Source organism: Oncorhynchus kisutch, linkage group LG15 (assembly GCF_002021735.2).
Source record: "Oncorhynchus kisutch isolate 150728-3 linkage group LG15, Okis_V2, whole genome shotgun sequence".
Lineage (NCBI taxonomy): Eukaryota > Metazoa > Chordata > Actinopteri > Salmoniformes > Salmonidae > Oncorhynchus > Oncorhynchus kisutch.
The window spans coordinates 65,717,601-65,968,966 of NC_034188.2; the positions used below are offsets into that span (position 1 = coordinate 65,717,601).

At 43.4% G+C, this 251,366-nt stretch overlaps 4 protein-coding genes and 3 pseudogenes across 9 annotated transcripts; 2 read left to right on the plus strand and 5 right to left on the minus strand.

Moving 5' to 3' along the window:
- Positions 1–21,060: 21,060 nt before the first annotated feature.
- LOC109904853 (membrane-associated phosphatidylinositol transfer protein 3) lies at positions 21,061–146,622 on the plus strand. 2 transcript variants are annotated; one of them, XM_031790848.1, is made up of 20 exons: positions 21,061–21,354; positions 40,891–40,986; positions 50,650–50,757; positions 67,631–67,701; positions 67,920–68,143; positions 84,333–84,522; positions 87,492–87,632; positions 88,602–88,795; positions 92,749–92,906; positions 95,547–95,717; positions 114,136–114,324; positions 114,989–115,137; positions 122,655–122,771; positions 135,331–135,447; positions 135,779–135,927; positions 136,244–136,393; positions 138,319–138,502; positions 138,914–139,042; positions 139,270–139,654; positions 143,942–146,622. In XM_031790848.1, exons 1-19 carry the CDS (start codon positions 21,114–21,116, stop codon positions 139,591–139,593), a joined length of 3,102 nt encoding a protein of 1,033 aa, XP_031646708.1. In that variant the 5' UTR covers positions 21,061–21,113; the 3' UTR covers positions 139,594–139,654; positions 143,942–146,622. The 2 variants fall into 2 exon arrangements, with proteins under 2 accessions (XP_031646708.1, XP_031646709.1); XM_031790849.1 differs by having other exon boundaries at positions 50,653–50,757.
- A 19,027-nt stretch (positions 146,623–165,649) lies between these two features.
- On the plus strand, positions 165,650–180,955 carry LOC109905717 (multidrug and toxin extrusion protein 1-like). Its single transcript, XM_020503252.2, has 17 exons — positions 165,650–165,866; positions 166,524–166,625; positions 166,905–166,973; positions 167,121–167,269; positions 172,155–172,197; positions 172,358–172,402; positions 174,577–174,674; positions 174,832–174,929; positions 175,030–175,143; positions 175,260–175,327; positions 175,582–175,690; positions 175,844–175,919; positions 176,020–176,089; positions 178,769–178,901; positions 179,296–179,390; positions 179,544–179,627; positions 179,731–180,955. Exons 1-17 carry the CDS (start codon positions 165,699–165,701, stop codon positions 180,031–180,033), a joined length of 1,824 nt encoding a protein of 607 aa, XP_020358841.1. The 5' UTR covers positions 165,650–165,698; the 3' UTR covers positions 180,034–180,955.
- Positions 179,235–194,180, minus strand: LOC109905718 (multidrug and toxin extrusion protein 1). Of its 5 annotated transcripts, XM_031790851.1 has the most exons (18): positions 193,931–194,180; positions 193,430–193,531; positions 193,106–193,174; positions 192,446–192,594; positions 192,174–192,216; positions 189,667–189,711; positions 189,482–189,579; positions 189,252–189,349; positions 186,415–186,528; positions 186,124–186,191; positions 185,792–185,900; positions 185,585–185,660; positions 185,227–185,296; positions 182,362–182,494; positions 182,006–182,100; positions 181,868–181,910; positions 181,479–181,721; positions 179,235–179,368 (listed from the first exon to the last, which is right to left on the minus strand). In XM_031790851.1, exons 1-17 carry the CDS (start codon positions 194,087–194,089, stop codon positions 181,489–181,491), a joined length of 1,704 nt encoding a protein of 567 aa, XP_031646711.1. In that variant the 5' UTR covers positions 194,090–194,180; the 3' UTR covers positions 179,235–179,368; positions 181,479–181,488. The 5 variants fall into 5 exon arrangements, with proteins under 5 accessions (XP_031646711.1, XP_031646713.1, XP_031646710.1 ...); XM_031790853.1 differs by lacking the exon at positions 179,235–179,368 and having other exon boundaries at positions 181,133–181,721; positions 189,252–189,292; XM_031790850.1 differs by lacking the exon at positions 179,235–179,368 and having other exon boundaries at positions 181,133–181,721.
- A 12,200-nt stretch (positions 194,181–206,380) lies between these two features.
- LOC109904854 (solute carrier family 13 member 5-like) lies at positions 206,381–216,776 on the minus strand (annotated as a pseudogene).
- Positions 216,777–221,540: 4,764 nt separating this feature from the next.
- Positions 221,541–226,353, minus strand: LOC109905719 (alpha-2-antiplasmin-like). Its single transcript, XM_020503253.2, is given in 10 exon segments — positions 221,541–222,217; positions 222,460–222,664; positions 222,941–223,083; positions 223,206–223,394; positions 224,158–224,301; positions 224,708–224,851; positions 224,854–225,014; positions 225,107–225,181; positions 225,272–225,345; positions 226,224–226,353. Coding segments are annotated over 7 exon segments (1,215 nt in total). The 5' UTR covers positions 224,879–225,014; positions 225,107–225,181; positions 225,272–225,345; positions 226,224–226,353; the 3' UTR covers positions 221,541–221,852.
- Positions 226,354–228,143: 1,790 nt separating this feature from the next.
- LOC109904855 (WD repeat-containing protein 81-like) lies at positions 228,144–245,845 on the minus strand (annotated as a pseudogene).
- LOC116352876 (WD repeat-containing protein 81-like) lies at positions 245,662–249,457 on the minus strand (annotated as a pseudogene).
- Between the last annotated feature and the right edge of the window lie 1,909 nt (positions 249,458–251,366).

Sequence of the window (251,366 nt, forward strand, 5' to 3'; positions counted from 1 at the left end):
ATGAGGCGACTAAAATGTAGCTTTTTGGCCATCAAGGAAAACGCTATGTCTGGGGCAAACCCAACACATCTCATCACCCCGCGAACACCATACTCACAGTGAAGCATGGTAGTGGCAGCATCATGCTGTGGGGGTGTTTTTCATCGGCAGGGACTGGGAAACTGGTCAGAATTGAAGGAATGATGGATGGCGCTAAATACAGGGAAATTCTTGAGGGAAACCTGTTTCAATCTTCCAGAGATTTGAGACTGGGACAGAGGTTCACCTTCCAGCAGACCCTAAGCGTACTGCTAAAACAACACTTGAATGGTTTAAGGGGAAACATTTAAATGTCTCGGAATGGCCTAGTCAAAGCCCAGACCTCAATCCAATTGAGAATCTGTGGTATGACTTAAAGATTGCTGTACACCAGCGGAACCCATCCATGCTGGAGCAGTTTTGCCTTGAAGAATGGGAAAGAATCTCTGTGGCTAGATGTGCCAAGCTTATAGAGACATACCCCAAGAGACTTGCAGCTGTAATTGCTGCAAAAGGTGCCTCTACAAAGTATTGACTTTGGGGGGGGGTGAATAGTTGTGCACGCTAAAGTTCATTGTCTTATTTTTTGCCTGTTTCACAATGACAACTATTTTGAATCTTCAAAGTGTTAGGCATGTTGTGTAAATCAAATATTACAAACCCCCAAAAATCAATTTTAATTCCAGGTTGTAAGTCAACAAAATAGGACAAATGCCAAAGGGGTGAATACTTTCGCAAGCTGCTGTAACTATTGAGTCTAGACTAATAGTTAAACTTAAAGATTGAATTAGCTGCTGTAGGCTAGAGCTTTAATGGAGATACTTCAGTCCCCCTGGGAAACACTCAGTACTCAGTCCAAATGCATTGCTTTTAAATATAATATTTCAGCATGCATTAGACTAGCTGTAGATCCTCGTCCCTCTCTGCGACCTGGGTTGAATTGGGGTGGGTGATTTATGATGGAGATGATGGGTGGGTAGAGAGTCTAATCCTCAGTATGCGTGTGGTGAGAGCAACGGAGTGGGTGGGGGGAGGTCATGCATCATTGGAGCAGAGGATAAGAGGTCTCCATGGTGAGAAGACCTAGTGGAGGGAGGATGACACCCGCCCTACTGGTCCCTCTCTGACGGATGCTGACTGACGGATGATAGCTCTCTAGGAACAGGGTTGGAGAGAGCCTACAGGATGATAGCTCTCTAGGAACAGGGTTGGAGAGAGCCTACAGGATGATAGCTCTCTAGGAACAGGGTTGGAGAGAGCCTACAGGATGATAGCTCTCTAGGTACAGGGCTGGAGAGAGCCTACAGGATGATATCTCTCTAGAAACAGAGTTGGAGAGAGCCTACAGGATGATAGCTCTCTAGGAACAGGGTTAGAGAGCCCTGCTTTTGTTCCTGGTGTGTTCCTCTTTCTTTCAAACCATTACTCTCTTATACTGTTCTCTCAAACCTTCACTCTCTTGTACTGTCCTCTCAGAAAAATCTCTTCTAAGCCATAACCTTGTTACAGGAAATTGGTCTCTCAATAGATTTGATGCGGTGATGGCTGTTACCAGCCCATCTAATCAAGACCTCTAGCTCCCAAGAAACTCCACCACTGCTCCTGTCTCTGCGATTGGCTCTGATAGGTAGAACCATCTGTTATTGTTGTAGGCAGAAGGAAATACAAGTTGCTACCACATTGCAATGATTCACCTTCTTTTCTCTGCACTGTTTTCTCCATCCACCTGTTTTCTTAGTGCATTGATTTGTTTCTCTGTTCTCAGAACCTAAGCACCAGTTCTCTAGCGGTAGAGCTGTAGCCAGCCTCTTCCCTGAATCACCCCCCACTATCTCTGAAACAGATTTGGGTCTCTCTCTCTCTCTCTCTCGCTCTTTTACTCTCTCTCTTGCTGTCTCGGAATCAAGCCCAGCGCAGTCTGCTTCCTGTTTGATATATCACATATGGAGCTGGTGCTTTGCCGCTTTCTCTGTTTCCTTGGCGATAGACTTATGTAGTTGTTGGAGAAGAACGACAAACTATCTTGAAAGTCATTTGAAGTCGATATCACGCACCTCGCTGTGGGGATTTATGGCTCAGGCTGCTCATCAATTTGAGTTGTTTGTGTTAGGCCTTTCTGTAGTAGGTGGATGTGAGAGGGCTGGGTTTGTCAGGCTATGATCAGACTGCAGCTACCCTCTCCTCTCCCCCTGTCAGCAACTGCTGCCCACACTCACAACAGTGAACAGACCGCAAAATATTCACCACCGACGATTAACACGTGTCAGTGAGTGTGTCCTCATTGTCTCTAAGCTTTCTAAGCATCCTTGTAGAGCCAGGAGAAAGAGTAGTGCAGCTTGTATACATTGGCATTCACATCACCTTACCGTGCTCAAACCCTACCCATGTGAAAATCTTCTCTTTTGTGAAAATGTACTGCCACTTGAATTTGTGAAAGGTGTTTCCTGACTGGTGCCCTCATGCCCACACTTTTAAAGTTGCACATAACTCTTGGGCGCCTTCACTCTGCTTTTAATCTAAGTGTGTTAATCCATTTTGCGTGGACATAAAGGAAATCTTGCACAAGGGGAGAAGGGAAATTATTGTGTTATCGCCTCAATGGCCCTTAAATGACCTATCAGAGCAGAAACGGGTGCTGTGTGTCGTCCAGGGATGGAGGGGATTGGCAGGGCTAACAGTGAAATACCCAACCTGGCACTTTTCGCTGTGTCTCTGTCTGCTCACAGCCTGGCCCCATGGTGTGCAGACCCCATGAGCAGCAGGAGCAAATGGGGCTGGACCTGGGTTGGTGTGTGGGGAGAACATTAGAGAGGCACTTTACTTGTGGAACTGCTGTGTCTGTCTCTAAATATAGTAGCAGCCAGAGCTGTTGCCAGAGCTGAACTGACTTACTCTCAGAAACAAATATTACAACCCTGGCCTTGACATTGCCCAAATGAGCCCCCAGCTGGCACCCTCTACTTGGGGCAGAGGAGAGTGTGGGTGTGAGGGGAGCACACATACTTTAGAATGTAGCATCACACCTCTCTCTGTCTCTCTCTCTCTCTCTCTCCTCTCTCTCAGTTCAATTTCAATTTAAGGGCTTTATTGGCATGGAAAATTTATCTTTACATTGCCAAAGCAAGTGAAATAGATAATAAACAAAAGTGAAATAAACAATAAAAAATGAACAGTAAACATACACTTATAAAAGTTCCAAAAGAATGAAGACATTTCAAATGTCATATTATGTCTATATACAGTGTTGTAATGATGTGCAAATAGTTAAAGTACGAAAGGGAAAATACATTAACATAAATATAGGTTGTATTTACAATGGTGTTTGTTCTTCACTGGTTGCCCTTTTCTAGTGGCAACAGGTCACAAATCTTGCTGTTGTGATGCCCACTGTGGTATTTCACCCAATAGATTTGGGAGTTTATCAAAATTGGATTTGTTTTCAAATTCTTTGTGGGTCTGTGTAATCTGAGGGAAATATGTGTTTCTAATATGGTCATACATTTGGCAGGAGGTTAGGAAGGGCATCTCAGTTTCCACCTCATTTTGTGGGCTGTGTGCATAGCCTGTCTTCTCTTGAGGAACAGGTTTGCCCTTGGCGGCCTTTCTCAATAGCAAGGCTATGCTCACTGAGTCTGTACATAGTCAAAAATTTCCTTAATTTTGGGTCAGTCACAGTGGTCAGGTATTCTGCCACTGTACTCTCTGTTTAGGGTGTGATAGCATTTGGGATCAGATAGCATTTGGATAGCATTTGCTCTTACTTTCCAATGTAATTCTCTTTTTGTTTTCTCATGATTTGGTTGGATCTAATTGTGTTGCTGTCCCGGGGCTCTGTGAGGTCTGTTTGTGTTTGTGAACAGAGCACCAAGACCAGCTTGCTTAGGGGGCTCTTCTCCAGGTTTATTTCTCTGTAGGTGATGGCTTTGTTATGGAAGGTTTGGGAATTGCTTCCTTTTAGGTGGTGGTAGAATTTAACGGCTCTTTTCTGGATTTTGATCATTTGCGGGTATCGGCTAATTCTGCTCTGCATGCATTATTTGGTGTTTTACGTTGTACAGAGGATAGTTTTGCAGAATTCTGCATGCAGAGTCTCAATTTGGTGTTTGTCCCATTTTGTGAATTCTTGGTTGGTAAGCGGATCCCAGACCTCACAACCATAAAGGGCAATGGGTTCTATAACTGATTTAAGTATTTTTAGCCAGATCCTAATTGGTATGTCGAGTTTTATGTTCCTTTTGATGGCATAGAAGGTCCTTCTTGCCTTGTCTCTCAGATCGTTCACAGCTTTGTGGAAGTAACTTGTGGCGCTGATGTTTAGGGCGAGGTATACTGTATATAGTTTTTTGTGTGCTCTAGGGCAATGGTGTCTAGATGGAATTTGTGGTCCTGGCGACTGGACCTTTTTTGAAACACCATTATTTTTGTCTTTTACTGTCAGGGGCCAGGTCTAACAGAATCTGTACAGAAGATCTAGGTGTTGCTGTAGGCCCTCCTTGGTTGGGGACAGAAGCACCAGATCATCAGCAAACAGTAGACATTTGACTTCAGATTTTAGTAGAGTGAGGCTGGGTACTGCAGACTACGCCAATTTGTTGATATATATGTTGAAGAGGGTGGGGCTTAAGGTGCATCCCTATCTCATCTCCTGACCCTGTGGAAAGAAATGTGTTTTTTGCCCATTTTAACCGCATACTTGTTTGTGAACATGGATTTTATGATGTATGATTTTCCCCCAACATCACTTTCCTTCAATTTGTTAAGCAGACCCTCATGCCAAATTGAGTCAAAAGCTTTTTTGAAATCAACAAAGCATGGAAATACTTTGTTTTGGTTTGTTTGTCAATTAAGGTGTGCTGGGTGAATACGTGGTCTGTTGTACAGTAATTTGGTAAAAAGCCAATTTGACATTTGCTCAGTACGTTGTCGGCTGTTAATAATGCAGAGGATTTTCTCAAGGTTGCTTTTGACTCGTATCCCACTGTAGTTATTTGGTTCAAATTTGTCTCCACTTTTGTGGATTGGGGTGATCAGTCTTAGGTTACAAATATTGCGGAAGATCAGAGCTGAGGATGTTAAAGAGTTTAAGTATAGTCAGTTGGATTTTGTGGTCTGTATATTTTATCATTTCATGTAGGGTACCATCAACACCACAGGCCTTTTTGGGTTGGAGGGTTTGTGTTTTGTCCTATAGTTCATTCAGATTTAGTAGAGAATCCAGCGTGTTCTGGTAGTCTTTAAGAATTGATTCTGTATATGTTTTTGCTGTTTGTTTTTGAGCCAAAAAGATTGAAGATGTCATGATCGTTTGTAGAGAAGGACCAAGGCGCAGCATGATTACAGTTCCACATAATTTATAAAGTTAAACTATAAAACAAGAACCTAACAGTGACTGCAGAGGTGCTACATACACTAACTCAAAATACAAAATTCAATATCCCACAAAAGGCTACCTAAATATGATCCCCAATTAGAGACAACGATTACCAGCTGCCTCTAATTGGGAACCATATCAAGCACACCAACATAGAATTATGAAAACTAGAACACCCCAGTCACACCCTGACCTACTACACCATAGAGAAACAATGGCCCTCTATGGTCAGGGCGTGACAGTACTGGACTGGAGATCGTTGCAGGAAGCCTGTTGCATGGGGCCGGCACTGGTGGTACCGGACGAGCAGGTACAGGATGGAGACCTGGTGCGTATAGCCTGCATCAATTGTACCGGTTCAATGACACTCTTTCGCACGGCGAGTGCGAGGAGCTAGCACAGGACGTACTGGGCTTTGGAGGCGTACATCTGGGCAAGTGCGAGGAGCAGGCACAGGATGTACCGGACTGGGGAGGCGCACTGGAGGCCTGATGCGTGGGACCGGCACAGATTGCACCGGACTGGTAACACGTTCCTCCAAACTCCTGCGTTGCCGCATACTCGTCGCCAACTCCATTATCCGGTATCCCTCCTCGCACTGTTCCATTGACTCCCAGGCGGGCTCTGGCACGCTCCCTGGGTCGACCGACCACCTCCCATGTTGTCACTGGTTCACATCTCGGCTCCGCCGACCACCCAGTGTGCCCCCCCAAAAAGATTTAGGCTGTCTTTGGGCTTTCCTTGTGGCCGCGAACATGGGCGTCGTTGCTGTTCTCCCTTCTCTCCTTGCGTCCTCTGACTCCTGCCAAGGAAGGATCTCCTGTCCTTCCATTATTTCCTCCCAGGTCCAACTTATTTTCCCCATTGTAGCACGCTGCTTGGTCCTGCTGTGGTGGGATATTCTGTCACGATCGTTTGTAGAGAAGGACCAAGGCGCAGCGTGATCACAGTTCCACATAATCTATATTATAAAACAAGAACCTAGCGGTGCTACATACACTAACTCAAAATTCAGTATCCCACAAAACACAGGTGGAAAAAGGCTACCTAAATATGATCCCCCATTAGAGACAACGATTACCAGCACACCAACATATAAATATGAAAACTAGAATGCCACATAGAAATAATAAACTAGAACATCACATAGAAATAATAAACTAGAACACCCCAGTCACTACTACCTACTACACCATAGAGAAACAATGGCTCTCTATGGTCAGGGCGTGACAAAGTGGTTTATCCATACATCTCTGTTTTGGATAGATAATTCTTTGTGTAGTTGTTTGTTAAGAGTTTTCCAATTTTCCCAGAAGTGTTTAGATTCTATAGATTCTTCAATTACATTGAGCTGATTTCTGATGTGCTGATCCTTTTTTCGTAGTGTATTTCTGTATTATTTTAGTGATTCACCTTAGCGAAGCTGTAGGCTCAGGTTTTCTGGGTCTCTGTGTTTTTGGTTGGATAGGTTTCTCAATTTCTTTCTTAGGTTTTTGCATTCTTCTTCAAACCATTTTTTATTGTTGTTAATTTAATTTATTTGTCTGCTTGAAGTTTTTAGATTTGATATGGAAGCTGTGAGGTCAAATATACACCTTCACTATTACAGTCAAACCTTTTGTCCAGGAAATTGTCTAGAAGGGATTGAATTTGTAGTTGCGTAATTGTTTTTTGGTAGATTCTCACACTACACTCCTTCCATCTATAGCATTTCTTAATATTATTCAGCTCCTTTAGCTATGATGCCTCATGATTGAGCAAAGCTTTGTTCAAGTAGACTGTGATTTTGCTGTGGTCTGATAGCGGTGTCAGTGGGCTGACTGTGAACGCTCTAAGAGACTCTGGGTTGAGGTCAGTGATAAAGTAGGTTACAGTACTACTGCCAAGAGATGAGCTATCTGTGTACAACCATAGGAGTCCCCTCGAAGCCTACCATTGACTATGTACATACCCAGCGTGCGACAGAGCTGCAGGAGTTGTGACCCATTTTTGTTGGTTATGTTGTCGCAGTTGTGTCTAGGGGGGCATATGGGGGAGGGAATGTTGTCACCTCCAGGTAGGTGTTTGTCCCCCTTTGTGCTGAGGGTGTCAGGTTCTTGTCCAGTTCTGGCATTTAGGTCGCCACAGACTTGTTAGTACATGTCCATGGGCCTGGAAATGGTTGATCTCCCCCTCTAGGATGGAGAATCTGTCATCGTTAAAGTATGGGGATTCTATTGGGGGGATAGAGAGAGCACACATGAGAACATTTTTCTCTATTGAAATCATTTAGTTATTAATTAGTCAAATGTAAAAAAAAATCCTGTTTTGACTAATTTAATAGAGTGGTTTATGTCTGCTCTATACCAAATTAGCATACCCCCTGAGTCTCTTCCCTGTTTCACAGCTGGTAGTTTGGTGGATGGGACTACCAGCTCTCTCTCTCTCCTCTCTTTCTGTCTGTCTGTCTGTGTGTGTCTGTCTCTCTCTTGCGTGTGCACGTTCTGGCCCCTATCTTGATAAATAGCAGTTATATTCCAGGCTGATGCTTTTTCACTTCCATTGACATAAGTACCTAATTCAAACAGGCTGAATGGAGATGAGGACAATGTAATGAAAGACAGGGTGAAGCTCTATCAGTCTGGTATTCAGCCTGAGCATCCTGTTTGCCTGTCTGTTTTTGTCTATCCAGAACCCAAGCGTCTGTCTGTCTGTCTGTCTGTCTGTCTGTCTGTCTGTCTGTCTGTCTGTCTGTCTGTCTGTCTGTCTGTCTGTCTGTCTGCTCGTCTGTCTGTCTGTCTGCTCGTCTGTCTGCTCGTCTGTCTGTCTGTCTGTCTGTCTGCTCGTCTGTCTGTCTGTCTGCTCTGCTCTGCTCTGCTCTGCTTCAACCGCCTCCGCAGCAGAAATATCCTGACGGACGTCACTATCCAGATTGACGGTCAGCACTTCTGCGCTCACAAGACTGTCCTCTTGGAGACCGGACGGACGTCCGTCCGTCCGTCTGTCTAACTCAACAGCCTGAACACCATGTCTGTCTCTCCATCTCGCCACAGTGTCTATTTAAGCTTTTATTTATTTCATCACATTCCCAGTGGGTCAGAAGTTTACATACACTCAATTAATTTGGTAGCATTGCCTTTAAATTGTTTCACTTGGGTCAAACTTTTCTGGTAGTCTTCTACAACCTTCCCACAATAAGTTGGGTGAATTTTGTTCCATTCCTCTTGACAGAGCTGGTGTAACTGAGTCAGGTTTGTAGGCCTCCTTGCTCGCACATGCTTTTTCAGTTCTGCCCACACATTTTCTATAGGATCGAGGTCAGGGCTTTGGGATGGCCACTCCAATACCTTGACTTTGTTGTCCTTAAGACATTTTGCCATAACTTTGGAAGGTTGCTTGGGGTTGTTGTCCATTTGGAAGACCCATTTGCGACCAAGCTTTAACTTCCTGACTGATGTCTTGAGATGTTGCTTCAATATATCCACATAATTTTCCAACCTCATGATGCCATCTATTTTGTGAAGTGCACCAGTCCCTCCTGCAGCAAAACACCCCCACAACATGATACTGCCGTGTTCTTCGGCTTGCAAGCCTCCCCATTCTCCTCCAAACATTACGATGGTCATGATGGCCAAACAGTTCTATTTTTGTTTCCTCAGACCAGAGGACATTTCTCCAAAAAGTACGATCTTTGTCCCCCAGTGCAGTTGCAAAACGTAGTCTGGCTTTTTATGGCGGTTTTAGAGCAGTGGCTTTTTGCTTGCTGAGCATCCTTTCAGGTTATGTCGATATAGGACTCGTTTTACTGTGGATATAGATACTTTTGTACCTGTTTCCTCCAGCATCTTCACAAGGTCCTTTGCTGTTGTTCTGGGATTGATTTGCACTTTTCGCACTAAAGTACTTTCATCTCTAGGAGACAGAACGCGTTTCCTTCCTGAGCGGTATGACGGCTGTGTGGTCCCATGGTGTTTATACTTGTGTACTATTGTTTGTACAGATGAACGTGGTACCTTCAGGCATATGGAAATTGCTCCCAAGGATGAACCAGACTTGTGGACGTCTACAATTTTTTTTCTGAAGTCTTGGCTGATTTCTTTAGATTTCCCCATGATGTTAAGCAAAGAGGCACTGAGTTTGAAGGTAGGCCTTGAAATACATCCACAGGTACACCTCAAATTGACTCAAACTATGTCAATTAGCCTATCAGAAGCTTCTAAACCCATTACTTCATTTTCTGGAATTTTCCAAGCTGTTTAAAAGGCGCAGTCAACTTTGTGTATGTAAACTTCTTACCCACTGGAAATGTGAAATAATCTGTATGTTAATAATAATAATAATAATCTGTTGTTGGAAAAATGACTTATGTCATGTACAAACTAGATGTCCTAACCAATTTACCAAAACTATAGTTTGTTAACAAGAAATGTGTGGAGTGGTTGATAAATGAATTTTAATGACAATCTAAGTGTATGTAAACTTCCGACTTCAACTGTATCTGCAGTTGGTTGTTCCTTAAGCCATCTCAACAGATTTATTTGCTACCCAGTTAGTCCCTGAATGCCACCGTGTGTAGGAGGATGGATTATTATGGCCCAGGGCTACACAACTCTTCCTCAAACATAGTGCTCTTTACTTATTCAAACATTAGGTCCAGTGTTTGACTAGTTGTGGGGTGCGTGTGAGTGCATATTTAAAATCTTTCTTAATTTGGTGCAATGCAGAGAATCCCCCTTGTCTTTATGAGCATACTGAATGCATTTGAGTGTGATCAGAAACGCATCATATTCAGACATTTCAAAGAGAAGCACATGTAATTGAATAATACGGCAAATGTTCTTAACGGTACCAAAGGACAGATACTCAGGTCTGGCATTTGGAGATGCCTCTCTCTCCTCTCACCATATCTGTGTGTGGGAGTGTGAATTGTTGCAAAAAAAGTGAGCTTAGAAAACCAGCCCAAGGGAGAACTACTATTGTTGCCTCGTTACTTTTAGAGAGTGAGAGATGACAGGAGATAAAGTCATATGCCATCCTCTTGAGCTATGCATCTGAATTTTGTATGTTCAGAAAAAAATAACTCATATTTTTCAGTTTTTTGGGAAGGGAAGTTTCAGGGGGACCAGTCCAATCAAATGAAATCAAATCCAATTTATTTATATAGCCCTTCGTACATCAGCTGATATCTCAAAGTGCTGTACAGAAACCCAGCCTAAAACCCCAAACAGCAAGCAATGCAGGTGTAGAAGCACGGTGGCTAGGAAAAACTCCCTAGAAAGGCCAAAACCTAGGAAGAAACCTAGAGAGGAACCAGGCTATGTGGGGTGGCCAGTCCTCTTCTGGCTGTGCCGGGTGGAGATTATAACAGAACATGGCCAAGATGTTCAAATGTTCATAAATGACCAGCATGGTCGAATAATAATAAGGCAGAACAGTTGAAACTGGAGCAGCAGCACGGTCAGGTGGACTGGGGACAGCAAGGAGTCATCATGTCAGGTAGTCCTGGGGCATGGTCCTAGGGCTCAGGTCCTCCGAGAGAGAGAAAGAAAGAGAGAATTAGAGAGAGCATATGTGAGGTGGCCAGTCCTCTTCTGGCTGTGCCGGGTGGAGATTATAACAGAACATGGCCAAGATGTTCAAATGTTCATGAATGACCAGCATGGTCGAATAATAATAAGGCAGAACAGTTGAAACTGGAGCAGCAGCACGGCCAGGTGGACTGGGGACAGCAAGGAGTCATCATGCCAGGCAGTCCTGGGGCATGGTCCTAGGGCTCAGGTCCTCCGAGAGAGAGAAAGAAAGAGAGAAGGAGAGAATTAGAGAACGCACACTTAGATTCACACAGGACACCGAATAGGACAGGAGAAGTACTCCAGATATAACAAACTGACCCTAGCCCCCCGACACATAAACTACTGCAGCATAAATACTGGAGGCTGAGACAGGAGGGGTCAGGAGACACTGTGGCCCCATCCGAGGACACCCCCGGACAGGGCCAAACAGGAAGGATATAACCCCACCCACTTTGCCAAAGCACAGCCCCCACACCACTAGAGGGATACCTTCAACCACCAACTTACCATCCTGAGACAAGGCTGAGTATAGCCCACAAAGATCTCCGCCATGGCACAACCCAAGGGGGGGCGCCAACCCAGACAGGATGACCACAATTGCTTCAGTATCAAGGGACAGGTGGGGGGAAATGCAACGTCAATTAGCCTGCTATTCTCACTCATCAGTGTAACTTGTCTATCAGTCAGATGTTGGTAATAAGCCAATCACATCCCGTCCTGCTTCAGATCCACCATTAGACAGCCAATAAAGCTCTTCCTCTTCGTGAACATTGGACAAGTTCGGTTTGCATCGCCCGGTGTACTGGGTAGGTGGATATTTCAACGCAGTACCAACAGAACTCCACCCACCTGGGCCACCGGGTAATGTATTTTTTTATTTTTTTTATTTCACCTTTATTTAACCAGGTAGGCTAGTTGAGAACATGTTCTCATTTGCAACTGCCACCTGGCCAAGATAAAGCATAGCAGTGTGAGCATACAACAAAGAGTTACACATGGAGTAAACAATTAACAAGTCAATAACACAGTAGAAAACAAAGGGGGGGTCTATATACAATGTGTGCAAAAGGCATGAGGAGGTAGGCAAATAGTTACAATTTTGCAGATTAACACTGGAGTGATAAATGATCAGATGGTCATGTACAGGTAGAGATATTGGTGTGCAGAAGAGCAGAAAAGTAAATAAATAAAAACAGTATGGGGATGAGGTAGGTGAAAAGGGTGGGCTATTTACCAATAGACTATGTACAGCTGCAGCGATCGGTTAGCTGCTCAGATAGCTGATGTTTGAAGTTGGTGAGGGAGATAAAAGTCTCCAACTTCAGCGATTTTTGCAATTCGTTCCAGTCACAGGCAGCAGAGTACTGGAACGAAAGGCGGCCAAATGAGGTGTTGGCTTTAGGGATGATCAGTGAGATACACCTGCTGGAGCGCGTGCTACGGATGGGTGTTGCCATCGTGACCAGTGAGCTGAGATAAGGCGGAGCTTTACCTAGCATAGACTTGTAGATGACCTGGAGCCAGTGGGTCTGGCGACGAATATGTAGCGAGGGCCAGCCGACTAGAGCATACAAGTCGCAGTGGTGGGTGGTATAAGGTGCTTTAGTGACAAAACGGATGGCACTGTGATAGACTGCATCCAGTTTGCTGAGTAGAGTGTTGGAAGCCATTTTGTAGATGACATCGCCGAAGTCGAGGATCGGTAGGATAGTCAGTTTTACTAGGGTAAGCTTGGCGGCTTGAGTGAAGGAGGCTTTGTTGCGGAATAGAAAGCCGACTCTTGATTTGATTTTCGATTGGAGATGTTTGATATGAGTCTGGAAGGAGAGTTTGCAGTCTAGCCAGACACCTAGGTACTTATAGACGTCCACATATTCTAGGTCGGAACCATCCAGGGTGGTGATGCTAGTCGGGCATGCAGGTGCAGGCAGCGACCGGTTGAAAAGCATGCATTTGGTTTTACTAGCGTTTAAGAGCAGTTGGAGGCCACGGAAGGAGTGTTGTATGGCATTGAAGCTTGTTTGGAGGTTAGATAGCACAGTGTCCAAAGACGGGCCGAAAGTATATAGAATGGTGTCGTCTGCGTAGAGGTGGATCAGGGAATCGCCCGCAGCAAGAGCAACATCATTGATATACACAGAGAAAAGAGTCGGCCCGAGAATTGAACCCTGTGGCACCCCCATAGAGACTGCCAGAGGACCGGACAGCATGCCCTCCGATTTGACACACTGAACTCTGTCTGCAAAGTAATTGGTGAACCAGGCAAGGCAGTCATCCGAAAAACCGAGGCTACTGAGTCTGCCGATAAGAATATGGTGATTGACAGAGTCGAAAGCCTTGGCAAGGTCGATGAAGACGGCTGCACAGTACTGTCTTTTATCGATGGCGGTTATGATATCGTTTAGTACCTTGAGTGTGGCTGAGGTGCACCCATGACCGGCTCGGAAACCAGATTGCACAGCGGAGAAGGTACGGTGGGATTCGAGATGGTCAGTGACCTGTTTGTTGACTTGGCTTTCGAAGACCTTAGATAGGCAGGGCAGGATGGATATAGGTCTGTAACAGTTTGGGTCCAGGGTGTCTCCCCCTTTGAAGAGGGGGATGACTGCGGCAGCTTTCCAATCCTTGGGGATCTCAGACGAGATGAAAGAGAGGTTGAACAGGCTGGTAATAGGGGTTGCGACAATGGTGGCAGATAGTTTCAGAAATAGAGGGTCCAGATTGTCAAGCCCAGCTGATTTGTACGGGTCCAGGTTTGCAGCTTTTTCAGAACATCTGCTATCTGGATTTGGGTAAAGGAGAACCTGGAGAGGCTTGGGCGAGGAGCTGCGGGGGGGGCGGAGCTGTTGGCCGAGGTTGAAGTAGCCAGGCGGAAGGCATGGCCAGCCGTTGAGAAATGCTTATTGAAGTTTTCGATAATCATGGATTTATCAGTGGTGACCGTGTTACCTAGCCTCAGTGCAGTGGGCAGCTGGGAGGAGGTGCTCTTGTTCTCCATGGACTTCACAGTGTCCCAGAACGAGCTTGCCTACTCTTCAGAGTTTAGCCAGCTAAGACTATAGTTTAGACTGGGTTAATGGTTATATATGTATCTATGTGTGTTAAATACAGCGTGATCCATCGGTTTTACTAAAACGATGAAAGAACTATACAGTGCCTTGCGAAAGTATTCGGCCCCCTTGAACTTTGCGACCTTTTGCCACATTTCAGGCTTCAAACATAAAGATATAAAACTGTATTTTTTTGTGAAGAATCAACAACAAGTGGGACACAATCATAAAGTGGAACAACATTTATTGGATATTTCAAACTTTTTTAACAAATCAAAAACTGAAAAATTGGGCGTGCAAAATTATTCAGCCCCTTTACTTTCAGTGCAGCAAACTCTCTCCAGAAGTTCAGTGAGGATCTCTGAATGATCCAATGTTGACCTAAATGACTAATGAGGATAAATACAATCCACCTGTGTGTAATCAAGTCTCCGTATAAATGCACCTGCACTGTGATAGTCTCAGAGGTCCGTTAAAAGCGCAGAGAGCATCATGACGAACAAGGAACACACCAGGCAGGTCCGAGATACTGTTGTGAAGAAGTTTAAAGCTGGATTTGGATACAAAAAGATTTCCCAAGCTTTAAACATCCCAAGGAGCACTGTGCAAGCGATAGTATTTAAATGGAAGGAGTATCAGACCACTGCAAATCTACTAAGACCTGGCCATCCCTCTAAACTTTCAGCTCATACAAGGAGAAGACTGATCAGAGATGCAGCCAAGAGGCCCATGATCACTGTGGATGAACTGCAGACATCTACAGCTGAGGTGGGAGACTCTGTCCATAGGACAACAATCAGTCGTATATTGCACAAATCTGGCCTTTATGGAAGAGTGGCAAGAAGAAAGCCATTTCTTAAAGATATCCATAAAAAGTGTTGTTTAAAGTTTGCCACAAGCCACCTGGGAGACACACCAAACATGTGGAAGAAGGTGCTCTGGTTAGATGAAACCAAAATTTAACTTTTTGGCAACAATGCAAAACGTTATGTTTGGCGTAAAAGCAACACAGCTCTTCACTCTGAACACACCATCCCCACTGTCAAACATGGTGGTGGCAGCATCATGGTTTGGGCCTGCTTTTCTTCAGCAGGGACAGGGAAGATGGTTCAAATTGATGGGAAGATGGATGGAGCCAAATACAGGACCATTCTGGAAGAAAACCTGATGGAGTTTGCAAAAGACCTGAGACTGGGACGGAGATTTGTCTTCCAACAAGACAATGATCCAAAACATAAAGCAAAATCTACAATGGAATGGTTCAAAAATAAACATATCCAGGTGTTAGAATGGCAAAGTCAAAGTCCAGACCTGAATCCAATCGAGAATCTGTGGAAAGAACTGAAAACTGCTGTTCACAAATGCTCTCCATCCAACCTCACTGAGCTCGAGCTGTTTTGCAAGGAGGAATGGGAAAAAATGTTAGTCTCTCGATGTGCAAAACTGATAGAGACATACCCCAAGCGACTTACAGCTGTAATCGCAGCAAAAGGTGGCGCTACAAAGTATTAATTTAAGGGGGCTGAATAATTTTGCACGCCCAATTTTTCAGTTTTTGATTTGTTAAAAAAGTTTGAAATATCCAATAAATGTCGTTCCACTTCATGATTGTGTCCCACTTGTTGTTGATTCTTCACAAAAAAATACAGTTTTATATCTTTATGTTTGAAGCCTGAAATGTGGCAAAAGGTCGCAAAGTTCAAGGGGGCCGAATACTTTCGCAAGGCACTGTATAAAACAAGTTCATTTTTGGGGGGAAAAACATCCTGATTGCATTGATGTGACAACATTCAGAATAGAATGGAACTAAAGCAATGCAGATTATTCCTATTTGGCAGGTTCCTTTCTGTCGTTCTTCCAGAGGGATGGGTGAATTTCACTGGGAAAGTTGGTTTTGATAAGCTTAGAGAGAACATTACGACATTACAGAGGGTCTCCTCTCTTTCCATTTATAAACTTCTCCCACAGGATTACTCACTCTTTCCATTTCCACATTGAAACATAGAAGTAAATTAATTGTTTGGGGAATTAACAATAGGGGTGCAGCAAGCCAAGGTCACCATTCATTGATTTAATAGGAAATCCGGATAGCATATTGCAATCATTGAAATTGTGTGATTCACTTGCCAATGCATGCACCAAATACTGTATGTTTGCCAAATTAGTGATTTAAATTCAATAAGAATGCATATATCACGAGTGAACATTGGATGAGGGAGCCTTTACTGGTGTGGAGTATGTTGTCAGGCTCTGGAGAGAAAGCAGCTGTGAAGGAGGACAGAGACACATCCAGATGTTGAGTTGGCCCCGAGCGGACCTGACTGTGACAAGGGACAGAGAGTGACTGAGTGAATAGCTCACTCTGAATCAGACCCTCTTTCTCTCCGCCAACTGTGTTTTGTGTGGGTGTCAGAATACATGCAGGTTTTATATAGGCTTATGCACATACACATGACTCACTCTCACAGTTCTGTTTCGTCCCAGAGTTCGGCACAAATTGGAATCTAGGGGCCATAGCATCCTTATAATAGGAGTTTTTGAATTGAAGAATACTTGAAATTGAAAAATATATTGTTCGTCTGTGAGAGTCAGGGTGGCTAATTTCAAATTATTTTTCATTTTCATGGTGCTGAATGCTGTCTATTGATACTTTAGTTTTGAGTGTGTCACCTCCCGCCCCAGACAACCAACACAGACTCAACACAGAAATGTATTTTCAACACAATTAACAAACAGAACAACAAGATCTGTCTATGATCTATTCTGATCTGTTTTGCACATAACACAGAACACATAACACATAACACATAACACAGAACACAGAACACATAACACATAACACAGAACACAGAACACATAACACAGAACACAGAACACAGAACACATAACACAGAACACAGAACACAGAACACAGAACACATAACACATAACACATAACACAGAACACAGAACACAGAACACATAACACATAACACATAACACAGAACACATAACACATAACACAGAACACAGAACACAGAACACAGAACACATAACACATAACACATAACACATAACACATAACACATAACACAGAACACAGAACACAGAACACATAACACAATGAAATTGGTTTTGTGGTGCTTTGATATATTTTATTTTTGTGATGTTTTCTGACACATTCATAGCAGACTGTTTTATATTGATGCCCAAAAGTTTATTTGGTAATACCTTTTTTTCTGGTATAATATGCAGAGGTTGATTTATTTAGTCAAAATGAGGTATTGATAACCTTGATAATCTTAATGATGTTAGTATTATAACATCATTTTAAAAAATTAGATGTATCTTGCTTTATCAATACAGCCATCAGATATAGAGCTGTGTCTCCTTTTCCACTGTTCTAATGGTGAAAAGGGCCTGTCCCTACAGTATGTTAGCCAGCATAATTATCCTTGTCAAAGACAGAATTCATGTGACTGTGAGTATTGACTAGTAGTCATGGTAATATGAATTATGTGGTACACACAGTGACGTATTTTGAGGCAACAATGCCCTTTCAGGCTGGATAGAATCATTTTAGGTTTCACTCAGGGACAGTTCAGCTAATGGCTGGAAATTTTCACAATTCTTAGAAAATTGGATATGATCTTCAACCAAGTAAGACAAATGTTCTCTCTATAGTACTATTTAGATATTTACAGAACCAGTGATATTCTCCTTCTCTGAACAACTACTGAAGAGATTGTAGTAGTTAGATCCATGCTCTGGGTGTGGATATGAGAGAGGAATGCAGCTGCTCCAGTTGAGAAATTGATCAGCACAGTATGTGCCCTCCCTGGGCAGTAATCTCCCTGATGTCATCAGATAGTCTGACCTATAAATTCTCTGCTTCAGAAACGAGAGAGAAACAACCTTGTTTCCCCCACAACGCAGTGGGTAATCTCATAGCATTGGCAGCTATCAAATGTGAAACACTTATCCTTGCTGTGTCATTATCCTTGCTGACTCATGGTTAGTAGAATTAAGATGTATTGAAAGCTAAGTCTTTGTGTGGATAGCTAAAAGGCAAAAGGTCCAGAGTCTTATTTCAGATTTGAGGTGCAAAGTTCATTGTTGTTAGTAGATGATCTACACATGGGGTCATCTCTTGGCTTCTTTTCTGCTAGAACCCACTGGCCCTCACTCTGCAGCAGCCCCATGTCTCTTATGACAGGCTGGTACATACATGGAAGTGCTGAGACCAGGTGCTTTCTCAGGTATCTGGATACGTGGATATACACTGAGTGTACATAACATTAGGAACAGCTTTCTAATATTGAATTGCACCCCTTTTGCCCTCAGAACAGCCTCAATTTGTTGGAGCATATACTGTACAAGGTGGTGAAAGTGTTCCACAGGGATGCTGGCCCATGTTGACTCCATTGCTTCCCACAATTGTGCCAAGTTGGCTGGATGTCCTTTGGGTGGTGGACCACTCTTGAACTGTTGAGCGGGAAAAACCCGGCAGCATTGCAGTTCTTGACATACCTAAACTGGTGTGCCTGGCACCTACTACCATACCCTGTTCAAAGGCGTTAAATATTTTGTCTTGCCCATTAACCCTCTGAATGGCACAAATACACAATCCATTTCTCAGTTGTCTAGAGGCTTAACAAACCTTCTTTAACCTGTCTCCTGCCCTTCATCTACACAGATTGAAGTGGCTTTAACAGGTTCATCAATAAGGGATAGCTTATAGACCTGGTCAGTCTATATCATGGAAAGGTGTTCCTAATGTTTTGTACACTCAGTGTACACTACATGACCAAATGTATGTGGTCACCTGCTCGCCGAACATCTCATTCCAAAATCATGGCCATTAATATGGAGTTGGTCCCCCCCCTTTGCTGCTATAACAGGCTACACTCTTCTGAGAATTCTTTCCACGAGATGTTGGGACATGCTGCAGGGACTTGCTTCCACTCAGCCACAAGTGCTGAGTTTTTTTTATGATTGGGGGGTGGGGCAGCTCAAAGTAGAGCCTGTTGTAGACTTGGCACACTGCCTTGGCATAGGATGAGATTGCTTCTAAAGAAAAAAGTTATTCTGCCTAAATTGAATGACCTTTTTTTTCTTGTGAGTGAGGCCATTGGGTGTAATCAATGCTATCTCTCGCTGTCTTTCTGGCCCTGCTGGCTGTTTTTCTTTTACTCTCCTGCTAGAATCACAATACAGTGTCTTGAGCCAGAAGTATTTTGTCATTGGTCATCCTGACTGGTTGAAATATCCTGGGCCCTCATAGGGTTAGGTGATACAGCGTGTCTGTGGCCAGGCCAGTACTCAGATTGGAGGGAGATGGCTCAGCTTCAGGCATTTGGGTCCATCGATAGTCATTAAATGGCACCAGGGTGCAGAGCTGCAGATAGAGTGATGCTGGTGCTGCTCTGATCCCAGGCTATGACCTGTTCTGTGGTCATGTGCTAGCTAGAGGATAGAACGAGGGTATAACTATATATCTGCACTGCTGTGCACAACAACAGACATCAACAAATCACTGCTCTCCCATGTTTCCCACTGAGCTTGGTAGATGGTTCAGGTTGGGAATCTACAATGAGTTTTTCAGGTTGTATTCAGTTGGGAATCTACAATGATTTTTTTTAGGTTGTATTCAGGTTGGGAATCTACAATGAGATTTTCAGGTTGGGAATCTACTTTGAGTTTTTGTGTTATAGTACAATATCTTGTTTTCTGTTGAAAGGGTTGGGAACATGGGTGTCCTTTGGTAATACGATTTCTATACATGTAGGGGTGAATATGATACTATTTTTATCTGAATGGGCTCTTCACATATAGACAGCAGGTTTCAGCATATTCAAAGTGGTCTACTCTAAATGAATAGATTTGGTTTGATAGATATAATAATTTAGATCACTGTCATATCTCATTATTTGATAGATATGACAGTGATCTAAATTAATATAGCATATTGTTTGATAGACGAGTTAGCCCAAGATTGTTGACAATGTCAGAGCAGGGAAATCTATAAAACATCATGGATTAGGCACTGAATGTCAGAAGCAGGCCAGCCAGCCTTACTGTGCTGTTTCTCCAGTTCACATACAATAGGCTACATCCCTAACGGCAATGCATTCATTAACTTATCTGATTATCCATGTGTCTAATAACAGTTTGACAGAATCCAAAATGGCACCCTTTGCCCTTATAGTGCACTACTTTTGACCAGACTAGGGCAAAATTGCACTATGGTGCACACTATGGTGCACTTTGAGGGAATAGGGTGCCATTTGGGACGTAACCTACATCCCTCATCATGCAGGCCATTAATGCATGCATCTGATCCATGTGGCTAATAACAGTTTCTCTTAAATGCAACAGTCCACTCCGCACAAAGCCTAAGATGTGATGTGAGCCGTCTTTGGACCATGAGGAATGTACCGTGATGCTATGCTGTTGAACTCTGGTTCCAGTATGTTTTATAGCTGGGTCTCTGACCTAACACTGTGGAGGAGCCAAGGCTGCAGGAAATAAAGCTAGCGTGATGACAAGGTGAGATTCGGTCCTTGCCCTTTTTAGGCCCCCATCTGTGGCTTGGAGACAGTCATTATCATCATCATGTCTTTAAGGTCAATAAAGAGTCTTTGTCAAGCTATTTGTCATGTCTGCTGCGTGCAGCATACTTATGGTTCAACATACTGAAACATTAACCTCAGTCTGTTGTTTATAGGCTTATAGGTTATCTTATCTGTATTATTTTACTCTACAATCATAACAGTTGTAACTACCTAGTTGAATAGGCAGGAGTGCGATTTTGTACATGTGTCGTTTTCCAATTGGGCTATATTTATTTCTAGACCTCACGTCAACTAGACCTCACGTCCATGGTTAGAAGTGCATCCCATGCAAATCATTTTGCATCAATGTCGACTAATTTATTTTATTGGAAACCCAACTGCAGGAGGCAGAGCCAATTCATACAACGGACGCCCTTGGGTGGCACACCAGCGAGCCACTGGAGGCAGTCTAACACTGGTCCTTGAAACATTTCTACTGATGTGACGGTAGTGGAGGGGAGGGCAGTAGCAAAGTCTGCACAGATACAAAAACTGAAAGTGTGTTCAGTACAAGAGGCAGATCCGCTGGATGTGGGTCTTGTCACCGATGAGCCCGAGGATCTCAGCTGCAGAATTCAAGCCGAGAGAAAAAGCGCATCCTCACTGCCTCTGGGCTACCTATCTTCTGCCTGGCTGGCGGCAAGTTGCGGAGACGAGGGAGGGAGCGCCCACTAGGTTAAAACTATATGACAAAATTACACCCCGGTGTCTCCGCACCTACCTTGGTAGAGACGTAGAGGTTGGGATGGCGAAAGAAACGAGAGGGAAAGGTAAGGTGCTCGGTTCAATATTTTTTATATAGCCTTTTATATAGCCTACCATGTCTCCTCCGGTGTCAAATCTTATGAGGTTATCAGGTCGCATAAATCAACGTCTCAACCTAAATCATGTAAAACGATGCATGCGCGCAATAGCCCGCTGGCTCTTCTTGACAATCTGTTGGAATGCGTGATGTTACAGTTCAGTAGTCTATCAGAATAAAAAGCAACCCGTGTCCTCTGAGATGTTTGTCAAACGGTGTGACGTGTTTTGTCGATGTTGTCTGAGTACGTTCATTGTAAATTATTTTGACACATGTAAGGTGTGATACGGTCATCCTGACCATTAACGACGGGAAAAGCGCGCGCCAAACTTAGATTTGGACCTCGTTAATCACATATATTGAGCATATTAAATTATTTGGGTAAACCCTTTTCAGTTCCTGAGAGACTCAAACGCTGATCAATCTTTGTTGCCAAGCATGCATTCAAGGAACATGACATTGTTAGTGGGTAGGCTATTATTAGTAGGCTATTAGTTGGACTATTGTTGTCCACACAAATATTTAACAGTATGAATTCGTGTATTATAAAAGTAAAACTGGACTTTCCAGAAGTAAAACAGGACGTACGAGTTGATACGCAGGTCGACGTTTATTGTCATGAGTCTTGTCCTGGAGGCAGAACTGAGCGAGTTCCTCTAAGATAGGCCAGCTGCAAAGTCAAAATTGGCTATATTGTAAAAATGTATGAAAACAAAAAATAGCCTTTTGGGCTTATTTTAAGGTTAGGCGTTAGGGTTGGCATTGTGGTTAGGGTTATGTTTAAAATTAGATTCTATGACTTTATGGTTGTGCCAGCTAGTGACTACTGCAGAGCTGCCTGCAGAACAAGATTAATTATGAAAAACGCTAACATGCAGGTGATACAGTTAAATGAATGTTGTAATGAAGGTGTTATAACTGTTTTACCTGCATTTTCATTATACCTGGTTGATATCCAGTTGATCACCATGGGGTTCAATACCTTACTGACAGGGGCGGACCGGGACCAGAAATCAACCCTGGCATCGACCCTGCCAGATGGCCAGTCCACCCCTGCTTACTAAAACACCAATGCACACATTGATACAATTGAAATGAATACAGTGTATCAAGGCCACTATATAGCATTCCCCAGGGAGATGTGTTCTGTTGATTATGGAAATTGATAGTCTATTCTTCATGTTTCAGTGCATTTAATGAAATATGAAAAGTTCCGTGTAGACTACATTTGGTTCACCTTTATAATGAAATTCAGCTTTCCACCTTCTAAATCACCTTCCATTGCACCTTGATAAGTCTTATGGTAGGTGAGGAAGAAGGTGACAAGGGGTAGTGGAAGGTGATTGAGATGGTTGAATCCTAAGTAAATGTTTCTGTTGAATGAATGTGTTTGAGGTATAGGTAAAAACAAAACATATCTTGAAAACATGACTATGTGTGAAGTACTTGGGCCCATCTTTGGTCTAATGAATTTAATTAGATAACGATCGCATGACAGATTGTGTGCTGTCCAGTGTTATAGTGAATTCCTCAACAACAACACATGAAGCAATGGGCTTTGGACAGCATGGGTTGTGTGTCACAAAAGACACCCAATTCCCTAAATAGTGCACTACGTTTGACCAGGGCCACTGGGGATCTGGTCAAAAGTAGTACACTATGTAAGGAATATAGGGTGCCATTTGGGATGTAGACCCTGCCTGATTTTGTCCAAATTTCCTGAAAGTAGAGTGATAAAAGATTGATGAGCAACTGGTGAGTTTTCTTTAGAGTGACCCAGTCAGACCCATCCTAGTTTTGTATTCATCATAAGGCTTTCTCTGACTGCGTTAGCTACGCTTTCTCTGACTGCGTTAGCTATGCTCTCTCTGACTGCGTTAGCTATGCTCTCTCTGACTGCGTTAGCTATGCTCTCTCTGACTGCGTTAGCTATGCTCTCTCTGACTGCGTTAGCTATGCTCTCTCTGACTGCGTTAGCTATGCTCTCTCTGACTGCGTTAGCTATGCTTTCTCTGACTGCGTTAGCTATGCTTTCTCTGACTGCGTCAGCTATGCTTTCTCTGACTGCGTTAGCTATGCTTTCTCTGACTGCGTCAGCTATGCTCTCTCTGACTGCGTTAGCTATGCTTTCTCTGACTGCGTCAGCTATGCTCTCTCTGACTGCGTCAGCTATGCTCTCTCTGACTGCATCAGCTATGCTCTCTCTGACTGCGTTAGACATGCTCTCTCTGACTGCGTTAGCTATGCTCTCTCTGACTGCGTTAGCTATGCTTTCTCTGACTGCGTTAGACATGCTTTCTCTGACTGCGTTAGCAATGCCCTCTCTGACTGCGTTAGCTATGCTTTCTCTGACTGCGTTAGCTATGCTTTCTCTGACTGCGTTAGCTATGCTCTCTCTGACTGCGTTAGCTATGCTTTCTCTGACTGCGTTAGCTATGCTTTCTCTGACTGCGTTAGCTATGCTCTCTCTGACTGCGTTAGCTATGCTCTCTCTGACTGCGTTAGCTATGCTCTCTCTGACTGCGTTAGCTATGCTCTCTCTGACTGCGTTAGCTATGCTCTCTCTGACTGCGTTAGCTATGCTCTCTCTGACTGCGTTAGCTATGCTTTCTCTGACTGCGTTAGCTATGCTTTCTCTGACTGCGTCAGCTATGCTCTCTCTGACTGCGTTAGCTATGCTTTCTCTGACTGCGTTAGCTATGCTCTCTCTGACTGCGTTAGCTATGCTCTCTCTGACTGCGTTAGCTATGCTCTCTCTGACTGCGTTAGCTATGCTCTCTCTGACTGCGTTAGCTATGCTCTCTCTGACTGCGTTAGCTATGCTCTCTCTGACTGCGTTAGCTATGCTCTCTCTGACTGCGTTAGCTATGCTCTCTCTGACTGCGTTAGCTATGCTCTCTCTGACTGCGTTAGCTATGCTCTCTCTGACTGCGTTAGCTATGCTCTCTCTGACTGCGTTAGCTATGCTCTCTCTGACTGCGTTAGCTATGCTCTCTCTGACTGCGTTAGCTATGCTCTCTCTGACTGCGTTAGCTATGCTCTCTCTGACTGCGTTAGCTATGCTTTCTCTGACTGCGTTAGCTATGCTTTCTCTGACTGCGTTAGCTATGCTCTCTCTGACTGCGTTAGCTATGCTTTCTCTGACTGCGTTAGCTATGCTTTCTCTGACTGCGTTAGCTATGCTTTCTCTGACTGCGTTAGCTATGCTTTTTGAATTGATTTAATATTTCATGACTGTTCCATTATATATTAACCTTGACTCGACTCTGGAGAGGTGACGTAAATTGGTCATATTCGTGAGCTGAATGATAATAAAATACCCATTGTAGGCCTTTATTATCCAGTTTCAGTAAGTCAAGCAGTATTCAAATTATACATGACTCTTGGTGGTGCCCAATGTCTCTTTTCGCAGTGCCCAACAATGATGATTTTGTTATAGGGGTGCAATGATTTGTTATGGAGGTAATTAAAACCATGATGTCAAGGTCACATAAGTTATTGAGGTTAGTCTCATTTGTCTTATACAGTCACTGCTGGTTGGCTGATGATTGGACCGTAATCTCAGGAACTGAACACCAGAGAGACAGAATTACATTGCATACAATAAGGCCAAGTTATGGTCTTACTACTTAGTCTCGTTCACCCAGTCGGCTCTCTCTCGCAGTCTGAGGATGAGGTTACTTTTACCAGGCTTTCCAATAATGTCATTTAGGTAAAACTGAAATTAGTTTTATAATGAAAACAATGCCATTTTAAGAATCTCCCTCACCACCTGCCTTACAGAAGGGAGGCTAATGTCCTACCTGGCAGGTACAATAAGTACACAACAGCTATGAGATGTGATCCTATAAATACCAACAACAACTAAACATGTAGGGAGACTACCCAATGCACTTGAATAAAACATTTAGCTAGAGTAACATGCGCTTATGCCACTGGCTGCTGACTGAAACACAGAGTCTGTGTCCCAAATGACTCTCTATTCCCTTTATAGTGCACTACCTTTGACCAGGGCTCTGACCAAAATAATAGGGTGCCATTTGGGACACACAGTGGCAGTATGTTTTGAACCAGCCCAGGTGTTAGGAGAGGGAGCTCAGCTCTGTATAGTAGAAACCTATCCAGATCACATACCAGCCATGTCGCAATTGCATCTGCTAATTTACTGATTCACCTCAATTAGCAGTTGCTTCAATGAGTAAAGAGAGATGCAACATAAGGGAGAGAGACAAATAGAGAGACAGAAGAGAGAGAGAGAGAGACAGAGAGAGAGACAGACATAGAGAGAGAGAGAGACAGATAGAGAGACATACATAGAGAGAGAGAGACAGATAAAGAGACATACATAGAGAGAGAGAGACAGATAGAGAGACATACATAGAGAGAGAGAGAGAGACAGACAGAGGGAGAGAGACATACATAGAGAGAGAGAGACAGATAGAGAGACAGACATAGAGGGAGAGAGACAGATAGAGAGACATACATAGAGAGAGAGAGACAGATAGAGAGACATACATAGAGAGACAGACATAGAGAGAGAGAGACAGATAGAGAGACATACATAGAGAGAGAGAGACAGATAGAGACATACATAGAGAGAGAGAGACAGATAGAGAGACATATATATATATAGAGAGAGAGACAGATAGAGAGAGAGAGACAGATAGAGAGACAGACATAGAGGGAGAGAGACAGAGAGACATACATAGAGAGAGAGAGACAGATAGAGAGACAGACATACATAGAGAGAGAGAGAGAGAGACAGAGAGACATACATAGAGAGAGACAGATAGAGAGACATACATAGAGAGAGACAGATAGAGAGACAGACATAGAGAGAGAGAGAGACAGAGGGAGAGAGACATACATAGAGAGAGAGAGAGAGACAGAGAGACATACATAGAGGGAGAGAGACAGATAGAGAGACATACATAGAGGGAGAGAGACAGAGAGAGAGAGAGAGAGAGAGAGAGAGAGAGAGAGAGAGACATACATAGAGGGAGAGAGACAGATAGAGAGACATACATAGAGAGAGGGAGAGAGAGAGACAGATAGAGAGAGAGAGAGACACAGACATAAAGAAAGAGAAAGAGAGAGAGACAGAGATTATTTCAAGAGCTCATAACCGACTGGGCAAACACTTATTGATTCGACGAGAGAGAGAGAGAGAGAGAGAGAGAGAGAGAGAGAGAGAGAGAGAGAGAGAGAGAGAGAGAGAGGAGAGAGAGAGAGGAGAGAGAGAGAGAGAGAGAGAGAGAGAGAGAGAGAGAGAGAGAGAGAGAGAGAGAGAGAGAAGAGAGAGAGAGAGAGAGAGAGAGAGAGAGAGAGAGAGAGAGAGAGAGAGAGAGAGAGAGAGAGAGAGAGAGAGAGAGAGAGAGAGAGAGAGAGAGAGAGAGAGAGAGAGAGAGAGAGAGAGAGAGAGAGAGAGAGATATAGAGAGACATACATAGAGAGAGAGAGATACATACATAGAGAGAGAGACATAGAGAGACATACATAGAGAGAGAGAGAGACAGATAGAGAGACATACATAGAGAGAGAGAGACAGATAGAGAGACATACAGAGAGAGAGACAGACATAGAGAGAGAGAGACAGAGAGACAGACATACATAGAGAGAGAGAGAGAGACAGATGGAGAGACAGACAGAGGGAGAGAGACAGATGGAGAGACAGACAGAGGGAGAGAGACAGATGGAGAGACAGACAGAGGGAGAGAGACAGATGGAGAGACAGACAGAGGGAGAGAGACAGATAGAGAGACATACATAGAGAGACATACATAGAGAGAGAGAGACAGATAGAGAGACAGACATAGAGAGAGAGAGAGACAGATAAGAGACATACATAGAGAGAGAGAGAGAGACAGAGAGACATACATAGAGAGAGAGAGAGACAGATAGAGAGACAGACATAGAGGGAGAGAGACAGATAGAGAGACATACATAGAGAGAGAGAGACAGATAGAGAGACAGACATAGAGAGAGAGAGACAGATAGAGAGACAGACATAGAGAGAGAGAGACAGATAGAGAGACATACATAGAGAGAGAGAGAGACATACATAGAGAGAGAGAGACAGATAGAGAGACATACATAGAGAGAGACAGACATAGAGAGAGAGAGACAGATAGAGAGACAGACATACATAGAGAGAGAGAGAGAGACAGATAGAGAGACATACATAGAGAGAGAGAGACAGATAGAGAGACAGACATAGAGAGAGAGAGAGAGACAGACAGATAGAGAGACATACATAGAGAGAGAGAGACAGATAGAGAGACATACATAGAGGGAGAGAGAGAGATAGAGAGACATACATAGAGAGAGAGAGACAGATAGAGAGACATACATAGAGAGAGAGAGAGACAGATAGAGAGACATACATAGAGAGAGAGAGAGACAGACATAAAGAGAGAGAGACAGAGATTATTTCAAGAGCTCATAACCGACTGGGCAAACACTTATTGATTCGACATTGTTTCCACGTCATTTTAACAACAAAAAATCTATGTGATGTTGTTGCATCAACGTGGAAAACTGATTGAATTTGCAATAAGCCATCCACATAATGGAATTTAGTTTTTTTTTCACACAACTTTTAACCTAAATCCAAAGACATGGTGAAATGTTCTGTTGATTTTGCGTTGAATTGACATTAGTTGACAACACAAACAAAATGAAATCAAAACTAGACATTGAAATGACGTTTGTGCCCAGTGGGAAACTTGTTCTTAGAAGGTTAATAGAGTCCTCTGAACATTGTAGCAGGAAGCTTTTCACTCTGTCACCAGTTGTGCAGTGCAGATTATTCATGATATGCTGTAATATGATTGAGAGGAAAGCATTGCTCCCCAGTTTATAATCGACAATAGATTTCCTTGAAACTAACAGACTAATTGAATTGTAAGTAGCTGTAACTGCAGTCCTTTCTTCAGTTTGTCATAATAGTCACAATATGATGTGAGTGATTATCCCTCGCTGAGCTAATGGCAAATCTATGGCCACAGCCATCATTCCAGCCATGCTCGCTGTTCTGCTCATGAAGATCATTTGAACCCTGCAATGCTTGAACACACTGGTACAAGATTGATGGCAAACTGCAATATGTAAGGGTTACTGTTCCTACCTCCATATCTCCATGATCTATTTTCTTTCTATACTGTTGCACCTTTGACTATAGTGTGTAATCTCTGTGTCATTGCGGTTTGTAGATAGGACATTTTTTCTCCTTTTACTTTATTTACAGTAAAACAACTTGGCCTAGATATAGACTTTATTGTAATCTTTCTTATATTCACACACGTTCTTCTTATCTGCTTCATCATTACTTGAGATCTGTTCTGAGTGGGTCTGTAGCTTTTTTTAGTTTGTCTCTAAGGATTCTGCCACATACCCTTTTCCTCTTTTCTCTATAGAAAGTCTTTCATTACCAAAAAGCAGCTGGGGATCAGTAAGGAAATTGCATTTTTGATAAGAGGAGATGGGAACATCCGTTTTGATTTTAGCAGAGGCTCTGCCAAACATGCCATATCATATGTACTTGGAACATGATGAATCAGTATTTCTGTTTCAGCTTCTCCTAAAAACATTATCTCCTCATTGATGTGAAGAACATCAGGGGTTTAGGGGTTACATGCGGTCTTTCACTCTTCCACAATTTCCACTTGATCAAAACCTCAGGTTGGAGACAGAAGTAGACTTCAGGCATGTACAGTGTTCTTTTAGTTGTTTTTTGGTTCTGTACTCCAGCATTTTGGATTTGAAATGAAGATGCATAAATATCAAACCCCCAAGCATTTTTGGGGGGGTATGATATTTGTCCGTCTGAAACTTTCTCACTCATCATTATCCACGATTCATTCAGGACTATCTGTAATTATAGTAGCAGCCAAATGAATGTAGAAGTGTTTAGAAACATATTCTATTCTTATTTGCAATAAAAGTGACTCCAAAATGTCACAATATATAATTTACCATTAATTTTGTTTGGTCACAGAATAATCTGAAACACAACCAAAACAAACAGCAAATGCATCCAAAATGCATCCTGCGCCGACATCCAACATGCATCCTGCGCCGACATCCAACATGCATCCTGCACCGACATCCAACATGCATCCTGCACCGACATCCAACATGCATCCTGCACCGACATCCAACATGCATCCTGCACCGACATCCAACATGCATCCTGCACCGACATCCAACATGCATCCTGCACCGACATCCAACATGCATCCTGCACCGACATCCAACATGCATCCTGCTCCGACATCCAACATGCATCCTGCACCGACATCCAACATGCATCCTGCTCCGACATCCAACATGCATCCTGCACCGACATCCAACATGCATCCTGCTCCGACATCCAACATGCATCCTGCTCCGACATCCAACATGCATCCTGCTCCGACATCCAACATGCATCCTGCTCCGACATCCAACATGCATCCTGCTCCGACATCCAACATGCATCCTGCGCCGACATCCAACATGCATCCTGCACCGACATCCAACATGCATCCTGCACCGACATCCAACATGCATCCGGGGCCGACATCCAACATGCATCCTGCACCGACATCCAACATGCATCCGGGGCCGACATCCAACATGCATCCGGGGCCGACATCCAACATGCATCCTGCGCCGACATCCAACATGCAACCTGCGCCGACATCCAACATGCATCCTGCGCCGACATCCAACATGCATCCTGCTCCGACATCCAACATGCATCCTGCGCCGACATCCAACATGCATCCTGCGCCGACATCCAACATGCGTCCTGCGCCGACATCCAACATGCATCTGGCGCCGACATCCAACATGCATCCGGCGCCAACATCCAACATGCATCCTGATGGCCGCCTCACTTCGCGTTCCTAGGAAACTATGCAGTTTTTTGTTTTTTTACGTGTTATTTCTTACATTGGTACCCCAGGTAATCTTAGGTTTCATTACATACAGTCGGGAAGAACTACTGAATATAAGAGCAACGTCAACTCACCATCAGTACGACCAGGAATATGACTTTCCCGAAGTGGATCTTGTGTTCTGCCTTCCACCCAGGACAACGGAATGGATCCCAGCCTAGATGGCATCATGAGGCAGGAAAATTATGTGGATATATTGAAGCAACATCTCAAGACATGTTAAAGCTTGGTCGCAAATGGGTCTTCCAAATGGATAACGACCCCAAGCAACAAAGTCAAGGTATTGGAGTGGCCATCACAAAGCCCTGAGCTCAATCTTATAGAAAATGTATGGGCAGAACTGAAAAAGCAGGGAATCTTTACTAGGATTAAATGTCAGGAATTGTGAAAAACTGAGTGTAAATGTATTTGGCTAAGGTGTATGTAAACTTCCCACTTCAACACTATATAACTTTCAAAATACAGAAATACAGCCGTTATGATGCATTTTGCTGTATTTCTGTATTTTGAAAGTCATATATCTTCAAAACTTGATTGCAACATTTTTTAAGACAATATCAACAATGGACAAATGAAACTAATACCCAAAGATAGTTTTTCAAATCAAATCAATGTTATTTGTCACGTGCCCAATACAACAGGTGTAGACCTCACAGTGAATGCTTACTCACAAGCCCTTAACCAACAATGCAGTTTAAGAAAAATACCCCAAAAAAAGTAAGAAATAAAAGTAAGAAATAATAAAATAGCAGCAGTAAAATAACAATAGCGAGGCTATAAATAGGGGGTACCGGTACAAAGTCAATGTGGGAGGGCCCCGGTTAGTCGAGGTAATATGTGCATGTAGGTAGAGTTATTAAAGTGACTCTGCATAGATAATAACAGAGAGTAGCAGCAGCGTAAAAAAAGGGGTGGGGGGGGCAATGTAAATAGTAGCCATTTGATTTGATGTTCAGGAATCTTATGGCTTGGGGGTAGAAGCTGTTTTGAAGCCTCTTGGACCTAGACTTGGTGCTTCGGTACCGCTTGCCATGTTAGTTTGTTGGTGATGTGGACGCCAAGGAACTTGAAGCTCTCAACCTGCTCCACTACAGCTCCGTCGATGAGAATGGGGGCGTGCTTGGTCCTCGGTCCTCTTCTCCACAATCATCTCCTTTGTCTTGATCATGTTGAGGGAGAGGTTGTTGTGCTTGCACCACACGGTCAGGTCTCTGACCTCCTCCCTATAGGCTGTCTTGTCTGTGATCGTGCCTACCACTCTTGTGTCATCATCAAACTTAATACTGGTGTTGGAGTCGTGCCTGGTCGTTGAACATTTCAGTGAAGACACTTGCCAGTTGGTCAGCGCATGCTCACAGTACACTCTCTTGTAATCTGTCTGGCCCTGCGGCCTTGTGAATGTTGACCTGTTTAAAGGTCTTACACATATCGGCTGCGGAGAGTGTGATCACACAGTCGTCCAGAACAGCTGATGCTCTCATGCATGTTTCAGTGTTACTTGCCTCGAAGCGAACATAGAAGTAATTTAGCTCGTCTGGTAGGCTTGTGTCACTGGGCAGCTCTCGGCTGTGCTTCCCTTTGTAGTCTGTAATAGTTTTCAAGCCCTGCCACATCCGACGAGTGTCGGAGCCGGTGTAGTACGATTCGATCTTAGTCCTGTATTGATGCTTTGCCTGTTTGATGGTTCGTTGGAGGGCATAGCGGGATTTCTTATACATTTCTTGGTTATAGTCCTGCTCCTTGAAAGCGGCAACTCTACCCTTTAGCTCAGTGTGGATGTTGCCTGTAATCCATGGCTTCTGGTTGGGGTATGTACGTACAGTCGCTGTGGGGACGACGTCATCGATGCACATATTGGTGAAGCCAGTGACTGTTGTGTACTCCTCAATGCCATTGGAAGAATCCCGGAACATATTCCAGTCTGTGCTAGCAAAACAGTCCTGTAGCTTAACATCTGCTTCATCTGACCACTTTTTTATTCACCGAGTCACTGGTGCTTCCTGCTTTAGTTTTTGCTTTTAAGCAGGAATCAGGAGGATAGAATTATGGTCAGATTTGCCAAATGGAGGGCGAGGGAAAGCTTTGTACCAATCTCTTTGTGTGCTCTGCATGCATTTTGGGTGGAATGTTCTTTGATAGGCGAAATGTATTGTGTTTCAAAAGTGATATTGTAAATTGATCTGGTCACTGTTGAATTGTTTACATTTTCATTTGATTATTATGTCTGGATCTCAAAGGCTTTTGTCAGTCTGCAGACAAATAAGCACAGAGACAACAGACAACAGTCCTTGTCATCTGTGATTCCTGTTTGTAACACTACTCAGAAAAACCAATTCACTATTAAAGTGAACGTTGAAGAGGAGAGATGGTGATTATCACAGATACAGTATGAGGGTTGAGCAGACAAGCAGCTTTGTCCTCAGAAGTCATTTGAAAAAGTAAGCAGTGCAATCAATAACCCAGACAAACACATTCCCTAGACAACATTGTTTTCTGCATTAATGGCTTTGGCTGGCATTGTACCTGTAATGGTCTGAGTTCCGTTCCTTCATTTATTTTCAAGCATACTAAACATAATGAACTCTGCTTATTGATAAGATCCAAATTGACTGCTGCAGAATAATACTCAAGACCAATGATTGCGGTTTAATAAATGTATGTAGATAGTTTTTGTAATTCTTCTCTGGCAGCTTTGCTGTGTGATGGGCTGAATGATATTAGTGAGATCCCTCTGTTTTCAGTTTCTGAAACAGCTACCAGCTGCCACCTGACTGGCTGATAGGTGACTGAAACAAGGAAGAAAATGCAGACTCGTTATTCTATATTTTAAGTTGACTACATTTGAAACTAAGACTCAAGGAAAGTAAATGACCATTAAAAGACCCTGCATTGCGGTGCTTATGACCATCAACATTAGGTAAGCTTTGGGTGTTGTCGGCTATGGCCGGCGCACCTCTTGCAGCTGATTAGATAATTTATTTATGTGTAGTTGCTGTAACATGTAACTTGAATTAGTCTCAAATTGGCCAACTCCAATCGGGTTTTTCAGTTTCTGCCCAAATGATTGTGTCCTTCCTAATTTGCACAATGATTGGGATTCAGCACAGAGCTAAACATAGCCCTGTATGAGAGGAGGCAGTGACAGACAGCAGATACACACTCTCTCTCTCTCTCTCTCTCTCTCAATTCTCAATTTAAGGGCTCTATTTTCATGGGAGACATATGTTTACATTGCCTAAGCAAGTGAAATAGAAACAATAAAAAAATAACAGTAAATATTACACTAACAAAAGTTCCAAAAGAATGAAGACATTTCAAATGTCATATTATGTCTATATACAGTGTTGTAATGATGTGCAAATAGTTAAAGTACAAAACAGAAAATAAAAATATATAAATATGGGTTGTGTTTACAATGTTTACAATGTTTACAGTGTTTGTTCTTCACTGGTTACCGTTTTCTTGTTGCAACAGGTCACAAATCTTGCTGCTGTGATTGCACACTGTGGTATTTATGGGAGTTTATCAACATTTGATTTGTTTTCGAATTCTTTGTGGGTCTGTGTAATCTGAGGGAAATATGTTGACAAATATGGTCATACATTTGGCAGGAGGTTAGGAAGTGCAGCTCAGTTTTCACCTCATAGCCTGTCTTCTCTTGAGAGCCAGGTCTGCCTTCGGCGGTCTTTCTCAACAGCAAGGCTATGCTCACTGAGTCAAAGATTTCCTTAATTTTGGGTCAGTCACAGTGGTCAGGTACTTTGGGTCAGTCACAGTGGCTCAGTTTTATTGTAAATTCTAATTATCTTTTTGTTTTCTCATCTTTTGGTTGGGTCTAATTGTGATGTTGTCCTGGACCAGGACCAGCTTGCTTAGGGGTTCTTCTCCAGGTTCATTTCTCTGTAGGTGATGGCTTTGTTATCCAAGGTTTGAAAATCGCTTCCTTTTAGGTGGTTGTAGGATTTAACCTCTCTTTTATGGATTTTGATAAGTAGCGGGTGTTGGCCTAATTCTGCTCTGCTTGCATTATTTGGTGTTTTACGTTGCTCACTGAGGATATTTTTGCAGAATTCTGCATGGAAAATCTCAATTTGGTGTTTGTCCCATTTTGTGAATTCTTGCTTGGTGAGCGGACCCCAGACCTCACAACCATAAAGGGAAATGGGTTCTATAACTGATTCAAGTATTTTTAGCCAGATCCTAATTGGTATGTCAAATTTTATGTTCCTTTTGATGGCATAGAAGGTCCTTCTTGCCTTGTCTCTCAGCTTGTTCACAGCTTTGTGGAAATGACCTGTAGCGCTGATGTTTAGGCCGAGGTATGTATAGTTTTTTGTGTGCTCTAGGGCAACGGTGTCTAGGTGGAATTTGTATTCGTGGTCCTGGCAACTGGACCTTTTTTGGAACACCATTATTTTTGTCTTACTGAGATTTACTGTCTGACAGAATCTGTGCAGAAGATCTAGGTGCTGCTGTAGGCCTTTCTCTCTCGCTCTTCCTCATTCCTCAGAGGGAGAGCTCAGTTAGTTTCACAACCCCTCATGTTTGCTAATTTAGTCACTACATTCATTTTTGCCAGATAAATTATAGATATGCCTGGCTAACTCTCTACTGACAAATTGCAATGCTAAATTGCAATGCCAACATTTCAGTTTAAGTCTTACCTAAGTTTTCACAATGATTGTTTCCATGTATTATTTATGTATGTTTTGCAACCTCATGTAAGCCCTCAAATAGCCCTATTGTCCATGGAATATTTAAGCCATGAAGACATTTGTCATTTTCCAATAACTGATGAGTATCATCTAATGTTACAATCTTATGTGCCATAAGTGAAATCTTAGGTTTGGCCTCTATTCGGCAGTGCTGCCAAACTCAGGCGTGTGATAATGCATTCAGCCCCTGACCTCAGTTATTTATTCAAGCATGCAAAGTAGTGTTAATTAGAATTTAATGGCCGTTTGTCATGAGGGTGCACTGGGTTGGCGAGTGCTGCCTATTTACCTAACCGGGAGTCAGAAGCTGGCTAGCTGGCTGGCTAGCTGGCTGGCTGGCTGGCTGGCTGGCGGCTCGGCGAGTGGGAGAGAGGGAGAGGTAGGGAGAGAGGGAGAGATTTTAGAGGAAGGGTTTTTATCACTCCCATATTAGTCTCTCTTAAATATCTTCAAAATGACTTCAATATTGACTAAAGATTCTGGTGCTTACTTATCTATAAGGGAATATGTTTATAGTGATTTAAGATGGCTGTTTGATTACTTCATCGCCTACTTAAACTTAATAATGCCACTCTTTTGGCTATTTCTTTTGTTTAAAAACTACTTGAGCAATTTCTCCTCCCTGTCATTCTTGATGTGTGTCATCAGAGCAAAAAAGTGAAACATCTTAGGTTATCCATCCATGTTGGATTTCTGTTCCATAAACCGGGATCCTTGTTGAACACCACACCAATCACACAAACAACAAATAATACGGCCTGTGTCCCAAATGACCCAGCCTGCATCCCAAATGACCCAGCCTGCATCCCAAATGACCCAGTCTGTGTCCCAAGTGACACTGCCCTGCATCCCAAATGACCCAGACTGTGTCCCAAGTGACACTGCCCTGCATCCCAAATGACCCTATCCTGCATCCCAAATGACCCTGCTCTGCATCCCAAATGACCCTGCTCTGCATCCCAAATGACCTTGCTCTGCATCCCAAGTGACACTGCCCTGCATCCCAAATGACCCTGCCCTGCATCCCAAATGACCCTGCACTGCATCCCAAGTGACCCTGCCCTGCATCCCAAATGACTGCCCTGCATCCCAAATGACCCTGCTCTGCATCCCAAATGACTCTGCATCCCAAATGACTCTGCCCTGTATCCCAAATGACCCTGCCCTGCATCCCAAATGACTCTGCCCTGCATCCCAAATGACCCAGTCTGCATCCCAAATGACCCAGTCTCCATCCCAAATGACCCAGCCTACATCCCAAATGACCCAGCCTGCATCCCAAATGACCCAGTCTGCGTCCCAAGTGACACTGCCCTGCATCCCAAATGACCCCGTCTGCGTCCCAAGTGACACTGCCCTGCATCCCAAATGACCCAGTCTGTGTCCCAAGTGACACTGCCCTGCATCCCAAATGACCCAGTCTGTGTCCCAAATGACCCAGGCTGCATCCCAAATGACCCAGTCTGCGTCCCAAGTGACACTGCCCTGCATCCCACATGACCCAGTCTGTGTCCCAAGTGACACTGCCCTGCATCCCAAATGACCCAGACTGTGTCCCAAGTGACACTGCCCTGCATCCCAAATGACCCTGTCCTGCATCCCAAATGACCCTGCTCTGCATCCCAAATGACCCTGCCCTGCATCCCAAATGACCCTGTCCTGCATCCCAAATGACCCTGCTCTGCATCCCAAATGACCTTGCTCTGCATCCCAAGTGACACTGCCCTGCATCCCAAATGACCCTGCCCTGCATCCCAAGTGACCCTGCCCTGCATCCCAAGTGACCCTGCCCTGCATCCCAAATGACCCTGCCCTGCATCCCAAATGACCCTGCCCTGCATCCCAAATGACCCTGCCCTGCATCCCAAATTACTCTGCCCTGCATCCCAAATGACCCTGCTCTGCATCCCAAATGACTCTGCATCCCAAATGACTCTGCCCTGCATCCCAAATGACCCTGCCCTGCATCCCAAATGACCCTGCCCTGCATCCCAAATGACTCTGCCCTGCATCACAAATGACCCTGCCCTGCATCCCAAATGACTCTGCCCTGCATCCCAAATGACCCTGCCCTGCATCCCAAATAACTCTGCTCTGCATCCCAAATGACGCAGTTTGTGTTCCAAATGACCCTGCACTGCATCCCAAATGACCCAGTCTGTGCCCCAAATGACCCTGCTCTGCATCCCAAATGACCCAGTCTGCGTCCCAAATCCATTAGGGGGTACGTGTTCACACTTCCACTTTACCCAGCCAACCTTGTCCTCTCCAAGACCTCAGCAACCTTTGCGCACTGGAAGCAACCTTTAAGAGGAAAGAAGAAAACAAGACCAGAAGGGAACAAACAGGAGCGACAGAACAGGACAATACCAAACAAAATGAACAACAGTCAGTCACTGTCACGATCGTCTGAATGAGTGGACCAAGATGCAGCGTGATATGGTTCCATCCTCTTTATTTTGAAGTGAAACTCCGTCTGCTCCCATGGAAGGCGATCCTTTCCAGCCAGGATCTCCTCCCACGTCCAGGATACCTTACCGTCCAAGATATCCTCCCATGTCCAGGATGTCTGCTCCTCCTGGCCACGCTGCTTGGTCCGTTTGTGGTTGGATCTTCTGTCACGATCGTCTGAATGAGTGGACCAAGATGCAGCGTGGTATGGTTCCATCCTCTTTATTTTGAAGTGAAACTCAAAGAAAACAATAAATCGCAAAACGAAACTTGAAGCTACAATCGTGCTCACAGGCAACTATACATAGTCAAGATCCCACAAAGCACAAAGGGGTATTGGCTGCCTAAATATGATCCACAATCAGAGACAACGATAAACAGCTGCCTCTGATTGGGAACCATACCAGGCCAACATAGAAATATAATCACCTAGATGACCCACCCCAGTCACACCCCGACCTAGAGAATAAAAAGCTCTCTATGGTCAGGGATGCTGGCCTTCTAGGCAGAGTTGCAAAGAAAATGCCATATCCCAGACAGGCCAATAAAAAGAAAAGATTAAGATGGGCAAAAGAACACAGATGCTGGATAGAGGAAGTCTGCCTAGAAGGCCAGCATCCCGGAATCGCCTCTTCACTGTTGACGTTGAGACTGGGGTTTTGCGGGTACTATTTAATGAAGATGCCAGTTGAGGACTCGTGAGGCGTCTGTTTCTCAATCTAGACACTCTAATGTATTGTCCTCTTGCTCAGTTGTGTACCGGGGCCTCCCACTCCTCTTTCTATTCTGTTTAGGGCCAGTTTGCGCTGTTCTGTGAAGGGAGTAGTACACAGCATTGTACGAGATCTTCAGTTTCTTGGTAATTTCTTGCATGGAATAGCCTTCATTTCTCAGAACAAGAATAGACTGACGAGTTTCAGAAGAAAGGTCTTTGTTTCTGGCCATTTTGAGCCTGTAATTGAACCCACAAATGCTGATGTTCCAGATTCTCAACTAGTCTAAAGGCGGCCAGTTTGATTGCTTCTTTAATCAGGACAACAGTTTTCAGCTGTGCTAACATAATTGCAAAAGGGTTTTCTAATGATCAACTAGCCTTTTAAAATTATAAACTTGGATTAGCTAACACAACGTGCCATTGGAACACAGGAGTGATGGTTGCTGATAATGGGCCTCTGTACACCTATGTAGATAAAATAATCAGTTTATAATCAGTTTCCAGCTACAGTAGTCATTTACAACATGAACAATGTCTACACTTTATCTTTGATCAATTTGATGTTATTTTAATGGACAACAAAAACAAGGACACGTCTAAGTGACCCCAAACCTTTGAATGGTAGTGTATATTGAATGTGCAAATGAGCTATTGAATGTATTGAGAAATTGGATTTAAAGTTAATCACTCATTATAGAATAGCGTAGAGATTTCAGGTGATTGGTTAATGCCCCTGTTTGCAATCATCAATTTGTCATTAAGACATAGTTAGTATTCACATGTTCATCATGAGAGTGTATATTGAACACTGCGTCTGTGTCCCAAATGGCATCATATTCCCTATATTGTGCACTACTTTTGACCAGGGCCATATGGTGTGTCTCCATACACTTGGTTGTAATCACATCTAGTCCAATGAAATTAACCAGGGTGAACCCATGAATCAGTGTGTTAGTTAGGATCTGGTTACTTTCAAGTTTTAAAGTCACGTGCACAAGTACAGTGAAATGCTTTTCTTGCCAGCTCTAAACTCAACAATGCAGTATTCAATAACAATGTCATAGTAAAAATAACATAAGGTAGAACAAAAACACACAAGACATAGAAATAAGAAATAAGAACAACACAATAAATTAAGTAATCTATATACAAGGTCAGTCAGTTCCAGTACTATATTTACAATGTGCAGGGATACTGGAGTGATGGAGGTAGATATGTAGAGGGGTAAGGTGACTAGGCATCAGGATGTATGATAAACAGTGTAGCAGCAGCCTATACGATGATTGAATGTGAGTGGGTGTGTGTACAGTAGAGTCAGTATAAATGTATGTGCATATTGTGTGTGTGTGATGAAGTGGGTGTTTGTGTGTGTGTTGGCGTGTCAGTATGCATGAGTGTGTAGGGGGCATAGACAGTGCAAAAAGCAAACAGAAATACCAGGGTTCTCTCCTGAACGGTGCTGGCCTACCCCAGGCTGAGGTTGAGCAAAGCCTTGTAACACATCTGCATGGACTATCCTATCCTCCATTTCATGATTCTAATTGAGAACTCCAAAGGTTGAGACACCCATCCCTCAATGAGATATTAATAGTGAAAACATTTGAACTGATGGAGTCATGTAAGAAATTAAAAGCTAATTATTTCCTGTGTAGCGATGAGGAGAAGCAGAGTCGTAGGAGAGAAATAAAGAGATGAAGAGAGTGAAAACAGTGAGGGCAGATAAAGTGGCATGGTGTAATGGAAGCCATGAACTCAGCATTTCAACATGCAGTATGGCACTTTCCAAATGCCTCTGGAAGTGGATAATGGAGGAAGGGATAGAGGGATGAAATGAGCTGAGATCAAACACAAGCAGTCTGGTGTTGTTGTGGAGTAAAGGCTCTTAGATTCTCAGACCCGGGCTCTCTGTGTGTAGGGACGGGAAAGCCCACACAACTCAATTAGGTGATATTTTTCTCTCTCCAATTGCAGTTCTCTGGAGGTTAGAACAAGGGAACAATTTGCTTGGTCACTTTGACTTGTTATTGATTTTGTTTCAATTCAATAGCACTTAAAGGAAGACTCGTTGGTTGTCTGAAAGTCATTTATAATTAACGTTATTGCCTTTATCTGGCATTAGTTTATTAACACTGATCTTAGAGGAACAGAGCTTGAGGGATCTCTCTAAATACTCCCTCGTTCTAGTCCTGAAGAATGGGAATTTTAGGAACTCCCTGGCCAAACCCTCCTGTGTAGTACTAAAGATTGATTCAATATCTCAGGTAATGGGTGTTGTTGAGGGACAGTAGTCTACCTAGATATGGAAATATGGAGCCTTCATCTCCATCTCCTTATCTCCATAGATAAGATTAGCTGGCTAACCTCTGAGCTCAATTGGTTAGCTTCAGAGCCTTATATTTATTTATATGTGCCTCCTTACATTTCTCAATCTAGGGCTCTGGTTTGCTTGATTTGTGCTCTGTGACACTGGAGACCAATAGAGCCTCTCTGCCCAAGGCCCTAAAAGCCAATGCAATTATTCTACTGTCTTTTATAGACAGACAATGCACTTGAAGCTGAAAGGAAAAAAATATAGATTCACGTAATGAATTTGACCTTGAATACTCTGAATAATGACATGATGACATACATAGATGTTTCTCCTAAAGTAGAAATTGAAGTGTTTTTCTCTTTCTACCTCTCAGCCGCTTCCCGCAAGCACAGTATCTCCCACTGGCGGATGCAGGACATTGCACAGGAGTCCGTTGACAGCTCAGATGAGGAGTTTTTCGATGCCAGAGGTTAGTTTCATATTTTCCTTTGATAACACCCAGAGAGCTTAGTTCAACTCTCTCTCTTTCCTGTGTTTCTTCCTCTCTCATCTTCCCCTTATCTCTCTTCCTTTGTGAGCACACTGAAAAGTGCCTTATCCCATCACATGGGTCAGGCCAGGCTTATATGCCTCCCATGCTGATATATCTTCAGGGTTCCTAACATGGATTTTTTTTTTACAGGTATTTTGAGCAGTGAAAGGGGAAACAATTTGAAGCCAACTGTAACGTTAGAATCACACGTCATCAGGGAATTTGCATGCGCTTTGGGATGTGGTCAGGGGAGCTATTGGGTGGGTCCATGATTGCTGTTTTGATTGGAGAGAAGTCTATCTCCAGGTTAGAAGAGTGGCTGATTACTAATGCTAGACCCCTAGTGGGAAGATAGAGTGGATTTCGTAGTAACAGGTGTGTTGTTGCTCTTAACACCAGGCTTTCACACAATAAGCTCATGGTGAAAATCATAGGTGTTTTGGAACTATTGTCCCTGTCTGGAATGGAGACTGTCTGTTGCATGTTGCTTGTATGCTCTGTCCTGCCAGCTTTGTCCAACCAATTGCTTTGTCTTCCTACCTTCCTACCTACACCACCGTTCAAAAGTTTGGGGTCACTTTGAAATGTCCTTGTTTTTGAAAGAAAAGCAATTTTTTTGGTCCATTAAAATAACATCAAATTGATCAGAAATACATTGTAGACATGGTTCATGATGTAAATGACTACTGTAGCTGGAAACGGATGATTTCTAATGGAATATCTACGTAGGCTTACAGAGGCCCATTATCAGCAACCATCACTCCTGTGTTCCAATGGCACGTTGTGTTAGCTAATCCAAGTTGATCATTTTAAAAGGCTAGTTGATCATTAGAAAACCCTTTTGCAATTATGTTAGCACAGCTGAAAACTGTTGTCCTGATTAAAGAAGCAATCAAACTGGCCACCTTTAGACTAGTTGAGAATCTGGAACATCAGCATTTGTGGGTTCGATTACAGGCTCAAAATGGCCAGAAACAAATAACTTTCTTCTAAAACTCGTCAGTCTATTCTTGTTGAGAAATGAAGACTATTCCATGCAAGAAATTGCCAAGAAACTGAAGATCTCGTACAATGCTGTGTACTACTCCCTCCACAGAACAGCGCAAACTGGCCCTAACCAGAATATAAAGAGGAGTGGGAGGCCCCGGTGCACAACTGAGAAAGAGAACAAGTACATTAGAGTGTCTAGATTGAGAAACAGACACCTCACGAGTCCTCAACTGGCAGCTTCATTAAATAGTACCCGCAAAACATCAGTCTCAACGTCAACAGTGAAGAGGCGACTCCAGGATGCTGGTCTTCTAGGCAGAGTTGCAAAGAAAAAGCCATATCTCAGACTGGCCAATAAAAAGAAAAGATTAAGATGGGCAAAAGAACACAGGCACTGGACAGAAGAACTCCAGCATGCCAGCATCCCGGAGTCGCCTCTTCACTGTTGACATTGAGACTGGTGTTTTGCGGGTACCATTTAATGAAGCTGCCAGCTACAATAGTCATTTACAACATGAACAATGTCTACACTGTATTTCTGATCAATTTGATGTTATTTTAATGGACAAAAAAATGTGGTTGTCTTTAAAAAAAAGGGCTTCTTTAAGTGACCCCAAACGTTTGAACGGTAGTGTGTAGTGCACTATATAGGGAACAGGGTGCCATTTGGGATGCATACATGCGACCCGAGGAAGATTAATCCTCTGCTGGATGTGACCCACAACCCTCTCTATACTTCATGTGGAAACGCTAGGGCCAAATTTAATCAGTGCTCCTTTTGCTTTCTTTATCATTTCTAAAGCACAGAGGGTATTTCTACCAGTGAGGTCATCCTGGCAGTCTCCATCTGCTGTGTCTGTAGTCTAAGAATATCCCTGTGATTAAGCAGATAATCATCATTAGAGGTGGTAGTTAAAAGTGTGAAGGATTATAAGCGCTGTGGAGGGGAGAGACTTTCCAGGGAGGGAAATCCTCATAGAGCATAACACACACACACATTAACACACACACACATGGAGCACCGAGGCATCACATCAGTAGTATGGGCCATCGCCTGCATGTTGATATAACAGCCAGGGAAATGCATCCTCATGCATGTCATGTTTTTGATCAATCACTCATATGGTTATATCTGTCGTTTAGGGAATAGTGGTAGCATGATTTAGCAGGTTTAAGCTGGTTAGTTCTACTTCTCATGGCCCATATCTAACTCCTAGTCTTCCTCTCTCTTGCCCCAGTTCTCCCCTGCTGAGAGTGGAAGTTTTAATGAATGCCAGTGGTTGCAGAATTTTTTTTTGTCTCTGCTGCAACTTTCATCACATGTTTGTTTTGACTGGTAACGTGATTAATGGTCTGCTTATTTATACTGACTTTTCACATGTGTGTCTGTGAAGGCCTATGTGTGTGCAAGGGTGTGTGTGTCTGGGGGTGTCTGTGTGTGTCTGTGTGTGTGTTTGTGTGTGTGTGTTGTGTGTGTGTGTGTGTCTGTCTGTGTTTTGTGTGTGTGTGTGTTATCACCTAAGCAGTGTGAATTCACCCTGTCTAATTAAACAAAATTCACGGGCAAACTATGAACAAATCTGACGATAATGAATAGTGCACTTGCGTATACAGCTTGTATACATACACACATACCCGTTTATACACACCCACACATCTCCACACATATTTGGTTGTCATGTTTGAGACGTGCTGTGCATCCCTTATCACTGTGCTGTGTCACAGAGCAGAGCTGGCTGAGAAATATATTCCATCTGACAGGCAGAGTCACCAAGGTAAAGATAGCATGGCCTATAAAGTGGAACAGATTTACCCTGGCATCCCCATATCTCTCCCGCCACTATTTCTCACTGCAGCATGAAATACCCATGCTTAGAGAGACGCTTAATTACTGCAAAACATGGAGAGGAAACAGTGGGAAAAGGGAAGGGGGGGGGGGGCTCCATTTGGAAAATGGCACCAGATAAAATGGACCAATATGTATTTTGAAGCAATTTTTTCTCTCATCATTATGGGGGGTATTTTTTCAGTGACACAGTATTTATTATTGTCTACATGGGAAATATGATAGTTTTTGAACAAAGCTCCGCTCACAGTGCATTATTGAAATGTGTTGTGTCCCTTCCCCTCTGCAAACAGAATGAGTATGATGTTATTGTAGTTGCAGAATGAACTGGCAACACTCATTTACCTGCATGTTTCCACATCAAGCTTTCATGAGACACATTTCTCATTCATATGTAATTAGGGGTTTCTGGCACACCACACAACAGGGGATTTAAATGAAAAGTCCAGATGTTAGCGCCCGCTGTTAGCTGAATTGGGGAAAGTGCCAGCCAGTTGTTCTCCGAGGCTTTTCATCTCTGGATGTCATTATAGTCTTTTGATTGGTCTGTGCTTTGCAGCATTGCGGCTCACCAATCGCGCCTCGTCCGGTAGTCTTTGATTGATGCATAATATTGGAATAACTTCGTGGCCACAAAGTGTGACAGGAAAAACCTTTCAAGCTTACATGAAAGCTTCCCTATCTCAATCAATGAAAAAAATGAAACCTCTTACGCAGAAAACAATTTTGAAACATATTTTATGTTCATAAACGCGTTTTCAGTATAGCATATTCATGAGAAAAAAAAGTCTCTGGTGACCTGGAGAATGTAGATGTAGAGAAGCCCTCTTGGGGATGCAATCTTTACAAAAGAAACCAGAGCAATCTAATAAAATTGTACTGTTAACAGGAGGGATGGATGGCTCTAAAAGTTATATTCTTTGGAGCATGTAATTTGGTATTGTTCAGGTACTTCTAAATGTCAGGACAACTTGTTTTCTCCTGACATAGTACTACTTTTAGAGAGAGAGAGAGAGAGAGAGAGAGAGAGAGAGAGAGAGAGAGAGAGAGAGAGAGAGAGAGAGAGAGAGAGAGAGAGAGAGAGAGAGAGAGAGAGAGAGAGAGAGAGAGAGAGAGAGAGAGAGAGAGAGAGAGAGAGAGAGAGAGAGAGAGAGAGAGAGAGAGAGAGAGAGAGAGAGAGAGAGAGAGAGAGAGAGAGAGAGAGAGAGAGAGAGAGAGAGAGAGAGAGAGAGAGAGAGAGAGAGAGAGAGAGAGAGAGAGAGAGAGAGAGAGAGAGAGAGAGAGAGAGAGAGAGAGAGAGAGAGAGAGAGAGAGACGGACAGGGAGAGAGAGAGAGAGAGAGAGAGAGACGGACAGGGGGAGAGAGAGAGAGAGAGAGAGAGAGACGGACAGGGGGAGAGAGAGAGAGAGAGAGAGAGAGACGGACAGGGGGAGAGAGAGAGAGAGAGAGAGAGAGAGAGATGAAGAGTGAGTGAGTAAGAGAGAAGGGGAGTGGGAGTGTACTGGATTACACCACCTAAACCATCACGATGAGCTCCTGGATGATTAATACCATCACCCACATCATAAAGCTCCGGGCCAGTAAAATCATGAGATTGTATTAAACTGTCAGAAATATCTTCTCTGCTATGCTAAAGAGACGACCCATAGGTTATGTCAAAAATGGCACCCTATTGGCTGTATAGTGCACTACTTTTGACCAGGGCTCATATGGCTCTGGTCAGAAGTAGTGCACTATGTAGGGAATAGGGTGCCATTTGGTGCACAGCTGTGAACTCACTGAAGAGGCTGCCTGGCCGGCTCTCTTCTGGAGGTGTTTGGCTGCTCCTTAGAGGCTATGTGTTCATCTGGCTTTCATATCATTCTTTCCATTCTACCCAGTGGTAAATTAACGCAAGTGGGCTCCACCAAGGTCCTGTAGGAATATTCATGATAGCCTCTAGAAAACTGAAACAATCATACTCTGTTTGTATAACAAACCTATCTCAGATCTAGAGGTTTCAGACTGAATGAGGAGGTCCAATTGTGTCTGATTATAATGGTTTAAAGCCCTCAAACTCAACTGGACCTCATCGTTCCTCTCTAATCAGGGACTGATTTAGACCTGGGACACCAGGTGTGTGTTATGAATTATCATGTAGAACAGAAACCCAGCATGCTTCAGACCTCCTGGTGTAAGAGTTGAACAACCCTTGTCTAAAGTATGCCTACAGTGCATCCCAAATCTCTGCCACCATTGTTTTGTAATCAGGTGGCGCTACTCTTACGTGACGCTCGTTCCTCGGATGGAGACATCTGACATAGAACAATGTCTCTGCCACAGTGTTCTCAGGCGAGGCTGCTCTACTGAGAGAAGATTGGAATGAGAATGGAAGATGTAGATTCCCCAATGTGTTTCGCAAGAGCGATATATTTTTCAGTTGGCTCGGTATCTGCTTTGCAAGATTTACAACTATCTGAGAAGACCTGAGTAGATATAGGACCCCTGATGAAACCAAACAAATGAAAGTTAATATATTTATATTATTCATGATGTATGAATCAGTTTTAGTCTACGTTTATTGAGTATTCTCACTGAAGCACAGCGTTGACTAATGCTCATTCCATTCACTTTTCATATGATAATGCAGGCTTCAATTTGAAAAATAACAGTGTGTTAGAGTATGTCAAATCAAGATAGTGTAAATCAACTTGTGCTATAATATACATCAATTATTATGGGGCTGTCTCATTTGATATACCTTCAATAGAATGTGGATTCTCCCAGGTATAATGCTTTGCCTCAGCGTGGCTGTGTCTGCCACTGTTTTGACTTAACGTGCTGTTCATACTCACTAGGTCTCACCTCATCCCTTTAATGTATCTAAAGGAATCAACCAAGGCTCTGTGCTTGGCTCTCAGCTTTATGAAGATGGATTGGAGTAATAGACTTCGCTCTGATCGATAGAGAGATGCACACCAGACAACTTATATCTCCATACAACCCCCACCTCCTTTTACCAATGACTCTGTATATTTCACAAGCTATGAAAATCTCCCATTATTCTGAGTGAGTGCTCTCCATTCCAGGTGGATGGGTTATCTTGGCAAAGGGGAAACGCTGACTAACAGTCTCTTGACTAGAGGTCAACCGATTATGATTTTTCAGCGCCGATACCGATTATTGGAGTACCAAAAAAGCCGATACCGATTAATCTGACGATTTTTTAATTTATTTTTAATTTGTAATAATGACAATTACAACAATACTGAATGAACACTTATTTTAACTTAATATAATACATCAATAAAATCAATTTAGCCTCAAATAAATAATGAAACATGTTCAATTTGGTTTAAATAATGCAAAAACAAAGTGTTGGAGGGGAAAGTAAAAGTGCCATTTCAAAAAACGAACGTTTAAGTTCCTTGCTCAGAACATGAGAACATATGAAAGCTGGTGGTTCCTTTTAACATGAGTCTTCAATATTCCCAGGTAAGAAGTTTTAGGTTGTAGTTATTATAGGAATTATAGGACTATTTCCCTCTATACCATTTGTATTTCATTAACCTTTGACTATTGGATGTTCTTATAGGCACTTTAGTGTTGCCAGTGTAACAGTATAGCTTCTGTCCTTCTCCTCGCCCCTACCTGGCCTCGAACCAGGAACACATCGGCAACAGCCACCCTCAAAGCAGCGTTACCCATGCAGAGCAAGGGAAACAACCACAGGCTCAGAGCAACTATTAGCGCGCACTAACTAGCTAGCCGGTTAAGAACCAACGTTTTGAAGGAGGCCCAGTGAAGCCGAAACATTGGTAAAGACCCAATAAATTACTGGGAGTTTATATATGGAGTGTGCGACTCTCTATATTTCGATAGTTTACTTGAAATTGAAACACAGCCAACAGACACCATGCCACTGGTTTTCTATGTTATTGTTTGTTGTCTCTTGACCCATGCTATGCCAAGATAACCCATCCCCCTTACAGGGCCAATTGTGGGCCAATTGTGAGCCGCTCTATGGGTCTCCCAATCGCTGCCGGTTGTGATACAGCTTGGATTCGAACCAGGGTGTCTGTAGTGACGCCTCTAGCACTGAGATGTAGTGCCTTAGACCTCTGCGCTACACTGGAGCCATCGGGATGATGTTGGGAGGATGTTGTTGACATAGTGATCATTGTCATCCAGAGTTTACATCCGTTCTGACTACATACCTCCTGCTCTACACAATCAATGTCTTCCTTTTCTTCTCTCGCTAACTCTCTGTGCGGTCTGGTTGAAGGACATTCCTGCATCCCTCCCACTCTCTTCTTTCTCATCTAGGGCTGTCAGTTGAAGGGTAATCTCATCCTTCATTCATTCCTTCTCTGAATCAGATGTTGCTTTATTTAGGCTTACCTTCTGGTCCTCTTGGTGCTGGGCTAGGGCAGTGGAGGCTTTTATTTAGTCTGTGTTATCTGGTTCTGGCTGCTTGTATATTTGATCTGTTTGCATAGCTGAAATCTACTTTCCTCTGCTTGGAGCCCCGGGGTTTCTGTTGTGTTCTTCTCTGTACTTTAAACATGTTTCACACCTCACAGGCGTTGTGTTCTTCTCTCTACTTTAAACATGTTTCACACCTCACAGGTGCTGTGTTCTTCTCTCTACTTTAAACATGTTTCACACCTCACAGGCGTTGTGTTCTTCTCTCTACTTTAAACTTTAAACATGTTTCACACCTCACAGGTGTTGTGTTCTTCTCTCTACTTTAAACATGTTTCACACCTCACAGGCGTTGTGTTCTTCTCTCTACTTTAAACATGTTTCACACCTCACAGGCGTTGTGTTCTTCTCTCTACTTTAAACTTTAAACATGTTTCACACCTCACAGGTGTTGTGTTCTTCTCTCTACTTTAAACATGTTTCACACCTCACAGGCGTTGTGTTCTTCTCTCTACTTTAAACTTTAAACATGTTTCACACCTCACAGGTGTTGTGTTCTTCTCTCTACTTTAAACATGTTTCACACCTCACAGGCGTTGTGTTCTTCTCTCTACTTTAAACTTTAAACATGTTTCACACCTCACAGGTGTTGTGTTCTTCTCTCTACTTTAAACATGTTTCACACCTCACAGGTGTTGTGTTCTTCTCTCTACTTTAAACATGTTTCCACCTCACAGTTGTGTTCTTCTCTCTACTTTAAACATGTTTCCACCTCACAGTCGTGTTCTTCCGTTGTGGCTGTAAGCTGCTCTCATCAGCGATGCTCTCTGGGAAATGACTCTTCCTGTCTGAACTCGGGCCTTTCTCAACTCCTGCAGGGTGTTGTTGGGATCTGGATGCTGAAATGTGTGTGTATGTGTTGTCTGCATCTACACATGTTAATGTACAGTATTTGCATACCTATGTAAATTTGGTTGAAATGCATCTACAAAGAAAGAGAAGGAAGATAAGGGCTGAAGAGACAGACAGTGACCAGTAGGCCTCCCAGTGTGATCGTAGTGGACAGGCCTTGCAGGACAGTTTCACAGACACTCTGAGATGCCAGGCATGTGTGAGTATGTGTGTGTGAGAGAGCGAGAGAGAGAGAGCAGTGTATTGGACATGGTGTGTCATTCTGTCTCTATGACCCAGCCCATAAAGGACTACCATCTGACCATAGTACTGTTACTGCAGCAGCCCAGAGTGACCATCACATCAGACAGCCACTCTGACCATGGTACTGTGACTGCAGCAGCCCAGAGCAACCGTCACAGCAGACAGCCACTCTGACCATGGTACTGTGACTGCAGCAGGCCAGAACAACCGTCACAGCAGACAACCACTCTGACCATGGTACTGTGACTGCAGCAGGCCAGAACAACCGTCACAGCAGACAACCACTCTGACCATGACTCATGCTCATCATTAGCACATCACGCTGTCGCTTGAACTGGCTCTGATGACCGTCCAATGGGAGTCTGTTAATCCTCTGATTGGTAGTTACACGCCGTGTGTCACTGATGTAGTCTCTTTCCACAACTGCTGTGTCTGGGTTTGGCTAAACTAGGGGAAATGTAGCAAAGGACAGAAATAAACTGTATGGAAATGTCTGTATTGACAGAATCAAATATGGATTTTTTTTGTGGCAACCGTTCGTCTAACCCCGCTCTCTGTGTATCTGTGTGCAGTAGATTCTATCTGCTGTGCCTGTGTGTATGTGTCCCAGTAGATTCTATCTGCTGTCCCTGTGTGTATGTGTCCCAGTAGATTCTATCTGCTGTCCCTGTGTGTATGTGTCCCAGTAGATTCTATCTGCTGTCCCTGTGTGTATGTGTCCCAGTAGATTCTATCTGCTGTCCCTGTGTGTATGTGTCCCAGTAGATTCTATCTGCTGTCCCTGTGTGTATGTGTCCCAGTGTCCCTGTGTCTATTCCTGTGTCTGTCTAGATTTCCCCTCCTGCTCTTTGTTAACCAATCAAATAATCTGTTCAGTTCTCAGCATCAACTATGTGATTAGTTTCTATGTGATTGGGTTCTATGATAATATAATGGTGGATGGCAGGTCGCCATTAACCGAAAGATAATGTAATGGTGCGTCAGTATCCGAAAGGTTGCTGGTTCACCTAGTCGAGCCAACTAGGTGAAAAGTCTTTCCATGTGCCCTTGACCAAGGCACTAACCCTTAATGCTCTTTTAAAATACTCTGGATGAGAGTGTCTGCTAAATGACTAAAATGCAAATGTAAATCTTCCTCCCTGTGTGTCTGTGTGTCCCAGCAGACAGATTGTAACCCTCCTCCCTGTGTGTCTATGTGTCCCAGCAGATGTGCTGGAGGGGAAGAGTGCCATCCTCCTGGGGATGAGTCAGTGGAACTCCAACGACCTGGTGGAGCAGATCGAGACCCTGGGACACATGGACCAATCACAAGGTATGTTACACGCAGGGTATACTGGGGGCATGAGAGGGCACTAATGCCCGCTGAACATCTTTTCAACTCTCTCCATCTCCTATTGTAGTACTGCGGAGCTGCTCGCTCTCTAAGACATACATGCACGCTCTAACACAAAAAAGCGCAAACTCACATGCACACATTCACACTGTTTTGTGCAGTTAAACAAAGAATTTCACACAACAAAACATAAATGAGGGCTTTGAATCATTCAAATTAAAACAAATTCAAACATCCATTTATGTGTTTGTACATTCGGTTAGTTTAACAGAAATCAGACAGGGCTTGATGCTCTGCTGCATGTATGGATTTGTAAAATTTGAATGTTCCTCCTTGTTATCGGTCAATACAATCTCCCACAAACAATTTAGTTTGTGCTGATGGTTTATTTTTGTTTTTGTTTAATTTATTTTTTATTTATTTATTTAATCTCAGTGCTCTGATTTGCAAACCCCAGGGATTTATTTGGTCTTAAGTAACTCCCTCTCTCTTGGTTATTATTTTGGTCTTTGAAGATTGACAGGCCCCTTTCCAGAGGCAGATCCATGCATGCCTACTGGAAGCAGCTACAGTAATTCAACTACCTTCTCTGAAAATTACCTCTCCATCACTCTGCTTCCCTTTATTCAGACTGGTGATGTTTATCAACTGACATCAACTGTATCAAAACTGTATTTCATCTTAAATCACATTCATGAAATATTGGTTAGTGTTAAATGGAATGGAGGGTTTTTCAAATGTTTTTCAAATTGATCTTACAAGTGATTTCCCAAATTAGCTAATTAAGTGTACTGCAGACTCATGCAAATGACTCTCTGTAATGTAGATTCATGTTTTATATAGTCTCAGCACAGGTAGATCACCAGAACATTTTGACTGAACCAAATGGGAGACTTACTATCGCCATATTATACTTCAGAAATCCCACAGCCTTGATAGTGAGACACATCAATGGTAGAAAAACAGCACAATGCTTTGTTTTTTTTAATATTACAGAATTCCCCAAGCGGTGGTGGGGGGGGGGCTGTTTAGAGAAGGCAACGAAAACAGCAGCTCAAAACAGATGACTCACTGAGCCACCCAGATAATAAGCCCTGTCTATAGGCTTAGGTTGAATCCCATAAAGGCACCCTATTCCCTATGAAGTGCACTACTTTTGACCAGAGCCCTATTGCCCCTGGTCAAAAGTAGTGCATTACATAGGGAACAGTGTGCTTTTTGAGACACAGCTCGAGTGTTTACCCCAACAGCCAATGCAAACCCAGCTGAATTTCTCTATTGGGCAAGACAATGGGGAATTAAGAAAATGGGGTGGGCCATGCATCATGCCTGCTAGTGTCTCCCTCTCTTTCTCCCATGCCACCATATAGAAATCACCTCATTTCTGGCTGGCCCCAGTCCTTGTGCACACTTTGCAGGTGGGAAGGGTGGGGTGGGACGTCACTTGCCAAAATATGCACATCAAACATCTCCAAATCATTGTTAGATGAAGGAGGGATGGATATCAATGTGAACTATTTGGGGATTGTTTTTTCCTGCTGAATACAGACATTATTCTTTCTGCGAGTTTTTGCAGTCTCGATTTTTAACATGTAAATCTTGGTGGGCCAAAATAAAAAATGTGGGATGCATGCCAGCAAAGCCACCACACAACACAACACTAAACAATGCATTACTTGCACTATAACAGTGACAAACAGTGCTCACAAACTTTTAGGGCCTACATGAAGCTGTCCCAAAAGCAGTTCCAACATCTTACCACTGCTACACCTGGCTATCATCGGAATCATGTCTGGCAACGCAACAGTTAATGAAGCCTCATTTACTGCCTTTAAAAAAACATGTCTGACTTGCTTAAACAAATGTGGTTTCTAATGACAATTAAGATGTACAGAGTATGGCATAAGGGGACAACACGAGGCAATCCGTTATTTCGATCAAGACATTAATGAGCGAGCTAGGACGGACATGGTCAATATAACTATTCGTTTAGCACTTTTGAAAAGTACAGGGACAGAATTCAGAACACGGGCCGTTCTTACAGTGTTCTCCCTGTACCCCAAGTCAGAACCGTATGATAAATAAAGGGGGCATATAAGCAGACAATGAAAGCTCTTACAATATTCAATGATTACATTTCTCTAAAACAGCTTATAGGCTAAATGTGCACCACCAAGTCAAAACAGTAGGTGACATTAAGATGGGGAAATATACCACATTATTATGTTGAGGCACATGGGCTACCAATAGCTTACTAAACAACATACACTTAGTATTACTTTCTTAGCTACAGTATACATACAGTGATGGAGTCTGCAAAAGACCTGAGACTGGGACGGAGATTTGTCTTCCAACAAGACAATGATCCAAAACATAAAGCAAAATCTACAATGGAATGGTTCAAAAATAAACATATCCAGGTGTTAGAATGGCCAAGTCAAAGTCCAGACCTGAATCCAATCGAGAATCTGTGGAAAGAACTGAAAACTGCTGTTCACAAATGCTCTCTATCCAACCTCACTGAGCTCGAGCTGTTTTGCAAGGAGGAATGGGAAAAAATTTCAGTCTCTCGATGTGCAAAACTGATAGAGACATACCCCAAGCGACTTACAGCTGTAATCGCAGCAAAAGGTGGCGCTACAAAGTATTAACTTAAGGGGGCTGAATAATTTTGCACGCCCAATTTTTCAGTTTTTGATTTGTTAAAAAAGTTTGAAATATCCAATAAATGTCGTTCCACTTCATGATTGTGTCCCACTTGTTGTTGATTCTTCACAAAAAAATACAGTTTTATATCTTTATGTTTGAAGCCTGAAATGTGGCAAAAGGTCGCAAAGTTCAAGGGGGCCGAATACTTTCGCAAGGCACTGTACCTCCCTGGCATATTACATCATGTATGCAGCAGTTGCACTACGACCAGGAATACAACTTTCCCGAAGCGGATCCTTTGTTCGAACCACCCAAGGCATTCGAACTGATTCCAGAGGCTGACCCAAAACAATGTCGATGCAGAAGAGTTAAACGGAGCGGTCTTCTGGTCAGACTTCGGAGGCGCGCACACCACCCTCCGTTTCTGAGTATATTACTCGCTAATGTCCAGTCTCTAGATAACAAGGTAGACGAAATTTGGGCAAGGGTTGCTTTCCAAAGAGACATCCGGGATTGTAGCATACTCTGTTTCATGGAAACAAGGCACTCTGGGGAAATGCTGTCAGAGTCGGTACAGCCACCTGGATTCTTTGTGCGTCGCATCGACGGGAATAAACATCTCTCCGGGGAGAAGAAGGGTGGGGGTGTATGTTTCATGATTAACTCATGGTGTAATTGTAACAACATACAGGAACTCAAGTCCTTCTGTTCACCTGACATATAATTCCTTACAATCAAATGCCAACAGTATTGTCTCTCAAGAGAATTCTCGTCGGTAATTGTCACAGCTGTGTATATCTCCCCTCAAGCCGATACCACGACGGCCCTCAAGGAACTCCACTGGACTCTATGCAAACTGGAAACCATATATCCTGAGTCTGCATTTATTGTAGCTGGGGATTTTAACAAAGCACATTTGAAAACAAGGCTACCTAAATTCTATCAGCATATTGATTGTAGTTCCCGGGCTGGCAAAATACTGGATCACTCCTACTCTTACTTCCGTGATGCATACAAGGCCCTTCCCCGCCCTCCAAATCTGACCACGACTCCATTTTGCTTCTCCCCTCCTATAGGCAGAAACTCAAACAGGATGTACCAGTGACAAGGACCATTCAATGCTGGTCTGACCAATCGGAATCCACCCTTCAACATTGTTTTGATCATGCGGACTGGGACATGTTCCGGGTAGCCTCAGAGAATAATATAGATTTATACGCTGATTCGGTGAGTGAGTTTATAAGGAAGTGCATAGGAGATGTTGTACCCACTGTGACTATTAACCTTTTTGGGATAGGGGGCAGCATTTTCACTTTTGGATTAATAGCGTGCCCAGAGTGAACTGCCTCCTACTCTGTCCCAGATGCTAATATATGCATATTATTATTAGTATTGGATAGAAAACACTCTGAAGTTTCTAAAACTGTTTGAATGATGTCTGTGAGTATAACATAAATCATATGATAGACGAAACCTGAGAAAAATCCAACCAGGAAGTGGGAAATCTAAGGTTTGTGTCTATGGAGTCAAGTTGCACTTCCTACGGCTTCCACTAGATGTCAACAGTCTTTAGAAACTTGAATGAGGATTCTACTATAAAGGTGGGGCTAATGTGACCTGTTTGAGTCAAATGTCTGGCAGAGTGTCTCAGGCTCATGACGCGAGCTCCCGACAGAATTAGCTCTCGTTCCAGTGCTTTTCTTCAGACATAGGAATTCTCCGGTTGGAACATTATTGATGTTTTATTTTAAAAACATCCTAAAAATTGATTCCATACATCATTTGACTTGTTTCTATGACCTGTAACGGAACTTTTCAAGTTTTTGTCTGGACGAAGTGCTCACGCCTCATGAAGATGGATTTCTGGGCTAAACACGCTAACATCAAGTGGCTATTTGGACTTAAATGATGGACTTTATGGAACATTATGGAACAAATCATTTATTGTCGAACTGGGATTCCTGGGAGTGCCTTCTGATGAAGATCATCAAAGGTAAGTAAATATTTCTAGTGTTATTTCTAACTTCTGTTGACTCCAAAATGGCGGATATTTCTCTGGCTGGATTGGGCTCTGAGCGCCGTTCTCAGATTATGCTTTTTCCGTAAAGTTATTTTGAAATCTGACACAGCGGTTGCATTAAGGAGAAGTCTATCTTTAATTCTGTGAATAACACTTGTATCTTTTATCAATGTTTATTATGAGTATTTCTGCAAAATCACCGGATGAATCTATCCCAGTCTGGTGTCCCCACATGCTTCAAGATGGCCACCATTGTTCCTGTTCCCAAGAAGGCAGAAGTAACAACTGAATGACTGTCGCCCCGTAGCACTCACTGCTGTCATCATGAAGTGCGTTGAAAGACTAGTCAAGGATCCTATCACCTCCACCTTACCTGTCACCCTAGACCCACTGCAATTTGCATACTGCCCAATAGGTCCACAGATGATGCAATCGCCATCACACTGCACACTGCCCTATCCCATCTGGACAAGAGGAATACCAATGTAAGAATGCTGTTCATTGACTACAGCTCAGCATTTGACACCATAGTACCCTCCAAACTCATCATTAAGCTTGACGCCCTGGGTCTCAACCCCGCCCTGTGCGAATAGGTCCTGGACTTCCTGACCGGCCGCCCCCAGGTGGTGAAGGTAGGAAACAACATCTCCACTTCGCTGATCCTCAACACTGGGGCCCCACAAGGGTGTGCGTTCAGCCCCCTCCTGTACTCCCTGTTTACCCATGACTGCGTGGCCATGCACGCCTTCAACTCAATCAACAAATTTTACTACAAAACAGTAGTAGGCTTTATCACCAATAATGACGAGACAACCTATAGGGAAGAGGTGAGGGCAGGAAAACAACCTCTCACTCAATGTCAACAAAATAAAGGAGATGATCGTGGACTTCAGGAAACAGCAGAGGGAGCACACCCCTATCCACATCGACGGGACAGCAGTGGAGAAGGTGGAAAGTTTTAAGTTCCTCGGCGTACACATCACGGACAAACTGAAATGGTCCACTCACACAGACGAAGGCGCAACAGTGCCAATGAGCGCCGATATGTTTTATCTGTAATTTCTCTTCGTATTTCTCTTCATAAGAAAAGGATTAAAAAGCATTTGCCAGTAGATTGTCAATTTGATTCATGATGATGACTGCTAGCTAAGATTTTGAAAGTATGATGTTGACATGATCAGTCCAATCAAGGCTACTGTAATTTTATCTGTGGCCAATGACCTTGAGCCTTCTTGGATGGGCACTTCTAATGTAACTCTATGGCAGAACTCAAGGGGCTTGAATTTTCAAGTTCTAACCTTAGACTTGGTGGTGACGTAGTGTCCCCATGAGTGACAGAACACTGAGCTAATAATTCCGTAACTAGAGAACATTACCAACACCTACGCTCCGTATTTTCCACTGGCTGCCCCACCATGCAACTTTCTTAACTCAATGTTAATATATATATATATATTTTTTTTTTAAAATAGTTTGCAAACTGATATGTGACACGTACTATTGCCAAAATAACATGCAAGCCTGCCCCACCTGCCCTGAATGACGGGTCGCCACTGGTTTTTCGAGACATACAACCATCACTATTACAAATTACATCACATGAACATTACATGATAAATCAAAGGATGTGAATCTTGTTAGCACTTCCGAGCTGAAGTTAGTGAGTGAGTTTTGAAGTCTGATGAAGGATCAAAGTCAGATAGTTCACATTCACAGCAATCTCTTCATTAGTTTTGTCTTCTCTAAGGCTTCACTGAGAAACCATTCATTGCCAGCTCAAGGATTACTGATTGATCTCTCTGACTGTATTGAACTCAGAGAATATTTCTTGGTTGGCTATAACATCATAAAATGCAATACCATGCAGGAAAACATGCAGTACCAGTCAAAAGTTTGGACACACCTACTCATTTATTTGTACTATTTTCTGCATTGTAGAAGACATCAAAACTATGAAATAACACATGGAGTCATGTAGTAACCAAAAATGTGTTAAACAAATCAAAATCTATTTTATATTTTGGATTATTCAAAGTAGCCACCTTTTGTTTTGATGACACACTATTGGCATTCTCTCAACCAGCTTAATGAGGTAGTCACCTGAAATGTATTTCAATTAACAGATGTGCCTTGTTTAAAGTTAATTAGTGGGATTTATTTCCTTCCTAATGCGTTTGAGCCAACCAGTTGTGTTGTGACAAGGTAGGGGTGGTATACAGAACATTGCCCTATTTGGTAAAAGACCAAGTCCATATTATGGCAAGAACAGCTCAAATAAGCAAAGTGAACGACAGTCCATCATTACTTTAAGAAGGTCAGTCAATCTGGAAAACGTCAAGAACTTTGAAAGTTTCTTCCAGTTCAGTCGCAAAAACCATCAAGCGCTATGATGAAACTGTCTCTCATGAGGACCGCCACAGGAAAGGAAGACCCAGAGTTACATCTGCTGCAGAGCATAAGTTCATTAGAGTTAACTGCACCTCAGATTGCAGCCAAAATAAATGCTTCACAGAGTTCAAGTAACAGACACATCTCAACATCAACTGTTCAGAGGAGACTGTGTGAATCAGGCCTTCATGGTTGAATTGCTGCAAAGAAACCACTATTAAAGTACACCAATAAGAAGAAGAGACTTGTTTGGGCCTCAAAACACGAGCAATGGACATTAGACCGGTTAAAATATGTCCTTTGGTCTGATGAGTCCATATTTTAGATTTTTGGTTCCAACCGCCGTGTCTTTGTGAGACGCAGAGTAGGTGAACGGATGATCTCCGCATGTGTGGTTCCCACTGTGTCAGTGATTTATTTATAATTCAGGGCTCACTTAACCAGCATGGCTACTACAGCATCCTGCAGCGATACGCCATCCCATCTGGTTTGCGCTTAGTGGGACTATCATTTGTTTTCCAACAGGACAATGACCCAACACACCTCCAGGCTGTGTAAGGGCTATTTGACCAAGAAGGAGAGTGATGGAGTGCTGCATCAGATGACCTGGCCTCCACAATCACCCAACTTCAACCGAATTGAGATGGTTTGGGATGAATTGGACCGCAGACTGAAGGAAAAGCAGCCAACAAGTGCTCAGCATATGTGGGAACTAGTTCAAGACTGACTACCTCATGACGCTGGTTGAGAGAATGCCAAGAGTGTGCAAAGCTGTCATCAAGGCAAAGGGTGGCTACTTTGAAGAATCTAAAATCTAAAATATATTTTGATTTGATTAACATGTTTTTATTTACTAAGTGATTCCATATGTTTTATTTCATAGTGTTGACGTCTTCACTAGTATTCTACAGTGTAGAAAATAGTAAAAATGAAGAAAAACCCTTGAATGAGTAGGTGTGTATATATATATATTTATTTCTGTATGTATTTATTTGTTTATTTATACTCCAGACTTCGACATCGCTCGTCCTAATATTTCTATATTTCTTAATTCCATTTTTTTACTTTTAGATTTGTGTGTATTGTTGTATATTGTTAGATATTACTGCACTATTGGAGCTAGGAACACAATAATTTTGCTACACCTCCAATAACATCTGCTAAATATGTGTTTGCGACCAATTGAATTGATTTGTATGTTGGGAATGCCAGCTAGGCCCCCGACAGCTCCTCTCTGCTCTTTTACTTACTCACTTGATTACTGTTTAATTGGCGTCAATGGCTGATCATTCTGGTTACCCATGCAGGGATGAGGAGCTGAGCTGAACAGGGATAGCTAAGTGCTTAAGTGAATTCACTGGACTAGGTTGGAGTATGGTTTTGGAGAAAACAATGGTTACCCTGGGCTAGTAATGTGCAACAGTTAAGATCTGTCACGGCCTCAATTCCTGAAGGCCCGCACACTGTTTATGCTCCCAATTCACTGCATTATTGACAACGTTTCAATCCAAAACAGATCTTCGTCAGGTCAGACTCACATCCCAAAATATACACATTTCACCTCACATGACCATTACACACATGACACATGGTGGGTGTGAAAACATTTAAATTCACCTTTTGCGTATAGTCAATCATAATTCATCACGGAGGCACATATGGTCATAAAATATTATTTACATATAAATCGGTCCTAGTTAATACCTAGGCAACAGTAGAAAAGCTTACTCTGGAAGCTGTTGGAATACCACCCATATAACCATTAAGCGCAGGACATGCAGTAGTTGTAGATATAATTACAGTGCCTATTTCAATAACAACTTGTGTACCTCAAATAAATTGATATCAATGAGATGGGCACGTAGTACTCACAAAAAATGGAATATATGCATATGTACAATATTACCAATTGGAGACCTGGATGGCAAGACAAACCAGCGTAACATATTCATGTAAGAAATGGTCTGAAATCAAACTCTTGGTTCAGATGTTTAGGAGACATGGTGGACAAAGGGTAAATCCAATACAACAGCCTCCTTACACTAATATACACTCCATTCCCTTAATATAAGTCCAGAGGCTTTATGCCACACAAACTCAGCCTGACTAACCTCCCTGAGAAACAAGAGAATGTAGAGTATTCTCAGGCCCTGCAGCCAGCACTGGCATTGACTTTACTTTGTATCTATCTCTCAATTTCTCTTTCACTAACTCACTCTCTCTTAGTCATGTTCCGTCTCTATCGCTCTTTCAGTCCCTCTGTCAAAGTTTCTGTCTTTCAATTTTGCTCCGTTTCCCTTTTTCTTGCTTTGTTCATTTTCTCACTCTATCTGTTCCTACATTAATAAAGCCATCTTAAACCCCCCACGATGAGCACTCAGCTCTCTACAATGACAGAGTCACAGCAATGGATAATAGCACTGACAGGCTTCCCTACAGCCTCCCTGCTTCTAATGTACTGTAGCAGTCCTCTGTTCCCCCTCCACAGCCTGCCCAGCGAAGCCACAAACAGAGCCCTCCTATCTTTCTAACATTATAGATCTGTCTCATGTCTTTAGGCCTCTCCACCTCTCCACCTGGATAAACAAGGTCTTATCAGCATATTTCTGCAACGCAGCTGTGACTATATTAGATCGCTATGTTTTTCCACTTCACTCTGTGATTGATGCATAGTCTCAGCCTAAAATAGCTTAATTACACAACTGATATTTTGGGAGTTATGGAGTGTATGGAAAACAAGAAAACAGTGGATTGTGATTTGGCTGTTGTCACAGTGGCTCAATGCTGCCAGGCTTGCGAACCATTAGCTTACATCACTGTGTCAACACTAAGGCGGTGGTGTAAAGTCATTACTACTTAAGTAGTTGTTTGGGGTATCTGTATTTTAACTTAAACTTTTACTTCACTACATTCCTAAAGAAAATCATGTACTTTTTACTCCATACTTTTCCCCTGAGGCCCAAAAGTACATTTTTAATGTTTAGCCAGATAGGAAAAGGGTCCATTTCAAGCACCTACCAAGACACAAATGCATTGTTTGTAAATTATGTGTGCCCCTGGCTATAGGTAAACGTTAAAAACTAGAAAATGGTGCCGTCTGTTTTGCTTAATAAAAGGAATTTGAAATGATTTATACTTTTAGAATTACTTTTGATACTTAAATATATTTAAAACCAAATACTTTGACTTTTACTCTAGTAGTATTTCACTGGGTGACTTTCACTTTTACTTGAGTAATTCTCTATTAAGGTATCTTTACTTTTACTCAAGTATGACAATTACATACTTTTTTCCACCACTGTGCTAAGGAAGTACTTAAGTTGACTAAGTAAAATTACTAAATGTAACAGTATTGCTTACAGCTCTTGCCCCAACCTGGGCTCGAACCAAGGACCCTCTGCACACATCAAGGCAAAGGGTTGCTACTTTGAAGAATGTGAAATATAAAGTATATTTTGATGTGTTTAACACTTTTCTGGTTACTACATGATTCCATATGTGTTATTACATAGTTTGGATTTCTTCACTATTATTATACAATGTAGAAGAAAAAAAAACTATGTCAAAATAAAGATAAACCCTTGAATGAGTAGGTGTGTCCAAACTTCTGACTGGTGCCGTACATATATTTTTAGATAAGACCAAAATTAAAGGAATAGTCTTAAGCGTGGAAGCTGAATGGTCCACAGAGAGTCCACACCCTTCTCATGATGGCACCACACATGTTAATTATCACCCCAGCCAATTTGAGGTTCTGGGATGGGACTGAGAGAGAGGAGTGTTGTAGCCAGCTGCTCTCTCTATCTCTGTCTACTGTAGCTAGCTGCTCTCTCTATCCCTGTCTACTGTAGCTAGGTGCTCTCACTAGCCCTACCTACACCCTGTAGCTAGCTGCTCTCTATATCCCAACCTACACCCTGTAGCTAGCTGCTCTCTCTAGCCCTACCTACACCCTGTAGCTAGCTGCTCTCTCTAGCCCTACCTACACCCTGTAGCTAGCTGCTCTCTCTATCCCTGTCTGCTGTAGCTAGCTGCTCTCTCTAGCCCTATCTACACCCGTAGCTAGCTGCTCTCTCTAGCCCTATCTACGTCCTGTAGCTAGCTGCTCTCTCTTGCCCTACCTACATCCTGTAGCTAGCTGCTCTCTCTATCCCTACCTACACCCTGTAGCTAGCTGCTCTCTCTATCCCTATCTACACCCTGTAGCTAGCTGCTCTCTCTATCCCTATCTATGCCCTGTAGCTAGCTGCTCTCTCTATCCCTATCTACACCCTGTAGCTAGCTGCTCTCTAGCCCTATCTACACCCTGTAGCTAGCTGCTCTCTCTATCCCTATCTACACCCTGTAGCTAGCTGCTCTCTCTATCCCTATCTACACCCTGTAGCTAGCTGCTCTCTCTATCCCTATCTACACCCTGTAGCTAGCTGCTCTCTCTATCCCTACCTACACCCTGTAGCTAGCTGCTCTCTCTATCCCTACCTACACCCTGTAGCTAGCTGCTCTCTCTATCCCTATCTATGCCCTGTAGCTAGCTGCTCTCTCTATCCCTATCTACACCCTGTAGCTAGCTGCTCTCTCTAGCCCTATCTACACCCTGTAGCTAGCTGCTCTCTCTATCCCTATCTAAGCCCTGTATCTAGCTGCTCTCTCTAGCCCTACCTACACCCTGTAGCTAGCCGCTCTCTCTAGCATTTCCTACACCCTGTAGCTAGCTGCTCTCTCTATCCCTACCTACGTCCTCTAGCTAGCTGCTCTCTCTATCCCTATCTACGTCCTCTAGCTAGCTGCTCTCTCTAGCCCTACCTACACCCTGTAGCTAGCTGCTCTCTCTATCCCTATCTAAGCTCTGTAGCTAGCTGCTCTCTCTAGCCCTACCTACACCCTGTAGCTAGCCGCTCTCTCTAGCATTTCCTACACCCTGTAGCTAGCTGCTCTCTCTATCCCTACCTACACCCTGTAGCTAGCTGCTCTCTCTATCCCTACCTACGTCCTCTAGCTAGCTGCTCTCTCTATCCCTATCTACGTCCTCTAGCTAGCTGCTCTCTCTAGCCCTACCTACACCCTGTAGCTAGCTGCTCTCTCTAGCCCTACCTACACCCTGTAGCTAGCTGCTCTCAGACATGTACAAATGTAGTGGGAATAGCATCTTCTCCATCCTCATCTGTATTCTCCTCATTGCATCATTCTCGCCCCTGGCCAACCAAGTCCTTTTTTAAATACACTGCTACCCTAGCAGGCACAATCTCCCTTTTACGCTAATTCCTGTTGAATTACTTTTTCCATTTTTGCCTTATTGCTATTTCCCTCTTTAAACAGAAAATACTCAAAGCATGAGAGCTGGGGAGACAAAGACCTTCTCTGTCTGGAATAATAAAAGTGTGTCAAAAAAGAAAGGCAGAGCAGAGATAATGATAACAAGCGATAGAGTTTATAGCCTAGGCTATGTGGGCTATTGGATCACAGTATCGAATCGCAATACATATCAAATCGTGAGAATCGCAATATATATCAAATCGGCAGAATTATTAGATACTACTGCACAGTTGGAGTTAGGTAAGCATTTAGCTACACTCGCAATAACATCTGCTAAACATGTGTATGTGACCAATAACATTTGAATTGATTTGATGCATCGTGTAATATCACAGAGTGAGGTCCATGGCCATTCCCAGCCCTAATGAACAGACGAAGCTGGATGTTAGCATACCTCCACTGTTCCAGGGCCAGGTCAGAGGTCACAGCTCATACTGAAAACAAGCTTTCATTAGGATCAGTGTCCAAAATGGCACCCTATTCAATATAGTGCACTACTTTTGACCAGAGTCCTATGCAGGCCATAGTCATGAGTAGACAGTGCATATAGGGTGCCATTTCTGATGCAGACCCAGACTGGTTCCTAACCGTTTCTATCCATCACTAATTTTCCTAATTTGTACTCGTTCAATATATGGTTAATTAACAACGACATGCTCTGGAAAATGTATTACGTAACCTAGTTCATTGACTGTGGCAAACTGGCAATCATGTTAAGGAATCTAACTTTGTTAGAATTGATTGTGATTATATTGTGATGTCTGTCTGTGGTATTGGGAGGCTAGTGCATAGCTAGCATTCCCTGGCTGGACCAAGCTAAGTGAATGTAGTTAAGGTGCTTAGTGCTCTACACAAAACAGTGTTGGCATGCGATGAGTGAGTTGTCACAATGAATTCATACATTCCCTCCAGCACTAAGTGCCTTAGTCGTCAAGCAGGGCTCACCTTTAAGTGTTGTTCTGGCTAGGTTCTCTCAGGGTCTACCTCTCCAGTGAGGCCTCTCTAAGAGTTAGCCTCACAGTTCACAAACCCTCAGTCTAAGTGGAGCTGACATCACATAGCCCTGTTGGTGATATTTTGGGAAATATATTTTGTAGTGTGTACAACTTTTTTATTGGAAATCTGTATTCTGTCAACTCACTCTTTCTGTCTTTGGCCTCACAGCAACATGGCAACGTTAGGAGTCTCTCTCTCTCTCGCTCTCTCGCTTTCTCTCTCGCTCGCTCTCTCTGCTGCTTCTATCTAAGCTGATAGAAATCTGTCAGTGTGGCAGTAGTTGTAGGGCGAGAGTACTCTGCAATTGGCAGGGACAGGAGACATGGAATGACAACAACATGCCTTCATTGAATGTATGGAGGAATGACATTCTAAGACATAGTGGCCAAGACAGAACGGCACTGAGGGATCAGGACGCAAATCAATAATTCACCCTTCCTTCACAAGCTAGCACTGACATACTGCCAATATCCCTTCTCCCTGTTGCTTCTCTCTCTCTCCCAGTTTCTCTCTTCCTGCTGATCTCTTCTTCTACTGCTTTCTCTCTCTCTCTCTCTCTCTCTCTCTCTCTCTCTCTCTCTTATTTGTTTACAGTTTATTCACACTATTAAATATTAAACGAATATTGGTTATGGTTGTCCTACAGAACACTATTTCCATGATTCAATTTATTATACAGCATTTTACTAAATGAAAAATGTCCACATTTAGTACTAGCAAACAAACCAAATGTCAATTTTTTTTACTGCACTATTAAATGACTCAAGAGTCTGAATATGACGGCTTTGAGAGTGTGGTTGAGATGTCGTGGTGACAACAGACATTGCTTCTGAGTTCTGGCACCCTTAGCTCCTGACTTGGAGGAGTCTAGAGAGGGCTTTCTGGGCAAATGCATTAGTTTAGTGAGAGAGGCAGACAGTGACCATATGTGCCTCTGAGCCTTGTAATGCACATATTGATTGGCACAACACGAGAGAGGGACGGCGCTGTGAGAGAGAGTGAGGGAGAGATAAAAAGAAAGTTAAAAAGTTTAAGAAAGAGGGAGGGAGAGTTAGACTCTCTTGGTAACCTGGATGGATCCCCTGCTGTTAGCTAGGCTGTCAAGCTGCAGGAGAGGCTTACAGAGGACCACAGGAAACTGCTTTTCACCACTCAGCTTCCCTGTCACAAATAGGATTACGTCAATGCACTTCAACATAAAAAAAAAATGTCTTATTTATAGTAAAGTAGGCTTCTGTCTGTCTACATCCAGCTGTGCTTGTACTGTATGTAGCTTCCACTGACGCTTACACAAAAGCCTCCCCTGTCTATCAAGGCTATATTTTAGCATAGCTTTCAGGGTTGTACCTAATTGAAAATTCGTTCACCAATGTAAAAGCAAGTTGAAGATCACTAGGGACTGTGTGTTGGGTTCACTCAACCCATTCTGTTACTCCATGCTACTCAATAATTGAGAGGTTTGTTTTGGTTGCAATTAATGTTACGTAAGTAGCAGAAAGACTTCTTTGTAAATATGCAGAGAACCTCTGATCACACATTCATTTTAAATGTATGACTAATCTGGTACTGTGCTCTCTGTACTGGTCCAATGTTATTCCACCTCCCACTTACAAAGAAACTTCTCAATTGATTTGCTGTAGCTAAACTTTTGACCAGAATAGTGCAGTGGGTCTCCTGAGTGTTAAGTTGGAGGGGGAGGCAGGCAGGAGGCAAGAAGTGGCCGGAGACAAAGTGGCTGGCATGCAAGAAGACAGACAGGCAGGAATGTCAGGCAGGCAGGGTAGGAAAGGCTGTGGGCTGGGAGCTGACAGGCTGTGGGCTGGGAACTGACAGGCTGTGGGCTGGGAGCTAACAGGCTGTGGGCTGGGAACTGAAAGGCTGGGAGCTGACAGTCTGTGGGCTGGGAGCTGACAGTCTGTGGGCTGGGAGCTGACAGGCTGTGGGCAGGGAGCTGACAGGCTGTGGGCAGGGAGCTGACAGGTTGTGGGCAGGGAGCTGACAGGCTGTGGGCAGGGAGCTGACAGGTTGTGGGCTGGGAGCTGACAGGCTGTGGGCTGGGAACTTACAGGTTGTGGGCTGGGAGCTGACAGGTTGTGGGCAGGGAGCTGACAGGCTGTGGGCTGGGAGCTGACAGGCTGTGGGCTGAGAGCTGACAGGCTGTGGGCTGAGAGCTGACAGGCTGTGGGCAGGGAGCTGACAGGCTGTGGGCTGGGAGCTGACAGGCTGTGGGCTGAGAGCTGACAGGCTGTGGGCAGGGAGCTGACAGGTTGTGGGCTGGGAGCTGACAGGCTGTGGGCTGGGAACTTACAGGTTGTGGGCTGGGAGCTGACAGGTTGTGGGCTGGGAGCTGACAGGCTGTGGGCTGGGAGCTGACAGGCTGTGGGCTGAGAGCTGACAGGCTGTGGGCTGAGAGCTGACAGGCTGTGGGCAGGGAGCTGACAGGTTGTGGGCTGGGAGCTGACAGGCTGTGGGCTGAGAGCTGACAGGCTGTGGGCTGGGAGCTGACAGGTTGTGGGCTGGGAGCTGACATGCTGGGAGATGACAGGCTGTGGGCTGGGAACTGACAGGCTGTAAGTGTGTGAAAGCCTCCCCTGGCAGATGCTACCAGCCGGGGGAGAACAGATAAACAAGCAGTGAGTAAATCACAGAGCCGAGAGAGAGAGCTGGAGAGAGGGGGAGAGAGAGAGAGAGAGAGAGAGAGAGGGAGGGAGGGAGGGAGGGAGAGGAGCTCAGGAATAAGATGACAGAGCATGCAGAGGCTTCAGGGAGGATAATGAGTTTGGCCAGGAGCCAATGGCTTGCCACACTTCACACAGGAACACAGATAGACACACCGTACAGGTGGTTGGGAAAATAACCATAACTCTCCTTCGTCCTTCCTCCATCTTCCTCATCCCAAGGTGTATTTGCATTGTTTCGACTGTTTCTGACAAGCCAAGATCCAAAATATGACAGTGCCAGGCAGCTACGGTGATCGTGACAGAACCATATGTCTGGATATGGCAGGATTCTGTGTGATGAGTCAGTATTGACTTTTCTGGAGTATGTGCTTAGGAGAGTTGAGCTTAAGGGCGTGCAGTATTTGGGGCCCATCTCCCAGTTATGGAAGGAATAAAGAGAAAAGTTAAGGCTTTAGTAATACTGAAATTGGTTAGCTCCTGAGATCAATAATCATTCCGTTATCAGTGCATCTGTGTGAAGTGGCTTATGTAATGACTTTTCTCCCTCTCGCCATCATTTCTCACTCCTTTCTCTCGCTCTTCCTCTCTGTCTTTCCTTTCTTTATCTCTCTCACTCTCTTCCTCTCGCAATCTCTCCTTTCTGTATCTCTCTCTCTCTCTCTCACTCTCTTCCTCTCGCAATCTCTCCTTTCTGTATCTCTCTCTCTCTCTCTCTCTCTCTCTCTCTCTCTCTCTCTCTCTCTCTCTCTCTCTTTCTCTTTCTCTTTCTCTTTCTCTCTCTTTCTCCCTTATCTTAAATCTGTAGAGAGCCTGTATCGCCTGGGGCGTCCTCGCTGTGTCCCTCAGAGCAGCATTGACGGGTTAGAGGACATGGAGGTAGGAGAATCACAATATAAACACTGATATATAAATAACCAGCATAACTACTCTGGCTGCTCATGAGGTGTCTCTGTTATCTATAGTATATATGAATGCAGGTCCAGGACTCTTGGCCTATACCACTAATCCACTTCTCTCTCCTCTCCTTTCACATCCTCCTCTTTTCTACCTCCTTACCCCTCATTGGTTACTTCTTCCTCTTCTCCACTCTACAGAAGACCCAGTGTAAGACCCACGTGTTGCTGCTGGTGATGCATGGTGGGAACATCCTGGATACGGCAGGGGGAGACCCTGGCACCAAGGCTGGCGATGCTACCACGCTATCCTCCGTGCTGGAGAAGGTGGCTCGGGCACACTTCCAGGCCGCTGCAGAACATGTGATGATCAAGCTAGTGGCCTGCCCAGCTGTGTGTGCCGAGGCCTTCTCCCTCGTCTCCAAGTGAGTCAATCACACAACACGTCAAGGGGGGTAGAAATCTTGAAATTTCTAACATTTCTTAAATTTTCTGATTTAGATTTTTGCTTTCTGTTTGGCATTGAAGAGCAGTTTGTATTGGCCTTTCATCCCTTTCAGATTGTCTCAGCGCTGCCTCCCGTTGCTGAGCTGTATAGCTGAAACACAGTGGAGAATCATGATGGTTATAAAGCAATAGTAGCTTGTGATATGTGGGCTCTATTTGATAGCATTTCTATTGCGGTGAATTCACCCCCCTAGCAATTTAGTCTGACAGTCAGAATGACAGTGCACCGATTAGGCATGTTTGTCATTTTTAAGGAGGCATGGCAGAATAGCCAAGGGACCATTTCCAATTCACAGATCTCGGCCTCGGGAGTCAAATGAATCAACAGCGACGTTGGGCCAGAGATACCAGGCTGCCAATTCTGTTGATGGTTAAATTGGAAATGATATCGAGCAGGTAGCCATTAAGCAGAAGTTGCGATGTTAATTAGCATGCCACTGACATTTCCCAGCCTTTCGAGGCATGTGGAATACTAAACTCATAACCTTGATCTACCCCTGAAGCCCCCTGAAGAACCCTGAAGCACCCTGAAGAACCCTGAAGAACCCCGAAGCCCCTGAAGAACCCTGAAGCCCCTGAAGAACCCTGAAGCCCCTGAAGGCCCCTGAAGCACCCTGAAGAACCCTGAAGAACCCCGAAGCCCCTGAAGAACCCTGAAGCCCCTAGCTCTATTCAGCGGACAGAGAAAGAAAGATGAAACAGATGCCAGAGTGACTGGTTTGAACTGCATTAGTGTGGATGATCTAATGATCTGTTTACCTAATTAACGGCTGTTGTTTATTATTGGGCTCCTGTGCCTTTATCTGGTTGTGGAATAGAGGGAACTGAATTGAAGATGAGACGAATGTGGAAGCTGTTACCTCCAGAATAAGCTGCTGCCTGCTTGTCAATCTTGCCCCGTTCAATAAATCAGCTACAGTTACAGTAGTTACTGTGGCTGGCTGCATTGAAAGCAGATGATGATGGTGGCCTGCAAGTATTCAATCACACATGAGCTTAAAGAGGCGTTCACTCTCTTTGAATCCTCTTCTTTAAATCACATCCGTTAAGTAATGAAGACCTTGGCGAGGTGAGGACCAAAGGAATCTGCAGACTATCTTGAGTTTTTGCCCCATTTTGAGGAGGAACCCGAAGCAGCATCTCTCTGTTCTGTTCGGGTGATTGTAGGCAGTACTGTATGTGTCAGGCTGCTGGCTGTGCAGAGACTAATCTTTTCATGTCGCATTTAAAGCTGCCAGTCTTTCCGGGGGGAATCCTTTGAGACAAATGCATATATTGTCTTTGGTAGAATGTCACTTTGTTTTGCATAGCTCTTTTTCATTGATATGCCTGTGAGAATGTTTGTGTATATTTCCACTAATTGGTATGTGTTGACTGGGAGCTGGCAGACTGGGTTCTGAGATTGAGTCCCAAATGGCACCTTATTCCCCACATAGTGCACAACTTTAGATCAGTAGAGAATAGGGTGCCGTTCGGGACGCACCCTGAGATTTCCATCCGTCTGTCTGTCTGGTGTAGTGATTGCCGTTGGTGAGAGACAATGACTGGAGGCGAGAGCTTAAATAGATGTGAGGGCTGTGGTGTTTCCTCAGCAGCTTGACATCTTCCTGCCTGCCTCCCTGCATGGCACAGCAATGGCCAGGGATGAAATATTTAAAGGAACAACATCCCATGGGTCTCTACTGGGTGGCTGTGTGTGAGTTATTGCCACATTTCTCAATTGCTGCTCCATTTACACTCTTTGAAAGAAAGATGCTATCTAGGACCTAAAAAGAACCCTTTTTGGTTCCAGGTGAAAACATTTTGGTTCTAGGTATAACTCTTTTGGGTTTCGTGTAGAACCTTTCCATAGGGTTCTACGTGGAACCCAAAAGGGTTCTTCTACCTGGAACCCAAAATAACAATTTTTGGGTCCAGGTAAAATAACTATCTTATAGGGACAGCCGAAGAACCCTTTTGGAACACAGAAAAGAGGATCTGAACCAGTTGATTTATTTTCCTGCGACCAGACGCATTTCCTCTGTGACAGTTGAAGATATACAAAACATTGTCTACAGCTAAACTAATAAACAACTCAATCTCATGTGATGTTGGTCTTGTATTACTTTAGCTGAGGACAGGGCGGGACAGGGAGTTTGACCTGACAGTGACCCGAGGACAAGGAGACCACTCATTTTCTGTCCATTCACAGCACACACAACCAGGGAGCAGCAGCTCTCAGTCTACTCCGCACATCTCTGCCTAATTAAGCTCATATTGTGGTTTGCCTCTGCCTCTCCCCCTGCATCTCCCCTGCCTCTCCCTCTCCCTCTGCCCCTCCCCCTGCATCTCCCTCTGCCCCTCCCCCTGCATCTCCCTCTGCCCCTGCCTCTCCCTCTGCCCCTCCCTTTTCCCCTCCCTCTGCCCCTCCCTTTTCCCCTACCTCGGCCCCTCCCTCGGCCCCTCCCTCGGGCTCTCCCTCTCCTCCTGTCTATGTCTCTGCTTCTCCCTCGTTAGCTTTGTAAACTCTGTGCCCCGTCATTTTTTAATATTTAAATAGTTTTTATGGAACTTTTATTTAACTAGGCAAGCCAGTTAAGAACAAAATCTTATTTACAATGATGGCCTGCCCAGGCCAAACCCTAACCCGGACTACACTGGGGTAATTGTGCGCCGCCCTATAGGACTCCCAATTGCTTGCTGTAGGTTGAACACAACTGTAAGCCTACTTTTGTTAGAAGTGTTACACAGAGGCAGAGGCAGAGAGCGAGTAGCCAAGGAGCCCTTGTCTTCTTACAAATAGGCTCTCTGAAGGTCTGTTTTGCTTTGATGGCATACCACAGTATATCCTCAGCTTCTACCCCGGCTAGCATGAACACTCTCCTAATGAGATTGTGTGTGTCTGTGTGTCTGTGTGTGTGTGTGTGTTGTGTGTTTATGAGAAATTCTCATCTCACACACCAGAGATACTTTCTCATAGTGACTTGAAACCCATTGTCAAGACTTGAAACCCACTGTGCTCCTATAGGCTCTGCGTTCTTCCAAGAAATTAGATTGGTATAGCTGTGTATTCTACATCCAATTACAGTGAAACTCAGTAACAAAGCATTACCTGGACTCTATATCAGGTGAAGAATAAATATCCCACAGCATTACCAACAACATAAGTAGATGACTAATTATCCATCTCTAGAAATAAATAAAGAACAGGCTGACGAGAGAAGCTGGGTGGGTGGCTTTGTGTTGTCTTGTTGTGTCTAGATGGTCTTTGACCTTGGTTTTGGCCATGTAACTGCCTGTCCAGGGGTGTTATGGTAATATCTGTGTCCTGTGCCAGCAGCAGGGGGCTCTACAGGGCTCTGTTAACACGACAGGAACAGCATGACACAGTACAGCTATAGCAGTACATTACACAGGCCCTTGAGAGTGACCTACCTACCAGTGGAGGTCAGTGCCGTTTAAGATGAGGGAGGACCATTTATTTTTTTCATGAGCATGGTCTTATTTCTATTACAGCAAATTGGATGACTGTCATTTATATTCCATTCACCCAGTTCAATGTAACATCGATTAGGCTTAGGTTTAGGCTACTACATTATTCTGAAATTGCCCCTATAACCATCTTGAAGTTGCGACACATTCAATACCGCCTTGCACACACTCTTGCATGCACCTAGCTGATCTAGGGTGTAATCATTAGTCCCACAGTTGCAAACGAGAGTTTCTATTGGACAAATTCAGGTACATGTATGTTTATCTCTGTTTCGTTCCACTTGCTTCCGTTTAAGAAATGTTTTTCAGCAGAATCGGCAGAATAAATACACCCCTGGTCACGCGTAAACACTGTTCACATTCATAGCAGCCATGTTGTATTCCTTCTCACATCTATGCACTCGCTTCCTCTCACCTTTTCCCTTTGTTTGTGGACTTCAATGCACACATTAGCTGTATGTGACCAGGCAAAAAAACATTTCCAAGCCAAACCATGTCATAACTGCTACACACAGCCTACGTCGTTGTCACCATAACTAAAGTAATGTCATAGTCAACAAATCATCCCAGTGGCGCAGCGGTCTAAGGCACTGCATTCAGTGCAAGAAGCATCACTACAGTCCCAGGTTTGAATCCAGGCTGTATCACATCTGGCCTTGATTGGGAGTCCCATAGGGCGGCGCTTAATTGACCCAGCGTTGCCGGGGTAGGCCATCATTGTAAATAAGAATTTGTTCTTAACTGACTTGCCTGGTTAAATATATACAGTGGGGAGAACAAGTATTTGATACACTGCAGATTTTGCAGGTTTTCCTACTTACAAACCATGTAGAGGTCTGTAATTTTTTAATCATAGGTTCACTTCAACTGTGAGAGACGGAATCTAAAACAAAAATCTGGAAAATAACATTGTATGATTTTTAAGTAATTCATTTGCATTTTATTGCATGACATAAGTATTTGATACATCAGAAAAGCATAACTTAATATTTGGTACAGAAACCTTTGTTTGCAATTACAGAGATCATACGTTTCCTGTAGTTCTTGACCAGGTTTGCACACACTGCAGCAGGGATTTTGGCCCACTCCTCCATACAGACCTTCTCCAGATCCTTCAGGTTTCGGGGCTGTCGCTGGGCAATAGGGACTTTCAGCTCCCTCCAAAAATGTTCTATTGGGTTCAGGTCTGGAGACTGGCTAGGCCACTCCAGGACCTTGAGATGCTTCTTACGGAGCAACTCCTTAGCCACTCCTTGTCTGTGTGCTTCGGGTCCCAGCCACTACCCACCCAGCCACGACCCATCTTCAATGCTCTTACTGAGGGAAGGAGGTTGTTGGCCAAGATCTCGTGATACATGGCCCCATCCATCCTCCCCTCAATACGGTGCAGTCGTCCTGTCCCCTTTGCAGAAAAGCATCCCCAAAGAATGATGTTTCCCACCTCCATGCTTTACGGTTGAGATGGTGTTCTTGGGGTTGGAATCATCCTTCTTCTTCCTCCAAACACGGCAAGTGGTTTAGACCAAAAAGCTCTATTTTTGTCTCATCAGACCACATGACCTTCTCCCATTCCTCCTCTGGATCATCCAGATGGTCATTGGCAAACTTCAGACGGGCCTGGACATGCGCTGGCTTGAGCAGGGGGACCTTGCGTACGATGCAGGATTTTAATCCATGACAGCGTAGTGTGTTAATAATGGTTTTCTTTGAGACTGTGGTCCCAGCTCTCTTCAGGTCATTGACCAGGTCCTGCCGTGTAGTTCTGGGCTGATCCCTCACCTTCCTCATGATCATTGATGCCCCACAAGGTGAGATCTTGCATGCAGCCCCAGACCGAGGGTGATTGACCGTCATCTTGAACTTCTTCCATTTTCTAATAATTGCGCCAACAGTTGTTGCCTTCTCACCAAGCTGCTTGCCTATTGTCCTGTAGCCCATCCCAGCCTTGTGCAGGTCTACAATTTTATCCATGATGTCCTTACACAGCTCTCTGGTCTTGGCCATTGTGGAGTTGATTGAGTGTGTGGACAGGTGTCTTTTATACAGGTAACGAGTTCAAACAGGTGCAGTTAATACAGGTAATGAGTGAAGAACAGGAGGGCTTCTTAAAGAAAAACTAACAGGTCTGTGAGAACCAGAATTCTTACTGGTTGGTAGGTGATCAAATACTTATGTCATGCAATAAAATGCAAATGAATTACTTTAAAATCATACAATGTGATTTTGTGGATTTTTGTTTTAGATTCCGTCTCACAGTTGAAGTGTACCTATGATAAAAATTACAGACCTCTACATGCTTTGTAAGTAGGAAAACCTGCAAAATCCTGCTGAATTTGCTAGCTTAGTAAGTGATACTGAAGTGAAAAAAAATTGACAAAATCGCTCTCCAGCTCTCTCTTGCTTCTCCTTCATTTTGGAAAACATTGATTTGTTCAAAACTGTTAAACTATTGTCCTTCTCTCACTTTGAAGCAACTACTGACCAACATTTTATGCACTGCAGTGCTAGCTAGCTGTATCTTATGGGTCATTCCAATGAATCTGTGCCTTTTCTGTCCCAAGGATATTATATGCATAAATATGCATGAAAAGTATCTGTATAATACATTATATTATCAAGCAAAGTGTCCTGCTCTTTGTCCTGATTGCAATTTGAAGATACATCATGTAAAACCTCATAAAAACTACCTAGAACAATGACACATTTTGATTTGAGCCCATCCCCACTCTAACACTACACTTCACCATGAAATATAATGATTAGAATCATTCAGAAATCTTTTTTAAAATTATTATTGTGTGACTCTATTTCCAATTTAGACATAACATACATTTTCTCATTGGAAATTACTAATATGTTAGTTAAAATACACATTTTAGTCATGCCCCCAGGTTTTTACTCAGTCCTATTACCCTGACACATTCCCCCCTCTAAAAATGTGGGACATTCCACAAGTCACATGATCAACCGGAAGTAGCATCATTTGAGTCTCCAGAAGGTCATGGGAAGACCAAAAGTAAGTAAGTTTTCTCACTCTTTTTTCTGTATTTTGTATCATTTTGTAAGTATGATTGAGAATGTTTGTTTTTTAAAGATAGCACCTTCAAGTGGTTTACCAAAACTAAGTGTTATCGTGTTATTAGCATCGATGCCATGTGGCTACATTTCATATATTTGAAAATGCTATACTAAAAACTCAGTCCTGTTATTTTCAGTCCTGTTACTCATATGAAGGGTAACAGGAGTGAGAAGTTTGAATGAAATATTCATTTCAAATGTGTATCTGGTATATACATTGATTCATTATAATACTATTCTCTTGATTTAAATTTTCACAGTTGGAATTACTGAAGGTGTTTTCAGTTTTACAATGTGAACACATTACTTACAGGGAACCAATCGATGAAGTGCTTAACTATCGTAATTGTGATGTACTTGTGTGTTTTAGGCAAAACAATGAAGGGCTTAAAAGAAGGTGAAAGACAACAAACTGAAGAGCTACAAAAGCAGCTACAGACACAAACCTGAAAAAAAGGATGGGTATAAGGAAAAAATTATTCGTATGAAACAGAATAATCCATCTCCGCGTACAAAAATTGACAAACAAGAAGAACAGAAGAAAATCAAAAATCAGAAGAGGTTCCTTTTGAACACGATGAAAAATCTATGTGAAGTTTTTGGCAGAACATAATGGGTTGATCTCATACTCCCTCTTCTGCTCACTGCACCCCTTTTGGGTTGTTCACCCAAGTGACCGGGAGACTTGCATGTGCAAGCAGCACGGAAATCTCAGTTTTATCGTACAGAAACTGCACCACCTGAAGATCATCAACACTTTCAATCCTGATGAACTTCTAAAATCCATCACATGCAACATGATGTACATGTGCGGTGTGCAAGGACCTCTCTGGCCCCGTCTCAGGCCAATATATACAACGATAAGAATGAAGTTACTTATGTCCAGTGGGCAATTGTGGATAAGGAGCACAAGAATGACCCCAATGGCAGAACATCCACCATCAAATAAGAGTTCCAGACCACCCAAGAGCAACTGCTGGAACAGCTGAACCTGATGCTGCGCAAGTTTAAGAGGCACACTTACAACATCAAGAATCAGTTTACCCACTACAGGGCACTGAAACAAGGCTTGAAAGCACATGAATGCTTAATTCATCTGGACTTTTCCGAAAATGACCTCTATAAGTACAGAAATACAGACGGTCCACTTCAGAGCATCACACCATCAGGCAACATTGCACACAGGTGTGCTTTATGTGCATACCACCCCTCGACCGGTGTCCTTCTGCACAGTGTCCCCCTCCAGACAGAAGGGCCCACCAGCAATCTGGCAGCACTTATCACCAGTGCTTGATTATGTGTAGAGTACACATCCAGAGGTCTCCACAGTCCATTTTTACAGTGATGGCCCTTGAACTCAGCATAAGCAGCGAGGGAATTTTTTTCCTGTTTTGTACTCAGCTGTTCAGAAGAGGATTCACTGCTGGATCGTGGAATTTCTTTGAGGCAAGCCCCGGAAAGGGTGCCCCGGATGGAGTGGTAGGGCCCTGAAGAGGATGGCTGATTGTCTTGACAGCAAGGTGACAGATATCCCTGATGCTTCAAAGCTGTTTTCTGTGTTGAGCAAGACAGATACAGCAATCAAGTTGTTTTTGTGGAAGAGGAAGCAGTCAACAGAGCAGTGTCAGAGATGCCCAAGGATGTGCCACTAGTTCCATCTACGATGAAGATGCATCAGGCAGTAACCCTAGGCCATGGAGAGCTGACCTACAGGGACGTCAGCTGTTTGTTCACAGCAAGACAACATCTGAACTGTGAGTGCTTTAATGCAAAGCATTTCACATTTAATCAACAGAAGGCTCCCACGACCACAGAAAATCAGTGGCAAAGTCCTGGTTGTTGGCAAATGGTGTGTGCTGAAGTACGACGGTCAACGGTACCCTGGCATCATCACAGACAAACACACACTGTTTGTTGTATGAAAAGGATAGGGGCCAACAGGTTTTGCTGGCCAGACCGCGAAGACATCCTTTGGTCCTGTGTACCATTCCACCAGAGAGGCAAGTCACTGCTCGTTACATGGAAACTGACAACGAAGTCTGGGCCAAACTAGAGATTGTTTTTGATCATTCATTTATTGCAGTTCTATATTAAATAAAATTGTATGTCGTGTTTACAAGTGAATGTTGTGTTTTATATGTATTTTCAAGTTAATATTAGGTACTGGCAGTCAATGTAGAGATCTGAGGATCTGTTTAATATGCTCATCTTTTTGTATTTGTTGTCTTTCTTGCCTTTTGTAGAGGAAGATGGAGAACCCATACTATGCAGAGGCAGGAGCCAGACACACATGCTGCAGGGGAGGAGCAATACTCACACCTTCTCTCTCCCACCCCACCCCACACACACAAGCACACGTTCACATCCACGCACACACAATTGTTACAGCTTTTATGTTGCTATTTAGACTAAGATATTTTTTGCAAAATATAATGACCTCTGTTTTATATTTGTTTAATTGAAGGAAGTTCTGTGACATCCAGTTATTCTCACACACACAAACACTCATTCCTGTGACTCAGTGCTCATTCCTGTGACTCAGTGCTCATTCCTGTGACTCAGTGCTCATTCCTGTTACTCAGTGCTCATTCCTGTTACTCAGTGCTCATTCCTGTTACTCAGTGCTCATTCCTGTTACTCAGTGCTCATTCCTGTTACTCAGTGCTCATTCCTGTTACTCGGTGCTCATTCCTGTGACTCGGTGCTCATTCCTGTGACTCGGTGCTCATTCCTGTGACTCAGTGCTCATTCCTGTGACTCAGTGCTCATTCCTGTGACTCAGTGCTCATTCCTGTGACTCGGTGCTCATTCCTGTGACTCGGTGCTCATTCCTGTGACTCGGTGCTCATTCCAGTGACTCGGTGCTCATTCCTGTGACTCGGTGCTCATTCCTGTGACTCAGTGCTCATTCCTGTGACTCAGTGCTCATTCCTGTGACTCAGTGCTCATTCCTGTGACTCAGTGCTCATTCCTGTGACTCAGTGCTCATTCCTGTGACTCAGTGCTCATTCCTGTGACTCAGTGCTCATTCCTGTGACTCGGTGCTCATTCCTGTGACTCAGTGCTCATTCCTGTGACTCAGTGCTCATTCCTGTGACTCAGTGCTCATTCCTGTTACTCAGTGCTCATTCCTGTGACCCAGAGCTCATTCCTGTGACCCAGAGCTCATTCCTGTGACCCAGAGCTCATTCCTGTGACCCAGAGCTCATTCCTGTGACCCAGAGCTCATTCCTGTGACCCAGAGCTCATTCCTGTTACTCAGTGCTCATTCCTGTTACTCAGCGCTCATTCCTGTTACTCAGTGCTCATTCCTGTTACTCAGTGCTCATTCCTGTTACTCAGTGCTCATTCCTGTGACCCAGAGCTCATTCCTGTGACCCAGAGCTCATTCCTGTTACTCAGTGCTCATTCCTGTGACCCAGTGCTCATTCCTGTGACCCAGTGCTCATTCCTGTGACCCAGAGCTCATTCCTGTTACTCAGTGCTCATTCCTGTGACCCAGTGCTCATTCCTGTGACCCAGTGCTCATTCCTGTGACCCAGTGCTCATTCCTGTGACCCAGTGCTCATTCCTGTGACTCAGTGCTCATTCCTGTTACTTAGTGCTCATTCCTGTTACTCAGTGCTCATTCCTGTTACTCAGTGCTCATTCCTGTGACTCAGTGCTCATTCCTGTGACTCAGTGCTCATTCCTGTGACCGCACTGCTCATTCCTGTGACTCGGTGCTCATTCCTGTGACTCGGTGCTCATTCCTGTGACTCGGTGCTCATTCCTGTGACTCGGTGCTCATTCCTGTGACTCGGTGCTCATTCCTGTGACTCGGTGCTCATTCCTGTGACTCGGTGCTCATTCCTGTTACTCAGTGCTCATTCCTGTTACTCAGTGCTCATTCCTGTTACTCAGTGCTCATTCCTGTGACCCAGTGCTCATTCCTGTTACTCAGTGCTCATTCCTGTTACTCAGTGCTCATTCCTGTTACTCAGTGCTCATTCCTGTGACCCAGTGCTCATTCCTGTGACCCAGTGCTCATTCCTGTTACTCAGTGCTCATTCCTGTGACCCAGTGCTCATTCCTGTGACCCAGTGCTCATTCCTGTGACCCAGTGCTCATTCCTGTGACCCAGTGCTCATTCCTGTGACCCAGTGCTCATTCCTGTTACTTCATTGTGTTTTATTAAAACAAATAAAGATAAACCACTTATTTTTCAATTATGTTTGGTCTATCCTTTAAACAATTGTTTGAAACATCACATTATATATTTGTTTTATAAAATTGAGGTTGGGGTCTCCCTTAAAAATTAAAAATGGCTTTGTGTTTAAAAAAAAACACATTTCGCCTGCATATGTTGTGACTTGTAGCTACAGATCTATATATTTAATAACATGTAACCAATTATTTATTTAAAATACCCACTTTATTGAGGGGAAAACAAAGCAACTAGTGGGCATGACTTTTAATTGATATTTAAACAGACTTTTGGTAACAGGACTGAGAAAAATGCAACCATCTTCCATTTCGAAGCCTTGTAAAAAAAATCATACATTTGCCTAAGATTGACCATTACACATTTTGAATAGTTAAACATGTGTGCTATTAGATACAGTGCTGAAAAAAGATAAAGAATTAAGTTTAATTTTGAAAAGTTCCAACATTCAAATGGCACCGATTTGGCGGAATGGCCCTTATGCTTTCCGGCGAAGTCGGTCTCTCTCCTTGTTCGGGCGGCGGTCGACGGCACCGGATTTCTAGCCACCGCCAATCCACTTTTCATTTTCCATTTGTTCTGTCTTTGTCTTTCACACCTGGCTTCACTCAACCAATTACTTGTTTATTATTTAACCCTCTGTTCCCCATGTTTTGTTTGTGAGTGATTGTTCTTTGTACATCGGTCCGTTTTTATGGGCTCGCTATGTTGCTTTGCATTTTAAAATTTTTGAGTAAAGTACTTTGATTACTCATATCTGCTGTCCTGTCCTTTACATGGGTAGACATGTCAGTTCATGCTGCAAGAGTTATGATAGGTTGGAGGATGTCCTCCAGAAGTTGTCATAATTACTGTGAAAGTCTATGGAAGGGGGTGAAAACCATGAGCCTCCTAGGTTTTGTATTGAAGTCAATGTACCAGAGGAGGACATAAGCTAGCTGTCCTCTGGCTACACCATGGTGCTACCCTACAGAGTGCTGCTGAGGCTACTGTAGACCTACATTGCAAAACAGTGTTTAAATAAATGATTTGGTGACATGAATACATTTAGTATAGTTTTATCTAAAAAGGATAACTTTAAAAAGAAAATGTTTTATAATTTACATTTTTATGAAATTCACCGAGGAGGATGGTCCTCTCCTTCTTCCTCTGAGGAGCCTCCACTGATATATACTGCAGTAATGCTGTTACAGTGTAAGTACTTACAGTACTCAGCTTTAAAAGCAGACAGTCGGCCATTCTGGGGTCAGATACATTCTAGTCAAATGGCAGTTTTTACCTGGAACATTGCCTAACTGTACCTGTGAAATAACTGAACAGAAAACAGTCGCTATCACCTACATTTTTTATTTTTATTTTTATTTCACCTTTATTTAACCAGGTAGGCTAGTTGAGAACAAGTTCTCATTTGCAACTGCGACCTGGCCAAGATAAAGCATAGCAGTGTGAGCATACAACAAAGAGTTACACATGGAGTAAACAATTAACAAGTCAATAACACAGTAGAAAACGAAGGGGGGGTCTATATACAATGTGTGCAAAAGGCATGAGGAGGTAGGCAAATAATTACAATTTTGCAGATTAACACTGGAGTGATAAAAGATCAGATGGTCATGTACAGGTAGAGATATTGGTGTGCAGAAGAGCAGAAAAGTAAATAAATAGAAACAGTACGGGGATGAGGTAGGTGAAAAGGGTGGGCTATTTACCAAGACTATGTACAGCTGCAGCGATCGGTTAGCTGCTCAGATAGCTGATGTTTGAAGTTGGTGAGGGAGATAAAAGTCTCCAACTTCAGCGATTTTTGCAATTCGTTCCAGTCACAGGCAGCAGAGTACTGGAACGAAAGGCGGCCAAATGAGGTGTTGGCTTTAGGGATGATCAGTGAGATACACCTGCTGGAGCGCGTGCTACGGATGGGTGTTGCCATCGTGACCAGTGAGCTGAGATAAGGCGGAGCTTTACCTAGCATAGACTTGTAGATGACCTGGAGCCAGTGGGTCTGGCGACGAATATGTAGCGAGGGCCAGCCGACTAGAGCATACAAGTCGCAGTGGTGGGTAGTATAAGGTGCTTTAGTGACAAAACGGATGGCACTGTGATAGACTGCATCCAGTTTGCTGAGTAGAGTGTTGGAAGCCATTTTGTAGATGACATCGCCGAAGTCGAGGATCGGTAGGATAGTCAGTTTTACTAGGGTAAGCTTGGCGGCTTGAGTGAAGGAGGCTTTGTTGCGGAATAGAAAGCCGACTCTTGATTTGATTTTCGATTGGAGATGTTTGATATGAGTCTGGAAGGAGAGTTTGCAGTCTAGCCAGACACCTAGGTACTTATAGACGTCCACATATTCTAGGTCGGAACCATCCAGGGTGGTGATGCTAGTCGGGCATGCAGGTGCAGGCAGCGACCGGTTGAAAAGCATGCATTTGGTCTTACTAGCGTTTAAGAGCAGTTGGAGGCCACGGAAGGAGTGTTGTATGGCATTGAAGCTTGTTTGGAGGTTAGATAGCACAGTGTCCAAAGACGGGCCGAAAGTATATAGAATGGTGTCGTCTGCGTAGAGGTGGATCAGGGAATCGCCCGCAGCAAGAGCAACATCATTGATATACACAGAGAAAAGAGTCGGCCCGAGAATTGAACCCTGTGGCACCCCCATAGAGACTGCCAGAGGACCGGACAGCATGCCCTCCGATTTGACACACTGAACTCTGTCTGCAAAGTAATTGGTGAACCAGGCAAGGCAGTCATCCGAAAAACCGAGGCTACTGAGTCTGCCGATAAGAATATGGTGATTGACAGAGTCGAAAGCCTTGGCGAGGTCGATGAAGACGGCTGCACAGTACTGTCTTTTATCGATGGCGGTTATGATGTCGTTTAGTACCTTGAGTGTGGCTGAGGTGCACCCATGACCGGCTCGGAAACCAGATTGCACAGCGGAGAAGGTACGGTGGGATTCGAGATGGTCAGTGACCTGTTTGTTGACTTGGCTTTCGAAGACCTTAGATAGGCAGGGCAGGATGGATATAGGTCTGTAACAGTTTGGGTCCAGGGTGTCTCCCCCTTTGAAGAGGGGGATGACTGCGGCAGCTTTCCAATCCTTGGGGATCTCAGACGAGATGAAAGAGAGGTTGAACAGGCTGGTAATAGGGGTTGCGACAATGGTGGCAGATAGTTTCAGAAATAGAGGGTCCAGATTGTCAAGCCCAGCTGATTTGTACGGGTCCAGGTTTTGCAGCTCTTTCAGAACATCTGCTATCTGGATTTGGGTAAAGGAGAACCTGGAGAGGCTTGGGCGAGGAGCTGCGGGGGGGGCGGAGCTGTTGGCCGAGGTTGAAGTAGCCAGGCGGAAGGCATGGCCAGCCGTTGAGAAATGCTTATTGAAGTTTTCGATAATCATGGATTTATCAGTGGTGACCGTGTTACCTAGCCTCAGTGCAGTGGGCAGCTGGGAGGAGGTGCTCTTGTTCTCCATGGACTTCACAGTGTCCCAGAACTTTTTGGAGTTGGAGCTACAGGATGCAAACTTCTGCCTGAAGAAGCTGGCCTTAGCTTTCCTGACTGACTGCGTGTATTGGTTCCGGACTTCCCTGAACAGTTGCATATCACGGGGACTATTCGATGCTATTGCAGTCCGCCACAGGATGTTTTTGTGCTGGTCGAGGGCAGTCAGGTCTGGGGTGAACCAAGGGCTGTATCTGTTCTTAGTTCTGCATTTTTTGAACGGAGCATGCTTATCTAAAATGGTGAGGAAGTTACTTTTAAAGAATGACCAGGCATCCTCAACTGACGGGATGAGGTCAATGTCCTTCCAGGATACCCGGGCCAGGTCGATTAGAAAGGCCTGCTCACAGAAGTGTTTTAGGGAGCGCTTGACAGTGATGAGGGGTGGTCGTTTGACTGCGGCTCCGTAGCGGATACAGGCAATGAGGCAGTGATCGCTGAGATCCTGGTTGAAGACAGCGGAGGTGTATTTGGAGGGCCAGTTGGTCAGGATGACGTCTATGAGGGTGCCCTTGTTTACAGAGTTAGGGTTGTACCTGGTGGGTTCCTTGATGATTTGTGTGAGATTGAGGGCATCTAGCTTAGATTGTAGGACTGGCGGGGTGTTAAGCATATCCCAGTTTAGGTCACCTAACAGAACAAACTCTGAAGCTAGATGGGGGGCGATCAATTCACAAATGGTGTCCAGGGCACAGCTGGGAGCTGAGGGGGGTCGGTAGCAGGCGGCAACCGTGAGAGACTTATTTCTGGAGAGAGTAATTTTCAAAATTAGTAGTTCGAACTGTTTGGGTATGGACCTGGAAAGTATGACATTACTTTGCAGGCCATCTCTGCAGTAAACTGCAACTCCTCCCCCTTTGGCGGTTCTATCTTGACGGAAGATGTTATATATTGTAGGTGTCTTATTATAGTGGTGTCACAGTTTCTTGCTACATGTTCCCCACTGCAGACACAGGGGATCTGTTCACAGAGAGAGAGGGAGAGAGAGGGTGGGGAACATCACAGCTTCAGCTTGCCATTTACCTGGGAAGCTCCTTTTCTCTCCTGGCTATTCTTATCAATGGATACTGCTGGGTAGGGACCTCCTCTACAGATGGAGTCTTCACACCACACAGACCCCATCCTATCCATGACTGCACCCATATTTCAGCCTTGGCACAGGTTTGGCAAGTTCCTGTAATCTGAGCTGCTGATGGATGGTGATAGGTACAGCTGTTCAAGGAGTGCTTGCAATGGCAAGGCTATTGTTCACTGTTTCCCCACACTGTTGGATAATGGATCTTGGACACTCTGTCACTCTGATTCACACACATGCACACACATCAGATGAACAGAGCGTAGGGTGCTATCAGACATTCAGAGGAGGCGAGGTTGTGCCAGCAGGGGAGAGTCTGCCAGCCTGCACCTGTAAGGAGAGTGGAAGAGAGAGTGAGTGGAAGAGAGAGAGTGAGAGAGGTAGTGTGGGGGGGGGGGGGGGGGGGGGGGTGAATAGCCACAGGCTCATTCATCATATTTATACATTCCATGGTAACAACTCATTTTGTTGGCTCTTTTTCCCAAAATAACCTTGGATTATCAGAAACAGCCAATTACAAGACTTTTTCAAAATTCCATTTCCCATGACATTTTTGTGCAGTGGAAACGCTTGATGAATGAATGCCTGTTGATACTGGAAATGTCAGAGGGCTCTCCATTCACCATATAGATACTTTCCATTTTCCATGTAATACACAAAACTATGGCAATACATGTCATTTTTCAGGGATAAATAACATTTTGAATTGAATTGATTGTTATTCAAGGCACACAAATGACTTCCTGTTGTGTGTTCCCCTCCTTCCTATCCCCTCCAGTCTGAACCCGTACAGCTATGACGAGAGCTGTGTGTCCAGCAGTGTTGACCACCTGCCCCTGGCTGCCCTCCCGCTCCTTGCCATCGCAGCACCAAACTACCAGGACGCCGTTGCAACTCTCATCACCCGCACCAACCAGGTCTACCACAGCTTCCTCGAGTCCCAGGACGGACAGGGCTTCACTGGCCAGGTGGGTCTGTCCTCTAGTGTCCCCCCTAGACAGGGCTTCACTGGCCAGGTGGGTCTGTCCTCTAGTGTTCCCCCTAGACAGGGCTTCACTTGCCAGGTGGGTCTGTCCTCTAGTGTCCCCCCCTAGACAGGGCTTCACTGGCCAGGTGGGTCTGTCCTCTAGTGTCCCCCCTAGACAGGGCTTCACTGGCCAGGTGGGTCTGTCCTCTAGTGTCCCCCCTAGACAGGGCTTCACTTGCCAGGTGGGTCTGTCCTCTAGTGTCCCCCTTAGACAGGGCTTCACTGGCCAGGTGGGTCTGTCCTCTAGTGTCCCCCCTAGACAGGGCTTCACTGGTCAGGTGGGTCTGTCCTCTAGTGTCCCCCCCCAGACAGGGCTTCACTGGCCAGGTGGGTCTGTCCTCTAGTGTCCCCCCTAGACAGGGCTTCACTGGCCAGGTGGGTCTGTCCTCTAGTGTCCCCCCTAGACAGGGCTTCACTGGTCAGGTGGGTCTGTCCTCTAGTGTCCCCCCCCCAGACAGGGCTTCACTGGCCAGGTGGGTCTGTCCTCTAGTGTCCCCCCTAGACAGGGCTTCACTGGCCAGGTGGGTCTGTCCTCTAGTGTCCCACCTAGACAGGGCTTCACTGGCCAGGTGGGTCTGTCCTCTAGTGTCCCCCCCCCAGACAGGGCTTCACTGGCCAGGTGTGTCTGTCCTCTAGTGTCCCTCCTAGACAGGGCTTCACTGGTCAGGTGGGTCTGTCCTCTAGTGTCCCCCCCCAGACAGGGCTTCACTGGCCAGGTGGGTCTGTCCTCTAGTGTCCCACCTAGACAGGGCTTCACTGGCCAGGTGGGTCTGTCCTCTAGTGTCCCACCGAGACAGGGCTTCACTGGCCAGGTGGGTCCGTCCTCTAGTGTCCCCCCCCAGACAGGGCTTCACTGGCCAGGTGTGTCTGTCCTCTAGTGTCCCTCCTAGACAGGGCTTCACTGGTCAGGTGGGTCTGTCCTCTAGTGTCCCCCCCCAGACAGGGCTTCACTGGCCAGGTGGGTCTGTCCTCTAGTGTCCCTCCTAGACAGGGCTTCACTGGCCAGGTAGGTCCGTCCTCTAGTGTCCCCCCCCCAGACAGGGCTTCACTGGCCAGGTGGGTCTGTCCTCTAGTGTCCCTCCTAGACAGGGCTTCACTGGCCAGGTGGGTCCGTCTTCTAGTGTCCCACCTAGACAGGGCTTCACTGGCCAGGTGGGTCCGTCCTCTAGTGTCCCCCCTAGACAGGGCTTCACTGGTCAGGTGGGTCTGTCCTCTAGTGTCCCCCCCCAGACAGGGCTTCACTGGCCAGGTGGGTCTGTCCTCTAGTGTCCCCCCTAGACAGGGCTTCACTGGTCAGGTGGGTCTGTCCTCTAGTGTCCCCCCTAGACAGGGCTTCACTGGCCAGGTGGGTCTGTCCTCTAGTGTCCCACCTAGACAGGGCTTCACTGGCCAGGTGGGTCTGTCTTCTAGTGTCCCCCCCCAGACAGGGCTTCACTGGCCAGGTGTGTCTGTCCTCTAGTGTCCCCCCTAGACAGGGCTTCACTGGCCAGGTGGGTCTGTCCTTTAGTGTCCCACCTAGACAGGGCTTCACTGGCCAGGTGGGTCCGTCCTCTAGTGACCCCCCCCAGACAGGGCTTCACTGGCCAGGTGTGTCTGTCCTCTAGTGTCCCCCCTAGACAGGGCTTCACTGGTCAGGTGGGTCTGTCCTCTAGTGTCCCCCCCTAGACAGGGCTTCACTGGCCAGGTGGGTCTGTCCCCTAGTGTCCCCCCTCAGACAGGGCTTCACTGGCCAGGTGGGTCCGTCCTCTAGTGTCCCCCCTCAGACAGGGCTTCACTGGCCAGGTGGGTCCGTCCTCTAGTGTCCCCCCTCAGACAGGGCTTCACTGGCCAGGTGGGTCTGTCCTCTAGTGTCCCCCCCAAACAGGGCTTCACTGGCCAGGTGGGTCTGTCCTCTAGTGTCCCCCCTAGACAGGGCTTCACTGGCCAGGTGGGTCCGTCCTCTAGTGTCCCCCCCAAACAGGGCTTCACTGGCCAGGTGGGTCCATCCTCTAGTGTCCCTCCTAGACAGGGCTTCACTGGCCAGGTGGGTCCGTCCTCTAGTGTCCCCCCCAAACAGGGCTTCACTGGCCAGGTGGGTCCGTCCTCTAGTGTCCCCCCTAGACAGGGCTTCACTGGCCACGTGGGTCCATCCGTCTAAAGTGTCCCCCAATATAGGGCTTCACTGGCCAGGTGGGTCCGTCCTCCTAAAGTGTCCCCTCGGCTCCCACAGGGTCACACTGACTCACTAGATATGAGTCATACTGTAAGGAACAAGGGAGGAGAAGAGGAGAGAGAGATTGGGAGATCTCATTCCCTCTAATCTCTCAGGCCAAATCCAATAATGTGCTGCAGTCCATTTAATGGAAGCCAATCATTTCCAGAGGAAGTGATGATTGGGATAGAGAGGGCTGGGTAATCCTCTGTGTTCACTGTGGGGACTAGTGTCGCCAGAGACCTGCAGCTTTATCATGCCGTATGCAGACCCCATTAACTCTCACACACCTGTGGGCAATCCCCTCTCTGATAAGGACCTGTGTTCAAAATTAAGCACTGTAATTTTAAAGAGCGCATTATTGACAAAACCATACAATGTTTAAACTCTATTAAATTGAACTTCATCTCCTTGCATAACTTTGACAAGATTTGTTGGCATAACGCAATTCTTAGTCAGGAAGCCAAGTACAATGGTGGCACGTCAAACCAATTAAGGAGAGAATTGTGTTGTTCCCTCAGACTGAGTCAGTCCTAATGAAGTGTGCTATTGACATTCAGATTCAACTGTGGATCTGAACAGGCACGGGGCCCAAATATGCCTGCTGGGGAGGCTTGGCAGCCTACATTGATTGAGTGGAGCGAGGTTTTCTAAAACGGTGTGTGTGTACTGCATGTGCGTCTGTGTGTGTGTGCATCTGTGTGTGTGTTCCCGTCCAGGTGTGTGTGATGGGCGACTGTGTGGGAGGTGTGCTGTGCTTCGACGCCCTGTGTTTCAGCAGCAGCAGTAGTAGTAGCCAGAGGCAGCATAGCAGCCCCAGCCACAGCAGCAGCAGGAACAACAGCACTGAGAGCCTCAAGGTAGGAACATGACACATTACAACTCAATCAACTTGCTCTCTAACATGTTCTGTAAAACTGCACTTGTGGATGCCCCTAAGAGAATTTTGAATTGAGGCATTACAATTTCAGTTTGTGCTTTCTGTGCTATTCAACTATCTCCCCATGGCGTGTAGCTAGAATTGTGTAAGTTCTTCTCTGTTCAGACAGCTTTCCTCTCAGAAAATCTCTCCTACCCCATGCTATCCCGGCCAAGACCTTGAAATTACTCGGTGTCCTCTCTCTCAGTCCTGAGCTGGCCTGTCTTTTCCTGTTTGTTTACACCCAGTTACCGTAGCACTGCATGATCCCCTGGGCTGCTCTTTCTGTCCGAGCCCCTCCTCTCTCCCCTCTCTGCTCTCTCTCTCACTCTCTCTATATCTGTTCTCCTATTTCCCCTCTCTCTCTCTAACCTCAAATCTACTCTGCCCACTTCTACTCTCCTGTAGCCTCAAACATAAAACAGGATCAAAATCTCTCTGGAGTTAGCAGACGTGGGTTGAAATACTTTTGAGGGTATTTCAATTACTTTCAGAGACATTTCAAATTAAGTAGTTGAATATTAGAATGTATTTGGAAATACACATGGAAAGTATTGGTTTGTATTTGAAAAATACTCAAACACAGGCAAGTGTATTTTTAAATACAAATATTTAAATACTCCATGCATTTAAACTCAGGTCTGTTTGGTCCTAAGGCTATTTTAAATCATGTATTTAGAAACAAGAATTTGAACAAAAATACTCATACACAGAAAACAAGTATTTCAAATAGAAATACTCAAATACACATGTATTTAAATCCAGGTCTGGTAGCTAGCCAGCTCCCACATTCTCATATGTGCTGAGAGAGAGGGATTAGCAATGAGCTGCTTGTTTTTGTACAGTTATGGTATTTGAGTGTGAGTGAAGGGTGAAGGCTTGTGTCCCTCGCTCTCTTCCTCCCACGCAGGATAACCCTGAGGACAGCCCCTGTCACAGCCCCAGCCTGGGCCTCAGCTCCAGTAAGAGGCTGAGTAAGAGCAACATTGATATCTCGGCAATGCCCAGCGATGGAAACAGCCAGGCCAGACAGCCCCTCAGCAGGAAACAGAGCGACTCGTACGATGGAGACACATCTACAGGACAACACAGCTTCTTCAGCAGGTACTGTAGACAGAACAGCACCCTGATAGAAGCTAGCCATAACCCTAACCCTAGCTTCATGTCCACACCCGGCTCAACCCTAACTCTAATTTCAATTTCTATTGTCCTCCAAAAGTGGGGGACAATACCTCCAAAAGCACAATTCATGCACCATGTTTGGATTATGAGGCAGTGCTAACAGTGTACTTTTCCTTTGCTCACTGTGATACACAGTGGGGATTATTCTGCCTTTTCTCTCTCTTGGCAAGGACTCTGTTGACATTCCGATTCAATGAAGATAAAGGTTAAATACTGTATGTAGATACTCAGACTTAGGGAAAATCCCATAATAGTATACTCCTACCATCACATTCTTGCCGTATACCCCTGTCATTAGAATCATATCTGAATACATGTTTTCTTATCACGCAGTTCTATACCCGATGTTTATTCCAGACATTTCCAGTGACATTTTGAATGATGTGTGTATGAGTGCACATCTATCCATCTAGCTATGTTCTCTGTGGTGTGATGGGATAACCCAGATGTACTGTAGCTATCTGGCCCTCAGCCAGGTTGTCATGGGATGTTTTATTTCTATGTGTGTCACTCTGTCATCAATATTTGCTGTTATATGGTCCTTTCTGCCTGCCTGTCTACCTGCCTGCTTGTCTGCATTTCTGTCTGCCTTTCTTGCCTGTCTGCTTGTCTGCCTTTCTCTCTGTCTATCTACAATATATGCCTGCCTGTCTACCTTGCCGGCCTCCCTGACGGCCTGTTGTAGTCTATAAATAGCCAGTGTGCATACTGTAGGAGACTGACTACTGCAGCTATAGCTGGCTGGATGGGGAGCTCCCAGCTCACTACCATGCTACCAATTAACCAGCACCAAGCAACCAGTGTTTCCATTCCAAGTCACATGTGAGGCTCACATAGTTATAGTCATAGAAATACCATTTTATTTAGAAGGCTACAGTAGCCAGATCCCTGGCAACCTAGGCTGAATCGTAAATGGCACCATATTCTCTATGAAAGTTCCCCCAGCCCATCCCACAGGGTATCCCCAGCCCCTCACAGGGAGGGCTCTGCTCTGGTTCAGTTTAGGCTGTTTTTAGAGCTGTGATACCCAGGCATCAGCCCACTCATCAGGGGCCTCTGGGAAGCCTGCCTATCTCTGGGTCACCTGCCTGTCAAAAGCTTCCCTTTTCACCTCAACCAGGGGATTTTACTCTACCCGCAGTCCCTGCAGTTATATCTGCCGTGTGGATTTAGGGTAATTAAATATTGCATGGCTGAAGGGTGGGTGGTTGGTGGGCGCTTTGAATAAAGAGAAACAAAACCTTTAAAAAATCCGTAAATGTATCTTTATTGTGAAATGTATATAGTCTACATTGACATTTTTCTTTCATTATTTTAGGCTATCTGGTATTAGTGCTTAAGCCTATACTTTAGGGCTTAAATGTATACGCTCCAAATTGCCGACACAGACAATCGCCAAATAATGTTTTTGAGAAGAGGCAGAAAATGTTAACATCAATCCATGGTGGAAAAAAGGGCATTGTCGAAGTTTAACTCAATGAAACAAAAGCAGAGAAAGGAGAGTTGAAAATAAAGAGAAGGGAGGGACAGAAAAGTAATGTTTGGAAAAGATTTGGTGGAGTGGTTAAAGAGGATGATAGCATCCTGCCAGAATTGCCCCCCCCCCCCCCCCCCCCTTCTATTTTCCTTAATTTTGTGGCTAGATTCAAATACTTTCTGTGGCACACAGAGTCAAATTCTTTCTATAGAACAAACTTCACATCAACCAAAATGAATAATTAATGTATGTGTGTTATATTAAACACAGAGGAGGGAGTCAAATGTTGGCAAGCAATAAACATTTCAGAACAGCTATGACTGAATTATTATACTTACACTTTCAAAAATACTGGTCGAATAAGACATTGGAGAGATGAAGAATTTTGACAAAGAGATTTATTTATAGACTAATACAAATCAGTAGCGGATTTAGGTATGGGCGACATGGACAGCCGCCCAGGTCACCATATTGAAACAAATAGACAAACCGAAAACTGCAGACAGGCAGGCTAAACTGTCAATGGAGTGAAGAGCAGAAATCTCAACTAGCAAGCAAGTCGCAGCAATGAAGAACGCGAAGGAGGGGAGAATTCTGTCAGGGGGGATTTTGGGCACAACACCGGCTGTTATGTGTGATGATCGTGAGTCGCTATACAAATTCCACAGTCAAAAAACGGGACTTCAAATAGGCCTATGGCTTGTCAAGGGAACTGTAGCCTATTGTTAATATGGGTTCAATTAAAACTGAAATCTGGACATCTAACCAGAATAGCCTAAATTTATTTGGCAAACTTCTGATAATACTAGTCCCGTGCGAATCGACATCCCTGTGTTTTGAGAGAAAAGGTCTTGAGTTTTACAGGTGTTGCTCGAGGTTTGAGCAAGAAAACAATAACTGCTTCGATAAATTGAACGAAGTGCTGCGCATAGCCTATATATGGATGGCCTACGTGTATCAAATTTCACAGTGAATGCTTTTGTTTATACGTTTTGTGCAAATTAATTGAACATCGCCAAATGCATCATAAAAAATATTGTGCCTATTTAATGCAACCCTTGATGTCAATAGATCGCAAAGCTGCATTCAACTGAGCTACGCGTTTGGAACTAGTTCACTTTCTCATCCATAGCCTAAAAATGCATAACAAGTGCAAGTTAGCTGTTAAGCTCACATCTGATCTGAAGGCAGGGGGCATTTAGGACGTATTCTACTGCGGATCACTAAAATATCACAATTATGTTCACACTTCCTCAATTCAAATATTATGGCGACACTATACCAAATATGGTTTGGTACGGTTTAGAAACTTGGGAGTCAAGCTCGAATTATCAGTGTCGCCTGTTATTGCCTGGACTTGTAGAAATATGTTCACACCTTGGAGAAAACCTCCAGGATTCTGTCATAACTGTCAATTTATATATGTACTACATTCAAAAGTTTGGGGTTATTTAGAAATATCCTTGTTTTACAAAGAAAAGCATATTTTTTTATCCATTAAAATAACATAATTGATCAGAAATACAGTGTAGACATTGTTAATATTGTAAATTAGTATTGTAGCTGGAAACTGCTGATTTTTAATGGGATATCTACGTAGGCGTACAGGGGCCCATTATCAGCAACCATCACTCCTGTGTTCCAATGGCACAATGTGTTAGCTAATCCATGTTTATCATTTAAAAGGCTAATTGTTCATTAGAAAACCCTTTTGCAATTATGTTTTTACTTTATCATATAGTCAGGCAGTTGCAGAGGGCAGGAAAGTAGTTTGTAATTTAGAGTAAGTGAGAGAGGCAGGTAGTGGGAAGATGAAAGACAAATAGAGCATCCGGCAATTCAAGGCAGATTGATTTACCCTTTTAGGCTGGCCACAGACCATAATCCTCTTCTCCATGCTGGCCTTTGTGATGGAAGTGTTAGTTATGGTTAAACTGGAGGGGTCAAGAGGTCTTCTACAGCTACAGGGTCTGTAGGTTTATAGCCATGCAGTAGGTTTAAGGCCAGTTTGGCTGTTCAAACATCCACAAGCCCCATCCATCTCTCTGCTCTGCCTACTAAGGCCTCAGTCTTGTCTCCCAGATAACATGTGCTTACCACACACATGCTCATCCAACCTGTTATGTACATGCTCACTCAGGACACACACAGTGGATTTAGTAATAAAATCCATTATAATGAGTAGGGGAGATGCAGTATTTGAATTTGAGTCAGTCTCTCTAAGAACGAGGTAGTAGATTTGTTGTTTGGGTATACACCCATCCATTTTCTTGTTTTTCTACAGGGATTGCAACATTTGTAGATTTGGTTTATAAAAATAAAACACATTCTCTCTACTTCTCTCTTCTCTTTCATCTCCCTCTCTCCTTCCATCCCTCCCTCCTTCCTCTTCTCCCAGTCTGATGCAGGAGGGGGTGGACCTGCGTCCCGGCAGCAGCAGTAGTCTGATTTTGAACCCAGGGAGGTTTGACTTTGAGGTCTCTGAATGTTTCCTGCTGGGCTGTCCACTGGGCCTGGTGCTGGCCATGAGACGTACAGTACTGCCTGCTGTCCAGGGTAGGTGTTGTTAGAGAAACACACACACTTCTCACACACCTCTGTGTCTAGGCAGACCCTGATGCAACACCTTCCCCACAATTTTTAGCTACCTCGCCGATGGACCAGATCGATCATCATACTTCTTTTGCTTGAATATACCACTATGTCAGATGCAGCTTTTTAGAGCCTTTTTAGACTATAAATATATTTAAATGGCTGCCTTTCCCACACATCACCAGTGGAGGAAAAAGTACTCTATTGTCATACTTGAGTAAAGATACCTGAATAGAAAATTACTCAAGTAAAAGTCACCTACTAAAATACTACTTGAGTGAAAGTCTAAAAGTTTTTGGTTTTAAATATACTGAAGTATCAAAAGTAAATAGAATTGCTAAAATGTACTTAACATTCTTTATATTATATTAAGCAAACCAGACAGGGAATTATTTTCTTTTTTATTGGAGGATAGTCAGGGGCATTCTACAACACTCAGACATCATTTACAAACAAAGCATTTGTGTTTAGTGAGTCCGCCAGATCAGATGCAGTAGGGATGACCATGGATGTTTTCTGTTTAGTGAGTCTGCCAGATCAGATGCAGTAGGGATGACCAGGGATGTTCTCTGTTTAGTGAGTCCGTCAGATCAGATGCAGTAGGGATGACCATGGATGTTTTCTGTTTAGTGAGTCCGTCAGATCAGATGCAGTAGGGATGACCATGGATGTTTTCTGTTTAGTGAGTCTGCCAGATCAGATGCAGTAGGGATGACCAGGGATGTTCTCTGTTTAGTGAGTCCGTCAGATCAGATGCAGTAGGGATGACCATGGATGTTTTCTGTTTAGTGAGTCCGTCAGATCAGATGCAGTAGGGATGACCAGGGATGTTTTCTGTTTAGTGAGTCTGTCAGATCAGATGCAGTAGGGATGACCAGGGATGTTCTCTGTTTAGTGAGTCCGTCAGATCAGATGCAGTAGGGATGACCAGGGATGTTTTCTGTTTAGTGAGTCCGCCAGATCAGATGCAGTAGGGATGACCAGGGATGTTCTCTGTTTAGTGAGTCCGCCAGATCAGATGCAGTAGGGATGACCAGGGATGTTCTCTGTTTAGTGAGTCTGTCAGATCAGATGCAGTAGGGATGACCAGGGATGTTTTCTGTTTAGTGAGTCTGTCAGATCAGATGCAGTAGGGATGACCAGGGATGTTTTCTGTTTAGTGAGTCTGCCAGATCAGATGCAGTAGGGATGACCAGGGATGTTCTCTGTTTAGTGAGTCTGTCAGATCAGATGCAGTAGGGATGACCAGGGATGTTCTCTGTTTAGTGAGTCTGTCAGATCAGATGCAGTAGGGATGACCAGGGATGTTCTATGTTTAGTGAGTCCGTCAGATCAGATGCAGTAGGGATGACCAGGGATGTTTTCTGTTTAGTGAGTCTGTCAGATCAGATGCAGTAGGGATGACCAGGGATGTTCTCTGTTTAGTGAGTCCGTCAGATCAGATGCAGTAGGGATGACCAGGGATGTTTTCTGTTTAGTGAGTCTGTCAGATCAGATGCAGTAGGGATGACCAGGGATGTTCTCTGTTTAGTTAGTCTGTCAGATCAGATGCAGTAGGGATGACCAGGGATGTTCTCTGTTTAGTGAGTCCGCCAGATCAGATGCAGTAGGGATGACCAGGGATGTTCTCTGTTTAGTGAGTCTGTCAGATCAGATGCAGTAGGGATGACCAGGGATGTTTTCTGTTTAGTGAGTCTGCCAGATGAGATGCAGTAGGGATGACCAGGGATGTTCTCTGTTTAGTGAGTCTGTCAGATCAGATGCAGTAGGGATGACCAGGGATGTTCTCTGTTTAGTGAGTCCGTCAGATCAGATGCAGTAGGGATGACCAGGGATGTTTTCTGTTTAGTGAGTCTGCCAGATCAGATGCAGTAGGGATGACCAGGGATGTTCTCTGTTTAGTGAGTCTGTCAGATCAGATGCAGTAGGGATGACCAGGGATGTTCTCTGTTTAGTGAGTCTGTCAGATCAGATGCAGTAGGGATGACCAGGGATGTTTTCTGTTTAGTGAGTCTGCCAGATCAGATGCAGTAGGGATGACCAGGGATGTTCTCTGTTTAGTGAGTCTGTCAGATCAGATGCAGTAGGGATGACCAGGGGTGTTCTCTGTTTAGTGAGTCTGTCAGATCAGATGCAGTAGGGATGACCAGGGATGTTTTCTGTTTAGTGAGTCTGTCAGATCAGATGCAGTAGGGATGACCAGGGATGTTTTCTGTTTAGTGAGTCTGTCAGATCAGATGCAGTAGGGATGGCCAGGGATGTTCTCTGTTTAGTGAGTCCGTCAGATCTGATGCAGTAGGGATGACCAGGGATGTTCTCTTGATAAGTGTGTGAATTGGACAATTTTCCTGTCAAAATGTAACGAGTACTTTTGGGTGTCAGGGAAAATGAATGGAGTAAAAAGTTAAAGTTAGCAAAAATATTAATAGTAAAGTACAGATACCCCCAAAAATGTCTTAAGTAGTACTTTAAAGTATTTTTACTTAAGTACTTTACATCACTGCACATCACATTACACATTTTGTACACACAAGCCTTATAATTTATTAGTTCACAGACTAAGAGCCTACCAATCTCTGCTGTCTGCTGTCCTGTGTCCCTCAGTAAGCCAACTCCGTCCTGCCTGCACCCAGATCTTCAACCTGTTCTACCCCTCGGACCCCTCTGCCTCCAGACTGGAGCCCCTGCTGGAGCCCCTCTTCCACAAGCTGCCCCCCTTCCCCATGCCACGCTACCAGCGCTACCCCCTGGGAGACGGACGCTGTACACTAATAGGTGAGTCAGAGGGAAAGTGTTAATAGAAAATCAATTCAACTATGGAGGAGATACCATTTTCTGTTATAATTGTATCGCCGTACTGTATTCATCAGCTTTTGGGTTTTGCATTTCAAATCCAGTGTGAAATATTTGGATAATTCTAAGTAGGTTGGTTCTACACTACACCGTTTAGAGCATCTTGACTTAGACTGTTATTTCTGCTACCGCACGGCAAGCAGTACTGGAGCGCCAAGACTGGGACCAAACGGCTCCTGAACAGCTTTTACCCACAAGCCATAAGACTGCTGAACAGTTAATCAAATAGCCACCCAGACTATTTGCACTTTAGTTTTTTCCTCTATGCACACTCACTGGACTCTACCCACACATTCGCACAAACTACACTGAACTCTACCCACACATTCACACAAACTACACTGAGCTCTACCCACACATTCACACAAACTACACTGAGCTCTACCTACACATTCACACAAACTACACTGAACTCTACCCACACATTCACACAAACTACACTGAGCTCTACTCACACATTCACACAAACTACACTGGACTCTACCCACACATTCACACAAACTACACTGAACTATAACCCACACATTCACACAAACTACACTGAACTCTACCCACACATTCACACATACTATACTGGACTCTACCCACACATTCACACAAACTACACTGAACTCTACCCACACATTCACACACACTACACTGAACTCTACCCACACATTCACACAAACTACACTGAACTCTACCCACACATTCACACACACTACACTGAACTCTACCCACACATTCACACAAACTACACTGAACTCTACCCACACATTCACACAAAATACACTGAACTCTACCAACACATTCACACAAACTACACTGAACTCTACCCACACATTCACACATACTACACTGAACTCTACCCACACATTCACACATACTACACTGAACTCTACCCACACATTCACACATACTATACTGGACTCTACCCACACATTCACACATACTATACTGGACTCTACCCACACATTCACACATACTATACTGGACTCTACCCACACATTCACACATACTATACTGGACTCTACCCACACATTCACACATACTATACTGGACTCTACCCACACATTCACACATACTATACTGGACTCTACCCACACATTCACACATACTATACTAGGTTCTACCCACACATTCACACATACTATACTGGACTCTACCCATACATTCACACATACTATACTGGACTCTACCCACACATTCACACATACTATACTAGGTTCTACCCACACATTCACACATACTATACTGGACTCTACCCACACATTCACACATACTATACTAGGTTCTACCCACACATTCACACATACTATACTGGACTCTACCCACACATTCACACATACTATACTGGACTCTACCCACACATTCACACATACTATACTGGACTCTACCCACACATTCACACATACTATACTGGACTCTACCCACACATTCACACAAACTACACTGAGCTCTACCTACACATTCATACAAACTACACTGAACTCTACCCACACATTCACACAAACTACACTGAGCTCTACTCACACATTCACACAAACTACACTGGACTCTACCCACACATTCACACAAACTACACTGAACTATAACCCACACATTCACACATACTACACTGAACTCTACCCACACATTCACACATACTATACTGGACTCTACCCACACATTCACACAAACTACACTGAACTCTACCCACACATTCACACACACTACACTGAACTCTACCCACACATTCACACACACTACACTGAACTCTACCCACACATTCACACACACTACACTGAACTCTACCCACACATTCACACAAACTACACTGAACTCTACCCACACATTCACACAAAATACACTGAACTCTACCAACACATTCACACAAACTACACTGAACTCTACCCACACATTCACACATACTACACTGAACTCTACCCACACATTCACACATACTATACTGGACTCTACCCACACATTCACACATACTATACTGGACTCTACCCACACATTCACACATACTATACTGGACTCTACCCACACATTCACACATACTATACTGGACTCTACCCACACATTCACACATACTATACTAGGTTCTACCCACACATTCACACATACTATACTAGGTTCTACCCGCACATTCACACATACTATACTGGACTCTACCCACACATTCACACATACTATACTAGGTTCTACCCACACATTCACACATACTATACTGGATTCTACCCACACATTCACACATACTATACTAGGTTCTACCCACACATTCACACATACTATACTAGGTTCTACCCGCACATTCACACATACTATACTGGACTCTACCCACACATTCACACATACTATACTAGGTTCTACCCACACATTCACACATACTATACTGGACTCTACCCACACATTCACACATACTATACTGGACTCTACCCACACATTCACACATTACTATACTGGACTCTACCCACACATTCACACATACTATACTAGGTTCTACCCACACATTCACACATACTATACTGGACTCTACCCACACATTCACACAAACTACACTGAGCTCTACCTACACATTCACACAAACTACACTGAACTCTACCCACACATTCACACAAACTACACTGAGCTCTACTCACACATTCACACAAACTACACTGGACTCTACCCACACATTCACACAAACTACACTGAACTATAACCCACACATTCACACAAACTACACTGAACTCTACCCACACATTCACACATACTATACTGGACTCTACCCACACATTCACACAAACTACACTGAACTCTACCCACACATTCACACACACTACACTGAACTCTACCCACACATTCACACAAACTACACTGAACTCTACCCACACATTCACACACACTACACTGAACTCTACCCACACATTCACACAAACTACACTGAACTCTACCCACACATTCACACAAAATACACTGAACTCTACCCACACATTCACACAAAATACACTGAACTCTACCAACACATTCACACAAACTACACTGAACTCTACCCACACATTCACACATACTATACTGGACTCTACCCACACATTCACACATACTATACTGGACTCTACCCACACATTCACACATACTATACTGGACTCTACCCACACATTCACACATACTATACTGGACTCTACCCACACATTCACACATACTATACTGGACTCTACCCACACATTCACACATACTATACTGGACTCTACCCACACATTCACACATACTATACTAGGTTCTACCCACACATTCACACATACTATACTGGACTCTATCCACACATTCACACATACTATACTAGGTTCTACCCACACATTCACACATACTATACTGGACTCTACCCACACATTCACACATACTATACTGGACTCTACCCACACATTCACACATACTATACTAGGTTCTACCCACACATTCACACATACTATACTGGACTCTACCCACACATTCACACAAACTACACTGAGCTCTACCTACACATTCACACAAACTACACTGAACTCTACCCACACATTCACACAAACTACACTGAGCTCTACTCACACATTCACACAAACTACACTGGACTCTACCCACACATTCACACAAACTACACTGAACTATAACCCACACATTCACACAAACTACACTGAACTCTACCCACACATTCACACATACTATACTGGACTCTACCCACACATTCACACAAACTACACTGAACTCTACCCACACATTCACACACACTACACTGAACTCTACCCACACATTCACACAAACTACACTGAACTCTACCCACACATTCACACACACTACACTGAACTCTACCTACACATTCACACAAACTACACTGAACTCTACCCACACATTCACACAAAATACACTGAACTCTACCCACACATTCACACAAACTACACTGAACTCTACCCACACATTCACACATACTACACTGAACTCTACCCACACATTCACACATACTATACTGGACTCTACCCACACATTCACACATACTATACTGGACTCTACCCACACATTCACACATACTATACTGGACTCTACCCTACTTTACTTCGTGAAGTAACCATAAAAAAAAATGATAATGTCACAGCAACATCAACAACAGCAAATGATCTGTTAGCAACTCCCCATATTAGGAAACTGCTTACTCACAATATGTGTCATCATATTCAGAAGTCCCTCTCAGTTAGAAAACATGATGTTTGATTAGAGGGGAGGAGTCTCATGGTGCATCAGTAGTTTGAGAGACTGGTGTTGTGCAAGGAGACTTTCACACTCTCACAGTCTGCCTCCCAAATGGTATCCTATTCCCTATATAGAGCACAAGCAGTGCACAAGCAGTGCTCTATATAGGGAATAGGGTGCCATTTGGGACACAACCACAATCTCTCACAGCTTTACTGAGTTTTAATTACACCACTAAATCTATTGATCAGGCTCAGAGGCTGTCAAATTATGAGTTAAATGAAAACACACCCATGCAGGCACACACACGCGCATACGCAGGCACACACACACACTGAAACACCCCACTCATTTCCCTTGGTGCTATAATGTGGTAATTAGTTAAAGCGATGATGGCATGGTGAAGCGATCAAATGCTACTCCTATGGGTAAGGCTCTACCATCAATACCCATCCACATTGTGGAGGCTTTATTGTGACGGGCAGTAATACAGAGAAAATATGCTTTCTGTTTGGTTGTGTTTCTGTTGACTGAGCTTAGAGCTGGATGTGAATGAGGATCATCTGGTACTGTAATAGATAAACAGCTAATGCTTTGGAGCTGTCAACTTCTGAGTTTGTATGGTTAGGTCTTTCATATCGCACAGGGAGAGTTCAGTCCTTGCATTGCACGGCAGCAATATTCTACACGCACACACACACATACACACACACACACAGACAGAGAGAGAACAGTATACCTTTGAAGCTGGGGTGTAGTGAAGGCCACAGTATAATCCTGAAAATCTCCTCCTTCTGTCTGCTGTCCACCACAACCTTGGTGCTTTCATTCTCCTTAATCCCTATCTATAGCTCAGACCCTCCATACTGATAGTGGTGTTGTGGTCCCTAATCGATCTCCTGGTTCTCCTGGTAGCTCCCTACGCCTCTGTCCTCACCCCTCTCCTACCCCCCTGCCCTCTTCTTTCACCCCTCTCCTACCCCCAGCCCTCTTCTTTCACCCCTCTCCTACCCCCCTGCCCTCTTCTCTCACTCCTCTCCTACCCCGTGCCCTCTTCTTTCACCCCTCTCCTACCCCCCTGCCCTCTTCTCTCACTCCTCTCCTACCCCCCTGCCCTCTTCTCTCACTCCTCTCCTACCCCCTGTCCTCTTCTCTCGCCCCTCTCCTACGCCCCTGTCCTCTTCTCTTGCCCCTCTCCTACCCCCCTGTCCTCTTCTCTCACCCCTCTCCTACCCCCCTGCCCTCTCCTCTCACCCCTCTCCTACCTCCCTGTCATTACCTCCCCTTCAGATATTGTCATATTTCTCTCTCTCTCTCTCTCTCTCTTTCCTGCCTCTCTCTCTCTCTCTCTCTCCTGCCTCTCTCTCTCTCTCTCTCTCTCACTCATGAAACTCAAGCATCTGACCCTCTTTATCCCTCTCTGTTTCACCCGCAGTCTTATTTTCTTTCAAATATTTTATTTTATATTTTGCATTATATGGCAGTCACCAACATTCAGAAGATTCTGTCTTTCTCTCATCTCCCCCTCATCCATCACTCTCTCTCTCTGTCACACTCTCAACCTCTGTTTCTCCTCCAGCACACATCGTTAAAATCCTGGTGGCGTTTCTTTCTCTCGACAGAGAGTGCGTCACAGTCAGTGTCCCCTGTCTGTGTGCAGTGTGCTGTGAAAGACAAAGTCCCCACAACACTGAAGTGACAGAGGATGAGGGCTCCACTGAGAGTAGAAGTAACAGGGCTCATTAAAGATAGCAGATAATTGATTGAGTGTGTGTTTTTTACATTTATTTGACTAGGCAGGTCAGTTAGGAACAAATTCTTATTTTCAATGACGGCCTAGAAACAGGGGGTTAACTGCCTTGTTCAGGGGCAGAACGACAGATTTTTACCTTGTCAGCTCGGGGATTCGATCTTTCAACCTTTCGGTTACAAGTCCAATGCTTTAACCGCTAGGCTACCTGCCGCCCCTTTGTTTGTGTGTGCGTTAGTAGAATGTGGTGCCAAAATATTGACTTGCAGCATTTTAATTTAAAGAATATTTGAGAAATTTACCGGACCCATATGCATTGGGTGCGTAACGATGCTCAGAATGACAGAAATCACATTTAGATGATGGTTATTCATAACAGAACATGCAACTCAAGAATGCAATGAAATTTTGAAAAGGGGAGATCTAAAGATGCAATAACTAGCATGGGTTGCTAATATGACCAGCATTGTGCCTTTGGCTACTGGACAAAGAAGCAAAGTTTATTTGAAAACATGAGAGAATTATGCTACTGGTTTCAATGGCATATTGAAGTCTTTATAAAATAATTGTCTTCACAATTCTATGGTCTTATTTCACTTTGACAAAAGGTAAGACATGCCTCATAATATAAAGTAAAACATTTAGGTTTCAAACAATTAAGTATATGTTTTCAAAATGCTTACTGCCTCCAAAGTGTTGTGTGACACACTGAAGCCTCCCTACTGTTTCTTATATGCACTTGAATGGAGAATGGTAAGTGCGCTTCATTTACCAATTGGGAAATAAAGCTATTTTTAGTAGCTCTTTTTAATCGTGGCCATCAAAACAGTTTTAACACACGATTGCATTTAGAATTGTTAAGCAATGATTGGGCTTATAAAAGCATATGTTTCACTCCAGCAGCAACATGAGCTGTTTGAGAAGCTGTAGCAGCAGCTCCCGCGCTAGCTGACAGATTTCTGCGGATACTGTAGGCTCTGTATCTGTCTGCTGGGCTCGTGTGATAAGCATAACGACTAACAAAAACAACCAAGCGCCAATTTAATTCTACAAAATGATGCAAATGAACCTATAGATAAGGATGACTGGTCAAATGTATTTCCATCGACTGGTATTTCCTACAATGAATAGGATCAAATGCATTATTTTACAATGGGATTTTCTTTTTCTCCCGGGCAATTGGGCAGCAGCAGTTTTTTTTTTTTTTTTTTACAATGTAACGGAAACTCTGGTGTGTGTGTGTGTGTGTTCAAGCATGTGAAAGGATACAACAGATGAAAGAAAATACCTGTCACACCCAGTCACATTTTTACACCAATTGCCATACAACAAAACACTATTTTCACTCTCCCATAGACACACACACTCTAGTATGCTGATTGTTTATTTTCCAACATTGACTTAGCCCTGTGTGACACTATCAAGATGTATGTGACCATCCATGGCACCTTTCCCCATGCCTTTAAAAAGACCAGTCCAAACTGTTTTTTTTTTTGGGCCACCATAACCGCAGGCCTGTATTAGCTCCACCTGATTCCCCCACACGCCTGCCTGGGAAAGCGGCCTGGAATTGGTATTCCGCTGTGGCTGCCAGTCCCTTACAGACGGGGGAAATTAGACTGACAGCCGGATAGCGTGGAGAAGCATCCGATGCTTTGTTTAAACGCCCACTAAAGGTCACAGCGGCAGCAACACAAAGAGTTAACCTCACTGGAATGGATTCGATTGAAAGTAGACATCCTTTAAGGACCAAGCTGATAGATGATGGCTCCCAATAACATATTTTGATATGCAGACATGCAAACACACAGGAATATAATTAGAAATAGTAAATACACACTTATACATACACACACACACACACACACACACACACACACACACACACACACACACACACACACACACACACACACACACACACACACACACACACATAAACACAGAAGCATCATGAAAACAAGCATCCAGCACACAAATTGCCTCTCCATAGATAGCTGGTTATATAAAGGAATACAAGCGGGGGTCCTCTAACAGATGACCAGTAGAAGTGAAGATGCACTGCTCCCTGTTTAGCATTCTGATACAGGAACATGCTCTCATTGTGTATCTCCAGATCCTACCATCCATGCTGCTCTCTCAAACAGTTCCCCCCTCATCCCCTCCCCCCTGCTGCCCATAATAGAAATCATCCAGCCTTTGTGTTCTACTGGCCCTGTCATAATGTAAAAATGAAATTCCTGACTACTGATGGATCCGCTGGTTCAACATGGAGAGGACATATCCTGCTGAGAACATGTAATCAAACAGGGTCTGGTCCACCCTCTACATCTGTGGCATCCAGTAATTCACTGCTCGGTAACCAGTAATCACACACACATACAAAAATACAAATACAAAAATCCACATACATGCATAACAAATGCATGCACACATCTTCTGACAGACACACACACACACACATACATTATACACACACAGACCTGCCCTTAAATATGGCTGTGCTTAATGGAAAGTTCTCCAGGCAGACATTCAGGCAGCCACTCAATGAAATGTTTCCCAGGCAGACACTCAGACTGTCTGTTCCTTTCAGAGGAACAGTCAGTCAATGTTAAATGTAATGAGAGAGATTACCATGCTATACAAGTGTCTTACATATAACTGAGACAGAAGACAGACCGACAACAGACTGTGTCTGCATCTCAAATGGGACCCTATTCCCTATAGTGCATTACTTTTGACCACGACCTTGATCAAAAGTAGTGGACTATATAGTGAATAGGGTGCCATTTGGGAGATACCAAGTTGGATATTGTTATGGGGTTGCTTTTATGGATATTGTTATGTCAATGCTTTTTTATTTTTTTAAATTTACATTCAATTCACTGTCTTTGTCCTTCCTCTCCCTCTTTCTGTCTACAGTACAGTACACCATGGCATAGATGTTACAGAAGGCTAATGATAATGTTGCCAGAGCTGGAGAATTGATTGGAACAATATTGATGCACTCAGATAGCCTATACTACAGATTGTATTACTATAAACAACAACACTGTACTGTAACACTGAACTGTAACCATGCCAACCAGGCCTGAGCCCTAGTTATCATACTGCCAGAGAAAGAAAGCATACATGTATGTGACCAACCGGCTGAAATCGGTCTTATGTAGCCACATTCTTTTTTACTTTGGATAAAAGTATAGACTCAGAGCTACCAACTGCATTTTTGAGGTACAATGGGAAAGTAATTCTGCTTTGAAAGTTGATCAACTTTTAAACTCACTTTTGAGAAAATGGCCTTTGAATATTTGGGACCTACTGGAGAGCTCTCCTTTGTCAACACCCATTCAGCATTATTCACACGCTCTTAAGCCAGCCCCACCCATCTCATGTGCGAAACAGTGAGTAGTGTAGTAAAGATTAAGACTAAAAGTGGTAAAAGTAGTAGCCTACAATAAGGAAAAATTCCAGGTAAACAGAAAGTGTCCAGATAAAAATATTTTATAAATATTAGATGATGCTTACCCAGACACACTTATCTAAATTGATGGGTCATGTGAAAGAAATGCTATAATCCCCAGCCACATCCAGTGGTGGAAAAAGTACTAAATTGTCATACTTTAGTAAAAGTAAAGATACCTTAATAGAAAATTACTCAAGTAAAAGTCACCTACTAAAATACTACTTGAGTAAAAGTCTTAAAGTATTTGGTTTTAAAAAGTAAGTATCACAAGTACATGGAATTGCTATAAATTTACTTATGTAGGGGAGCACGTGATGCCACGGAGCTGAGCAGACGTTGACAAACCGAGCTCTTCAAAGTTATTCTATTTTTACCTAAATAACAACGTTGAAACAATATTCTAACATCGGCTGATAAATTGTCAAGTACTTACCTTCCCAAAGAGCCATGGACCTCCGACCGAGAGGCAAGAAGGACGACCAAAACGTTGTTGAATCCCAAGATAACGATAACGCTACAGCTAGCAAGATTAGCCCTCATAACTCAGACGACAGTTCCAGACTGTTGCTCTCAGCAACCTCTTGCGATCCTGCCGACATGCTGGCTACTCACCTCCGGGAAATTCAGGATGGTAACAGAGGTCTTTCTCTGAAAATTTATAAGAAATCGGCTGAACTCCATTCTTCCATTGACGACCTGAAATCCTCCATGAATGATCTCCTTTTGAGAACGACTGAGGCAGATTTGCGCATTAGCACAGTTGAAGATACCATCGCTAGACATGACCAGGTCTTGATACAACTGCAAAAGGACAATGCCTACCTCAAAAACAAGGTAGATCAGATGGAGAACCAGAGTGGACGTAGTAATATCCGTGTGGTGGGATTGAAAGAGGACAGCGAGGGCCGTGACCCGGTCCGTTTCTTCACTCAATGGATCCCGGAGGTCCTAGGCATAATCAACTTCACCAAGCCGCTGGAAATCGAACGCGCCCACAGAACATCAGCGCCGAAACCCCGGCCAGATGAGCCCCCACTAACCGTCCTGATCAGGTTCCTCCGTTTCCAAGACAGAGAGAAGATACTGCAACTCGCAAGAGCCAAAAGGGACATCACCATCGATGGAAAGAGGGTCAGCCTTTTCCCAGATATGAGCGCGGATCTCGCCAGACGTCGCAAGCAGTTCAGACCTGCCGCCAAAGCACTGAAGGAGAAGAACATCACCGGCTACCTCATCCACCCTGCGCGGATGAAAGTTCAGTACAAAGGCCGAAGCCATCTCTTCAACACACCGGGAGATGTGCACACTTATCTCAAGGAACTGAGCAAAGTCTGAGCCAGGACGGTCTCTCTGGGGGATAAAATGCAGTTCGTTTGTTTTCTCTTATCCGGATTGAACTGCTGGTATCTCCCGGTCACTATAATTGATTTGTACATTTTCAACTAACCGTATCTTTCCGGGGTGAGTTCTATTACATTTACTGGAGAGTATATTTTGGTTGAGTCCATATGTACTGGGCGAAGCAATAAGTGGGCTTAGGCCCACTGCTTTCCCCCTCATTTATGTTGATCTTTCGAAAAGAGACTCAAGCATCCCTTACCGTGGGCAGTAAATATTCAGCCATAAATATCTATTCACAACGTTTGTTTTCAACTTAGAGAGCTCGCGGGTTTTAGTTTACGCCAAGCTTTAGCTAGTAAGAGCAAGATGGAAAGCGAGCAGCAACGTATCTCTACAAGTGTATTCATGTTTGATTGTTGGGATTGTTGTTTTAGTCTAATCGGGGTGGGTGGGATTTATTATTTTTTTTCTTCCTTTTTTCTATGTTTATTGTTTCCTTCCTAAAGAGACATAGGTCACTTTTGTGCTCAAACCAAAGTTGAAACATTTCCTAATTATCTGCATATGATAGATTTCTATTCCTCCTTGCAAAACAGCTCGAGCTCAGTGAGGTTGGATGGAGAGCATTTGTGAACAGCAGTTTTCAGTTCTTTCCACAGATTCTCGATTGGATTCAGGTCTGGACTTTGACTTGGCCATTCTAACACCTGGATATGTTTATTTTTGAACCATTCCATTGTAGATTTTGCTTTATGTTTTGGATCATTGTCTTGTTGGAAGACAAATCTCCGTCCCAGTCTCAGGTCTTTTGCAGACTCCATCAGGTTTTCTTCCAGAATGGTCCTGTATTTGGCTCCATCTATCTTCCCATCAATTTTAACCATCTTCCCTGTCCCTGCTGAAGAAAAGCAGGCCCAAACCATGATGCTGCCACCACCATGTTTGACAGTGGGGATGGTGTGTTCAGGGTGATGAGCTGTGTTGCTTTTACGCCAAACATATCTTTAAGAAATGGCTTTCTTCTTGCCACTCTTCCATAAAGGCCAGATTTGTGCAATATACGACTGATTGTTGTCCTATGGACAGAGTCTCCCACCTCAGCTGTAGATCTCTGCAGTTCATCCAGAGTGATCATGGGCCTCTTGGCTGCATCTCTGATCAGTCTTCTCCTTGTATGAGCTGAAAGTTTAGAGGGACGGCCAGGTCTTGGTAGATTTGCAGTGGTCTGATACTCCTTCCTTTTCAATATTATCGCTTGCACAGTGCTCCTTGGGATGTTTAAAGCTTGGGAAATCTTTTTGTATCCAAATCCGGCTTTAAACTTCTTCACAACAGTATCTCGGACCTGCCTGGTGTGTTCCTTGTTCTTCATGATGCTCTCTGCACTTTTAACGGACCTCTGAGACTATCACAGTGCAGGTGCATTTATACGGAGACTTGATTACACACAGGTGGATTGTATTTATCATCATTAGTCATTTATAAAACATTGGATCATTCAGAGATCCTCACTGAACTTCTGGAGAGAGTTTGCTGCACTGAAAGTAAAGGGGCTGAATAATTTTGCACGCCCAATTTTTCAGTTTTTGATTTGTTAAAAAAGTTTGAAATATCCAATAAATGTCGTTCCACTTCATGATTGTGTCCCACTTGTTGTTGATTCTTCACAAAAAAATACAGTTTTATATCTTTATGTTTGAAGCCTGAAATGTGGCAAAAGGTCGCAAAGTTCAAGGGGGCCAAATACTTTCGCAAAGCACTGTATGCTCCTAACTTCGATGACCATATGTTCATTCAGAATGTCTTCCTTCAGGTTGCTCAAGCACCACCAGGATGGCTACTGGTTGGAGGAGATTTAAATTTTTGCTTAGATACAGTACTTGATAGGTCTTCCGATAAACCCTCACTTCTTACCAAAGCCGGCAAGCTCACCATGTCATTCATGAAAGATCTAAATTTACTAGACATCTGGAGACAGTTGCACCCACAGGATAGGGACTACTCTTTTTATTCACACCCACACAAGACACACACACACATAGATAACTTTTTACTTGACACAACTGTTTCATAGAGTGTTAGATGTCGAGTATCTCCCCAGATTGCTTAGTGACCATTCTCCTCTGGTATTATCAATCTCCATTCCTACCAAGGTAAATGGAGCATATAGATGGAGACTAAATTCTACACTCCTAAAGCAACCTGAATGTTGTGCATTCATCAAAGAGCAGATCAATATTTTTACTTTGACAAACAAACCCTCTGCTCCTGACAGCTTCATTCTTTGGGACACATTGAAGGCCTATCTGAGGGGACAGATTATTTCCTATACTAAAGGGCTGAAGAGAAAACACGGTGCGGAACTGAGTGCCCTTGAATCTGAAATCTCCGAGCTAGAGAAAACCTACCAAAGAGGCCCGACTAAAGATCTATACAGGCTTTTGGTAAATAAAAAACTTAAATATAATATTCTGAACACATATCAAGCTGAGAGGGACATCACTAAATCAAAACAGCGTTATTACGAGTTTGGAGAGAAAGCTCACAAAGTATTGGCATGGCAACTGAAAGCAGAGGAAAGTAAGAGGACAATTAATGCCATAGAAACACTTACTAATGAGATATCTTTCGACCCTACTGAAATTAATAATACTTTTAAGAAATACTATGAAGACCTCTACACTTCCCAATCAAGCGATGATCTATCAGAGATCGACTCCTTTCTCTCCTCTCTCAACCTCCCATGCCTGTCAGGGGAAGACAGCGAGCGCCTGAGTGAACACTTCTCAGTTCCTGAATTGTTGGAGGCCATTAAATCCTTACCTTCTAATAAATCTCCTGGGGAGGATGGATTCCCTCAAGAGTTCTATAAAGAATTTAGGGAGCTGTTGGTCCCCTACCTTATGGAGGTACTTAAAAAAGCCAGAGAAGACAACTGCTTTCCAGAGTCCTTCTCTCAAGCAGTGATTACTGTAATCCACAAGAAAGGGAAAAACCCGCTAAAGTGCGCCTCCTATAGACCAATCTCTCTCCTTAACACAGATTGCAAACTGGTCACCAAGATGCTATCTAAGAGACTGGAGTCATGTCTTCCCTTGTTGGTCAACCCAGATCAGACTGGCTTCATAATTAATAGATGGTCCTCCAATAATCTCAGAAGGTTCTTTGATATAATTCACCTTGCTAACAAAAACTAAATACCTAGTGTCGCAGTCTCCCTCGACGCTGATAGGGTTGAATGGCCATACCTCTTTCGCATCTTGGAAAAGTTTGGTTTAGGTACCGTGTTTGTAAATTTGATAAAATCACTCTACAAATCTCCTAAAGCTAGGATTGCTACCAATGGGATTACTTCCTCCTCTTTCCCTCTTTATAGGGGGAACAGACAAGGTTGCCCAATTAGCCCCCACCCCTTTGCCCTCGCCATCGAACTGTTGGCTGAGGCTATTAGAACGTGCCCTGACATACATGGCTTTGAGGTGGGCCCCCATACCCATAAATTATCACTCTTTGCGGACGACCTTATCTTATTTCTAACAAACCGAGAACACTCCCTCTCTCACTTGCAGATCCTACTACAGTGTTATAGTTCTTTCTCTGGATATATAAGGTCAATTTTGATAAAAGCGAAATCTTACCGTTGTCTGTCTTTGACCATCATACCATCAAGCACAAGTTTACTTTTAGATGGTCGCCTATGGGCTTCACATATTTGGGCATAATGGTGGATGGTAATCTGAAAAACCTCTATAAACTCAATCTGGCCAGTTTGTTGCAAAAGGTGGAGGTTGACCTTTGTAAATGGATGGACTTACCTCTCACTCTACTGGGTAGAATCAATGTAATTAAAATGAATGTCCTGCCCAGATTTCTATATCTGTTTCAATCTCTCCCTATCCCTGTTCCCGCAGCATTTTTTTCCTCTCTCGACAAGCTGACCAGACGGTTTATCTTGCACGGCAAAACCCCTAGGGTTGGCCTGGATAAACTGACCCTTGATTACAGTCAAGGGGGCTTAAACCTCCCCAATTTTAGAATGTACAACTGGGCTGCACAGTCTAGGTTTCTGGCTCAGAGGTTTGACAATGGTCCCTCTCCCTCATGGTTGAACATTGAAAAGCTTGAGGCAAATGATGACACTGGGGCAGAATTGTTTTACAAATGGGACAGAAAATCTATAAAAACCATCACAGACAACCCTTTAATCATACATTCTGTCCTGGCATGGTGCAAACTGCATGAGCTGTTCGGACAAGAGGGATTCCTTTCCCCTAAAACCCCTTTATGGAACAATAGATTGATCCCTATGTTTTTCCAGAATAGTAACTTTAGACCATGGTCTGATAAGGGGGATCACTCTTCTGGAACATTGTTACGAGGAGGGAGTTCTTATGTCTTTTGATCAGCTGAAACAGAAATAGCACTTGCCTAACAGGGACTTCTTTAGCTACCTACAACTACGAAACTTTATTAGGGTGACTCTCAAGGGACAATGGAACCTACCTAAGATGTCACCTATTGAACAACTCTGCCACGCAGACCAACCACTGTTCAAGACCATTTCCCGTGTATACGATGCTCTTATGTCAGGACTAACACTGCCTGGGCTAGATAAACCCAGACTTAGATGGGAAAAAGATCTGGGTGTTGATCTTGATGAGGATCTATGGAGTGACCTATGCAGGGATGGTGTTACATCCACATTGAACTCCAGATACAGACTGATCGCGTTTTATATCCTCCATCAGCTCTATATCACCCCATCTAGACTGCACAAGTTAAACCCAGATATCTCCTCCCTATGTTTTAGATGTGGCTCAGATGAAGGAACATTCCTCCATTCCACTTTGCAGTGTTCAAAACTACACGGTTTCTGGCAGGGGGTATGCGATACCATATCCTCAATTCACGGGGTTGCATTCCCTTTAGACCCAGAGGTCTGTCTACTGCGTAACTTTACTAACACCAATCTTAGGCAAAGCCATACTATAAAGCTAACAGAAATATTGCTAGCGATTGCCAAGAAATGTATTGCCTTGAAATGGAAATTGGATTCCTCCCTACCAGTTGCAATGTGGCTATCGGAAGTTAATAGTTGTATCCCTTTGAAGAACATCACTTACTGCTTGAGGAATAAGTTAAAGACATTTTACAGAATTTGGCAACCTTTTATTGACTATATGGAGAATCGCCCCCCACATCTCATTGATTGAATCTATATATAATCCTCACAATGTTTCACGCGTAATGTATAATATGTAGCCTACGGCAGGTGATCCAATGTCTCATTATTTTCTTTTTTTTCTTATTGTATGTTTGTTTATATAATTATTATTTATTTATTTTTGTTACGCTCGTCTGTTACTGTCACTTTGTCCTATCGTTGTCTAATATCTTTTCACTTTTGTTTTGAATGTTCTTAATTGGAAAATGTTTTTTTTTTAACTTATGTATCAAAAGTAAAAGTATAAACCATAATTTCAAATTCCTTATATTAAGCAAACCAATATCCAGGGGCATTCTCCAACACTCAGACATCATTTACAAATGAAGCATTTGTGTTTAGTGAGTCCGCCAGATCAGATGCAGTAGAGATGACCAGGGATGTTTTCTTGATAAGTGTGTGAATTGGACAATTTTCCTGTCAAAATGTAACGAATACTTTTGGGTGTCAGGGAAAATGAATGGAGTAAAAAGTACATTATTTTCTTTCAGAATGTAGTGAAGTAAAAGTTGCCAAAAATATTAATTGTAAATGGCTACTTGCATAGTAGCAATATCAGAAATAGATCATGTAACTATGCTCCTGGTAACAATTTCATTAATTTAAGTTTACTGACACCGGCCATATTCAACCGGTGTTGAGCGTTCGTAAATTCATCAGTTATTCTGCCCTCTGGCACACTCAGTGTAATAGCCATCGTCGGTGGAATAAGGTGAGGACCAAGGTGCAGCGTGGTAATTGTTCATGATTTTTAATATAATCAAAACTGAACACTAAACAAAATAACAACTAGGAAGAACGAAGAAACGAAACAGTCCTGTCTTGTGATGAACCACAAAACAGAAAATAAACACCCACCAAACACAGGTGGAAAAAGGCTACCTAAGTATGATTCTCAATCAGAGACAACTAACGACACCTGCCTCTGATTGAGAACCATACCAGGCCAAACTCAAAAACCAACATAGAAACACAAACATAGACTGCCCACCCCAACTCACACCCTGACCATACTAAAACAAAGACAAAACAAAGGAACTAAGGTCAGAACGTGACACTCAGACAAGAGTGCTCTGAAACAGTTGTTGCAGTGACGTTCTATTGAAATGGATTCTTATATAGTTGAGTCTTTTCTTAACTTTTACTATGCTATACATAAAAAAAAGCCGCATTAGACAGGATTACCTACACAAACTGACCAGCTCAAATAGACAGAAGCGTGCTATATGGCAGACCAATCCAAACTCATCTCTCAGCTTGTCCAGCCCACTCATTATCTCAGCCAATCATGGGTAGCGGGAATGTTGCTGGCTTTTTCTGTGGCTTAACCAACTAGGCTCGTTATTTAACAATTTTATTTGTATTTACAGATGGCATGCATGTTTGTTATTAAGGCACATGAAAGTTCACGTGTTCGAGAAGGCATTTCTGCCCCCCAAAAACATTTTGATTTTTAAAAAAAGTTTCCGTTCAAACGGCTCTCCTGTGAGGTAGTGACTCGTGACATACACCTAGTTTCCTGAAACGGGTAACATATTGTCAAGCTATTACAGACATATAGAGTGAAAAGGAAATAGGAGAAAAGGGATTACAACTCTTTCTAAAATAAGGGGAAAATAACAAATACAAGTAGAATGAACAGTTAAGTTGAGTTGGATGAAGAGAAAATACATTGGCCTCAACATGTCTTGGAAATGACACATGTCCCTTGTAGTCTGTCTCTCTCTTTTCTCTTCATCACTCTTTCTCTTGCCCTCCCTCCCTCCCTTCCTCCTTTATTCCAGAGAGGCTCCTGTGAAGTTCAACATAAATGTATAATTAAACAGAAGGAGTGGTCACTTGTCTCTCTAAGAATGATATTATTTATGTGATCTGCTACTACTATGCCATGTCGCTTAGAGACTTTCCTTTATTTCCATGTTCTCTGATACAACCATATATATCACAGGGCAAATACAAGTTTCCTCCTTCCATCTACAGGTCTACAGAGCAAATAATGCCTGTACAGTGGGGGGACAAAACAAACACATCCATCCAAACATACAGGGTTAAAGGTGATGAGTAACTAGGGCCATCTGGGCTGTAGTGTAGTTGTTAACAGTTTCCCTCACTGACCTCTCTCTCTCAGCTCCTGTGGTTGGGTATGTTGATTGGTCATCACCATCGGTCACAATCCCTGGATCATTACAAGCCCAACCTAATTACCTGACAATGTGTGTGTCCAAGGCCTTCCTTTGGGACACACAGAACAAGCCAATACCACATACTCTCCTATTAGACCATGGAACAGTATTGATTCACAGAGAACGTTACTAGTTCATTGTTATTTAATTGAACTCCCTCTCCCTCTAACTCTTTCTACCCATCTCTCTTTCTCTCTCTCCCCCTCACTCTCTAGCTGATGGTATCCAGAGCCACCCAGAGGTGTTCCTGGAGGCAGAGCCCAGTCCTGGTGCCCCGACCGTGCCCCCTTCCCCTGAAACAGACAGTGGGAGGGGAGGAGGAGGGCGCAGGGCCAGTGTGTCCAGCATGGACAGTGAGACGTCCTTCTGCTCTGTTGGCCGGATGAGTAGTATCATCACCAACAGTGAGTGGGAGAGAGAACAAAAGAGAGACAGGCAGAGAGGGAGAGAAAGGAAAGAGATAGAGGGCACGGGAGAGAGAAAGAGGTGGAGAGAGAACAAGAGGGAAAGAGAGAGAAAGATACATAGAGAGAGGGGGGCATAGAGAGAGAAAGATACATAGAGAGAGAGGGGGGCATAGAGTGAGAGAGAGAGAGAGAGAGAGAGAGAAGGGGGTGGAGAGAGAAAGATACATATAGAGAGAGAGAGAGAGAAGGGGGTGGAGACTGCTCATTAGCAATCAGAACAAAAGGTCACATTCGGGCTACGCTTTGTACATTATTTAATCAATTATCTATGGTGGGTAGATATAGCCAGACTCATGAGACACAACTTTGCCTCTCCAGATTTTACCTCACATTAACCTACTTCTATTGCAAATCTAATACTGCAGTGGCTAAAAGACCAGATGAATAATACCAATTAGTACCCACAAATCACTTTAAATAACTCGAAGAAAACCTTATCTTGATATGCCTGTGTTAATTATCTCCCTTCTGTGTGTTTCTCTCTCTTCCTCTGTGTGTGTGTGTGTGTGTGTGTGTGTGTGTGTGTGTGTGTGTGTGTGTGTGTGTGTGTGTGTGTGTGTGTGTGTGTGTGTGTGTGCGTGCGTGTGCGCGTCTGCCTCAGTTTCCAGTAGCTGGTGGGGCTCTAAGAGGTTGGACTATTCTCTGTATTGTCCAGACGTGCTGACCTCCTTCCCCACTGTGGCACTGCCTCATCTCTTCCATGCCTCCTACTGGGAGTCCACTGATGTAGCTGCGTTTGTGCTCCGACAGGTAACACCCCCCCCCCCCCCTATATGTATGTGCGTCTGTGTCCTGACTATTGGAATTCTGGAATTCTGGAATTCTGGAATATCTGGAATTCAGATCATGTATACTATTATTTGTGCTGTGGATTGTGGTTATGTGTGCTTGCATGCATATGAGCAGCAGGTAGCCTACACCCTATTGCTGCTGTAAGTCCCTCTGGATAAGAGAATCTGCTAAATTACTAAAATGTCAAATGTAACTAGGTGTTTGTGTGCACTTGTATTATGTTTATCTTGCTCATGGTGTCCTCAGACCCTCACAGAGTGATTAAAACCAGCCAGGGTGTCATGACCTATTAAAACCCATCCTGACCACTGACAGCCTTTTAACTTGGTAATTAGAGAGCAATGAAAAGAGACCAGAGCAGCCACCCAGTACAGTAAGGGGTTGTGTCTAAAATGGCACCTTATTCCCTATATAGGGCACTACGTCTCTACCAAAAATAACTTCTGGACATCAGGACTGCGATTACTCACCACGGACTGGCAGAATCCTTTTTTGCCTTTAACGAGTCTGACGAGCCCGACGCGAGCGATATACTGTTTTATCGGGAACAGGCCCAGATCCCCGTAATTTGCGTGAAGAGGAGGCCTTCTGAGAATTCATAGCCGATCGAATAAACCCCTACTTCCTACCATTCTACTAGCAAACATGTCATCTTTGGAGAATAAAATCGATGACCTACCAGATTAAACTACCAACGGGACATTCAAAATGTAATATCTTATGCTTCACGGAGTCGTGGCTGAACAAAGACACTATCAACATACAGCTGGCTGGTTATACTTCCTGTAGCACTAATTCCAAAATGTTTAATAAGAGAGAGAATAAGAGCACCTCCTCCCAGCTCCTCCCACTGCACTGAGGATAGGAAACACTGTCACCACCGATAAATATATGATAATCGATCATTTCAATAAGCCTTTTTTCACGGCTGGCCGTGCTTTCCACCTGGCTACCCCTAACCCGGCCAACACCTCAGCACCCCTGCAGCAACTTGCCCAACCCCCACCCCCCTGCTTCACCCAAATCCAAACAGCTGATGTTCTGAAAGAGCTACAAAATCTGGATCCCTACAAATCAGCTGGGCTAGACAATCTGGACACTCTCTTTCTAAAATTATCCGCCAAAATTGTTGCAACACCTATTACTAGCCTATTCAACCTCTCTTTCGATACGAAGAGATCCCCAAAGATTGGAAAGCTGCCGTGGTCATCCCCTTCTTCAAAGGGGGTGACACCTTAGACCCAAACTGTTAAAGACCTATATCCATCCTGCCCTGCCTTTCTAAAATCTTCAAAAGTCAAGTTAATAAACAGATCACCGACCATTTCGAATCCCACCATACCTTCTCCACTATGCAATCTGGTTTCCGAGCTGGTCATGGGTGCACCTCAGCCACGCTTTAGATCATAAACCGTCAGCCAGTACTGTGCAGCCGTCTTCATCGACCTTGCCAAGTCTTTTGACTCGGTCAATCACCACATTCTTATCGGCAGACTCAATAGCCTTGGCATCCCAAATGACTGCCTCGCCTGGTTCACCAACTTCTTCTCAGATAGAGTTCAGTGTGTCAAATCGGAGGGCCTGTTGTCCAGACCTCTGGCGGTCTCGATGGTGGTGCCACAGGGCTCAATTCTCGGGCAGACTCTTTTTTCTGTATATCTGTTTTCTGTATATCTGTATATTAATGATGTCGCTCTTGCTGCTGGTGATTCTCTGATCCACCTCTTTGCAGACGACACCATTCTGTATACATTTGGCCCTTCTTTGGACACTGTGCTAACAACCCTCCAAACGAGCTTCAATGCCATACAACACTCCTTCCGTGGCCTCCAACTGCTCTTAGATGCTAGTAAAACTAAATGTATGCTCTTCAACTGAACACCCACCAGTAGCACGCACTCCAGCGGGTATATTGCACTGGTCATCCCCAAAGCCAACACTTTCTTTGGCTGCCTTTCCTTCCAGTTCTCTGCTGCCAATGACTGGAACAAATTGCAAAAATCTCTGAAGCTGGAGTCATATCTCCCTCTCTAACTTTAAGCATCAGCTGTCAGAGCAGCTTACCGATCACTGTACCTTTACACAGTCAATCTGTAAATAGCACACCCGACTACCTTATCCCCATATTATTTTCCACCCCAGTATCTCTACTTGCACATCATTTTCTGTACATATATCACTCTAGTATTAATGCTAAATTGTCATTATTTTTGCCTCTATGGCCTATTTTGGCAAATCTGACCATAATTCTATCCTCCTGATTCCTGCTTGCAAGGAAATATTTAAGCAGGAAGCACCAGTGACTAGATCAATAAAAAAGTGGTCAGATGAAGCAGATGCTAAGCTACAGGACTGTTTTGTGAGCACAGACTGGAATATGTTCCGGGATTCCTCCGATGGCATTGAGGAGTACATCATCAATAAGTGCATCGATGACGTCATCCCCACAGTGACCGTACGTACATACCCCAACCAGAAGTCATGGATTACAGGCAACATCCGCACTGAGCTAAAGGCTAGAGCTGCCACTTTCAAGGAGTGGGACTCTAACCCGGAAGCTTATAAGAAATCCCACTATGCCCTCAGACGAACCATCAAACAGACAAAGCATCAATACGGGGCTAAGATCGAATTGTACTCCGACACTCGTCGGATGTGGCAGGGCTTGAAAACTATTACAGACTACAAAGGGAAGCACAGCCTAGAGCTGCCCAGTGATACAAGCCTACCAGACGAGCTAAATTACTTCTATGTTCGCTTCGAGGCAAGTAACACTGGAACATGCATGAGAGCATCAGCTGTTCCAGAAGACTGTGTGATCACGCTCTCCGCATCCGATGTGAGTAAGACCTTTAAACAGGTCAACATTTACAAGGCTGCAGGGCCAGATGGATTACCAGGACGTGTACTGCGAGCATGCGCTGACCAACTGGCAAGTGTCTTCCCTGACATTTTGAACCTCTCCCTGTCCGAGTCTGTAATACCAACATGGGTTTTTTTTTCTTTTTTTTTCTTTATTTAACTAGGCAAGTCGGTTAAGAACAAATTCTTATTTCCAATGACGGCCTAGAAATAGGGTTAACTGCCTTGTTCAGGGGCAGAACAACAGATTTTTACCTTGTCAGCTCAGGGATTCGATCTTGAAACATGTCAGTTACTAGTCCAACGCTCTAACCTCTTGGCTACCTGTCGCAGACCACTATAGTGCCTGTGCCCAAGAACACTAAGGTAACCTGCCTAAATGACTACCGACCCGTAGCTCTCACGTCTGTAGCCATGAAGTGCTTTGAAAGGCTGGTCATGGGTCACATCAACGCCATAATCCCACAAACCCTAAACCCACTCCATTTGATTACTGCCCCAACAGATCCACAGATGATCAAATCTCTATTGCTCCCAAACTGCCCTTTCCCACCTGGACAAAAGGAAAACCTATGTGAGAAAGCTGTTCATTGACTAAAGCTCAGCGTTCAACACCATAGTGCCCTCAAAGCTAATTAACCAGCTAAGGACCCTGTGACTAAACACCTCCCTCTGAACTGGATCCTGTACTTCCTGATGGGCCGCCCCCAGGTGTTAAGTGTAGGTAACAGCACATCTGCCACGCTGATCCTCAACACAGGGGCCCCTCAGGGGTGTGTGCTCGGTCCACGCCCCCATTCTCATCAACGGGGCTGCAGTGGAGCAGGTTGAGAGCTTCAAGTTCCTTGGTGTCCACATCAACAAACTAACATGGTCAAAGCACACACACACAGTCGTGAAGAGGGCACGACAAAACCTGTTCCCTCTCAGGAGACTGAAAAGATTTGGCATAGGTCCTCAGATCCTCAAAAGGTTCTACAGCTGCACCATAGAGAGCATCTGACTGGTTGCATCACTGCCTGGTATGGCAACTGCTCAGCCTCCGACCGCAAGGCACTACAGAGGGTAGTGCGTACAACCCAGTACATCACTGGTGCCAAGCCTCCTGCCATCCAGGACCTCTATACCAGGCGGTGTCAGAGGAAGGCCCTAAAAATGGTCAAAGACTCCAGCCACCCTAGTACCGGTGGTACCAGAGCACCAAGTCTTGGTCCAAGAGGCTTCTAAACAGCTTCTACCCCCAAGCCATAAGACTCCTGAACATCTAATAAAATGGTTACCCAGACTATTTGCATTGCCCCCCTCCTCCTCTTTTACACCGTTGCTACTCTCTGTTGTTTTGATCTATGTATAGTCACTTTAATAACTCTACCTACATGTACATATTACCTCAACTAACCGGTGCCCCCGCGCACTGACTCTGTACCGGTACCGCCCTGTATATAGTTTCGCTATTGTTATTTTACTGCTGCTCTTTAATAACTTGTTACTTTTTTTTCTTAATCTTATCAATTTAAAAAAATGTTTTAACTGCATTGTTGTTTAGTGGCTCGTCAGTAAGCATTTCACTGTAAGGTCCTGTTGTATTCATCGCATGACTGCCAGTCTGCACAGCGTGATATCAGCCCTGAGAATATCGGACTGCTTTTCTCCACTACATCACCGGATTCCTGACACAAACAGTGGACCATTACACCAGATCATCGCAGCTAGCTAGCTACTACCGAGTGGCTATTGTGGCTAACACCCCTGTCCAGAAGAAAGCACCAGTTAGCCTCGAGCTAGGCACATCTCCCTTGATAGCCAACGAAGTACACCAACTACAATACCTCAATCCATCACGACTGGTCTGCTGACGTAATTCGGCCAATGTGCTCTCAACCGGCCTCTGTATCGTGGATGTCGGTGAAGACCCATCTGCTAGCCCCGGCCCGCTAGCTTTCTGAATGCCCTGTCTCCCTCTCGCCTAGCGTAGTAACGACTACTGAACGGCTCCCTGTCTCATGTTGCTGCTCATTGAACCCTATGATCACTCGGCTACACAGCTGATATCTGCTGGACTGTTCATTAACACGGTACTTCATTTTGTTTATCTATTGGCCCCATGCTCGAACTCAGGCCCCGTGCGTAGCTAACTGACCCTCTCTGCTCATTCATCGCCATTCATCGCCATTTACCCGTTAGCTGTTTACCTGTTAGCTGCTTACCCGTTAGCTGTTTACCCTGTTGTTGTCTTACCCGTTGTTGTCTTAGCTCTCCTAATCAGCAGCTGTGATTGCTTTATGCCTCTCTAATGTCAATATGCCTTGTATACTGTTGTTTAGGGTAGCTCTCATTGTTTTATTTTACTGCGGAGCCCCTTGTCTCACTCAACATACCTCAGATAGCTCCTTTGTCCCACCCTCCACACATGCGGAGACCTCAACTAACTTGTGCCTCCAGATGCAACCTCTCTCATCGTCACTCAATGCCTAGGTTTACCTCCACTGTACTCGCACCCTACCATACCCTTGGCGATACGTTATGCCTTGAATCTATCCTACCACTCCCAGAAATCTGCTCCTTTTATTCTCAATCTAAGCTAGATTGTAAGACGGAAATCTGTAAACATGGGCACCCTCATAGATATCATCCTGACTAACCTGCCCTCTAAATACACCTCTGCTCTTTTCAACCAGGAGCTCAACGATCACTGCCTCATTGCCTGCGTCCATTATGAATTTTACCCCCCTTTTTCTCCCCAATTTCGCGGTATCCAATTGTTAATAGTTACTATCTTGTCTCATCGCTACAACTCCCATACGTGCTCGAGAGAGAGAGACGAAGGTCGAAAGCCATGCTTCCTCCGAAACAAAACCCAACCAAGCTGCACTGCTTCTTAACACAGCGCACATCCAACCCGGAAGCCAGCCACACACGTGTCGGAGGAAACACCGTGCACCTGGCGACCTGGTTAGCGTGCACTGCGCCCGGCCCGCCACAGGAGTTGCTAGTGCGCAATGAGACAAGGATATCCCTACCGGCCAAACCCTCCCTAACCCTGACGACGCTAGGCCAATTGTGCGTCGCCCCATGGACCTCTCGGTCGCGGCCGGCTGTGACAGAGCCGGGGCTCGAACCCAGAGTCTCTGGTGGCACAGCTAGTACTGGAATGCAGTGCCTTAGACCACTGCGCCACCCGGGAGGGCCTTTCTAATCGACCTGGCCCGGGTATCCTGGAAGGATATTGACCTCATCCCGTCAGTAGAGGAAGCCCGGGTGTGCTTTAAAAGTGCTTTCCTCGCCATCTTAAATAAGCATTCCCCTTTCAAAAAATGTAGAACTAAGATCAGATATTGCCCTTGATTCACTCCAGACTTGACTGCCCTTGACCAGCACAAAAACATCCTGTGGCGTACTGCACTAGCATCAACCGATCACTGCCCGCACCCGCCCAACTAGCATCACTACTCTGGACGGTTCTGACTTAGAATATGTGGACAACTATAAATACCTAGGTGTCTGGCTAGACTGTAAACTCTCCTTCCAGACTCATATTAAGCATCTCTAATCCAAAATTAAATCTAGAATCGGCTTCCTATTTCGCAACAAAGCATCCTTCACTCATGCTGCCAAACATACCCTCGTAAAACTGACTTTCCTACTGATCCTTGACTTCGGCAATGTCATTTACAAAATAGCCTCCAACACTCTACTCAGCAAATTGGATGTAGTCTATCACAGTGCCATCCAATTTGTCACCAAAGCCCCATATACTACCCACCACTGCGACATGTACGCTCTCGTTGCCTGATCCTCGCTACATATTCGTCGCCAAACCCACTGGCTCCAAGTTATCTATAAGTCTTTGCTAGGTAAAGCTCCACCTTTTCTGAGCTCATTGGTCACCATAGCAACACCCACCCGTAGCACACGCTCCAGCAGATATATTTCACTGGTCATCCCCAAAGCCAAGGTTTTTAAATGGTTCGCACAAACTTACTCCCAGTGGTTCACACAAACCTACTGCCCTTTTCATTTACTTACTGTACCATACTTAACGGCTGGTCAAGTTTGAATTAAGTAAAATCAATGACCTATTCTTATCATTGCTGTGTAATAGGAGGTTGGACCTTAAACTAGGATCTCGTTAATGCAGTCATGGAGTTAAACTCCTTCTCTCATTGCGACCGGTCCTTTCCTCTCCTCTTTGAAAACACATCATTAGCCTGGCAGCACATTGATTAGGCTAAAGACAGGTTCTTTTCTCTCAACTTCTGAGATGAAATGTACATCATAACGAATCATCCAAAGGCTAGCCTGTTAATACGCCCGAATCTTCCTCTTGACAAATGAGCTCCTGTTACCAGCTGTGACAGTGTACGCCTCAAGATAATCACAGTCCTAGTTTCATCCTCTCTCAAGTGTGTTCAAGCACCAGAGGATGAATATTCCATGTAATTGTTTTGTCTAGTTTATGTATGCCACTCCACTGATAAATGTGCATCAGGTGCCTAAAAGTAGACTAGGGATTCTGTTTGAGAAGTGCCATCATACTGAGTGGACTAAGCACGCGCGGATTAATGAACCGTGTATGTGTGTCCATGCTTGTGTGCTTGTGTGTGTTCATGCAGCTCATGCGATGCGACAGTGTGAAGACCCAGGAAGCTGACAGCAAGGACTCAGCCCCCTTCTCTCCATCTAGCCCACGGGAGAAGTGGCTTCGCAGGAGGACGCCTGTCAAACTGAGGGTGAGGAAACCAACATGAGTTATTAATGAAAGATAAAGGACAGTTCCGCTCCTTTATCCCCACACTATATAGTGTACAGTGCTACTTTTGATCTGGGATAAAAGAAGTGCGCTATATAGAGAATAGGGTGCCATTACAAATCAAATCAAACTTTATTTGTCACATACTGAATACAGGTGTAGAGTTTACCGTGAAATGCTTACTTACAAGCCCTTAACCAACAGTGCAGTTCAAGAAATAGAGTTAAGAAAATATTTACTAAATAAAATAAAGTAAAAAATCAAATCAAATCAAAAAGTAACAGAAGAAAATTACATATTGAGTACATATCCTGGTAATCCATCTAGCCCCGCGGCTTTGTGAATGTTGACCTGCTTAGTGGACTTGCTCACATCGGCTACGGAGAACGTGATCACGCAGTCGTCCAGAACAGCTGGTGCTTTCATGCATGCTTCAGTGTTGCTTGCCACAAAGCGAGCATAAAAGGCATTTAGCTCGTCTGGTAGGCTCCCGTCACTGGGCAGCTCGCCGCTGGGTTTCCCCTTGTAGTCTGTAATAGTTTTCAAACCCTGCCACATTCAATGAGCATCAGAGTCATTGTGGTAGGATTCAACTTTAGTCCTGTATTGATGCTTCGCCTGTTTGATGGTTCATCACAGGGCATAGCGGGATTTCTTATAAGTGTCCGAATTAGTGTCCCGGTCCTTGAAAGCGGCAGCTCTACCCTTTAGCTCAGTGCGGATGTTGCCTGTAATCCATGGCTTCTGGTTGGGGTATGTACGCATGGTCACTGTGGAGACAACGTCATTGTTGCACTTATTGATGAAGACAGAGACTGATGTGGTGTACTCTTCAATGCCATCGGAAGAATCATGGAACATAGTCCAGTCTGTGCTAGCAAAACAGTCCTGTGGCTTAGCATCTGTGTCACCTGACCACTTCTTTATTGACCGAGTCACTGGTGCTTCCTGCTTTAGTTTTAGCTTGTGAGCAGGAATCAGGAGGATAGAATTATGGTCAGATTTGCCTAATAGAGGGTGAGGAAGAGCTTTGTACGCGTCTCTGTGTGTGTAGAGTAAAGGTGGTCTAGAGTTTTTTTTCCTCTGGTTGCACATTTAACATGCTGGTAGAAATGAGGTAAAACAGATGTCCTCGGCCTCTAGGAGTGCCACTTCTGGATGAGCATCTTCTTGTTTGCTTATGGCCTTATACAGCTAGTTGAGAGCGTTCTTAGTCCCAGCATTGGTTTGTGGTGGTAAATAATATAGATGACACCTCTCTTGGTAGATAGTGTGGTCTACAGCTTATCATAAGGTACTCTACCTCAGGCGAGCAATATCTTGAGACTTCTTTAATATTAGACATTGCACATCAGCAGTTATTAACAAATAGACACACTCCCCCACCCGTGGTCTTACCAGACGTAGCTGCTCTGTCCTGCCGATGCACGGAGAAGCCAGCCAGTTCTATATTATCCATGTTGTCATTTAGCCAAGTCTCTGTGAAACATGAGATATTACAGTTTTTAATGTCTTGTTGGTAGGATAGTCTTGAACGTAGATTGTCCAGTTTGTTTTCCAATGATTGCACGTTGGCCTATAATACGGAGGGTAGTTGTGGTTTACCTACTCACCTGCCCTCCTCCCCATTTTTCTCTGTCTTTTCTTCACGCGGATGACAGGGATGTTGGCCTTGTCTCGACAAAGCAGTACATTCTTTGCGCCGCACTCGTTACATTTATTTGTCCAGTTCACGGTGAGTAAACGCCGTTCTGATGTCCAGAAGCTCTTTTCTGTCATAAGAGACGGTAGCAGCAACATTATGTACAAAATTAGTTACAAACAGTACAAAAAAAACGAACAAAATAGCGCAGTTGGTTAGGTGCCCATAAAACGGCAGCCATCCCTCCTGCGCCTTTATCAATATATGGACAGACCCTACTCTATGTACTGGAGAAAGACAGATTATATTCTGTTCAATCCCTGTTTGAAGAAATTCCCAAAAATATTGAATAATCTTTAGCTGAAATCTGCTGGAGACTTTCAAACGTTTTCTAATTGAATCTCAATCAGAGACAAAGGGATAAGGACATGTGCACACACACACACACGCACACACACACAGTTACACAGGCACTCTTACCATCAACTTCACACATCTTTTCACAGTTTTAATCATTTCTGCCTCAATAGCATTGGTCTCTTTTAGTTGAACCAAGAAATACACCAATACTGAATGGGTGAAGAGCTTCTGCAATCTTGTGAAATTGTTGCTTGTGTGGGCTGAGTCCTGAATGTCAGAAAAAAGATGCTAGCACAACATCACAATTAACTGATACTCCAGCATAAAAGACTATATGACTACTGCCAGGCTGAAAAGTCAGTACAGTGTATTTCTGGGCCATCTTTAATTCACAGTATATTCAAAGGAAATAATTAAATAACAATGGGCTTTTGTCCAGTTATATTATGTACTGCGTGGCCAACTGGAACATATCTACATTTAAGGAAACTGGCCATAGGTTTTATTTTTGGACTGTGTCTTACATGCTCTGCTCCAGCCTCTAATCCTGTGATCTGTCTCTTGTGTAAGTGGTAGATGAGAGACAGCTGGAGGAGGAGCAGCTTGGAGAATATGACCTGAATATGATATATGGTATAGCTGTATTGCTATACAGTCTCCTGGTGCCCTGTATAGACTTTATCTGGGCTCTGCCAGCTCATCCAGGGGATAGTGATACCATTCAGAGGGCCCTGCCTGGTATCAGTGATGCTGTGACTTCAGTTCACTCTCCTAGTAAGGGGCTCTTTGTCACTGATGGAGTGGGGCCACCGCTGCCTGTGCTGCTTCCTGAGCACCATTGTCACCAGTAAAACGGGGCTCTGCTTCTCCAAAGTTCATCTCCTCCTCTCAGTGTGTGTTGGAGGGCAAGGTGAACTCACCACTCACCCAGTGTGATAGCGATATGTTCTGCTATTTTCCCATAAGACAGGCATTCATGCAGAGAGATTCAACAGTGACCTGTAGCAGAGGAATGTGGTCACTGGCCTGATATTGGAATGAATCTGGCCTTTCAGCCGGTTCACAGCAGTAGACAGTGCTGCAGATGTACCAGTGTGTAAAACTCTGTGTGTGTTTCCTGGGTGTGTGTGTGTGTGTGTCTAAGGCATGCTGAGATGCCACAGCTTCAGTTCAGCATGGCACGGAACTGACGAGGATTAATTATTGACAAACTTAATCTGTTTACCTGCTTCATTAGATGACAATAACTGGTGTCCCAATATTCATGATACAAAGACTAACACATCACATCAGTCTACAACATTGGTTAGTGTGCTCAAACTAGGCTCATGGAGCTATGTTTTAAGAGTATTATGTAGCCTTTATACAGTTCTGCTGCAGATGTGGTAGTTTATGTACAAAAGACCATGTACCATTTTGTAACACTGCGTATTTCTGTGACATCGAATATGCTCAGAAATGCCCCCAAAAAGCACGTTAGGTTTCATTAGATACTTAGGCCTCTATTTTGAGCTTATGTTAAGAGCGCCCCTTTAACGGCGGTTTCAACTTGTAAAAGCTAGCACTCTGCTATTTTCCAACTCTGGTGCAGTTGGTTATGACATCAATTTTGCCAGTGGAAGCGCACAGTAGCCTAATCAGTAGCCTAATCAGTAGCCTATGACCAATGTTTTATTACATCATGAGCAGCATAACAGTCAACAGGCATTCCTTTCTTTATATTGGACATCCATGCAGGTTGTTCTTCATTAGTCATATGTGCAATGCTCATTGAATGAAAGGTTTCAGTGACTGTAGGAAGTCTGTTAAGGAACATCAAGTTATTACAATAGACTTGCTTATTGTTTTTCCTTTATCATTTGGTTTAAAAAAATGCATCTTCCATTTTCATCTGTTGGACTGAACTGTCAAATCTCGGGAATTATGATTACTGTCCTTGGTGCTGTATCCACTTGTAGCCTAGGCTATTTGCCTGTTTGTTTGTTTGTCTTTCACGTGGCAAAGTCACTAACAGGCCATATCAGTGGCGTAGGCTTATCTCATTATAACGTTTGGGCAATGTCCATGGCTCAAACATGCAGTGCATTTTCAAAGAGTGAATGCAATGTGTGTAGTGGAATATTTCAATGTTGAAGTCAATAACAAAAACTAGATAGGCCTAGTTATAACAAACATGTAGCCTATTATAGGATTACTGTATACTATTTAATAAACTATCTTCAATGGATAAGACAAACATCCATGCCTCCTGCCAAAGAGCCGTTGGGCCTACTCTACCGTTCAAAAGTTTGGGGTCACTTAGAAATGTCCTTGTTTTTGAACGATTTTTTGTCCATTGAAATAACAAATTGATCAGAACAGTGTAGACATTGTTAATGTTGTAAATGACTATTTTAGCTGGAAGCAGCAGATTTTTTATGGATCATCTACATAGGCGTACAGAGGCCCATTTTCAGAAACCATCACTCCTGTGTTCCAAAGGCACGTTGTGTTAGCTAAGTTTATCATTTTAAAAGGCTAATTGATCATTAGAAAACCCTTTTGCAATTATGTTATCACAGCTGAAAACTGTTGTCCTGATTAAAGAAGCAATCAAACTGGCCTTCTTTAGACTTGTTGAGTATCTGGAGCATCAGCATTTGTGGGTTCGATTACAGGCTCAAAATGGCCAGAAACAAAGGACTTTATTATGAAATTCGTCAGTCTATTCTTGTTCTGAGAAATGAAGGCTATTCCATGCAAGAAATTTTCAAGGAACTGAAGATCTCATACAACGCTGTGTACTTCTCCCTTCACAGAAAAGCTCAAACCGGCTCTAACCAGAACAGAAAGAGTGGGAGGGAGGCCCCGGTGCACAACTGAGCAAGAGGACAAGTACATTAGAGAGTCTAGTTTGAGATAGACGCCTCACAAGTCCTCAACTGGCAGCTTCATTAAATAGTACTTGCAAAACACCAATCTCAACGTCAACAGTGAAGAGGCGACTCCGGGATGCTGGCCTTCTAGGCAGAGTTCCTCTGTCCAGTGTTTGTGTTCTTTTGCCCATCTTACTGGACAGAGGAACTCTGCCTAGAAGGCCAGCATCCCGGAGTCGCCTCTTCACTGTTGATTTGGATTAACTAACACAACGTGCCATTGGAACACAGGAGTGATGGTTGCTGATAATGGCCTCTGTACGCCTATGTAGATATTCCATAAAGAATCTGCCATTTCCAGCTACAATAGACATTTTCAACATGAACAATGTCTACACTGTATTTCAGATCAATTTGATATTTAAATGGACAAAAATGTGCTTTTCTTTCAGAAACAAGGACATTTCTAAGTGACCCCAAACTTTTGAATGGGAGTGTATGTGTGCACACATTGCCTTATGCGTATGTAACGAGAGATGTGATTTATGATGCTTCTGACCCGATCATATTTAGAAAAATAGTTGTTTTAAAAAACGAACTGATTGTTTTCCGTTTAATTTGATAAAAAATCAAACTTACTATCAATGGGTTTATGGCTCGAATGCAATGTAATTTCATCTGCAAATAAGTGCCAATCTGATCTGTACGATGGTTTCATGATGTTTATAAAACATTACAATTGGGAGCAGTATAACATTACATTCCCTTTTCTCTTTATATTGGATCTTTATCCAGCTCCTGTGAAAAGTTTGTATGTGCGTAAAACCCATATGGAGCAATTATGGTGCCTGTAACTTTATTTAAACATAGCCTATTTAAAACAAGTTGTTTCTTATTCTTTACAATTTGAATTACTCTTTTTAGGCCTTATCAAACGCCTAGTGAATTTAATCTTGCTCATTGATTATGTGGCATGTCCATGTCCAGACTGCAATTTACAGTTGGCCTAGCCTTTATATCAGTGTGAATGCTATAACCTATGTTAAATAGTGTCATTCCATTTGAAGAAATGCAATTAGAATAATGTGGAATACAAACATATTCAATATATTTAGCAAATATGGGGCAGGCTATTTAACGAACTAGGCTATAGCAGACTAACATTCAATCAACCAATCAAATGTATTTATAAAGCCCTTCTTACATCAGCTGATGTCACAAAGTGCTGTACAGAAACCCAGCCTAAAGCCCCAAACAGCAAGCAATGCAGGTGTAGAAGCACAGTGGCTAGGAAAAACTCCCTAGAAAGGCCAGAACCTAGGAAGAAACCTAGTGAAGAACCAGGCTATGAGGGGTCACCAGTCCTCTTCTGACTGTGCCGGGGTGGAGATTATAACAGAACATGGCCAAGATGTTCAAATGTTCATAGATGACCAGTAGAGTAAAATAATAATAATCACAGTGGTTGTAGAGGGTGCAACAGGTCAGCACCTCAGGAGTAAATGTCAATTGGCTTTCATAGCCGATCATTCAGAGTATCTCTACCGCTCCTGCTGTCTCTAGAGAGTTGAAAACAGCAGGTCTGGGACAGGTAGCACATCCGGTGAACAGGTCAGGGTTCTATATCCCCAGGCAGAACAGTTGAAACTGGAGCAGCAGCAGCATGACCAGGTGGACTGGGGACAGCAAGGAGTCATCAGGCCAGATAGGACCATGCCTCAGGACTAGGTCCCCCGAGAAAAGAGAGAAAGAGGGAGAGAGAGAGAGCATAATTACATTTACACAGGACACTGGATAAGACACGAGAAATACTCCAGATATAACAGACTGACCCTAGCCCCCCAACACAAACTACTGCAGCATGAATACTGGAGGATGAGGCAGGAGGGGTCGGGAGACACTGTGGCCCTGTCCGACGATACCCCCGGATAGAGCCAAACAGGCAGGATATAACCCCACCCACTTTGCCAAAGCACAGCCCCCACACCACTAGAGGGATATCTTCAACCACCAACTTACCATCCTGAGACAACGCCAAGTATAGCCCACGAAGAGCTCCCCCACGGCACAACCCAAGGGGGGGCGCCAACCCGGACAGGAAGACCACGTCAGTGACTCAACCCACTCAAGTGACACACCCCTCCTAGGGCTGGCATGGAAGAGCACCAGTAAGCCAGTGACTCAGCCCCTGTAATAGGGTTTGAGGCAGAGAATCCCAGTGGAGAGAGGGGAACCGGCCAGGCAGAGACAGCAAGGGCGGTTTATTGCTCCAGTGCCTTTCCATTCACCTTCACACTCCTGGGCCAGACTACACTCAATCATAGGACCTACTAAAGAGATGAGTCTTCAGTAAAGAATGAAGTTGAGACCGAGTCTGCGTCTCTCACATGGATAGGCAGACCATTCCATAAAAATGGAGCTCTATAGGAGAAAGCCCTGCCTCCAGCTGTTTGCTTAGCAATTCTAGGGACAGTAAGGAGTCCTGTGTCTTGTGACCGTAGCGTACATGTAGGTATGTACGGCAGGACCACATTGGAAAGGTAGGTAGGAGCAAGCCCATGTAATGCTTTGTAGGTTAGCAGTAAAACCTTGAAATCAGCCCTAGCCTTAACAGGAAGCCAGTGTAGAGAGGCTAGCACTGAGGTAATATGATCACATTTTTTGGTTCTAGTCAAGATTCTAGCAGCCGTGTTTAGCACTAACTGAAGTTTATTTAGTGCTTTATCCGGGTAGCTGGAAAGTAGAGCATTGCAGTAGTCTAACCTAGAAGTGACAAAAGCATGGATTAATTTTTCTGCGTCATTTTTGGACAGAAAGTGTCTGATTTTTGCAATGTTACGTAGATGGAAAAAAGCTGTCATTGAAACAGTCTTGATATGTTCATCAAATGAGAGATCAGGGTCCAGAGTTACGCTAAGGTCCTTCACAGTTGTATTAGATAGAGACGACTGTACAACCATCAAGTGCAAATGAACTGAATCCCCCAAAAACATTTCCACTGCATTTCAGACCTGCCACAAAAGGACCAGATGACATCATGTCAGTGATTCTCTCGTTTACACAGGTGTTAGTGTTGACGAGGACAAGGCTGGAGATCACTCCTCCATGCTGATTGAGTTCAAATAACAGACTGGAAGCTTCAAAAGGAGGGTGGTGCTTGGAATCATTGTTCTTCCTCTGTCAACCATGGTTACCTGCAAGGAAACATGTGCGGTCATCATTGCTTTGAACAAAAAGGGCTTCACAGGCAAGGATATCGCTGCCATTAAGATTGCACCTAAATTAACCATTTATCAGATCATCAAGAACTTCAAGGAGAGCAGTTCAATTGTGAAGAAGGCTTCAGGGTGCCCAAGAAAGTCCAGCAAGCGCTAGGACCGTCTCCTAAAGTTGATTCAGCTGCGGGATCGGGGCACCACCAGTACAGAGCTTGCTCAGGAATGGCAGCAGGCAGGTGTTTGTGTATCTGCACGCACAGTGAGGCGAAGACTTTTGGAGGATGGCCAGGTGTCAAGAAGGGCAGCAAAGAAGCCCCTTCTCTCCAGGAAAAACGTCAGGGACAGACTGATATTCTGCAAAACGTACAGGGATTGGACTGCTGAGGACTGGGGTAAAGTCATTTTCTCTGATGAATCCCCTTTCTGATTGTTTGGGGCATCTGAAAAAAAGCTTGTCCGGAGAAGACAAGGTGAGCGCTACCATCAGTCATGTGTCATGCCAACAGTAAAGCATCCTGAGACCATTCATGTGTGGGATTGCTTCTCAGCCAAGGGAGTGGGCTCACTCACATTTTGCCTAAGAACACAGCCATGAATAAGAGAGCAACCATCCAGGAACAGTTTGGTGACAAACAATGCCTTTTCCTGCATGAAGGAGCACCTTGCCGTAAGGCAAAGGTGATAACTAAGTGGCTCGGGGAACAAAACATTGATATTTTGGGTCCATGGCCAGGAAACTCCCCAGACCTTAAGCCCATTGAGAACTTGTGGTCAATCCTCAAGAGGCGGGTGGACAAACAAAACCCCACAAATTCTGAAAAACTCCAAGCATTGATTATGCAAGAATGGGCTGCCATCAGTCAGGATGTGGCCCAGAAGGTAATTGACAGCATGCCAGAGCAGATTTCAGAGGTCTTGAAAATAATTGTCAACACTGCAAATATTGACTCTTTGCATCAACTTCATGTAATTGTCAATAAACACTTACTTTTTTTTTGACACTTACTTTTTTGCCCCAATGTACATCGTTTGTCTTCAGGAAGGCAGTGAGTTGTGCGCAACAGCTTTCTCTAAAATGTTTCTACAATTGTTGATAGAAATGGGAGATTCGATATAGGCCGATAGTTTTTAATATTTTCCAGGTCAAGGTTTGCCTTTTTCAAGAGAGGCTTTATTACTGCCACATTTAGTGAGTTTGGTACACATCTGGTGGATGTGCTGTTTATTATGTTCAACATAGGAGAGCCAAGCACAGGAAGCAGCGCTTTCAGTAGTTTAGTTGGAATAGGGTCCAGTATGCAGCTTGAAGGTTTAGAGGCCATGATTATTTTCATCAATGTGTCAAGATATATACTGTATATATTAAAAAACTTGTGTCTCTTGATCCTAGGTCCTGCCAGAGTTGTGCAGACTCAGGACAAATGAGCTTTGGAGGAATACGCAGATTTAAAGAGGAGTCCGTATTTTGCTTTCTAATGATCATGATCCCATCCTCTCTTGGGGAATGCTGCTTTTTAGTTAGCTTTGTGACTATCAAAAATACATTTTGGATTGTTCTTATTTTCCTCAATTAAGTTGGAAAAATAGGATGATCGAGCAGCAGTGAGTGCTCTTCGATACTGCACGGTACTGTCTTTCCAAGCTAGTAGGAAGACTTCCAGTTTGGTGTGGTGCCAATTCCGTTCCAATTTTCTGGAAGCTTGCTTCAGAGCTCGGATATTTTCTGTATACCAGGGAGCTAGTTTCTTATGACAAATGTTTTTGTTTTTTTAGGGGTGTTACTGCATCTAGGGTATTGCTCAAGGTTAAATTGAGTTCCTCAGTTAGATGGTTAACTGATTTTTGTACTCTTGACACCTTGGCTAGGTGGAGGGTGTCTGGAAGGGCATCTAGGAATCTTTGGGTTGTCCGAGAATTCATAGCATGGCTTTTGATGATCATTGGTTAGGGTCTGAGCAGATTATTTGTTGTGATTGCAAATGTAATAAAATGGTGGTCCAATAGTCCAGAATTATGAGGAAAAACATTAAGACCCACAACATTTATTCCATGGGACAAAACTAGGTCCAGAGTATGACTGTGGCAGTGAGTAGGTCCGGAGACATGTTGGACAAAACCCACTTAGTCGATGATGGCTCCAAAAGCCTTTTGGAGTGGGTCTGTGGACTTTTCCATGTGAATATTAAAGTCAACTAAAATGTGAATATTATCTGCCATGACGACAAGGTCCGATAGGAATTCAGGAAACTCAGTGAAGAACGCTGTATATGGCCCAGGATGCCTATAAACAGTAGCTATAAAAAGTAATTGTGTAGGCTGCATAGATTACATGACTAGAAGCTCAAAAGACGAAAATGTCGGGGGAGGGTGTTTTGTCAATTGAAATTTGCTGTCGTAAATGTTAGCAACACCTCCGTCTCTTTACGGGATGTGCAGGGGATATGGTCACTAGTGTAACCAGAAGGTGAGGCCTCATTTAACACAGTAAATTCATCAGGCTTAAGCCATGTTCCAGTCAGGCCAATCACATCAAGATTATGATCAGTGTTTAGTTAATTGACTATAACTGCCTTGGAAATGAGGGATCTAACATTAAGTAGCCCTATTTTGAGATATCACAATCTCTTTCAATAATGGCAGGAATGGAGGAGGTCTTTATTCCAGTGAGATTGCTAAGGCGAACACCGCCATTTTTAGTTTTGCCGAACCTAGATCGAGGCACAGACACGGTCTCAATGGGGATAGCTGAGCTGACTACACTGACTGTGCTAGTGGCAGACTCCACTATGCTGACAGGCTGGCTAACAGCCTGCACCCTATCTCATTGTGGAGCTAGGGGAGTTAAGAGCCCTGTCAATGTTCGGAAATAAGATGAGAGCACCCCTCCAGCTAGGATGAAGTCCGTCACTCCTCAACAGGCCAGTTTGTGGGTGTCCCGGAAAGAGGGCCAATTATCTACAAATTCTATCTTTTGGGAGGGGCAGAAAACAGTTTTCAACCAACAACTGAATTGTGAGACTCTGCTGTAGAGCACATCACTCCCCCTAACTGTGAGGGAGCCAGAGACAATTACTCGATACCGACACATCTTTCTAGCTGATTTGCACATGTTGCGCTTGGTGACCACTGACTGTTTCATCCTAACATTGAATTGGAGTGACAATACAATACGTAAAGACATCACTTGAAGCAACCATGTATTTATCCATGGAGCACGTTCTGATTGGCCAGTGAGGTGTCAAGCCTCGACACACCCACAACTTGTTTATTAATCCAAACTCAGCCCTTACGCACCACCAGCTACTCCTCCCATTATTCCGGTTTTGAAAATATTTGACACAACCCGTACCTATAATGCTACCGCAGGTGAAAAATGTACCATTGCATTAGGTTTGCTCAAATAGAGCCCTTCATGTACATACGCTACTGCAGCACAACCCTTAGAAATGGCCCTTTAAGTGTTCCTAAAAGTTTCCTTCAGTCAAACCCATCCCCAATTACTCTATCACCAACCACCTGTGGTTAAGACTGAGGTAATGCAGCATACATCACTGCAACATAGCCAGGGAATTACATCTGCAAACTCCTTTGCTTTCATTTCCTATTAAAATCCCACCAGCTCAGCAATAAAGTTGTTTTATGTCCCAAATGACACACTATTCTCTATATAGTGCACTACTTTTGACTAGCCATATGGGCCCTAGTCAAAAGTGGTGTGCACTACAAATTGAATAGGGTGCCTTTCGGGATGCCTTCATAGAGTTAGAGGATTTCTCCATAGCTCAGCTCAGTTAGGGTTATTCATCTTGCTCTTTGAAATTAGATGTAGTGAAGGGGAACCAGAACCACACTCCTACTGTAGCCAGGGGTTCATGGAGATTCGACAGCCTCTTTTGGTAAGGTCCTGTAGTGCACATTTCTTCTGAGACTCATTCGCCACACGTCTCAAATGTGATGCATCGCATCAAAACGTGTAGGGCTATTTGTCATCGTTCCTTTGACATTCCATTCTGCCGATGTAAACACCACGTCTGAAGAGGAGTGATGCAGAAAGTAATGAAAGACAAATGTGTAGCCCCAAATGGCCCTATTCCCTTTATAGTACATTACATTTGACCAGAGATCATGGTCTCTGGTCAAAGTCGTGCACTATATACTCTTAGAAAAAGGGTTGCAAAAAGGCTCTCCCCATAGGACAACCCTTTTTGGATCCAGGTACAACCCTTTTTAGTTCCAGGTACAACCATTTTTGTTTCAATGTAGAACCATCTGTGGAAAGGGTTATACATGGAACCCAAAAGAGTTCAATCGGGAACCAAACAGGTTCTACTTGGAACCAAATATGGTTATTCAAAGGATTCTCCTTTTAGGTTCTAGATAGCACCTTTTTTCTAAGTGTGTAGGGTTCCATTTGGGATGCATACAAACCCAAAGAGAAGTGACAGAAAATTACTTCTCATGCAGAATGTGACTGGCAACCACAGGGTGAATGATGTCATCACCACAGAGGAGGGACCACAGACTCTGGTTGGTCGGTTCATGTACGGCCCCTTGGACATGGTGACTCTGACTGGAGAGAAGGTGACGACAACACACAACATGCCTCAGCAATAAACATTATTAATTCAAATTGTTTGCATGTCAATAAAGATGAACCCATATTGCTCTGACAAAGGATCTTGCTCCTGAACCTTTTTGCATAATTTGCAAACACCCGTTGCACTACTTACAACACTATAGTTGCAGCACTTTTAAAAGTGTCTGCGTGTCCATAAAGTTAAATTGATACTTCTCTTAAAGTGAGTGGTCTGACAAAGGAATTTGCTTTGACAGACGTCAACACTAAATTTTATTGAAAGGAATTAAATTGCTGCCCTGAACCTTATAATGAATCTCTCTTGTCCTCTCACAGGTGGACATTCTCCTGATGACACAGCCCCAGTCTGGCCGCTGGGTCCACTTTGACACAGAGGTGACCACCAGTAGTGGCAGAGTGGTCTACACAATTCCCAAGAGCAAGAAGCTGGCCACCGGGGTCTACCCTATCAAAATGGTGGTCAAGTAATCAAACAGCTCCTTTTTATTCCTTATTGAGATGCAACCACAGCATGTTTGTAACAGTATGTTAGCGGTTCTGTCAATAATGAAATGGATGTGGGTTGGGACGAGTTCCCATGAAAGTGTACTGAATTAAAGGGTACTGAATTAAATTATGGCACATATCAGTGATGGAGGTAAAGTAGCGTGAAGCTCTTAACAGTGTACTCACAGGTTGTTGAATAACAAGGAGCCCCAGAGGTGCTGCTGCTGTGAATTACCACCAAACCTATTGATCATCCTCCCCCCTCTCCCCCTCTCTTTTCCTCTCTCTCCCCAGGGGAGATCAGACGAGTGCGGAGGCCTACCTGACGGTGCTGCCCAGGGGGATGGAGTGTGTGGTCTTCAGCATCGATGGCTCCTTCGCTGCTAGCGTCTCCATCATGGGCAGCGACCCTAAAGTCCGTCCCGGAGCTGTGGACGTCGTCAGGTAACTGATGCCTCCGTGTGTGTGTGTGTGTGTGCGTGCAATTGTTTGTGTGTGTGTGTGTGCATGCAATTGTTTGTGTGTGTGTGTGTGTGCATGCAATTGTTTGTGTGTGTGTGTGTGTGTGTGCATGCAATTGTTTGTGTGTGTGTGTGTGTGTGTGCATGCAATTGTTTGTGTGTGTGTGTGTGTGTGTGCATGCAATTGTTTGTGTGTGTGTGTGTGTGTGTGCATGCAATTGTTTGTGTGTGTGTGTGTGTGTGCATGCAATTGTGTGTGTGTGTGTGTGTGTGTGTGTGTGTGCATGCAATTGTGTGTGTGTGTGTGTATGCAATTGTGTGTGTGTGTGTGTGTGTGTGTGTGTGTGTGCATGCAATTGTGTGTGTGTGTGTGTATGCAATTGTGTGTGTGTGTGTGTGTGTGCATGCAATTGTGTGTGTGTGTGTGTGTGTGTGTGTGTGTGCATGCAATTGTTTGTGTGTGTGTGCATGCAATTGTTTGTGTGTGTGTGTGCATGCAATTGTTTGTGTGTGTGTGTGCATGCAATTGTTTGTGTGTGTGTGTGCATGCAATTGTTTGTGTGTGTGTGTGCATGCAATTGTTTGTGTGTGTGTGTGCATGCAATTGTTTGTGTGTGTGTGTGCATGCAATTGTTTGTGTGTGTGTGTGCATGCAATTGTTTGTGTGTGTGTGTGCATGCAATTGTTTGTGTGTGTGTGTGCATGCAATTGTTTGTGTGTGTGTGTGCATGCAATTGTTTGTGTGTGTGTGTGCATGCAATTGTTTGTGTGTGTGTGTGCATGCAATTGTTTGTGTGTGTGTGTGTGCATGCAATTGTTTGTGTGTGTGTGTGCATGCAATTGTTTGTGTGTGTGTGTGCATGCAATTGTTTGTGTGTGTGTGTGCATGCAATTGTTTGTGTGTGTGTGTGTGCATGCAATTGTTTGTGTGTGTGTGTGCATGCAATTGTTTGTGTGTGTGTGCATGCAATTGTTTGTGTGTGTGTGCATGCAATTGTTTGTGTGTGTGTGCATGCAATTGTTTGTGTGTGTGTGCATGCAATTGTTTGTGTGTGTGTGCATGCAATTGTTTGTGTGTGTGTGCATGCAATTGTTTGTGTGTGTGTGCATGCAATTGTTTGTGTGTGTGCATGCAATTGTTTGTGTGTGTGTGCATGCAATTGTTTGTGTGTGTGCATGCAATTGTTTGTGTGTGTGTGTGTGCATGCAATTGTTTGTGTGTGTGTGTGTGCATGCAATTGTTTGTGTGTGTGTGTGCATGCAATTGTTTGTGTGTGTGTGTGCATGCAATTGTTTGTGTGTGTGTGCATGCAATTGTTTGTGTGTGTGTGTGCATGCAATTGTTTGTGTGTGTGTGTGCATGCAATTGTTTGTGTGTGTGTGTGCATGCAATTGTTTGTGTGTATGTTTGTGAATGTCTCTTCCAGATTTTGTTTGATTAAGGAGCAGTTCAAGCAGAGAGAAATGATTAATGGAATGAAAATGATAACTAATTTGCAACGCCAAGAAGTCATCTGTTCAGCTCAAAATATTATCCTTTTATTTTGTCACATTAAAGGGAGTTTGAAGGAAGTTGCTGAATAGCATTAGCGCAATTGCTAACTAGCATTAGGGCAATGACTGGAAGTCTACATAAAAAGCTGTAAACTTCCAGTCATTGCGCTAATGCTAGTTAGCACTGGTTTGCAAAACTACCTCTAACGTCCTTCATACTGGACACAGATACATAGCAAATGTCTCCACAAGTTAATCTGACTCTGGGGAAGTAGATAAAGGGCTTCATTGTAAAAAATAAAATAAAAAAATAAACCATACATCTCAGAGGAATATTATTGATGTCAATCTGTCGTTATGTTCAGTGAAAACAATAATTCTCAGAGCAATGTATCTATTTATCTTTGTGTCCAGACACTGGCAGGACCTGGGCTATCTTATCATCTACATCACAGGGAGGCCAGACATGCAGAAGCAGCGTGTGGTGTCATGGCTGTCCCAACACAACTTCCCCCAGGGCATGATCTTCTTCTCTGAGGGCCTGGTCCACGACCCACTGAGACAGAAAACCATCTTCCTCAGGAACCTAGTGCAGGAGGTACAATAGCCTCAAAATAATGTGGATATCTTTTTCTTTCTATCTCGACTCCTTCTCTTTGTGTATGTCTCTTCCTCTCTTTCTCTCTCTCACCCTCTATATGTCTCACTCTATTTTTTCTCTCCCTTTCTCTCTTCTTCTCTTTCTCTTCCTCCCCTATTTCTCACGCACACTTCTTTGGTTCTCATATTGACATTGACGTTGTAGGCACAGCAGTATAACCTCTGGTCGCACTGCATGAAAGTGCCAAACCCATCATCAAATGTTACTTCCCCCCCTCCCTCTGTCTCTTTCTTTCTTTCTCTCCCTCTCTCGCTCCCTCCATCACCCTCTCTTTCTTTCTTTCTCTCGCTCTCTCTCTCTCTCACTTTCCCTCTCTGTCCCTCTTTCTCTCTTTTCTCTCTCTGCCAGTGTCACATTAAGATCAACTCAGCCTATGGCTCCATGAAGGACATCTCCGTGTACAACATGCTGGGTCTGAGTCCTTCCCAGATTTATATTGTGGGCAGGCCTTCCAAGAAGTACCAGAATCAATGTCAGGTAGACATCAGTACACTCTTCTACTTTTCTTTAACGATCAAGCAAATGGCATTGATTCACTAATAGTTATCGATCGTGTTTTGATGCATCTATTCTGGTCTGTCTTTCCTGTCACTCTCTATCGCTATCTACCCGTTTAGTCTTCTATTCTTTTATCTAACATGGCCACTCTCACTGTCTCGCTCTCTCTCTCGCATTCTCCTACTCTCTCTCGCTCTTCCCCATAGTTCCTAAGTGATGGCTATGCAGTGCACCTCTCCTCACTGCAGTTTGGCCACCGGGCCAGACCCAAGAAGCTTTCCTCAGTACGCATGGTCCTGAAGAAAGGCTCCTTTGGCCTCTCTGCCAAACCTGACTTCCTGTGTAAACGCACCCACCTGAGGAGAACCATGTCTGTCCAACACCCTGATCCTCCCTGCACCCCCAACCCCAAGCCTGAGCGGGCCCAGAGCCAACCAGAGTCTGACCAGGACCCCGGGGGAGGAGGAGGGGGCGGCGGCCATGGTGTTTGGGGGCGGGCCTCCATGCACCGTGGAGAAACGACACCCTGACGGACAGAGAGAGATGGAGGGATGATGGAAGAGGACAGGGGTCTCAGTGTCCAGGGTCAAGGTGAAGATTCACACTTAAATGGTTTAAATTGCCCTATATTATACTCCTAGAACTGTATGATCATACCATGTCTCTATAATAGCAACACACTGAAAATATCCCCCCAGAACCTGTTTCTGTGTTGGTGTACGTGAGGCTGTGAAAATACATTGTTCCCTCTTCCATTGTGTAGTTTGTGTAGACTGCAGCATATGGGCAATTATGTAATGTGAATAAATTATTCATTTAGACTCATTTAGATATTGACTTTTGGCTCTTCAGCATTGTGGCCTAACCCTAAGCCTAGGCTTTGAAAACATAAGGCTTAGGAAAGCTTTGACTCCAAGCTGTGTACTCTAGTGCAGTCAATAAATGTTCACCTTGATTTTATGTTTTGTGGTGTGGTACACAAGGGTCATCACAGCTGGAATAGGAGCTGCAGATGGCTTGATTTTGTTATGTTTTGTGGTGTGGTACACAAGGGTCATCACAGCTGGAATAGGAGCTGCAGATGGCTTGATTTTAATTATTATATTTTTTTACTTTACCCCTTTTTCGTGGTATTCAAGTGGTAGTTACAGTCTTGTCTCATCGTTGCAACTCTCGTTCAGACTCAGGAGAGGCGAAGGTCGAGAGCGATGTTTCCCCTGAAACATAACTCAACCAAGCCGCACTGCTTCTTGACACAATGGAAACACTGTAAACTTAATGACCGTGTCAGCGTGCATGCACCCGGCCCGCCACAATAGTCGCTAGAGTGCGATGTGACAAGGATATCCCTGCCAGCCAAACCCTCCACTAACCCGGGCGACGCTGGGCCGATTGTGAGCTGCCCCATGGGTCTCCCAGGTGCGGCCGACTGCGACAGAGCCTGGACTCGAACCAGGATCTCTAGTGGCACAGCTAGCAAGTGCGATGCAGTGCCTTAGAGAGGGGAGGCCCAGACATTATGATTTATACAGCTAAACAAAATCATAATAAAAACAGCTTTACCGTCTGAGAGCGGGGCAGAGAGAGAGATATAACTGAAAAAGTGAAACATGGAGAGAGAGACTGCAGTCAGAAAGATGGAGAGAGAGGAAAGAGAACGAGAGATGGAGAAAGAAAGCAGGCAGGAAGATTAGAGATAGGGGGAGAGCAGACAGAGAGAAACGGAGAGAGATCAGCGATCAGTCTGTATACTCACTCAAATATTCATGCAGGAACCTGAGGTAGCTGTGCTATTATTAGGAACAGTTCCTTTATTTTCAAAGCCCACTGCCTCCTATTTTCCCATTTAACAGAGCCGAAATCCACTCATTTCTAGATTTGGGAATAGTGTTTCTGAAATTATGGAGATTGGAGCATGGGTACTGTGTCACTTCAGTGGGCCTGTAGGAACTAATCTACACTTAACAAAAATAGTCATGTGAAGTCCATAGATTGAAGCCTAATTTATTTAAAATGTATTTAAATTGACTGATTTCCTTATATAACTTATAACTCGGCAAAATCATAGAAATTGTTGCATGTTGCGTTTATATTTTTGTTCAGTATAGTTGTCTTTCGTTGGTCACGGTAATGCACAGGTGTATAGGATAATTCACTGTTCACTTACAGTGCAGTCGGAAAGTATTCAGGCCCCTTCCCTTTTTCCACATTTTGTTACGTTACAGCCTTATTCTAAAATGTATTAAATATGATTATTTCTTCATCAATCTACACACAATATCCCATAATGACAAAGTGCAATAAGGTTTTTAGACATTTGAGCAAATGTATTGAAATGGAAAAACAGAAATACTTTATTTACATAAGTATTCAGACACTTTGCTATGAGACTCTAAATTTAGATCAGGTACATCCGGTTTACATTTTTCATCCTTGAGATATGTTTCTACATCTTGATTGGAGTCCACTTGTGATAAATTCAATTGATTGGATATGATTCGGAAAGTAATTGTCAGAGCAAAAACCAAGCCATGAGGTTGAAGGAATTGTCCCCAAAAACTCCATAAATCAGGCATTTATGGTAGAGTGGCCAGACTGATGCCACTCCTCAGTAAAAGGCACATGACAGCCCGCTTGGAGATTGCCAAAAGGCACATAATGGACTATCAGACCATGAAAAACAAGATTCTCTGGTCTGATGAAACCAAAATGAAACTCTTTGGCCTGAATGCTAAGCTTCACGTCTGGAGGAAACCTGGCACCATCCCTATGGTGAAGCATTGTGGTGGCATCATCATGCTGCGGAGGTGTTTAAAGCGGCAGGGACTGGGAGACAAGTCAGGATCGAGGGAAAGATGAATGGAGCAAAGTATAGAGAGATCCTTGATGAAAACCTGCTCCAGAGCTCTCAGGACCTCAGACTGGAGTGAAGGTTCACCTTCCAACAGAACAACGACCATGAGCACACAGCCAATACAATGCAGGAGTGGCTTAGGGACAATTCTCTGAATGTCCTTCTGTGGCCCAGCCAGAGCCCAGACGAACCCGATCGAACATCTTTGGAGAGACCTGAAAATAGCTGTGCAGCGATGCTCCCGATCCAACCTGACAGAGCTTGAGAGGATCTGCAGAGAAGAATGGGAGAAACACCCCAAATAAAGGTGTGCCAAGCTTGTAGCGTCATACCCAATAAGACTCAAGGCTGTAATTTTATGTAAATGTGTTATATTTAAGTTTTTTTTAAATGTTATATATTTGAAGTCGGAAGTTTACATACACTTAGGTTGGAGTCATTAAAACTCGTTTGTCAACCACTCCACACATTTCTTGTTAACAAACTGTAGTTTTGGCAAGTCGGTTAGGACATCTACTTTGTGCATGACACAAGTAATATTTCCAACAATTGTTTACAGACAGATTATTTCACTGTATCACAATTTCAGTGGGTCAGAAGTTGACATATTAATTTGACTGTGCCTTTAATTAAACAGCTTGGAAAATTCCAGAAAATGATTTCATGGCTTTAGAAGCTTCTGATAGGCTAAATTACATAATTTGAGTCGATTGGAGGTGTACCTGTGGATGTATTTCAATGCCTACCTTCAAACTAAGTGCCTCTTTGCTTGACATCATGGGAAAATCTAAAGAAATCAGCCAAGATCTCAGAAAAAAAAAGTCACAAGTCTGGTTCATCCTTGGGAGAAATTTCCAAACGCCTGAAGGTACCACGTTCATCTGTACAAACAATAGTATGCAAGTATATATATTGACATAACCTGAAAGGCCACTCAACAAGGAAGAAGCCACTGCTCCAAAACTGCCATAAAAAAAGCCATACTACGGTTTGCAACTTCACACGGGGACAAAGATTGTACTTTTTGGAGAAATGTCCTATGGTCTAATGCAACAAAAATAGAACTGTTTGGCCATAATGACCATTGTTATGTTTGGAGGAAAAAGGTGGAGGCTTGCAAGCCGAAGAACACCATCCGAACCGTGAACCACGGGGGTGGCAGCATCATTTTGTGGGGGTGCTTTGCTGCGACTGGTCCACTTAACAAAATAGATGGGATCATGAAGAGGGAAAATTATGTGGTTATATTGAAGCAACATCTCAAGACATCAGTCAGGAAGTTCAAGCTTGGTCGCAAATGGATCTGCCAAATGGACAATGACCCTAAGCATACTTCCAAAGTTGTGGCAAAATGGCTTAAGGACAACGAAGTCAAGGTATTGGAGCGGCCATCACAAAGCCCTGACCTCAATCCTATAGAAAATATGTGGGCAGAACTGAAAAAGCGTTTGCGAGCAAGGAGGCATACAAACCTGACTCAGTTACACCAGCTCTGGGAAGCTTGTGGAAGGCTACCCGAAATGTTTGACCCAAGTGAAACAATTTAAAGGCAATGCTACCAAATACTAATTGAGTGTATGTAATCTAAGTGATGAAAGAAATAAAAGCTGAAAGAAATCATCCTCTATTATTATTCTGACATTTCACATTCTTAAAATAAAGTGGTGATTCTAACTGACCTAAAACGGGGAATGTTTACTAGGATTAAATGTCAGGAATTGTGTAAAACTGAGTTCAAATGTATTTGGCTAAGGTGAATGTGAACTTCAACTTCAACTGTATACATTTGCACAATTGTCTAAAAACCTGTTTTCGCTTTGTCATTATGGAGTATTGTGTGTAGATTGATCAGGGGCAAAAACAATTTAATCCATTTTAGAATAAGGCTGCAACGTAACAATATTTGGATAAAGTCAAGGGGTCTGAATACCTTCTGAATGCATTGTATATATACTGTATGTGGCTTTGGGATTTGATTGGAATTTGAACCACTATACTAACTGAATCTCTCTTTCTTTTGGCAGTGTCGTCACCTATATTGGATCTTCTGCTGGTATCAGTTGTGTTAACCTCCTGCTTGGCCCTCTACACTTCTTTAACAGCTGCCCCTCTCCACTCCCAGGACTCAGTAGATGATGTTCCTCAAGCTTTCTCCTCATGCTTGAAACAGCCATGGATTCATCCTAATGCTGTCTCTCAAGCTCAAATTATGTCCAATGTGGCAAAAGTTTTCAGTGGCAGTGCTAATGAATCAATGTGTTATCGTTTGTCAAGCTGAGAGAGAGAGACACTTTGGTCATTTGTAAAATGGTGCAGAAACATTTGCTGCAGAACGTTAGATCAACACACAGATGCAACCAGAGTCATATGCCAGAAGACTCCCTCTCATCCCCCACTGGGAATAGTAACAGAGAAGATCCTGTTGAAACCTATGGAGGAATGATCTAGCCCAAGCAATACACCACCAGGAGATGTTCCAGACAGTGTGTTCATTGACCTGCTGTGTTGACAGGTGGCAGAGCTACACCGACTGACATTTATTCTCTATGTAAATAGGACAGACATCTTGTCCCCCTCTATGGTCTGTATCCCCAGGATTGCTGTGGGGCCTCTGGCTGCTTCACGCTGGGGACATTAACCTTATGTTCCTCAGCCTGGCTGACCTAAACTAACCCCACTCCAGCCTCCGCCCTATAGCCATCCATCCATCTCTCCCTCTCTCATTCAGTCAGTCATTGAGGCAGAACATGGCTTCAGACAGCAGCCTGGTAGGGGGTCCATGGCCACTGGTTGCTCTGACTTGCACTATACAAGTACTACAGTATACCGTGGTGCTTGGTGGGCTGTAGTTCTGTGGAATGCCTGTGGAATGCTGTTACTCCTGCTGGCTCAGATATGATAGCGGGATTTTCTTGCTGTTGTGATCTTATATTGGTCCGCAGATGTTGAACTACATGTTTTACTCCTTCCCTGTCGAGGTTCTGGGCTCGCATGATATGCTTTGTAAAGCTGTTTGAGGGAAGGCTTGTACTGAATTGACTGAAATTGTTTACAGGTTGGTGATGAGATAGACACAGCCATCAGAGTAGTCATGACGACCTCTCATGAGGAATGATGAAATTAATGATTTGATTTTGTTATGGTCAAAAGTCTACGACATGGACCTGACAGTTGGAAGAGAATACGTCCTGTTAACATTATATCTTGCAATAGATCCTAACTTTCTTGTCAGGTGAAATAACATAATTCAGAATGCGATAGTTAGCATCCATTTTAGGAAAGCTACATCTTGAACTGTGAGGGTCATTGGGACTAATGAAGGGGCATGTCTATTGATATGAGATACCATGTCACCTTTTCATACATTGTACTATGGTGGGTGAGGAAAAGAGCTCACCTCTCTTTGCAACACACATATTTTTCTATGATGAAAAACTGTGTGCAGAAATATTTTAAAAGTGTGTTTTTTAAACTTTGTTGTTTAATGTGACTGAGTTACTTTTGCCTTAATATCTATTTTGTTGTTGTGTAGAATAATGAAAATGATATTACTAACTTAATTGCTTGACCAAAGTATGAGTTTGACATTCATGAGAAAGTACATTGAATCTACTTGATATTTTGTCTTGTATACATTTTAAGTATATGCTGGAATGGAGTCATGCTTCATGTATGCACTGGGTGTGTGTGTGTGTGTGTACGTTTCTGTATATTTAAGTATTAAGTTTCTGTATAATCAAGTATTTATGGTGTAAATACCTGGAGCTCCAATGTGCTCCTGAACATGAAAGTAAAGACCATGTATTCTGGAAGGAGAAGTCGAAGGTTGTTCAGTGTTGCCTGTTAAAAACAGGAGTATGGTTCAGATTTAAGATGAGCGTTTCACCAAGGATTACACTGACAAGGTTTTTATAACTGTCAAGAAAGGGCGAGAGCTTTAGCAATGCCTCGGGGTTTAGTTTCAAACCCATTGACTGGAGAAGAATCTCTGTTGGTTGAAATCAGAAGCTTTGAAAGAGAGTGTGAGAGAGAGAGAGAGTTGTTTGCTTTCCTCTTTTGTTTAACCACATTGAGTAACACAACTTAGGGACAGTATCTAAGCTTACTAAACTAATGACAGAACAGTAGCTATATTTAAAACATGAATGTAAAAAGTCCCAGTAACTCCATCCCTATAATAATGTCAATAACATACCAGCAACAGTGTCCTGGTCTGGGTGAATACTGTTGATAGGATGATACAGTTTGACTTGTGATTTGTATCTTGATCATGACAATGTCATCTGATCATTCCCATCAATATAATGTGTTGTACACGGTATGATAATGTATTTTCGACGACACTACCATAGGCGTTGTACACTAAGACATTTACAGTGATTCTGATTTCAGCTGGCCTGTTTCCTATAAAATGTGGTGTGAAAGGAAAAAATAAATTGCCATGAAATATTTTACATAATTTCTGTAAATTAAGTTATATTTGTTTATTGATTGTCATGCTATTCTATCTTGAGGTAAACTATATGGTCAGAGTTGCACTGCTGCAGAAAACCAATAGAACATTTTGTTCAGATTTAATGTAGTGGAAACATGCGTTTATGTGATATGGTTTCCTGTAATTGTGTTCTTGGACTTCAACCATCTCTCACTATCTTGTCAGTAATAAAAAGAAAAAGAGCACAGACAGAGGCTCAATGTGGTCCAATGATCCTGTGTCTATATTAATTGCCTTCACAGCTGTCGCTATAGACGCTCCTGTATTGTAATGGAGAGTCGAGAAGCAGGTGAAAAGTTGAATAAAACCACTAACATGGAACGTGACAACATAACAGAAGCGTCTACGCATAAACACAGGAACAATACATGTATAAAGAGCACAGACAGAGGCTAAACTTGGTTTTAAAACTCCAATGCTCCTGTGTCTGTGTCAGTGGAGGCTCCTCAGAGCAGGAAGGGGTGGATCATCCTCAGTGAATTTCCTAAAAATAAAAAGTTATACATTTTAGATAAAACTATACAAAATATATTCACGTCACCAAATAATAAATTAAAACTGTCACGTCTACCCCCTCTCCGGCGCTCAACGTCGCCGGTCCACTAACCACCAGTCCTGGCAATCCATCTTTACGCACACCTGGTAACCATCATTACGCACACATGTGTCTCATCTGATCTGTCACCTGGACACAATAGTTGAACTGTTTTGAACAAATTCATTACTTCAAAAAGGAAGGAGGAGCAAGAGACAGCTAGATATATTTTGTCCATTTTTATTTCACTTAGCTAGCAAATGGAACTAGCTAGTTTTGCCTATTCAAACACCCGGCTCAAACAGAGGGATGCTATGTTAGCTACTGTAGCTGGCAATGACTCCAACACTGGAACTCATCCAAGTCAAGGTAAGCTTTACTAATTTATTGCCACTGGGGCCCGCCTGTGTAACTGTTAACAACTTACTGACTGAACACTGTACTGCATGATTGTAGCGGTTTTACAAACGTTCTATTAGCTTTGTTGACTATGATGTTACTTTAGCTAATATGGTGACAACGATGTAGGCTGTGTGTAGCAGTTATGATATGAAGGTTTGGCTTGGAAAAGTTTTTTAGTCTGGTCAGACAGCTGATGTGTTGTGTATTGAAGTCCACAAGCAAAGGGAAAAGGTGAGAGGAGAGCTCTTAGATGCGAGAAGGAACACAACAAACTGTTTGTATGTAGCTATGAAAGTTAACTGCGTGTGATCAGGGGTGTATAATTCCGCCGATTCTGTCGAAAAACGTTTCTTAAACGAAAACAGAATGAAATGGGGATAAACATACCTGATTTTGTCCAATAGAAACTTTTGTTTGCAACTGTTGGACCAATGATTACACCCTAGATCAGCTAGATTTTGGCAAGAATGTGCAAGGCAGTATTGAATGTGTAACTGTCACCTCAAATTTGTCTCTCCACCTGTGTGCACCTATGTTGTAAACTTTCATTCATAGGCTAGGTTGTAGCAACCTCATGATGGGTATAGAGAAAATTAGAGTATCATGTAGTAGCCTAAACCTATCGATGTTACATTTAACTGGGTGAATGAAATATGAACAACAGTCCTCCAATATGCTGTAATAGAAATAAGGCCATGCTCATAAAAAAATAATTGTCCTTAAACGGCACCGACTGCCACTGGTCTTTATTAATAACCTTCAAAGCTAGTAAGGTATCGTTCAGAGCCACCTAATTCCTGTAGTGAAGTACTAGATGCTAATACCTATGAACTACAAGTATATTCCTTTGCTACTCTGATCTGATAGAGCACAGACGAAGGCTTTTGTTTCTTAGTTATCTTCAAAGCTACTCTTATAGACCCTCAGTACTTGATTCCTGTACTGAAAAGCTAGCTGCTAAATACACTATACCTTTGAGCTAAATAGGTTTGGTACTGTGACCTGAGATGTCAGTGATAAACTGAGCTGTCTCCTCCAGGTTATTCTCCAGCTCTAATAATCAGTCCTGGGAACTCCATGAAGCCTATTATCACACATCTTTGTGCAGACCTCTTCTTAATATTTATGCTAATCCACAGCTATTTGGAAAGCTTCACCAGATAGCCCACATTGTAAAATGTTACCCTAAATGCTTAATTAGTTTTTTTAAACTAGGCAACCAATTCCTCCTCACACTCTTATTTTGACTTCCTGTGTCCTTATCCGTGGTGTTATGAATATAATTTGTCCTTGATCTATAAATAGGGAGAAAGGTTAGTTCTCAGGAAGTCTGTAGAAAGTAGTGCCTACTTTTTGACACATTTTGTCATACTGCCAAGCCCCTCTAGCCGGCCAATATCTGGAAACAAGCCAGTTTCCCTATAAGACGCATGTACTCATTGTCACTGGTAATGACAAAGTCAAACAAACATTGACCTATCCATCAAATACAAAAGCTTTTTAGACTTTATAGTATAGGGATTATGATCACTGCAACTCTAGTTCTCCTCATTCACAGTTACCAGGCCTACAATATGTAGTAAATATTGTTATTTTGAATAGTTTATTAGAGTTCCACCATTACCTCTCTTCTAGCCATATAAAAAAAATCCCTTAGTTGTAAAGGCCTTTTTGAACCTGACAGGGTTGTTCCTTTGGCCTATGATAGGAGTAGTGACTTCCATCTCATTCACTTTCATTAACTGCACTTGAATTATTTGGCTGCAAAGCTATTCACTTAAAAATGGTCAACAGCACAGCAGAGGGCCATCATGCAATCACTTTGAAATATGGCTCACACAGCGGGAGAGAGGGGACTGAAAACATACTCAACATACACTCATCCCAGCACATACACTATATATACAAAAGTATGTGGACACCCTTCAAATTAGTAGATTTGGCTATTTCAGCCACACCTGTTGCTGACAGTTGTATAAAATCGAGCACACAGCCATTCAATCTCCATAGACAAACTTTGCAGTAGAATGGCCTTACGTCAGCACAAGAACTGTTAGACGAGAGCTTCAAGAAATGGGTTTCGATGGCCAAGCAGCCGCACACAAACCTAAGATCACCATGCGCAATGCCAAGCGTCGGCTGGAGTGGTGTAAAGCTCGCCGCCATTGGACTTTGGAGCAGAGGAAATGGGTTCTCTAGTGTGATAAATCACGCTTCACCATCTGGCAATACGATGGACAAATCTGGGTTTTGCAGATGCCAGGAGAACGCTAACTGCCCCAATGCATGTGCCAACTGTAAAGTTTGGTGGTGGAGTAATAATGGTCTGGGGGTGATTTTCATGGTTCGGGCTAGACCCCTTAGTTCCAGTGAAGGGAAATCATAACACTACAGCATACAATGACATTCTAGACAATTCTGTGCTTCTAACTTTGTGGCAACAGTTTGGGGAAGGCCCTTTCCTGTTTCAACATGACAATTCCCCTGTGCACAAAGCTAGTTAAAATAGTTTAAAAAGTTAAAATAGGTGTAGAAGAACTTGATTGTGCTACACAGAGCCCTGACCTCAACCCTTATCGAAAACCTTTGGGATGAATTGGAACGCCGATTGTGAGCCAGGCCTAATCGGCCAACATCAGTGCCCGACCTCACTAATGCTCTTATGGCTGAATGGAAGCAAGTCCCCGTAGCACTGTTCCAAATCTAGTGGAAAGCCTTCCCCGAAGAGGAGAGGCTGTTATAGCAGCAAAGGGGGACCAACTCCATATTAATGCCCATGATTTTGGAATGAGATGTTCGACGAGCAGGGGTCCACATACTTTTGGTCATGTAGCCTAGTGGTTAGAGCGTTGGGCCTGTAACCGAAAGGTTGCTAGATCGAATCCCCGAGCTGACCAGGTAAAAATCTGTTGTTCTGCCCCTGAAAAAGGCACTGTTCCTAGGCCATCATTGCAAATAAGAATTTGTTCTTAACTGACTTGCCTAGTTAAATAAAGATTAAAAAATATATACTGTATGATACAATAGGTGACCTTGGTAACACGTTAGGTAATCCATGTATGTGATTGAAAGTGGTCTTAAGACCGCAATGGATTCCCACTGAAAGCGGTTGTTATGATTTGTAGAATCTGAACTGAAATAGCCCCTAGCAGCACAGCACTTCAGTACTCATAATGACTGAGGAAATATGTGTCTGCATGTCTTGGTTGTGAAACAGAAGATTAAAGCAGCCAAACTGGGAATTGGAGAACTCAGAAGGCGTGCAGCAACAGATCATGTTTTGTTCATTGTCATGCAAAATATTATTGACTAGTATATCAGAATTGTTATTCACAGTACACGTACTGTAGGTCTTTTTTTTTAAATCTTTTTTTTTTTACCTTTATTTAACTAGGCAAGTCAGTTAAGAACAAATTCTTATTTTCAATGACGGCCTAGGAACAGTGGGTTAACTGCCTGTTCGGGGGCAGAATGACAGATTTGTACCTTGTCAGCTCCGGGGTTTGAACTCACAACCTTCCGGTTACTAGTCCAACGCTCTAACCACTAGGCTACCCTGCCGCCCCAGCACAGCAGTAACATTCCATCTCATACTTTGGCAGAATGATTTAGCACCAGCACAACTTTCTACTTAACCTCTCTATGGCAGGTAGTTACAGAGCATGCCACCACATGCCAGTGCAGAATCAGTGGGAGTGTTATTCCTGGACACCAATCCAAGGCTTCATTTGTCCTGTGATGACACAGCAGGGATGACATGCTTTAAACTCTGCTTAGATGAACAGCCCAGTACAGTCAGAGAGAGAGAGAGAAAAATAAAGAAATCTGAGGGCCAGCCAGACTCTCTCTCACACACACCGCACACTCCGATGAAGCACATTCCCCCAATTAAAAAGGACAACCCAGCAAGGCCATACAGATAAAGTTTCCCCTGACAATCCAGCGTGGGAAACATATACTGCTGTGCTTTCTTTACAGAGGCTAATATTAGTTTCCAACACCTTAGAAGGGCATTACATTGGCAATTCATTATTTAGATGACTTTATGTATTCTTTACCTACTCTTGTATAAGTGTTTTCCATCACATGACTTTCTAAATAGAAATGTTCTATTTTGAAATATAATTCATTTGGTCTCTGCCTTCTATTTAAGCTTAGAGGACATTTAAGAAATTGCCTTAAAATGGATTTGAATAAATGCCCTTTAGAAGAAAAAGGTCACGCACCCGAGCCACAAAACTGGCACTGTCATTTATCAGACAATTCCCACACTGGTTACGTCTTTGGATTTGGCAGCTAGTTTGAATGGTCTCCTCTGATCCGATTTGAGCTCATGACAAAAATGTAATTTTCACTTCACATGCAGGCAATGAATATGTAACTTCATAGAATCACATTCATAAGAATGTAGCTGAATCATTATCTTTGTCTGTGTCCAGGCATGATAAGATTTTATTTAACTAGGCAAGTCAGTTAAGAACAAATTCTTATTTACATTGACAGCCTACCCCAGCCAACGCTGAGTCAATTGTGCACCGCCCTATGGGACTCCCAGTCATGGCCGGATGTGATATTGTGTTGACTGTTGCCAACACACTGACTCAACTACAGCCACTTTAATAATGGAAATTGATGTAAAATATATCACTAGCCACTTTTAACAATGCTCATCTCATATGTATATGTATATACTGTACTCTATATCATCTACTGCATCTTTATGTAATACATGCATCACTAGCCACTTTAACTATGCCACTTTGTTTACATACTCTACATTACTGATCTCAAGTCTGGGTTAAACTGATATTTTTATGCTTTTATATCACCTGAACAGTAGGATATTGCATGAGAGAGGTAGCTTGTGAAATTACTGTCTGTCTGGTTGTTGTAGAATCTAACAATTACAGTGTATAAATTTACAGTCTGAAAGAAGATAAAAGGTCTGGGATACTATGACATTATTGTCATAATTTCTACCAGAACAAATGTGCTTTTATGAGAGAGCTAGCTTGTGAAATTACTATGTCTGCTTGTTTTATTGTAAGGCGACAACTGTTGGAATCAGAGTCATATGTATATACGTGGGGATAAAAGCCGGCGTTCTGTATATTCCTTTGGAAATAGAGGATGACGCAGCGGGACGAGGCGGACCCAAAGTTAAAAGTTAATGGAGTGTTTTCATGTGCTGAACACATTCAAATACCATACATTTTTAGCCAGCAGCATGCCACCCTGCAACCCACTGCTGGCTTGCCCCTGAAGCTAAGCACGGTTGGTCCTGGATGGGAGACCAGATGCTGCTGGAAGTGGTGTTGGTGAGGATGTGGAATTGGAGACTAATGGGAGTGGAGTTGCTGTGCAGGAGATGGACAAACATACAAATAAAATAAGTATGTTTGAATGACACTGAGGGGCAGTGTTTTTACAGCTAATTCCGGTTTGCCTGAGGCTGATGTTCCCGTGCAGGTGTTTGTACACGTGCATATGCACATGGGGGTGGGGAATGGAATTAATTTTATTTTTCTTCTTGGGGGAACTGTGGGAGGGGTCTCGAATGGTTGAGGGAAAGCTATTGGGGAACTGTGGGGGGGATCTTGGAGGGTTCAGGTTCAATCTTTTTGGCCTGGTGGGAGATCTGTCAACGTGCCCTTGAGCCGGACATTGACCCTGGATGCTTCAGTGTGCACTCTGAATGGGAGTCTGTTGGATGACTGGTATGGTGTAGTTGCTGAGCGGCTTCACTGCAAGTATATTGTATGTTTCGGATATTCAATAATATATATATTTTTAAATAAATAAGTGGTGTTGGTGGACCAGTAGGTCGCAATCTGTCCTCTGTACCTATTTGTTTTATATCCCAGGGCAGGGATTGGGGACATTTCCCTATGTAGGTTGCTGCCTTTTTGATGGAACATTAAACGGGTGTCTTGACTCTCTGTGGTCACTAAAGATCCCATGGCACTTATCATAAGAGTAGAGGTGTTAACCCCGGTGTCCTGGCTAAATTCCCGATCTGTCCACCTAATAATCCCCAGCTTTGGCTCTTTCATCCCTCTCCTCTCCCCTGTAACTATTCCCCAGGTTGTTGCTGTGAATGAGAATGTGTTCTCAGTCAACTTACCTGGTAAAAAAAAATAAACTTTCACCGTGCTGAAAGTAAGAGATGTTCTACAACGATACCTACACAGTTATGTTGCAACTAATTGTTTTATTTTGTATACCACCCTGCCGATATAAAATCATGTATTTCAGCTGAGTAATAAAGAACTGAAGACATAAAGTACTTTGATTTCTGGTCGATTATAAAATGAATAAGTGACTGAAGGAACTTATTTTCTATTTTATTCTTTGCTTATTGAAAGCTTGTGGCGCAGCGGTCTAAGGCACTACATCTCAGTGCATGAGGTGTCACTACAGTCCCTGGTCCAAATACAGGCAATAACAAATCAAATCAAATTTATTTGTCACATACTGTCACAGTTTTCCTTAGGTGAAGGAGAGTCATACCAAAATGCGGCGTGGCTATTGCGATCCATGTTTAATGAAAACAAAGTAAACACGAATCAAATACAAAAACAATAAACGTAACACGAAAACCAAAACAGCCTAATACTGGTGCAAAGTAACACAGAGACAGAACAAGGACATTCACCCACAAACCCCAACACCAAACAGGCTACCTAAATATGGTTCCCAATCAGAGACAATGATGAACACCTGCCTCTGATTGAGAACCATATCAGGCCAAACATAGAACTAGACAAACTAGACATGTAACATAGAATGCCCACTCAGCTCACACCCTGACCAACTAAAACATAGAAACATACAAAGCAAACTATGGTCAGGGTGTGACACATACACATAGTTAGCAGATGTTCATGCGAGTGTAGCGAAATGCTTGTGCTTCTAGTTCCGACAATGCAGTAATAACTACAGAGTAGTCTAACCTAACAATTCCAAAACTACTACCTTATACACACACACACACAAGTGTAAAGGGATAAAGAATATTTACATAAAGATATGAATGAGTGATGGTACAGAACAGCATAGTCAAGATGCAGTAGATGGTATCGAGTACAGTATATACATATGAGATCAGCAGTAGCGTGCCGTGGGCCTGGGGCCTGGGCCTTCAGTGAAGTCCTACACAGTCCCACCTGAATTAATCCACCTCTTATTACCATCATTATGGTGCCATGGCTCTAGACACTATACATTTAGACAGAAACGCAGTATAACCAGGCGTTGCGTAACCTTGAAATTGACATTTTTATTCAGAGAATTGCAGGGGAAGAGTACAATACCTTTTCATTGTGCAGCTTCGTTGCCCTGCACGCTTGTTCGTTGAGCTGTAGATCCACTCGGGTGTCCCCAAAAGTTTTCAAAAGCACCATTGCTTGTAAGTGCCCAGCCGTACTTTGGTGTCTCGTTGCTGCCTTGGTTAGACAACTCAGGTTTCCAAAGCCAGTGTGGCTCCAAACACCAAATCGATCACTTGCAAATAATAGGCATTCCCAGCAGTACAGTTTGCAGTGCTTCTCGGAGCCTGTGAGCCATTTATAGCGCTCGTAGTTGGAACTTTGAAAGTGGCGAACGAACCCCTTTCCCGCCTGTGACAGGCTTTGTAGCATCGGCGTCGACCTCTCCTGACAATGTCTAACTTTTTTTGAAAAGTTTGTCTTGAGAATGGCGTTATAATTATATCCTCGACCAAATCGATATCTTCTACTTCCGCCATTGTGGGTTGAAAAAACAGCTTAGTAGTTCGCAAATTAATTTGTTTATCAAATTCAGTTTCCTAGTTCTGAGATTCTGCATAGACCTGCCCATATAGGACCTGCCTCTCAATATTGGTAATCCAATCAAAAGACGTGCACGCACTACGCCTGCTAGCTGGCTCCTGTGTAACACTGGAGACAGCCAGCAGGCGTACAATAGCCAACTCTAAAGCTGATTGGTTGACACAAAATTTTAATTTCCATTCACTTTAAGCTACAAGCGCCCGCACTGTTGATTCTGAAGGCCTGAGGGCAGATTTTAGACCCCTGGCAACACATGATGGCTGAATATGATTGGATAAAAGATCTAACATAAAGACCAGCCCTCCAAATCTCAACCTGGGGCTGGAAGCAGTGCAACCAAGAGGAAAGCTATGAAATGAAGAGTATAACTCTTACTCTGGGGAATAATTTAATACATATTTGTGGGAAAATATATATATTTTAAAAGTATATTCTGATGATGTTTAGGCCATCAGAGAAGGCCTTGCTGGCCCTGACGGCCCACCACTGCTTGAACTGTATGTTTGCCACAGTGTAATAGCACCATCAGGTTCTCTCTGACCTCTCCATAACAGCTCTAACCTTCCACAGTGAGCTGGAAGAACTTGGTGGTGTCTCCATACTCGATGGATGTTGCCATACAGCTGAGGAGTCCTGGGTGGAGGTCCCTTAGGGCCTTGGTGATGGTGACCTTGGCCTCTCTGCCATCCTGGTACAGGGTGTAACCACCGCTGACCAGGTCTAGGGCCTCCCTGTCCAGCAGCCACGACACCGTCACAGGGGGGTTGGCATAGACGGGACAGGACAGCACCATGTCACTAAACTCCTCCACTGTCACATTGTCTGTCCCTGACAGATTTGGGGGGACAGCAGAAGGAGAGGAAGAGGAGGAAGAGTAGGAGGAGAGGAATAGAGAGATCAGGAAGAGACAAATATTCTATGATAGGGATCGATAGGGCTCTCCAATGTAATTGAGTGTATGCTAAGGCATACACACATTTATCATGCTCTGAATTCTATTGCAAATCCATTAAGAATTATCTTATCTCTACAATATTCTTCATGTAGAAATGACTGCTGTGTCATCCACTGGTCCCCCTCACACAGAACTACCATACGCCTTGACCTCTTCTCCCCTTTTTCTCCAGATTAAATCCTGAGACTAGTATGGTCCGGCCGCCCGACAACCTGCCCGCTCGGTCCCATCCTCTCCTCCCTTCTCTAGACCATCTCTGGAGACCTTGTCCCATTCCTCACTTCCTTCATCAACTCATCCCTGACCACTGTCTGCGTCCCCTCTGACTTCAAGGTGGCCAGTCCCTCACATCCTAAAAAACAACAACACGGCCCCTCTGAAAACTACAAACCGGTATCCCCTCTTTCTTTTCTTTCCAAAACACTTGACCATGCTGTCTCTGACCAACTCTCTCACTGTCTCTCTCAGAATGATCTTCTTGACCCTAACCAGTCCTAACCAGGCTTCAAGACGGGTCACTCAACCGAGACTGCTCTTCTCTGTATCATGGAGACTCTCCGCACTACCAAAGCTGACTCTCTCTCCTCTGTTCTCATCCTCCTCGATCTATCCGCTGCCTTCGACACCGTGAACCATCAAATTCACGCACCATGTAATCGCACTACTGGTGTCCCTTGGGGCTCGGTTCTAGGCCCTCCCCTCTTCTCTTTACACAACAAGTCACTTGACTCCGTCATGTCCTCACATGGTCTCTCCCTCCTATCATTGCTATGCTGATGACACTAAACTACTTTTCTCCTTCCCCTCTTCTGACACCCAGGTGGACACATGCATCTCTGCGTGCCTGGCAGATAAGTCGGCCCACCACCTCAAGCTCAACCTCAACAAGAAGGAGTTGCTCTTCCTCATGGGGAAAGCATGCCCATTCCATGACCTCTTCATCACGGTTGACAACTCCACGGTGTCCCCGTCCCAGAGTGCCACGAACCTTGGTGTGACCCTGGAGAACAGCCTTTCATTCTCTGCAAATGTCAAAGCAGTGACTCACTCCTGCAGATTAATGCTCTACAACATCCGTAGAGTACGATCCTACCTCACACAGGAAGTGGCGCAGGTCTTAATCCAGGCACTTGTCATCTCCCATCTGGACTACTGAAAATCACTGTCGGCTGGGCTCCCCGCTTGTGCCATCAAACCCCTGCACTTATCCAGAACGCTGCAGCCCACCTGATGTTCAACCTTCCCAAGTTCTCCCATGTCAAACCGCTCCTCCACACAATTCACTTCCAGACAAAGCTCGCATCCAATACAAGACCATGGTGCTTGTCTATGGATTAGCAAGATGAACTGTCCCTCACTACTTTCAGGCTACCCTACACTCCAACTCGAGTACTCTCTTCAGCCACCCCTGGTCTCTTCGCCCTCCCACCCCTACAGGAGGGCAATTCTCGCTCAGCCCAGTCCAAGCTCTTCTCTGTCTTGGCACCCCAATGGTGGAACCAGCTTCCCCCTGAAGCTAGGACAGCAGAGTCCCTGCCCATCTTCCGAAAACATCTGAAACCCTACCTCTTTCTTCCAAAAGTAACTTAAATAATCCCACAGCAGATTTCTGGTTCCAAGTACCCTTATACATGTTAACATAATAAGATTTAGAGTTGAGCATGTTCCCTTCCTTTACTGAGACTAAACTGCAGCCCTGCCTGGTACCACTGCAGCTCCTCCTCCCCCTGAGCCCCCCTTTCTGTACCCTCCAGATTGGTGTATATCCACCCCACGTCCACGTCTCCGTGCCCCACATCACCTGCCCCAATTCTGACCGCATGTGTAAATGGAACATAATTCCCTTTTATGCACTTTTCTCTCTATCTGTACTCTGACCTTGAATTTAAGCATGCCAATATAATCATATTCACCCGCTATTCGTTAGTGTGGAGATCTAAGTAATGAATTGATGTGTGGCGGAGGTGTCTACAGATATGCTGTATTGACCTTGACCTTGAATTAATTCCCTCATAATTCCACCACATTCTCACACAAGGAAACCATGAATAAGGTCGAGTGAACCTGCCGGCTCTAAGTGGAAAATGATTTTTTCCCCAGATAGAAATAACAGCATTCTTCAATTTATAAATTGATAGGAGCTATTGATAACAGCTAGGTAAATTAGTAATCCGTTTGGAGAAGGGGACTGTAAATACACATAGCAATTGTTTTAGATCATTTTTCCTTATGATCCCTGGCAGGGCGGTCCTGGACATTCAGTCGCTCTAGAAGAGACAATAATCTGCAAAAAACTGCTGGCTACTCGTCCGTTGTATAACCCAACAACAGAAGTGCTTCCATAAAAGCTGCCTGAGTTTAAACAAACATCTTCTCTTTTCATGAAGAGAAAAGCCCAATTAATAGGGCCAGAATAGCAAAGTACTTTTTTTTTATCTCCTCGAATATTACAGGCTGCAGTTTAGCTTCTGATTGTCATAGTGAGGAATCAATATATCCCCATATGCATCCGTCACGTCTTTCGCCGGCATTTTAGAGCTTGTTTCTACCATAAAGCATCACAGAGTTAAGCATTGTTATAGAGCGCTTGATATAATCTGGATATGTTTTATGTATTTATTTCAAAATATAAAGCAAACAATATATATTTTTTCCCTTTGTGTATGTGTTAAATCACTGAAATTAGAGCCCTGGTTTTAGTCAAACACACCAAGCCCTTCCCAGACACAGAGGTATTTAATCAGTGCATGCGACAGTATTGGTGTATTTGGCTATATCGACATATATGGATAGGATAATTGTGTCTGTCAAACAGGTAGGCTTACCACTTATTTATTGGAAGATGTAGAAATAAACTCCAATTATATTTAACCCCTGCATCGGAGAGTTACCATGTCGCTATCACTATGCAACCTACTACCTATAGTAGGAAAACGAGTTTCTTATTAATAATATCCCACCTGTTATCACACATGGCACGAGCCCATTTTTGTTACAATTACAATAAAAATAACACTTTTATATAACATATTTAACATACATTTTAATATTTCTGTAGAACTGTAAAACCGAGTAAGATCATTTGATCTTTGGAAACAACTGATTTCATAAATGCATGGCGGGCCTCGTTTCACTGGAGCAGTGTAAAATAAGCTTTATGTCATTGACCCAGCCTTAATGAATTTCATTTATTTTTCTAATCAGATTTGATTGTCCAACATCACTTTCAACAATGTATTTATTTAGTCTCCACCTAGAGTGGCCTCTTTCCTCTGCTGCGGTGCTGTATTGCAGTCAGCGATGTTTTCTCTCCGTAGCTGTCCATGTTCCAGAAATCAAATCATCCGAGTTTGCTTGAACATCAGCCTGATCTCCAGCTTCTTCCACCTCTGGAAACTATCTAGGTGGTCATGCGACTTCTCATTCGAGCTGAGGTGGCATAGATTCTTCCAGTCCCTGGTTCCATCTCTGACCAGCGCAGATTTGCATTCGTGTGAAAAAACAGAAGGCTGCATCGTTTTGCTTGGAATAGACAAGCCTTTGTCTCTCCTCTTTCTCCCCGTTCACCATCGGGCCACCGAAAACTTTCGTTGCCCCTCATCTCTTGGGAAATTCCCCTCCTTATCATGATGTGGCCCAGCCTGCACGAACATATCCCGTAAAGATCCATTCCCATATTTTGGTCACTCAATGGGATATTTTATGTGTTTTGTCTGGGAGTCGGATTTAGCAGTACCACCACTGTTATCCGGGACGGGGAGCGACGATTTGAGTCTGGGTCCAAGTAGTTGGGTCTTCGTTGGCATTGTTTGGAGGTGTTCGCTAGGCCTGGTGCTGGAATCAGCGAACGGGTGCTTGTCGTTCTCGGCGAATGAATGGCCTGTCTTCGTTGGCTTGTCATTCTCCACACCGGTTGATGGACATTGCTGCACGCTGATAAATTTCACCAGCGAATTTATTTGTGCCTCTTTTCTCGTTGTTTTTTACTCGCTTTGTTTCAAATCTCTATAGATTACTTTTAGCTAAAATGTTATCCACTAGTAACGTTAGTAGCTAGCTAACGTTAACAGGCTAGGTTAGGCTACTGCCTTAATCACTAATCGACTTCGTCACACACACAAACATAAACATAATAATTTAATTGGCAATTTCATTTTTATTAATGTCTCACAATTAGATAATCCCATACAAACACACACATCACCATCACCACAGCGACCAAGGATAGTGGGAGTGATTTTCGGGAGAAGTGGGAATGGGGTCGAGACAGGAACTGCAGCAACGCTATGAGCTGGTGGATGGGGTGCCGCGGGCGGTGTTGTAGCCTATCTGGGGCGCCGAAGTGCGGCAGCCAATTGTCAAAATGCCTCCCCAAATTCAAGTGCCGCCATAGGCGGTGGCCTAATCTTGCCTAATGGGAGGGCCGGCACTGAACCCTGGAGACGAATGGGAAACCAGTCATATGAAAGCAAACTGAAAATCATATCAACATGAAATGTATTGTTGTCCCTTTTCCACAGTGATGTAGGCTAGAAATAGCTGTGCCGTTATTCTGAATTGTAATTGTGTGCCCTCATAATTTGCGTAGATGAAATGTGGAGAGCCAAGCTATAGGCTTCTGCAGGGCTGGACCTGCAGAGTTCATGTATATGCTTTAGAATGTTTTCATTTAATACCATTTCTATTTTATTTTACAATTTGTATCATGTTAAATATTAGCCACTATCGGGAACTAACATCAGTAATACACACATACATGTATTAATAACTGTCACTTTCGTGTTTGTTTTCTTCCATTTATAGCTTCTATTTTGCATCATTCCATTCCAGGAATCCCTCAAGGTAATTTTGTCCAAAATTAGGTTGTAGATAGCAGGTCATTTTGTCCAAAATTAGGTTGTAGATAACCCAGCAAATAACCATCTTTCCAAGGTGCAGTTGCTGTGCAGCTGTTGTCTAATCTGATGCACATTTAAGTGTGTTTAGGATAAACTGTAATAAAACAAATGGGGAAATACACATGGTGCTGTTCCCAGACAAAACAAGGTGTCTATGTTCTAGACAAAATACTGGTCTATTTGCTCTTTCATGTAGTTATTGTAGCCTATAGAAGTGACTAGGAGAAGGAGCATGTATCATGGTAGCTGAGAGTTTTAGAATGAGGTAAGGCCACCAGTTGGTGCTGAAACTGAGACGAACATGCATGCATTTACATGGCTTTCTTTCATAGTGGGAGGCTTTTCAGAGGGTTTTCAGCAGTTAAATTAAATGTATTCAGCATCTGCAAGGGAACCAAGCCTGCAAAGCTCATTACCATGGCCATGAGAAAATCTAAATTAAACACAAATATTAATACAAATAATAATGATATACAGTGGGGAGAACAAGTATTTGATACATTGACGATTTTGCAGGTTTTCCTACTTACAAAGCATGTAGAGGTCTGTCATTTTTTATCATAGGTTCACTTCAACTGTGAGAGACGGAATCTAAAACAAAAATCCAGAAAATCACATTGTATGATTTTTTAGTAATTCATTTGCATTTTATTGTATGACATAAGTATTTGATACTTCAGAAAAGCATAACTTAATATTTGGTACAGAAACCTTTGTTTGCAATTACAGAGATCATACGTTTCCTGTAGTTCTTGACCAGGTTTGCACACACTGCAGCAGGGATTTTGGCCCACTCCACCATACAGACCTTCTCCAGATCCTTCAGGTTTCGGGGCTGTCACTGGGCAATACAGACTTTCAGCTCCCTCCAAATATTTTCTATTGGGTTCAGGTCTGGAGACTGGCTAGGCCACTCCAGGACCTTGAGATGCTTCTTAGGGAGCCACTCCTTAGTTGCCCTGGCTGTGAGTTTCGGGTCATTGTCATGCTGGAAGACCCAGCCACGACCCATCTTCAATGCTCTTACTGAGGGAAGGAGGTTGTTGGCCAAGATCTCACGATACATGGCCCCATCCATCCTCCCCTCAATATGGTGCATTCGTCCTGTCCCCTTTACAGAAAAGCATCCCCAAAGAATGATGTTTCCACCTCCATGCTTCACGGTTGGGATGGTGTTCTTGGGGTTGTACTCATCCTTCTTCTTCCTCCAAACACGGCGAGTGGAGTTTAGACCAAAAAGCTCTATTTTTGTCTCATCAGACCACATGACCTTCTCCCATTCCTCCTCTGGATCATCCAGATGGTCATTGGCAAACTTCAGACGGGCCTGGACATGCGCTGGCTTGAGCAGGGGGACCTTGCGTGCGCTGCAGGATTTTAATCCATGACAGCGTAGTGTGTTACTAATGGTTTTCTTTGAGACTGTGGTCCCAGCTCTCTTCAGGTCATTGACCAGGTCCTGCCGTGTAGTTCTGGGCTGATCCCTCACCTTCCTCATGATCATTGATGCCCCACAAGGTGAGATCTAGCATGCAGCCCCAGACCGAGGGTGATTGACCATCATCTTGAACTTCTTCCATTTTCTAATAATTGTGCCAACAGTTGTTGCCTTCTCACCAAGCTGCTTGCCTATTGTCCTGTAACCCATCCCAGCCTTGTGCAGGTCTACAATTTTATCCATGATGTCCTTACACAGCTCTCTGGTCTTGTCCATTGTGGAGAGGATGGAGTCTGTTTGACTGAGTGTGTGGACAGGTGTCTTTTATACATGTAACGAGTTCAAACAGGTGCATTTAATATAGGTAATGAGTGAAGAACAGGAGGGCTTCTTAAAGAAAAACTAACAGGTCTGTGAGAACCGGAATTCTTACTGGTTGGTAGGTGATCAAATACATATGTCATGCAATAAAATGCAAATTAATTACTTAAAAATCATACAATGTGATTTTCTGGATTTTTGTTTTAGATTCCTTCTCTCACAGTTGAAGTGTACCTATGATAAAAATGACAGACCTCTACATACTTTGTAAGCAGGGAAACCTGCAAAATCGGCAGTGTATCAAATACTTATTCTCCCCACTGTATATTTAAAGTCACCGGGCCTTTACTAGTCCTGTATTAGCAGACTGATGTAGCTGAAAAAGCTAACACAATTCTGAATCCCCTCTTAGAAGAAATCGCAGCACCCCCACCCCCAAACATCTTCCCATGGCTATGCCACTATGCACCTCCATAAGGTAAGTCTGAATACCAACAACATTTTCTAAGTTGGAATCGGGCCCCTACAGCACATCCAAGATGAGAACAATAGGATTAGTTATGGTACCATTATAAAAACACCAGACATGATTACAATACATCTTTGTAATGTACTTACAGTAGATATTTCTGTATGTATGTAATTTATGTCATCTGACTGACTGACACCGCGTGTGAAATTAGGTTGGGTGACTCGTTTTGGCTTTCCTCCATGGCTTTTATTCTTCTGGTCTATTTTATTGAAATGTTTCCTGTTTCACACTCTATATACACACACCTCAGACATGACACATACCCATCTGTAATAGGGTCAATTAATTATACACCAAGCACTGGTACTCACTGTGCTGGATAAACATTATCTTAGTGATGAAAGGGGATAGTCTTCATGGCAGAGAGGTAGATATCGGTAGAGTATTTCTGGAATAAAGAAGGGTTATTTTTATTGACCTGCTGCTAGCTGATACAAGCAGCCCAGGAAGAGAAGCGGGGTAAGGGCTTTTATCAGGGGGTTCATTTTCATCCTAAAGGCTGGAGACCTAGAGGAGGAAGCCAAGGGACAATAATATGTTATAGCTCACAGAAAAAGCTTCCCTCTGCAGTGCCTGTTGGCAAGTGGCAACACTGCCAGCTCTTAGCACATCATTTATATAACAACCACTGAGACCAGAGGGTTCAATCCCTACTCTGTATCCAATTTTCCCACTGTGTCTCCTCTTCACATGTCCCTGTGTTTCTAAGCTGTCCAAACAAGAGAGGCAAGGCGAGCAGGGATATGAAGTGCCATCATCAGTCCAGGAGAATGTGAACAACACGATAACAGACGGGCATCAGAGGGGAAGCAACAAGATGACAAGAATTCAAGTGACATGGCACATGATGTCTGATGTGGCCTGATTGTTTCAGTCAGGCTAGAGCCTGGGACAGTCCAGTGACTGACACAGTGCATTCTTAGAAAAAAAGGTGCTTTCTAGAACCAAAGGGTTCTTTGGCTGTCCCCTAGCAGAACCCTTTGAAGAATCCCTTTTCGGTTCCATGTAGAACACTTTTAAATGGAACCCAAAAGGGTTCTACCTGCAACCAAAAAAGGTTCATCTATGGGGACAGCCAAAGAACCCTTTTGGAACATTTTGATAGCTATTGAGATTTTAGTCAGCTTTCATCCCTCCAAGTATTTACAGCCCTGTTGCCCCCTCCTGTGCTGAGAGAGTGGGAGTGCAGATAGATACCACATCTCCCTGTCACTGTCATCAGTTCTCTCTACCTGATAGGTGTCTTTGTAGTTTTTGAGTGTGTCTACTGGTTTTGGTTTGTAATTCTCCTCCATAAACGAACTTCAGACAACAGCACCTTTCCATAAAGTTTTTATGAGAATACATAGTGTGGCACAGCTGTTTAAGGCACTGCATCGCAGTGCTAGAGGCGTCTCAACAGACCCGGGTTTGATCCCGGGCTGTATCTCAACCGGCTGGGAGAGGGGGTGGGGGTGGGGGGGGGGGGGCTTTACAAGTAGGCCGTCATTGTAAATAAGAATTTGTTCTTAACTGACTTGCCTAGTTAAATAAAGGTAAAAATATAATAAGGATGTATTCCATCCATAAGATACAGTATATTTTTCCCATTTGCATTACCATCTGCTGTCGCAGTGTTACAGATGGCCAGGTAAATTAAGCTTTCCCCTGCCAATACCACAGGCTGCATCTTCTGTTGCAATAGGCCATCTTTGCTGCTCTGACGAGGGAGATTGTCAGCCACATTTATGTTTGATGCTACATCCTTCCTAATGATCAACACACATCTAGTTGAATAGTCTGAAATTGACTTTGGGTTTGAGGTTGATTGCTTGGTCATAAGCTAAGTATGTTGTCATAAAAATACTATCCACAACCATTGTATGCTCTTAATCACCTATCTAATTTCTATTCACATTGAGTGCAGAGGAAGAGGATAAGGTTAATTACATCTATGCCACATTGTAGCTCATTAAGTTTCTCTCTGTTGTCACACGCATAATGATTCACTCAACTCCACCCCCATCCCTGAGATGCAAACAAAGCATAAATACCCAATAAGTATTAGCCATTCAGTTAAAAGACCCGTTAATATAAAATAAATAGTGGTATTTATTGATCTGTATCTCTTGGTCCTTGTTGATGTCTTTTGGGCAGAATTTTTGTTCTACTTATCTATTTATCTGATTCCTTCTATTATGCAATGCCAAGGCACTTGAGATGTCTCACACTTTTATTCAATGAGTAAGCCTTTTGGGATGTTGAAACTTTGCATTGGTGACCTGCTGACCAGAGCAGTGCTTACACAGCTGCAGAGGAGCTGTCTGTCTGACAGTGACAGGGGAGTTACAGCACAGTACCAACAGTAACAGTACATAGGACTGAGAGGGGACACACACAGACACAGAGGCAGGGATGGAAGAGTCTGGGCCTACACTGGCATCTGGGCCCACTTCTAATTCTAATTTACCTATAATGGAGGAGTCTAGTGCCAAACTGTTCTGCTGCCGCTGGGTAAGGCACAGAATCCCCCTGGCACATAGAGAGGAGCTATACCACATTCTCCGGATGACTGGACCCTTGGTAAGGACTGGCACTGCCCACCTAGCTTGTTGTGTGGAATTGTGGGTTTCCCAAATGGCACCATATACTCCCTATATAGAACACTACTTTTTTAACAGGTAGTGCCTTATATAGGGAATATAGGGTACCATTTGGGACACAACTATTGTGTGGCCCTGTTTGGAAGTGGATAGCTCTGTTGCTAGGGTAATAGGTAGACTACTCTGTGAGAATGAAATACTAGGCTACAGGATGAACTGTGCAGTGCATACTAATGGCTCTATGATTTATTAAAAGTACACTCCGAGGGACACTGAAGCCCATCAGAACTAGTATTTCAAGTAGATTTCTCTTGATTAACTTAGAAGTAATGTCTGTCCCACTGGGCAGAGACGTCAGTTCAGCGTCTAGTTTGGATTTACATTTGGTTGAGTTGTCAACTATTGTGAATTCAGTGTGAAATCAACAAAAAATGTCACTATGTCATTGGGCTTAGGTTCAAAGTGAGGTGAAATGTCCTTACATTGATTACTTTTTACAAATCCAATAAGTTTTCAACGTTGATTCAACATCATCACATAGATTATTTGGGTTGAAATGATGTGGAAACAGCGTTGATTCAACCAGTTTTTCCCAATGGGGTGTTTGTTATTGTTTATGCATGTATTTTTCCCCTAGCTGCTGTCTCGAATCCTAAATTTCCTGCTTCCGTTTGTCATCACTATGTTCTGTGGTCGCCTGGGGAATGCGGTGTTAGCTGGCTATGGCCTGGCCTGCGCGGTGAGTCAATCCTCTAGCTATGTTGTGTAAACTGCTGGGGTCTATCAGCTTAGATAAGAAAATGGCTCCTCTGCATGTGATTAGAGAAGAGCGGGAAAATGGTAAGAAAGATTACAACATCACCTAAGGTCCTCACAGATTCTGGTGTTCATTTGAAGAACCACAAGGGAGGGGATAGCAATGATATAATCAATTCTCTCTTTTTTTAAATGTTACGTAAGAATGTAAATCTGTGTGTAACTGTGTGCTGTAAATGTGTTTGATGATCATCTTCTTCAGACTATTAATGTTACGACTGCAGCAACAGGAGGTGGACTTGCCTTAGCATGTGACACTTTGGTATCTCAGGTATGTAAATATATTTGAATGCAGTAGTTGAAGTATATGTTCCAGTTCAAATATATGCAACAGTCACGGACTGTGACCCCAACGATAATGTCTCATGTCATTCATGCTGCTGCTTGTGTGTGTGTGTGTGTGTGTGTGTCTGAGCAGACATTTGGTGGTAAGAACCTGCAGCGTGTGGGGGTGATTCTCCAGAGGAGTGTGTTGATCCTGCTGCTCTTCTGTCTCCCCTGCTGGGCCATGCTCCTCAACACCCAGTCTATCCTGCTGGCTCTGGGCCAGGAGCCTGAAGTGGCCAGGTAACAACTACACTATCCAAATCAAATGTTACTGGTCGCATACACATATTTCGCTAATGTTATTGCAGGTGCAGCGAAATGCTTATGCTTCTAGCTCCAACAGTTTAGTAATACCTAACTATACAAAACAATACACATAAATCCACAAAATTGAAAGAAACAAATTAAGAAATATCAGAACAAGCAATGTCAGAGTCCGGAATATAGATATATACAGTACCAGTAAAAAGTTGGGACACACTTACTTATTCAACAGTTTATCTTTATTTTTTACTATTTTCTACATTGTAGAATAATAGTTAACCTATATAATCCCATCGGTCACAATAGTGACCGTAAAAAGAAACGTTTTCAGTTATACGGCTCTAAAAATGTTACTGAATGATCTATCAATGCATTTCCAGCAAATATTGAAATAATAAAGGGTCTCAATGAATGATGTGCAGTGTCACATGTTTAGTGTAAATTGTCACATGACCAGAGCTGTTTACTTCCTGGTTGCACCATGAGAAGAGGATGGCTGCATCAAAGCTCCCAATCAAAAGGTTAGTAAAGTGTGTTAACATAAAGAATGGACAAAGATTTTTGGTACATCATCATCTTTAAGGTGTCTAGTTTTGATATATGCATTTGCAATTACTCAACTTTGTTCAGTGTGGTCATAGAATGTGTAAACATGTTGACGGCAACAATAGTGACTGGTGGGATAACACAGTGCATCTAGGTATAGACATAGATATACACATACATAGTTCTTGTTTTACCTAACTTTCTACTCTGTTCTTTCTTTTAGTTTCACTTTGAGTCAAGTTCTGGATATGTTGGATCTCGGTGACTGCCCAGACAAGGCATGCAACATTGCAGTTACAGTGCCTTGCGAAAGTATTCGGCCCCCTTGAACTTTGCGACCTTTTGCCACATTTCAGGCTTCAAACATAAAGATATAAAACTGTATTTTTTTGTGAAGAATCAACAACAAGTGGGACACAATCATGAAGTGGAACGACATTTATTGGATATTTCAAACCTTTTTAACAAATCAAAAACTGAAAAATTGGGCATGCAAAATTATTCAGCCCCCTTAAGTTAATACTTTGTAGCGCCACCTTTTGCTGCGATTACAGCTGTAAGTCGCTTGGGGTATGTCTCTATCAGTTTTGCACATCGAGAGACTGACATTTTTTCCCATTCCTCCTTGCAAAACAGCTCGAGCTCAGTGAGGTTGGATGGAGAGCATTTGTGAACAGCAGTTTTCAGTACTTTCCACAGATTCTCGATTGGATTCAGGTTTGGACTTTGACTTGGCCATTCTAACACCTGGATATGTTTATTTTTGAACCATTCCATTGTAGATTTTGCTTTATGTTTTGGATCATTGTCTTGTTGGAAGACAAATCTCCGTCCCAGTCTCAGGTCTTTTGCAGACTCCATCAGGTTTTCTTCCAGAATGGTCCTGTATTTGGCTCCATCCATCTTCCCATCAATTTTAACCATCTTCCCTGTCCCTGCTGAAGAAAAGCAGGCCCAAACCATGATGCTGCCACCACCATGTTTGACAGTGGGGATGTTGTGTTCAGGGTGATGACCTGTGTTGCTTTTACGCCAAACATAACGTTTTGCATTGTTGCCAAAAAGTTCAATTTTGGTTTCATCTGACCAGAGCACCTTCTTCCACATGTTTGGTGTGTCTCCCAGGTAGCTTGTGGCAAACTTTAAACAACACTTTTTATGGATATCTTTAAGAAATGGCTTTCTTCTTGCCACTCTTCCATAAAGGCCAGATTTGTGCAATATACGACTGATTGTTGTCCTATGGACAGAGTCTCCCACCTCAGCTGTAGATCTCTGCAGTTCATCCAGAGTGATCATGGGCCTCTTGGCTGCATCTCTGATCAGTCTTCTCCTTGTATGAGCGGAAAGTTTAGAGGGACGGCCAGGTCTTGGTAGATTTGCAGTGGTCTGATACTCCTTCCATTTCAATATTATCGCTTGCATAGTGCTCCTTGGGATGTTTAAAGCTTGGGAAATCTTTTTGTATCCAAATCCGGCTTTAAACTTCTTCACAACAGTATCTCGGACCTGCCTGGTGTGTTCCTTGTTCTTTATGATGCTCTCTGCGCTTTTAACGGACCTCTGAGACTATCACAGTGCAGGTGCATTTATACGGAGACTTGATTACACACAGGTGGATTGTATTTATCATCATTAGTCATTTAGGTCAACATTGGATCATTCAGAGATCCTCACTGAACTTCTGGAGAGAGTTTGCTGCACTGAAAAGTAAAGGGGCTGAATAATTTTGCACGCCCAATTTTTCAGTTTTTGATTTGTTAAAAAAGTTTGAAATATCCAATAAATGTCGTTCCACTTCATGATTGTGTCCCACTTGTTGTTGATTCTTCACAAAAAAATACTGTTTTCGCAAGGCACTGTATATATAATTGTATTTTGTTCAGTACACTACTTGAATGCATATTCTACAGGCTACCTCTATCCTAAATGTCTTGCTCCCAGGCAGACTAAATAACTTTTTTGCCCGCTTTGAGGACAATACAGTGCCACTGACACTGCCCGCAACTAAAACATGCGGACTCTCCTTCGCTGCAGCCGACGTGAGGAAAACATTTAAACGTGTCAACCCTCGCAAGGCTGCAGGCCCAGACGGCATCCCCAGCCGCGCCCTCAGAGCATGCGCAGACCAGCTGGCTGGTGTGTTTACGGACATATTCAATCAATCCTTATCCCAGTCTGTTGTTCCCACATGCTTCAAGAGGGCCACCATTGTTCCTGTTCCCAAGAAAGCTAATGTAACTGAGCTAAACGACTACCGCCCCGTAGCACTCACTTCTGTCATCATGAAGTGCTTTGAGAGACTAGTCAAGGACCATATCACCTCCCCCCTACCTGACACCCTAGACCCACTCCAATTTGCTTACCGCCCAAACCCATCTGGACAAGAGGAATACCTATGTGAGAATGCTGTTCATCGACTACAGCTCGGCATTTAACACCATAGTACCCTCCAAGCTCGTCATCAAGCTCGAGACCCTGGGTCTCGACCCCGCCCTGTGCAACTGGGTACTGGACTTCCTGACGGGCCGCCCCCAGGTGGTGAGGGTAGGCAACAACATCTCCACCCCGCTGATCCTCAACACTGGGGCCCCACAAGGGTGCGTTCTGAGCCCTCTCCTGTACTCCCTGTTCACCCACGACTGCGTGGCCACGCATGCCTCCAACTCAATCATCAAGTTTCGGGACGACACAACAGTGGTAGGCTTGATTACCAACAACTACGAGACGGCCTACAGGGAGGAGGTGAGGGCCCTCGGAGTGTGGTGTCAGGAAAATAACCTCACACTCAACGTCAACAAAACTAAGGAGATGATTGTGGACTTCAGGAAACAGCAGAGGGAACACCCCCCTATCCACATCGATGGAACAGTAGTGGAGAGGGTAGTAAGTTTTAAGTTCCTCGGCGTACACATCACAGACAAACTGAATTGGTCCACCCACACAGACAGCATCGTGAAGAAGGCGCAGCAGCGCCTCTTCAACCTCAGGAGGCTGAAGAAATTCGGCTTGTCACCAAAAGCACTCACAAACTTCTACAGATGCACAATCGAGAGCATCCTGTCGGGCAGTATCACCGCCTGGTACGGCAACTGCTCCTCCCACAACCGTAAGGCTCTCCAGATGATCCGTCTGCACAACGCATCACCGGGGGCAAACTACCTGCCCTCCAGGACACCTACACCACCCGATGTCACAGGAAGGCCATAAAGATCATCAAGGACAACAACCGCCCGAGCCACTGCCTGTTCACCCCGCTATCATCCAGAAGGCGAGGTCAGTACAGGTGCATCAAAGCTGGGACCGAGAGACTGAAAAACAGCTTCTATCTCAAGGCCATCAGACTGTTAAACAGCCACCACTAACATTGAGTGGCTGCTGCCAACACACTGACACTGACACTGACTCAACTCCAGCCACATAATGGGAATTGATGGGAAATTATGTAAAATATATCACTAGCCACTTTAAACAATGCTACCTAATATAATGTTTACATACCCTACATTATTCATCTCATATGTATACGTATATACTGTACTCTATATCATCTACTGCATCCTTATGTAATACATGTATCACTAGCCACTTTAACTATGCCACTTTGTTTACATACTCATCTCATATGTATATACTGCACTCAATACCATCTACTGTATCTTGCCTATGCCGCTCTGTACCATCACTCATTCATATATCTTATGTACATATTCTTTATCCCCTTACACTTGTCTCTATAAGGTAGTAGTTTTGGAATTGTTAGCTAGATTTACTTGTTGGTTATTACTGCATTGTCGGAACTAGAAGCACAAGCATTTCGCTACACTCGCACTAACATCTGCTAACCATGTGTATGTGACAAATAACATTTTATTTGATTGATTTGATTTGATTCTATCACAGATACAGCCAATGCATGGTATTGTGCCTCTGATGCTGGATAAAGATAATGTGCTTGTTTGTATGCTAATTGAGGGAGAACAGAACTCCTCATTCTCTTAGCTGCAATAACACCATCTCTGATGGCTCTCGCCATCAAATGTGGCCCCCGGCAATTCCCCAAACACTCCATTCAGTGGAAATGACAGCAATGTTTTCACAGCCAATTGACCTACTCAATGAGATGTACAGATTGCTGTTAGTTTCTAGATGCAATAAACATTCTGTCACTGCTGCCTGAATAGGTGATTTTCACGGACAACATAATGGTAAATTGATAGAGTTTAGCAGTACGTGGTGTGTATAGGGTAAATACATGGAAACAGGTGTAGTAATGGTGTGTGATTTAACAGGTAATACATGCTCTGTCTTTCAGAATAGCACAGCTGTATGTCATCGCCTACCTACCTGCAGTACCAGTGAGTCATCTGTTTTTATCAAACACCCACTTCTTTAGAGTGGCCTCAATTGTGTCTGAGTTTTCAACTAGATGGCTCCATTAACCTATTCTTATCAGATGAATAGTAAACCTCCTCTCCTCCCTGTCTTTATCATTTACTCTGCATCTCTTTCTTTCAGGCTATTTTCCTGCATCAACTTCAGGCTTCTTATCTCCAGAACCAGGTACACTGACCGTGCTGCTGGGCTACAAATTACTTGTTTTGTTCCTCACACCTCATCGCGTCTATAGAAATAAGAATGAATAGAAGGGCTTTGGATGCTTTATCCCTTACAATTGACTGGTAAACTCATAGGTACACTCGCAATGGCTGCCTGGTATTGTGATGCAATCATTTTTTAATGGTATTTGGGAATGTTCTACCAAGTGATGCTGGATTACCATGGTAATGAAGAATATTCATTCAAATGATGCCAACTGATGTGGCTCATGCAATGGAATGTATTTTATGTAAGGTCAGTTGAGTTGACTCAACAAATCCCAGCACAGATTGAAGGGTACACTTTGTGATTTTAGTGTGTTGGGTGTTGGGAGAAAAGCCACGTAGCTTCCATTATGAAGGACACTTGAATCACCCTGTGGAAAGAACGATGGATGGATGGGTTTAACTGGTGAGATGAATGATGAAGGGTGGAGAGTATCACTACTGTACTTTTAATGCTGTAATGTGTTATACAGAATGTCCAGTCCTATTCAAAATGCCCAAGCATTATCTCTATCAAATCAATCAAATGTATTTATAAAGCCCTTTTTTCATCAGTCGATGTCACAAAGTGCTGTACAGAAACTCAGCCTAAAACCCCAAACAGCAAGCAATGCAGATGTAGAAGCACGCGGGCTAGGAAAAACTTCCTAGAAAGGCAGGAACCGAGGAAGAAACCTAGAGAGGAACCAGGCTCTGAGGGGTGGCCAGTCCTCTTCTAGCTGTGCCGGGTGGAGATTATAACAGTACATGGCCAAGATGTTCAAACGTTCATAGATGACCAGCAGGGTCAAATAATAATAATAATCACAGTGGTTGTAGAGCAACAGGTCAGCACCTCAAGAGTAAATGTTGACTTTTCATAGCCGATCATTCAGAGTTAGAGACAGCAGGTGCAGTAGAGAGAGAGAGTCGAAAACAACAGGTCCTGGACAAGGTAGCATGTAGGTGCCAGCAGCACGACCAGGTGGACTGGGGACAGCAAGGAGTCATCAGGCCAGGTAGTCTTGAGGCATGGTCCTAGGGCTCAGGTCCCCCGAGAAAAGAAAGGAAGAAAGAAAGAAAGAAAGAAAGAGAGAGAGAGAGCGGGAGAGAGAGAGAGAGAGAGAGAGAGAGAGAGAGAGAGAGGGGGAGAGAGACAGCATACTTAAATTAACACAGGACACTGGATAAGACACAAGAAATACTCCAGATATAACAGACTGATCCTAGACCCCCAACACATAAACTATTGCAGCATAAATACTGGAGGCTGAGACAGGTGGGGTCAGGAGACACTGTGGCCCCATTCACCTTCACACACCTGAGCCAGACTACACTCAATCATAGGACCTACTGAAGAGATGAGTCTTCAATAAAGACTTAAAAGTCGAGACCGAGTCTGCGTCTCTCACATGGGTAGGCAGACCACCAGAGAAAGCCCTGCCTCCAGCTGTTTGCTTAGAAATTCTAGGGACAATTAGGAGGCCTGCGTCTTGTGACCGTAGCGTACGTGTAGGTATGTATGGCAGGACCGAATCGGAAAGATAGGTAGGAGCAAGCCCATGTAATGATTTGTAGGTTAGCAGTAAAACCTTGACATCACCACTAGCCTTAACAGGAAGCCAGTGTAGAGAGGCTATTACTGGAGTAATATGATCACGTTTTTGAGTTCTAGTGAAAATTCTAACAGCCGTGTTTAGCACTAGCTGAAGTTAATTTAGTGCTTTATCCGGGTTGCCAGAAAGTAGATCATTGCAGTAGTCTAATCTAGAAGTGAGTGGAGATAGAGGAGTTAGAGCCCTGTCTATGTTCAGCACTCCTCAGCAGGCCAGGCATGGTCCTGTTTGTGGGTGAGTCCCAGAAAGAGGGCCAATTATCTACAAATTCCATCTCTTGGGAAGGGCAGAAAACAGTTTTCAACTAGCGATTGAGTTGTGAGACTCTGCTGTAGAGCTCATCACTCCCCCTAACTGGGAGGGGGCCAGAGACAATTACTCGATGGCGACACATCTTTCTCGCTGATTTACACACTGAAGCTGTGTTGCACTTGGTGACCTCTGACTGTTTCAGAGGAAAACAGTCATCTGGGAGTACAGTAACCCAGATTAGGTGTGAATCGGATGATCATATCAACTAGTGTGTTTCTGTGCTCAGGGGATATTTCTGCCTCAGATGTACACAGCAGCAGCGGCCAACATCGCCAACGTGGTGACAAACTATATCCTGCTCTACTGGATGGACCTGGGAGTTATGTAGGTGTGCTCACACAAGAAACATTGATAACAGTGCCATATTCTTAACAGTCAGTAACATAGCCAGAGTATCAATTATGTACCAACTACTGTAATTATGCAATGTTCATTATCATTTCATGGAGTGTGTGTTTTTGTTTGTGTGTTTGTTTTCTAGAGGGTCTGCAGCAGCTAATACACTCTCCCAGCTCTACATATGTTCCTTCTTGTTTGCTTACATTTGTTGGAAGAAGCTACATGTGAATACATGGGGAGGTAAGAGAAAGTCCATCTCTCTGACTGTGCCAAATGAATGTGACCTATTGAAATAGACCAGTTTGTGTTGGGATAAACAGGCCTTTGTCTCCCCCTACAGGTTGGACCACAGAAGCGCTACAGGAGTGGGGCTCTTATATGAAACTAGCCATCCCCAGTACACTGATGCTATGTTTCGAATGGTGGATCTATGAGCTTGGGGGATTCCTTGCAGGTACATTTCAGCTCTTAAGATTAACACCAATGAACCAATGAACAGTCACATTCAAAAGGCCAAAACACCCATATCAATGTAACATCCACTTCTGCATTTTTCCCTCTCATTCTCAGGCATGCTGAGTGAAGTGGACCTGGCTGCTCAACATGTGGTCATAATGCTGGCTTTCATCAACTACATGGTAATGTGTACAGAACTCTTTACACACCTACTCGAAAACCTATCATGGAAACCAAATTAAGCCCAATGCACTGGCTGTCCAGTCCAAATAAACTGAAGAATAACCCAAAATGTACTGTACATGTGTGCTACAGATCAAGATCAAATCTGAGTTAAAAGCAGACATTATCTTTGTTTGAGGCATGGTTAGACTAAGACAGCAAGCTGTTTATGAGGCATCTAGATAACGTGTTGTGTTGTGTTGTGCGGGTAAAGTTCCCCATGGGGATCCAGGCTGCAGCATGTGTTCGTGTGGGGAACGCCCTGGGGGCCGGAGACACAGCTGGGGCCATCCTCACCAGCAAGGTGTCCCTCGCCCTCTCAGGTCAGTCACACACTTACTCTAGCTCATATGGCCCTTATTTCAACCATCACAACTACGGTGAACTATGGTGAACTAAAATGATAATAATTACTTTGACAAACTAGTTGTTTTTTTGCAGTAGTGCATGTCTTTTTCCTCCATTCCACGTCCTAGGTTCAATGGCAGTAATTCAGGGAATTGTGCTGATCTCTACTAAAACAGTGATCGCCTTCATGTTTACTTCTGATGAGTAAGTAGGGTGTACATATAGTCAACATAATGATTCAAATCAAGACCATCCTTAATTGTAACCTGACCATCTCAACAACGATTATTTAATTCCTTTTCAGTCAGATCATAGATCTGGTCTCTCAACTTCTCAACGTGTACTGTGTCCTTCAGTTCTTTGATGGGCTAGTGGTAAGTACACTCAAGTGGTTTGTAACCATTGAAAAAATGTATAACATTTTATACAATAGTACTGCTATAATTAGAAATCATTAATATACAGTAACAGTCAGAAGTTTGGACACAACTACTCATTCCAGGGTTTTCCTTTATTTTTGTACTATTTTCAACATTGTAGAATATGTCGAGTCTTTGGCTATGCCGGATTAAGTGATATGACATGCTATTCTATAAAATTATTTCTGATTACCTGATTGAGCTAATCGTGTAAATGCAGTTCGGTTGTCATCTGAGAATGTCTCAGATGACAACCGAACTGACATCATATTCATTAAGTACTACCGCATATGTTCAATTGTTCGGATTACCAGAATATAGTTAATTTCCCTCTACCTTCTGATGTTCCCAGAATCTCTATGTTAACCAAGGGTTTTGCAAATGTAACATCAGCAGGGTAGAGAGAGGAAAAAGGGGAAAAGAGGTATTTATGACTGTCATAAACCTACCCCCAGGCCAACGTCATGACAAATATTAGTGAAGACATCAAAACAATTAAATAACACATATGGAATTATGTAGTAACCAAAAAAGTGTTAATCAAATCAAAAAATATTTTATATTTGAGATTCTTCAAAGTAGCCACCCTTGCCCTGATGACAGCTTTGCACACTCTTGGCATTCTCTCAACCAGCTTCACCTGAAATGCTTTTCCAACAGTCATGAAGCTTCATGAGGTAGTCACCTGGAATCCATTTCAATTAACAGGTGTGCCTTGTTAAAAGTTCATTTGTGGAATTTCTTTCCTTCTTAATGCGTTTGAGCCAATCAGTTGTGTTGTGACAAGGTAGGGGTGGTATACAGAAGATAGCCCTATTTGGTAAAAGACGAAGTCCATATTATGGCAAGAACAGCTCAAATAATCTAAGAGAAACGACGGCCCATCATTACTTTAAGACGTGAAGGTCAGTTAATCCGGGAACATTTCAAGAACTTTGAAAGTTTCTTCACGTGCAGGTGGCGGGACACAATGCAGATAACCCGGTTAGCCAATGTGCGGGAGCACTGGTTGGTCGGCCCAATTGAGGTAGTATGTACATGAATGTATAGTTAAAGTGACTATGCATATATGATAAACAGAGAGTAGTAGCAGCAGCATAAAAAGAGGGTTTGGGGGGTTTGGGGGGGGGGGGGGGGGGGGGGGGGGGGGGGGGGGGCACACAATGCAAATAGTCCTGGTAGCCATTTGATTACCTGTTCAGGAGTCTTATGGCTTGGGAGTAAAAACTGTTGAGAAGCCTTTTTTGAGACTTGGCACTCCGGTACCGCTTGCCATGCGGTAGTAGAGAGAACCGTCTTTGACTGAGGTGGCTGGGGTCTTTGACAATTTGGCTCTCATGAGGACCGCCACAGGAAAGGAAGACCCAGAGTTACCTCTGCTGCAGAGGATAAGTTCATTAGAGTTACCAGCCTCAGAAATCAGCAATTACATTTTTTTCCAACTGCTTACACACAAAATAAAATACGTACGACTGTATAGTATTGCATAAACATTTGTAACTCTCAGCCATCCATTTACTGCACTGCATTGAATGAATGAGGTTGGTTATCATGCTGTACTACATTTTTTTGTACAGTATGCTGAAGACATACTGTGTTTGAATTCTGTACAGAGTGGAAAGGCAAAGACATCATGGAGGACGAGGACGCTTGTTTACAGATGTACAAGAGACTGCAATTATAAATATGGTCTATGTGGGGACATAGAGGTTGCCTCTGTCCAAGGTTGGATACGCCATGCTAGGAGATACTTCCCTCCATGTTTGGCAAGAGAAAACGTATACTGTGATACTGTAGAACATTGTATTGAAATGTAGATATAAGCCTATGAAAGACCAAAGAGCTTTAGATTTAGAACAACAGTGTTTACATGGTATATCCAAAAATGTACTATTATGAAAGCAGTGTTTGCCATTTGATGCAAATGCTTCATTCTGACATGTGTTTATGGCATTTTGAATGCCGTGTTACATTTTGAAGGAGATGTGAGGCATTTTGCATTTTGTGTTCAGTTTTGGGATTTGTGTGTAGAGTTTTGAAAAAAAGGAGACCGTTTTGAAAACTTGTGTAAGCAGTTGGAAAAAACTGTAACTGCACCTCAGATTGCAGCCCAAATAAATGCTTCACAGAGTTCAAGTAACAGACACATCTCAACATCAACTGTTCAGAGGAGACTGCGTGAATCAGACCTTCATGGTCGAATTGCTGCAAAGAAACCACTAGACATTAGCTGGTTGAGAGAATGCCAAGAGTTTGCAAAACTGTCATCAAGGCAAAGGGTGGCTACTTTGAAGAATCTCAAATATAAAATATATTTGGATTTGTTTAACACTATTTTGGTTACTACATGATTCCATATGTGTTATTTCATAGTTTTAATGTCTTCACTATTATTCTACAATGTAGAGAATATTACAAAAATAAAGAAAAACCCTTAACCTTTAATGAGTAGCTGTGTCCAATCTTTTGACTGGTACTGTATGTTGGAATAAGGGGGATCGTCTATGTAATTTTCCAGGATCCTGGAATACTTGTTGAATGAGTGATAAGACATGAAACCTGTTGACCGCCAGCTAACAGTGATATCTCTCTCTGTGAACACCCACTAATCTTAGATTTGTCTGTCTGTTCCAGTGTGTGTGCATGGGCATCATCCTGGGCACGGGTAAACAGAAGATAGCAGCGATGGCTAATCTTATCACCTACTACTGTGTGGGTCTTCCACTGGGCATCTCTTTGATGTTCACAGCTGGCCTCAAGGTCCTAGGTATTTACTCATTTCTGAATTTTATGAAAACCGAACACAATTTTAGACTTCCTTTTCAAGACCAGAGGTCTTTGCTCACGCTTACTGCCTTGCCACATACTTGCAACAGAAGTATGGTCATGATCAAATTCAGGAAAATATGTTGCTTTCACTAGTAATCAAGAATCATGAATTGCGGGAGTATTCTTTATTGAAGATGACACAATGTTCTGTGTCTTTGGTCAAAGCCGGTATAACCTCCTCTCCTCTCCTCTCCTCTCCTCTCCTCTCCTCTCCTCTCCTCTCCTCTCCTCTCCTCTCCTCTCCTCTCCTCTCCTCTCCTCTCCTCTCCTCTCCTCTCCTCTCCTCTCCTCTCCTCTCCTCTCCCTTTCCCTTTCCCTTTTCCTCTACACAGGGTTCTGGTTAGGCCTGTTCATCTGTGTAATTCTACAGTCCACTTTCTTCATCACTGTCATCTTCAGGCTCAACTGGAAGAGAATGACAGAGAAGGTACGTCACCAGTGGCTTTTCACTTCCGTATCTGGAACATATAATGGCTTAGGTGATTGAAAGACTGACAGCCCATAGTAGTGGCTTGGGGCGGGTGAAGGAAATGGTTTGCTGTCAGTTGAGAGCATCATGGAGTTGATCTGTTTGTGACAGGCTGTGAAACGAGCTGGAAAGGCTGGACATATGGTGTCAATGAGGAATATAGTTGCACCTGACCACACAGAGAACAGTGGAAGTGTGAGTAGAAACATGTTGCTCAGTCCTATGCTCTATATTATTTATACTATACTCTCGCGAATAACATTGTTCTAACCCAGATTGTGCCTGCTTCCACACCCAGACAGTGAATGGATACATTTCAGTGAGTACTGAGGGCCAGGAAGACCTCAGGGGAAGCAATGGGACCCCAGAGGTGCAGAAGGAGGATGGGAGCCCCAGTGGACTGCTCTCCACCACCCAGCTGGTCCTGAGGAGAGGTCTCACTGTACTGGCTGCCATTGTCATCCTAGCTGTGGGGACAAGTGTACATCTTCTCCTGCCTCTACCAATCAGCTCATGGAGCAATCTGAGTGTAGACTGGAGCAACACTACCTTTACCACTACCTCCCCCCCTGAACTCACCCCGTCAACAGTTCTCATCTAGGAGAAATACCTGGGGGACCCCAAAGAGACCCTGTAGCAAGACACTAGAGGTGCTGTCATAGACATGCTGTGTCAGTGAATCTGTTATATCACCAATTATTACACCCGAAACAGCCCTTTTCTTCAATCTAGAGCCCTGGTCATTATGCCTAATTCTGTGTAAAAAACAACAACATTTTTTAAAGTATATTTTTCTGCATAGGTTATCTCAGCATACCTCTTTACCTGTTCAATTGTCATTTTAATTAATGATGCACATTTGGTAATTGCTTGCTTTTCTAAAGTCTAGCAACCTTGCCAGCAGGCATGCCGGCTAAGATACGTAGTTAGACAAGCTACTCTAACTTGATTGATAGCCTGAAATGGCTTGGTAGCTACACCCTTCGAAAAAAAGGTGTTATCTAGAACTAAAAAGGGTTCTTCTGCTGTCTCCATGGGAGAACCCCTTGAAGCTGCCGGTGATGGGCAGAAGGGTATGTTTGTAAATTAATTTCATCAAGCTGTGTAGCCTATTGATTCCTTCTTGAAGTTGGCTTTAGCTAGCCAGCTAGATAGGTTCCCAATCTCCCAACCTCATAACTAAACTCTAAGAAAAATGGGTTCCAAAAGGGTTCTGCGGCTGTCCGCCTAGGATAACCCAGGGTTCTACCTGAAACCAAAAAGAGTTCTACCTGGAACCAAAAATGGCAAAAAGGGTTATCCTTTATCCTTTATACAAACATACCCTTCTGCCCATCACTGGCAGCTAGAATCAAATCAAATGCTGTGTGTGTCACTCTACACTCTCTATCTCATCCTCCACTGATGATATTGCGCACACTAGAGTATCTAGCTTCCTGTCTAAGTATATCTTTCCTCTATGCACCTTGGAAGGAAACAGTTACGAGGAAGAATGGGGGGGTATTGGTTCAGTCGGTGTGCCCCCACCGCAAAATACCGCTGACAGATCTTGTTATAAATAATTAGGATAAAACGTTGGCTTAAAAAAGTTAAGTAGTTCATTTACATTTTTTATTATAAGGGGGTATGTGCCTTTGGGCCCCCTATGGGTATGACACCACTGTTTTTGGAATTAATTAATAGAATGGAATACAAACATTTTGGATGGTACAGTGTGAGTCTGTCTTTACTTTTTGGTTTGCACTATATTATTACCATGAGAAAACATTAGGTTTGATTGGTTTGTGTAATCAGCTCAGACAATGTGATACAATTTCATTCAGATGAGAAATGAAAAGACCCAGAATATATAATCCGTTGGCTCCTCACAGACCAACAGTACTGGAACAATTTGGCACCATAGATAGGCCAGCTCCTATCCAGTCTTATCTTCTCTGTATCATTGCTTAGGTGGTCCTCTGACCACTCTGGTTGAGTGGAGCTATCTCTGGAACCCATCCTCTCTGGAACCCATCCTCTCTGGAACCCATCCTCTCTGGAACTCACTCTGTGTTCATCAAGTGAGGTTGGTGAGCAGTAGGTTGATGATGATTCCCAGGGCCAGGATGAAGAGCATGACACACAGAGCCAGGCCCCTCCGCATAACCAGGGCCCTGTGGGCCAGAAGGGCCTCCACCTTGCTAAGGGCCACCCTGTCCCCAACCTCACCGTCAGCCTCAGCCAGGGCATTTCTGTCTGTGTGGCCCTCACAGGGAGCTATATCATTTGATTGGGCCTCTGGGGCCATGTCTGTCACACAGAAACACACCTATTAGACAGAGCATTGATTCTTCCATAAACAAGAATAAAATTATACATTTGTAAAGCCATGTAAAGAGTTATGATGATGAATTGAGTAAAGTGAAGGGTCAATGATTAAACTGAGACTTTCTTACCCATGTCTGTAGAGTTCCCCTGTACCTCAGCTCTGATCTGGGCCTGCAAACAACCCAACACATCACCATGAATATCCTCTTCAAGGCATTTACATGAAATGAAATAAAGACTTGAGTGTTGTGCCTTTGTTCCCTCACCTCTACAGTGGCTTTCTTCCAGTTCATTCTGGATAGGTAGAAGATGAGGAAGGAGGACTGTAGGAACACACAGGTAAACAGACCGGTCCACAGGCCTGGGGGTGGAGACAAAGCATAACAGTGACAGTCAAAGTGAAGACACCTGAAGGAAGCAGTAGGGAGATTGGCACCAGTTTGTCTTTGCTTTAGCCAACTTGTCACCTTGCCACACAAACCAACAATGTAATGTTGTTAATTACGAAACAGTCAGGCGCCCAGGTGCAATACGGGAGCAATCAAAAGACTAAAAAGGGAATGAAATATTACTCCATAAATTCAAAGGACAAAATGTGAAACACATTTATAGATGTTCTTACCCATGATTCCTAGTTTGGCAGCAAACATCAGGGACACTCCAATAGGAAAGCCAACCCCATAGTAACCCAGGATGTTGCATATCGCCCCAACCTTCTGCTTACCTGCACCCCTTATAATACTACCTGAGGCAGCCTGGGAAACCAGGAGAAACAGAGACCCAGTTACTGTTGTACTACAAACATACAGTGCCTTCGGAAAGTATTCAGACCCCTTGATGTTACAGCCTTATTTTAAAATGTATCAAATAAAATCCACATCAAGCTACATATAAAACCCCATAATCACAAAGCGAAAAACAGATTTTTTTGACATTTTTGCAAATAAAAAACAGAAATACCTTATTTACATAAGTATTCAGACCCTTTGCTATGAGACTCGAAATTGAGCTCAGGTGCATCCTGTTCCCATTGATCATCCTTGAGATGTTTCTATAACTTGATTGGCGTCCAACTGTGGTAAATTAAATTTAATGGGCCTGATTCGGAAATGCTCACACCTTTCTTTGTAAAGGTCCCACAGTTGACAGTGCATGTCAAAGCAAAAACCAAGCCATGAGGTCAAAGGAATTGACCTTAGAGCTCCGAGGCAGGATTGTGTTGAGGCACAGATCTGGGGAAGGGTACCAAAACATTTCTGCAGCATTGAAGTTCCCCAAGAACACAGTGGCCTCCATCATTCTTAAATGTGAGAAGGACCTCCAAGACTCTTCCTAGAGCTGGCTTCCCGGCTAAACTGAACAATCGGGGGAGAAGGGCCTTGGTCAGGGAGGTGACCAATTGGTTTATATTTTTTAAATGTAACCTTTATTTAACCAGGAAAAACTCATTGAGACCCAGAGTCTCTTTTTCAAAGGAGACCTGGCCAAGAAGGCAGCAACAATCAATACATTACAGAATTAAACCATAGAACAATACAATACAGCAACATGATCCAACCTAAAAAAGCATTTAGACTCCTCTCTAAGAGTCTCCCTTCAATATTTTAAATTCATTCAGTGGCACTAACATATCTAGATGAAGCCTGGATTGTAGATTATTCCATGTATATAGACTTTTTCTCTATTGTGTATGTTATTGTGTATGTTTGTTTATTCCATGTGTAACTCTGTTGTTGTTTGTGTCGCACTGCTTTGCTTTATCTTGGCCAGGTCGCAGTTGTAAATGAGAACTTGATCTCAACTAGTCTACCTGGTTAAATAAAAGAATGTGTCTGGTGCACAAGAAGAGAAGGCAGTATTGCCTAATACTGTGAATGTACTGGGGACTTTAAGTAGCAACCACCTAGCAGATCGGGTATGGTAACTGCTGGTGGTGAAGGAGACCAGACTACAGAGGTAAAGAGGTAGTTTACCCCTTTAATGGTCACTCTGACAGAGCTCCAGAGATGGGAGAACTTTCAAGAAGGCCCACCATATCTGCACCACTCCACCAATCAGGCCTTTGTGGTAGACGGAAGCAACTCCTCAGTAAAAGGAACATAACAGCCCGCTTGGAGTTTGCCAAAAGGCTCCTAAAGGGCTCTGACCATGAGAAACAAGATTCTCTGGTCTGATGAAACCAAGATTGAACACTTTTTTTTACCCCCTTTTCTCCCCAATTTCATGGTATCCAATTGTTAGTAATTACTATCTTGTCTCATCACTACAACTCCCGTACGGGCTCGGAAGAGACGAAGGTCGAAAGCCATGCGTCCTCCGAAGCACAACCAAGCCGCACTGCTTCTTAACACAGCGCGCATCCAACCCGGAAGCCAGCCGCACCAATGTGTCGGAGGAAACACAGTGCACCTGGCGACCTGGTTAGCGTGCCCTGCGCCCGGCCACAGAAGTCGGCCACAGGAGTCGCTAGTGTGTGATGAGACAAGGATATCAAACCCTCCCTAACCTGGATGACGCTAGGCCAATTGTGCGCCGCCCCACGGACCTCCCGATTGCGGCCGGCTGCGACAGAGCCTGGGCGCGAACCCAGAATCTCTGGTGGCACAGCTAGCACTGCAACGCAGCCACCCGGGATGCCCAAGATTGAACACTTTGGCCTGAATGCCAAGCATCATGTCTGGATAAAACCTGGCACCATCTCTAAGATGAAGCATGGTGGTGGCAGAATCATGCTGTGGGGATGGTTTTTAGTGGCAGGGACTGGGAGACTAGTCAGGATTGAGGGAAAGATTAACAGAGCAAATTACAGAGAGATCCTTAATGAAAACCTCCTCCAGAGTGCTCAGGACCTCAAACTGGGGTGAGGTTCATCTTCAACAGAACAATGACCTTAAGCACACAGCCAAGACAATGCAAGTCTCTGAATGTCCTTGAGTGGCCCAGCCAGAGCCCAGACTTGAACCCAATCGAACATCTCTTGAGAGACCTGAAAATAGCTGTGCAGTGACACTCCTCATCCAACCTGACAGAGCTTGAGAGGATCTGCAGAGAAGAATGGGAGAAACTCCCCAAATACAGTGGTGCCAAGCTTGTAGCATCATAACCAAGAAGACTCAAGCCTGTAATCGCTGCCAAAAGGTGCTTCAACAAAGTACTGAGTAAAGGGTCTGAATATTTATGTAAATGTAATATATATATATACATATATACACAGTATATATATATTTTTTTTTTTATACATTTGTGAAAAAAAATGTAATCCTGGTTTTGCTCTGTCAATATGGGGTATTGTGTATAGATTGATGAGGGGGGAAATAATGTAATACATTTTAGAATAAGGCTGTAATGTAACAAATGTGGAAGAAGTCTTTCCTTAATGCACTGTACCTGTTATAATAGTACCTTTGATATTATAAAGAGTGGATCTGTAATGTGATGAGTAAAGGGAGCTATAAGTTGTGATACAGTAGCAGCATTGACTCCTTACCGATATTGCATCTAACAGAAGAAAAGGGGCGTAGAAAGCCATAACTTGAGCAACCCTCTCTCTGATCTGCCTGTTGGTAGAAATTCAGGGGGAAGAAATACATTCAGTTATGTAAATCAATGACAGAGACATCTCATCCTAGTTAAAGTGTGAAGGAACATGTAAGCAAAGTTCATGACTGTGTACTTCTGCTATGTCATAAAAAAGGTCATTAATGTTCACGCTCATACACAGATACATTACACACCAGGGTTGTATTAAAACACAACAAACTGCAAAGTCATGGCGATGAACAACAGTTCCCAAAGCCACAGAAGCAAATCTGTAGTGGTAAATTACCACAGACTACATTACTCACTCATCATATGTAAAGACATAGGAGATTTTGTCCTTCAGTATCCCAACAAGAACCGACAAGCACACAGAAACTGACCCTGGACAGAGACAAAAGGTCATACATAGACTGAACACATTTCTTTAGTGAAATGTATCATTTAATTATCGTATTAATGCTTTATTTTCTCTTGTCAATCTTTGAAATATTATTTGAGGTCTACACACATACCAGCACAGAACATGGCCAGCTTGGCAGACAGCTTGGCCTGCTCTGTATCTCCAGCCCCCAGAGCATTGCCCACCCTCACACTGCCTGCCACACTGAACCCTAGAGGGAACTGACAACACAGACACACACACACACACACACACACACACACACACACACACACACACACACACACACACACACACACACACACACACACACACACACACACACACACACACACACACACACACACACACACGGCTCACTCTCTATGTGACTAGTGTAAAATATGGTATGATGGATGAACATTTGCCAAAAAGTTTTTAAAAAAGTCTTAACTATATATTTACCATGTAGCAAATGTTTGCCAGTTCGTAGACGACTGATTGTGCTCCAAGCTCCACCTCACTTATCAGACCTGCCATTGAGAGGTAGTGAGACAGGATATCAAACCAAAGCAGAAACACTGTAACATCTAAACAGTGTGTAATGTGTAGAAATACCCACAAGCAAACAGTAAAATCTAGAACACCATTTCACCTAAAACAAATAACAATAGAGAGACATTCAATGACATTCATAGACTTCAATGCAAAACAACCAGATAGCTAAATAACAAAATAACCAGACGCCAAACGTACCTGCTAGAAAACCTCCAATCTCATAGGTCCACCACTCCACACACAGCATGATCATGCTAGGAATGGCCAGGTGGACGTATGTGTCCCAGTCTTCCAGGCATTCCCAAGACCAGCCTACAAGGATAACAAGGCTCAGACACTGGGAACCTCACTGAAAGGTTAATGCTCATGTTCTCACAGAAGGTGTTTGGGTCTGAACCAAAACCATGCTGTGTTAATGCATTAGGAAGCCAAAAACAGCACACTTGGTTTGACATTGCACTGCTGTCCCTCAATAAATGCATATTACAGTTTTTTCCAACTGCTTACACACAAAATCTTTTCATGTCACACGATTTTTGAAACCTCTCACTCAAAGTGCAAAACTACACACTAAATATCCAAAACCATAAGCTATTTCTCAGCCTTTGACTCAGTTGTCAATTGCATAAAACACTTTTTTCAAAACACTACACACAATTCTCTACCTAAAACACAAATATCTAACAGGAAGTGACTTGCTTTCCTTTTCCAAACACAACTAATCAAAATGCTATACTTACTCACCAGGTCACACACACACACATGTGCAAACACTTATAGCTTAACTGATCACTAACCAATCACTGCTTTACTGTAGTATAGGCCTATAAATAGGTCAAAGGTCAGATTACCTGTTTTGAACAATGGATGCCAACAATGGACAGAGAGCAAGAGGAGTAGGAGGGAGAGGAAGAGGAAGAAGAGGACTAGGGCAAAGAAGAGAAGGAAGGAGAGCCATCTCTGATGAGATTAGGGCAACACTTGTTGATCATTTGATCAACCACAGTTTGACCAACTTGAGTCGATTTACAGTGGCGCCCATAATTCAAACCTTCAGAAATGAGAACAGGTATGCAACTATCTAATGACTATTTTAGCATTACAATAATGTACTGTAAAATACGTATGACTGCATAGTATTGCATAAACATTTGTAACTCTAAGCCATCCATTTACTGCACTGCATTGAATGAATGAGGTTGGTTACATTTTTTTGTACATTGTTTACAGTTCCTATGCTGAACACATACTGTGTTTGAATTCTGTACAGAGTGGAAAGGCAAAGACATCATGGAGGACGAGGACGCTTGTTTACAGATGTACAAGAGACTGCAATTATAAATATGGTTTTGGCCAACAATGCAATTAGGATTCGAGAGATAAGAGAGCATATCTTGAAGAATGACACCATATTTAAGAACATCAATGCTGTAAGCCTGTCGACCATACAACGCATCCTCCAACGGCACCGAGTGACGATGAAACAACTTTACAAGGTGCCATTTGAGAGAAACTCTGACAGAGTCAAGAATATGTGACATGACTTTGTAGAGGTATGTATGCAACACTACTTCCAGTACTTCAGACATATCATATTTACTCATCTGTATATCCCTTTGTCTGTTACAGAGAGTATTGGAGCTGGATGCCCATGTAATTCGCCATGAATATATTTACGTGGATGAGGTTGAAGGTTGAAATGTAATAGGACAGAGGGCAATTACCAATGTCTCTGGACAGCGTGGGGGTAATATAACTATATGTGCTGCCATCACTCAAAACGGGGTCCTCCATCACAATGCCACACTGGGTCCGTACAACACCGGCCATATGCTCACTTTTCTGGATGCAATTTACACAATGCTTGTCCCTGATCCAGATCAGGAGCCTGCTAGATTTGTGGTTTTATGGGACAATGTTAGTTTTCACCGGGCTGTTCTGGTCCAAAACTGGTGTGCCACCCATCCACAATTTGTAGTTTTGTACCTACCCCCATACTCACCTTTTCTAAATCCCATAGAGGAATTCTTCTCAGCCTGGCGCTGGAAAGTGTATGATCGCCAACCCTATGCCCGCATGCCGCTTCTCCAGGTAATGGAGGACGCATGTGGAGACATAGAGGTTGCCTCTGTCCAAGGTTGGATACGCCATGCTAGGAGATACTTCCCTCCATGTGGGGACATATAGGTTGCCTCTGTCCAAGGTTGGATATGCCATGCTAGGAGATACTTCCCACCATGTGGGGACATAGAGGATGCCTCTGTCCAAGGTTGGATACGCCATGCTAGGAGATACCCCCCTCCATGTTTGGCAAGAGAAAACGTATCTTGTGTTGTGGACAAAGTATTGTAGCCAGACCCAGGCCGGAGAAGAGATGGAGCGTAGCTTAGCACCCCCCCCCCCCACCCCCCCACCAACCCCTACCAATTCCGGGACCCCACACACACAATTGTGTTCTTTACTGTATTCTAAACAATATACTTTTGGTTTACATATGTTTATGGTTTTGTTGTATGCTACTGTATACAACAGTAATGTTTGGCCTAATAAATATTCTCTGTTTCTACATTGCATTGGTGTTTACAGTGTACTTGTTACCCCTCTCAGCAGATTACTTTAACTGTAGAACATTGTACTGAAATGAAGATATAAGCCTATGAAAGACCAAAGAGCTTTGGATTTAGAACAACAGTGTTTACATGGTATATCCAAAAATGTACTATTATGAAAGCAGTGTTTGCCATTTGATGCAAATGCTTCATTCTGACATGTGTTTATGGCATTTTGAATGCAGTGTTACATTTTGAAGAGATGTGAGGCATTTTGCATTTTGCATTTTGTGTGTGCAGTTTTGGGAATTGTGTGTAGTGTTTTGAAAGAATTTGACAGTTTTGAAAACGTGTGTAAGCAGTTGGAAAAAACTGTAATAAATGCATATTATGCATCACTTTGTATGGGGTCCATTCAAGTCAGACAGTTCAAAGAGTTTGTGGATTTGGTGGTATAAGATCTACTTTAGTGTAATCATGTCTCACCTGCCCAGGTGGCCTTGTGTAGTCCCTTCCATATGATGTAGCTATAGAGCATAACAGCAAGAGAGAGCTGAGAGATGGTGTTGGCCCACGCAGACCCACTGTCACCCAAAAACAATCCACAACATACATTACATCCTATAGCCCTCAATGCTAACAATTACCATCCAATCCTATAGCCCTCAATGGTAATGGTGATGAGAGAATAATCACTGTTTGGGGATGACACTCACGCTACACCCAGGCCCAGAACATAGAGGAAGATGTAGTTGATGAGGGCATTCAGTAGGTTAGCCACCACACCTGTGATGACCTGCGGCCATATGATTCCCTGAAGGACAAAGTCTCATTCAGATCAAATGATCAGGTGATTATTCTCTTTGCAGGCCAACTGACTGAGGTCTAGGTTAGCTCTAACCTGATTCTGTAGATATCTGGCCTCCAGCTGGTAAATAAAAGTGGCCTGTTAAAAAATGTATGATGAACATGTTTCAGTAAGTTATTGACATGATAAATTCATTATTATCTTAATTGCAGTGGTGGAAAAAGTATCCAATTGTCACACTTGAGTAAAAGTATAGATACCTTAATCGAAAATTACTCAAGTAAAAGTGAAAGTCACCCAGTAAAATATTACTTGAGTAAAAGTCTAAAAGTATTTGGTTTTAAATATACTTCAGTATCAAAAGTAAATAAATATTTTGAAATAGCTTATATTACGCAAACCAGAAGCCACAATATTTTTGGTTTATGTAATTTACAGATTTGATTTTTATTTAATTTTTATTTAACCTTTATTTAACCAGGCAGGCAAGTTGAGAACAAGTTCTCATTTACAATTGCGACCTGGCCAAGATAAAGCAAAGCAGTTCGACACATACAACAACACAGAGTTACACATGGAGTAAAACAAACATACAGTCAATAATACAGTAGAAAAATAAGTCTATATACAATGTGAGCAAATGAGGTGAGATAAGGGAGGTAAAGGCAAAAAAAGGGCATGTTGGCGAAGTAAATACAATATAGCAAGTAAAACACTGGAATGGTAGATTTGTGCAAAGTAGAAATGGAAATAATGGGGTGCAAAGAAGCTAAATAAATAAATACAGTAGGGGAAGAGGTAGTTGTTTGGGCTAAATTATAGATGGGCTATGTACAGGTGCAGTCATCTGTGAGCTGCTCTGACAGCTGGTGCTTAAAGCTAGTGAGGGAGATAAGTGTTTCCAGTTTCAGAGATTTTTGTAGTTCGTTCCAGTTATTTGCAGCAGAGCACTGGAAGGAGAGGCGGCCAAAGGAGGAATTGGTTTTGGGGGTGACCAGAGAGCTATACCTGCTGGAGCGCGTGCTACAGGTGGGTGCTGCTATGGTGACCAGCGAGCTGAGATAAGGGGGGACTTTACCTAGCAGGGTCTTGTAGATGACCTGGAGCCAGTGGGTTTGGCGACAAGTATGAAGCGAGGGCCAGCCAACGAGAGCGTACAGGTCTCAATGGTGGGTAGTATATGGGGCTTTGGTAACAAAACGGATGGCATTGTGATAGACTGCATCCAATTTATTGAGTAGGGTTTTGGAGGCCATTTTGTAAATGACATCGCCGAAGTCGAGGATCGGTAGGATGGTCAGTTTTACGAGGGTATGTTTGGCAGCATGAATGAAGGATGCTTTCTTGCGAAATAGGAAGCCAATTCTAGATTTAACTTTGGATTGGAGATGTTTGATGTGAGTCTGGAAGGAGAGTTTACAGTCTAACCAGACACCTAGGTATTCTAAGTCAGAACTGTCCAGAGTAGTAATGCTGGACGGGCAGGCAGGAGCAGGCAGCGATCGGTTGAAAAGCATGCATTTAGTTTTACTTGTATTTAATAGCAGTTGGAGGCCACGGAAGGAGTGTTGTATGGCATTAAAGCTCGTCTGGAGGGTTGTTAACACAGTGTCCAAAGAAGGGCCAGAAGTATACAGAATGGTGTCGTCTGCAAATAGGTGGATCAGAGACTCAACAGCAGCAGCAAGAGCGACATCATTGATGTATACAGAGAAGAGAGTCGGCCCAAGACTGCCAGAGGCCCGGACAACAGGCCCTCCGATTTGACACACTGAACTCTATCAGAGAAGTAGTTGGTGACCCAGGCAAGACAATCATTTGAGAAACCAAGGCTATCGAGTCTGCCGATGAGGATGTGGTGATTGACAGAGTCGAAAACCTTGGCCAGGTCAATGAATACAGCTGCACAGTATTGTTTCTTATCGATGGCGGTTAAGATATCGTTTAGGACCTTGAGCGTGGAAACCAGATTGCATAGCGGAGAAGGTGCGGTGGGATTCGAAATAGTCGGTAATCTGTTTGTTGACTTGGCTTTCGAAGACCTTAGAAAGGCAGGATAGGATATATATAGGTCTGTAGCAGTTTGGGTCTAGAGTGTCTCCCCCTTTGAAGAGGGGGATGACCGTAGCTGCTCTGAATCTTTGGGGATCCCAGATGACACGAAAGAGAGGTTGAACAGGCTAGTAATAGGGGTTGCAACATTTTCGGCAGATAGTTCTAGAAAGAAAGGGTCCAGATTACCGGGGGCACACTCCAACACTAAGAAATTATTTACAAATTAAGCATTTGTGTTTCGTGATTCTGCCAGATCAGCGGCAGTAGGGATGACCAGGGATGTTCTCTTGATAAGTACGTGAATTTGACCATTTTCCTGACCTGCTAAGCCTTAGTGTAACAAGTACTTTTTCGTGTCAGGGAAAATGTATGGAGTAAAAAGTACATTATTTTCTTTAGGAAGTAAAAGTTGTCAAAAATAGTAATAGTAAAGTAATGTACAGATACCCCAAAAACTACTTAAGTAGTACTTTAAAGTATTTTTATTTTACACTACTGCTTAATCGACTGTGTTCACATGTGTCTGGGTAGATAGATGTACTCACTGGGAGTGCTGGCATAAAAATCTTCACATAGATCTGAGACAACCTAAAGTGACATAAGAGAGCTCTATCAGAATGATCCAAAACAGTAATCACATTCTACAAACCAATCTCTACATGTCACTTGTGAATCACAGAAAACAGACACATTCACAGACATAGCCTGTGTCCCAAATATCATTCTATTCCCTATGGGCCCTGGTCAAAAGTACAGCACTATGTAAGGAATAGGGTGCCATTTTACTGTGTGCAGTGACTGGAAGAGTTTGACCTACCTGGCGACCTCTGGGCTCTGTTTGACAGCCAGGAGGATGGGTTCTGTGTTGATGAGAATAGCCCAGCATGGGAAACAGGCCAGAAGTTGAATGAGGATGGCTCTCTGTAGAATGACCCCAACTTTCAGGAGGTTGCGGCTCCCAAAGGTCTGCAGGGAGAAATAATCAAGTTCATCTTTGAGTGGAATGGCAGGATACTGTAGCTATGGTCCAGGGTGCTACATCAATCAATCAAATGTATTTATAAAGCTCTTTTACATCAGTCAATGTCACAAAGTGCTGTACAGAAACCCAGCCTAAAACCCCAAACAGGAATCAATGCAGATGTAGAAGCAAGTTGGCTAGGAAAAACTCCCTAGAAAGGCAGGAACCTAGGAAGAAACCTAGAGAGGAACCAGGCTCTGAGGGGTGGCCAGTCCTCTTCTGGCTGTGCCGGGTAGAGATTATAACAGTACATGGCCAAGATGTTCAAACGTTCATAGATGACCAACAGGGTCAAATAATAATCCCAGTGGTGATTACATGCAGTTTACTGATATTGAGCAATAACAAGCTGTGTAGGAGCCCCTGGACCAGAGCTATGACGACGATGCTATTGGTAAAAATTTTCGGACAGTGGTCTGTGTTAGGAGGAGGAAACAGACTAGGTTTCATACCTACCTGAGATATGAGTGTGTCACACGCTGATGATAAACCAGCCCCAATGGAGATACCTGTAACATTAATCACCTGGAAGACCAGAACAGAGATTTTGAGAAATTTTGAAATTGGTTGAAACTGTAAATTTCATAGTGTGCTGTAATTTCAACAGTTATGCAATATTACCACAGCTAGGTACCAGTCTGTTTGTGCCATCATGTTTGACATGACACGAAGTGGCAGAAGTCACATTATGGCACAAACATACTGGTACCCAGTATAATATTACCCACTATTGTTGTAATAAAAAAAGTTATTTAAACTCATAAGTCAATCAATACTTACAGCTATGGCGAGAGCCACCCCTGCCAGTTCTGTCTTCCCCAAATGGCCACAGAAAACTGTACTGACGAAACTCACTAAAAAGACCATGAGCTGAGCCATAACCTGGTGCCGATACAACCACAACATTTGATAAATCAGTTGATGTACTTGTGTATTCTATCAGGAATCTGTATAGTGAATAGGCCTAACACTGAAGTGTTATACATGCATCAAATCTATGGTTTGAGGTCATTCAAAGTAATTCAGGATAAACAGGCAAGGTGACAGATGAAGTGATGAAAAAACATCTATAGTGTGCCAGATGCCAGTAATCTATAATTAGCCAGTGTGCCAGATGCCAGTAATCTATAATTAGCCAGTGTGCCAGTGGCCTTTAAGTGAATTCAATATTATATAAGAAACACTGCTAAATAACAATAATAATTGAATCTAGAAATGTACGGTTTCATATAACTCTGAATTAATTGTGGACATAAAAGATGTAATAAAGATGTTTGTTACCACAGGCCCAGCCAATGTTGATAATTCAATCATTTCTTTTTTGAAGTCAACAGGAATCAACCTGCGAATACATCTCAAACGGTTCCCAAATATTGTCAATGAATATGAAGAGCTTTCATTCCCATTCGTCCTACTCTCCACATTTACATTAGTATCCATTTCTCAAGACTGTCACTCGGAAAAGTCTGTATGGTCAAGTAAGAACAAGGTGGTATTCTAGCTACCAGCTGCCAGAGTGAGACTTCCGATCTGATGACGGACTATGTCACTTCCTATCTCTGATTTAGCTGTACACAAGCAATCTCAACTGGCATTGTAAACATGACTGCCAATCCACTGATGGACAAAGTTCACAGTGTTTTGTCAATTCTGCAACTGCACCAGATGATGGAGCTCTTTCCTTTCTCAGAGGCCGTGTTCTCTGAGGCCGTTTTCTCAGTAGCTGATAAATGACTGAGCAGACTGGCACATCTACTAATAATGAGTAGTCATTTAAGATGATTTGTAGATCAGTAAGTATTTTGTCACCGACTGTAATGTAGTCGATTTCAAACACGACTAGGCACTTTTAACAATGACATTTACAAAGGTCTAAAGCTGTAAAAGCCTCTGAAAGAAAGTCGATGGTAGGGGACAGTCCCATCAGTTGAAAGATCAAACAGAGGGGCACTAGAGGGATGACACTTCCTCTGGCTACCTTACTGTAGACTCAGAGTATGGCCCAGTGAACACAGTAGTGTGGATAATAGTGTTTGTCTAAAAGTAACACAAGACCTGGCAGCCTAATGGACCTCTAAGACAATTTCAAATATGCTTAAAACACACTTAAACTATGAGCAATATAGGCCTCCCGACACATTGGTGTGGCTGGCTTCCGGGTTGGATGGCGCTGTGTTAAAGAAGCAGTGCGGCTTGGTTGAGTTGTGTATCGGAGGATGCATGACTTTCAATGTTCGTCTCTCCTGAGCCCGTATGGGAGTTGTAGCGATGAGACAAGATAGTAGCTACTAAACAATTGGATACCACGAAATTGGGGAGAAAAAGCGGTAAAAAAAATAATAAAAAAACGATGAGCAATATCTATCATACAAAAAAAGGTGCTATCTACAACGAAAACAGGTTCTTCGACTGTCCCCATCGGAGAATCCTTTGAAGAGCCTCTTTTGGTTCCAGGATGAACCCCTTTGGTTCGAGGTAGAAACCTTTTGGTTTCCTTGTAGGACCATTTCCTTGTAGGACCATACATGGAACCCAAAAGAGTTCTACCTGGAACCAAAATGGATTCTCCTACGGGACAGCTACAGAACCTTTATGGAACCCTTTTTTGTAAGAGTGTATACTGTAGGCCTACATTTTGTTTGAAACTATGCGTACCACAGTGGAGAAGAGGAGAAAGTGGAGGACCATCCACCTCAGTGAATTTCATACAAATAAAAATAGTGAAACATTAAAAAAGTTATCATTTTTAGATAAAACTGTACTAAATATATTCACATCACCAAATAATTGATTAAAACACTGGAATGGAGGTCTACAGTAGCCTCAACTGCACTCTGTAGGGTAGCACCATGGTGTAGCCGGTGGACAGCTAGCTTCCGTCCTCCTCTGGGTACATTGACTTCAATACAAAATCTAGGAGGCTCGTGGTTCTCACCCGTTTCCATAGACTTACACAGTAATTATGACAACTTCCGGAGGATGTCCTCCAACAAATCAGAGCTCTTGCAACATTCTCTGATCACAGGATCAGAGAATGAATCTAGTACTGAAAGCATAAGTTACGACTAGCTAGCACTGCCGTGCCTAACACATGGTGAGTAGTTGACTAAAAGAGAGAGAAAGACAAAACTTGATAGTTTTGAACAAAGTAATTTCTTAAAAAATGAAGAAGCAAGAGAAAAAGAGAGAGGGAGAGAGATTTTGATATATTTTGTTGTGTCTTTTTTCACTTTCACTTACTTAGCTAGTGAATGTAGCTAGCTAGTTTAGCATATTCAAAACCCCGGCTAAAACAGAGAGGGATGCCATGTTAGCTAACTGGCTATAGCTATCCAACACTGGAACTCTTCCAAGTCAAGGTAAGCTTTTGGTTTTATTAATTTATTGTCACCAGGACCTGCAGGTGTAACTGCTAAACTGCTTGCTGCTGACTGTACACTGTACTGCATGATTGTAGCGGGTTCACTAACATGTTAGTTGTAGTAGCTATGTTGACTATAACGTTATTATGGTGACAACAATGTAGGCTGTGTGTAGCGGTTAGCGGTTATTCTATGGTTTGGCTTGGAAATGTTTTTTTGCCTGGTAACAGAAAGCTGTGTTGTGCACTGAAGTCCACAAGAGAAGGGAAAAGGGGAGAGGAGAGTGTGTGAACTGTGTTTGCGTGTGATCAGGGGTGTATTCATTCCACAAATTATTTTGAAAAAAGTTTCTTGAAAAGAAGCAAACGGAACGAAACAGGGATGAACATACCTGAATTTGTCCAATAGAAACTCTCATTTGCAACTGTTGGACTAATGATTACACCCTAGATAAGCTAGAAGCAAGCAAAAGCGTGCAAGGCAGTATTGAATGTGTCAATGTCTGTCACCTTAATTACTCAAATTTTTAGGTGTAGACACACCTACTCATTCAAGGGTTTTTCTTTATTTTTACTGTTTTCTACATTGTAGAATAAAATAACACATATGGAATCATGTAGTAACCAAAAAAGTTTTAAACAAATCCAAATATATTTTATATTTGAGATTCTTCAAATAGCCACCCTTTGCCTTGATGACAGCTTTGCACACTCTTGGCATTCTCTCAACCAGCTTCATGAGGTAGTCACCTGGAATGCATTTCAAGTAACAGGTGTGCCTTCCTAAAAGTTGCTTTTGAGCCAATCAGTTGTGTTGTGACAAGGTAGGAGAGGTATACAGAAGATAGCCCTATTTGGTAAAATACCAAGTACATATTATGGCAAGAACAGCTCAAATAAGCAAAGAGAAGCGACAGTCCATCATTACTTTATGACATGAAGGTCAGTTAATACGGACAATTTCAAACACTTTCTTCAAGTGCAGTCGCAAAATCCATCAAGCGCTATGATGAAACTGGCTCTCATGAGGACCACCACAGGAATGGAAGACCCCGAGTTACCTCTGAAGCAGAGGATAAGTTAGAGGTACCAGCCTCAGAAATTGCAGCCCAAATAAATGCTTCACAGAGTTCAAGTAACAGATACATCTCAACATCAACTGTTCAGAGGAGACTGCATGAATCAGGCCTTCATGGTAGATTGCTGCAAAGAAACCACTACTAAAGGACACCAATAAGAAGAAGAGACTTGCTTGGGCCAAGAAACACGAGCAATGTACATTAGACCGGTGCAAATTTGTCATTTGGTCTGATGAGTCCAAATTAGAGATTTTCTGTTCCAACCGCCTTGTCTTTGTGAGACGCGGTGTGGGTGAATGGATGATCTTCGCATGTGTATTTCCCACCGTAAAGCATGGGGGAGGAGGTGTTATGGTGTGGTGGTGCTTCGATCGCGACACTGTGATTTATTTAGAATTCAAGGCAAGCTTAACCAGCATGGCTACCACAACATTCTGCAGCAATACGCCATCCCATCTGATTCACACTTAGTGGGACTATCATTTGTTTTTTCAACAGGACAATGACCCAACACACCTCCAGGCGGCTGTGTAAGGGCTATTTGACCAAGAAGGAGAGTGATGAAGTGCTGCATCAGATGACCTGGCCTCCACAATCACCTGACCTCAACCCAATTGAGATGGTTTGGGATGAGTTGGATCGCAGAGTGAAGGAAACGCAACCAACAAGTTCTCAGCATACAGTGGGGCAAAAAAGTATTTAGTCAGCCACCAATTGTGCAAGTTCTCCCACTTAAAAAGATAAGAGAGGCCTGTAATTTTCATCATAGGTACACATCAACTATGACAGAAAAATTAGGGGGAAAAATCCAGAAAATCACATTGTAGGATTTTTTATGAATTTATTTGCAAATTATGGTGGAAAATAAGTATTTGGTCAATAACAAAAGTTTATCTCAAAACTTTGTTATACACCCTTTCTTGGCAATGACAGAGGTCAAACGATTTCTGTAAGTCTTCACAAGGTTTTCACACACTGTTGCTGGTATTATGGCCCATTCCTCCATGCAGATCTCCTCTAGAGCAGTGATGTTTTGGGGCTGTTGCTGGGCATCACGGACTTTCAACTCCCTCCAAAGATTTTCTATGGGGTTGAGATCTGGAGACTGGCTAGGCTACTCCAGGACCTTGAAATGCTTCTTACGAAGCCACTCCTTCGTTGCCTGGGCGGTGTGTTTGGAATCATTGTCATATTGAAAGACCCAGACACGTTTCATCTTCAATGCCTTTGCTGATGGAAGGAGGTTTTCACTCAAAATCTCACGATACATGGCCCCATTCATTCTTTCCTTCGCACGGATCAGTCATCCTGGTCCCTTTGCAGAAAAACAGCTCACAGTAGGTATGGTGTTCATTGGATGCAACTCAGCATTCTTTGTCCTCCAAACACGACGAGTTGAGTTTTTACCAAAAAGTTATATTTTTGGTTTCATCTGACCATATGACATTCTCCCAATCTTCTTCTGGATCATCCAAATGCTCTCTAGCAAACTTCAGACGGGCCTGGACATGTACTGGCTTAAGCAGGGGGACACGTCTGGCACTGCAGGATTTGAGTCCCTGGCGGCGTAGTGTGTTACTGATGGTAGGCTTTGTTACTTTGGTCCCAGCTCTCTGCAGGTCATTCACTAGGTCCCCCCGTGTGGTTCTGGGATTTTTGCTCACCGTTCTTGTGATCATTTTGACCCCACGGGGTGAGATCTTGCGTGGAGCCCCAGATCGAGGGAGATTATCAGTGGTCTTGTATGTCTTCCATTTCCTAATAATTGCTCCCACAGTTGATTTCTTCAAACCAAGCTGCTTACCTATCCCAGCCTGGTGCAGGTCTACAATTTTGTTTCTGGTGACCTTTGACAGCTCTTTGGTCTTGGCCATAGTGAAGTTTGGAGTGTGACTGTTTGAGGTTGTGGACAGGTGTCTTTTATACTGATAACAAGTTCAAACTGGTGCCATTAATACAGGTAACGAGTGGAGGACAGAGGAGCCTCTTAAAGAAGAAGTTACAGGTCTGTGAGAGCCAGAAATCTTGCTTGTTTGTAGGTGACCAAATACTTATTTTCCACCATAATTTGCAAATAAATTCATTAAAAATCCTACAATGTGATTTTCTGGATTTTTTTTCTCATCTTGTCTGTCATAGTTGAAGTGTACCTATGATGAAAATTACAGGCCTCTCATCTTTTTAAGTGGGAGAACTTGCACAATTGGTGGCTGACTAAATACTTTTTTGCCCCACTGTATGTGGGAACTCCTTCAAGACCGTTGGAAGTCAAGTGTGCAAAGCTGTCAACGCAAAGGATGGATACTTTGAAGAATCTGAACTTTTAAATATGTATATTTGTTTGACACTTTTTTAGTTACTATATGATTCAATATGTGTTATTTCATAGTTTTGATGTCTTCACTATTGTTCTACAATGTAGAAAAAAATTGTACAAAATTAGAAGTTCATAGTGTTCAAAACTCTCAGTGTACAATAGCACACACATGGCTAACACAAGTTCTGCCGTGCCGGTAACTTTACCAAAGGGCTTTACTTGTCTATAGAATATTTTTTAAACAACTTCAGCAAAGAATATAGATGCCATTCTCCCTTTCTTACTGAACTCTTAAATGTATATACAGGTAATAATAGAGGCTATGGTACACAATGACTTGTTTCAATTGGATAATGAGTGGGTGTTGGAGAGGCAGCAAATAGGGAGAACGGAACTGTAATTGCATAGGCTTTTCCCCCCTTAGGACGTTAGATCATAGTGATCTGAGCTGTACAATACACCCAAATACTCCTTAACATTTTAAATGCCCGAGACTCTGTGGCCAAGATCAGGGCTTAGCTAAGATATTATATTTCTTCCTGTTAAGGTTTTCTTCCGGTGAATGAGAGGAGGACCAAAATGCAGCGTGGTTATTTCGATACATCTTTAATAAAAGAAACACGAACAATCCAAACCAATAACGTGAAAAACCTAACCAGCCTATTCTGGTGCAAACAAACACAGATACAGGAACAATCACCCACGAAACACTCAAAGAATATGGCTGCCTAAATATGGTTCCCAATCAGAGACAACGATAAACACCTTCCTCTGATTGAGAACCACTCCAGGCAACCATAGACCTTTCTAGACAACCCCACTAACCACAATCCCATAACCTACAAAAAAACCTAGACAAAACACACCACATAAATAACCCATGTCACACCCTGGCCTGACCAAAATAATAAAGAAAACACAAAATACTAAGACCAGGGCGTGACACTTCCTTCCTTTCTTTTTTTTCTCCTCTCAGCCTCTTGAGGTTTCTATCCTCCTCCATATTCAACAATAAAGTGCAGTTTTGGGATGTTTTTAGCTGTCAATGGCCATGTCGTCTTGTAGGATTCAACCATTTAAAATCTGTAGTGTCTGTGAACTGTTGGTTTCTTGTCTAGATAGTGAAACATACCATCTCTATACCATTCTCCCATGTTATTGAAATATTCTCACTATGTCTCTACTGTGTGTTGTAATGAATTGGATCTATGGCCTTAGAGACTATCAATAGGAGGTTGTGAAATTTACTATTTTGTCTGTACAACAATATAGGGTTTCTCGTGAATCTCCTGACCTCGCCAGGTCCATGCAATCTCTCTGTGACGGGACAGTGACACATTCTGTTCTCTCTCCCCCGGCAGAGCCATTCAGCCAAAGCCTGTGCTGTGTGTGTGTACTGTGTACTAAGTTTATGGATCATGTGGGCCTATGCACCAAACCACAAATTACTTAGAAAAGGAGCATACGAAAACAATAGTACTGTCAGAGTCAGCTGTTAAAGTCTGCATGTTTTAGTCATTAAGTTGAGAAATAGCTAAGGAGTAGCCAAAGAGGACTGCTACTGAAACTTTGTCATCTCCTGTTTGCTGTTCAAAAACGTTCCCCGTTGATACCTGCTTCTAACATGCATCCTTGTCTTGATATTGTCCACATTCTGATTGTGTCCACATCTTTATACAGGTGTAGACGATTAAAAGACTCATTGTGATTGTAATCAGATCTTCCTGAACACCTCTGAAGGAAGTCAGGCACTCATTGTATCTGGATATCAATCAAGTGTAAACAGATATGGATGGTCAAACCATATAAATCATCATTATACCTCTATCTAAAATCATTGACAGGTAGCACCATTGACTTATGTCATCAATAATTGTCTTAAAATAAATAAATTCATATTATTTTGAAATAATATCTGTCAAATAATCTGCATACAGGGAGGCACCAGGAAATCAGGAAACCTGGAATCTCCCCCACATTTAGTCAGGAATTTGATTAAATGTACAGCATTTCTTACAAAGGGCTTACTTTGACCATAACTGACAACATTAATTCCTATGATAGTTGTTTATAGGTCACAAATAAAACTATTTATTCTATCCAGTTGAAGTCAGACGTTTACATACACTTAGATTGGAGTCATTAAAACTCATTTTTCAACCACTCCACAAATGTCAAAATTGTAGTTTTGGAAAGTCAGTTAGTGCATGACTACTTTGTGCATGACACAAGTAATTTTTCAAACAATTGTTTACAGACAGATTATTTCACTTATAATTCACTGTATCACAATTCCAGTGGGTCAGAAGGTTACATACACTAAGTTGACTGTGCCTTTAAACAGCTTGGAAAATTCCAGAAAATTATGTCATGGCTTTAGAAGCTTCTGATAGGCTAATTGACATCATTTGAGTCAATTGGAGGTGTATCTTATGGATGAATTTCAAGGCCTACCTTCAATCTCAGTGTCCATTTGCTTGACATCATGGAAAAATCAAAAGAAATCAGCAGAGACCTCAGAAAAAATCAATAAATTGCAGACCTCCACAAGTCTGGTTCATCCTTGGGAACAATTTCCAAATGCCTGAAGGTACCACGTTCATCTGTACAAACAATAGTACGCAAGTTTAAACACCGTGGGACCACGCAGCCATCAATAACCGCTCAAGAAGGAGACGCGTTCTGTCTCCTAGAGATGAACATATTTTGGTGTGAAAAGTGCAAATCAATCCCAGAAGAACAGCAAAGGACCTTGTGAAGATGGTACAAAACAGGTACAAAAGTATCTATATCCACAGTAAATCGACATAACCTTCAGCAAGGAAGAAGCCACTGCTCAAAAACCGCCATAGAAAAGCCAGACTACGGTTTGCAACTGCACATGGGGACAAAGATCATGGAGAAATGTCCTCTAGTCTGATGAAATAAAAATGGAACTGTTTGGCCATAATGACCTTCGCTATGTTTGGAGGAAAAAGGGGAAGGCTTGCAAGCCGAAGAACACCATCCCATCCGTGAAGCACGGGGTTGGCAGCATCATGTTGTGGGGGTGCTTTGCTGCAGGAGGGACTGGTGCACTTCACAAAATATATGGCATCATGAGGGAGGGAAATGTGTGGATATATTGAAGCAACATCTCAAGACATCAGTCAGGAAGTTAAAGCTTGGTTGCAAATGAGTCTTCCAAATGGACAATGACCCCAAGCATACTTCCAAAGTTGTGGCAAAATGGCTTAAGGACAACAAAGTCAATGTATTGGAGTGGCCATTACAAAGCCCTGACCTCTAGAAATTACCTCTAGAAATTGTGTGGGCAGAACTGAAAAATCGTGTGCGAGCAAGGAGGCCTACAAACCTGACTCAGTTACACCAGCTCTGTCAGGAGGAATGGGCAAAAATTCACCCAACTTATTGTGGGAAGCTTGTGGAAGGCTACCCAAAACAAATTTTTACTAGGATTAAATGTCAGGAATTGTGACAAACTAAGTTTAAATGTTTTTGGCTAAGGTGTATGTAAACTTCCGACTTCAACTGTAATGAATGTAAGGGGTTTCTTTACATTCCAGGACCTGCTGGGAAGAACGTAACTCAAGCCAACAAAAGAATACAAAAACAACCTCTGACATTAATGCTGGCACAGCTCCCTTCCATCTATATACTGTATTTCAAACTGCACTGTAAGTCACACTCTTTAGGGATAAGCAATGTCTTTCATCTATTTGTATGAGAATAGGTCATTCCTTTATATATAAGAAATGTACACAGTGTTCTTGACTGCATTTAACAATGCTTCTGTCCAGACTGAAATGTGGACAAGGTACAATATATTTTCACAATGTTCCAGGAAGGACAGCATTTCATGTGCCATTCTCCTTGAAAGAATGTATCCTGGGTTAGTGATTCATTTTCCAAGACAACCAACAATTTCACATTTCATTATGTAACTAATGGCACACGGCTGAATTAAGTTATTAGTAGCAACTGAGGTTAAGTAACATTATGCTTCCCAGGCAACACTTACTAAATGTACTGTTCTTTTAAGTGAAAGAGATATACACGTAACAATTATGAATGAAAAAATACATATTTGGTCCGTTAAGATGAATACATATTTTATCTTCCTCTTAGTTGTATTTATTTCACACGATCAGTTTGCAACAGTGTATCAAACCAGTGAAATCTGTATACAGGATTGCATGAACCTATAAGGCACTGTACACAGAGATGTAGTTTGTCATTTGCATTACAATGGGCTGAACTACACTCCAATGTATTCTGTAACAAGATACTTTCAAGAGCTGTATTGTGTTTTCCTTTTTTATAGCGGTTCACCATTTTGTGGCTCCCTTTCACCTTGCATTGGTATCAGAAGTCTGATAGAAATATGGTGTGATAAAAGCGTCTGCTAAATGAACTACATGAACAGACTTATGGTAGCAGGTTTAGGAGAACTTACATAGCAGGTTAGGAGAATTAGGTGAAGCTGTATCCCATCTAGACATAACCCTGGAACAAGGCCAATAACAATACCCAGTGTGCTTTGCAGTTCATTTTGGTATGTGCATTTTCACATATACAGTCAGTGCATTCAACATAAACAACAACTCATCACAGTCATAGCAAGGAAAATGTTTTTGTAACCATTGCTGAGAATGTTGTTGCTGTTCAGGCTGGCTACTTGCAAATGTATTTCTGTCATTTAAAATATAAAATAAATATATTTTAATTAAAAACATTTCCAAATACAAGTATTTTGTAGTTTATTTTTGATATTTGGATCTTTATGATATTTTGTAATTGTATCTTGTAATTTTTGCCCATCTCTGACTGTACATGCAAGCAGCCCAGACATTTCCTTTCCATTTTGGCCATTTCAGAGTGTACAGTAGCAAACTCCATATACAATACACTATAAACTATATTACATCTCATGAATATACTTTTGATCAAGATAATACTACAATAATTAAATAAAAAAGTATTGAAATACACATTATATTACTGTTATAACAAAGGATAAACATCAATGTGTCAGCACACAGTAAATAGCCATTGTACAGTGAATTCACGTATCTGAGTTTTCAATATGTTTGCATTTTCCAGCCCCAACGGTTAAAGTTGAGATAAAATATGTACAGAGGCATCTCAAGTTGTACAGTCATACAGTATTCAAAGTTCAAGTACAATGCACCACATTTCACCATTGAGTACTAGCAAAATCAAAACAAGTTAATCTAAGACTAAGACTATACATTAACAAAAAGAGAAGATGACATACATTGTTTGGTCATGGAAACATACACTATATATACAAAGGTATGTGGACACCCCTTCAAATTAGTGGATTTCAGTCACACCTGTTGGTGACAGGTGTATCACCTCGAGCACACAGCCATGCAATCTCCATAGACAAACATTGGCAGTAGAATGGCTGTACTGAAGAGCTCAGAGGCTTTCGACGTGACACCGTCATAGGATGCCACCTTTCCAGCAAGTCAGTCAAATGTCTGCTCCGCTAGAGCTGCCCCAGTCAACTGTAAGTGGTGTTATTGTGAAGTTTTTAAAATGTATTTTACCTTTATTTAACTAGGCAAGTCAGATAAGAACAAATTCTTATTTTCAATGACGGCCTAGGAACGGTGGGTTAACTGCCTTGTTCAGGGGCAGATCGACAGACCTTTCGGGTTACAAGTCTAACACTCTAACTCTAACCACTAGGCTACCTGCCTCGCCATGGAAACGTCTAGGAGCAACAACAGGTCAGCCACAAAGTGGTAGGCCACACAAGCTCACAGAACGGGACCGTCGAATACTGAAGAGTGTAGTGAGTACAAATTGTCTGTCCTCGGTTGCAACACTCACTACTGAGTTCCAAACTGCCTCTAGAAGCAATGTCAGCACAATAACTGTTCGTCTGGAGACTTAACGAAATTAGTTTCCATGGCCGAGCAGCCGTACACAAACCTAAGATCACCATGTGCTACACCAAGCGTTGGCTGAAGTGTTGAAAAGCTCACGGGCATTGGACTCTGGAGCAGTGAAACGCATTTCTGGAGTGATGAATCATGCTTCACCATCTGGCAGACTGACGGACAAATCTGGGTTTGGCCGATGCCAGGAGAACGCTACCTGCCCAAATGCATAGTGCCAACTGTAAAGTTTGGTGGAGGAGGAATAATGGTCTGGGGCTGTTTTTCATGGTTTGGGCTAGGCCCCTTAATTCCAGTCAAGGGAACTATTAATGCACCAGCATACAATGACATTCTAGTTGATTCTGTGCTTCCAACTCTGGAAAAAGTTTGGGGAAGGACCTTTCGTGTTTCAGCATGACAATGCCCCAGAAATGTTTTGTCAAGATCGGTGTTGAAGAACTTCACTGGTCTGTACAGAACCCTGATCTCAATCCCATCTTACACTTTTGGAATGAATTGGAACGCCTACTGCGAGCCAGGCAGTGTGTTCAGGTGTTCACATACTTTTGGGCATGTAGTGTAGTTCAGAAGCTAAAGGAAAAGTTAATCAAAAACAGTAAACCACAAATGGATTTTAAGCAACTCTGAGTCTTGAGATATAAACAGACCAACAAATATGAAACAGAAACTACGTCTGAGAGTGAGAAGTTGAGAACATGTTCACTGACATTTACTCTTGAGGTGCTGACCTGTTGCACCCTCTACAACCACTGTGATTATTATTATTTAACCATGCTGGTCATCTATGAACGTTTGAACATCTTGGCCATGTACTGTTATAATCTACACCCGGCAGAGCCAGAAGACGACTGGCCACCCCACAGCCTGGTTCCTCTCTAGGTTTCTTCCTCGGTTCCTGCCTTTCTCTGGAGTTTTTCCTAGCCACCGTGCTTCTACACCTGCATTGCTTGCTGTTTGGGGTTTTAGGCTGGGTTTCTGTACAGCACTTTGTGACATTGGCTGATGTAAAAAGGGCTTTATAAATACATTTGATTGATTTGATAGAGATAATGCTTGGGCATTTTGAATAGGACTGGACATTCTGTATAACACATTACAGCATTAAAAGTACAGTAGTGATACTCTCCACCCTTCATCATTCTTCTCTCCAGTTAAACCCATCCATCCATCGTTCTTTCCACAGGGTGATTCAAGTGTCCTTCATAATGGAAGCTACGTGGCTTTTCTCCCAACACCCAACACACTAACACGACCAGTCACGTTGATTCCTTTCTCGGTAGAGGTCTCTAGCACATAAGGGGCCCTCCATGTGTTCCTCATGGCCTGGCCCGGGGACCCTCGGGGCCCTCACACCCCAGTAGTGTTGGCCCAGGTAGGGAAGGTGTCTAGGTGGAACATGGCCCTGCCCCAGCTATTGATGGCCAGAGTGATGCACAGGATGCCGATGAGGTTCATCACTATACCTGTCCTAGCCTGGGAGCGAGAGAGGGGAGGCACAACTGGGTGTGATTTCAGTGTCTGTTAGAATATCATTCATCATTCATACTGAAATCAAATTAACTATAGGACTGGACAACTGTCCCCAACTTATTAGTAAATGGCAATATAAGAAGTTTCCTAAATTGATTAGGATTTGTTTGCTATTATTATTTTTGTTAATTAATTTAAAAAAGATTGACAATGCAGTAGATAATATTATCTTTGTAAAATGGTGTACTCTAACTCACCATGTCAGAAACCTTGAGGTAGCCAAATGAGAAGACGATAGCATTGGGCGGTGTGGCCACAGGTAGCATGAAGGCAAAGGAGGCACTGAGAGTACAAGGCACCATGACGTACAGAGGATTCATTCCAATGGACTGGGACTGAAATAAACACATAGACACAGACACACATTTTCCGCTGTCTGAGCCTGGGCTAAGTGTGAGTCCCAAATGGCACTCGTTTCCCTACATAGAGCACTATTTTTGATCAGAGGCCATGCGCCCTAGTCAAAAGTAGTGCACTATATAGGGAATAGGGTTCCATTTGGAGTGCATACATAATGACAACACTCTAGTCTTCTGTGCTGCTTTTCTGCACCGTAATCCCTGGCTCATAAGTATCTGATTTTAGTGTTTGTAATTCTAGGGTTCAAAATCGTCCATTGGGCGTGTGCAATAAAGATGCAATTAAGATGCATGCTATGTTGTTTGGGATCTGAGTCATGGCAGGCAGAATGGAAACGCACCACAGATTTCTCCAGAACGGTGTAGAATCACAATGTCATAGCAGAACATAGATCAGAATGTGAGCCTCTAAGGAGTTGTTTAGTCTCCCCCCCAAAAATTAACACGACAGTAATTCTTTTGAAAATGAATACTGGCTGAGATCATTTTTCATGTCATAATTCTCATCCCTCTGTCATGCTCTTCCTCAATGGATATAATGGATGTTATATTATATAGTTGGATTCATTTTTGTATTAGTCTGTTACAGACACATAAAACAAGCAGCTAGACCCAAAAGCACACGTCCTAGTAACCTTTCTTTCCCAGACTTCTCTGTAAGTAGTAGTTGGTTCACTAACCCCATTTTTCTTCCTACAGTATTCTTCTCCCTCTTTCACTCACCCTTTTCCACACTTATGTCATCTTAATGCTCTCCTGTTGGCTTTGACCTCAATAAATCCCTCTCTCTATACCCCAGCTTGGAACATTCCAGCATGGCCTAGCTTGGGTCCTCTCTTAGTGCTTGGTCACCGGGCACAGTGATACCATTCGTCAGTGTGGATGGGGGTGGGTACCAGTACAAGCCACAGAGTTTAATTGGTGTGTTTGGTAGGGTGGCTATAGAAGGAAGGGCCCAGGGAAGGGGACCAAATGTATTAAACCCAAACAACTACAGGCCAGGGCAGCCAAACAAGGACATGTAGGCCAGCTTCCACTGGGAGTCGTTTCAATGCTGAACTCCTATAGGGGAGACTGGTAAATACTGTACTTCACATCAAGGAGCTGTACAGTATTGCAGCCCATTGCAAGTAGTCTACTACTACTGCTTCTGCATGCACTCTACATGTCTGAGTGTCAGAGCAGTTTACCAGACTGGACAGCTATTGTATTCCTGCTTACAGTTGTGTAATACGGTAGTATTGTGTAGTAGTGTAGCACTGTGTAGTATTGTAGTATTGTGTAGTAATGTAGCAGTGCAGTATTGAAGTATTGTGTAGTATTATTGTAGTGTAGTATAGTATTGTGTAGTAGTGTAGTATTGTGTGGTGGTGTAGTATTGTATAGTAGTATTGTGCAGTAGTGTAGTATTGTGTAATATTGTGTAGTAGGGCTTAGTATTATGTTATTAATACAGAGTTTTGTGTTGAGTCTTACCATTGAGGCGAGGACAGGTAGGAAGAGAGTGGCAGTGGCCACATTACTGGTGCACTCGGTGAAGATGGCGATCAGCAGACACAGGATGATAGCGATGGCCCAGGGTGGGATGGGATGGTGTGGAGGGGAGTCATCTGGTCCCCCATCCACATAGACAGACCTGACTCCTGCAGGGGCACATACATAACCATACAATGAGTCAAACAACCATGGCACTCTTCTTATGCTGTCGGATACATTATCAGACCCACATACATCTACATACAGTGCCTTGCGAAAGTATTCGGCCCCCTTGAACGTTGCGACCTTTTGCCACATTTCAGGCTTCAAACATAAAGATATAAAACTGTATTTTTTTGTGAAGAATCAACAACAAGTGGGACACAATCATGAAGTGGAACGACATTTATTGGATATTTAAAACTTTTTTAACAAATCAAAAACTGAAAAATTGGGCGTGCAAAATTATTCAGCCCCTTTACTTTCAGTGTAGCAAACTCTCTCCAGAAGTTCAGTGAGGATCTCTGAATGATCCAATGTTGACCTAAATGACTAATGAAGATAAATACAATCCACCTGTGTGTAATCAAGTCTCCATATAAATGCACCTGCACTGTGATAGTCTCAGAGGTCCGTTAAAAGCGCAGAGAGCATCATGAAGAACAAGGAACACACCAGGCAGGTCCGAGATACTGTTGTGAAGAAGTTTAAAGCCGGATTTGGATACAAAAAGATTTCCCAAGCTTTAAACATCCCAAGGAGCACTGTGCAAGCGATAATATTGAAATGGAAGGAGTATCAGACCACTGCAAATCTACCAAGACCTGGCCGTCCCTCTAAACTTTCAGCTCATACAAGGAGAAGACTGATCAGAGATGCAGCCAAGAGGCCCATGATCACTCTGGATGAACTACAGAGATCTACAGCTGAGGTGGGAGACTCTGTCCATAGGACAACAATCAGTCGTATATTGCACAAATCTGGCCTTTATGGAAGAGTGGCAAGAAAGCCATTTCTTAAAGATATCCATAAAAAGTGTTGTTTAAAGTTTGCCACAAGCCACCTGGGAGACACACCAAACATGTGGAAGAAGGTGCTTTGGTCAGATGAAACCAAAATTGAACTTTTTGGCAACAATGCAAAACATTATGTTTGGCGTAAAAGCAACACAGCTCATCACCCTGAACACACCATCCCCACTGTCAAACATGGTGGGGGCAGCATCATGGTTTGGGCCTGCTTTTCTTCAGCAGGGACAGGGAAGATGGTTAAAATTGATGGGAAGATGGATGGAGCCAAATACAGGACCATTCAGGAAGAAAACCTGATGGAGTCTGCAAAAGACCTGAGACTGGGATAGAGATTTGTCTTCTAACAAGACAATGATCCAAAACATAAAGCAAAATCTACAATGGAATGGTTCAAAAATGAACATATCCAGGTGTTAGAATGGCCAAGTCAAAGTCCAGACCTGAATCCAATCGAGAATCTGTAGAAAGAACTGAAAACTGCTGTTCACAAATGCTCTCCATCCAACCTCACTGAGCTCGAGCTGTTTTGCAAGGAGGAATGGGAAAAAATGTCAGTCTCTCGATGTGCAAAACTGATAGAGACATACCCCAAGCAACTTACAGCTGTAATCGCAGCAAAAGGTGGCGCTACAAAGTATTAACTTAAGGGGGCTGAATAATTTTGCACGCCCAATTTTTCAGTTTTTGATTTGTTAAAAAAGTTAGAAATATCCAATAAATGTCGTTCCACTTCATGATTGTGTCCCACTTGTTGTTGATTCTTCACAAAAAAAATACAGTTTTATATCTTTATGTTTGAAGCCTGAAATGTGGCAAAAGGTCGCAAAGTTCAAGGGGGCCGAATACTTTCGCAAGGCACTGTATGTACAGGTAACTGCCAAAACAAAGGACATTTGAGTAAATGAGAGATATAAAGTAGATTGAAGGCAGGTGCTTCCACACAGGTGTGGTTCCTGAGTTAACAAGCAATTAACATTGCATTAATATGCAATGTGCTCATGGTGACCCAACGCCCTATTAAGACACTTTATGTTGGTGTTTCCTTTATTTTGGCAGTTACCTGTACATACTGTGTACAGTATGCAAAGACAGAAAGGTGGATTTTAGCGTACTCGTTTCCACTGAAGTGACTTAGTAAGCAGCTGATATGTCACCTGTGTGATCCCACATGATATGCCATATGTGTCATCGTATTTGGGAAGAGTACAGGGTGGAGCTGTGTTAGCTAATCAAAAATGGCCCTTTGTCACAAAGATCCTGATGAAATGTTGAATGATTCAGTTCACAGTGGGGATCTGACTTTTTTGGTTAAAATGTTTCTGTGGAAAGCAAACAAGGATTACACCGTACAGATCTAGAATCTTAATTTGAGCCAGTTTGCTACAGCATAGAAATAATCCTGCAGCAAAAGGATGTGGATTATAATTAATGGTCATTTTAGAAGGGGTTGCTACATTTTTCCTACAAACTTCAGAAGCCTTTTTTAACCTCAAAGTTTGAAATGTCCTGCATGTCAGGAAAGTCGTCCTGCAAGTGGGAGATCCTACATCTGTATGTACATACTGGCCCTTGTCTCTCACCTCGCTGCCCTTGGCCAGGGCGAACCCTCCCCCCAAGAGGAGAACGATGCTCCAGGGTAACTTCTTCTGGGCCACCTTCCAGGTCAGCAGAGCTGGTGTGGGGCCAGCCGGGTGCTGAAGCTCTGTAGAGGGGTTACCAAATCACTGTTACAGACATGCCATTGTAATGGTCTTCAAGTCTTCATATCCTTAGATACTAAAGTAGCATACTGAATATCAGGTATCAGGTGCTTGTTACATTTTATGTGTGGTTTAAAAACATGATTTACCAGTGTCAAAGCTTCGGGACCTCCTGCAGCAGAAGCGTGGGGGCTTGGAAGGCAGGACGAAGAGAAGGACAGCGATGAACACTGCCACTGTGGCATCAGTTACATACCTGGAGGGAAGAACGGATAAAGAAAGGGTGGTTATCTGTCAGCATTCAAACACACAATTCATGTTTTCTTGCTTCTTCTTTCTTGTGAAGTATTAAAGTATGTGGGAAGTGAGAAACATGACGATGCTCGTTGAAAATCTCATCCCAATTAACATGGAGTTGGTCCCCCCTGTGCTGCAATAACAGCCTCCAGTCTTCTCGGAAGGCTTTCCACTAGATGTTGGAACATTGCTGCGGGGACTTGCGTCCATTCAGCCACAAGAGCATTAGTGAGGTCGGGCACTGTTGTTTGGCGATTAGGCCTGGCTCGGAGTCAGCGTTCCAATTCATCCCAAAAGTGTTCGACGGAGTTGAGGTCAGGGCTCTGTGCAGGCCAGTCATGTTCTTCCACAATCATGACAAACCATTTCTGTACGGACCTCGCTTTGTGCACAGGGGCATTGTCATGCTGTAACAAGAAAGGGCCTCCAACAAGTTGGAAGCACAGAATCGTCTAGAATGTCACTGTATGCTATAACGTTAAGATTTCCTTACACTGGAACTAAGGGGCCTAGCCCGAACCATGAAAAACAGCCCAAGACCATTATTCCTCTTCCACCAAACTTTACAGTTGGCACTATGCATTGGAGCAGTTAGCGTTCTCCTGGCATCGGCCAAACCTAGATTCGTCCGTCAGACTGTCTGCCAGATAGTGAAGCGAGATTCATCACTCCAGAAACGCGTTTCCACTGCTCCAGAGTCCAACGGCGGCGAGTTTTACACCACTCCAGCCGACGCTTGCATTTGCGCATGGTGATCTTAGGCTTGTGTGCGGCTGCTTGGCCATGGAAACCCATTTCATGAAGCTCCCAATGAACAGTTATTGTGCTAACGTTTCTTCCAGAGGCAGTTTGGAACTCGGTAGTGAGTGTTGCAACTGAGGACAGACAATTTTTACGCACTACAAGCTTCAGCACTCACCAGTCCCGTTCTGTGAGTTTGTGTGGCCTATCACTTCTGAGCCATTGTTGCTCCTAGACGTTTCTAGCAGTGCAGAAATTTGACGGACTTACTTGTTGGAAAGGTGGCATCCTATGACAGTGGCACGTTGAAGGTCATTGAACTCTTCAGTAAAACCATTCTACTGCCAATGTTTGTCTATGGAGATTGAATGGCTGTGGGCTTGATTTTATACACCTGTCAGCAACGGGTGTGGCTGAAACAGCCGAATCCACTAGTTTGAAGCGATGTCCACATCCTTTTGCATATATAGTGTATAACTTGTCAATATAATGTTTTTGTAATGGTCTCAAGTCTTCTATGTATTGATTAGGGCTGAGTCTCAAATGGCACCCTATTCCTTTTATGGCACACTACTTTACACCAGAGCAATATGGGCCCTGGTCAAAAGCAGTGCACTATAAAGGGAATAGGATGCCATTTGGAAAGCATACTATGCGTGTGTAATATGCTGTGCATGTACAGTGTAGTATTTATGAACAGTAGACAGCCATACTCTGCATCAGCGTTGAAGATGTATGTGGCCCAGCCTGCCCGAAGCCAGGATCTCTGGTGAACCACAGAACACACTCAGCTCTCCAAAAGACATGGAGCCCAGCTGACGATGCTGCTCCTTGATCACATTGTACACAGCTATCTCTTTCTCTGTCTTTACTGCCCCACAGCCCCACGTCTTCTTAAAACTAGGAATGGAGGGAGAGAAAGGGGTTGAGGCTTAAAGGGTGACTTCAGTAGTAAATTGAATTGAATAGGATGATCTCTGACTGAAAGATAAAACATGTTCTTTTAATCTGAAACTCACTTGAATCCCATGAAGACAAACTGCAGCCAGAGCCATGCCAGGGTCAGCATCAGGATCATGTTGGGGAAAGCAAAGCCGAACCAGGACGCAAAATTGATGACATCTCCATTGTTAGGAAACAGTCTGAGGGAAACATAAAATATTATTAACATTAGCACATAAAGAAAAATATGATTTGAAAGATACATGATTTGAAAGATGTACTAAAATACGCTGAGGACACAATCCATAGCTGAAGGTACCCACTGGTTCATCTGTCCCATGAGCACCAGATTGGGGCCAGTCCCTGTGAGGGTGGCAGTGCCCCCGATGCTGGCCGCATAGCAGACACACAGCGTCATCCCCTTACACATCTTCTTCTTGTCTGCAGCTTCCTTACGCCAGATAGCCTCCACAAGTGGATCTAAACAGGTCACCACAACTGGGCAAACAGTCCAAATAGGAACATTAACATAGCCCAAGTAGTCACAAAGCAAAGAAAACTAATTTGCATTGCAAACTGCGCATACCTACGCTCATTGATAAGCTTATTTGATAAACTCCTGAGTTCATTCAATGGATAATAACCCCTTTCAATAAACTCACAAATGAACTGTTCATTAATTTGTCCTTCTCTGCTCAGTGCTCACCATGTCCCTCTGCCTGTTTCTCTGTCTGTTTGCTGTCAGTGGGGCCCTGAGGTTGGGGGTTCTCCTCAGTGCTGAGGATCAGAGGCATCTCAGTCTCTGTGTAGTTGTTGAGCTGCTCCAGAACAGCCTGGACGATGGGCACCATCATGGCTGTGGTGGCTGTGTTACTGATCCACATGGACAGGAAGGCTGTCACCCCCATGAAGCCCACCATCAGACTGGAGAGACAGGAAACCATAGAATGACATAGAGAATCATGGGAATTACAGGATCTTATGGAGGAAACACAGGCCTCAGCAAAGAAATGTGGAATAAGAATTTTCTGTAACACTTAACTTAAAGCATAGCATACAGGTTTAATGCTTTATAACTTGTTATAAGTAGGTATGAGCTTTTAGAAGTTCTTATAACAAGGCTTATAAAATGGTATATTCCTCTACACTCTTAGAAAAAAGGGTTCCAAAAGGGTTCTTCGGCAGTCCCCATAGGAGATCCCTTTTTGGTTCCAGGTAGAACCCTTTTTGTTTCCAGTTAGAACTCTTTTGGGTTCCTTGTAGAACCTTCTGTGGAAATGGTTCTACATGGAACTCAAAAGAGTTCTACCTGGAACCAAAAAAGGGTTCTTTAAAGGGTTCTCCTACGGGGACAGCCAAAGAACCCCTTTAGGTTCTAGATAGCACCTTTTTTTATAATATTGTATGCAAAAAAAAATCTAAGTCTCTCAAAGGGCTTTACTGAGATGGATCAGACCAAGTAAAAGGCAGAATACCCTATGACACTGAGAGAGTCAAATGTTAGGCAATATTTCCACATCATGTATAATGGCAAGGTCAATACAATATAACATACCTGTAGATAATCATAAAAATGAACTGATTTTCCTTATCTAGAGATAGATATAGTCCCACACATAGCAGGGGATTTGTATTGATGGGTTAGTTAGTTAGTTAGTTAGTTGAGGGTCACTCACAGAGCGGGGCGCACCCCTACAAAGAGCAGCACTCGGAGGGCAATGCGTCTGTGCAGGTTCCAGTGCTCCACTGCCACCGCCACCATCAGTCCTCCCACAAACAACATGTTGGTGTCCTTCAGGTACTGCATACACACCTGGAAAACACACACAGATTAGTGACTCATGGGTCCACGGTGCATTTGTGTATGGACATGCAAACATCTACCAATACTGTATCTACTACAACAATGTGCAGACACCATTGCGAAGTATATTGAATGTCAGTAGGCTACTATAGTACAGTTTGATTAGTACAGTTTTATTGTAGTTTAATTGATCATGATATTGAAAGATGTCTTCACAGGCTTACGTATTTGGACTGCATGATGCCAAACATGGGGAAGAGGACAGCAGGGAGCAGGGCAGTGACAGCCAGTGGTAAGGTCTCTGTACACCAGTACACTGCCATCAGGATGATCACATAGGCACATTCTGCCTCCTGCACAACAAATACATATGATCCAACAGGTCAGAACATCCAACACCACCACACCTGGGAACGAATACTGCTGGCTCATACAGATGTAATACCGTGTTTCTCACAGCAGGACAATAATCCTGCAGCAACAGGAATTGTGAATTATTATTTGAATGATAATCAATAGATTTTTTTTTGTTAGGGCAAATCAAGTTTGACATTTTAAAGTGAAAATTATAAACTTTAGAAGCCTTTTCAAACCTTGAATACACTACAATTTGCATTTCCTGCTGCTCAGGAATATTCTCTGCAACAACAGAGTGATCAAATTAAGATAGCAGAGCTGTACTGTTGTTAGGGACAGAAAAATTATATAACACAAAATTAACATATCATCCTAATGGGATAGATTATAGCTGATTGGTACTGAGACATGTTGTCTGGGATTAAAGATCACTGTGTTGTAATCCATGGCAGCACTTGTTTGTCTCAACTGTACACTGATCAGACCACACGTATCACTCAGCAGTCCTCTATGATGTGTGTGGGTGTGTGTGTGACAGATTCATTGTGATAACGTTAGTATTGATTCTGATACACTGAAACTACACACCAAGGATAAGACAAAGATAACATGTGTATAGCCCCATGTGTGATGCAGTAGTGGCAACACAAGGACAGAGTCTCAGCTTCAGAGGGGAAAAATCTGTGAATGTGCCATTGAGCAAGGCAGTTAACCCTGCTTGCTCCTGTAAGTCACTCTAGATAAAAATATAGATGTCTTTAAAGAAAACGGTTCAATGCTGTAACTCACTGTTCAGGCTGCATCAACAGGTGCAAGGCTGAACAAAACCTATGTTCAATGACTAAATGTCTCTTAACCACAGAATGCAGTTAGACCTGCTTCAGTACCGTGTCTAATTGAAGGTTTATGATAAATGTAAATATACAAACATCGTTCAAATATAGAAAACTAGTCAGAAATGACCAACTCCTTTGCATTTAACAAATTAAACAATATCATTAAACAAAAATATGAAACCCGCTTACAAGATACATCAAATATATTTTCGTTTAAAAACGTTTGTATAAATCTGTGCAAAACGTGTGACAATCTACATACCTTTGTTCCAATGACTAAAGGCAGCGGGAGATGAAGTAACGGGGAAGAGAATAGAACGATCTCATTCTTCAGATTCCGAAGAGATTTCAGAAATGCTGCCATCCTTTGACTTAAGGCGATACTGTGGTAAAAAAAGTTGGAGTACTAGGGACGGGTTGTTTTGCGCCGAGCAGCTCAGGGGAAGGGAGGGAGTGAAAGGGGGAGGAACTGGGAGTCCCGCAGCAGATATTCTTTATTTTATTTAACATTTATTTAACCTGGCAAGTCAGTTAACAAATTCTTAATTACAATTACAGCCTACCCCGGGCAAACCCTCCCCTAACCCGGACGACGCTGGACCAATTGTGAACCGCCCTATGGGACTCCTGATCACGACGGTTGTGATACATCCAGGGCTTGGACCCGGGTCTGCATTAGACCGCTGCGGCACTCAGTATCCCAAAAGATAATAGGAGAGGGATGAGACCTCACGAACATAATGATGGGTAATAGGAGAGTGAAGAGAGCTCACAAACAAAAAGATGGGAGATAGACAGACAGAGAAACAGAGAGAGAGAGAGAGAGAGAGAGAGAGAGAGAGAGAGAGAGAGAGAGAAGGCTTAAGCTAGGTTTAATGGTGGTGGGATCCTGAATACCTTTACTACAACGTTTTCAATATCACATCAATTAAGATTAATGACGGATTTTGTTTCTCTCTGAGAGAATAAACAACGATAACAATTATGTAAGTAAACTATGACCAGTTATCTCAATATTTATTATATAATTAAATTGAACATTTGTTTATAGCTTTTGATCACAGCTTTTTCAAATGGAACTGATAACTCAAATTCTGACAGAGAAATTAGACCCTTTACTAGCTGTACACCTCATAGATAACAACACATTTACTTGCCTAAAACGAATCATGTTTGCAATTGTACATGATTAGCCAAGAAGTGTAATGGTGTTCTGTGACCATTCCCTGTGTTGTCCTCTGGGCCTGCACAGACAGCAGAAATCAGTCGTGGAAAAAGTAATCTATTGTCATACTTGAGTAAAAGTAAATATTTATAATTAGAAAATGACTGAAATAAAAGTGAAAGTCATCCAGCAAAATACTACTTGAGTAAAAGTATTTGTTTATATACAGTACCAGTCAAAAGTTTGGACACACCTGCTCATTCAAGGGTTTTTCTTTATTTTGACTGTTTTCTACACTGTAGAATAAAATAACACCTATGGAATCATAACAAGTCCATATTATGGCAAGCACATCTCAAATAAGCAAAGAGTCCATCATTACTTTAAGAAGGTCAGTCAATCCAGAACATTTCAAGAACTTTGAAAGTTTCTTTAAGTGCAGTCGCAATAACCATCAAGCGCTATGATGAAACTGGCTCTCATGAGGACTGCCACAGGAAAGGCAGACCCAGAGTTACCTCTGCTGCAAAGGATATGTTCATTAGAGTTACCAGCCTCAGAAAATGCAGCCTAAATAAATGCTTCACAGAGTTCAAGTAACGCACACATTTCAACATAAACTGTTCAGAGGAGACTGCAAGAATCAGGCCTTCATGGTCGAATTGCTGCAAAGAAACCACTACTAAAGGACTACAATAATAAAAATAGACTTGCTTGGGCCAAGAAACACAAGCAATGGACCGGTGGAAATCTCTCATTTGATCTGTCCAAATTTGAGATTTTTGGTTCCAACCGCCGTGTCTTTGTGAGAAGCAGAGTAGGTGAACTGATGATATCCGCATGTGTGGTTCCCATCGAGAAGCATGGAGGAGGAGGAGGTGTGATGGTGCTTTTCTGGTGACACTGTCAGTGATTTATTTAGAATTTAAGGCACACTTAATCAGCTTGGCTAACACAGCATTGTGCAGCCATACGCCATCCCATCTGGTTTGCGCTTAGTGGAACTATCATTTGCTTTCAACAGAACAATGACCCAAAACACACCTCCAGGCTGTGTAAGGGATATTTGACCAAGAAGGAGAGTGATGAAGTGCTGCATCAGATGACCTGGCCTCGACAATCAGCTGACCTCAACCCAATTGAGGTGATTTGGGATAAGTTGGACCGCAGAGTGAAAGAAAAGCAACCAACAAGTGCTCAGCATTTGTGGGAACTCCTTCAAGACTGTTGGAAAAGCACTCCAGGTGACTACCTCATGAAGCTGGTTGAGAGAATGCCAAGAGAGTGCAAAGTTGTCATCAAGGCAATGGGTGGCTACTTTAAAGAATCTCAAATATAAAATATAATTGGATTTATTTAACACTTTTTTCGTCCCTTTTTCCTTTTTCAGGACCCTGTCTTTCAAGGATAATCTAAATTACTTCTCAGATCTTTATTGTAAATGGTTTAAACACTGTTTCCCATGCTTGTTCAATGAACCATAAACAATTAATGAACAAGAACCTGTGGAACGGTCATTAAGACACTAACAGCTTACAGACAATAGGCAATTAAGGTCACAGTTTTTAAAACTTAGGACACTAAAGAGGCCTTTCTACTGACTTTGAAAAATACCAAAAGAAAGATTCCCAGGGACCCTGCTCATCTGTGTGAACGTGCCTTAGGCATGCTGCAAGGAGGCATGAGGACTGCAGATGTGGCCAGGGCAATAAATTGCAATGTCCGTACTGTGAGACGCCTAAGACAGCGCTACAAGGAGGCAGGACGGACAGCTGATTGTCGTCGCAGTGGCAGACCACTTGTAACAACACCTGCACAGGACGGTACATCCGAACATCACACCTGCGGGACAGGTACAGGAAGGCAACAACAACTGCCCAAGTTACACCAGGAACGCACAATCGCTCCATCAGTGCTCAGACTGCTCGCAATAGGCTGCGAGAGGCTGGTATGAGGGCTTGTAGGGCTGTTGTAAGGCAGGTCCTCACCAGACATCACCGGCAACAACGTCGCCTATGGGCACAAACGCACTGTCGCTGGACCAGACAGGACTGGCAAAAAGTGCTCTTCATTTACGAGTCGCGGTTTTGTCTCACCAGGGGTGATAGTCGGATTCGCGTTTATCATCGAAGGAATGAGCAATACACAGAGGCCTGTACTCTGGAGCGGGATCGATTTGGAGGTGGAGGGTCCGTCATGGTCTGAGGCGGTGTGTCACAGCATCATCGGACTGAGTTTGTTGTCATTGCAGGAAATCTCAAAGCTGTGCATTACATGGAAAACATCCTCATTCCTCATGTGGTACCCTTCCTGCAGGCTCATCATGACATGATCCTCCAGAATTACAATGCCACCAGCCATACTGCTCATTCTGTGCATAATTTCCTGCAAGACAGGAATATTTTTCTATTTTTCAAACTAGACACTCTAATGTACTTGTCCTCTTGCTCAGTTGTGCACCGGGGCCTCCCACTCCTCTTTCTATTCTTGTTGGAGCGAGTTTGCGCTGTTCTGTGAAGGGAAGAGTACACAGCTTTGTACGACATCTTCAGTTTCTTGGCAATTTCTTTCATGGAATAGCCTTCATTTCTCAGAACAAGAATAGGCTGACGAGTTTCAGAAGAAAGGTCTTTGTTTCTGTCTATTTTGAGCTTGTAATCGAACCCACAAATGCAAATCCAGATACTCAACTAGTCTAAAGGCGGGCAGTTTTATTGCTTCTTTAATCAGTACAACAGTTTTCAGCTGTGCTAGCATAATTGCAAAAGGGTTTTCGAATGATCAACTAGCCTTTAAAAATTATAAACTTGGATTAGCTAACACAACGTGCCATTGGAACACAGGAGTGATGGTTGCTGATAATGGGCCTCTGTACGCCTATGTAGATATTCCATAAAAAATCTGCCATTTCCAGCTACAATAGTCATTTACAACATTAACAATGTCTACAATGTATTTCTGATCAATTTGATGTTATTTTAATGGACAAAAACTTAGCTTTTCTTTCAAAAACAAGGACATTTCTAAGTGACCCCAAACTTTTGAATGGTAGTGTATATACATATATTTTTCTCACAAAATCCATCATGGTGGACTTTATGAGTTTGAGGCAAATTTGTTCCTTGTGAGTTATATGACTTTAGTTCACATAGGGTGCAGTGGCAGACCTTTCAAAGTGAACCTTTTTAATTGCTTGTTATAGCACCACCATGGGCCCTTGGGTCTTTACCATGTTGCTAAATTGCACAATCCTGGGCCTTTAGATCGCACAGGTATTTGCATTTTTTCCCCATAATGCGTCACTGCTTTAACCCCTTGCAATAATGAACTGGAACAAATACAGTAGGGTTTCTCCAGCTTTGCTGCTGTTGAACCCCTAATTATGCATATTTTTTCCCCACCATATAAAATCCATAGTATCCCAGGTCCTTACTAACCCTGAGCTGAATCTCAAATAGATCTTATATCGCCACCTCGTGAGTTTTTTGAATAGCTGCAGTTCAGTGATCCTTTGGTAATTTGTTTGCCTACCTGGATTTGTGTGGCAGGATTTGTATTCTGAAAATTCCAGATTTTAACAGTAAATATAAGTGAAAAAGCTCTTTGCAATGTTTTGTGAGGAATATTGTGTAGGTTTATGTGTGCTAAGTAACAGGTTACCATGGCATCTTTATTGTGCCCTGGCTGAGAGCTTGACCTAAGTAACGGAAGCGCAGGACAGAGAAAGCTTGACATGAATTGACCGTTTTTGTCAAACCCATTTGTTAGTTTCTTTTAATCTAGACATAAAACAGCACTGCAGAGTTGACCTAAAGCATTGATAGGGCATCTTTGTTATTCATAAATTATGCACAAAATAAAATGTAAAATATGGGGCCAAAATGTCTAAAACACCAAATAATCTCACAGGATTTAGACATGTTTAATGTCTCATCAAGTAGCGTAATAAATCCGGACACAATATTGCATTTTCATGATACATTTAATCCAAAACATCAGATAGAAATACTAGTATTTTTAATCAGCAGTAAACTTCATTAGAGAATGTGGGGCACCTCAGTGTGTTGTGTATTTAAAATAAAATAAAAACAACCGTTGCTTGTTTATATTTGACACACTTAGAACAATTGTTGCATTTCAATCCAGCTGACCATTGGACTGTGGTCATGCATTGGAGTTGCTCATCTGGATTTGCTTCCTCTCTGACAGACAGCAGTGCAGTTCAAGGTCAATAGATAATGGTCTCAATCTCCCCACAGTGAATGAGGCTTCGGCTTACTTGGGTGGCCCACCAAAAGAGTGATGATAATGCTTGTCATTCTTGTCATCAATGGGGAACTGTACTTTATCTAGGTTGGCAGACCCTCCACTACTCTGCATAGCAGAAGCTCTAGGGTTAGGGTTGGTGATGACGCCCAGGAAGATTGGTGCTTGTATCTTATCGTCCATGAGGGCAAAGAAGAAGGGCTGGTTGAGAGTAAAAGAGGGGTTGGACCGTGAGATGACCAGGCTGGTAGCTGCAGCAGCCTCTGCTCCCTCCTCAGTGATCTCCATACTGGACTTGTGCTGCACACTGGACACCAGCAGAGGGCCCTCAGCTATGGCTGCCAGGTTGGGACTAGAAAACAACTCCCCCATACCTGAGAATAAGACAAATCACACACTTAGGTATAAGAGAAAGAGTGGCAGTTCTAAAGTTTTCAAAAGACTTACAGCTTCTGGCAGTAATTTCAATTAGCGTAGAAGAATAACATGGAACAATTGTTTTAAATCTTTATCTCTCCTTCCCTTGTGCTTCAAGCCTTATTATCTGAGAATGTCTTCACCAATATACTCACTTCACATATTAATCTATGCTGCTGATGGATCTTCCACTACTTACCAATGTTGGTCAGAGCCTCCTGCAGGTCCTGGCTGTAGTCCAGTTTGAATTTGGGCAGCTTGACCTGCATGGGTCTCTCTCTGGGCAGGCGGTTGTACAGGTCAGAAATGTTGAGCTTTGCTGCGAGGGCTGATACGTTCACCTGGCCATTCATGGGCATCACTATCAGCAGGCTCATCTGATTGTTGAAGGGGAAGCGAGCCACCTGCACAGGAAGACAAGGAGAATGATGACAAATAGAAGGTAATTTAGTGCAACAATTTTGTGCCTCAGGAAAGTAGGAAGGTGAATAGAGAAATTAAAGGAGAGAAAATACAAAAAGAATGTCCAAAAAAAGGAGACAAATACCATTTGGGAGTCATATCTGAAATATAATATAACAGTATACAGGTACAGTATATACTACATGTAGAGAGTGATGGATGGTAAAATTATGAAAAACATAAATAGTCAAGTGGACAAAAGGGATTGAGAGTCTTACCTGAGCCTCCAGATCATTATCAATGAGCAGACTTAAGGGGTATTTGGGCCCCATCATCATGTCAACATTGACCATGTGCTTGTCATCAATGTAGAAGACATCTTTGGAGGTAAATCGTGGGTCAAAGCGAGCCTTCCATTCTCCTATGTAGGCCAATGGGTGATTATGGAGATATTAGGGGGAAAAAACACTTAAGGACAGACAGACTGATAATGCCAGGCAGGAAATAGAATTGTGAATTTAGTAGATAGATACTATGACAAACCTTTGAAATGGACAGCATTGATGAGCATGAGAAGCAGATTGGGCGGCAGACTGGTCAGGAAGTCAGTCACTTTTCCATTTGTGGCCCTCTCTACCCACTCGTTGACCTCAGCCAGCCCTTCCAAAGTCACTGGCTCTGAGTCATATACATCCTGAGACTGATGAATAAACTCTGGTTTGGGCTCAAACCCTGAAACAGACATCAAAAGACTCAGACAAAATCCTAATGTTATCGTGAAGTCAAAGTCAGTAACACATCAGTACTTTCTTATTTAAATCTGGCCATTTAGAGTATTGTTTCATTCAATGTCACTTGTTTGAACTTCTGAACACTCAATCATAACATGTGTCTATTGTCATTAGCTTCCTTCCATTTCCAGGTCCGTTTCCTTTATGTTCCATCAACTTCCTAACCCTCTTACTCAAGTAACCAGTGAAGGGTTGGGGTCAATACCATTTCAACTCCCTTTCCTGCAGTCAAATGACCAAATTGCCCTCTAGTGGCCTGTTGGGTGGAATGTTATTCATATTTTTCATAATTTCATAATTAATAAACATGATTTTAAACATTGAAAATCCAATGTTTCTTTGTCAAATGATTTTGTTTCAGTCTTCTGTGATGTATATAAACTGTAATATTGGGATGTAAACTCAAAATTCACTACATTTCAACTCTATATCTGACATGGTACAGGTGTCTTCTTTCTTTTAAGCCCATAAATGTGTGTGAGGTGTATACTTTTGTTTCAAAGTAAATTTGTTTAAGACTACCTAGAAACACTGTGTGACCCTGATTTAGCCCACTGCAGTAAAAGGTTAAGAAAATAAACAAATTCCAATGGTTCCTCTATGAAAAGCATTGAAGAGAATTGGAAATGGAATTTCAGTATACTTCATGAACTAACTGGAACTGAAATGGAATTGATCCCAACCCTGAAGTAGAAAGCACTGACCTGGTTGCAGGTAGAGGCGTGCGGCCACTTGCAGGTCGCTCTTGCGGAGGCGTTCCAGGAAGTAGTGTAGAGACATGTGGTAGCAGGGCAGAGTGTCTCCATGGAGATGGAGCATGAGCAGCTCCTCTGTCTCATTCATGGCTCCTAAGATACATACATAGACATGATGATGTAACATGCTGCAGCTTATTGATAGTGTTATTGATTATTGGACTGCAATGTTGAGTGAACTAACACAGGCATTTAGCTGCACATTTTATTCCTGCTGTTATCTGTACACGTGACGAATACAATTTGATTTGAGCTCTTAACATTTACAACAAACAAGTACCTATTCAATTAGGTTATGTTGAGTCTAAACGTATCCTATGGTCTAAAGTAGGGCACTATATAGGGAATAGGGTGCTATTTGGGACATAGGCTAAGAGTTTGTGATGCTGGTACTGTAAACCATGCCAAGTACAGTTGATACTGAAAGAGTATAGATACCTACATTCCTAAAAAGTTTTAATCACTCCTAAAAAAACACCAAAAACTGAACATGTCATACCCAGAGCCAGCTGGGAGAGTGCCAGGGATATGCTGAGGGGGGATATAATGACATTGGGCTGCTCAGGTCCTGTTTTCATCTGGCCCAAAAGCTTCATGCCCAGCCTCTGGATGGCACCAGCTAAGGCCTGCCTAGATTTTGGCCTGCGAGCCTGGGTGCTACAACCCCCATCCTGCCCCTGATTATCCTCCTCAGATGAGCCCCCGCCCAGGGCACTGGCCGTCACAAGGGGATGAGTGATGCTCGTATATGAGGTGGGACTTGTGTTTTGAGGCTCCTGTGTACTGGGGGCAGAAGTCCCTGATTCCTGGAAAAGTGGATTGTGTGGGGTTAAGAGAATGTAGAGTAAAAAGGCACGTGGAGGGTATGCGAGCTGTGTATTCTGCTTTGGCAACAGACCTCTTTAGGGTGGTTGGGCATCAATGGGATGAGAGGGACCAGAGGGATTGGAGCATCATTTGACACTTCTCCATTCTGCTTGAAGGGAAAAACAGGGATATGAGAATGCTGCACATCATTCAGAAAAAGCACGTTTGATGTTGATGATTAGTTTCAGTGCTTTACAGTTAGTCCTTGTCTGCAGACACAGAACAACAGGAGTGATAGTAGACGAAGGTCCATGTCCATGAACAGCCAGCCTGAAACAACAGAGGGTAACAAGCTATTACTCAATGAGACTGGCCCACTCAATTCCTGTCAATGGAATGAATGACAGGTGAAGGACGACAGGAAACTGACATTTAGGCTCGATAATCCAGTCTTTCGCAATGACAAACACAAAACAGTTCTATCAACTTCTTTAGCATGGTACAGCAGTGTATCTCATTTGAAAATAGAAAACATTACAAAACAGACTTTTCCCTGGAAGAAAACATGCATGTACTGAGGTATATCATAAAAAACATTCTCAGCAGTATAGTTTTATATTTTTTTAACTTAATTTGTGAGACATATTTAGAAGTCTATAATCCCGTCTCTCCCTCTAGCCTCCCTCTCTGTATGGCAACTACATTCTTCATTTAAAAATAACACCTGAAAGATGGTGACCAGGTTTAACCAACAGACCAACAGTTTAACATTTTGGGCTCTCTTGCTCTGGTAAATCTGGTTAGCGAGACCAGCAGCTGGTACCACCAGCTAGCTATACTATCTGTATCTACATAATGGCAAGACTTGCCACAAGTACACATGAGAGGAAACACTTTAATATTCCTATAACCAGGAACATTAACCACTTGCTATTTCTTCATAACAGACCAAAACCAGGAAAACAACATTCAAAAAACAGTTTGCAATTAAATGGAAATTTTGGTGACATTTGGTTTAAATGAACACACATAATCAAAGGGCAACCTCAAGTGTTATACTATTACTATAATTATAACTATATGTTACTATTAGGCCTACCACTATTACACTGAGGCAAAGGTTTAGCTGAAACATGACTTGAATAAATGAAAGTGTAAGTCAATGAAATCATAAGCCATGTCATAAATTCCCAAATGTTCGTTCTTACCTTGACAAAATTAAGATGGGAAACCTGCTATCCTGTCTAAAGAGACACACACACACACTGAATGTGTAATAGCAGAATTCTTCCTTTGCAAAAGACTGGGAGTTGCTCAGCAGACTGTTAAATTTCAACTTTTATTGATCTGTGCTTCATATATGTCACTACTTGTTTGTAAATGTAAATATTGAGGCCGATTCAGGGGTCAAACAGTGAGCCTGACAGAGCCTGAAACTTGAAGCAACTCCAAACCTGGTATGAAGCAACTCCAAACCTGACACAATTGGCATTAGACTGATTGGATGGGTAGAAACTGAACGTAGCTACACTGCATAACAGACAAAACGTTTTACCACTCAACATAAAACAGTAGGTGGTATCTACCAGATCACATGACTGCAGCTGAGCTGACAGACATTTTTCTAAAAAAACATCAGGAGCGGACTTTATCCAATAAGAACCCTAAATATTGCGCTCTCTGAGTTGCTTGCAACAGAGAGGAGAATAAGAGAGGAGGATTTGGTGAGGACTGACATTATACAAACATTTCTGACTCATATAAAAACCTGAAACAAGCACATTGTGTAGGTAATATTTTATTAAACCTGTTAAATAAAATGAGTACTTCTCTCATCAAAATGTTGTAATGGACATCAGTTTGACCAGGTCTGATTATCAAGGCGTTACTTAATTCCTTTTGAAAACAAAGTAAATTTTTGATTATTCGACAACACAAAAGTCACAGGAACCATAAAAAAAAATCAGAAGAGCGAGCCTCGTGGGAACATGGTGACCCTTGTGGCCTGTTAAACAACTGGATGAACCCAGGTTGATGTTTCTCTCCAAAAAAGACTGTAGGATTGTGTTGAGGTCATGGATGGTAATGCACATCATAAAAGTGCAGAGGAGCACAGACACCCTTGGGAGCAGAGTAGACTGTCTTAAAGATTGACTATGAACAGGAGTGAAAACTTTGGCAACAGGTGTTATGGTGGAACAGATAAGCTTCCCATTCAGGATAACAAGGTACATACACTGGCTTTTTCTTGCCATTCTTTTTCTTATACTGCCAATTTGTGATTACATATAAGGCATAGTTATTACAATACAAAAGTCAATTGGGTCTTGGCTTGGATTCTTTGTTCCTATGCCAGTTGATGTTATGGACTAATTAGAGTCCAAACACATTGCTTGCTTATTGTCTGAGTGCGTTTCATCATTCATCATTACATAAAAACAACCTTTCTTTAATTAGGCCTACAAACTGATTATTTCTAATCGGCAACCATGGTTCAGAATTATTCAAAAGAAATCTTAACGACGCTAATATTAAACCATTATAAATGGTCAAATAATCTTAAAATGTGATCGAGAATAGCTTGATAAATGGCGCTCCTTATTGTGCAGTAGGATTTGACCATGTGACCTTGGCACACAGCAGTTACAGGTTGAAGAATCACATCGTGACTCTGCCATCCCTCTTGTCAAAACTTCAGCTCGTAGATGCATTAACACAATCAAATGGTCTTGTGTTGGTTTATTTTTTACCATTTTGAAACAATGTAAGGTGAGAAAGCCTTCATTCTTTAGAAAGGGGAAATGGGAAACAGATTTAAAATGTATTTGTATTGTAGAAATGCAGTATAGTTATTCAGTGCACCTGATCCATGGTGTGACCTAATGTCAGGGAAACAATAATGACAGGTGTGGGTGTCTGAAATGTGAATCAGTCGTTTTTGCTGTTGGTTGATAGGTATGCATCTATTTGGAAAGTACCAACAGTACATCAGAGACATGTTAGGCTCCACCTTCCTGAGCACTTCCTTTTGAAAATAATATTGACCGAGTCAAGGATAAGAATCTTATTCATAATATAAGATCAAGAGATAAATGGTAAAAGTCATAATCAAGTGTTTAGTTGCCCCCTACGGTAGATCTATCCTCGAATGAGTGATACAACACTTCATCTTTATTTTGGTCGTTGACTACAGCAGAGCAGACAGGCAAAGTCCTCTCAGTTTAAGGATCATGTAAGTAGTCCTTAAGTGGTCCTCTCTCCTTAGTAAAAACATGTTTTGAGGACATCACCACTTGCCTCATCAGCGAGTCTAGCCTCAATCCCACACGGAGAGGAGCGGAAGAGGCTCAGGATACAGGCAACACGCTTTAGGAATAGGACACCTTCAGCAAAATTCAACAGCAGAGTCTATAGCTAGCTGAGCCAGTTTGTTATATGTTAGCCCCTGAGCTAGCAGCCTGATGGCCCCATTCTCTAAACCCAGCAGCAGGAGCCTCTTGGTGGGCAGCACAGCCAGGCTGGTGAGGGTTCTACGAAAGTTCTCCAAGCTGAGCTTGGTGATGCTGGCTGGGCTGGCAGAGATGTTCATCATGTAGTACACCCTTATCTTGTTGGCCACGGTGCCTGCCACGATCTCTTCCCCGTACAGGTCGAAGGCATGGACCGGGTTGGAGGGTCACTTGTACTGGTGGAGGGGCTTGTGTTCCAGGTCTTTCCACACAGTCAGAGTGTGGTCAGTGGACAAACTGATGACCAGGTTTCCCTCAGCAGCCCACAAAACACACACGAGACCACAGTCAGAGAGCATCATGTGTGTGTGTGTACACTCACAAACACCCACACCAACCCCAACCCACGCTCACACGCGCTCACCCTGACATAACTGGATTAGAAAGAGCACTTGTATATTCTTTGCCAGGACATGACACATTTTTATTTTATTTAACCTATTTAACTAGGCAAGTCAGTTTAGAACAAATTCCTATTTACAATGATGGCCTACCAACAGGCAAAAGGCCTCCTGTGGAGACGTGGGCTGGGATTCAAAATAATAAATAAATATAATATAAATATAGGACACATCACGACATGAGAGAAAACAACACTACATAAAGAGAGACCTAAGACAAAAACATAGCAAGGCAGCAACATATGACAAGACAGCATGGTAGCAACACAACAACATGGTAGCAACACAACAACATGGAAGAAACACAACATGGTAGTAGCACAAAACATGGTACAAACCGCACAAAGGGCAAAAAGGTAGAGACAATAATACATCACACAACTGTCAGTAAGTGTCCATGATTGAGTCTTTGAATCCAGAGATGACCAGTTTACAGAGGAGTATCCAATGCAGTGATGTGTGCTATGTATAAGGAGCATTGGAGGCAAATCTGATGGCCAAATGGTAAAGAACATCTAGCCGCTCGAGAGCACCCTTACCTGCCGATCCATAAATTATGTCTCCGTAATTTAGCATGGGTAGGATGGTAATCTGAATCAGGGTTAGTTCGGCAGCTGGGGTGAAAGAGGTGCGATTACGATAGAAGAAACCAAGCCTAGATTTAACTTTAGCCTGAGGCTTTGATAAGTGCTGAGAGAAGGACAGTGTACCGTCTAGCCATACTCCCAAGTACTTGTATAAGGTGACTGACTACCTCAAGCTCTAAACCCTCAGAGGTAGTAATTACACATGTGGGGAGAGGGGCATTCTTCTTACCAAACCACATGACCTTTGTTTTGGAGAACAAGGTTAAGGGCAGAGAAAGCTTGTTGGACACTAAGAAAGCTTTGTTGTAGAGCATTTAACACAAAATCCAGGGAGGGACCAGCTGAGTATAAGACTGTACCATCTGCATATAAATGGATGAGAGAGCTTCCTACTGCCTGAGCTACATTCTTGATGTAAATTGAGAAAAGCGTAGGCCAAGGATCGAAAATTGGGGTACACCTCTGGTGACAGGCAGCGGCTGAGACAGCGGATTTTCTGACTTTATACACTGTAGTCTTTGAGAGAGGTAGTTAGCAAACCTGGCCAAAGCCCCCTCAGGAGAGACCAATACTCCTTAGCCGGCCCACAAGAATGGAATGGTCTACCGTTTCAAAAGCTTGTCCAAGTCAATAAAAATAGCAGCACAACATTGCTTAGAATCAAGGACAATGGTGACATCATTGAGGACCTTTAAAGTTGCAGTGACACATCCATAACCTGAGTGAGTGGAAACCAGATTGCATACCAGAGAGAATACTAGACATCAAGAAAGCCAGTCAGTTGATTATTGACAAGTTTTTCCAGCACTTTTGATAAACAGGGCAAAATAGAAACAGGCCATTAACTATCTCCCTCTTTAAATAAAGAATGAACCGTGGCTGCCTTCCAAGCAATGGGAACCTCCCCAGAAAGGAGAGACAGGTTAAAAAAAGTTGGCGATAGGCAGAGTAATCCATAAATATTACAGCAATGAGGAGTCTGGGTCATCTCTGGATGGACCAGTGAGACTCAGTATAGCCTTTATAATGAGTAACTCCTGTCCATATTTACCTGAACTTGAGCCTCTAAAGCCAGAGACACAATCCTTGACCCCACCAATCAGGGTTAAGTCAAGTTTGCTCAGCTCTAGTGCTTTGTTGACTGCTTCTGAACAAACCCTCTGGGTACAACTGTCACTTGACTCACGTTAACATTTCACCACCACCACCAATATGGAACAGCAGAATAAAACAGTAAGCTGCAACTCTGCCTCGTGTTTATCAGCTGACTGACTGCTGAACATTTTAGAGCCCTACATACTCCCTTGAGAGGAACATGTGAAGGACTGACTGGCCAGAGATAGTGGCTGCGCCTGAAATGACATCCTATTCCCTGTATAGTGCACTACTTCTGACCAGGGCCCAAAGGGAGAGAATATAGTGGCATTTGGGATGCAGACAGCATGTCTAACAGCAGAAACATGTTGATGGGAAAAGGGCCATTATGTAACAAAGCTCCGCAGGCCAAATAACTGACTGTGTGAGAGAGTGGGAGCAGTCAGTGCTAGGATACAAGGTTCACTTTATATCCCTCAATATCCATTGTTTATGCCGCTGGTGAAATCCAATAGCTAACCACAGTAAAAAAGAATTACTATTCAACAGGAACATGAATCCGTATTGATTTGAAACCACTGCTCTAGCAATAGTCAGTGTGAAATTACCAAAAAACATGCACCTGCAGACACTGAACACACACCTACCTCCCCCCACACACACCTCTTAATCTGCAGGATGTCTCAGCATCAGGCCTGTGCGTGCGTCTAGCAGCACGATGAAGCCAGAGGAGAAGCCTGCTGCCACAGTGCGCCCTCCAGGGCTCTGCAGAGGATACGTTCATTAGAGTTACCAGCCTCAGAAATCAGCAACTAACTGCAGCAATTATAAATTCAAATCAGCAATTAATGAGTAGGTTTGTCCAAACATTTGACTGGTACTATATATAAATTATATTTATGTTCTATATTTAAGGGAAGAGCATTGACTCACTCTGGCATGTCAGGCAGGCAATGAATAGGAAGATTAGAAGCAATAGGAAAAAGCTATTCTATTCCATAACACTGATAAATAACATGGGATAATAAGTCAGAAAAGCATGGTACCGCCCCAAATGGCACCCTATCCCTTACATAGTGCACTACTTTTGACCAGACCACTAGATTAGCATAAAAAGGATGGAGACTAAACAGGGGAGTGAGCAGGGGAGTTTTTCTCTGGGTTTGGTAGGTACCTGCAGGCGTGGGTCGATGAAGTGGAGGAGAGTCTGCACTGCCAAACACTACACTACAGTGAGGAGCAGGCATGGTGGTCACTGCTGTGATGGCGATCTTCCCATCCAGGGCCTCATAGTAGCAGATCTGTTCACCTGGACACACACGGGAAGAGCAGAGCTTTATTTCATACTTTATGCATGTTCGGAAGCTTTCACATTTTATTTACCTAATTTCTTATTATAATTAAATATGTAGTGGAATTAAAATAAAATCACTCAGTTAAATGAAAAACATTCTGTGTACTCCAACAAAACAGAAGCAGAGTCAACTCAACAGGTCTCCTCCCCACTGACCTGTGAACTGGTCCCAGAGGTGCACGGTGGCGTCACAGCTGACCACCTCCTTGAGCGCCTCCAGATGGCTAACACAGACTTCTTATGATCCGTGTAGGTCAGCCTTGGCTCCACTTCCAGTGTCCCGTCGCCGTGGTTATAGAGGGGCCACAGCTTCACTGTTTTGTCCGTGCTACCAGACTGGAAGTATTCCTCCCCAGCAAGTGGAGCCAAACACTGAGCCATGCCCAAATGGTCCAGGAAGCTCTGCAGGCGGATCTGGTGGAAGTCAAAGTAGGGATCCTGCTGGTTGAGACCGATCTCATACTGCCAGCAGGCCAGCCAGTTGCCCTGCAGGGAGAAGCCACCGCGAGGGAGCTCCTGTTTCAGAGCGCTGTCCTCTGGGGTAGGATCCACCACCCAGGAGGAGGAGGAGGAGGAGGAGGAGGAGGAGGGGGGGCCTAGGGATAGAGTGGTGAAGGTGGAGGCAGACGAGATGACAGGCTGAGTATGACTAGGCCGGGGATGGCTCCAGTTGTCTAATGAGCCCAGGATGGGGCTCCCACCCCCCGGCTCAGAGTCCCGGGCCTCCTGGATGTGGTTGCCCACCAGATGGCTGCCAAAGGTGCCTGACTCTGGGAGAGTGTCTGAGCCCAGGGGCGTGGAGGAGTAGGGGGCAGGGAAGGGGCGGCCCACATGGCATCCCAGACCAGGGGAGGGGCCAATGGAGGAAAAAGGGGGAGGCTGCTGGGGGGGTGGCATCAGGACTGCCAGGACTCACCCTGGAGTGGTAGGACTGGGCCAACCTCCAGACCAGCTCGTGGTTGGAAACCAGCTTATGAATCGCTACATCTCCTGGGAGGGCCAAAGGACACAATGCTTTGACAACCATCAAGAACATGCAGTTGAAGTCGGAAGTTTACATACGCCTTAGCCAAATACATTTAAACTCAGTTCTTCACAATTCCTGACATTTAATCCAAGTAAAAATTCCCTGTTTTAGGTCAGTTAGGATCACCACTTTATTTTAAGAATGTGAAATGTCAGAATAATAGTAGAGAGAAAATCATTTATTTCAGCTTTTATTTATTTCATCACATTCCCAGTGGGTCAGAAGTTTACATACACTCAATTAGTATTTGGTAGCATTGCCTTTAAATTGTTTCACTTGGGTCAAACATTTCGGATAGCCTTCCACAAGCTTCCCACAATAAGTTGGGTGAATTTTGGCCCATTCCTCCTGACAGAGCTGGTGAAACTGAGTCAGGTCTGTAGGCCTCCTTGCTCGCACACGCTTTTTCAGTTCTGCCCACAAATTCTCTATAGGATTGAGGTCAGGGCTTTGTGATGGCCACTCCAATACCTTGACTTGGTTGTCCTTAAGCCATTTAGCCACAACTTTGGAAGTATGCTTGGGGCCATTGTCCATTTGGAAGTCCCATTTGTGACCAAGTTTTAACTTCCTGACAGATATCTTGAGATGTTGCTTCAATATATCCACATAATTTCTCTCCCTCATGATGCCATCTATTTTGTGAAGTGCACCAGTCCCTCCTGCAGCAAAGCACCCCCACAACATGATGTTGCAACCCCCTTGCTTCACGCTTGGGATGGTGTTTTTCCGTTTGCAAGCCTCCCCCTTTTTCCTCCAAACATAACGATGGTCATTATGGCCAAACACTTCAATTTTTGTTTCTTCAGCCAGAGGACATTTCTCCAAAAAGTACGATATTTGTCCCCATGTGAAGTTGCAAACCGTAGTCTGGCTTTTCTATGGCGGTTTTGGAGCTGTGGCTTCTTCCTTGCTGAGCGGCCTTTCAGGTTATGTCGATATAGGACTCACTTTACTGTGGATATAGATACTTTTGTACCCGTTTCCTCCAACATCTTCACAAGGTCCTTTGCTGTTGTTCTGGGATTGATTTTCACTTTTCACACCAAAGTACATTCATCTCTAGGAGACAGAACATGTCTCCTTCCTGAGGGGCATGATGGCTGCGTGGTCCCATGGTGTTTATACTTGCGTACTATTGTTTGTACAGATGAACGTGGTAACTTCAAGCGTTTGGAAATTGCTCCCAAGGATGAACCAGAGGTCTACCATTTTTTTTCTGAGGTCTCTGCTGATTTCTTTTGATTTTCCCATGATGTCAAGCAAAGAGGCACCGAGTTTGAAGGTAGGCCTTAAAATTCATCCACAGGTACACCTCCAATTGACTGAAATTATGTCAATTAGCCTATCAGAAGCTTCTAAAGCCATGACGTTTTCTGGAATTTTCCAAGCTGCTTAGAAAGGCACAGTCAATTTAGTGCAACCTAAGTGTATGTAAACTTCCGACTTCAACAGTGTAAGAAACATATAGAATTCCGATTTTAAGTTTGTATGCATTTAAAAAATTGTTTGTGCACACGTGTGTCTCACCTATGAAGGCAGTAGAAGGGGATGTGGGAGGCGTATGCCATCTCAGGGTTAAACATGGCCTGCAGCTCCTCCAGAACCCCCAGCTCACACGTCACCTCTGACCCCTCCGCCGTACACACATCCAGCAGGGTGCATTCTCCCACCTCCCTGCAGGGGGAACTCTCCATCTGCGCCACACAGAGGACATCTCAATGGAATAAAAAATTTTAAAAAACATACGTTAGGAGACTGAGCTCACATCAAAACTGACATATTTTAATTTCCTGGCTTTTAACCAGCCTAACTTCACTTAAAATGTTTTTGTGTTAATATATACCATGTCAGAATGCCTACCTTCCAGTAAGGCCAGTGTTTCCCTGTCCCTGTAGGCACTGCAGCAGGGAGAAGACAGTGAAGAAGCGTTTCAGGGTTTCTACCATGTGTTGCTGCACCATCTCCCTACCGATGCGCAGACAGATGAGTCATCAGGCGGAGGGTCTTCAGACACACAGCCGAACGTGTCTGCACGCCACTGGGGAATCTGAGGACAGAACACGGAGTGGCAGATTCAATAGAACACTGTTTAACATTATACCCCATGTCTATTTCATTTCAATGTAACACTATGAATTTATGTGGGAAATAATGTTTCCTTGCATGTTTCAGTCTCCAAGGTCTGATGTTACACTGAACAAAAATACAAATATGTAAAGTGTTGATCCCTCCTTTGCTAAGATAATCCATCCACCTGACAGGTGTTGCATATCAAGAAGCTGATTAAACAGTATGATCATTACACAGGTGCACCCTGTGATGGGGACAATAAAAGGCCACTAAAATGTAAAATGTTTTGTCACACAACACAATGCCACAGATGTCTCAAGTTTTGAGAGAGCGTGCAATTGGCATGCTGCCTATAGGAATGTCCACCAGAGCTGTTACCAGAGAACTGAATGTCCATTTCTCTAACATAAGCCGCCTCCAACGTCATTTTAGAGAATTTAGCAGTAAATCCAACAGGCCTCACAACCATAGACCATGTGTAACCACACCAGCCCAGGAGCTCCACATCCAGCTTCTTCACCTGCGGGATCGTCTGAGACCAGCCACCTGGACAGATTATGAAACTGTGGGATTGCAAAACCGAAGAAATTCTGCACAAACTGTCTCAGGGAAGCTCATCTGCATGCTTGTCGTCCTCACCAGGGTCATGACCTGACCGCAGTTCGGCATCGTAACCGACTTCAGTGGGCAAATGCTCACCTTCAATGGCCACTGGCAAGCTTGAGAAGTGTGCTCTTCACAGATGAATCCTGGTTTCAACTGTACCAGGCAGATGGTAGACAGCATGTATGGTGTCATGTGGGCGAGCGGTTTACAATGTCAACGTGCTGAACAGAGTGCCCACGGTGGTGGTGGGATTACGGTATTGGTAGGCATAAGCTACGGACACTGAACACAATTGGATTTTATCGATGGCAATTTGAATGCACAGAGATACAGTGATGAGATCCTGAGGCCCATTGTCGTGCCATTCTTCCGCCGCCATTACCTCATGTTTCAGAATGATAAGGCACAGCCCCATGTCGCAAGGATCTATACACTATTCCTGGAAGCTGAAAATGTCCCAGTGCTTTTTCGGCCTCACGCATTTCTGTTTTAACCCTGTAACCAGGCGTTCATCCAAATAGACGTTCATCCATAATAAGTCGAATTTCAAAGGTAAACTTTGAGATCTTGTTGAGTTGTTAGTACGTACAGTGCCATTCAAAAGTTTGGACACACCTACTCATTCAAAGGTTTTTCTTTATTTTTACATTGTAGAATAATAGTGAAGACATCAAAACTATGAAGTAACACATATGGAACCATGCAGTAAAAAATAACAAAATTAAAAATTATATACTTCACATTTTTGATTCTTCAAAGTAGTCACCCTTTGCCTTGATGACAGCTTTACACACTCTTGGCATTCTCTCAAACAGCTTCACGAGGAATGTTTTTCCAAAAGTCTTGAAGGAGTTCCCACATATGCTGAGCACTTGTTGGCTGCGTCTCCGTCCCTCTGCGGTACAACTCATCCCAAACCACCTCAATTCTGTTGAGGTCAGGTGATTGTGGAGGCCAGGTCATCTGATGCAGCACTCCATCACTCTCCTTCTTGGTCAAATAGCCCTTACACAGCCTGGAGGTGTTGGGTCATTGTCCTGTTGAAAAACAAATGATAGTCCCAATAAGCGCAAACCAGATGGGATGGCGTATTGCTGCAGAATGCTGTGGTAGCCAGGCTGGTTAAGTGTGCCGTGAATTGAATTCTAAATAAAAAATCACTGAGTGTCACCAGCAAAGCACCCCCACGCCATCACACCTCCTCCTCCATGCTTTACGGTAGAAACCACACATGTGGAGATCATCCGTTCACCTACTCGGCGTCTCACAAAGACACAGTGGACTCATCTGACCAAAAGGACAGATTTCCACCGGTCTAATGTCCATTGCTTGTGTTTCTTGACCCATTTCATGTTGAAATGTATCTGTTACTTGAACTCTGTGAAGCATTTATTTGGGCTGCATTCTGATGTGCAGTTAACTCTAATGAACTTATCCTCTGCAGCAGAGGTAACTCTGAGAGTCAGTTTCATGAGAGCCAGTTTCATCATGGTGCTTGGTGGTTTTTGCGACTGCATTTGAATAAACTTTCAAAGTTCTTTACATTTTCCGGATTGACTGACCTTCATGTCTTAAAGTAATGATGGACTGTAATTTCTCTTTGCTTATTTGAGCTGTTCTTGCCATAATATGGACTTGGTATTTTACCAAATAGTGTTATCTTCGGTATACCACACCTACCTTGTCACAACACAACTGATTGGCTCAAATGCATCGAGGAAAGAAATTCCACAAATCAACTTTTAACAAGGCACACCTGTTAATTTAAATGCATTCCAGGTGACTACTTCATGGAGCTGGTTGAGCGAATGCCAAGAGTGTGCAAAGCTGTCAAGGCAAAGGGTAACTACTTTGAAAAATCTCAAATATAAAATATATTTAGATTTGTTTAACACTTTTCTGGTTACTACAGGATTCCATATGTGTTATTTCATAGTTGATGTCTTCCCTATTATTCTACAATGTCGAAAATAGTTTTTTTTAAACAGGTGCCATTAATACAGGTAACGAGTGAAGGACAGAGGAGCCTCTTAAAGAAGAAGTTACAGGTCTGTGAGAGCCAGGAATCTTGCTTGTTTGTAGGTGACCAAATACTTATTTTCCACCATAATTTGCTAATAAATTCATAAAAAATCCTACAATGTGATTTTCTGGATTTTTTTTCTCATTTTGTCTGTCATAGTTGAAGTGTACCTATGATGAAAATTACAGGCCTCTCATCTTTTTAAGTGGGAGAACTTGCACAATTGGTGGCTGACTAAATACTTTTTGCCCCACTGTACATATGAGATGAGTAATGTAGAATATGTAAACAAAGTGGCATAGTTTAAAGTGGCTAGTGATACATGTATTACATAAAGATGCATTAGATGATATAGAGTACAGTATATACATATACATATGAGATGAGTAATGTAGGGTATGAAAACATTATATTAAGTAGCATTGTTTAAAGTGGCTAGTGATACATTTTTTACATCAATTTCCATTATTAAAGTGGCTGGAGTTGAGTCAGTGTGTTGGCAGCAGCCCCTCAATGTTAGTGGTGGCTGTTTAACAGTCTGATGGCCTTGAGATAGAAGCTGTTTTTCAGTCTCTCGGTCCCTGCTTTAATGCACCTGTACTGACCTCGCCTTCTGGATGATAGCAGGGTGAACAGGCAGTGGCTCAGGTGGTTGTTGTCCTTGATGATCTTTATGGCCTTCCTGTGACATCGGGTGGTGTAGGTGTCCTGGAGGGCAGGTAGTTTGCCCCCGGTGATGAGTTGTGCAGACCTCACTACCCTCTGGAGAGCCTTACGGTTGATGGCGGTGATACAGCCCGACAGGATGCTCTAGATTGTGCATCTGTAGAAGTTTGTGAGTGCTTTTGGTGACCAAATTTCTTCAGCCTCCTGAGGTTCACGACGCTGTCTGAGTGGGTGGACCAATTCAGTTTGTCTGTGATGTGTACGCCGAGGAACTTAAAACTTACTACCCTCTCCACTACTGTCCCATCGATGTGGATAGGGGGGTGCTCCCTCTGCTGTTTCCTGAAGTCCACAATCATCTCCTTTGTTTTGTTGACGTTGAGTGTGAGGTTATTTTCCTGACACCACACTCCGAGGGCCCTCACCTCCTCCCTGTAGGCCATCTCGTCGTTGTTGGTAATCAAGCCTACTACTGTAGTGTCGTCTGCAAACTTGATGATTGAGTTGGAGGCGTGCATGGCCACGCAGTCGTGGGTGAACAGGGAGTACAGGAGAGGGCTCAGAACGCACCATTGCGGGGCCCCAGTGTTGAGGATCAGCGGGGTGGAGATGTTGTTACCTACCCTCACCACCTGGGGGCGGCCCGTCAGGAAGTCCAGTACCCAGTTGCACAGGGCGGGGTCGAGACCCAGGGTCTCGAGCTTGATGACAAGTTTGGAGGGTACTATGGTGTTAAATGCTGAGCTGTAGTCGATGAACAGCATTCTCACGTAGGTATTCCTCTTGTCCAGATGGGTTAGGGCAGTGTGCAGTGTGGTTGAGATTGCATCGTCTGTGGACCTATTTGGGCGGTAAGCAAATTGGAGTGGGTCTAGGGTGTCAGGTAGGGTGGAGGTGATATGGTCCTTGAGGGACTAGCCCTCAAAGCACTTCATGATGACGGAAGTGAGTGCTACGGGCGGTAGTCATTTAGCTCAGTTACCTTAGCTTTCTTGGGAACAGGGACAATGGTGGTCCTCTTGAACCATGTGGGAACAGCAGACTGAGATAAGGATTGATTGAATATGTCCGTAAACACACCAGCCAGCTGGTCTGCGCATGCTCTGAGGGCGCGGCTGGGGATGCCATCTGGGCCTGCAGCCTTGCGAGGGTTAACACGTTTAAATGTTTTACTCACGTCAGCTGCAGTGAAGGACAGTCTGCAGGTTTTGGTTGCGGGCCGTGTCAGTGGCACTGTATTGTCCTCAAAGCAGGCAAAAAAGTTATTTAGTCTGCCTGGGAGCAAGACATCCTGGTCCGAGACGGGGCTGGTTTTCTTTTTGTAATTCGTGATTGACTGTAGACCCTGCCACATACCTCTTGTGTCTGAGCCGTTGAATTGTGACTTGTTTGATTGCCTTGCGGAGGGAATAACTACACTGTTTGTATTCGGTCATGTTTCTGGTCACCTTTCCCTGGTTAAAAGCAGTGGTTCGCGCTTTCAGTTTCACACGAATGCTGCCATCAATCCACGGTTTCTGGTTTGGGAATGTTTTAATCGTTGCTATGGGAACGTCATCGTCAATGCACTTTCTAATGAACTCGCTCACCGAATCAGCGTATTTGTCAATGTTGTTGTTGGAAGCAATGCGGAACATATCCCAGTCAACGTGACCGAAGCAGTCTTGAAGCGTGGAATCAGATTGGTCAGATCAGCGTTGAACAGACCTGAGCGCGGGAGCTCGTTGTTTTAGTTTCTGTCTGTAGGCAGGGAGCAACAAAATGGAGTCGTGGTCAGCTTTTCTGAAAGGAGGGCGGGGGAGGGCCTTATATGTATCGCGGAAGTTAGAATAGCAATGATCCAAGGTTTTACCAGCCCTGGTTGCACAATCGATATGCTGATACAATTCAGGGAGTCTTGTTTTCAGATTAGCCTTGTTAAAATCCCCAGCTACAATGAATGCAGCCTCAGGATACGTGGTTTCTAGTTTGCAAAGAGTCAAATAAAGTTAGTTCAGGGCCATCGATGTGTCTGCTTGGGGGGGGAATATATACGGCTGTGATTATAATCGAAGAGAATTCCCTTGGTAGATAATGCGGTCGACATTTGATTGTGAGGAATTCTAAGTCAGGTGAACAGAAGGACTTGAGTTCCTGTATGTTGTTGTGATCACACCACGTCGCGTTAATCATAAGGCATACGCCCCCGCCCCTCTTCTTACCAGAAAGATGTTTGTTTCTGTCGGCGCGATTCGTGAAGAAACCAGCTGGCTGCACCGATTCCGTTAGCGTCTCTCGAGTGAGCCATGTTTCCGTGAAAAATCCTTGTTGTGAAGAGACATTGGCTAGTAGTATGCTAGGGAGTGGTGCGCGATGTGCCCATCTCCGGAGCCTGACCAGAAGACCGCTTAGTTTCCCTCTTTTACGACGTCGTTGTTTTGGGTCGCAGGCTGGGATCCATTCTGTTGTCCTGGGTGGAAGGCAGAACACAGGATCCGCTTCGTGAAAGTCATATTCCTGGTCATACTGATGGTGAGTTGACATTGCTCTTATATTCAGTAGTTCCTCCCGACTGTAATGAAACCTAAGATTACCTGGGGTACCAATGTAAGAAATAACACGTAAAAAAAATATATATACTGCATAATTTCCTAGGAACGCGAAGCGAGGCGGCCATCTCTGTCGGCGCCGGAAGTTAACATCCTTGTGATGTTTCTACAACTTGGAGTCCACCTGCAGTAAATTCAATCTACTGGACATGATTTGGGTTTCCTGAGTGGCGCAGCGGTTTAAGGCACTGCATCTCAGTGCAAGAGGCGTCACTACAGTCCCAGGTTCGATTCCAGGCTGTATCACATCGGCCATGATTGGGAGTCCCATAGGGCGGCGCACAATTGGCCCAGCATCGTCTGGGTTTTGCCGGGGTAGGCCGTCATTGTAAATAAGAATTTGTTCTTAACTGACTTGCCTAGTTAAACGATTTTCCCATGATGTCAAGCAAAGAGGCACTGAGTTTGAAGGTAGACCTGAAATACTCCCACAGGTACACCTCCAATAACTCAAATTATGTCAATTAGCCTATCAGAAGCTTCTAAAGCCATGACATAATTTTCTGGAATTGTCCAAGCTGTTTAAAGGCACAGTCTACTTACTGTATGTAAACTTCTGACTCACTGGAATTGTGAAACAAACATATTATTGCACTTATAATTCACTGTAATAATTGTTGGAAAAATTACTTGTGTCATGCACAAAGTAGATATCCTAACCGACTTGCCAAAACTATAGTTTGTTAAAAAGAAATGTGTGGAGTGGTTGAAAATCAAGTTTTAATGACTCCAACCTAAGTGTATGTAAACTTCTGACTTCAACTGTATATAATCCCTGATTTAATAGGGATATCCTCATTTAATAGGATCTCTATCATAAAGCAGTAAAATGTATTTTTAAGTGTAAACTGGTTGATCGTTTCATATTTCAACCAGGACAATAGATAGTGTGGTTACTTGGTGTTTTCTGTAATATAGTATGTAACAACTGTTACAGCAACCTCTCTCAGTATTTGAAAATCCTGTCCTTTCGGTGCCAACTATCCATCAATTACTCACCAATGTAGCAGATGGTGAGCAGCCGGAGCTGATTCCTGGCCACATATCGAGACGTCACTGTGGGTCCAAGCTTTGCAGACAGCCATCTAACGGTCTTGCAGACCGTGTCTGCAGGGAGAAATCAGTTATCAGTGTTATACAGTCAACACAAGAATAACAACTGATATTCTCGGCACCCAAAACCAAATCTCTCACTAATCAATTTGGGTTCTGGACGAAAATGCTTTGCAATCTCTCCTAACAAAATCCACCACCTCTGCCAAAGCCCAATCCCAGTGGGGGGTGAGATATCAAACACAGTGAGCATCTAAAACATGAAATCTGCTGCCATGCCCGATCATGTGGGGGTAAAGTTCAGTTCAGCATTAATTTGTCCTAGCCTGGGTAAAAAAAAATGTTTGTGCTAAAATTCACTCCAAAATTGTTTGGCATAAGACAGAGCACTTTACTCCTACCTACACGTACAAATGACCTTGACTAGCCTGGACCCTGTACATTGACTCAGTACCGGTACCCCGTGTATAGAGCCTCATTATTGTTAGGTATGTTATGTGTGTATGTATGTATGTATGTATACTACTGTTCAAAGTATGTGTACTACCGTATACGTACTACCGTTTAGGGTCACTTATAAATGTCCTTGTTTTTGAAAGAAAGCACATTTGTTGTCCATGAAAACATTAAATTGATCAGAAATACAGTGTAGACATTGTTCATGTTGTAAATGACAATTGTAGCTGGAAATGGCAGATTTTTTATGGAATATCTACATAGGTGTACAGAGGCCCATTATCAGCAACCATCACTCCTGTGTTCCAATGGCACGTTGTGTTAGCTAATCCAAGTTTATCATTTTTAAAGGCTAATTCATCATTAGAAAACCCTTTTGCAATAATGTTAGCACAGCTGAAAACGGTTGTTCTGATTAAAGAAGCAATAAAACTGTCCGCCTTTAGACTAGATGAGTATCTGGAGCATGAGTATTTGTGGATTCGTTTACAGGCTCAAAATGGCCAGGAACAAATGACTTTCTTCTGAAACTCGTCAGTCTATTCTTGTTCTGAAAATGTACTGCTAACCTACAAAGCATTACATGGGCTTGCTCCTACCTACCTTTCCGATTTGGTCCTACCATACATACCTACACGTACGCTACGGTCACAAGACACAGGCCTCCTCATTGTCCCTAGAATTTCTAAGCAAACAGCTGGAGGCAGGGCTTTCTCCTATAGAGCTCCATTTTATGGAATGGTCTGCCTATCCATGTGAGAGACGCAGACTCGGTCTCGACCTTTAAGTCTTTATTGAAGACTCATCTCTTCAGTAGGTCCTATGATTGAGTGTAGTCTGGCCCAGGAGTGTGAAGGTGAACGGAAAGGCACTGGAGCAACGAACCACCCTTGCCATCTCTGCCTGGCCGGTTCCCCTCTTTCCACTAGGATTCTCTGCCTCTAACCCTATTCTAGGGACTGAGTCACTGGCTTACTGGTGCTCTTCCATGCAGTCCCTAGGAGGGGTGCGTCACTTGAGTGGGTTGAGTCACTGACGTGATCTTCCTGTCTGGGTTGACGCACCCCTTGGGTTGTGCCGTGGCGGAGATCTTTGTGTGCTATACTCGGCCTTGTCTCAGGATGGTCAGTTGGTGGTAGAAGATATCCCTTTAGTGGTGTGGGGGCTGTGCTTTGGCAAAGTGGGTGGGGTAATATCCTGCCTGTTTGGCTCTGTCCGGGGGTATCGTCGGATGGGGCCACAGTGTCTCCCGACCCCTGTCTCAGCCTCCAGTATTTATGCTGCAGTAGTTTGTGTGTCGGGGGGCTAGGGTCAAGCTGTTATATCTGGAGTATTGAACCCTGACCTGTTCACCGGACGTGCTACCTGTCCCAGACCTGCTGTTTTCAACTCTCTAGAGACAGCAGGAGCGGTAGAGATACTCAATGTGATCGGCTATGAAAAGCCAACTGACATTTACTCCTGAGGTGCTGACCTGTTGCACCCTCTACAACCACTGTGATTATTATTATTATTTAACCCTGCTGGTCATCTATGAACGTTTGAACATCTTGGCCATGTTCTGTTATAATCTCCACCCGGAACTGCCAGAATAGAACTGGCCACCCCTCATAGCCTGGTTCCTCTCTAGGTTTCTTCCTAGGTTCTGGTTTTTCCTAGTCACCGTGCTTCTACACCTGCATTGCTTGCTGTTTGCGGTTTTAGGCTGGGTTTCTGTACATAACTTTGAGATATCAGCTGATGTAAGAAGGTCTTTATAAATACATTTGAAATATATTTGATCCCTCCCCATTTTCCCCTCTGAAACAGGTATCTTCACAGCACCAGTGAAAGGAGTATAGGACTTCAGATTCACACCATGGGCAGGGGCTCTGCTTTGCTGGGTGTGAACTTGTATAAAGATGAAAAAACTCCACAGCAACAACGAACCCATTTCCAACGCCGTGGTTCTCCACTGAGGGACGTGGTGTACATGAGTCTCCCTGCGGGCTATGAACTTCCAGTCACTACACCACCTTCCTGCTCTTCCCATTGTGAAGTGAATGCCATGAACGCTGTATGATTTAGCCTACGGACATAACCGACAGCTTCTCTGTATACTGGCATAATAGTGTCTAATGAAGACACTGTACTTAGTTCTTTCTTCAGCAAAGACCAGAGATCATATGATAAGCACATATTCAGTTTCTAACCTAATAATAAAACATGCAATCATTATATTTTCCTGTCATGAATGAGTTCTATAATTCAGAGAATAATTCTAACAGATCTAGAGCATATGGTTATGGTTCTGGAGCTCAGAGCAGAATTCTAGAATCAGACTGCAGGAGTGACATGAGTGGTTAGATGTTGATATCCTCTCACTCAGATAGGCTTATTACACACTCGGCTAAACTCACATCTACCCACTCGCTCTCATACTCACACATACACACAGTGTGGTTATGATATGTTAGTAGAATCTCACCTCGAAGGATCTTCTGCTCTTTTTCCTCCTCCTCCTCTGACGGGTCATGCTCTTTCTCCTCCTCCTCCTCTCCCACCATGTCTTTCTGTGAGTCCTCCAAATCCATGCCATTGATAAACTCACCCTCCAGGGTGGCCACTGTCTCCTCTGTGCAGCCACATAACGTCAGTTCTAGGCTGGGACCACTGCCCTCCCATGTCCCGCTCTCCTTCCATTCCTCAGTCTGTCTCAGTCTCTTCCTCCAGCTCCTCTCCCTCGCTGGCCTGCTTCAAGACCTGGCTGCTGTCAGCTGACTTCAGACTGGTTCAGTCCCAAGTGGAGTCGGCGTCTCCGATAGAGACCTCGCTAGTGCTGTCCTTGTCGCTCAGTTTCCCCAAGCTCAAAGACTCCAGGTCCTGCTCGTTGCCTCCTACTGGTGAGTTCTGACACTGCAGTTTTCCCCCAGTAACTCCCCTGCTCCATTGTTGACGTAGAAGCCATTCTGGAAGTCCTCGCCCTCTGAGAGGAAACACCTGGTCGTTGAGGCTGACACCTGAGGAGTAGTCCATCAGCCCTGGATCTCCCCCCACCCCTACAACCCCAGCCCCTCCACTGCCCCCACCACCTTCCCACTCACAGAGCCTGAGGATGGCCTGCCTTACTGGTAGTCCTCCTCCTCCTCTCCCAGGTCAAATGCCCCTCCCCTCAGGTCTTTGCTGGCCTCCCTTTGGGGCCCGAAGCCCGAGCTGCTGCTCTCAAAGCCAGAGATGATCTGGAGCACATGTGGCAGGAGGCTGGACAGGAAGGCCTGCAGACCCAGTCTGACAATCAGCTGCAGAACCAAGCAGTCTTTGTAGAGGTAGAAGCAACCTCTGAGGCCCCGTGAGATCTAGTACACACTGACCAGGGGCTTCAGAAGATACTTGGTCGCGGGCCCTATAGACATAGTAGGTGATGTCTGACAACACTGAACCACCGGCGCCTACAGACCCACCCAGACCCAGGCCTCCTACAATACTGCCTGCCCACCTCCGTAAGCCACTGCTGCTGCAAGGGCCTCTTTGGTCATCTCATAGGTAAAGTCCAGCTGCTTGTCTCCTTTGTTCAGCCTGAACTTGGACCGCCTGAGGTCCTGGAACCTCCCATATGGCACAGTGAAGTCCACCATCCAAGGCAGGACAGGGTGGTAGTTAGGGTCTCCCTCCCGCCATCCAGCTCCATCAGGTAGCGGAAGTTGCTGACTCTACCATGGACCCAGTCCAGGACCAAGGACTTGAGCTCATCAAAACAATCTCTGCACAGCCTCTTATCACAGTCACACCTGGTCCCTCACCTTGAAGCTTCTTGGGACTTTTCCCTCTGTAACATAGCAGTCAGCCTCTCTGTCCTCCCCCAGCTTTTCATAATGGGCCAGGGTGACCTTGAGGTGGCTGCAGAGCTGCTCGTCCACCGCTATGTTCTGCAGGGAGAGCGCTCCACAGGATAGCCCCGACGCCTGACAGGCCCGCAACGCGATCAGTAACTGGTAGAGGATGAACCGCACTTTGGCATGGCTGTTGGCCAGCTTGGCTGGGCTGTAGCTGGCGACGTCGTGGAGTGAGTACTGGGTGTAAGGGAGAACCACGTAGAGCATCTCTGCTGACTCCAAATCAAATCAAATGTATTTATATAGCCCTTCGTACATCAGCTGTTATCTCAAAGTGCTGTACAGAAACCCAGCCTAAAACCCCAAACAGCAAGCAATGCAGGTGTAGAAGCACGGTGGCTAGGAAAAACTCCCTAGAAAGGCCAAAACCTAGGAAGAAACCTAGAGAGGAACCAGGCTATGTGGGGTGGCCAGTCCTCTTCTGGCTGTGCCGGGTGGAGATTATAACAGAACATGGCCAAGATGTTCAAATGTTCATAAATGACCAGCATGGTCGTATAATAATAAGGCAGAACAGTTGAAACTGGAGCAGCAGCACGTTCAGATGGACTGGGGACAGCAAGGAGTCATCATGTCAGGTAGTCCTGGGGCATGGTCCTAGGGCTCAGGTCCTCCGAGAGAGAGAAAAAAAGAGAGAATTAGAGAGAGCATATGTGGGGTGGCCAGTCCTCTTCTGGCTGTGCCGGGTGGAGATTATAACAGAACATGGCCAAGATGTTCAAATGTTCATAAATGATCAGCATGTTAGAATAATAAGAAGGCAGAACAGTTGAAACTGGAGCAGCAGCACGGCCAGGTGGACTGGGGACAGCAAGGAGTCATCATGTCAGGTAATCCTGGGGCATGGTCCTAGGGCTCAAGTCCTCCGAGAGAGAGAAAGAAAGAGAGAAGGAGAGAATTAGAGAACGCACACTTAGATTCACACAGGACACCGAATAGGACAGGAGAGGTACTCCAGATATACAGTGCCTTGCGAAAGTATTCGGCCCCCTTGAACTTTGCGACCTTTTGCCACATTTCAGGCTTCAAACATAAAGTTATAAAACTGTATTTTTTTGTGAAGAATCAACAACAAGTGGGACACAATCATGAAGTGGAACGACATTTATTGGATATTTCAAACTTTTTTAACAAATCAAAAACGGAAAAATTGGGCGTGCAAAATTATTCAGCCCCCTTAAGTTAATACTTTGTAGCGCCACCTTTTGCTGCGATTACAGCTGTAAGTCGCTTGGGGTATGTCTCTATCAGTTTTGCACATCGAGAGACTGAAATTCTTTCCCATTCCTCCTTGCAAAACAGCTCGAGCTCAGTGAGGTTGGATGGAGAGCATTTGTGAACAGCAGTTTTCAGTTCTTTCCACAGATTCTCGATTGGATTCAGGTCTGGACTTTGACTTGGCCATTCTAACACCTGGATATGTTTATTTTTGAACCATTCCATTGTAGATTTTGCTTTATGTTTTGGATCATTGTCTTGTTGGAAGACAAATCTCCGTCCCAGTCTCAGGTCTTTTGCAGACTCCATCAGGTTTTCTTCCAGAATGGTCCTGTATTTGGCTCCATCCATCTTCCCATCAATTTTAACCATCTCCCCTGTCCCTGCTGAAGAAAAGCAGGCCCAAACCATGATGCTGCCACCACCATGTTTGACAGTGGGGATGGTGTGTTCAGGGTGATGACCTGTGTTGCTTTTACGCCAAACATAACGTTTTGCATTGTTGCCAAAAAGTTCAATTTTGGTTTCATCTGACCAGAGCACCTTCTTCCACATGTTTGGTATGTCTCCCAGGTGGCTTGTGGCAAACTTTAAACGACACTTTTTATGGATATCTTTAAGAAATGGCTTTCTTCTTGCCACTCTTCCATAAAGGCCAGATTTGTGCAATATACGACTGATTGTTGTCCTATGGACAGAGTCTCCCACCTCAGCTGTAGATCTCTGCAGTTCATCCAGAGTGATCATGGGCCTCTTGGCTGCATCTCTGATCAGTCTTCTCCTTGTATGAGCTGAAAGTTTAGAGGGACGGCCAGGTCTTGGTAGATTTGCAGTGGTCTGATACTCCTTCCATTTCAATATAAGATTATAATATAATCTTTTTGTATCCAAATCCGGCTTTAAACTTCTTCACAACAGTATCTCGGACCTGCCTGGTGTGTTCCTTGTTCTTCATGATGCTCTCTGCGCTTTTAACGGACCTCTGAGACTATCACAGTGCAGGTGCATTTATACGGAGACTTGATTACACACAGGTGGATTGTATTTATCATCATTAGTCATTTAGGTCAACATTGGATCATTCAGAGATCCTCACTGAACTTCTGGAGAGAGTTTGCTGCACTGAAAGTAAAGGGGATGAATAATTTTGCACGCCCAAATTTTCAGTTTTTGAATTGTTAAAAAAGTTTGAAATATCCAATAAATGTCGTTCCACTTCATGATTGTGTCCCACTTGTTGTTGATTCTTCACAAAAAAATACAGTTTTATATCTTTATGTTTGAAGCCTGAAATGTGGCAAAAGGTCGCAAAGTTCAAGGGGGCCGAATACTTTCGCAAGGCACTGTATATGTAAGTGCTTAAAATACTGTATAATGCTGTTATTTCGCAATTAAAGTTGACCCCCTCCAAAAATTGTACGCAATTAACTGGAACGATACCTGAAATGACTTTGTGATACCCCCTACATGGTCTTCATGAAAGAATCCTGGGAGACTAGTTGGCAGCCTGGGTCCCTTGCCAGCCTGTAGCTCAGCTTGCTTTTCCTCAAGCCCTGGATGCGCACACGGGTCCAGCCAGGAGGCAGCTTCACTAGGGAGCGCTAGTGGTAGGTGCGAATCTCAGGCTCTCTGGCACTCTCTGAACGGGCACAACGGATGCCCCACCTCTCCCTTAGGCCCATCACCCAGCGGGTGGGGACCAGGGCCACCAGCTCTTGAGGCCGGGCCCTGGACTCAGCTGCCAACGGTCCAACCCTAGGTCCTTCCCTACAGCCGACACTAGCCACTCCATGGTAACCTACTCATCCAGGTCTGACAGACTGTCCTCCCAATGGCTCCCTCCAGCACAGAGGAGGACTCTCTCACTCTTCCATTGAAGGAGGAAGTGTCTGACGATGTTTCCTGCGAAGACATTTGAAATAGAATATCAATTATCAAGTTGCATTACAATTCTAAACAAAATTTTGGTAAGATGAACCTGTTAACGGTTTAACGGTTGAAAAAAGAAATACAAGTCTACATAGAAACAAGACTCTTTAATTTTACACTAAACCAACAAGCGAGCTTGTCAAGGGGTGGTGCTGCTGACATGAATGATAAGCTGCTACTACTTATCATCTACCCATCTACCCTGTTGCCTATTCTGCTTGTCAAAAATACAATTAATCAAAACAAAACCACTATTGGTCACTGACAGACTCCACTTTTCCAAGCGCATACTTCACCATTTGACACCTCAAACAGTTTCCCGCATATGCATCCTTACCACAGATAACGTTAGACCAATGAGAATTAGAACACCTTTGCCCTAACTCAACAACCGCATCCCAACAAGAAGCGATTCATTATCATTTACACACGTATCCTCCACTCCAATTTTCGACAATATTCTTTTTGTTCCAGTTTTCGATTTTACTGTTGTCCATTCAGAACATTCGTCTTCACCAAATTTACTTTGACGCTCTGCTTAATTCTAACTCAATCACTTCCTCGCCAGAGAAGAAGCCATTCAATACTTCTGTGTTGTGAAGACAGGGGAGGTCCGTGGATGGGAGGTCCGTGGACTATTACTTGAACATTTAGGCCTATTTGTTGTGCCTGGTCCCTAATTTATAAACCTGAGATTTATAAACGATTTATAAACGAAGTTTTGTCAAAACATATACTGAACAAAAATATAAATGCAACATTTTCAACAATTTTACTGATATACAGTTCATTTAAGGAAATTAGTTAATGGAAATGCATTCATTAGGCCCTAATCCAGGGGCGCAACTTTGTTTCCACATTCTGAAATTGCATTTTTGTCCCTGCCAGTTTTACCATGCTAATGTGATACAAAACGAGGCAAAGGTGTGCTTTAGGACCATGTGGACGCCTTCGAGCGGCCGGGTAGGCTGTTTGGAGTGTTTATCCTATTGGATAATATATATTTTTAAAGATGTTCCCCACTTCTATAACCAAAGTGCCACCCCTGCCCTAATCTATGGATTTCACATGACTAGTCAGGGGCGCAGCCATGGGTGGGCCTGGGAGGACATAGGCCCACTTACTTGGGAGCCAGGCCCACCCACTGCGGAGCCAGGCCCAGCCAATAAGAATGAGTTTTTCCCCACAAAAGAGCTTTATTATATACAGAAATACTCCTCGGTTTCGTCAGCTGTCTGGGTGGCAGGTCTCCCTCGGGTGAAGAAGTTGGATGTGTTGGTTACACATCGTCTGTGGTTGTGAGGCCCGATGGACGTACTTCCAAATTCTCTAAAATGTTTCTAAAAGGTTCACTTGTGTAATGATCATGCTATTTAATCAGCCTATTGATATGCCACACCTGTCAGATGGAGGGATTATCCTGGCAAAGGAGAAATGCTGATTAACAGGGATGGAAACAAATTTGTCCACAAAATTTGAGAGAAATACGTTTTTATGAGTATGGAAAATGTATTTTCTTTTATTTCAGCTGATGAAACATGTTTACATGTTGCGTTTATATTTTTGTTCAGTATATTTGCACATGACACTATTTGTTGGATGGGGTAGCAGGTAGCCTAGTGGTTAGAGCATTGGGCCAATAACTGGAAGATTGCTGGATCGAATCACCAAGATGACAAGGTCATTCTGACACTGAGCAAGGCAGTCAATGGGAGACACAACTCTCAATGCATTGACTCTAATTGATGTAAAACAATATGGTTTGTGTTTTAGGAGGGGCAGACTTACCATTAGGCAACCACACCATCAGGGTGCTTCGTGAACTTGGCACTATTTTGTTTAATATTACATTATTTATTGTGGCAAATGGATCAGTTTCACTTTTAACTCCAGC

Bases quoted from the DNA above. Each gene is read 5' to 3' on its own strand.
- LOC109904853 (XM_031790848.1), top strand. From the start codon at position 21,114: ATGTGGGTCTTGTCACCGATGAGCCCGAGGATCTCAGCTGCAGAATTC. The intron at 21,355-40,890 runs GTAAGGTGCTCG...TCTACCTCTCAG, and splicing joins GAAAGAAACGAGAGGGAAAG to CCGCTTCCCGCAAGCACAGT. The intron at 95,718-114,135 runs GTGAGTCAGAGG...CTCACTCTCTAG, and splicing joins CGGACGCTGTACACTAATAG to CTGATGGTATCCAGAGCCAC.
- LOC109905717 (XM_020503252.2), top strand. From the start codon at position 165,699: ATGGAAGAGTCTGGGCCTACACTGGCATCTGGGCCCACTTCTAATTCT. The intron at 174,675-174,831 runs GTAGGTGTGCTC...TTTGTTTTCTAG, and splicing joins TGGATGGACCTGGGAGTTAT to AGGGTCTGCAGCAGCTAATA. The intron at 176,090-178,768 runs GTAAGTACACTC...TGTCTGTTCCAG, and splicing joins AGTTCTTTGATGGGCTAGTG to TGTGTGTGCATGGGCATCAT.
- LOC109905718 (XM_031790851.1), bottom strand. From the start codon at position 194,089: ATGGATACTAATGTAAATGTGGAGAGTAGGACGAATGGGAATGAAAGC. The intron at 186,529-189,251 runs GTGAGACATGAT...TTATCCTTGTAG, and splicing joins ACACAAGGCCACCTGGGCAG to GCTGGTCTTGGGAATGCCTG. The intron at 181,911-182,005 runs GTGAGGGAACAA...GGTTGTTTGCAG, and splicing joins GGAAGAAAGCCACTGTAGAG to GCCCAGATCAGAGCTGAGGT.